We start from the raw sequence: 288,358 nt of genomic DNA on the forward strand, positions 1-288,358 counted from the left end.
ATTATTTCAATAGATGCAGAGAAAGCCTTTGACAAAATTCAGCATCCATTTATGAAAAAAACCCTCCAGAAAGCAGGAATAGAAGGAACATACCTCAACATAATAAAAGCCATACATGATAAACCCACAGCAAACATTATCCTCAATGGTGAAAAATTGAAAGCATTTCCCCTAAAGTCAGGAACAAGACAAGGGTGCCCACTCTCACCACTACTATTCAACATAGTTTTGGAAGTTTTGGCCAGAGCAATCAGAGCAGAAAAAGAAATAAAAGGAATCCAGATTGGAAAAGAAGAAGTAAAACTCTCACTGTTTGGAGATGACATTATCCTCTACATAGAAAACCCTAAAGACTCCACCAGAAAAGTACTAGAGCTAATCAATGAATATAGTAAAGTTGCAGGATATAAAATCAACACACAGAAATCCCTTGATTCCTATACACTAATAATGAGAAAACAGAAAGAAAAATTAAGGAAACAACTCCATTTACATTGCAATGAAAAAAATAAACTACTTAGGAATATATCTACCTAAAGAAACAAAAGACCTATATATAGAAAACTATAAAACACTGGTGAAAGAAATCAAAGAGGACACAAATAGATGGAGAAATATACTATGTTCATGGATCAGAAGAATCAATGTAGTGAAAATGAGTATACTACCCAAAGCAATCTATAGATTCAATGCAATCCCTGTCAAGCTACCAAAGGTATTTTTCAGAGAACTAGAACAAATAATTTCACAATTTGTATGGAAATGCAAAAAAAACTCAAATAGCCAAAGCAATCTTGAGAAGAATAATGGAACTGGAGGAATCAACCTGCCTGACTTCAGGCTCTACTACAAAGCCACAGTCATCAAGACAGTATGGTACTGGCACAAAGACAGAAATATAGATCAATGGAACAAAATAGAAAGCCCAGAGATAAACCCACACACCTATGGACACCTTATCTTTGACAAAGGAGGCAATAATATACAATGGAGAAAAGACAATCTCTTTAACAAGTGGTGCTGGGAAAACAGGTCAACCACTTGTAAAAGAATGAAACTAGATCACTTTCTAACACCATACACAAAAATAAACTCAAAATGGATTAAAGACCTAAACGTAAGACCAGAAACTATAAAACTCCTGGAGGAAAACATAGGCAAAACACTCTCCAACATAAACTACAGCAGGATTCTCTATGACCCACCTCCCAGAATATTGGAAATAAAAGCAAAAATAAACAAATGGGACCTAATTAAAATTAAAAGCTTCTGCACAACAAAGGAAAGTATAAGCAAGGTAAAAAGATAGCCTTCAAAATGGGAGAAAATAATAGCAAACGAAGCAATGGACAAAGAATTAATCTCAAAAATATAAAAGTAACTCTTACAGCTCAATTCCAGAAAAATAAACGACCCAATCAAAAAGTGGGCCAAAGAAATAAACAGACATTTCTCCAAAGAAGACATACAGATGGCTAACAAACATATGAAAAGATGCTCAACATCACTCATTATCAGAGAAATGCAAATCAAAACCACAATGAGGTATCATTTCACGCCAGTCAGAATGGCTGCTATCCAAAGTCTACAAGCAATAAATGCTGGAGAGGGTGTGGATAAAAGGGAACCCTCTTACACTGTTGGTAGGAATGCAAACCAGTACAACCACTATGGAGAACAGTATGGAGATTCCTTAAAAAACTGGAAATAGATCTGCCATATGACCCAGCAATCCCACTACAGGGCATACACACCGAGGAAACCAGAATTGAAAGTGACACGTGTACCCCAGTGTTCATCGCAGCACTTTATTATAGCCAGGACATGGAAGCAACCTAGATGTCCATCAGCAGATGAATGGATAAGAAAGCTGTGGCACATATACACAATGGAGTATTACCCAGCCATTAAAAAAAAATACATTTGAATTAGTTCTAATGAGGTGGATGAAACTGGAGCCTATTATACAGAGTGAAGTAAGCCAGGAAAAAAAAAAAAAACAAACCACCAATATAGTATACTAACACATATATATGGAATTTAGAAAGATGGTAACAATAACCCTGTATGTGAGACAGCAAAAGAGACACAGATGTATAGAACAGTCTTTTGGACTCTGTGGGAGAGGGCAAGGGCAGAATGATATGGGAGAAAGGCATTGAAACATGTGAATTATCATATGTGAAACAAATTGCCAGTCCAGGTTCAATGCATGATACAGGGTGCTCGGGGCTGGTGCACTGGGATGACCCAGAGGGATGGGATGGGGAGAGAGGTGGGAGGGGGTTCAGGGTGGGGAACACATGTACACCCATGGCAGATTCATGTCAATGTATGGCAAAATGAATACAATATTATAAAGTAAAAAATAAATAAATAAATAAAACTGAAAAGAAAAAAAAAAATGTTCTCCCAGAAAACCATCAGGGAGTTCAGGTTTTTGAGCATGAGCTACCTGTTCTCCTTGCTTGGCCCTGTGATAAACTTTTCTCTGCTTTGGACTCCAAACTTTTGGTTTACCTGCCTTGCTGTGAGTTGGGAACAAGAACTTACATTTGGTAACACTGTCAGTTCAAGTCAGTTACTCAGTCGTGTCCAATTCTTTGCAACTCCATGGACTGCAGCACACCAGGCCTCTCTGTTCATCACCAACTTCTGGAGTTTATCCAAACTCATGTCCATTGAGTCAGTGATGTCATCCAACCATCTCAGCCTCTGTCGTCCCCTCTCCTCCCGCCTTCAATCTTTCCCAACATCAGGGTCTTTTCAAATGAGTTGGCTCTTGGCCTCAGGAAAGTATTGGAGTCTCAGCTTCAACATCAGTCTTTCCAATGAACATCCAGGACTGATCTTCTTTAGGATCAGTCCTGAAGTGGTGAAAGTCCTAAAGTCCTAAAGTGGTAACACTATCACCACTTTGTAATTTCATAACCCCCTAAAGAAACTCTCTCCTTATTAGCAGTCATCCTCCCTTTCCCAGCACCTGACAACAATTAATCTCTTTCTCAATGAATTAACCAATTCTGGGCATTTCATATAAAAGGAGTTATATGATACTTGGTATGCTGTGTCTAGCTTGTTTCATTAGCATAATGTTTTCAAGGTTCATCTATGTCGTAGCATATACTAGTGCTTAATTTATTTTTATTGTTAATGTATAAATATACTACAGTTGATGGATATTTAGATCATTTTGACTTTTACTTTTTATGAATGACACATTTTACGAACATTTGTGTGCAAGTTTTTGAGTGCACATGTTTTCAGTCCTCTTAGGTATATACCTAGGAGGAGGATTTCTGGGTCATTCAACTGTATATTTAATATTTTAAGGTTATACAATATTGTGTTCCAAAGTGCACCTTACATTTCCATCAGCAAGGTATAAGAATCCAATTTCTCCATGTTTTCACTCTTTTTCCCCTACCAATATTTCTTTATTTAAATAACTTCCTGTATTATTTATTGAAGTCTTTTTTTTTCTTTGCTAATTCTTAGTGATCATTTTTTTTTAAATATCCATTCTATGGTATACAGTGGTATCTCAATTGTGGTTTTGATTTGCATTTCCCTAATGATTTTGATTTGCATTTCATCTAGTCAAGGCTATGGTTTTTCCAGTGGTCATGTATGGATGTGAGAGTTGGACTATAAAGAAAGCTGAGCACCGAAGAATTGATGCTTTTAAACTGTGGTGTTAGAGAAGTTGAGAGTCCCTTGGACTGCAAGGAGATCCAATCAGTCCATCCTAAAGGAGATCAGTCCTGGGTGTTCATTGGAAGGACTGATGCTGAAGCTGAAACTCTAATACTTTGGCCACCTCATGTGAAGAGTTGACTCATTGGAAAAGACCCTGATGGTGGGAGGAATTGGGGGCAGGAGGAAAAGCGTGCAACAGAGGATGAGATGGCTGGATGGCATCACCAACTCGATGGACATGAGTTTGGGTAAACTCCGGGAGTTGGTGATGGACAGGGAGGCCTGGCATGCTGCAATTCATGGGGTCACAAAGAGTCAGACACGACTGAGCGACTGAACTGGATTGAATGGAGAAGACTCTTGAGAGTCCCTTGGACTGCAGGGAGATCTAACCAGTCAATCCTAAAAGAAATCAGTCTGGAATATTCATTGGAAGGACTGATACTGATCTGAATCTCCAATACTTTGGCCACCTAATGCAAAAAAACTGACTCATTGGAAAAGACCCTGATCCTCGGAAAGATTGAAGGTGGGAGAAGGGGACGACAGAGGATGAGATAGTTGGATGGCATCACTGATGCGATGGACATGAGTTTGAGTAAACTCTGGGAGTTGGTGATGGACAGGCAAACCTGGCATGCTGAAGTCCACGGGGTTGCAAAGAATCAGACATGACTGAGTGACTGAACTAAACTGAATGACTAACGATGTTGAGTATATATTCATGTGCTTATTGGTCATTTGCATATCTTCCTTGAAGAAGTGTCTATTAAATCCTTCAGTTTCAAGGATTTTAGCCCATTTAAAAATTAGGTTGTCTTTCTGTTGTTGAGTTGTAACAGTTCTTTATATACTTTGAATATAACTCCTTTATTTAATATGTAATTTCTAAATATTTTCCCCTATCCTGTAGGTTTTCTTTTCACTTTCTTGATGGTATCCTTTGGCACAAAAGTTTTACTTTTGGTGAAGTTCAAATTATCTTTTTTCCTTTGGTTGCTTGTGCTTTGGGTGTCATAGTTAAGAAACTATTGCCTAATTAAAAGTCACAAAGATTTATTTCTATGTTTTCTTCTAAGAGCTTTGTGATTTTAGTTGTTAAATTTAGGTCTTTGGTCTGTTTGAGTTGAATATTGTATGGGATGTGAGTAGGAATCCAACCTCATTCTTTTGTACATGGATACTCAATTGTCCCAGTATCATTTATTATAAGTACTATTATTTCTCCATTGAACTGTCTTGGCATCCTTGTCAAAGAGCAATTGACCATATACAATGTGGTACTTGCATAAAAACAGACACACACACACACACACATATATACATACACAAATGGAATAAAATAAAAAGTCAAGAAATAAACTATTTGCATATGTGGCCAAATGATTTTTGACAATGGTGCCAAGACAGTTCAGTGGGAAAAGGACAGCTTTTTTACAGATGATACTGGAAAACCTGGATGCTTGCATGCTACGTCACTTTAGTCATGTCTGACTCTCTGGGACCCTATAGATTGTAGCCCACCATGCTTCTCCATCCATAGGATTCTCCAGGCAAGAATACTGGAGTGGGTTGCCATGCCCTCCTCCAGGGGATCTTCCCAATCCAGGGATTGAACCCATGTCTCTTATTCCTGAATTGGCAAGGGGTTCTTTATTACTAGTGCCACCTGGGAAGCCCAGGAAAACTGGATATTCACATGCAAAAGAAATAGACTTTAATCTAACATGAGATACCAAAATTACCTCAAAATGGATCAAAAACTCACATGTAAGACCTAAAAATATAGAACTCTTAGGAGGAAAAATAGGACAAAAGCTATACAATATTGGATTTAGCAATGATTTCCTAGATGCGCCACCAAAGGCATAGGTGACAAAATTAAAAATGGACATTTATGCTTTATGAAAATTTAAAAATTTAGAACATCAAAAAACACTGTCATGCTTTCCTAGTGGCTAGCTGGTAAAGAATCCACCTGCCAATGTTGGAGTCACAGATTCCATTTCTGATCCAGGAAGATCTCACGTGCCAAGAAGCAACTAAGCCTGTGAGCCATAAGTTTTGAGCCTATACTCTAGAGCCTGGAAGCAGCAACTAATAAGCCTGTGCACCAATATTACTAAAGCCTGTGTGCCCTAGAGCCTGTGCTCCACCACAAGAGAAGCCACCGCAATGAGAAGCCCAAGCACCGCAACTGGAGAGGAGCCCCCATTCACCACAACTAGAGAGAAGCCTGTGAAGCAATGAAGATTTGCACAGCCAAAATAATAATAATAAATAAAATATTTTTTAAAAGAAACTGTCAATAAAATAAAAGGGCAACTCACAGAATAAAAGAAAATATTTACAAAGCATATATATGATAAGGAATTAATTTTCAGAGTATACAGAGAACTCTTAAAACTTAATAACAACAAAAACAAACTGATTAAAAATTTGGCAAAGGACATTTCTCCAAAGAAAATATATAAATGGCCAAAAAGAGGGGATTCCCTGGTGGTCCAGTGGTTAGAACTCCATGCTTTCACTGCAGGAGCAACTAAGTTGCTCTGATGGGGAACTAAGATCCTCCATAGCTGTGCAGCACAGTCAGAAAAGAAAAAAAATTAGGTTGTCTATAAATGGTCAATAAGCAAATGAAGCATGCTCAACATCACTAATCATTAGGAAAATGCAAATCAAAACTATAATGACATACATCCATTAGAGTGGGTCCTACCAAAAAAGAAAAAAGAAAGACCAAAAATAACATGTTAATGGGGGTGTGGAGAAACTAGAATCCTTGTATGTTGTTGGTGGGAAAGTAAAATGGTACAGCTACTATGGAAAAGAGTATGGCAGCTCCTTAAAAATACAGTTACCATATGATCTAGCATTCCACTTCTGGGTATATGCCCAAAAGAATTGGAAACAAGGACTCAAATAGACCTTTGTACACCCATGTTCATAGCAGTTTTATTCACAATAGCTCAAACATGGAAACAATCTATTTGTTCATCATTGATGATTGAATGGTAAAATGTAGTATAAACATATAATAGCATACTTTTCAGCTTTTAAAAGGAAGGAAACTCTGACATAGCTACAACATGGATAAACCTTGAGGATATTATGGTGATTGAAATGAACCAGTCACAAAAAGACAAATACTACATGTTTCTATTTATATGAAGTAGGTATTTAGAGTAGTCAAAATCTAGACAGAGAAAGTAGAATTGTGGTTGTCAGGGACTGGGGGGAGAGGTTATTGTTTAAAGGGTATAGGGTTTTAGCTTTATGAGATTAAAAGTTATGAAGATGGATGATGGTGATGGTTGTACCACATTATGAGTATATTTAATACCGCAGAAGTGAAGTTGTTCAGTCATGTTCGACTCTTTGTGACCCCATGGACTGTAGCCTACCAGGCTCCTCTGTCCATGGGATTTTCCAGGCAATAGTCCTGGAGTGGATTGCCATTTCCTTCTCCAGGGGATCTTCCCAACCCAGGGATCGAACCCGGGTCTACCGCACTGTAGACAGATGCTTTACCATCTGAGCCACCAGGGAAGGTACACTTAAAAATGATTAAGATGGAAAATTGTCAGTCATGACACTTATCTCAACAAAACTTAAAAAAAAAAATCAACTGAATCTTAGACACAAGTTCAATCCCTGGTCTGAGAGAATTCTGCATGCCATAGAGCAAGTAAGCCCATGTGCCACAAATATTGAGCCTGGGCTCTAGAACCAGAGAGCTGCAACTCCTGAAGCATGGGTGCCTAGAGCCTGTGCTCTGCAACAAGAGAAACCACGGCAATGAGAAGACCGAGCACTGCAATGAAGAGTAGCTCCCACTAGCCATGATTAGAGAAAGCCTGTGGGCAGCAAAGAAGACCCAGCACAACCAATAACAATAGATAGCTGATTTATTATGAATAATAAATTAATAATTAATTAATTTAAAGTCAACTGATAATAAAAGTTTATTTTGGGACTCTTTGATTTTGGGACTCATTGATCTTCATGTCTTATGCTGCTACTGCACTGCCTTGATTAGCTTTTTAGTACATTTTGAATCATGACGTGTAAGTCCTCCAACTTTGTTCTTCAGAGTTGCTCTGACTAAGAAAGCAGCTGTGTTTTTTTCAACTATGTGTTCTATGAGAGAAACATTTAAAGAACATTTATAATATATGAAAAACACACAAAGACATCTAATGCAATCCTTGTAAAAATCATATAAGGTAATATTATGACTTTATTAATTAAGTGATCATATTTTTATCATCTGTTCTGTATCAGACATTATGGATACAAGACACTGGGGCTGTATCCAGATAGGCAACATGATCCCTGTTCAGGTTTAGGTCACTCTCTCAAACTGGAATGCAGTTATCTTGACTCCAAGTCCCCAAATAGTTTCACTGCAAAAAGATTAATTCCTTCTATAGTTCTCAAACATCTTCTATAGTTTCTCTCTGGCCTGAGCTGGATAAGTGGTCACCTGAATGGCATGAGAACCAAGGTAAATCCTGGATCTCATAGCCTTCTCATTTAAGTGGGAGATCATTCAACCATTTGTTCATTTAAAGAATATTTATTCAGGGCCTACTGTATGCCAAGGATATCAAGAAGAGACAATGTCACCACCTTCATGAAGCTTACTTTCCTGCACAAGAGACATGTAACAAGAAATTTCACAAATAACAAGATAATTACAGCAAATAATTGGAGGCTTCTGTAAAGAAAGTCTGCCAAAATGAAGAATATCAGAGATAACTACCATTGATGGGGGGTTTACAGAAAACCTCACTTTAAAGACTTAAAATTTTGTCAAGGGACGAAGAATAAGAGAGAAATGGCCCTATCAAAAGCATTTCAAGCAAAGAAAGTACAACAGCAGAGTCCCTGAGGCAGGAAAAGAGCTAGGTGTAGCCTGGGAACTGACAGAAAGCCAATGAGATTAGAGTATACTAAGCAAAGAGCACGGTGATACTGGAGAGGTAAGCAGGCAGTGCTTACAGGGCATTGGAGGGCACCCAAGAAACGAGTTATCCAACTAGAGACTAGAGTCACATCCTGACAGCTCTTGTCCTAGTGTGCTAGAGTCCTTAGAGAAAATGTGCTGTTCTTGGTTCACTGGTGAGGGCGATCATTGCCCCCAGGAGTGCTCAGATTAGATACATGCCCTCACTGGCTCCAAGATGGAGTGGATTGGCCGGCATCTTTTTTCATATTCTTGGCCATGGTGCGTTATAAATCCTCTTCTCTGTTCTTCTAGGGTTACTACAAAGTTTTGGGGGGAAGGGAAAGCTCCCAAAGCAGGCTGTCATTGTGAAGGCCAAATTCTTCAGCAGAAGAGCTGAGGAGAAGATTGAGGGTGTAGGTGGGGCTTATGGCCTGGTGGCTTGAAGCCACATGCTGGGAAATTCATTAAATGTTAACAAGTGCTTTCTTAAAAAACAAACAAACAAACAAAAACTGTTAGCCAAAGTAAATTAGAAGCCATTGAAGGATTTTAAACCAAAGGATGTTGTGATCTGATTTATATTTTTAAAAGCTTACTCCTACTATGTGTATAGAATGGATTGGGTATATAAGTAAACAAGCTTAAAATCTTGAAGTTCATGAAGTTCAGCTAGAAGGCTATTGCAGCTGTCAAAATGAAAGAAAGCTTTCTTAGACTAGGATGGTACTGGTGGAGATACATGGAGAGAAGTGAAAATATTCTAGATGTATTTTGGAAATGAAAATAACAGGTTGATGCTCAAGTTTTTGGCTTTTATAACTGTATGGTGGCATCATATGCTAAAATGGGGAAGACTACAAGTAGAGAATATATAGGTTTTAAAAAATCATCCATAATTGCATCTTAGACATGTTGAGTTTGAAACAATTATGAGACATTCAAAAAGCTTGTAGGATAAGGATCAGGCCCTTCCTGCAAGGAAAGCAGCTGAGGAAGAAAGCTTACTGTCAAAGGAAGTCTGACTTCCAGGGGTGCTGGAGCAGGTGTCAGATGAAGGAAACCATTATCCTAAGACCAAAGAGATAGAACCGAGAACTAATAGCACTATTGCAGCTCATCTTAGAAAATATTCATTGAATATCCATAGGAATCACCATGAGGTTTGTTGTTGTTGCTAAGTCATGTCCGATTCTTTGCAACTCCAGGGACTGCAGCACACCAGGCTTCTCTGTCCTCCAATATCTCCCAGAGTTTGCTTGGATTTATGCCCATTGAGTCGGTGATGCTATCCAACCATCTCATCCTCTGCTACCCCTTTCTCCTTTTGCCTTCAGTCTTCCCCAGCATCAGAGTCTTTTCCAATGAGTTGGCTCTTCACATCATATGGACAAAGTTTTGGAGCTTCAGCCCTTCCAGTGAATATTCAGGGCTGATTTCCTTTGGGATTGACTGATTTGATCTCTTTGCAGTCTGAGGGACCCTCAAGAGTTTTCCTCAGAACCACAATTCAAGAGCATCAATTTTTTGGTGCTCAATCTTTTTTATGGTCCTACTCTCAATCCATACATGACTACTGGAAAAACCGTTGCTTTGACTACAGAGACCTTTGTTGGCAAAGTGATGTCTCTGCTTTTTTAATATGCTGTCTTGGTTGGTCATAGCTTTCCTTCCAAGGAGCAAGTGTTTTTTAATTTCATGACTGTAGTCACTGTCTGCAGCGCTTTTGGAGCCCCCCAAAATAAAACCTGCCACCGCTTTCACTTTTCCCCCTTCTGTTTTCCATAAAGTGATGGGACCAGATACCATGACCTTAGTTTTTTGACTGTTGAGTTTTAAGCCAGCTTTTTCATTCTCCTCTTTCACTCTCATCAAGAGTCTCTTTAGTGCTTCTTCACTTTTTGCCACTAGAATGGTATCATCTGCATATCTGAGGTTGTTGATATTTTTCCTGGCGACCTTGATTCCAGCTTGTGATACATCCAGCCCAGCACTTCGCATGATGGTCTCTGCATATAAGTTAAATAAGTGCAGTTACAATATACAGCCACTGTCATACTGCTTTCCCAATTTTGAACCAGTCAGTTGTTCCATGTCTGGTTCTAACTGTTGCTTCCTTACTTACATATGGGTTTCTCAGGAGACAGATAAGGTGGTCTGGTACTGTCTTTAAGAGATGGGAGTACTTGAATACCTTACCTGTCTCAGGTAATAGAAAGAGGCATAATCTTGAAAAGACAAGACATAGTTTAAGGTCTGGTGACTTTGGCAAAGTTCAAACTTCTTTGATCCTTGTTGAATGATTATGAAAATCAAGAGGAAAAATTTGTGTGAAATCATCTGGCTGTATAATTGGAGGTTTATACTGTACATTGTGAGAGCAGGTATTATTATGAGCAATCAATATGAGCTCTGTGCCTATAACATTGCTTTCTGAAAAAAAAAACAATAATTTTGATGATGGTTTAACAGGATCAAAATAAATGTACTTTACCCTGGTACAGGCCAGCTCTAGCATCACCCAAGTGAAACAGATCAGGACAAAATGACACCAAGGAGACTGATGTGTATGCTGAGTTCCCATGTAGGTAAAGAACTCATCTCAGAATCAGCGGGTCTCAGCAGATCTTGACCTTGATTGCAATGTGACCATGACTAATAGCAACAGCTTGGTTACATTGCTGCAATCTCTTTACCATTGCATTCCAAACATATCAGAGTGTTGTCTGTATATCTTGTACCATCTTTTAGAGCCTACCTGTCAACATTAACCCACAGTCTTGGCAAACATGCCAGTGATCATCTGCCTTTCTTCCCATACAATCTCTAGACTTGTTGTTTCAACAAAATAAGCATTTTTTTCACTCTTTTGCTCTACCCTTGCAGAACAACTCATTTTTCTCAAATACCATGTACTTTCACATTTCCAAACTTTTTTCCGTATAAAGGTTCCTTAGGCCTAGAATGTCCTCACTCCTCACCTTCTTACTGATTAACTATTTATGCTTTCAGGGTCAGATAAATGTAAATTGCCATCTCTCGTCAAAATACTCAGTGGAATTCATTGCATTGTTATCTATATTTCCATTTTATGCTATTTATAGTTCAATATACTTATTCAGCAAACATTTACAGAATGTCTGCTGAATATCAGGACCTTTTAAGATGCAAATGACAGAAACCTACTCCAAGTAGCTTAAACAAGCTAGCTCACCACATTTCCATCCTCACCTATATTTCCATTTTACTCCATTTATAATTCAATATACTTAGTCAACAAACATTTACAGAATGCCGCTAAAGGTCAGGACTCTTTTAGATGCAAATGATACAAACTCAAATCTAAATAGCTTAAACAAGCCAGCTCACCTAATGGAAAAGAACAATGAAAAACATGGTGCGATCCAGGCATTCAAACGATGTGATTTGTATTAATCTTTCTTTTGTACAAGTTGATTAGGTTGGGCCCCCTAGAAATAGAGCCTGAGATAGGATTCTTATGAAAGTGATTTATTGAGGGGATGCCTTTAGGAAAAGATGTGGAAGGAAAACAGGGGAAGAAAGTAAAGTAAGAATGCAGCCTCCATTGGAAACTAGTTTCAGCTTTTCCACGTGTGGAGATTTAAAGCATAAATCACACCACACAATTTGTCCTATCTGGAGTCAAGAGTGTTTTGCTTTAAAAAAAAAATTATTTCTTATTTTTTTGATTGCAACATGCCACATGTGGAATCTTAGCTCCCCGACCAGGGATTGAACTCATACCTCCTGCATTGGAAGCACAGAACATTAAACACTGTACCGCCAGGGAAATCTTGAGGGTGTTTTGCTTTTTGTATTCCCTTGACGATGAGCCAAGAGCTGTTAGATGGGAAGGTCTGTGTTGATCTTCCCTGTGAAAGGGACATGGGTGAAGCAGCAACAGCAACTATGTGGCAGGCATGATGACTGTCAAGATTCATCTGCAGCTTGGTCAATCTCAGAGGAAAGATCTTCTTAAATCTCTGAAAAGTTCAGGGTGAACTCTGATGTGTACAATTCTTTTGCAATACAGGTGGAATCAGAATCAAGTAAACCACAAGCTGTAGATGCTTCTCAGGAAAGGGGGGGTTTTAATTAAAGAAGGAAGAAGGCTGGTAGGCAATGTCAAGAATTCATTCTACCAAGTTCCAGGCACTGGTGGGGGCAAAGAATACAATGGTGAGCAAAAAATACACACATCTCTGTTGTCACAGAGCATATCAGCTTTGTTTAGTGCAGAGACACACACAAAAAAGCTGCAATAATGTAAAATATACGCTGTGGTAGGGGAAGGATCGATGGCTCTGAATGCATTATGTTAGTTTATCCAACTTTATATATCCAGTGCCCAGATGGTACCCTAAGTACTGTAAGTGGTCAGTGAAGGAGCATATGCAGCTAGTTGTGTGAACTCAGGGTTTTGGGCAGGAAGGAAGTAGATCCTCTCTGGGAGTTGTCCTTTTAGTTAGTTTATGGGCCACGCAAGACAATCACTCACTACTTACTGGCCATATAGTGCCTTTAAGTGGAGTGATTCTTACATCTGACTCCTGATGACTTTTGCCTATTCCCAAATTCTGCAACTGTTTTCAAATGGTAGATCTCCCACCTTTGAGGATATTTAATTTCTCTCAGTTTAGTTCAACATATAACTCACTGACCATGAACTTTGTGTTAATAGAGTGTAAGTGTTGCAAAAAATAAAAAGATGAATAAACCATAGTCTCAGCAAGCTAATAATTTAGGACAGCTGCCTAGCAGGATCAATATAATGACTTGTAATGACAAGGAATGTAAATTTCACTTTGTACATTCTCTGGGTAGCTGCTAGGGGGATTGCAGTTTTTAAAATTTGCTTTTCATCAGGTGCAGTGTCACTGAATCTAAGGCCAAAAGGACATAAACGCAGAAAGAGAAACCCTTACATAAATGCCCTCAAGACAGGAGCAGCCATTTTGACACTAATTCCTCATTTAAATGCTTTCTTCTCTGCAATCACCCTCTGTTTTTTCCAGTCTCACTTTATTGAGGCTTTCAGTGGCTAAGTTGAAGATCTCTCTTGGTAAATGTCACATTGCGCCTGAAAGTATGTGGGTTAGTTTCAAACATCTTTTGATACTGATTTCTAATGTAATTCCACAGTAATAGGAGAACAGTCTGTATGATTTCAATATCTTTAGGCCATGAAGTTTTTGCACCTTGTTTTATGTCCCTGGATATGTTCCAGTGTCCCCTAGATTACAGTCTATGGGAACTTAAAAAGAATTTGTGTCCTATTGTTGAGTGAAAATTGTATAAACCTTAATTACGTTGAATTGGTTCACAGTGCTTTTCAGGTCTACTATATCCTTCTACTTCTCTGTATATTCATTGAAACTCCAACTAAAAATCTTAATTTATCTACTTAAAAAATAATTGTAATATAGTGTAACTATATGTAACCTTGTTCTGTATTTTATAAATCTCCTGTAAATGTGTTATCATACTTTCATAATTAAAAAAAAAAAGACAGAAGCAGCAAATAGTTAGTCATCCTTGACTGTTATCTCTTTTTTACCCTCCACCTCCAGTCACACCTACAGATCAAATCTCCATGCCACCATCTTAGTCCAAGTTGCTCTCATCTGTCACCTGGACTTGCTCTCATCTCTCTCCTGCAAGAGCTTCCTAACTAGTCTCTCAGATCCTATCTATTGCATCCTTCACATCCATTTACCAACACAATTAGCAGAGTAATCTTTTGAAATTGTAAATTTAATTATATCTTCTGCTTAATCCTCATATCAGCCTTATTTAAATTCCTCTTTGGCTTTCCCATTGCACTCAGAATAAAATCCAGACCCTTTAAACAGCATCCTACTAGGCCCTACATGAACTAACACAGCTTTCTCTCTCTCCTACCTGTCTCTCCTACCTCTCACTCCTACCTCTCACCATCACTGCCCTGTCTTCAGTTCTGCAGACTGTACAAGGGGAGAGCCTTTAGCCACATGGTCCCCAATCTGACTCCAACTCAGTTTTCAATCCTGGCTTAAATGGATTGGCTTTAAAGAGGACCTTCTTCACATCTTATTTAAAGAGAGTATCCTAGGACTTCTCTGGTGGTCCAGTGGCTAAGACTCTGCCCACCCAATGCAGGCGGCCCAAGTTCAATCCTTGGTCAGGGAACCAGATGGCATATACTTTAACAAAGATCAAAGATGCCACATGCTATAACTAAGATCCAGTGCAGCAAAATAAATAAATACATTTTTTTTTAATAAATAAAAATTTTAAAAAGAGGGTATCCCCTCCCCGTAATGGTCTTTATTGTCTATCATAAAGCTTAGTCTTGTTCATTCATGGTGCTTATCACAATTTGCAGTTCAGTATTCATTTTATTGCCTGTGTTTTCCACTAGTCTGAAATTGCAGAAGGGCAAGGGTCATTGTTTTATTTTATAGCAGTATACTCATTACATGGCTCAATGCTTGCAATAATAGGTGCTCAGTAAACATTTAAGTTCATTCAATTCATCCATTCATTCATTTGTTAAAAAATATTTTGAGCCTTAACATTTTAAAAAAGCTTTGAAGTGAACTTTTCTGGTGGTCCAGTGGTTAAGACTCTGCACTTTCACTGCAGGGGGCATGGGTTTGACCCCAGGAAGTTCCACATGCAGCAAGTGTGACCAAAAAAAAAAAACTTGATGGATGTACATCAGATACGTATAATTTTCAAACTTTAAGCTTTGCTTTTTTTTTTCTTTCAGTAAAAGGAGAAGGCATGTTTCATCTTGTTTGTCTTTAAGGAAGACCTTACTTGATTTGGGGGAAACCACCTGAAAATTTCTGTTTATATGAAACAGAACATATATATGCATATGGGAAAGTGAAAGTTGCTTGGTCATGTCCGACTCTTTGCAACCCCAGAGACTATACAGTCCATAGAATTCTCCAGGCCAGAAGATTGGAGTGGGTAACCTTTCCCTTCTCCAGGGCATCTTCCCAACCCAGGGATTGAACCCAGGTCTCCCACATTGCAGGTGGATTCATTACCAGCTGAGTCACAAGGGAAGCCCAAGAATACTGGAATGGGTAGCCTATCCCTTCTCCAGTGGATCTTCCTGACCCAGGAATTGAACTGGGGTCTCCTGCATTGCAGGTGGATTCTTTACCAACTGAGTTATCAGGGAAGCCCATATATGCGTACATATACTAATATATATATATATATATATATATATATTTGATACGTATATTGGGTATTTGGGATACATATATACACACCCATCCATTGGTTTTCAGGAAAATGAAAACAACACAAAAGCAGATGTCTTGGATGAAGCAGCCCAGTTTTCTGTTTGATTACATAAATTTGATGTGTTTTATCAGTACTACTCTTTAGAATTTGTGCTTTTCACTTTCATGCATTGGAGAAGGAAATGGCAACCCACTCCAGTGTTCTTGCCTGGAGAATCCCAGGGACAGGGGAGCCTGGTGGGCTGCTGTCTATGGGGTCACACAGAGTCAGACACAACTGAAGTGACTTAGCAGCAGCAGCAGCAGAAGAAAAATTATTCTTTTCTTTGAATGAATTTAAACAGATTTATGGTTTATTCTATGAAAATATGAGAGTGTATTTCTACTCTAAGAGATCTGGAAATCTGAAAAATCTCCCAAAATATGAGATTGCAAACTTTATCTGGAGCTGGAGAAAAGAATAGGATAAAAGGATCTAGACTGAACTAGACAGCATTATTGATTATTATCTATATATCATTTGAAGGAATAACCCAGTGGTGCTGATGTTGAAATATTTTGATCTGAGATTGCATTTTTGAGAGCCATTCTACACTGCAACCCTCTTATGGGTAGTAGAAGGAGGTTCTTATGGATGAGGTTGATATTTCCACTCCCACTCATCCTGTCAACTTAGAAAGACATTGATTCTGGAACAGAAAAGGAGGACTAGAGTGATAGACCTGAATATCTGTGATAATTCCACATCATACATGGAACTTCAACGTGTCAGGCAAAATGTTCAAGGGATTGTCTTTTTGGAGAAAGAAGATGGTGCCAACCAGAAGATGGTGGACCAGTGGCCAGACATCCTTCCATCACACTGACAGGATGGGTCTGAAGACTCAGAGCAACCACTTTCAGCAACAGGTGTACATTATTTTCTCTGTTCTACTTTCTGTCCATTATCAACTAAAGGAAAGTTCTATATCCTTCTCTCACTGCCCATGCCAGAAGGGTAGTGATAGCGTATGTTTGACGATGGATGATAATCCCCAAATTGCAGCATGTGATTGGCAAGAAATGAGTGGCCATGCTTATGGATAGAAAACCAACATTCTGAGGTCAGCAGATTAATTAGGTGGCCTACCCCACCAGGTTGGATTTGTGGACCATGTAAGCCTCTCTGATTTTAAAAACACTTGGGGAAGAGAACCAGGGAATGACTAAACTTTCTTCAGTCAAAAGGAATGAGGGCACAAAGCCGTCATAGTTTGAATATTGAAGGAATCACTTCACAGTCTTAGTTTGGGAGGTTTAGAACCATTAAGGCTGTGACAGGTACTACAAGGAAAATGAAAATAAATTTGCAGCAAGTTATTTTCCATCTAGAAGCCACAGACTCTTTGTTAGCTTCTCAGTCTGTTCAGGTTGCTATAACAAATGGCTGTAGACTGGATGGCTTTATAACAAAAAGTTATTTATGTTTCAGAAGCTGGGAAGCCCAAGATCAAGGTGCCTGCAGACTCAGTGCCCAGTGAACCAGCCTTCTGGACTCACAGACAGCTGTCTTCTCTCTGCCTCCTAACATGTAGAAAAAGGGTCAGGGAGCTCTCTGGGGTCTCTTTTATGAGGGCAATAATCCCACTCCTGAGGACTCCACCCTCATGATCTCAGTTCAGTTCAGTCCAGGTCAGCTGCTCAGTCATGTCTGACTCTTTATGACCCCATGAACCGCAGCACGCCAGGCCTCCCTGTCCATCACCAACTTCCGGAGTCCACTCAAACCCATGTCCAATGAGTCGGTGATGCCATCCAACCATCTCATCCTCTGTCGTCCCCTTCTCCTCCTGCCCTCAATCTTTCCCAGCATCAGAGTCTTTTCCAATGAGTCAACTTTTCGCTTGAGGTGGCCAAAATATTGGAGTTTCAGCTTTAGCATCAGTCCTTCCAAAGAACACCCAGGACTGATCTCCTTTAGAAGGGACTTGCTGAATCTCCTTGCAGTCTAAGGGACTCTCAAGAGTCTTCTCCAACACCACAGTTCAAAAGCATCAATTCTTCAGTGCTCAGCCTTCTTCACAGTCCAACTCTCACATCCATACATGACCACTGGAAAAACCATAGCCTTGACTAGATGGACCTTTGTTGGCAAAGTAATGTCTCTGCTTTTCAATATGCTATCTAGATTGGTCATAACTTTCCTTCCAAGGAGTAAGTGTCTTTTAATTTCGTGGCTGCAATCACCATCTGCAGTGATTTTGGAGCCCAGAAAAATAAAGTCTGACACTGTTTCCACTGTTCCCCCATCTATTTGCCATGAAGTGATGGGACCAGATGCCATGATCTTAGTTTTCTGGATGTTGAGCTTTAAGCCAACTTTTTCACTCTCCTCTTTCACTTTCATCAAGAGGCCTTTTAGTTCCTCTTCACTTTCTGCCATAAGGGTGGTGTCATCTGCATATCTGAGGTTATTGATATTTCTCCTGGCAATCTTGATTCCAGCTTGTGCTTCTTCCAGCCCAGCGTTTCTCATGATATACTACTCTGCATATAAGTTAAATAAGCAGGGTGACAATATACAGCCTTGATGTACTCCTTTTCCTATTTGGAATGGACTGTTTATGTATGTGTAAAACAGGAGGTTAAAGTGGAAGAGACTTAGAAAGCTTTGCATTGGTCCTAAAAATTAATGGTTTGGAGATTAATGGGAACTGAGGGCAACTGGAAGATGAATGGAATTTGCCATGGAGGGGCCAAGAGAAATCTGCATAGATTTCTGACTCAGAGACACATATAATTGCTTACTGTTGTTGTGCTCCATAGCTACTAAACACATGTACACTTGATCTCTCTTTAATTTCAGATGATTTAAAAACTGATTGAGGGGGTTTGTGGCAAAAAAAAAAAAAGTTCAATTATGAAAAGAAATGACCACAGTACTCAAATCACTGTCACACAACTGTTGTTTTCCTGAAAAGACAAACTCCAAATTTTTACTAGTCTTCTGTTTTGAGATTCATTGGTCAGTCTGCAAGTGTCACAGCTTAGAAATTAATGTCAGAGGTGGTGGGGGTAATAGAAATAGCTTGACTTGGGTTCCAGCCCTGGCTGCCATTTTCAGTGCTTTGATAGAGATGATTACAAAGTGCCTTGGCATTATCTCGGTGGTCAGTGTTCATGCAGGCATCACAGATGAGGTTATAACTGCTCTGGATCTTAGGGATGGGCAGGTATTTGTCAAGTGGCCAAGGGAAAAACCAGAGCCTCAGAACACAGATTTGGTTCATGTAAAATTGCATAAGGGTAGAAGCAGACTTTGAATAGGTGATTTGAAATTGTTCACATTGTCTGTTGAGTAGAGGGATTCTGAGGATATTCTGCTGTAGGCTTTTTTTTTTTTTTTAATAGAAAGGGACATGGGGAGAGTGAAAACAGGTGAGGTAGAGAGAGGTCACTTCATGTCAAGCCTGACCATGGTTATGAGTTTGGATTTTATTCTAAAATAGGAAAACACCGGAAGTTTGTAGGTTGAGTGTATGATTTGATCTGTTTCTGTTTTGAGGTGACAATTCTCGCAACTCTGTGGAGAATGGATTTTCTGGACATTAGTGCCGTTATCCAGATGCAGGGTGTTTACAATGAGCTGGGCGGTAGAGTTGCCATAGAGACACTTTGAAGCAATGACACAAATGTAAGAGAGATAATATTTTTTGAAAACATATTTATATATCTCTTTTTTTTTGTATTTTTGAAATTATGATTCTTTGTCTAGTAGAACATAAGCATCATCTCCTTGAGAGAGGTTGGAATTTGTTGCAGAAGGACTACAAAAGTAAAAGCAGTAAGTAATACCCAGAAACGTTAATGTTTAAAATAGGATATTACAGCAAGAAAATGGGCTTTGTGAAGGAATATTTAAATTCCTTAGCTTGTATTTGAAGTATCAGAAGTTAGATCTGAATCAGCACAGTGTTCCTTCCATAAAGTAGTCAAGATAATCCCTCCATTTACTATGACTAACAGGAAACATGCTGCTTGGTAGCAGGAGGGTATGACACAGGGAAATTAAAATCTTACTACTTGTCAAAAGGGGTGGAAGGGAGACTGGTTGGAAGAGGAAGAAGACTAAGAAGAGGAGAGGAGAGGTAAGAAGTTACACTTACGAACTCATGGATTCTCTTCACCTCTTCAGGATTTACTCTAAGATGGAGAGGCACTGGATAATTTAAAATACACTCCAAGAACAGCTTCCCAGGTGGTGCCAGTGGTAAAGAACCCACCTGCCAACACAGGAGACTTAAGAGATGCAGGTTTGATTCCTGGGTGGGGAAGATCCCCTGGAGGAGGGAATGGCAACCCACTCCAGTATTCTTGCCTGGAGATCTCATAGACAGAGGAGCCTGTTGGGCTACATTCCACAGGGGTGGCAAAGAGTTGAACACAACTGAAGTGACTTAGTACACACCCACGCTCCAAGAACAGAAGAGTTCTTGCACTGATCCCCATTTGAGACTTTGGAAGGAAATCACTATCCTGCATGGTTCCATAAAAGAAGGAAAGGTGCAGCATAGCTAAATAAGTTGAGTGGCCTTGTCAGTAAAGAAAGCTTTCAACTTGCTCCCTCATGTTCCCTTGGTTCCCTTGTGGTGGGTACTCTGAGTTAAGGGCCAGTGATTCTGGCACTGTCTCACAGCTCCCAAGTAAGATGTTGTTCTTATTGTTTAGTTGCTAAGTCATGTCTGTATCTTTTGTGACCCCGTGGACTGTAGCCCAGGAGACTCCTCTGTCCATGGGATTTACCAGGCAAGAATACTGGAGTAGGTTGCCATTTCCTTCTCCAGGGGATCTTCCCAACTCAGGGATCAAACCCAGGTCTCCTGCATTGGCAGGCAGATTCTTTATTGCTGAGCCACCAGGGAAGCCCAAAGTAAGATGATATAGTAGCAAAGGCATTATCAGGGGGTAGCCCAGGCCAAGGCCTGGTTGGAGAATGCAACAGAGTCTGGGAGTGGAAACTGTTAATACCTAGAGACAAGAAAAATTAAATCAGCAAGGAAATGCCACTGGAAATGAAGTGAGAAAGAAATAGACTATAATTTCATGCCAAAGGTCAGGAATGAACCAACTGTATCTGAATCGATGACCAACTGCGCACATGCATGGACCCACTTAGGTGTAGGGTCTTTTACTCACCAATGTCACAAGATCATGTAGGCCAGACCCTTCCAACTATGCCCCTGGATACCATCTTGTAGGGAAAAAAGAGAAGGGGGTACATTTAAAAAGGCTAAATTAAATTTAGAAACCCTTTAAATGAGTGACTTGAATTAATTTTTTTATTTTATTTTTTATTGTGGAAAAATATACGTAACATAGAACTTACCACAATAACTTTTATGTGCTCAGTTCAGTGGTATTAAGTATATTCACATTGTTTTACAATCATTATCATAACCCATCTCCAGAAATTCATCCTCCCAGACTAAAACTCTGCATCTATTAAATAACTCCTCAACCACCCCACCCTCCCAACCTCTGGCAACCATTATTCTACTTTCTGTTTCTATTGTTTTTGACTATTTTGCCTGCTAAGTCACTTAAGTCGTGTCCAACTCTGTGATACTATAGACTTGTAGCTCACCAGGTTCCTCTGTCCATGGGATTCTCCAGGCAAGAATACTGGAGTGGATTGCCGTGCTCTCCTCCAGAGGATCTTCCAAACCTGCACATCTTACATCTCCTGCATTGGCAAGTGGGTTCTTTATCACTAGTGCCCCCTGGGAAGCCCAGGAACCATACAATATTTGTCCTTTTGTGTCTGGTTTATTTCACATAGAATAAAGTCTTCAAGGTTCATCCATGTTGTATCGTGTGTCAGAATTTCATTCTTTTTTAAGGTTGGATACTATTCCATATTATGTATGTATATGCCTCATTTTGCTTATCCATTTATCTGTTGATGGACATTTGGGCTGTTTCCATCTTTTGGCTAGTGTGAATAATACTGTCAGGAATCTGAGTACACACTTATCTGTTCTGGTCTCTGCTTTCAATTCTTTGGGGGTATACCTAGAAGCAGAATTTCAGAATTGTATAGTAAGTCTGTGTTTAGTATTTTGAGGAAGCACCATGCTGTTTTCCACAGCAGCTGCACCATTCTGTATTTCTCTAATAGTACCCAAGAGTTCCAATTTCTCCACATCCTCACCAACACTTAGTATTTTTCTGTTTTTCATTTGGTTTTAAATAGCTATCATGATTGGTATGAAGTAGTATGTCATTATGGTTTTAATTTGGATCTACCTAATGACTATCAATTTAGATCATCTCGTGCTTATTGATCAATTATGTATCTTCTTTGGAACATTTATTCAAGTCCTTTGTCCATTTTAAAATCAGGTTGTTTTGTTGTTGTTGAGCTGTTGGAGTTCTTTATCTAATCTAGATATTAATCCCTTATCAAATATAGTATTCATAAATACTTCCTCCCATTCACAGAGTACCTTTTCATTCTGTTGTCTTTTGATGTACAAAATTTAAAAATTTTTGTGAAGTCCAATTTGTCTATTTTTAATTTTGTCACCTGGGCCTGGGGTGTCATATCCAGGAAGTCATTGCCAAATTCAATGTTGTGCAGCTTTTGGCCTGTATTTCCTTCTAGGAGTTTTGTACTTTTAGGTCTTACTTATAAGTCTTCAATCCATTTTGAGGTTTTGGTTTTTTGTTTTTTTTTTCCACTCTGTGCAGAGATCTTAGTTCCCTGACCAGGGATTGAACCCAGACCCTCTGTATTGGAAGCACAATCCCTTGAGATTCTATATGAATCTTAGATAGATTTTTATATTTCTGCAAAAAACACCACTTGAGATTCTTTTTGGAGATTGCATTGAATCTATAGATTGCTTTGAGTAAATTGACACCTTAGGAATATTAAGTTTTCTTGGGAATTCCCTGGTGGTCCAGTGGTTAGTCCCTCAGACTATAAGGAGACCAAATCAGTCAATCCTAGAGGAAATCAACCCTGAATATTCATTGGAAGGACTGATGCTGAAGCTGAAGCTCCAATACTTTGGCCACCTGATGGGAAGAGGCAACTCATTGGAAAAGCCTTTGATGCTGGGAAAGACTGAAGGCAAAAGGAGAAAGGGGCAGTGGAGGATAAGATGGTTAGATAGCATGAACGACTCAATGAACATGAATTTGAGCAAACTCCAGGAGATAGTGAAGGACAGGGAAGCCTGGCATGCTGAAGTCCGTGGGTTGCAAAGAGTCAAACATAACTTAGCGACTCAACACACACACCAGTGGTTAGGACAATGTGCTTCTGCTGCTGAGGGCTTGGGTTTGATTTCTGATCCAGGAAGCAATATCCTGCAAGCTGAGCACTATGGCCAAAAAACAATTGTCTCTCCATCCATGAAATTGTGTTGTCTTTTTAAAATAATTAATTAATTAATTTGGCTGCAATAGATCTTGACTGAGACACATGGGATCTTCTAGTTGTGACTCATGGGCTCTGGATTGCATAGGCTCAGTAGTTGCACGTGGGCTTAGTTGCTCCATGGCATGTGGGATCTTAGTTCCCTGATTAGGAATAGAACCCACCTCCTCTGTGTGGCAAGTTGGATTCTTAACCACTAGGTCACCAGGAAACTCCCTGGGTTGCCTTTCTGTTCATTGCTGTCTTTAATATCTTTCAACAGTGTTTTGTAGTTTTTACAAGTATACAAGTCTCTCACCTCCATGGTTATGTTTATTCTTAAGTATTTTATTCATTTTATGCTATGATAAATAGAATTGTCTTCTTAATTAGGGGGGTGTTATTAGTATAAATTAGTGCAACTGATGGTGTTGATTTTGTATCCTACAACATTCCTGAGTTTATTTATTAGCTCTTAACAGGTTATATGTGCATATGTATGTTTGTGTTAAAAATTGTAAGAGTTTCTATGTACATGTTATCCTTGAACAGAGAGAATTTTACTTCCTTTTCAATATGGATGCCTTTTATCTCCTTTTCTTGCCTAATTGCTCTGGCTAGGACTTCCAGTACTATGTTGAATAAAAGTGGCAAAAGCCAGCTTTTGTTTTTCCTATTCTTAGAAAAAATGCTTTCTGTCTTTCATGAGTATGATGTAAGTTGTGGATTTTTAATATGTAACGTTCATTATGTTGAGGTAATTTCCTTCTCTCCCTCGTCTGTTGAATGTTTTTTGTCATGGAAGGGTGTCGAATTTTGTTAAATGCTTTTTCTGTATCAATTGAGATGATCATGTGATATTTCCCCCCTTCATTCTGTTAATGTGATATAGTACATTAATTGATTTTTGCATGTCAAACCATCTTTGCATTACCAAAATAAATCCCACTTAATAATGATGTGTAATTGCACTTTTATTTTTGGCTATACTGGGTCTTCATTGTGGCATAAGGGTTTTCTCTAGTTGTAGCTTAGTTGCCCCCAGGCATGTGGGATCTTAGTTCCCTGACCAGGGATAGAACCTGTGTTCCCTACACTGCAAGGCATATTCTTAACCACTGGACCACCAAGGAAGTCCTTGAACTCATTTTTAAACTAAATCAAATTAAGAATTTTTATGCCCCTGCTAACTAGCTCTTGAGGAGCTCAAGAAGATAAAAATAATTTTAGAGATTAGAGAAACTAATTTATAAGTAAACACACTTTAATATACTATTCAGTGTGTGTGTCTCTGTGTATTAGGGAGGGTAAGTGGACAGCATGTTACAGAACTCAGGTTCAGCTGCTGGCCACTTGGAAGGTGTTGTTTAGAAAGGAAAGTTCACTTTATGTAGGTGGCTGGCAACCTGGAGAGAAGGAGGACTCATGCTCAAGAACCAACTCCAAAGATTCTGCTTGACCAAGAAAAATTTTAAAGGGAGAAAGGGGAAGTTAATCGCAGGGGAGGAGGTCAGAGTCTTTCACTTCCACTGTAGGCAGACTTTCTTCTGATAGGTTGGTGGGGAGGTAATGGAACAGTGTTGAGCCTGCAGTTACTGTCCTCCACCGGGGTGGGGCCCTTAGTTCCTACAGAAGGAGTCAAAGATATTGTTATGTATTTCCCTTGAGGAGGAACTAGAACCCTGCTTTATCACTGCACTATTATTTCTTGCAAAGAAATAGAGGAAAACAATAGAATGGGAAAGACTAGAGATCTCTTCAAGAAAATTAGAGATACCAAGGGAACATTTCATAGATGGGCTCAATAAAGGACAGAAACAGTATGTACCTAACAGAAGCAGAAGATACTAAGAAGAGGCGGCAAGAATACACAGAAGAACTATACACAAGAGATCTTAATGACTCAGATAACCATGATTGTGTGATCCCTCATCTTGAACCAGACATCCTGGAGTGCGAAGTCAAGTAGGCCTTAGGATGCATCACTATAAGCAAACCTGGTGGAAGTGATGGAATTACAGCTGAGCTTTTTCAAATCCTAAAAGATGATGCTGTTAAAGTGCTGCACTCAATATGCCAGCAAATTTGGAAAACTCAGCAGTGGCCACAGGACTGGAAAAGGTCTGTTTTCATTCCAATCCCAAAGAGAGGTAGTGCCAAAGAATGTTCAAACCACTGCACAATTGCACTTATTTCACACACTAAAATGCTCAAAATTCTCCAAGAGAGGCTGCAACAGTATGTGAACCGAGAAATTCCAAATGCTCAAGCTAGATTTAGAAAAGGCAAAGGAACCAGTGATCAAATTGCCAACATCTGTTGGATCATAGAAAAAGCAAGAGAATTCCAGAAAAACATCTACTTCTGGTTCACTGACTACACTAAAATCTTTGACTATGTGGATCACAAGAAACTGTGGGAAATTCTTAAAGAGATGGGAAAACCAGACCACCTTACATGCCTCCTGAGAAACCTGTATGCTGATCAAGAATCAACAGTTAGAGCCTGACATGGAACAACAGGACTTGTTCCAAATTGGGAAAGGAGTATGTCAAGGTAACAAGTATATATACAAGGTAAACAAGTATATTGTTACCCTGTTTATTTAACTTATATGCAGAACACATCATGAAAAATGCAAGGCTGGATGAAGCACAAGCTGGAATCAAGATTGCCAGGAGAAATATCAATAACTTCAGATATGCAGATGACACTACCCTTATGGTAGAAAATGAAGAGGAACTAAAGAGCTTCTTGATGAAGGTGAAAGAAGAGAGTGAACAAGCTGGCTTAAAACTTCAACATTCAAAAAACTAAGATCATGGCATCCAGTCCCATCACTTCATGGCAAATAGATGGGGAAACAATGGAAACAGTGGTAGACTTTATTTTCTTGGGCTCCAAAATCACTGCAGATGGTGACTGCAGCCATGAAATTAAAAGATGCTTGCTCCTTGGGAGAAAAGCTATGACCAACCTAGACAGCATATTAAAAAGCAGAGATATTACTTTGCAGACAAAGGTCTGTCTAGTCAAAGCTATGGTTTTTCCAGCTGTCATGTATGGATGTGAGAATTGGACTATAAGGAAGTCTGAGCCCCAAAGAATTGATCCTTTTGACCTGTGGCATTGGAGAAGATTCTTGAGAATTCCTTGGACAGCAAGGCAATTAAACAAGTCAATCCTAAAGGAAATCAATCCTGAATATTTATTGAATGTTGAGTCTCCAATATTTTGGCCACCTTATGGCAGAATGCAAAAAGATACGAGGAGCCAACTCATTAGAAAAGATCCTGATTCTGGGAAAGATTGAAGGCAGGAAGAGAAGGGAATGATAGAGGATGAGATTGTTGGATGGTACTCAACCATCAGTGGACATGAGTTTGAGCAAGCTCTGGGAGATGGTGATGGAAGGGAAGTGCTGCTGTCCATAGGGTTGCAAGTTCAGACAAGACTCAGCAACTGAACAACAGCAACATTATTACTTGACTGCTCCTCCTTTGTTTCTACATTTCCTCCCTTTCTTGATTTGTTGTTCAGTTGCTCAGTCTTGTCTTACACTTTGAGACCCCATGGACTGCAGCATGCCAGGCTTCCCTGTCCTTCACCATCTCCCAGAGTTTGCTAATAATCTTCCTTGATTGGCAACTGTTTAAATCTTCCCTTTGGAACTCAGAGAAAGTCAAGGAGGCTAAATAGAAGCCTGTTTTCCACAAACAAGAAATAGAGGCCACAGAAAGGATTTGTACTGGAAAGGGCCCCAGAGATTCTCAAATATAATCACTCCTCAGTTCAAATCCTGTCCACTATAGTTTGGTGAACCCAGACAAGTTTTAAACGTATTTATGTTTCAGATTGCCTCAGTTGTAAAATGGGTTAAAATAGTCCTATTTTAGGACTGTTGTAAAGACTAAAGATACAATGTTTATAAAGCACTTAGAATAGTTCCTGGAGTGCTAGTAACTGCTCTATGAAGGCTGAGTGAAAGTTGCTCAGTTATGTTTGATTTTTTGGGACCCCATGGACTGTGTAGTCCATGGAATTCTTCAGGCCAGAATACTGGAGTGGGTAGCCTTTCCCTTCTCCAGGGGAAATTTCCAACCCAGGGATCAAGCATTGCAGGCGGATTCTTTACCAGCTAAGCCACGAGGGTAGCCCAAGAATACTGGAGTGGGTAGCCTATCCCTTCTCCTAGTGCAGTGTAACTATTATATTGTTGCATTCTGACTAATGAGACATGGGAGTATTTTGCTGAATTCAAATTTAAAGTCAAATTGCCAGCTAAACAATTTGGTAGAAAGGAAAGCACTTACAGCTAAAAAAAAACTATAGGCAGCAATCTTTACACTAGATAAAAGCTTTATCATTTGTGTGTGTCATCTTATTTATATCTGAAAAGAAACCAAGATGCCTATCCTTCAGTGTTCCTTCAGGTGAAAAAAAATAATCTTCCAATCTGCAGAGATTGCCTATAAGTGGAGGAGTCTGACCTTGAAATTTTTTACCACCAGAAGGAATGAGATTGCGGGCACATTCAAGAGCTACCTCTGCCTCACCTTCCCATTCCAAATGGACCTGCTATTATTGTAAATTATAGTTGTCCGTCAGCCACCAACCCTCCTAACCCTGCCCCCCGCCAGCACATACATAAGGTCAAGGTTCATGCCTGGCCTTCTCTATAATACCATCCCTTCCAACATTTTAGCAGGTATGTTCTGGATTTAACTCCCTTCTTCCATTCTATTCACCTTTTATTCTCTGTAATCTGACAATGAGGAAAAAGCCATGGATATAAGAGATGTAGATTTAAATTCAAGGCCTTGTTCCTTCACTAGCTGAGTAAACTTGAACCAGTAATAAGTTCAAGCTTCAACTTCTCACATAAAAGCTAAAAGTAATATTTACCTCAAAGATAATGTGAGAACCAAATAAGACAATGCATAATATAAAGTGCTATGAAAAGTGATAATGGATGAAAAAAATAATCTTATTTGGCTGAATTTTGCGGTATCAAGTCACCTATTTAGTTCTCAATTTACTTTCTAAACTTTTTTTTGCTTAAATTACCACTCGTTTATTTATCTTGGCCTGCCATATCTCCATGAGCTTTTTAAAAATTAATAGACTCTGAGAACTTCCTTGGTGGTCCAGTGGCTAAGATTCTACCCTCCCAATGCAGGGGGCTGGAATTCGATTCTGAGTCAGGGAACTAGGTCCCACATGCCACAACTGAGAGTAACTATAAGAGTTCGCCTGCCACAACCACGACTAAAGATTGATCCTGCGTGCCACAGTGAAGATCTCTCATGCTGCAAATAAGAGCCAACACAGCCAAACAAATAAATAAAAGAATTTAGGACTTTCCTGGTGGTCCAGTGATTAAGAATCTGCCTGCCAATGCAGGGGACATGGTATCAGTCCCTGATCCTGGAAGATAACACATGTCGCGGGCAGCTAAGCCACTGCACCACAACTCCTAAAGCCCAAGTGCTGCAACTACTGAAGACTGAGTGCCCTAGAGCATGTGCTCCACGGCAAGAGAGCAGCCCCTGCTCTCCGCAACTAGAGAAAGCTTGCACACGTTAACAAAGGCCCAGGGCAGCCATAAATAAATAAATAAATAAAATTTAAAGAGATTGTAGCCAAAATTAATGGACTTCGCTTTTTCAGAAGAGTTTTAGATTTACAGAAAATTTAACCAAGTAGCAAAGGAGCATTCCCATAAATCCACCTCTATGCACAGCTTCCTCTATCATCAGAATATTATATTAATATAGTACATTTGTAATAATCATGAGCCAGTATTGATGTTTTTATTAATTAAAAGACATAGTTCAAAATTTATCTTGTTCAAACTGAATGATTAAATGACTTTTGTAATTTTGTTGGCATTTAGTAGTAGTATCCAATTCTCTCACATTAAAAAACCCATTGATTTATCTTTAATAAATACAGTTAAAGAATCTTCAGTTTACTTGATGCATTAAAATACTTTCTAAAGAAAATGTTCCCAAAATTCTTATTGACTTTTTAAATATTCCATTGAATGAGGCTTATTTATTTTTATACAGGTTTTCAATATTTCTTTAGCAGTCGGATTATGCAAATTAAAAGAAGAGCAGCAGTGTTATTAAAGTGCTCCATTGCTTATAGGAACTTATCAACAAGAATCGATAAAAAAAATGTTTCCCTTTAAGAGCTTGTTCTTAAAAGGGATAACATTACTTATGAATAGGAAAAATAATTTTGACTTGAAGTGGACAATAATTATGGTACTTGCCATAGCTATCTTTTCCAGTGGATTTCATCCCTTAAAGAATTTGATTGTTTACATGAGTAGTCTAAATATTTATCCAGTATGGGAACAAGTGAAATCATCATGTGTAGTGTTGAAGAAGAGGGGAATCAGCACTGATGACAATATTCTTTTTTGTCAGTGGATAAAAATTTAAAAAGTCATTGATTAAGAGATGAAATGTGATTCTGAAGAAAGGGAAAAGTAGTTCATGCGATGAAAGATGATACCAAGAAAAGTAGTTCACACCATGAGCAAATCAAATTGGAAGAGAAGTTCTTGGAGGTGGTTTTATTCCTGTACAGATTCAGGATCCCCCCTTATATGATAATCTTGAGCATTTTTTTCTCATTAATACATGTTCAATCCAGAAAAGAATAAAATAATTTGGATGTAGTCACTATAGAAGCTATATAACAATATAACTGGAACATAGACTGGAAATGCAAGAAATCGTACAAGCAAATTCTACAAAATAGGAACTATTAAGAAAAGCCAAATCATAAGGGAAATATAATTAAAGAAGGAGGTGTGGAACTCGGATATTTATTTCAGATAAATGCAAATAATTTTTACTACACACCTGCCCCATGCAATATCTTTTTAAATTTCAGTATGTATTTGCATAGGTACTTAGAAGTAATTCAAATTTAACTGGTTGTCCTGTGGATTTTTAAATTCCTGTGTTTTTTTTTTTGTTGTTGTTGTTGTTAATTTTTTGGCCATGCCATGCAGCTTGTGGGATCTTAGCTCCCCAACCAAGGACTGAACCTGGGCCTTTGGCAATGAAAGTTCGGACTCCTAACCACTGAACTGCCAGGGAATTCCCTAATTTTTTTTTTTTTTAATTGTGAAAAACCATTTAACAGGAGATTTACCCTCTTAATAAAACTTTAAGTATAGCATACATTATTGTTGAGTGGTGTTCTGTGTTTTTATTTTTGAATCTAGTGATCCTACTGATGTCAGGATCTGAATTCAAGTCTTCTGACTCCAAATTTAGTGCTTTTTCCATTATGACCTTCCTTATAATTGATTACATAAAATAACCAGCCACACGAGTATATTTGGAATTGTTTCACAGTGACTTTTTCATACTTTACTGGTGCCCTGGACATCTGAAGAATGTCCCTGGCAGGGAAATATAGAATCTCATTTTCATGCCTCTCTTTGTACCCATTAGATTATTCTTCTGGACAGTTTGTTGAGTTAAGCCATGCTGAAGATTCTCTTCATTGTTGAAAGATGAAGTCAATAGCATTCTAGGTTAAGCCTTTAGATCAGCTCTGTGATGTTTGAAATGTCAGGCAATCAGCTTGAAAGGGGGACACCAAAGCTGCAAACTGGAATTACACGACCTTAACAGGATTTATAAAAACAATTATTGTTATTTATAGTTGTGATTTTAATCAATACCAGGTATGCAGTTGACAAAATGCATTCATATATATTATTCTATGTGATCCTCACAATAACATGACTTATCCTGGGTTGTACAACTAATAAGTGCCAACCTTTGCCCTCATCTTCCATCTTCAAGTCCTGAGTGTTTTCACTGCATAGTGCTGCTAGATGGATGGATATGAGATGGTCATAGCTTCTAGGGCTGCCTGTCAGTTTAACTTGTGTTGGAATCTACTCTTCAACATTTTGTTGTACATTTTGTTACCAACAATATGAAGATATGCTTAGTTTTTAGTTTAAATTTTACAATTCTTTGTGCAATTAGCAAATTCAAAATGGAATTTATGAACACCACAACTATCTACTGCCTCAGAACTCTGCACTTCAGGGGGCTGGGCTAGTGGATCTTGGTGGAGGAGAGCAGATTGACTTCAGGAACTCAACACTCTCCACGTTCACTACTGGGGACTCCTGAAATGAGGCTGGATCTATGTGAGAGAATGGGCAAGGGACACTTTCCTTTCAGATTCAGATTCAATATGCATTTTTTGAATGCCAGTTACATGCAAAATCCTTTCACATAAGATAGCTCATCTCTGAAAGGGAAGGCAGTATTCTTCTTTAAGATGTTGTTGAATTTGAGATCTGAGAAAGTTAAGATGCTCCAACTTTTAAAAATCATGAGAAAACAAAGTTCAGGGAAAAGATTGTGAGCAGGGAAATTGCTACTGTTGCTTAACTAGTTGATTTTAGGTGCTCAACAAATCTTTATGATGTTGGATTGAAATGGTAATTTAGATTGACATGTTGGCATTCCTAACTCAGACTCTGAGCACCCAGATCCTTTGACTTAAAGATTCGCTAACAGGAAATCAATACCCACTGTCCTGCTATATTTCCCCCACACTATCATAAAACATAAAGAAGGAATCAAGGTAGACAACCTATTGGCTCCAGTTGACTATCAGGAAGGGATGTGAAAGACACTGTATCTTTTTTTTTCCTGATATCGTAAATTGTGTATGATATTTTACCAAGGATAAAGGGAAAGTGGAGTGAAACTAAGAATCTATTTCAAGGGAAAATTCACATTTACTGAGGGAAACATATTGTCTATACTCCAAATAAGAACCCTTGATCTGAAAAGTGTGAGTAAATTTATGAGATAATACAAAAAGAATAGTTAGAATTAACAGTGACATCGGTGGTCTTGTCAGCTCACTGAAGAGAGTCATTAAAAATGTGAGACTTTACTTCTCCATTAAATTGGTATGGTTATCCAACTTCCTTATGGTTCCTAAATAAAAACTCTCAATTGAGCCTACATTCCCCCTACCTCCATTTCTTTAAGAAACAGAGATTAGAAATAAATTAAATCTCAGGGGGCTTTTGAATGGCGAACACTCAAGGACTTGTTCTAATCTTTTACAAAAACATTACAGAGGTATCTGCACAACTAGAAATCTTTTCAATCAATTAAGATTCAAAGACTTCCTCAAGTGACACCCTGGTTTACACTGTGACAAGACAGAGACATTCCTCGTTGTAGGTAGAAAGGCTGTCTCATGCCTGGCATCCAGAATCTTAGTATTTATGTACCCTCAGCCCCCGCCTGTAGAGATGCCTCTTTCTGACTATGAAAACAGTGCATACCATCTTAACACTCCTGCATTCCACATAAACATGGCAAAGGCTGTAAACACATGCAGGGATGCACACTCAGTAATAGAATGAACAAAAAGCAACAGCAGTATTTTATAACATTTGTGAAGGTAGCTGCACATTTCATCTTTGAATGGCTACTCGGGTATAATGGATCCCAGGGTTTATAATAGCTCATACATATAAAGGGATCAATGGCTTATTAAATGCCACCTATCAGAGAACCACACTCACAATATCCATCAATACAAGGTTATGGAAAAAGAAAAATGAAAAACTAGTACCAAAAAACACATGGAAAATTCAACAGTTGCTATATGCTGTCATTTAAAACATTTTTACTCATCTCTAACAGCAGAAAGTCTGGGGGTTGGTGAGTAGGAGGGAAGAAAGTTGTTTCTGAAAGATCAAGAGCTCAGTAGCTCAATATCCCACAGGAGAGCTTGAAGCAAAAGAGTAGGTCAACTCTTAAGATAGTCATCATCTGATCTGTCAAAAACACAGAATTAGGAGAACTATAACTGTATTTTCTAGCCCTGGAAATTTCTTCTTGATGTTAAGTCCCCCCCATAGTAATTCCTACTGAACAAACAGAAGGAAAAAGTATCAGTCTCAGATTAAACCTCTCACAATGTAAGAGGAAATAACACATGGCCCTTTGTCCTTCCCAAATATGAGGAATACAGTAGGTTGTCTGACCCAGGCTTCAGAGAATTTGAGAGCATTAAGAAAGGCTGAGCTTTTCAAAAGAAAAAGCTGTGCTCAGCCTTTCCCTGTCACTGTGATATCAGCTTCTTGTGCCCACATAGCCCTTAGCCCTCTTATTTCTAAATGGTTTCCTTCTATCTAATGTTCTGCAGTCCCAAAGGTTGATGGTTCAGATAAACTATGAACCAAATCGTGGCAGCTATATCTTTTCTTTGTGGGAAGGTCAAAGTTGTACTTTACATGCAGTAATTGTATGCCAGACCCACTCCAGTATTCTTGCCTGGGAAATCCCATGGACAGAGGAGCCTGGCGGGCTACAGTCCTTGGGTGGCAAACAGCTGGACACATGAGTTTAGAAAGGACTACAAAATAAATCCCCTAGGCACATCACACAGAAGCCTTCCACAATTGGCACCACACTTACTATTTTAGGGTCATTACCATGTCCTCTCTCCTGCCATTAGAACATATTCAGTCCTCGTGGCCTCCATGCCTTTGCACATGCTATTCCTTTTTCCTTTTCTAACCTTCCGTGATGGAAAACTCATATTCCTCCTTGAGAATGCTTTAGCTTTTCAGTAAAACAGCTTCCAACAGCACCAGGAAATTAGTCACTTCTTCCTCTGTGCTTTTTATAAGCCTCTTGTTAATATGACTACTATAACGCCTATTATATTATATTCTAATTTATGTGTCAAATTTCAGGGCAGGGATCGTGTCTCAATCGTGTAATGACTAACACAGTCTGCGGCAGATATCTAGCAGATACTTCAATGCATTTTTTGAATGAGTAAACCTTGTCTGTTTTATTTTCCTGTAAACTAGTTTAATAATGTGATTGTCTTCAATATAGCAATTTATTCTTAAACAATTGTAATAAAAGGAAGACAGTGAAAACACTGTTTTCAATATTCCTGAAAGGTTGTCAATTATATCAAACTCACCCAAAGAAGCAGAAAAAAATCTCCAAATTACAATGTTAAACATGGCTTTATAATAATAATGAAAAAAATGTGCTTATGAAATAATTTGTTTTCCCAATTCTTCTTCTCAACAGAGTATAATAAAAAATGATACACAAACATCAGGTTTAGACTTTACATCAGAAGACTTTTAAAGGATCAAAACAATAGGTTTTTTTTGTCAGTCAAAAAGGACCTCTTGGTTATCTAGTTCAACTTTCTGCTGTGTATGAATCTCTGTGGTATCTCTGATAAATGCTTACTGAGCTTCTATTTGAATACTTTCAGTGATTGGGAACTCACTATTAGGAAGGTATTGATTCTTTATTTTAACAATCATAATATCCACGTTGAGCTCAAATTTGCCTTCCTGTAGTCTTTAGCCATTGGACTCAATCCTTCCTTCTTAAACCACAGAAAATATTCCTTCTTTGTTATGGAAACCCTATAAAGAATTAAAAACAGCTACATCATCATTCCAAGTGTTTCCCAGTTTTATTCAATTCCTTCTGAGATGTCATGTTTATCAACATTTTCACCAACCTGGTTTATATTCTGCAGACATGTCACAGTAAGTCTCTAACACTTCTGAAATGAAGCCTGGAGCAACTTCAAGTGAGATTTGCCCAGTGTAGAGGATTTCTCAGAGCAGCACTAACACGTACCTTTCACTGTAGACTTTGTACAGGTATTTTAAATTTGGATTGCCTCTTACTTGACGTAGAGTCAAACCTTGGCAAGAGTCAGCAGGAAAGAGGAAAAATGAAGTAGGCGCAGAGCTAAGAGAACTGATCCAATTCTGAGCCTTTTGTTGGGAGGCAAGCTGCCTAAATAAACCTTAGACATACCAAGGGGATTCAAGGGGTTTTGGTCAATAGATGGGGACCAGGCTGTAGCAGTATTTGAAATTAGATAGGTGGCAGCATCTTGCCTCCATAGGTTTTAGGGCAGGTCCTCCATCACCAGGTGGGGAACATGAGAAACAAGACCCAATTCCTGTGCAAAGAGGCTGCAAAGGGTTGGGCAAATCAGAGTGATGAAGACTGGGGTTCAAAGAAGGGCTATATACTTTTTTTATGTTTTATTTTTACTTGGAGGGTAATTGCTTTACAATGTTGTGTTAGTTTCTGCTGTACAACAATGTGAATCAGGTATAAGTATACATGTATCTCCTCTCTCCTGAGCCACCCGCTCCATCCCACCCCTCTAGATTATCCCAGAGCTGAGCTGAACTCCCTGTGCCACATAGCAGCTTCCCCCTAGCTAGTTATTCTACACACGGCAGTATATATATGTCAGTGCTACTCTCTCAATTTGGGCTACATTTCTAAGGGGAAACTGAGGTAGTAAGAATCAAAATAGCTCTGGAGTCATAAAGACTTTGTTGAATTCCATCTTCTCCACTCTCCAACCTCAGTAGTTTCCTCAAGTGAAAATGGTGCTAATAATAGTATTCACTTTAAAGGATTGGTATAAAGACTTAGTTGGATAATATATGGAAGGTCTTGCATATGGTTATTGTTGCTTATTTGCACAGTCCTGTCCAATTGTTTGCCACTCCATGGACTGTATCCTGCCAGGCTCCTCTGTCCACTGGATTTCCCAAGCAAGAATACTGCAGTGGGTCTGGGATACAGTTACTGCTTTTCAAGTGTTTTTATTGAAAACTAAAATTAAAAAGGATAAAAATATAAGGTAAATGAATTTTAAAATAGTTTTACTTTTGAAGCCTTTAAAATTATGTACTGAGAGCATATTCTCAAAATATTTTTAACACTTCCTTTAAGAAAAGCACTATATATATTTTTTTGGAACAAGATCAGGAATGATACAGACTGGTCCAATATGGCTTGTAAAGTAAGCATAATGTAATATGATTCATTATAATCCTCATAATAATTGTGCCAATGTTATGGCTGTAAGAAATATACTTATTTTCAATTTCACTTTCAAATACAATAAGATGATGTGGTGGTGGTTTAGTTGCTAAGTCGTGTCCAACTCTTGTGACCCCATGGACTGTAGCTTGCCAGGCTCCTCTGTTCATGGGATTCTTCAGGCAAGAATACTGGAGTGGGTTGCCATTTCCTTCTCTGGGGATCTTCCCAATCCAGGAATCAAACCCAGGTCTCCTGCATTGCAGGCAGATTCTTTACCAACTGAGCTATGAGAGAAGCCTGTGATAAGATGATGACTTAGCCATAAATTTTTGAAATCTGACTTTTTAAAAAAATTTTGTTGCTGTTGCTCAGTTGCTAATTCATGTCCAACTCTTTACAACCCCATGGACTGCAGCACACTAGGCTCCCCCGTCTTTCACTGTCTCCCAGAGTTTCCTCAGATTCATGTCCATTGAGTCTGTGATGCTATCCAACCATCTTATTCTCTGCCACTTCCTTCTCCTTTTGCTATCTTTCCCAGCATCAGGGTCCTTTCCGATGAGTCGGCTCTTCGAATCAGGCAGCAAAAGTACTGGAGATTCAGCATCAGCGTCAGTCCTTCCAATGAATATTCAAGGCTGATTTCTTTTAGAATTACTAAAGGAATATATTATATATATTATATATTTATAAATATATAATACATATATATTTAATATATATATATAATAAATATATAATATATATTTATAAATATTTTATATTTTATATAAAATATACATTTTGTAAATATATAATATATATTTATAAACATATAATATATATAATATATTCCTTTTTGGAATATAGTCATTAATCCAGTCAGAATTACAATTCACTATTTGTTAGAAATCTTTGCATAAACACTTTTCCCAGCCCACGCTGTTTTGCTTTTAATATCCAATTATCTAAAATTTAAGAAGAATGAGCACCGCCCCATGGGAGTGTGTGTGCTGCTCTATGATCCTATGGTTAAAATTCAGAGAATTGGGAGTGACGTCATCTGTAACAATAAAAAAGCTTCTCCGTGTGGAAGACTTATATATATAAAAGTCACATTGAAGGGTCTACAGCTCAATTTATCAGCCTTCTCAGGTTTACTCAACTTTGAGAAAGCATCAGCTGCTAATACGTTTGAAAGAAGATCGTATCCTAAGACGTGTGGTGAGTAATCTTTATTTTCTCTTTTAAGTTTCCATGAGTTCTTTTCTTACAATCAAGTAGTCATTTAATATGTACCATTTCCTACTAATATCATGCTGTTTGTTAAAAGTAAAATGTTAAGGGAGGGTTTGAATTATATTTAATATTAAAATGCCACAATAAAAAATAAATTTATGCCACTAAAATATTGTTGAAACACTTATTTTTGTGATTAAAGTATTTTGAGAGGCCTTGCTTTTTTTTTTTTTAACTCATCTGCAATTACATGGAAATAATTAAAATTTGGCATGATGTGCTTTAATGATATCTTGTTAAAATTTTGATATAAAGCAGCCTAGTGAGAAATGAATAATCCTGATTTAAATAATCAATGTAAATTTATGTCTCTGAGTTAAAATTCCATTTTCCCCACATAATATCCTCACAGAGAGCTCAGTCTGTGTACTATAGTTGGAGAAACTGTTTTACTGCTGAATATTTGGTCCCTTCACATAGAACCTTTTCTAGTTTTCTATCTGAAAACTACACATGAATTTTAAGGATGTTTCGCGCGCTTCTAATGACCTTCTTGTGAGAAGCGCGCCTCTCAGTTGAGAATAGGAAAGAAAGGCAGACGCACTAGGTGAGTGTGGCGGAGCTGGGGCAGACTCCTGTCCTCTGCTACAGTGATCTTTTCTCATGTAAACCAAAATGAAGACTATCCATTTGGTGCTCCTTCAATAGCTTATATTGCACAGTGAAAACAAATATAGTAGGTTATAATGGCCCTTATGCTACTTCTAAATGACGCAGTTTCCCACAGCCACCCTATGTGTATGTTAAATGGAGAACATTAAGTATTAAGAAAAGGCACTTCTATCATGAAAGCTATTGCAGTTGTTGAAATGCAGACTAAGGTAAGACTTTTCTATTTTGAGATAAAAAGCTTAAAAGCAAAAGAGCAAAATTCTAAACATTATACTCAAACAAAATTGTTAATAAAATGAGCTGAAAAGATAAGATACAGACAAGCATTTTATATGGAATCAAAGCTCTAAATTTGTATAACAAGTAATTAATTAGATGATGCTTAAATGCTTTGACACATTCTTTTTAATGCTAGGAGAACTCTGTGTTAAGTTAGTAAAAAATCTCTAAATCAGAACCTATTAATTTGGCATTTATAGTTATCATGACATTGAAAGGAAGTCTACTTATGAAAAAGAAATTTGCTAAGTAAACAGATGCTGTTGACAATTTACCTAATTAAGAGAAGTAGCTATTTTCAAGCAAATTAGAAGCATTTAGTCATAATTAATACAAAATGTGGGAGGAAATTCTAAACAGTGAACTTTTTGATTCTTCACATAGCTTAAAATTCATATAACTTGCACAAGAACTCTCAAAAAGATACCTAAAAAAGTAAAACTCATCTGTCTCATTTCTAAGCCAATTGGGTTATACTTACTATATACTAATTATGTGTATATATATAATATACAGTAATTATGTGTATATATATAATATACAGTAATTATGTGTATATATATATAATATATAAACTGTAAAATAAAGAGACTGATTCCAAAAGTCTCTCACAAAAAACAATCCAATTAGTCACTGTCACACTCTGTGCAAACTTGTATGGTTATAAATATAAACTACTATAAATTTAATTGTACAGTTTGGAATATTAAAAGTATTTTTAAATACCTCCATTTTTCTTTTTCTTTTTTAGTTAATATGATGTCTGCAAAAGACATGGTTAAGGTAATGATTGTCATGTTTGCCATCTGTTTTCTTGCAAGATCAGATGGGAAGTCTGTTAAGTAAGTACCATAGCCTATTCTGCATGGTGAGGTCAGGGGAATTGGATTTTTAAGGTTGGCTTTATGATTTGGAAGAGGGGAACTAATGGAGTGATCCTCTCTGATCCTGTTCCCTCCAGGAAGAGAGCTGTGAGTGAAATACAGTTTATGCATAACCTGGGCAAACATCTGAGCTCCATGGAAAGAGTGGAATGGCTGCGGAAAAAGCTACAGGATGTGCACAACTTTGTTGCCCTTGGAGCTTCTATAGCTTACAGAGATGGTAGTTCCCAGAGACCTCGAAAAAAGGAAGACAATGTCCTGGTTGAGAGCCATCAGAAAAGTCTTGGAGAAGCAGACAAAGCTGATGTGGATGTATTAATTAAAACTAAACCCCAGTGAAAACAGATATGATCAGATCACTGTTCTAGACAGCATAGGGCAACAATATTACATGCTGCTAATGTGTTCACCTTCTATTAAGTGCCAGTATTTCTATGACCAACCTTTATTGCTAGCTGTGATACCTACAATTTTAATTGAGTATTTTGATTCTACTTTATTCATCTAAGAGCTCTTTTAATAATTCTATTTCTATTGATTCCAAATAAATGAAGTTAAGTATTTCTCACTTGTTATAAAAATATCTTTTGGTTATGAGTAACACCAATATGTTAAAATTGATCATGACTAAGAACAACAACACAAAATGTTTTTTTAACCATATGTTTCACATTCTGATATTTTGAAATTATCCTTTTAATCTTATCAAAGTACCAGCTCCCTGAATCATTACTAGCTTGATATTATTATCCTCTTCACTTCAGGAAAGGAATTGAAATGCTTGGCAAGGAGAGGCAGAAAGTGGTCAGAAACATGGCAAAAGCATTTGCCTATACACAAAGCCACGGAGCATATCCCTAGACTGGAGGTCAAATTGCAATAGCATAGAATTTTTGTATTTAAAAGAATATAGCTGTTCATTTGTCCTTCATCACATGCATTTTTAATAAAGTGAACTGACTTAACCAAAGACAATTTAGAATATCAATGGTCGTTATGGGGAACTTTTGAAATCCCCAAACTCAATCTTCTTAAAACCAATTTGGATTACCATAGCTCTAAGATTTCCAAAACTGAATGAAATTTCTATTTTGATTGGTATTTTGAGGCCTGTAAATATCACCAGCACCCTAAAATTGCCTCTTTACAAAGTAGGATTTTAAGATTAACTGAAGCAAACAAGTAACTAAGGAAAGATAAGGTGACTTCAGAAGCCTCATGCTCCTCCTTTTGGCTCCTTATGATCAGGCTTCACCTTCCCTTCTGTACTACCCACTCCTTCTCTACACCCTCAGCTCCCCCATATGAATTCTCTCACTGAACTGTCCTATTTCTTTAAAACACTCCCCACTCCCTTTTCCTCTGAACTTAACAGAACCTGTCCCCTTAAAATTAAGCCTTCTGAGGACCCAAAGGCCAAACCCTGAATTTCTTATATTCCCTGGACTAAAGATGAATTGCAAGTCATAGTCAAAGATTTTCCCAAAGTAACTGAAGATCTTCACAGATTTGCTGAGGAATTTAATATAGTTTTTCATACTTGTCAATCATGTTTCTCTGACTTAGTTCATATGCTCGCTGGTAAAGGCCAGGCCCACCCAGCACTGCATGGAAATTGCTAATTGGAAAAGGAGAAGGAAGAGGAGGAGGAGCGGATGAGAAAGAGGAATAAGAATCCAGATTAGCAACCTTGGGAAGTCAAGGCTGTGGTGGGTAGAAGAGTGCATGTAAGGCTATTTTCGGTTGTCCACCCTTGGAATTGAGTCCCAAGAAACAGGGCATGTAAAGCAGAAGACTACTCAGATTCCTGAAAAATAAAGGTTTTTGTTTAAAAAAAGAAAGAAAGAAAGAAAATTCCTAATTGGAAATATCCTGAAAGGTCTCTAGAATTGCCACTGGAAGACCAGCTGCTAATTTATTATAAGATCAGGCTTGGGCAGTTGCTGAGTAACTTCATGGAGCAATTCCTAGGGCTTTTCCAAATCCTGTTGATTGCAGCAAACTTTAGGTTTGCACAAAATATCTGATGAATCTGTTCATGACTATTACAATTGACTTCAGATTACTTTAAAGAAAATTCTGGTCTTCCTTCAGATGTTTATTCCACATTCCACCTGGGTAGCTTTAACTTTATGTTTATTAAGGAGTTGAACTAGAATCTTTCCTATCTAGCAAAAAAGATCAGGGTGGAATGAGAAACTATGTCCACTCCAGACTTACTTAATCTGATAAACTTGCTCTCTTGCCCTCTAGATGATTCACCTAAAAGAAATACCACTAGGGAGGGAATTTCCTGATAGTCCAGTGTTTAAGACTCAGTGCTTTCAGTGCTATGGCCTGGGTTAGATCCCTAGCGAGGGAACTAAAATACTACAAGCCATGTGGAATGACCAAAAAAACCCAAAACAAACAAAGCAAAATTAAGATTAATTTTTAATCTTCAAACCCAGCAAACAAAGACCCTGTAAACAAAACCCTTCTAGTTTCTATTATTGCAAAGAACTAGGACACTGGGAAAAGGCTTTCCAGGTGGCTCAGTGGTAAAGAATCTACCTGCAATGCAGGAGATATAGGAGATGTGGTTTTGATCCCAAATTAGGGAAGATTCCCTGGAGAAGGAAAAGGTAGCCTGCTCCAGCATTCTTGCCTGGAAAATCCCACTGACAGAGGAGCCTGATGGGCTAACACAGCAACTAAACGACAGCACCATACATTCAAGTGTTTTAGGCACCTTCAGCCTTCTGACAAGTCTTTCCAACAGCCTCCCAATCCTTGATGGTGGGTCTCTGAGAAACTACAGGAGCTTTTCCCAAATATCCATCTTAATCTGCTTGGAGAAATGTTTCTCCAGATTGGGTATAAATTTCTTACAGTCCTAACTGACACCAGAACCACACTCTCTGCTGCTCAACTTCACTAGTATAAAACAGCACCTGCCTCAAAGTACTAAATCAGTTCAAATGGGGGGATCACTATTCAGCCTCAAGAGATGCCTGTCTCTGAAACTGTTTCCTTTTGTTTGGCCCTTTGGGAGGTATACTCCCTTTTCTTCTTATTACCTCAACCCCATTCACATATCAGGCTTAGATTTCTTAGAGAAGTATCATGCTGGAATTTCTTTTTTCCAGAAGGATAAAGGATAAATAATTCTAGAACTTGACAGTTGTCATTAAAGTAACCAACCAGGTGAATTAAATAACCCCTTGATAGCTCAGTTGGTATAGAATCACCTTCAATGCAGGAGACCCTGGTTCAATTCCTGGGTTGGGACGATCCACTGGATAAGGGATAGGCTACCCACTCCAGTATTCTTGGACTTTCCTTGTGTCTCAGCTGGTGAAGAATCCACCTGCAATGCAGGAGACCTGGGTTCGATCTCTGGGTTGGGAAGATACCCTAGAGAAGGGAAAGGCTACCCACTCCAAGTATTCTGGCCTGGAGAATTCCATGGACTATATAGTCCATGGGGTAGCAAAGAGTTGGACACGACTGAGTGACTTTCACTTCATTTTGATGTCTTTTACAGGGTGGGTGCTTATCCAGGACCTTTGACTAATAAACAATTTTGTTGTCCCAACACCCTTCTGTTCCTAAACCTCATACACTACTAATATCCATTCCCAATGGAAGTGGTTTCTTTACTGTAATTGATTTATTCAGTGCATTATTTAGTAGTTCAGCCAATAAAACTAGTCAATACCTTCTTTACTCCACTTGAAAAGAAAAACAATTCACATGGACAATAATGCCTTAGGACTTACTTATTGCTCACAAGTCTTGAAGACTTATCCAGGTGATAAAAAGTTCCCTAGAAGTTCTATTTTGTTGTAACATATGAATGAAATCTCTTTGCTCTCCTTCTCAAGCCTCTTCACAGGAAGAGGCTAAAGCTTTTAGCTTTAAAGGGACATACAGTTGCTAAGGAAAGAATGCAGTTTGTCCAAACCCAGGTTTGATATTTAGTTGGGCTTCCCAGGGGGTGAAGTGGTAAAGAATTCACCTGCCAGAAGACCTGAATAGACATTTCTCCAAAGAAGACATACAGATGGTAATAAACACATGAAAAGATGCTCAACATCGCTCATTATTCGAGAAATGCAAATCAAAACTACAATGAGACATCACCTCACACTGGTCAGAATGGTCATCATCAAAAAATCTCTCCATTCATCCCACCCTCTCCTTCCCCTTTGTGTCCACAAGTCTGTTTTCTATGTCTGCATTTCCATTGTTGCCCTGAAAAAAGGTTCATCAGTACCATCTTTCTAGATTCCATATATATGCATTAATATACAATATTTGTTTTTCTCTTTCTGACTTACTTTACTCTGTATAATGGGCTCTAGTTTCATCTACCTCATCAGAATTTACTCAAATGTGTTCCTTTTTGTGGTTGAGTAATGTTCCATTATATATGGAATATGTATATCTTTATCTACAACTTCTTTATCCATTCATCTGTTGATGGACATCTAGGTTGCTTCCATGTCCTAGTTCCTTTTTTTCCACACTATCGCCAGCATTTATTATTTATAGAATCTGCCTGCCAATGCAGGAGAAACAAGAGACGCAAGTTTGATGCCTGAGTCAGGAAGATTCCCTTGAGTAGGAAATGGCAACCCACTCCAGTATTCTTGCCTGGAAAATTCCATGGATAGAGGAGTCTGTCGGGCTACAGTCAATGGGGTCACAAAGAGTGGAACATGACTTAGCAACTGAACAATAACCACCTTTGATCCTGGTACTCTTCTCTCCACCACCAATGACATCCCTCATGACTGCTTAACACTGATGGAGCACCTCCTAACTCCTGGTGACAATCTATAGGCAATTCTTCTATGTAACACTGGTTTCTCATGGTTCACTGATGGTTCTCATTCAAAAGGTGACAGTGGCAAATATTGTGCTGTGTAGTCTATTGCAACTCTTTTTGATACTGATGAGGCAACATCTAGACCTATGACTACTTTGGCCCAACAGCCTGAATTGTACACTGTTACACAGGCTTGTGCTTTAGTCAAGGGCAAAACTTCTAATATTTATACTGATAACAGATACAGCCTCAGAATAGCTCATAGCTTTGGAATGTTTTGGAAGCAACATGGCTTCCGTATTTCTGCTATGGTTACTGCTAAGTCGCTTCAGTTGTGTCCGACTCTGTGCGACCCCATAGACGGCAGCCCACCAGGCTCCCCCGTCCCTGGGAATCTCCAGGCAAGAACACTGGAGTGGGTTGCCATTTCCTTCTCCAATGCATGAAAGTGAAAAGTGAAAGTGAATTCGCTCAGTCGTGTCCGACCCTCAGCAATCCCATGAACTGAAGCCTACCAGGCTCCTCCATCCATGGGATTTTCCAGGCAGGAGTACTGGAGTTGGGTGCCATGGCCTTCTCCGTTCCGTACTTCTAGTAGATATCAAATGTTAAATGGTCCCTTTGTTCAGGAATTGTTGGATGTAATACTTTTACCTGCCACTTTAGCTACTATTAAGATTCTAGGGCATTCTAAACTTGACTCTCTGGAAGCTAAGGAAAATCACTTTGCTGACATTTCCGTAAGAAATGCTGCCCTTAAAGGAACCAAGAGCAATCAAATCTCTGTCATGATCCAGAGGGATATTTCCCCAAATATTGTCGGATTAGGCAACTGACTAGAGAAGCCCAATAGTTGGCCTCAGAAAAGAAAAAACAAGATTGAAAATACACAGTTTTTGGTTTGAAAAAAAGAGAAATCTCTGATTCAAACCAAATAACATCCTAGTCCTGCCAGACACTCTAAAATTCCCACTGCTAACCACTATACATGCAGTAAACGATTGGTCTATTCACAACATGATAGCATTCATGCATCAGTGTTGGTGAAGAAACATTAACCAAGCTACAAAAAAGTCCCTACCCTACTTGTCCCACTTGCTCTAAATACAACCCAGGAAAGTCTGTTTGTAGCTCCTAGACATTTTAAACTGCCTAATGGACCATTTGAGTTCTGGCCAATGGATTTAATACAGCTTTCTCCATCTCATGGATATACATGTCTTAGTAATGGTCTATATGTTTTTCACACTGGACTGATGGACTACTGCCTGTTCTGTGGCTAAAGTCCTTTTGGATAGGATTATCCCTACCTAGGGAACTGCTCTTGAACTTCATAGTAATCAAGGAACCCATTTTATTGGTCAGGTACTTCTACCAGTCTGCTTTGTTTGGCTGGTTTTGTAACGGTTTCATTGTGCTCAATCCTCTCATTTGGTTTAATGTACACAGTGTTATTAAGATTCAATTGACAGGGACTTCTCTGGTAGTCCAGTGGTTAAGACTCCAGGCTTCCACCGCAGTGGGGGATGAGTTTAATCCCTGGTTGGGGAACTAAGATTCCACATGCCACCCTCACTCCCAATTCAACTGACAAAATTTGTAGAGATCCTCCAAATACCTTGGCCAAAAGCATTGCTGGTGGTCCTTCTTAATCTCAGATCCACCCTTTTTGGAACACATCAAATCTCACCCTTTGGGACAGTCACAGGATGCCCAATGCATTTGGCTCCTGCCTCTTTTGACCCACCACTGTTGAAAGGAAAGATACTCCAATATTGCAAAGATCTAGTTGCTTCTATTACAGATAATCATAGAGCATTCTTTTCACCATGCATTCCTGGAAAATGAAGAAAGACCTTAAGCATCATACTTTGCCAACTGGAGATTTTGTCTATTGGAAAAGGCACCTCCACGAAGACTCCCTTTAACCTTGCTGGAAAGGCCCCTATCAGATACTGCAAAACCAATCTTTGTGCTACCAAACTCCAGGGAAAAGACTTGGAGATTCATGTGACACATCTAAAGAAAGCACTGACTGGACCTGCACATTATCTAGTGATCTAAAAGTAAGATTGCTGGAACTGAAGCAGACAACTTTTGATGAGACAGTTTTCCAAAGCTATCTGGACCATGCCTGTTGGAAGTCTGTCTGCCAAACTTGATGATGACATAATGCTTCAGGTGATCTCCAATGCCTAATATCTTGATAATATATAAACTTCAGAGAAAAAGTGCCTCAAAGTTCTCTCACTTACATTCCTTATTACTCAAATGTGACTTCAATAGGTTTCCAATTTGTGTACTTTTTCTGAGGTGAGACACTACACTCAGGAAAAGTCTTTCCTGACATTGAGGGATAGGGAGCTGATAAAATCAGAAAACCTGATCCTTGATCAGTGATTCTTTCAAAGAGAGATCAAGATTAAAAGAGGAAAATGTAAAAAAATTACTAAACAGAAACATCAAATCATCAGGAGACCAGAAGGGGGAGCTCTAATGCCCTTCTTCCAAAGCAGGGCCCAACTGGCAGATCTTTTCTCTTCCTGCCAACAACTTGGCCAGTGAAAAGCCCTGGGCTGTTTATTATAGCTCTCCCAACTTCTGTTTCCCTTCTGTGAAAGGGTTCTCCTTCCCTTGCTGTGTGAAGACTTACATGTTGCTCACCATGGTTGCAGATCCCGAACTGTAATTCTTTTTTTTTTTTTTTTGCTGGAGAAATGACTAACAGTTTATTTATTTTAGGTCAACACCTTAAACTATGAGCCTCTTGGGTTTAGTTCAACTTCATCCCAAACAAAGCCCAGTATTTAGAATTAAGTTAGGTTTTAAAATCAATTATTTTGTTTTAGCAATTCTTATCCTAAGGCTTCATTTTCTGTTTAAAAAAAAAAGATAATTTTCTCAATCATGTAAACTCACAGTAATATCAAAAGAGCTTGGGAGCATATGATCCATTAGTTTCACGCTATACACTTTTCATTTGGGATAAGAGATCACATATCTCTTTGAAAGGACTATGGCCAAATTTTAACATTTGTAGCTTTCTTGGCACAAATCTTCACAGGTTACATATTTTCTCCCTCTCTTGGGATCCCAGGGGAAAACGGTGGGCACAGGAGGCTCCAAGATAAGACATATTTGTGAAGATGTATAAATGAGAACCATCAGAGGCATTTAAGAATAAAATGGCTTTTAGGTTCCAGTCCAGAAAAATCCTCATCTTTAAGTTTGAGCTCACATGGAGAATAGTCCTGGTTTCTGTACTGGCAGTGACTTAATGTCTCTGCCTGAGGCTCACAACTCAGAATCCCAGACCTGATAAGGTCATTCATGATATGCAGATTCCCTGCAAACAACCACAGCCAATTTCAGCATTTATTCAACTTCTGCCTCCTAATAATGACAGCCGGAAGTGAAGCAGAACAACCCAGGACATAAGCAGCAGAGATATATGTTTTGGCATCCGCTGGTGGTCTTGTCTGAAACTACCTCCTTCAATGCTCTGCAAGTCATTAAGAGAATAAGAGGAAGTTACTGTTTATAGCCAGATTTAGAGTCATTTTCACGTAGAATCTCAGCACAGGCATCACCGCTTTGATCTCAGTCATCAGTTTCCTCAAGGCCATATTCGTCTGGATTCTCTGGATCCTGGAGATGTCCAGACACTGGAGTCAAGAGAACAGGCTGTCCTGATTCCCCCTCTACAAGTGCCTAAGGCAGGTGAGGCGTAAGTTCTGTTTGTGGAATGTCAAACAGGGATCTTGTCTTTTTGAAGTTTTTTTCTGCCATGGCCACATTTCAATACAGCTGTTATTGATTTTGTGCTTCTCTTGGGTACTGAGGGATTCCTTGGTGGCTCAACTGGAAAAGAATCTGCCTGCAATGCGGGAGACCTGGGTTTGATCCCTGAGTTGGGAAGATACCCTGGAGGAAGGTATGGCAACCTACACCAGTATTCTTGTCTGGAGAATCCCTATGGACAGAGAAGCCTGGCAGGCTGCAGTCCATAGGGTAGTAAAGAGTTGGACACAACTGAGCAACTAAGCCAGGGTACTGCAACTTCTTAACTGGATCCTAGACTTCTCATAAAGATACTGTGCTCCATATACTACTGCTAAATCTGTGTTTCTGTGAGGAACCAAGGGCTAGGACTTTCTATTCCACCACATTGTTGACTTTGCTAACAGAGGTTTATTTACTTATTTATTAAAGATATGTGTATTTATTTATTTATAGCTGCACTGGGTCTTTGTTGCTGCACGTGGGCTTTCTTTAGCTGCATGGGCTTCTTGTGTTGTGGCTTCTCTTGTTGTGGAACATGAGCTCTAGGACATGCGGGCTCCGTAGTTATGGCGCACAGGCTCAGCTGCCCAGTGGCATGTGGAATCTTCCTGGACCAGTGTTCGAATCCATGTTCCCTGCATTGGCAGGTGCATTCTTAACAAATGGACCACCAGGAAAGTCCAACATAGGTTTGTTTTTGAATTCTGTGTATTTATTGTTATATTGATGTATTTGCCTGTTCCTGCATACTTTATGTACACACACACACAAATCCTTCTTTATAAACCTCTATTTTACTATTCAATATTTACACTGAGTTTGAGTTCTTTTCTAAAAAATCCAGCTGCAGTTTTATCTGGATTGTATTAAAATTAAATGTTAAGAACTGTCACTTATTATATTGTCCTATTCATCAACATAGTAAACCTTTTCACTCATTCTAATCTACTTTGGTGGTGGTGGTGGTTTAGTTGCTAAGTCATGTCCAACTCTTGTAACTCCATCGACTGTAGCCCCCCCACCAGGCTCCTCTGTCCATGGGATTTCCCAGGCAAGAATTTCAGTTCAGTTAAGTTCAGTTCAGTTCAGTCGCTCAGTTGTGTCCTCCTCTTTGCGACCCCATGAATCTCAGCACACCAGGCCTCCCTGTCCATCACCAGCTCCCGGAGTTCACTCAAACTCACGTCCATCGAGTCAGTGATGCCATCCAGCCATCTCATCCTCTGTCGTCCCCTTTTCCTCCTGCCCCCAATCCCTCCCAGCATCAGAGTCTTTTCCAATGAGTCAACTCTTCACATGAGGTGGCCAAAGTACTGGAGTTTCAGCTTTAGCATCATTCCTTCCAAAGAACACCCAGGGCTGATCTCCTTTAGAATGGACTGGTTGGATCTCCTTGCAGTCCAAGGGACTCTCAAGAAGAGTCTTCTCCAACACCAGAGTTCAAAAGCATCAATTCTTCGGCGCTCAGCTTTCTTCACAGTCCAACTCTCGCATCCATACATGACCACTGGAAAAACCATAGCCTTGACTAGAGAGACCTTTGTTGACGAAGTAATGTCTTTGCTTTTGAATATGCTATCTAGGTTGGTCATAACTTTCCTTCCAAGGAGTAAGCATCTACACCACAGTTCAAAAGCATCAGTTCTTCGGTGCTCAGCTTTCTTCACAGTCCAACTCTCGCATCAACACATGATCACTGGAAAAACCATAGCCTTGACTAGATGGACCTTTGTTGGCAAAGCAATGTCTCTGCTTTTCAATATGCTATCTAGGTTGGTTATAACTTTCCTTCCAAGGAGTAAGCGTCTTAATTTCATGGCTGCAATCACCATCTGCAGTGATTTTGGAACCCAAAAAAATAAAGTCTGACACTGTTTCCACTGTTTCCCTATTTGCCATGAAGTGATGGGACCAGATGCCCATGTCTTCGTTTTCTGAATGTTGAGCTTTAAGCCAACTCTTTCACTCTCCTCTTTCACTTTCATCAAGAGGCTTTTTAGTTCCTCTTCACTTTCTGCCATAAGGATTTAATGCCTTCTAAATAGAGTTTAAACATTTTTTTGTAGAAAAATCTTATGAATCCTTTGTTAATTGCTAAATTCTAAATGGTTAATGTGAAAGGTATCTAAATGTTTATTATATTTTCTAACTGGTTAATTTTGGTATAGAGAAGCATTGTTCATTTTTTAAATTTTATTACCAAGAAACTTGCTGAACTGTCTTATTAATTCTAATATTTTATTTACATTTGCTATTCTATGTAGATGATCACATAATCTGAAAAAATGACATTTTCTCTCTTTTCTCCCTGCGATTACACCTCTTTTTATTTTTTTTAATAGTATTATCTAGTAGTTCAATACCATGTTAATGAATGAATGTGCTTCCTTATTATATTCTGGACCTTAATAGGAGTATACATATAATTTCTCAACAAGACGATGGCCTTTAAATATTGATGACATTCCCTTATGTAACTAGTTTTCTAAGGGTTCTTTTGAAATTATAAAAGAACCTTATAAAATGCTGTTTCTCAAAAAATATGTAACTTTTCACCTTTAGTTCATTAATGTAATAAATTAAATATTTTTGCATGCCTGGAATAAAATCTACTTTATATTGATGTGTTTTTACTTTTTAAAATAGTAAAGTTTATTGTACATACAAAATTTATTGTACATATATATATAGATTTTTAAGGAAAAAAACATTTACTCACTATTTAGATTGTGAAAGAGAATATTGTTACTACCTCAGAAATTCCTTGTAAGCCCTTCCTTGATCACATTCCCTTCATCCTCACTTTATCATTATTCCTTTGCTCTTCTTTATAGAAAACCAATATCCTTTGATTAGATTGGATGGTTTAATAAATATTTTTCATATTTATGCTCTGCATAGTAAAAGTTCTATTTTTCTAGCCTGTAGTGTCTATTTTCTCACTATGCATTATGGCTAAGCCCTTGCTCCATATTGTTAGGTTTTTACCAGTCACCTTTTTATCAATTTAAAGGTACTCATCTCTGAATTGGTTAGAGTGAGCAAATTGCTCTAATCGATCCCAAATATACACCCACCTAAATTAAATAGAATTTTCTTATTCACATAATATTACTGGAATGTTATATATATATGGAATGTTATAGGCAGGTGAACAATTCAATAGGATAGCCAGGAACTCAACTTCTACCATGGTAGCCCTAATGGTCACCTATCCAGATAAGTAGAAGTGAAAAAGGAATGCCATGTGGGAAGTTTTTACTGGTCAAGCCTGGGAAGGTGACATCATCTCTTCATATTTCACTGATTATAATATAGTCATGGAACCATACCTAATATTGTAAAGAAGGGTGGGACAGCTGGAAAATTAAGTCTCTGACTGGGTAGATGCTTCCAGTAACAACTCTTTTGGAGAAGGCAATGGCACCCCACTCCAGTACTCTTGCCTGTAAAGTCCCATGGGTGGAGGAGCCTGGTAGGCTGCAGTCCATGGGGTCGCTAGGACTCGGGCACGACTGAGTGACTTCAGTTTCACTTTCACTTTCATGCATTGGAGAAAGAAATGGCAACCCACTGCAGTGTTCTTGCCTGGAGAATCCCAGGGACGGGAGAGCCTGGTGGGCTGCCATCTATGGGGTCACACAGAGTCGGACACAACTGAAGCGACTTAGCAGCAGCAGCAACCACTCTTTATTTTCTGTATAGTATGGTAAGTCTATATTTAACTTAAAAATCTACCGAAACTTTTGCAAAGTGGCTGTAATATAATTATGTTCATGCCAGCACTGTATAAGGACTCTTCTCCCTATTTTCATCTACACTTGTGTCCGATATGTTATTATATGCATTTCAGTGTGGATGTAGTATATTTCATTGTGGTTTTGACTTACATTTACTTAATAACTAATGACATTTAGCACCCTTTCCTGTGCTAATTAGCTATTTGTATGTCTGCATATAAATGTCTCTGCAAGTCTTTGCCATTTTTAAATTGGGTTGTCTTATTTATTAGTGAGTTGTAAGAGTTCTTTATATGAGTGCACATCCTTTGTATGATTTGCAAACATTTTCTCTCAGTCTATGGTTTGTCTTTTCATCCTCTTAATACTATCTTTTGAAGCATAAACTAAAACAAATTCTATTTTTGTAAAGCCCAATTTCAATTTTTTCTTTTATACTTTGTGATTTTGGTATCATATCTAGGAATTCTTTGCCTAAACCCAAATTGATCAAGATTTTCCCTCTAATTTCTTTTAACAAATTTATAGTTTTAGTTTTTATATTTAGGTCTGTGTTCCATTTAAAGTTAATTTCTTTTTGAATTAAGGATCTAAGTTTTTGTTTGTTTTAGCTTTTTTTTATACAGATATCTAACTGTCCTGGCATCAGACACCATGATTTTAAAAAGGCTATCTTTTCCTCATTGAAGTGAATGGTCTTGGTGCATTTGCTGAAAATCAATCAACCATAAATGTTAGGGTTCATTTCTGGACGCTCAGTTCTATTCCACTGATGTATTTGGTTAGCTCATTGCCAATACCACATCTTAAAAAAATTTTTTTTATTGTAGTACAGTTGATTTACAATGTTGAATATCATACTATCTTGATTCCTATAGCATTGTAGTAAGTTTTGAAATCTTGAAGTGTTAAGTTCTTCAGCTTTGTACTTTTTCACAACTCTTGGCTATTCTAGAACTTTTACATTTATACATAAATTTTTGGATCAGCTTGTCAATTTCCACAAAGAAAGCCTGAAAGCATTTGTTAAAAACTGTGAAAGATCTGAGATTTCACTCTATCACCAGCTAATAAGTTACAGAAAAAGTTAACAAACTCTTATTTTTAATCTAACATTCCAAGGTCTTTTTGTCCCAATTTCAATCTTCTTATTCTTTTTAATTGCTACTGTTCTCCCTACATAAGGGCTTCCCCGATGGCTCGATTGCTTGGCAGTAAAGAATCTGCCTGCAATGCAGGAGATGAGGGTTCGATTCCCGAGTGGAGAAGATCCCCTGGAGGAGGGCGTGGCAATCCACTTCAGTATTCTTGCCTGGGAAATCCCATGGACAGAAGAGCCTGGTGGACTGTGATCCATGGATCACAAAGAGTTGGACATGGCTAAAGCATGCGTGCGACTGAGCACCCTACATAATATTGAGTTTAGCTATTTATATGCCTTTGTTGATCTTTCCATAGGAATGCCCTTTCCTACCATAGCTTCAAGCCAGACTCCTATCTATTCTTTAAACCTCTAAGACAAACATTCTTCTTTTCCTCCCCTTTTCTGCACCTTCTTCATATTTTCAGTTGGAAGTCATCTTTCCTATTTCTGACCTCCCATAGTGCAATTTCTCTATCTCTGTATGACCCAACTTGTTTTCCTTTTGTTATTTTATTACACATCTTTTTTTTTTTTTCAGTAGAACCTGTATATTGATAATGTCTGTTATCTCCCCTTACGTTCTTATACACGGTCTTGATCAATAAATATATTTGCTGAATAGAGATACAGATTTTTTGTGTGTATGATTTTCTTGTTCCTGATGTTAGTGCTTAAATAGTACAAAGAAATCTGAGGCTTTAAAGTTAAATAGGATTCTGGGTATGTGGCTTATCATTCATTCTCTGAACAAATATTCAACCAGAGGTCTACCTTATCTGCCTTGGAAACAACCTTGTGTTAGCGTGCTATGAGGTACGATAATATAGACAACTGAAAAAACTTGTCTGTTCATTGTTTGTCTATGAAAATTCTCTATTTCTGTTTTGACCTCTTTGATATATAGATTGATATTGAGGAAAGAAGACTTGTATTAAGGGTCTGAACCTTAGCTCATTCAGTCAGCTAGCATTTATAAATTATTGTACAAAAGTTTTTGATCAATAGCATTATCTACTAGGTGCAAAGCTGCTACTATGCCCTCAAATTAATATATGAAAAGTTGCTTTTTAAAAAAAAAATGACAATGATAGCTTTATTAGATTTTCTTTTCTTTTAAAAAATAACAGAATAAAATGAACTGTAGGTCCTTCAAAGCAAGGCAAAATGACTTGACCTGATTCTAAAATGGAATAAAAGTTCCACGCTGCTGCTGCTGCTAAGTCACCTCAGTCGTGTCTGACTCTGTGCGACCCCATAGACGGCAGCCCACTAGGCTCCCCCGTCCCTGGGATTCTCTAGGCAAGAACACTGGAGTGGGTTGCCATTTCCTTCTCCAATGCATGAAAGTGAAAAGTCAAAGTGAAGTCGCTCAGTCGTGTCTGACTCTTAACGACCCCATGGACTGAAGCCCACCAGGCTCCTCCATCCATGGGATTTTCCAGGCAAGAGTACTGGAGTGGGGTGCCATTGCCTTCTCTGAAAGTTCCATACTTCATCTGAAATCTTTCACTAATTCTTCCAATGTTCCCTGGAAAATTCCTAGAACTTGGAATTGTTACTGTTTGAGTCATCAAGTCATGTCTGACTCTTTGTGACCCCTTGGAATCCAGGCCTCCCAGTCCCTCATCATCTCCTGGAGTTTGCCCAAGTTCATGTTCACTGAAGTGGTGATGCCATCCAACCATCTCATCCTCCGTCACCCTCTTTTCCTTCTGCTTTCAATCTTTCCTAGCATCAGGGTCTTTTCCAATGAGTTGGCTCTTTGCATCAGGTGGCCAAAGTACTGGAGCTTCAGCTTCAGCTTCAGCATCATTCCTTCCCACAAGTATTCAGAGTTGATATCCTTTAGGATTGACTGGTTTGATCTCCTTACTATCAAAGGGACTCTCAACAACTGTGTGAATTATGCTAAGCAGAGCACCTGACTGGCACACACAAGAGTTTGAAGGACTTTTTCTAAAATTTTTAATTAAAAAAAAATTGAGGTATAATTTATATTATTTTCAGGTGTATAACAATAATTCAGCATTTATGACTTTTTATTTTCCTATTGTTAGGCTTATTTGTACGGAGCATAGGGTGAGCCAAATGTATGTATAGTATACATATACATGTGTGTGTGCTCAGTCGCTCAGTTGTGTCCAACTCTTTGTGACTCCATGGACTGTAGCCCACCAGGCCCCTCTGTCCATAGAATTTTCCAGGCAAGAATACTGGAGTGGGTTGCCATTTCCTTCTCCAGGGTATCTTCCCCACCCAAGGATCCAACTCGTGTCTCCTGCATTGCAGGCAAATTCTTTAACCTGCTGCGCCACCTGGGAAGGTAGGATAGTATGAAAATAATGTCTAAAGGGAGATTGGCAGAAATACTACAGTAGAATATCAGGGTCTCTCTTTAGGAAATAAAAAGTGAAAACTGTTCAGTCATGTCTGACTCTTTGTGACCCCATGAACTGTAAGCCTGTCGGGCTCCTCTGTCCATGAAATTCTCCAGGTAAGAATACTGGAGTGGGCAGCCGTTTTGTTCTTCAGGGTATCTTCCTGACCCAGGGATCAGACCCAAAGATCTAATGCAGGTCTCCTGCATTGCAGGCAGATTGATTATCATCTGAGCCACCAAAGAAGCCCCTCTTCAGGCAATGATAGCTTTTATTTTGATACAGGGATGACAGATCTCACGAACCTTAACTTGGACTTAGAATTTCTTCTCTTGATTTTGTCTTTCAAAAGAAAGCCATAGTAATACATAAAGGTCAATGGGGTGTTTGTTGTTGTTTTGTTGCCTGAGGGTTTTCTTGAAGTTTCTCCATGAGATATTCCCGTATTACAAAACTATCAGATTTTCTTTCTTAGAAATCTTTGAAGATTTCTACATTAGCAGAATGTGGCAATGATAATTTGGTGTACTATGACAATAACCTGTTTCCCTGGTGGCTCAGATGGTAAAGAATCTGCCTGCAATGCAGGAGACCAGGGTTCCATCCCTGGGTTGGGAAGATCCCTTGGAGTAGGGAATGGCTACCCACTCCAGTTTTCTTTCCTGGAGAATTCCATGGACAGAGGAGCCTGGAGGGCTATACAGTTCATGGGGTCCAAAGAGTGGGACACGACTGGGAGCCTAAGACAACTATGACAATAACCTGTTTCCCTTAGGTCTCTCATATGTAGGTGGCCGGAGATGTGGACAAGGATGTGCACTATCCTCTACTGTACAGGTCAACTGCTCATCTCCATGAACACTCGTTTGAAAAAACATTTTTGTTATCACATGTAGGAGTCACGGAGTTTTCTCTTCCCAACTAAACAGTGATTAACAGGTTTTCAACAAAGTTCTTTCCGCAAAATCTGTTTTCATAGCAAATTACTCAAACCCGGTCCTCTCCCTCTTCGCTTCCTCTGGGGAACGAATGCTCCTCCCACTCTTCTCAGAACTGGGGAACTCTTACCCATCCTTCAAGATTCCGCTCAAATGTCATTCCCTGGTGGAGATTTCCTCAACATGGCAGGCCAAGTCGGTTCCTTCCTCTCACAGCTTATAACTTGGCCTTTACCACAGTTTAACAGGATTATCTGTTTCAGGGTGGGTCTCGCTCCCAGGGCTTGAGCTTTGAGATCGGAGACGTTTCATTTTTTCCATTTGTGTAGTCCAGCATGTGACAGACAGTAAAGATGAGTGACAGAAACCCTATGACTGGCAACCTTCTGCCGCAAGGAGCAATATCCCATCCACGTTGCTATCGATGTTCCACAGAGGCCCAGCTGCACAAGTTCCAACTGGTACACGGATTCCCGCTTACCCAGTGTTTAAAAACAAACAGCTGCGGACGGTAGGAAATAGAGAATGGCTCTGACGAAAACCCCTTTTCCTGAACTCAGACCGGTTAATAACCGCCAGCTGAGCCGGCAAAGGCGTTCGGAGTTCACCCCGTTGAGGAAAACGCTTTCCTTGAGTAAACTCAGAGTCCTTAGGTATTTCTCCAACTCTGGGATGTCCGCTTTTTTCTAACGGTAACAAGAAATCAAGGGAAAATGTGGTATTAAAAGATTTGGAGGTGACAGCTCGCAGCCACTCAGGCTCGAGGATCGCAGTAGATTTTGAGCTGACGTCTGTGGACACAAGCGCTTCCCATTTTGTTGCACCAGCCCCCAGGCTGAGCGCCCACCCACCCCAGGCTGCCACTCCCTCAACCGCGGGCACCCTCTGCGCCCCGCCCAACTACTGGGCGGTGAGGCTCCATTCTCGCGACGACTCAGCTAATCTCGCCTATTCGATCTGAGGGATCTCGCGAGAAGCAGCCTGGAGCCGGCCTGTAACCTGCTGGGGCGGCTTTAGTAGCCGCAGCCGCTCGAGCGGCCGCAGCCACAGACACCTCTCTGGAGGGATCTGGTTGGGGAGGAAGCGGAGGTGTCGCTGGCCCTGGCCTGTGCCTGGACACTCAAAGGGGACTACAGGTTCGAGGGTGACTGGACTCAGTTGGGGAACTCAGTAGGGGCGGCGCCGGAGCCTGGGCTTGGTGGGGGCGAAGGAGGAAGGGGGCGGAGGACGAATCTGGGCTTGAGAGCTCAACTGCTGTGGCGGTGGTCTGGGCGTCCCAGATCCTGCTGGGGGACCATGGGTGGGGTTCTGGGCTCCGGCCGCTGGCTCCCAGTTCGGAGAGGCAGCGAAGGGACTTGGGTTTCAGGGGTGCTGTTTTGGGGTTGGAAGTTCTGAGGCCTTTCCCCAGAGATGAAGGCGATACCCTCAACCCTCTTTCCCAGGGCAGGGGAACCCTGTGCCCCGCCCCTTTTCTGTCATTCTGGGTTTACGCCGCGACATCCTGAGGAGGGCGCATCACAATAGGGGCTAAGTTGGCCCCAGTCTCGCTTTGGGTGAAGAGGAATGAGACCCCAATAAGGTGTTGCGTGGTTTTATGCTGTAACGATATGACGTGCGGTAAAGCTTTGTTTTCCCAAAATTCTCACAGAAAAGCTGCTTATTTTTTTCTTCTTCAGATACAAGTCCTTTATCCTCTTGAATGGTGTGCAGGAAGGTAGACATCACGTAGTAACTTGTTAGTGTGGGGACAGTGTGACCATCATTGGGCCGCACAGATTTCCTGCTAATTTTTCTCGTTAGTACTTTGTGCCCGTGATGAGAAGTCACTCGTCCAGACATGCTAGAACATCAGTCTCTTGTCACATTATGCATTTAACATATACAGTTTATTTAAACTTTTTTTTTACTCTTTAAGAATCTTCATGCTTTTTATTTAAATTAATATCAGAGAAAACTAACAGTATATTGATTTTCTTTGTACAACTGGTATCCCCACCCCCCTTACACAAATTTAATCAAGACTTTTTAGAGAGGAGGTTATAGATAAATTTTGAATGAAGTAGATGTAGAAATTAGAATAAGAGATGTAATAAGGAGTGCCACTGTAAGGGCCAAAAAAGTTTCTATACTGGAAAACCCATCTAGGACTGAAGCCCAGGCTTTGAAAGTGAGGACTATAGTCATTAGAATACGAAGCAGAAAGCCGTAGAAATAACTCGGGAGAGGATTTGATGGTGGATAAAGACTATTAAAAAGTGTGTGAGGAGAATTGTTTTTGAAGATGTATATGTGTTTTCATAAATTTCTCTGACATTTCTCAGAGTTTATGGGCTAACTGCTATTGTTATACATAAAGAGAAAGTGGGAAGGGAGGTTCTGAAGCTTGGAGTGTGACAAGGAACTGGAGTAACATAGGTTCAATTAGGAAAGCTTTCAGTTTTTTTTGAATTTTTTGGAATGTTTTTGAATTTTTACCTTTTTTTTTTTTTTCTCCTAGAAAATGTTTTTGAATTTTTACCTTTTTTTTTTTCTCCTAGAAAAACTTTCAGGTGGGCTTTTTACATTCTGTATGTTACCATTCCACCAGTCTGAATTTTTTTCTTCCTCAACCTTTCTTCTAAGTCTTGTAAAAAGTTATTTTATTATTAACTGTGAAGTTGCAAACCAATATGTCCTGCTTTGTGGCTTTATACATTAGATGACTTGTTGAAGTGATCTGGAAAATATGCACCTTTCAGCAAACTTACATGCTTCAGATACTAGAAAATAAAAATGAGTGAAATACACTAGAGAGTTTATGCCTCATGTAAAGAGGAATATCCAGTTCTCAGGTTCACTTGATTAGTGCAGTAATTTGGCCCCAGTCTTCAACCTTCTCAAGAGAACACAGGAAATCTAGACTTTTGCTTGCCATTCTCCTGACTTTTAAAAATATTGACAACTACTTGAAACAGTTAAAAATAACTTCATGTGGCTCAACCAAACCAAACCTGTCAGTTATTGTATCCTCCTCTGTAGGTTTGGAGCTCTAAGTAAAAATTAATAATTGTACAACTAAAAAAGATTTTAAAGCAAGTATGCCAATTAGTTTGCAGCTTCAAAACTAGGAGTACTTGGGAAAATACCAGTTCTAACTGAAAGCAGTTAAGTTTAATAGCCTTTAAATGTGGTTGGGCAAATTGAACTGATGCTTAGTAATATTTTAAATAATTTAAATTTTTAAATATTTAAAAAGATATTTCCTTGTATGGAAATAAGACAAGGGAAAAACTCTCCCTATATATGGTTTAATAACTCAGAGTTCTGAGCAAAGCTGATTTGTAGGTTTCTTGAATTGATACATTGAGAAGCTTTTTATTGTACTTGTGATTAATACATAAAATCTAGGAGACCCTCTACTCATCTGTAGTTTTGAATGTTTATTGTTTCTACCATCACTTGTTGTCTTCCCAGTCACTGACTTTTATTGGAAGCAATATTGATTCCTGGAGGATGGGGTAGGGAGAAGGGGCATTAAGATGTGAAGAAATGGGAAGAGAAGAGTGTGAGGTGAAGCAGGCACTCACGTGCTTTTCTTTTACACTGTCCATTACAGGATTGATTTAACTAGTTTTCTTGTCAGAAGAATAGGTACTTTGATTAAACACGTGGTGCCTTGTATGTAGTAGAGCTTAATGATATTTGTGGAATTGAACCCTGTGGATTAAACCACATTTACCCACTAGAGGGAAATACTTTAATCACATAATCTGATTCATACTTAGTTGGACTGTGGGGAATGGGAGTTTAGAGGTCAGTTCTAAGAAAGAAGTGAGCCTTAGAAATATAGAGGGCAAGGTGAAGGTCTTCCGAGGGAGTAAGGTTGAGAAAGGCTAGGTGAGGGAAAGTTTTTAAAAGGAAGATGAAATGGTTAAGTACTACTTTATCTTCTGTGCAGCTTTACAAAGAGCTCTGCCTTTTACAAGACAGAGTTATTTATCATAACTTACGCAAAGACTGCATAGAATATTGGTTTTCAATCAGGTCTACTTTGGGAATTGGCAGACTTAGTTTTCTTTCTTTAGCCCAGTCTTTTTAGGTCAAGTTAGTCTAATACCTCTTCACCCAATCCCTGCCTCTCTCTGGTGTGGGAAGTGAAACAGGAGAAGATGGTATGTTTTCTATGAGGTCTTCCTCTTTGAGAGTTTAAAAAACATCCTGAAGAACCTGTTACGTATTTTTGGAGATTATGTTTGTTGAAGGAGGAACCATCATTTTCCTCTCCCCGTGTATCTACATGACTTGTAAAGTAAGGAAGTTCTCTCTTGGAAGTATTTTTCTCCTGTCTTTCAATTCCTTGACTGAGATGCCTTCCCAAGGGAAGATTAGATGAGGCCTGTGAAGCAACTGAATATGCTTTTGCTCAGTGCCTTCTGGTTCTATTTTTAGAGCCTTCAATTCTTAGGACATAACATTCTCTACTCCTCTGTATGGTAGATGCATCTGAGCAGGCTGGACCCTATGAGGGAGAAGGAAACGAAACATCTACAGTTCTAAGTTTAATTTACAATGAAGTAATAGGACGCTTTTTTAGCCACTCATTTCAGCTGTATTTTTATCTTTGACTCTCTTTTTTGTTTGTTTTTTGTTGGTTATGAACCTACAATAAGGGAGAAAGATGCTCATTAATGGAGGAAGAACTACTTTGAAATGTTTTCTCCTCTTGGATAGAATGTTTATTAGGGCTTAAGCTAATGTTGTGTTTCCCTACTATGGCTTGCTCTTGTTTACTTTGTCATAAACTGAGTCTTGGCTTGTTAAGGAAGCAGAAATCTAGAGCTCAGCTATGGAAGGTAAGCAATCAGAATTCAAAGAGATGCTCTTTGGGAGAGGATTAAGAAGTTAGTAAATGTTCCATGTAGAAATAATAGAAACTTGACATTAAAGGGGAAAGATTTTATGTGGAATATGTGACCTTATGTCACAGATTTTTGAAGATTTGTAAAATGCTAAAAGTATGCCAATAAAAGAAAGCATCTTTATTTATCCTAATAGTTTAATTATATATTTCTGTTTAAAAAATGTAAGATATCTGATTACATGGTACTTGTTTTTATTTTTTTGTAGTTGAAATGAATTAGTATTAGTACTTTTGGTCATGAACTGAAATTAACATTTTTGATACTTGGTTGAGGGTGATAGTCTGTCATAGTGAAATCACTAACTGAAATACTTGATTAGAAACTATTAATAACACTTTTCTAAGCTCATTTAACATTGTAATCATACTTTTCTACTTGGAATACCTTATTTGGGATCATTTAGATCTGTGTTTAAAGCTAACTGTTAGGTCTATGACATAAAAGTTACTTAATTACTCTGAGACTTTGTTGGCTCACATGAAAAATGGAGGTTGAACATAATTGTCAGGAGTTTAATAATGAAATAAATTATGTAAAAGTGCTGTGTAAATAGTAAAGGGAATATAACTTGTTAACACTTTATACTGTGTTTATGCTCAGAAAATAACATACCTTCTGGTAATCTTAAGACATCGGGGAAATTTACATTTACATCTAGCTGTCTCATTTGTAGGGATAATATAGCAGTTCTGTTTTTAATTTTTTGAGAAGCTTCTATACTGTTGTCCATAGTGGTTGCACCAGTTTACATTCCTACCAACAATGTAACTTTACTGAGATTATTTGTTTAGTGGGTTTTAGTAGTGTGTTTAGGATTTTCTGTACTTAGTATCATATCATCTGTAAACTGGGACAGTTTTACTTCTTCCTTTCTAATTTGGATTTCTTTTATTTCTTTTTTTTGTCTGGTTACTAGGGCTAGGACTGCCCAACACTATGTTGAATAAAAGTGCAAGAGTGGGCATCCTTGTCTTATTTCTGATTTTAGAGGAAATGCTTTCAGATTTTCACTGTTGAGTATGGTGTTGGTTGTGGTTTTGTAATATGTGGCCTTATTTATTCTTCAGCTTGCCAATGTGGTGTATCACTTTGATTTGCAGATTCTGAAAAATCCTTGCATACCTGGGATAAATCCCTCTTGATAACAGTGTGTGATCCTTTTTATGTATTGTTGAATTTGGTTTGCTCGTGTTTTGTTGAAGATTTTGAATCTGTGTTCATCAGTGATATTGGCCTGTAATTTTCTCTTTTTGTGGTATCTGTCTGGTTTTGGTATCAAGGTAATGGCAGGCCTTGTAGAATGAGTTGAGGCATTCCTGTCTCTTCAATATTTTGTAGTAGTTTAAGAAGGATGAGTGTTAGCTCTTCTTTAAATGTTTTGAAGAATCTATCTGTAAATTCTGTAAAGTCTAAAATCTACCTGTAAAATCTGGTCCTGGACTTTAGTTTGTTGGGAATTTTTTTTTTAATTGATTCAATTTTATTATTGGTAATTGGTCTACTCAGATTTTTTTACTTCTTCCTGATTCAGTTTTTGAAGATTGCATGTTTCTAGGAATTTATCCATTTCTTCTAGGTTGTCCATTTTATTGGAATATATTTGTTCTTAGTAATAGGATCCTTTGTGTTTCTGTGGTGTCGTTTCTATTTTATTTCCTTTCATTTCTGATTTTATTTATTTGGGCTCTCATTTTTTCTTGATGAGTCTGATTAAAGGTTTATTAATTTTGTTTATCTTTTCAAAGAATTACTAATTTTATTGGTCTTTATTATTTTTTTAAGTCTTTTTCATTTACTTCTGCTCTAATCTTTATTATTTCTTTCCTTCTACTAATTTTGGGTTTGTTTTTTCTTTTTCTAGTTCCTTTCAGTACAAGGTTAGGTTGTTTTAGATTTTCCTTGTTTCCTGAGGTAGGCCTGTATCACTGTAAACTTCCCTCATAGGGAGAGAACTGCTTTTGATGTGCCCCATTAGATTTGGATTGTTGTATTTCCATTTTCATTTGTTTTCAGGTATTTTTTTATTTCATCTCTGATTTCTCCAATAAACCATTGATTGTTTAGTAGCATTTTTTTAATCCTTCACATTTTTGTCTTTTATAGCTTTTTTCCTTGTAGTTCATTTCTAGTCTCATGCTATTTTCAGAAAAGATATATATATATATACTTTTACTAAGAAAAGATACTTGTAATTTCAGTATTCTTAAATTTATTGAGAATTGTTCTGTGGCTGAAGGGCTTCACTGGTAGCTCAGACGGCAAAGCGTCTGCCTGCAATGCAGGAGACCTGGGTTCAATCCCTGGGTTGGGAAGATCCCCTGGAGAAGGAAATGGCAACCCACTCCAGTATTCTTGCCTGGAGAATTCCATGGACAGAGGAGCCTGGTAGGCTACAGTCCATGGGATTGCAAAGAGTCGGACATGACTGAGTCACTTCACTTCACTTCACTTCACTTCACTTCTGTGGCTGAACTTTTGATCTACTGATTTGCACTGAAAAGGATGTGTATATTCTGCTGGTTTTGGGTGAAGTGTTCTGTATATATCTATTAAATCATCTGCTCTAATGTATTATATAAGGCCAGTGTTTCGTTACTGATTTTCCATCTGGATGATCTCTCCATTGACATAAGTTGGGTTTTAAAGTTTGCTGCGGTTACTGTATTACTATCAGTTTCTCCCTTTATGATTGTTAATATGTCTTATATATTTAGGTGCTCCTACGTTGAATGCATGTATATTTATAATTGTTTATATCTTCTTATTGGATTGATTCCTTTATCATTATGTAATGGCCTTCTTTTGTCACAGTCTTTGTTCTAAAGTCTGTTTTGTCTGATATAAGTATTGGTATACCAGCTTTCTTTTCATTTCCACTTACATGGAATACCTTTTCCTACCCCCTCATTTCATTTTGTGTATATCTTTAAATCTGAAGTGACTTTCTTATGTGAGCTTATAAAGTGAAAGTGTTAGTCTCTCAGTTGTGTCTGAATCTTTGCGACCCCATGGACCTGTAGCCTGCCAGGCTCCTCCATCCATGGGGATTCTCCAGGTAAGAGTACTGGAATGGGTTGCTATTTCCTTCTTCATGGGATCTTTCTGATTCAGGGATCTAACCCAGGTCTCCTGCATTGCAGGCAGACTCTTTACAGTCTGAGCCACCAGGAAAGAGCATAGGAGCATATATATGGGTCTTTTTTTCTTTTTAATCTATTCAGCCACTCTCTTTTCATTGGAGCATTTAGTCCATTTACATTAATTATTGATAGGTTTATACTTTGCCATTTAAATTATTTGCTGATTGCTTTTGTAGTTATTTGTAGTTCTTTTGTTATCTTCCCTTGTGATATGATGACTGTCTTTAGTGTTATACTTGAATTTCTTTCTCTTTTTTTGTGTATGTATCTATTACAGAGTTTTGATTTGTGGTTATGATGAGGTTAATAAATATATGTATACACACATATATGGTTGTTTTAAATTGATAGATCTCTTAATTTTGAACAAATTCTAACCACTCTACATTTTTATCCATACATACTTATTATTTTTGACATCATATTTAAAATCTCTTTGTATTTATTGTGGCCACGAATTATTTTATTGCCTTTGTCTTTAGCCTTCCTGCTACTTTATAATGGTTGCTGCTGCTAAGTCACTTCAGTTGTGTCTGACTCTGTGCGACCCCAGAGACGGCAGCCTACCAGGCTCCTCTGTCCCTGGGATTCTCCAGGCAGGAACACCAGAGTGGGTTGCCATTTCCTTCTCCAGTGCATGAAAGTGAAAAGTGAAAGTGAAGTCACTCAGTCATGTCTGACTCTTAGTGACTCCATGGACTGCAGCCTACCAGGCTCCTCCGTCCATGGGATTTTCCAGGCAAGAGTACTGGAGTGGGTTATAATGGTTGATCTATTACCTTTACTGTATGTTTACCTTTACAAGTTGTTTTTTTCTTTCATAATTTTCATATTTCTAGCAGTGGACCTTTCTTTTCTACTTATAGAAATTCTTTCAACATTCTTGTAAAGCTGATTTAGTGAGTGATGCTGACCTCTTTTAGGTTTTGCTGAAAGTCTGTTTCCCCTTCAAATCTGAACAATAACCTTGTTGGGTAGAGTATTCTTGGTTGTAGGTTTTTTTCTTTCTTCACTTTGAATATGTCATGCCACTCCCCTCTGGTCTGCAGCTTCTTCAGAAAAGTCAGCTGATGGTCTTTCGGGAGTTCCTTGTGTGTGACTAGTTAGCTTTTCTTTCACTGCTTTTAAGATTCTCTTATCTTTAACTTTTGCCATTTTAATTATAATTTGTTTTGGTGTGATTAAAAAAAAAAAAAGACCCATATATATGCTCCTGTGCTCTTCCTGGTGGTTCAGACCATAAAAACTCTGCCTGCAATGTGGGAGACCTGCGTTTGATCTTTGGGTTAGGAAGATCCCATGGAGAAGGAAATGGCAACCCACTCCAGTGTTCTTACCTGGAGTGGACGTTCCATGCTTCCTGAACCTGAATGTTTTTTTCTTTTCCTGAGTTAGGGAAGTTTTCAGCTATGATGTCTTCAAGTAAGTTCTCTGCCCGCTTTCTCACTCTGTCTTCTCCTTCTGGGACCCCTATAATGTTAGTATGCTTGATGTTGTCCCAGAGGTTTCTTAAACTATATCCTCATTTGAAAATTTTCCATTCTTTTTTCTGTTCAGCTCAGGTGATTTATAGTACTCTGTCTTCCATATTGCTGATTGGTTTCACTGTATTTTTTATTTCACTTATTCCATATCCTTTGTTGTTCTTTGTATTTCTAGCTGTTAAACTTCTCACCGTGTTTATTCATTCTTCTGAGTTTGTTGAGTATCTTTATGATCACTGCCTCGAACTTTTTTTGCAGGTAGATTATGTTTCTTCATTTAGTTATTTTTCTCAGATTATGTCTCATTCATTCATTTGGAATACGGTCCTCTATCTCCTTATTTGGCCAAATCTTTGTATTTCTTTCAATATCTTAGGTGGGTTATTTATGTTTCCTTATCTTGAAGTGGCCTCATGTAGGAGATGTCCTTTGGGGTCCAGCAGCACACTCCACTCTGGTTACCAGAGCTGTGTGCTCTAAAGGTGCCTTTTATGTGAGTTGCGTGAACCGTTATATTGTTCTGGGGCTGAGTACTGTGAGTGTGCTCCTAGGCAGTACTGTCCTCTGTCCAGTTAGCTGTGCCTTATGTGGTGACTGCAAGCTTCCTGGAGGGCAGAATAGGCTTCTTGTATGGCTCTTTGCAGGGCCTAGTGGGCACAGGGCTGCTGCTGGCTCATTGGAGGGTTGTATTGGGTCCCTGGCACTAATAGACTAGAGGGAACATTCCAGAATGGAGATTGCCCATACTAGCATTAGCATGGTAGGACAAGCTCCCCCAAATGGCTGTTGCCATCATTTTCTCCCCCAAGGAGTGTCCCATTTGCCTCCTGTCTCTCTGGGAGGCTCACTAAGATCAGCAAATGGGTCTTGTCCAAGTTCCTTTCACACTGTTGCCTCTGCTTGGGACTTGGAGCATGTTGAGATTTTGTGTGCTCCCTTGAAGAGCAGAATCTCAGTTTCCTAACGCCCCCTCCCCGCCTCTCAGGCTCCCAAACATAAGCTTTCCTGTTTTCAAAGCTAGACATTCTGGGGACTTGTTTCCTGGTGCACGACCCCATGGACTGGGAAGCCTGATGTGGGGCTTGAACCCTTTTCCTTGGGGATGACCAGTTGTGATATTTTTCCTATTTGTGGGTTGCTAAGCAAGTGATGAGGGTCCTGACAATACAGTGTTTCCACCCTTCCTACCTTTCTCATGTGGTTCCTTTATGTCTTTAGCTGAGGAAAATCTTTTCTGCAGCAAGTTTCCTGCAGCAATCTAATCTTCAAGTTGTTCCTTTAGATAGTTCTCTGTAAATAGTAGTTTTGATGTGTCTGTGGATGGAGATGAGTTCAAGGTCTTCTTACTCCATCATCTTGGCCATCTCCTCTATTTTCTGTAATGTGAATGCCAGATGGAAGAGTAGAGAAAAGGGTAAAGAGAATATACTATAGAGAAAAATGGCATGACATTTTAAAAATCGTCTCTGTTGACTACATTAAAAGTAAATTTTAAAGCTCAGATACCTAAGGAAGTATTTCAGGTGCATAACTGATCATATTATTCAGGAACCCATTCTGGTACTTACTGGTCATTGCTTATTATTCTAGCATAGATGGTAGTTACAGCCACATTAGTTTAGTTCAGTTGCTCATTCGTGTCCAACTGTTTGTGACCCCATGGACTGCAGCACGCCAGGCTTCCCTGTCCATCACAAACTCCTGGAGCTTATTCAAACTCATGTCCATTGAGTTGGTGATGCCATCCAACCATCTCATCCTCTGTCTTCCCCTTCTCCTCCTGCCTTCAGTCTTTCCCAGCATCAGTCTTCCAGTGAGTCAGTTCTTTGCACCAGGTGGCCAAAGTATTGGAGTTTCAGCTTCAGCATCAGTCCTTCCAATGAATATTCAGGACTGATTTCCTTTAGGATTGACTGGTTGGATCTCCTTGCAGTCCAAGGGACTCTCAAGAGTCTTCTCCAACACCACAGTTCAAAAGCATCAATTCTTTGGTTCTTAGCTCAGCCACATATTGCTATTCAAATTTAAATGAATTAAAATGAAAATTAAAAGTTAATTTCATTGGTTGTACATTTCAAGTGTTTTATAGCCACATGTGGCTAGTGGCTACTTTTTGGACAGTGCAGACAGAACATTTTCATTATCACACAAAGTTCTGTTGGGCAACACTGCAGTCGAGAGCTTGAATCATGCTTAAGGCCTTTTCTGTCTTGTTCAATTGAGGGCAGTTAAATAAGCAAACATCTGAAAGGAATGGAAGGTAATGGGATAATGAATGGGTCAAAATGCAACAGCATAGTAAAAGTTATATGAAAAATATCATGTAACTTATTTTTAAAACTTCTCAGAGGGGAAAAAGAAGACCTTGTTTAAAAGTTTGACTTTGTTTAAAGGATCATGGAGGAAAAAATAGAACATTGCTGGAGTCTGCCTTTGTTTAAAGGGTTCTTAAGGAGTTGAATATAATCTCTTTTGATTTAGGCACTTCATCAGCTTATTGGAGATTTGCCTATATTAAATTTTATGTCAAGGGGATTTGCTTCAACTGAGATGTTTCTGGTTTTGAAGGCAATGCTATTTAGTCATAGAAGAAAAGGAAAAATAGGGACATACACATAGAAAATAAAACATTGATACTTTTTTTAGAAAATTTAAAAAAATCATATATGCCTTTCAGTGAGTTTTAAGAATTTAGCACTGTAAACAGCATCTAGTTCATTATAATGTTAATAAGAGAAAGATTTTTCAACCATTGATTGAGCTGTTAAAGATGGGATAATAAATGGTTCTTGAAGTGTTAATGTCTTAAACAAGAAATTAGCAAAATTTCAATAGAAATTCTATAAAAGTGATAAAATCAATTAACTCAGAGATTTTAATCTGCAGGTCCCCTCTGGAAGTTCAAGGAGTGAATATGAGCTGACTTTGGAAGTCTTACATTTTGGTGGATTTGATAAAGAAGTCTTTCAAATAGACAAAGTACCCTACTTTTAATGGAAAATTCATGCAATTTTATTAAATCTGTTTGTTAGGGTATCCCTAGCGGTTAGCAAATGCCAGGAAAGATACTGAGTACTCAATGAATAGATTTTGAATGAAAACATAAGTCAATTGAATTTGATGTCCTGAAACTATTTACATAAAATTTAGTCAGATATAATCTAGTGTAAAAGTACCCAAATAAAATTCTCAGTTTTATTTACTTGCTTTATTTTAATTGTATCAAATTAAAAAAGAATGCAAGTCTTGACAATTGAAAGTGCTTCTGTAAGATTTAGACAGGCAGCTTTGAGGAATCATTTGGGGAATATTAGGGGTCATTTAATAATATCTTTAAAAATGTTTACAGGAATGTTTGTTATGTTCCGTCCTCTAACACCACTTTCTTAGTGTATAGTTCCTAAAAGTGAGTATTGGCATCAGATAGTTTTTGCTCATTTGAGGGTAAAATTGGCAAGAGTGGTGGGTATGATTTGCATGATTGGTGGGTATGATTGTACAATACAATTCTTTTCAAAGATAAGCAACTAAGTTAAACTAAGTTAAAGTGAAAGTCACTCAGTCATGTCTGACTCTTTGCGACCCCATGGAATTCCATACAGTCCATGGAATTCTCCAGGCCAGAATACTGGAGTGGGTAGCCTTCCCCTTCTCCAGGGGATCTTCCCAACCCAGGGATTGAACCCAGGTCTCCCGCATTGCAGGCGGATTCTTTACCAGCTGAGCCACAAGGGAAGCCCAAGAATAAGTAAGTAAGTGTTAGTCACTCAGTTGTGCCCGACTCTTTGTGACCCAATGGACTGCAGCCCACCAGGCTCCTCCGTCCTCAGTCCATGAGATTTTCCAGGCAAGGATACTAGAGTGGGTTGTCATTTCCTTCTCCAGAGCCCAAGAATATTGTAGCCTATTCCTTCCCCAGCAGATCTTCCCGACCCAGGAATCAGACCGGGGTCTCCTGCATTGCAGGCGGATTATTTACCAACTGAGCTCTCAGGGAAGCCCAAACTAAGTTAAAGACTCCTGTAAATCTTCATAGTAGTGGATTGTGTTAAATGAAAAGCCCTTTAGTTTCCTTTTATCTCAATTTTATTCATTAAAATATTTTGTAAAAGCTTACATACAACATGTACTAAGCTGTGGGAACACAAATATGAGTCATACTTTGTTCTTGCCTTCAAGGAGTCTTACAGTTTAAGGGAAGACGTGGCAGAAATATATTCTACCAATGCATAATGATGGGGTTTAGAACATACTACCCCAAAGTATGGAACCTTTATATGTGGAATATTTTAAGCAGAAGGAATTAGAACAGCATATGCTGGAGGAGCTTTCCGACCTGCCTCTAAAGCAGGTTATAAAGTCCTTATGAGAAGTTTCTTGCCTATGCCCAGAGGAAAGGAGCATCTTTAGCTCCAAAGGTGAAGGAACATAGAAATCTGAACAACAGCTAATACTAGTAAGTTCACTGTACTCAGCTCATCCTCTTTGTCCTGTTGTATCTTTCCACGATTTTCTGCTTTTCATTAAACTTGACATGAGAACACTCAGGTTTAATTGTTTCTCCAGGTGTTCATTTCCTTATGAAGGCTTCAGTGTCAAGTATTGGGTTGGCCAAAAAGTTTGTTTGGGTTTTTTGTAAGATCGTACAGAAAAAAAACAGATGAACCTTCTGGCCAACCCAGTAAAACTTATATTAAATAAATTTGTATGCTTTTCTCTTGTTAATTTGTCTTGTTACAGGGCTCCCAGAAAACTTAGGAAGGGTAGGGGAAAAAGATTTTTCCTCCCCTGCAATATGTATCAACCATTTTTAAGCAGTCAGAAACAAAAACAGAATTATAAGGAAACAGTAAAATTAAACAAGAAAATTTCTGTAACAAAGCCATCTCCAAATACTTAATCCCCCCTTCCCCAGTTTTGAAAACAATGTGTGGTATTGTCAAATAGTGTTAAGAAGTACAATGAAAAGCAAAGTGTTAGTTGCTCAGTCGTGTCTGACTCTTTGTGACCCCATGAAGCGTAGCCTGTCAGGCCCCTCTGTCCATGGAATTCTCCAGGAATACTGGAATGGGTAGCCATTTCCTTTTCCAGGGAAGATCCCGACCCAGGGATTAAACCTGGGTCTCCTGCATTGCAGACAGATCTCTACCATGCGAGTCACTAAGTCTCACTTCTCCTTTCCTCAGAGGCAACTGATCATAAGTTTTATGTGATACTGCTAGACATTTAAAAAATATAAAAACATGAGTGAGTGTTTGTATACGTATTTTAAGGCTGTATTGGAGTACACAATATGTAGCTGTACCATGCTTTTTGTTTATTTTTAAAAGGACTTTTTTAAAGATTTATTTTATTTATGACTACGTTGGGTCTTCATTGTTGCACGTGGGCTTTCTCTAGTTGTGCTGCATGGACTTCTTATTCCAGTGGTTTCTCTTGTTGCAGAACATGGGCTCTAGGACACTTGAGCTCAGTAATTATGGCTCATGGACTCTATAGAGTACAGGCTCAATAGTCGTGGTGCACTGGCTTAGTTGTCCCGTGGCATGTGGAATCTTCCTGGACCATGGGGTCCACGGATTGAACCCGTGTCCTTTATAACTGCAGATGGATTCTTTACCATTGAGCCACCAGGGAAGCACTGTTCTGTGCCTTTTAGTATACCATTATATCTTGGAGTATTTTTCTTATCAGTACCTATCTCATTTTTACTGGCTTCATGATATTGTGCAGATTTTTAACTAGTTCATTTCTGATGGACATTTAGATCAATTCTAGGTTTTTGTTATGATAAATAATGCTGTGAAGTCAAGGAGATAAAAAAATGTGTTTTGTGTTAGTATAGTGATATTATAGTTCAGTCAGTTCAGTTGCTCAGTTGTGTCCAACTCTTTGTGACCCCATGGACTGCAGCACGCCAGGCCTCCCTGTCCATCACCCACTCCTGGAGCTTGCTCAAACTCATGTCCATCACGTTGGTGATGCCATCCAACCATCTCATCCTCTGTTGTCACCTTCTCCTCCTGCCTTCAATCAGTCCCAGCATCATGGTCTTTTCCAGTGAGTCAGTTCTTTGCATCAGGTAGCCAGAGTATTGGAGCTTCAGCTTCAGCATTAGTCCTTCCAATGAATATTCAGGACTGAAAAGTATTATAGTTAGCACTATACTAACACACGTACAGACAAAGCACATACATTTCTTTTATCTCCTTGACCTCACAGCACTATTTGTCACAGCCAAAAGTGGTAGGTATGTATAATTAGAGGGCTTCCCAGGTGGCTCAGTGGTAAAGAATCTGCTTGCCAATGCAGGAGGCTCCAGAGACATGGGTTCAATCCCTGGGTTTGGAACATCCCTTGGCATGGGCATTGGCAAGCCACTCCAGTATTCTTGCCTGGAAAATTCCCTGGAAGTCACGAAGAGTTGGACACAACTTTGCACACACACATGTGTAATTAGAACAAGGGCTGAGCACACTTTTAGTGTTATATTAAGGTAGAATGTGTTGGACAATATGGTGACAGACCCTAAGGTAGTTCCATGAGCCCTGTCTCCTGGTGTTTGTGCCTTTGTATAATCCCCTTCCCTAAAGAGAGAGCAGAATAGATGGGGAAACAGTGGAAACAGTGTCAGACTATTTTTGGGGGCTCCAAAATCACTGCAGATGGTGATTGCAGCCATGAAATTAAAAGATGCTTACTCCTTGGAAGGAAAGTTATGACCAACCTAGACAATATATTAAAAACCAGAGACATTACTTTGCCAACAAAGGTCCGTCTAGTCAAGGCTATGGTTTTTCCTGTGGTCATGTATGGATGTGAGAGTTGGACTGTGAAGAAAGCTGAGCGCCGAAGAATTGATGAATTTGAACTGTGCTGTTGGAGAAGACTCTTGAGAGTCCCTTGGACTGCAAGGAGACCCAACCAGTCCATTCATTCTAAAGGAGATCAGTCCTGGGTGTTCTCTGGAAGGAATGATGCTAAAGCTGAAACTCCAGTACTTTGGCCACCTCATGCGAAGAGTTTGACTCATTGGAAAAGACTCTGATGCTGGGAGGGATTGGGGGCAGGAGGAGAAGGGGATGACAGAGGATGAGATGGCTGGATGGCATCACCGACTCAATGGACGTGAGTTTGGGTGAACTCTGGGAGTTGGTCATAGACAGGGAGGCCTGGTGTGCTGCGGCTCATGGGGTCGCAGAGAGTCATACATGACTGAGTGGCTGAACTGAACTGAACTGAACCAAAAGAATATGCTAAAGGTAATCTAATCACTGACTCAATGGACATGAGTTTGAGTAAGCTCTGGGAGTTGGTGATGGACAGGGAAGCCTGGTGTGCTGCAGTCCCTGGGTTTGCAAAAAGTTGGAGGTGACTGAGAGACTGAACTGAATGTAAAGTTACTTCCCTAATTGTTACATAAGACTCCATTTTACTAGCAGACTTCCTATCTCTGCATCACTGGCTTTGAATCTTCATGCCATAAGGAAATCAATTTGTTACAATCTCAGTAACCTTGGAAGTGGATCATTCCCCCGTTGAACCTCCTAATGAAAATTTAGTTATAGTTGACACCTTGGGTTGTAGCCTTGTAGGAGACCCCGCTAAACTATACTGGATTCCTAATCCACAGAAGCTAAGATGGTGTTGTAAGCCACTGGATTTGTGATAATTTGTTATGTAGCAAGGAGGCTGTTACATCTCATTGAGAGAAAAAATTAAAAAACTTTAAGCTTCTTGGATACAGCAAGAATATTCTGATTAAAAATAACTGAAGGAGTTTTCACAGAGGTTAGAAACTAGGGTAATTGGTCTATTCTTCCAGAGATTGCAATGTGCTTTTTTAAGCTAAGAGTGAAATATTTGTTTTACATCATAGTTACTATAGGAACAATGTAAGGTTTTGATTTAGCTCCTAAACTGTTACCAACTATGATATCATATTCCTCTTTTTATTCCAATCATCTAGCACATTACAGATGCTCAATAAATGCTTAGCAGCTGTCTGGGAATTCTCGTTTCCAGTGATCTCAAAAGGCAAATAGAAAGTCATGAATGAACTAATGAAATATTATGCAAAATTTGTAATAGGTAGTCTACAAGAGAAATTCAGCAAGGTACCCAGGACTGTGTTACTATATAAGGTGTCCTGTCTCATTTATTCTTTATAATAATTTGATTGGCAGTTACGTTAGTAATAGATAAAATGATGGTAATGAGAATTGTATTTTCATCATTTCACATTTAAAGAAGTTGAGGTCTTAGAGGTTAAGAAGCTGGTACCAAGTCATATAACTTAGTTTTATCTGATTCTAAAACCTTTTCTGTAAGTCATTTATTATTGTGGCACAAGTAGAAAAATTCTCACCAGTGTTTATGATCGAAAATTTGTATGTGTCTTCCATGGCAGTGGGAGGATGGTAAGAGAGGCAGTATGATGTGGGGGTTTTGATCAGAAAGCAGCTTAATTATGTCATGCTAATATATTTGATACTTGCATTAGTTAAACATCTCTCCTGCTGTTTTTTTCTTTTTAAATTTACATACAATAAAATTCTGGTGTGCAGTTCTTAGGAGTTTTGACAAAGGCATACAATTGTGTAACTGCCACCACCACAATTCAGATACAGAATAGTTCCATCACCCCCAGAATTACTTTGTGCTATCCCTCTGTAGTTCCCTCAACTCTAACCTCGGGCTGTTTTATCTGTAATCCCTACAGTTTTGTCTTTCTGTGTTATATAAATGAAATCATATGGTATAGAAGCTGTAAGTCTTGCTTTTTTCACTTACCATAGTGCTTTTGAGATTCCATTTTGTTGAGTATCTTAGTAGAGACTCCAGTTACTTCTGTGCTATATCATTAGATGCTGTCTCATCTGTGTTTGCAGAGCTGTTTTTCTTTAATCTTTCTATTCTGTGGGTGGAATGACTTCTGATGCTCTGTTTTCAGGTTACCTGAATTTTTTGTAGTTCCATCTGCTGTTGTGTCCATCTATTAGATTTTTTCATTTTAGTTCTTTTCAGCTAGAGCTGAATTTTTTTTTTTTCTTTTTTGTTTTCACTTCTCTATTAAGCTTACCTTTCTGCCACTCAAGGCCATTTTCTTATTCTGTACTTTGAATATACTTTCCTTAAATTGTTTAAATTTATTTATAATATATGCTTTGAAAACTCTTTATTTGCTAAATCCTACATCTAGACCTGATCTTGGAGAGGCATCAGTGAGCAGTGGCATGAAGTAAGATCTTAATTTCCTGGCCAGAAATTGAACCTGGGTAGCCTGGATAAAAACCAGGAGTCCTAGCCACCACACCCGCAAGGGCTAGAGGCTAGAAACTATTTTTCCCTGGCTCTTGCTCCCAGTGAAAAATACATTTCTCACAGAGGCCAAAACCATAATTGCAGGTACAAAGTTTATTATTAGAAACACAGCATAACAACAAATGGCAGAGCACACAGAAACTGTTAAGATAGAAACAAGGCAGAGAGACACATCCGGAAAGAAAAAGTGTGCACGGCTTTCCTAATGAGTGCAGTACAGAGGAGGTTACATCATTTATATAGGGCAGTTCTTCTGGGTCTTTGCCTTTGGCCAATTATCTGGTTTCTTTTTTCACACCTGCCTTTGCCCTAGGACCCTCCCCAATGCGCGCGTGCAACTTTTTTCCAAATGAATTTTAGCCCAAAGGCCTATGGGACAGTCTTAGCATCACATATTATGGATTTTATGGGGTGGTGCCCCCTCCCCGCTTTTTGACCCCCAAGGAGCCTTTCTGCATGTGCAGTGTCTCCCTTACCCAAGAGTGTTCCAGAAGTATATGGCATTTTGATCCTTTACTCAAACAAGGTTTAGGCCCTCTGTATTCCTGCCATGATTGTTATCTTGCGTCATCCACAGGAGACAAAGCCTGGCTATTTACCCTGTTTCTGTTGTTGCTTTCATTTCGGAGGGCAAACAGGAGGCTGATTATAAATGCCTAACTTGGAGCCCACCTGTCTCCTGTCTCAGAAAATGTAAACAGGAGGCTAGTTGTATGTGTCCAGCCTGAAGCCCTTCTTTCTCTTGCCCTTAGAAATGTAAACAAGAGGTCAGTTGTAAATGCCTACTCTGGGGCCCAACTATCTCCTGCCTCAGACACACTTGGAGTCAGTTTCTATTGACTGCCTTTTTACTGTCTTGTTTCTTTGAATCTCATAATTTTGGGTTGAAATTTTTGGTGTTTTGTGAAAATTGTTGGGCTTTTTGGTTCTAGCGGACCATTAACTTGCCTGGACTCAATCTGCAAACTTAGTTTCCTACGCAGTGTGAAAGGGAAAGTGTTAGTGGCTCAGTCGTGTCCTGACTGTTTGTGACCCCATGGACTGTAGCCCACCAGGCTCCTCTGTCCATTGGATTCTCCAGGCAAGAATACTGGAGTGTGGGTTTCCATTTCCTTCTCCAGGGGATCTTCCTAACCCAGGGACTGAACCCATGTCTCCTGCACTGCAGGCAGACTCTTTACGGATGAACCGTTGGGGAAGCTCACATTGTGTGAGGCAGCTGATACCTGTGCTCAGTTCTTTTCTTTCAACTACTTGTTTTTTCAGTTTGGTCTCCTGGGGAGTAGGGTAAGGTAGGGTTCTCTGTACCTGTGTAATTTGGTGGTCAGCCAAAAATTTGGGCAGAGTTCATAGTCAAATTTTGGAGCTCACCTGCCCTGTGGTTCCCTACTTCTGGGGATTTCCTCCTAATACCTATTTTGTCTGCCAGTAGTAATCTCTGTCCTCTGACACCTCCAAGCCAGTAAGGGCTTCAGCTTTCCTGCTGCTTGGGCTGTGTATGGTTGGGGAATGCATTTGGTTAAAAAGCATCAAACTTATATAGATCTTAAGCCATGCAGCTTTCAATTCTTCTATGGTCTACCGTAGAGACTACCTGGGGTCTCCTCCCCACCCTCCCATTCATGTGTAATTTAACTGAGCAGAGTTTATGCTCAGATTTTTATGCTCTTGTGGTTCTTCCATTCCTGGTAAGTCTACCTTAAATTTCTAGCTGCACTTCGAGCCCTGAACTATTTTGTCTACCACTTTGAGCTTTGTGACTGCCTTCACCTTATTGGAGAAGGTGATGGCACCCCACTCCAGTACTCTTGCCTGGAAAATCCCATGGACGGAGGAGCCTGGTAGGCTGCAGTCCATGGGGTCACGAAGAGTTGGACACGACTGAGCGACTTCCCTTTCCCTTTCACCTTATCTGTTGGCAAATAGGAAGGGCCCTCAATATAAAAACTAAAAGTTGATCTCATGATTCTGTTCCCTTCTAGTTGGAGTTTTTCATGAGTAAACTCTTCTTTTTCTACTGTGTATTTTGGGACACTTTCCAAAAAATGCTTTAAAACAATTAAAATTTTATCCAGGTTTAAATAATTATTTGCAGGAGACTTACATGATCATTTCTCTCAGCTGTGTTTGCAGGAAGTTCCTTTTCATCCCTCTGTTTCCTTTTCTTTTAAAAGTTTTTCCACCTGTTCTTTTTCTTTCACAGTTACATCTATATTATGTATTTTGTGCCTTTAAGATGGTACAGTCTCTCTTTTATGCCTATAAGAGGGAATCTCATCAAATGATCCCTCAAGTTTCTGGCCCTTCCGAAATTGTTCCTACTTCCAGACCCCTCTGAATATGTCAGTGTTTAGGTGTTTGCTCTTTCAGTCTACCAATCTCAAATGACTCATTTGCCCTGTGGGGTATCACTCCTTTTGATCTTTTCCACCATAGGAAAGGTTACCTTAGGACATTTTACTAGCTCAGGTGCCTTCTTGACTGCCTTTTGGTCAGTCTTTCCCACTAATACCTCTGGATATTTGGCTTTCTGTGCAGCAGAAGACAGTCCTTGGTAACTGCCCCTGGTATCATGGTGTGATTTGTTCTCTTCACTGGTTTCTTTCTCTATAAGGTCTTCCTCTCCAATAAACACCTCACTTGAATTACTTTGTTTGCAAAATTTGAGAGATAAAAACAATTTCACTTAACAGAAAAGCTCTTGTGTAGTGCCCTATTTAGAGTGAGATCTCAGTAGTTTGGGAAAAGCCACAAGATGGCTGCCGTTAAAAAGCTACATCTGTTAGCAATAAGGAGCAAATATACGAACTTCTGTGTACTTCGCTTATTATGTTGGAAAGAACATGGGCTTTCAGTTAGGCTGGGATTCACATCTTAGCCCTAACGTTTCCTCACCTATGAAACAGGGTAGTATATTGGGTTGTTTTGAGCTTTAAATAGGAGAAAGTATATAAACTTCCTAGCACATTGATAATAGTAAGGACAGAATAAATTGTATCCATATACTATCATGATTTTTTTTTTAAAAACTCTTCTCTGGGTCATTGCCATCAAGTAATGCCTGGAAGTGGTGTCCAGGGAGTACTTATGATACTGTAGTTGTAAAGATTCTGGTTCCCTCCACAACCTTTTTTTTTAAAGATAGTAGTATCCAAGAGGAGAAGCAATTGAATCACTTTTTTCCACAATTGACTTTTGGCAGTGTCCTGAATGCATGTCTTCACCAATAGGCCCAGTTGATCCATCCTCTGTACAGTTTATTTCTAGATTATTTAGAGTTTACATTATTTCTGTCATACCTAAAAATAGTAACGAATTGTTACATTTTGTCTATTTGTTTTGTCTATTTGTTTCCAATAACCTAGTAATTATTTTTTGATGATTACAAGATCCCAACAAGATCTTTATTTTGCCTAATATGAAGTAGACATTGGGGATGCAAATGTTAGATTTTAAAGAACTTTTTATGGTAAAGAATTTAGATCAGGAAATAAAGAGCCATTTAAAGTTTTTAGAAAGATAATTGTGATTACAGCAGAGCAAATGTGGAATTGAATGAGATAAAGAAGTCAACTAAGAGGTTTATTGATAGATGTTAAAGATTTAAATGAAGGCAACAGCCTTATGATTCATAAGAGAAAGAAGGAGTCAAAAGAAGAATTTAAAGTTAGATTTGATGGTAGGAAAGGAGAGGTCAAGGATGACTTCCGGATTTTTGATTCAGTATATGTTGTGTGTAAAACATGGTGTTTTCAAGGGTTTGATTCTTATTTCTTTGTCTGCTGTCTTCCTGGACCTAGCAGATGAAGATGGAATCCCAAAGAACATCCAAGATTTAATGAGGTTGAAGAATTGGGGTGATGGCACAAGACTACTCAGGTAGGAGAGATACAGGAGTAAGTGGTATAGAGCTGTTAGTGGAGTATTTTTTTCCCATACTACAGTGAACTTTTTGAGCACAAGAACAACGTCCAAAGGACTTCCCTGGTGGTCCAGTGGTTGGGAGTGTTCCTGCCAATGCAGGGACCTTGGGTTCAGTCCCTGGTCTGGGAAGATCCCATATGTGGCGAAGCAGATGGGCCTGTGCACCACAACTACTGAGCCAAAAGTAAATAAAATTAAAAAAAAGAAAACAACAACAACAATATCCAACTTGCTTTAGCATCTGTAAATTTCTTAGCATATTAGGTGTTCAGTAAGTGCATGAATGAATAAATGAAATAAGATAAATATAACTTCACTGAGTATGGCACAGAGATTGGTTAAAATATGAAAGATTAGCATTTGAAAATATTAATATGTCATTTGCTTTTTTATCTATTTCTAGTTAAATATGTAGTATTTAAAAATATGCTAACATGTGTAGGCAAACACAGGTATATTTTTTTCCATCTTCATTTATATGTTTGTACCCTTACTATTGGGAATGAGAAGTGGGGGTGAAATCCTTCACATGCTAATACTCAAGTTTTATTAACAAATGAAATGTAAATATGATTTTTCAATTGACTTTTTCAGTAGTCTTCATCTGAACATTCTTTACTTTCTTGTGGCTGGCTGCAATATACATGTTGTTAATTTCAGTAGGCTTGATTAGGAATACATACTGATATTTTCTTGCTACTAGATACGTGCTACCCACTATAAAATAGTGGAAAATATGAGTCAAAATTTACCTTATTCATTCCTTGGGGTTGTATTTTTTAATCAGTGTCTCCCATGGCTTCAGTTCAGTCGCTCAGTCGTGTCCTCCTCTTTGTGACCCCATGATTCGCAGCACACCAGGCCTCCTTGTCCATCACCAACTCCCGGAGTTCACTCAGACTCACGTCCATCGAGTCGGTGATGCCATCCAGCCATCTCATCCTCTGTCGTCCCCTTTTCCTCCTGCCCCCAATCCCTCCCAGCATCAGGGTCTTTTCCAATGAGTCAACTCTTCGCATGAGGTGACCAAAGTACTGGAGTTTCAGCTTCAGCATCATTCCTTCCAAAGAAATCCCAGGGCTGATCTCCTTCAGAATGGACTGGTTGGATCTCCTTGCAGTCCAAGGGACTCTCAAGAGTCTTCTCCAACACCACAGTTCAAAAGCATCAATTCTTTGGCACTCAGCCTTCTTTACAGTCCAACTCTCACATCCATACATGACCACAGGAAAAACCATAGCCTCGACTAGCTGCTTAGGATTATTCTTTTTGTTTGTTTGTTTGCTCTGCCATGTGGGGTGTAGGATCTTAGTTTTCCCCTGCACTGGGAGCATGGAGTCTTAACCACTGGCCCCCCAGAGACATCCAGGCTTATTATTACTTTACTCAGTGGCCTTCTGTGGGTTTCCAGAAGGGTGTGTCTTAGATAGTTAAGGGTTAGAAGCTAATGTGCCCCTTGAAGGAAATGCTAATAGCTGAGATAGCTTCCGGGAAAACCTATCCATCCAGTAAGGAGAAAAAACTCTAAATCTCATTCTACAGATCGTGCTAAGCCTCTACATCTTTCTTTCCCCCCTTTATCAGTTTTCCCTACTATTCTTTTCTACTTTTTGGGTCTCTTTTGATCTGTGGCCATTGTTTCCTATCTGAATTTCTCTTTTATCTGATTTGTTCTTTTTTACATTTCTCTTTTGCTTCATCTTTTCAGTACAGATACCTAACTGTAATACCAAATTGAAGTTTAAAAAAGTTTATTTAATGAATACATTTTAATTTTTCTGATTAAAAAATCAAATGAGTCTTTTTTGTTTTCATAACAATTTTGTGGTTTTTATATTCATATAATATATGACTGATTTTTAATCATTCAGCAATCTTTCAGGAAACATTTTCTTTTCCAGAAGTATTAAGCAAATTGTGTGTCATTTGCTGAGGAATTTGAATTAGCTGTTGTATAATTTTCTTCCTTCCCCCTTTACTATTTTTATTTCACTGTTTGAGCTTTTTATTTACATATTTATTATATTAATATGTTCATGTATTATTAGGTTTTTTCAATTGTTTTAGAAAGAAAGTACTAGGTAACTATGCAGAAGAAAATTAAAACATAGCAAAATAGTTAATTTAGCTCTGAGATAGACTTTTCATTTTCATGCATTGGAGAAGGAAATGGCAACCCACTCCAGTGTTCTCGCCTGGAGAATCCCAGGGACGGGGGAGCCTGGTGGGCTGCCGTCTCTGGGGTCACACAGAGTCGGACACAACTGAAGTGACGCAGCAGCAGCAGCAGCAGCAGCGATAGACTTAACACTTTTCATGAGTTTATCTTTGGCAATTTTGGTGAAATTGTACTGGAATAACCTATACAATTCAGTGAGGTACGGTATTTCCCCAATTCTGGATTCCCTTTGCCTTTGTTTGATGGAGAATGTGGGCATCCATCCCACTACCTCTCATCCCTTTGTCTTTTATGGATAACTCCCTCCTCACTTCCTCTGTCAAATCCAACTTAGAAAAGTATATACAAAGCATACAGGAATGGGTGTCTGGAAACCTGGATTCTAATCCAGTTTATATGACTTTTTTTCAAATTATTTAACCTTATTTGTTTTTTCTTTTGGTATTTGTGCAGTCTTTGAGTCAAATCTGACCTACTATTTTTAAACAAAATACTCCAGTCTGAGCGTTTTTCCATCTTTCAGTATCAAGACTTTATTCTGTATAGTTATACATTCTCATTGTTCTTTAGAATCTTGCCGTTTACCAGCATTGTGACCTTTGGCAAAGTTACTAAACTCTTTTCTCTTCTGTTTTGGGGAGTATAATGCCACCTTTGTAAGTTGATTGTGAAGATTAAATTGGATAGTGAATATACTTAGTTCAGGTATTTTGTAAAGCTATTGTTAAATGAGTTTTCTTATAATTTCAGATGACTGTAGTAGCACTAACAGTCATAAGCCTTACATATGAAAAGGCATAAAATACATGAATCATTGATAAAATGTTTTTTGATAATTGCACTGTAAGGAAACATTAGGATGTTTACATACTTTTAGTTTTGAACAAATATTAAATTTTTATTCATGGTCTTTAACTTGGTTTAAGAAATAACAACATTGTCAGCTTACTAGGTGTTTTGTTAAGCATCGTAAACTTTAAGTAATTAAGAAGTGTATTCCAAATGAAATTTTGTCTAAAAGAATTATTCTTTTGTGGAACTGTTTTTGTCTTTTTGGTTCTATATTAATGTTTGGAAACATGAGGCATAAGGTACTAAAATTGCAGTTAAGTATATTTGCTAAATACAAATGGCATATTGTTAAAATGTTGTACAGGAATAACACATTTAATCAGATAATCAAATGAAAAGTACCTAAAGAGATGTAAGGTTTATTTGAATCTGATTTGTGACATTTTGTGTGTCTGATGTTTAATAATCCTGTTAATCACTTAAAAAAATCACAATAATATCAGAAAATATATGCAATTCTGTGACTATTGATTCTGCATGGAATAGATTTAAAGGCCAACACTACTCTCTTATGTAGGTTGTGGGTCTACATGTGTGCTTTCAGAGCAGTAGTGTGAGGAAGCTTGCAGTGGGATGGCAGGACGGCCTCATCCCTATGACAGTAACTCCAGTGATCCAGAGAACTGGGATCGGAAATTGCATAGTAGACCTCGTAAACTTTATAAACATTCAAGGTAGGTAGAAAATATGTATTTCACATATCAGAACTCTGCTAAAATTGATTTTTATGAAGAACCAAGCTGTGTTTGGTTGTGGCAAAGCCTGTCAGAGGATGGGGACCAATTTACAAAATACTATGAATATTTGCATTTCTCTTTAAATAGCTTTTAGGGAAACATCTTCCTTTTAATTTTCTTATTTGTGTTTATTTAATTCTCATTTGTATTTTTATGAATTTTTGTTTCTGTTTCTAAATAATGTTAAAATATCCTTAGTTGACCCCATGAATCAATGCTATAGTTAATTTAATTGGGAACTCTGGCAAGACAGATTAATTCTTTGTATTTAAAACTCTCTAATAGGAATTTATTTTATGCTCTAAGTATATTGTATATGATAATTTATGGGCTTTTGTCAGTCTTTGCCTCTGTACATATTTAACTGTGTGTGTTTGGGTTATCATCCTGATCCTAGTGGTAAAATCAGTCTATCTGCTGCAACTCACCTGGTTCAATTAAAGTTTGATGCATTAAGTGAAACTCAGTTCAAAAGTTTCAGCCCTTTTATATATTATTTTTAAAGCTTTCTTTTTGTGCTGTGTGACTTAATGAGAAACAGTTCATTTAGAACACTTTATGATCTGATATTTTAAGGTGTTAATGGATCATAAACCTCACATAATGCAGGTATGTAAACATTGTTTTCATAGAGAGTTGTGCTTTATGAATATTTACTTGAGGGATATTATTGAGCATTTAACTTACTTGAATGTAAAATTCTCCTGATTAGGGTAACTAATACCACCTTTCTTAAAGAATAAAACATGCAGTGATATTGAAATCCTTTTTGTAATTTTAAAGAAATGATTCAGCTACTTTTAAACCATATACATGGCTAGAAAATATGAGTGATGAGTACTATTCAAGTCTCCTGATAAGATGTATTTTTTATTGTGGGCTTCTAATGTCGTGAGGTCTAAAATGAAGATGTTGAAGATGTTTAGCTGATTTTAATTATAAAGTTCACACCAATGGTGTGAGTGTTTTTTGGTTTGTTTTTTTTGTGTGTGTGTCCTTCAGTTGGTGCTCTAGTTTTCTTTCTGCAGCCTGTTTACATGGATATTTATTTTGTCTTTGAGGTAAAGAGATACTTGTTTTATCTCATTAAATGTGGGGCTGTATTTATAGCTGATATATTATATACAGTTTTTCAGGTGATTTTCAACTTATCCTTGCTAGTTCTTAATATTTTTCTGATGTACAAGACTGTATTGTATATTAAGTGGTGACAAGGTAAAAATAAGCTATTGTTAGCTTTATAAAAAACAAATGTGAAAACAGTGGGAAAGATTTATTAAAAACAGTAGTTTTAAAATTACTGTTATTTAACTTCAGTAACAGATATAGCTCTTCCTGATTTCTATAACATCAGTACCTTTCTAGTGCTCTTAAATATGATTGCAATAATATTGGTTGCTTACGTGAATACAAATTTATTGATTTTTTTTTTAATGGAAAGATGAGGAAATCCTTGATCTTATTTTAACTTCATTCATGGAAAATCTGCCCATGGGAAAACAGTTTACTTTTTGGGAGCTTTTGTTCCTATGTACTTATAAACATATAACTTAGGATGCTTTAAAAAATAATTCAGTTTGACTTTTTTAAAGTGGTAGTTTTTAAAAATTAATTGTAAATTCATTAAGCAGTATTAAAAACTAATAGTACAAGTATTGTTGAGAACCTGTGCTCAGTTCTGGAAAGATTCAGCAGTTTATCACAGTACCATCATGGAAGACTTTAATATCCAGTTATGGAACAATTAGAGGACAAGAGGGCAATAAATTGTGGTAATAAGTTGTAGTAAAATAAGAGTTCAGAGAAGAAATCAGTACCAACCTGAGCAGGTAAAAATGAGACTTGAACTAATCCTTGGATAATTGGATACATAGAGGGCATTCCTGCCAAGGACCTTCTGGAAATTACCTTGACTAAATCTGAAGGTTGAACTCTATGAATAGTATTATTGTCTCCAATTAACAGATAGAAAAAATGAGGTTAACAAACTTGTCTAAGACTACCCAACTTGTAGATTACAAAGCTGGAATTTATGAACAAGCTGCTTATTCTTTTTATTTTTAAAAATTATCAGTAACTTATTTTGGTGCATTTAAAATACATATAAGAGAAAACAGTTATAATGAACCCCTATGTACTCATTCCCCAGCTTCAAGTTATCATTTCATGGCTGATTTTGTTTCATCTGTCCTACATATTTTTGCATCCTTTTTTTTTTGAATCTTGTGTATTTTATTTAGGGATATTTGAGTAAAAGCCAGAGTAAACACTGGCTTAAGTTAGGGTGTTATTTTTTTTGTACACAAAAGTCCACAGGGAGGCATCACCTGATGTAGACTTAGTGACCTAGTATCCTTAAGGATATTAAGGTCAAAGATCTTTGATTTTTCTCTTGTTGTTTCCTCATGATCACAAAATGGCTTACTATACAGTTCCAGCCATCATGTCCAGCCTCCAGACAAGGAGGAATGGAGACAGGGATAATGGGAAAGAGGTTTCATTTATATCAGGAAATTAAATTTCTCAAAAATTTCTAGCAGGCATCTGCTTATAAATTATTGGTTAGAACTATGTCATATGGTCATCTCTAGATCATGGAGACTGAGAAATATAAGTGCTCACATTGCCACCTCAAACAGAATTGGGGATTTAAATCTACAAAAACTAAATGGCTCAGTGTGTTAGGGCTGCTGTAACAGAATACCATAAACTGGGTGACTATATTATAAACAGCAGAAATTTGTTTCACATAGTTCTGGAGGCTAGGACGTCCAAAATCAAAACGCTGGCACATTTGGTGTCTGGTAAGGGCTTGCCTGCTGCTTCAGACAGACTTTTTTTTTTCCCCTGTGTTCTCACATGGTGTAGAAGGGACTAGGGATCTTTCTGGGATCTCTTTTGTAAAGGTATTAGTCCCATTCATAAGTGCTCTTCCCTCATGAGCTAATTACCTCACCTACAAATATCGTATCAGTATGTGAATTTTGGAACTAAAAACACTTAGACTTTAACAATAAAGAAATAAGCATATTTATTGATTCAGTTTTTGCAGTTTTTCTAAAAAGTTATCTTTTCACATATTGGAATAGCCTGCTTTCTGAAATCCTTTTCCTTTGATTTTTTTTTTTTTTCCTCTTCTTTTCCTAACTGGCAAGGATAAAAATACATTTCTTGAATTATAGAAGTAGCAATAGTAATTACTATATTCATATGCTTATGTTGGAGGTTTGAGGGTTTGGTGAATATCGAATTAGGATTTCTCTTTTACCTAATACAATTAATAATACCTAATAATACTCCTGTACTTTGGCCACCTCATACAAAGAGTTGACTCATTGGAAAAGACTCTTATGCTGGGAGAGATTGGGGGCAGGAGGAGAAGGGGACGACAGAGGATGAGATGGCTGGATGGCATCACTGACTCGATGGACGTGAGTCTGAGTGAACTCCAGGAGTTGGTGATGGACAGGGAGGCCTGGTGTGCTGCGATTCATGGGGTCGCAAAGAGTCAGACACGACTGAGCGACTGAACTAACTAACTAAATAATACTTTTCTTTTGTGAAGTTTCTTTGAATGTAGATTTCATAGGTATAACACTGATATAAAAGACAAGACAGGGAAGCTGATCTGGACATGGATGAAATTCAGGGTCCCTATGATTCCTCTGCAGGTGCATACAAATAAATTAGTTGAAAAATTACTCAACTTTTCTTTCTGACTAGTAGTTGTATAGTTATTACTTATATTGAGGAGTTTGGTAGCTTGCTGAGAAGTTAAAGATTATTTCAGTTGAAGTTTATTTGGCCTGAATTGTGACACCTTTCTTTAAATTATAAATTAGAAGAGTTTTTGCTATTTAAAAAGGAAAAAGAAAGAGCACCTTTTCTATATAACTAATGTTAAAATGCCCTAGAGTGACAACATGCTAAAAGCTCTTGCATATTTGAATTGGGTCGAATACAGCTATTTAAAACTCAGATCTGCAGTCTGCTCAGGTTACTAAAGATAAATGCATCATACATTCAATATCAGACTTTGCCGCAAGGGTTCATTCCCACATAGAAGTACGCATGCTCCTTTCTTCTGCATGAAGACTGAGCTTTCCAGTTTCCTTTTTAAGTTGCTCTTTAGTCCTAGCAGCAGTTTAGAAATGGAAAAGTTGGGTTGCTTTAAAGAGTAGTTCTTTTAGTGAGTCCTTTAAGTACAGATAATATTTTCTCTCTGGTTTCAAAGAGAAGCTTTATTGCCCAGAAAAGGTACACAATAAAATATTGAAAGGAAAAAAGAAAGTTAGCTGCATCCTAGTTTTCTAAAACCTGGCAAGCTGGCAGAGCTAGAATTAGCTTTACAGATGGTATTTGGCAACATATCTACATATCACTAACCCTCATCTCCTGAGTTTTCTTCATCCTGTCTATCAATTACAATATCCAATCACTGCACAGAGATGGAGAAAAGGGATGATCACAGCTCACACGATGCTGTTTGGTTAGAAACGTCAGTGCTGCACAACCCACGGCTGAGTCAGTGTCTGTGAGAAAATGAACTGAATTAATACAAAGCGGGGGTTGTATCTCTGAATATTTAAGGCCAAAATAACTGCAATAGCATTATTACACAGTAGAGGGAGGAAAGCTAAAGGAAGTCTGTAGATAGGTGAGGTAGGGGACTGGGAAATTTTTTCATTGTTCAGAGGAATTCTGAAGATGATGGAAATATCAGATGTGCTAAAGTTTCCTAGTAATGCCCAAGGATGCTGACCTGGCTTTCAGTGCTGCATTGTTTGAAAAAGCAGAGTCCCTTTATACTCTGATTTCAAAATTTTTTTCTTGTTTTTGTGTGTCTGCCTTGGCATATACTAAAGTAAGGTGTGTATTCATTTATTACATGATAATATGCTGGGTTATAATTCTATAGACTTATAAATATGAGAGAGGTGGAGAGAGATATGTTTGGCTTTTGTTTCATTATGATCATTTATGTTTTTGAATGTTAAAGATCATATGTCTTGATTGTCAGTTTAATGGCACGTTATTTAAAATAGTGTGTGTTTTTATTATTTTCATGGATTTGAGGCTTTGTTTCCTATTTCATTTAAAGTCTTAGTAGAATCGTCATTTAACTTGAGAATGCATTATGTTTGATCTTGTTTCTTATGAATGTCATACAAAATTTTATTTAAGGAAAAGCTAATTTTAAAATAATATTTTTTATATATTTGAAAATGAAATTCAAGATAAATGAAATAATTGAAATAATTTCCTAAAGAAGAAGATGAATGTAGTTTTACTTTTGGGTGAATTAAGGATTAGTTGATCCATTTTATATATATTTTACAGAACTGAATGTATTTGAATGATAAAGTTTTAACTGGTGAAGATGACTTTTTTCTCTAGTCTTTTAGAACACGGACTCTGAGTAGATGATCTAGATACTGCTATTGAAAGAGTAAATCAGATAAGTTTTCAGAATAATGCAATTTGATTTTCAATGAGAAGAACATTCCTAAATAAAGACAATTATTCTTCCTATAAGATTTTAAGTCTTTACAGGTGACATTGCTTACTTTATTAGGAAATTTTGGCACAATTTAAAATAATTTGATTAATGGTATTTTTCCTTTTGTCTTCATTATCCCTATCCTACTGAGTCTTCATTTTGTAGGGATTTGGGGGGATATACAACATTTTAAAATTATTTTAAATGTTATTAAGTAGTTTGTAACATTCTTTTACTTGAAATGTGAGGACCTTCTTGTGACTTTCCCCATTTAATTTCTAAAAGTGTGAACGATTGTTACAACTTGTTTGTTTAGTTAGACTAACTGGAGGTACCTTGTTTCGGCCTTTTTTTTTTTTTCCTCTCTGGTTTGGTGTCCAGAAATGTTTTTCTAAGCTTGCTTAAGTATAAAGTTATAAAGGCAGAAGTCTCATGTTAGAGTTTTTTGTCATACACTTTATAGAATATTTTTTTCTCTAGTTTGGCTGATTTTTAAAAAGATAATGCCTGTGTTATTATAAGAGTAATACATATTTATTACATAAATTTGATAGATAAAGAAAAGCACATAGAATAAAATACAAATGTTATCAAAAGAAAAACTTTAAATATTTTTGTATATAACCTTTTTTTCCTGTGTATATATAAAAATGTAAATTCACATGTATACACTTAAAAATGATTTAGGGATATTACTACATGTACTGTTATATAACCCCCCTCCCCTTTTTTTTTTTTAATGAAAAGCAAACTTAATCAGGAACATTCCCTGTGTCACAGGGTAGTCTTCTATAGCATAATTCTTAAGAATTACATAGTGTTTTCTGTATACATGTTTTGTAATTTATTGAATTTGAGTTTTTCTGGTTCTTGATAAAAGATCAGTTTGATTTCACAGCGTAAATTTCTCTAAAAAAGAAGAATATCTTAAGGAGTTCAGTAAAAATACAATTTTGATACTTTTCAGAAGGAAAAAGATCCTTAATGTGATTATACAATGAATTCTTTAAAGATAGGCACATTTTTTAAAACAGAGCAAATAAGATTGCCATAATAAAGTATAGAAAATATTTTTTAAACATCAAGGAAACGAGAGCTCAGATGAGCTGAGACTTTTTAAAAATGCTATGGCCAGCCAAAAGAGTTTCTTATGTTACACTTGCAAAAGGTTATCAATGAAAGTGTAATAATAGTGAATGGGAATGAGACAAGAAAAAAAAATCCATCAACTCTTATTTAGGAGCTTCTTTGGCAGAAAGGAAGAGCAAACTACCACCATCATCAATAATAATAGCAAAGACATTTCTAGTAAAGAATGAAACCACCATTAATATAGAGATAGGTAATGCATCTGGTTCAATGAATTGTCTTTTGGAACATCTTATAGTTAAAAAAGAACCTGACTGTAAAATCTTAAAATTATTGATATTATTTGTAGTCTTTAAAGAGTTTCAGGAGAATACAAGAAGTACTAAAAGATGGGAGATCCTAGGCCTGATTTTGAAAAAGATAGTAGATTTTAGAGTAAAAAACAGAAGATAGTTTATGACTAACTTGAAGGAAAGAACAGGTTAAAAATTATCCAGAATGGGTTTGCTAAAAATAGATTGTCAAAACAACTTTAATTTTTCTCTGATGCAGTTGGTAGTTTAGTAGCAAAATGTATTTGTACTTCAACTTCATTATAACTTAGTTTTTGGTGAAGTCTTTATATATATATCTCCCCTTGGGTGAAGAAAAATGAGTTAACCATTAGTGGATTGTGTTAATCAACACAGTTTTCATTTTGAAGGTCAATGTTCAGAGGTTATTGATCTTAGAAGGTGGCTGTGTTCATTGGTTTGTCTTATTGCTTATGGAGAAGGAAAATTCTTAAATTTATAGGTAACAGTGAAGAAAGGATAGTAAATAAAAAGCTAATGATCCAAAGTGATTTCCAAATCTGATTTGTTGAACTAAATTAAAATGAACTTTTGAAGAATCTAAGTAAGAACTGAAAAGCAAATATATATTGTTAGCAGGACTTTATAGCATCACATTTGGAAAAGACTTGAGGGGTAGTTGTTGGCAATAAACTTGATATAAAACAAAAGTACAGTATGGCTGCCATCATCCCATCTTTTCCCCTACCACCACCCCCTTAGAAACCATCGTAATGAATGGGAAAGAAGGTTAGAGCCACTTCATTACACCAAAGTATTGTCTTTAGTTCTGTGTAAATTCAGAAGGAAGGATGTGAGTAAATTGGATGCCTTATCAGCTTAGGAAACTGAAAATTCAGAGGTCTTGGGGGCAACTGTGATAGATGTTAAGGAATCTCACAATAAGAGTTGTGTCTTCAATATGTGAAGTTGTCTTCAAATATGTGAAGAACTGTCATTTGGAAAAGAAACTATACTCACGTTTGAGTCAGACTTGGTTAAGGTTAAAAGCATGAACCCTAAAGTTGTGCTTCTTAGGTCACATCTCAGACCTGCCACTTGCTTAGCTACATGACTTTAGGTAAGTTATTTAGCCTCTAAACCGTCATTTTCTCAACTGTGAAAAGAGGATGGTTTTGTGGATTAAATGAAAATATGTGTAAAGTGCTCACTGTTGTGCCTGACATATTCTAAATGCTCAAATGTTAGCATTGTTGTTGTTATTTGGTCCTAGAATATAGAATAAAGACAATGGTTCTCAACCAGAGGGTTAATGGTTTGCCCTTCATTGAGCATTTGGTTTTAGTCTTTAATTTTATCAATCTAATTGCAGTGTAGTTCAGATTTTAAATTTTAATTCTTTTAATACTTAAAATTTTAGTATGAAGCATAGGAGGAGGGAATTTAATGGAACAAGTTAGTTTGTGTTTTCAAAAGGCCATTTGGGGGACTTCCCTGGTGATCCAGTGGTTAAGACTCCATGCTTCTAGTGCAGGGGGTGCGAGTTTGATCCCTGGTCAAGGAACTAAGATCTCACATGCTGTACAGCCCCCATCCCCCCAAAAAAAGGCCATTTGAAAATGAGTGAGTGTGGGATTGCTTTGATTTCTCTCTAGAATCTTGGTTTGTGAAAGTAAGCTTTGTTAAAATATTCATGGTCATATGATAAATATTTCTAAAACTAAGTATTGTATTTGTACTTCATATATTTTTTCTATTGGTTTTACTTTTTAGTAGAAAAAGATGCTCCCAAGGTCTTAAAAAAGGAACTCTTCCCCTCCTCTTTTCTGCAACTGAAAGACATGCAGGATCTTAGTTCCACAATCAGAGATCTGACCTGTGTCCCCTTTTATTTGCCATGAAGTGATGGGACCAGATGCTATGATGTTAGTATTTTGAATGTTGAGTTTCAAGCCAGCTTTTCACTCTCCTCTTTTACCCTCATCAAGAGGCTCTTTAGTTCCTCTTCATTTTCAGTCATTAGAGTGGTATCATCTGCGTATCTGAGGTTGTTGATATTTCTCCCTGCAGTCTTGACTCCAGCTTGTGGTTCATCCAGCCCAGCATTTCAAATGATGTACTCTGCGTAGAAGTTAAATAAATTGGGTGACAATACACAGCCTTGTTGTACTCCTTTCCCAATTTTGAACCAGTTCAGTTCCATATCCAGTTTTAACTGTTGCTTCTTGACTTGCATACAGGCTTCTCAGGAGATGGGTAAGGTGGTCTGGTATTCCCATCTCTTGAAGAATTTTCCAGTTTGTTGTGATCCACAACAGTCAAAGGCTTTAGCATAGTCAATAAAGCAGACTTTTTTTTTCTGGAATTCCCTTGCTTTCTCTACAGTCTAACGAATGTTGGTAATTTGATCTCTGGTACCTGTGCATTTTCTGAATTCAGCTTGTACATCTAGAAGTTCTTGGTTAACATACTACTGAAGCCTGCCTTGAAGGATTTTGAGCATATCCTTACTTGCATGTGAAATGAGCACAGTTGTATAATAGTTTGAACATTTTTGGGCATAACCCTTCTTTGGGATTGGAATGAAAACTGACCATTTCCATTTCTGTGGCCACTGCTGAGTTTTCCAAATTTGCTGGCATATTGAATGCAGCACTTTAACAGCATCATCTTTTAGGATTTTAAATAGCTTAGTTGGAATTCCATCACCTCAACTAGCTTTGACTTCACACTCCAGGATGTCTGGCTCTAGGTGAGTGACCACACCATCATGGTTGTGTGGGTCATTAAGACCTTTTTTTGTACAGTTCTGTGTATTCTTGCCATCTCTTCTTTATCTCTTCTTCTTGGTCCTTGCTGTTTCTGTCCTTTACCGTGCCCATTCTTGCATGAAATGTCCCCTTGATATCTCCAGTTTTCTTGAAGAGATCTCTAGTCTTTTCCTTTCTATTGTTTTCTTCTATTTCTTTGCATTGTTCATTTAAGAAGGCCTTCTTATCTCTCCTTGCTATTCTCTAGAATTCTGCATTCAGTTGAGTATATCTTTTCCTTTCTCCTTTACGTTTTGCTTCTCTTCTTTTCTCATCTATTTGTAAAGGCGCCTCAAACAACCACTTTGCCTTGTTGCATTTCTTTATCTTTGGGATGGTTTTGGTCACTGCCTCCTGTACAATATTGGGAACCTCCTTCCATAGTTTTTCAGGCACTCTGTCTACCAGATCTAATCCCTTGAATCTATTGTTTCTTCACCTCCACTGTATAATCATAGGGATTTGATTTAGGTCATACCTCAATAGCCTAGTGGTTTTTGCTACTTTTTCCAATTTAAGCCTGAATTTTTCAAAAAGGAACTCATGATCTGAACCAGTCAGCTCCAGGTCTTGTTTTTGTTGACTGTATTGGGCTTCTCCATCTTCAGCTGCAAAGAATATAATCAGTCTGATTTCAGTATTGATCATCTGGTGATGTCCATGTGTAGAGTCATCTCTTGTGTTGTTGGAAAAGAATGTTCGCTATGACCAGCATGTTCTCTTGACAAAACTCTTGTTAGCCTTTGCCCTACTTCATTTTTACTCCAAGGCCAGACTTTCACCAGCAGACATATCCACAGCTGAGTGTCGTTTCCACTTTGGCCCAGCCTCTTCAATCTTTCTGGAGCTGTTAGTAATTGCCCTCTGCTCTTCCCCAGTAGCATATTGGATACCTTCCAACCTGGGGGGCTCATCTTCTGGTGTCATGTCTTTTGCTTTTTCATACTGTTCATGGGGTTCTCACGGCAAGAATACTGAAGTGGTTTGCCATTCCCTCCTCCAGTGGACCGTATTTTGTCAGAACCCTTCAGTATGACCTGTCCCTCTTGGGTGGCCCTGCATGGCATGGCTTATAGCTTCATAGAGTTATGCAAGCCTGTTTGCATGACAAGTCTGTGATCATGATCTGTGTGTGATCTGTGATCATAGTGATTATCAATTTTTCAGAAATATTTTATAATTTTTATGGTAGGGCTTGAGAATACAAAGTATATAATGGTTTTTAATTCCCCAATTTTTATCTCTAACCTGGACTTTTCCCTGTACTTTAGACTTGTGTATCTAACTCCATATTTGGATGTATTAGACATCCACTTGGATGTCTAATAAACATTTCAGTGTTAATGTGTGTAAAAAGCATTTATACTTTTCACACCTAATCCTCCCACTGTTATTCTAATGTGGGAGAATGATAACTCAAAATCTGAAATGTTTCAGTTTTTCAGGCCAAAATCAGAGTTATCCTTGATTCCTCTGTCTCACCTCTTACTTTTAATCTATCAAATTCCAAAGTCTTGTTCTTTAGAATACATAGTCTAGTCCACTGTTTGCCATGTACACTGCTACAGCCCTGGTCCAAGTCACTTTGGCTGTCGCCTAGATTGTTTGTGGTAGCCTCCAGAATGGCCACTGACCCTACTGTTACCTTCTTTCTTTCACTGTCTGCTTCATCTAACAAAAGTTAGATCATGTAATTCAAATTTTATTGGTACCTATTTCACTCAGATCAAAAACAAAAAAGCTTTGAACATTCTTTGAAGGTCTTTCATAATCTGGTCCTAGTCTTATCTCTGAGCTCATCTTTTAACACTGTCCTTCTTGCTATCTGTGCTCCAACTGTCCTAGCCTTCTTGAATGCCTTTAAAAAGCCAAGGAGTGCTTTTGGCACAGGATCTTTTTCATCTACCCTTCCCTCAGTCTCATAGTTTTATGTTTTACTTCGTCTTTGCTTAGACATCTTCTCCTCTGAGAGTCCTGCTTTGGCCACTGTGTGAACTAGAACCTCTCACCTGAAAATGACGACTCTGTCCTGTTAACTCTGCTTTATTTTTCCTCATAGCATTTACCAGCATATGATATTTAATATATTTATTATATATGTTCTGTGTTTTTGTACACTTAAATGTTTAAATTTTAAGGGCAGAGACTTTGATTTATATCCACCATGGCTAGAATAATAAGTAGCATATAACAGATATTCAGTGAATATTTGGTAGAATGACTGCATGATAAAACTTAAAAGCATTGCTAGAGGAGAGAGTAAGAATAATTTTAGTTATTATGGGGTATAATTATTGTATGTTGCAAGTACCTAATGCTTTATTGATGAATTAAAACCATGATTATTTTTTAGAAGTAAAAAAATTAGCAATATAACAATTAGATAACTTCTTTTCAGAGACTCATCATTTTGGAGAGGTTCTTTCCTAGCAACATCTTCCTTTATTAAAAAAAGTTCAAAATCTGAGAAACCTCTGTCAAAAGAAACCTTTATTTTAAAGTCAAAAGAAACCTCTGTCACTGTCTGCATGAAAATAATTTTTGTCAGTTAGGAAAGCTGACAGTCACCTTGATAGTAAAGTGTTAAATGTTTGACCAGTGAGAGTTCCTTTTCCAGTGACAGTGCTTTAAAAAAAATCAGTTAATACATTCTGGACAGAGGGATCTATAGAATCTAGAAAAAGCTGGGGGGTGGGGGAAATGAGTATCTGGAACTTTTCAAGCTATAAAATTGGCTTGAAATATCAATAAATATCTTTTCATACGGAAAAAAAAAGAGTTCCTTTTCTGTCAGAATTCTTAGGATCTAGGTCTTCATTTCACTTCAAAGAAAACATACTCTTAGAGTGGTCATACAACAGTATATAAGGCTCCCTTGCTATTGCTGCTGCTTCTGTCTCACTAGAGTTGCTGACGTGTCTGACAGTGAGATTTTAAGAAGAGAAAGACTAGTATTAAAACTATTCTTGAGCTGTATTTCTTGTCTTTTGGCGGCAGGGGAGGAGGGGAGAATCTGGGACTTAAGTATGGTTTAAAATATTTATGGACAGTATGCATCAAACAACATACTAACAGATAGCCTTTTAGAGCATAACGCCTTCTTCAGTTGAGAACTGCCTTTTCAGTGATTAGTTTTTGTTTCTTGGGAAACTGACCATAAATTAAGAAGAACAAAAAGCTTATAGAAAAGGCAAACGGAAAAAAAAGGGAAAAGAAGGGAGAGAAATTTGCATTAAACTTGTTGAAAATAGGTTTAAAAGTTTAATTGCATTTCTTATGTCATCACAGTTGCTGACACTTAATGTGAGGATCAGCAAAGAGTTTTCTGCAAAAGGCTGGATAGTGAATGTTTTTGGCCATGTAGGCTACAGAGACTGTCAAAATCACTCAGTTTTGCCATTATGGAATGAGAGCAGCCATAAGCAATATGTAAATTAATGCACATGGTTGTGTTCTAATAAAACTTTATTTATAAAATGAGATAATGGGTTGAATTTGGCTTTGCAAACTCTTCACCTAACATTAAAAATGCTTGTAAAAATCATATGCAAATTGATTGCTTAAAATATATTAATATAAGATCATTTAAATGGTTTAGTTAATAAATCTAAAACATAATATAGAACATAGTAATAGAAACACCTTTTTTTCCCTCAAAATAATATTGCTTCTTTAATATGGACAAACTAATTAAAAAATGGATGGGAACATCTAATATGAAATTTACAAAGATGCTTATCTTGTTTTTAAGAAAAATGGTGCATTTTTAAAAGATGTTTAAAACATCTCATAAACTGTAAAGCTTTGTATCTGTATCTCTACAGACACAAATACATACACATGGAAGTATTTGACAAGGAAAAAACAGTTGACATGGGAAATGCTTAGATGTTATATATCCTGAAATTTCAGCTAAATTCAGCAAACATTAATAAGATGCACCAGGATATGGTGTTGCTGGAAGTATTTAAAGATAATTCCAGTGATATCATGTAAGGTTGTATATCCCATGTGTGTACTACATAAGGGGTTCATACGTAAGTGAGTACCATTCACTTTGTAGATATTTTAGTTTTGTGTATTTGTTGCAATAATTTTCTAGCAGCAGTGCTGATAATATTTATTTTTGGAAATTTTTCATGTATTATTTCTTTGATAACCCCCCTCTTTTGTCTGTTCTGTGTGGAACATATATTATTTGAATATTGAGTGCCTTCCTCTATTCTCATCCTTTCACTTTCATTTTTTATTTCTTTTATTACCAGTTTTTTCTTTCGGCCTTCTTCTAACTTTCAAAAATAGCTAAGAACTCTTTTTTATTCTCTTAATTAAATAATTCCTGTCCTTGTTTTATGGATACATTTGTTAATAGCACTGAGTTTATTGATTATAGGTTTTTTTCTGTCTCTACATTGTGTTTTGCCTTTTTGTTTATGTTTATTAAACTTACTGTGAAAATTTTTTATTTTATAAGAAGTTAAAAAAATTGTACTGTGAGTTCCTGGGTACTCTTCATCCAGCTTCCCTCTATGATAACATCTCACTTAAGAGTATCAAACTAGGAAAATGACATTGATACAATTCTGTAACTGACTACAGACATCGGTTTTTATATGTACTCTTTTTCTGGTATATATTCTGTGTGATGTTTTTATCACATACAGATTTGTGTAACTACCACCACAATCAGGATGCAGAACTTTTGTATCACCATGAAGAAACTTTCATGCTGCCCCTTTAGAGTCTTACCCTTTCCCCGTCCCTAACTTCTGGCAACCTCTGATTTGTTTTCCATCACTGTAATTTTGCTATTTTGAGAATAATATGTAAATGAAATCAGATAGTATGTAAACTCTGGGGTTTGGGTTTTTTCATTCAGCGTAATGCCTTTGAGATATGTACCACTTTGTTGAACGTGTCAGAGTTCATTTTTTTTTTTTTTAATTTTTGAGTAGTATTCCATTGTATGTATGTGCCACACATTATCCATTCTGAGAGTGGCATGGGTTTTGTTATAAACTTTGCAATATTGTTGTATTTAAAAATTTCTCTCTATATATTACTTTAGTTTTATTACCTCCAACCCCTGTAGGAATCCACCATTTCACTGTACAAAATGATAGAGACCCTAAAATTTCTCTTTGTTAGGAACCTGCCTATCATTGGAGTTTTATATATATAGAGAATTTTTTAACAAATTAGGTGGCAAAGTCACATGTGGAAATTCATATGAAATTAATATTCCAGAGTTTGATATAAATAGATACTTGCTTCCGAGGGTGACTATTTTAGTAAGATTTAAAAACTTTGGAGAGACTTACTGCCTATTGATTTTGATGTTAAGTGAAGGTTGGTATAAGATGAAGTCAGAAGCTCATAAAGTTGTAAATTTTAAAAATGAAACTTTTTTTTTGCAAAAAAATATTAGGGTTTGTATTTAAGATGGGTTTGTTTACATATCTAGAGGTGCTGGAATCATTCTTTTTTAAAAAAATTTTATTTATTCTTATGGACGCACTGGGTCTTCGTTGCTGCACGTAGGCCATCTCTAGTTGTGATGAGGGGTTAGTGTCTAGCTGTGCATGGTCTTCTCATTGCCGTCACTCATTGTGGAGCATGGGCTCTCGGCTGGAAGCATTATTTCTTAGTTAATAAAAATTGTGATCTTAGAGGATTCATGGTTAAGGATTCTTATTTGAGTTCTGTATTAACATTATTCGATAATAAATTTGATCTGTGAGATTTTCAAGTGGTGATCAGTTGGAGATGGTAGTTGTTTTTTAGTCTGATGGTAGAAAAACTTCTGGTTTCATGAGAACATGAACCATTTTAAGAGGGGGATGCAAGAATCTATGTAGTTTAGTGAAAGATAATTTATAATTTAATAGGACAAGAAAAGCATGACTTTTTTTTACTTGTGTGTAATTGAAATGATTAAGTAGCAGTTTCCTGGAAGAGTAGTCTTAATTGGGCTGTGTTTGGATAAGAGGCCAGTTTTGGTGTATAGTTTGGTAAGTTTTGATGTATGTATGCACTTATGAAACCTCATCACAATCAGGGTAGTGAACAAATCATTCACATGCAAATTTCCTTGTAAGCTTTTTTTTCCTCCTTCTTCTTCGAACTCCCACACTCCATGCCTGGACAAACCACCAATCTGTTTTCTGACACAAGACATTAGTTTGTATTGCCTAGAATTTGATACAAATGTATCATATTTGGGGAAGGAATGGTATTTCTCTTCTTTCACTGAGCTTAATAATTTTGTACTTGATCCATGTTATAACTTGCATCAGTAGTTCATACTTACTGTTGTTAAGTAGTATTCCGTTGTATGGTATACCACAAATTGTTTATCCAGTCATCTGTTCATAAACATTTAGGTCATTTTAGGTTTTGCTTTTTTAAATGATATTGTTTTTAAAATTTAGATTTCTGATTGTTGTTGCTAGTATATAGGAATATTGTTTACTTTTGAATATTGATCTTCTGTGACCATAGTAAACTCACTCTTTAGTTCTAGTAACTTTTTTGTACTAGAGTCTATAAAAGATGATTATCTTCTCTGTAGATTAGGACAGTTTTGCTTCTTTTTATAATCTGGACGCCTTCTATATCTTTTTCTTGCCATATTGCTCTGGCTAGACTCTTGAGTACGCGGGTGAAGAGAAATGGTACAAGTGGACATTCTGGTCTTGTTCCTGGTCTTAGGTGGAGAGCATTTGGTCTTTGACCACTAAGTATAATGCTGGTTGTAGGTTTTCCATGAATATCTTTTATCCAGCTGATGAAATTCCATTGTATTCCTATTTTATTGAGGGTTTTTGTTGTTGTTTGTTTGTTTGTTTTTTAAAACAGGTTTTAAATTTTATTTTATTTTTAAACTTTACAATATTGTATTAGTTTTGCCAAATATCGAAATGAATCCGCCACAGGTATACCCGCGTTCCCCATCCTGAACCCTCCTCCCTCCCCTACCCTCCCTCTGGGTCGTCCCAGTGCACCAGCCCCAAGCATCCAGTACCGTGCATCGAACCTGGACTGGCGACTCGTTTCATACATGATATTATACATGTTTCAATGCTATTCTCCCAAATCTCCCCACCCTCTCCCTCTCCCACAGAGTCCATAAGACTGATCTATACATCGGTGTCTCTTTTGCAGTCTCGTACACAGGGTTATTGTTACCATCTTTCTAAATTCCATATATATGCGTTAGTATACTGTAGTGGTGTTTTTCTTTCTGGCTTACTCCACTCTGTATAATAGGTTCCAGTTTCATCCATCTCATTAGAACTGATTCAAATGTATTCTTTTTAATGGCTGAGTAATACTCCATTGTGTATATGTACCACAGCTTTCTTATCCATTCATCTGCTGATGGGCATCTAGGTTGCTTCCATGTCCTGGCTATTATAAACAGTGCTGCAATGAACATTGGGGTATACATGTCTCTTTCCCTTCTGGTTTCCTCAGTGTGTATGCCCAGCAGTGGGATTGCTGGATCATAAGGCAGTTCTATTTCCAGTTTTTTAAGGAATCTCCACACTGTTCTCCATAGTGGCTGTACTAGTTTGCATTCCCACCGTTTGTTTTTTTAAATCAGGAATGGATTTTGGATTTTGTTAAATGTAATTTCTTTGCATATTGAGATACAAGTTTTTCATTAATGTGTTAATATGGTGAATTATATTGATTGATGTTTGAATATTTAACCAATCTTGCATTTTTGATACAAAAATCTATAGATCATGATGTATTGACTGTTTTGTATATTGTATTCAAATTACTAAAATTTTGTTGAACATATTTGAATCTATGTTCTGAAGGTTGTAGGTTTGTAGTTTTATCTTACAGATATTATCTGTAATATCTTTCTCTGGTTTTGGTATCTGGGTAATGCTGGCCTCATAAAATGAGTTAAGAAATACTATCTTTTCTTTAGTTTCTAGGGGATTTTGTGTAAGATTGCTATTATTTCTATCTTAAATGCTTGGTAGAATTATCAATGAAGCCATTTCAGCCTGGAGTTTTCTTAGAAGGAAAGTTCTTAACTACAAATTCAAATTCTCTAATAGACATTGAATTGTTCATTCCATCTGTTTCTTCTGGAGTGCAACCCTATGAACTGTAGCCCACCAGCTTCTCTGTCCATGGAAATCTCCAGGCAAGAATACTGGAGTAGGTAGCCATTCCCTACTCCAGGGAATCTTCCTGCCTCAGGGATCGAACGCAGGTTTCCTGTATTGCAGACAGATTCTTTACCCTCTGAGCCACCAAGGAAGCCCAGTTTGGCTAGATATTTTATCAATTTTATCGACCTTTTCAAAGAACTAGCCTTTGTTTTCATTGATTTTTTTTCCCAATTCTTTTTCTATTATTTTGATTTCCACTCTGTTCTTTAATAATTTTTTCTACTTTCTTTAGGTTTATTTTGTTCTTTGTGTAGTTTCTTTTTTAAAAAAACTATTTATTCAGCTGCCTTGGGTCTGGGTCTTAGCTATGGCTTGTCTAGCTGCGGCTTGTAGGCTCGGTAGTTGCAGCAGGTTGCCTTTCTAATTGTGGCTCGAGGGCCTAGTTGCTCCGCAGCATGTGGGATCTTAGTTCCCTGACCAGGGATCAAACCTGTGTCCCCTGCACTGCAAGGTGAATTCTCAACCACTGGACCACCAGGGAAATCCCTGTCTAGTTCCTTAAGGTAGAAACTGAGGTAATTTTTCTTAGACCTTTCTTCTTTTCTATTATAGGCATTTAAAGATATAATTTGCTTTCTAACTACTGCTATAATATCATGCCATTCCACAAATTTTTATTCACTGGGCTTTTTCCCTTCAAAATTTTCTCTTTTCCTTTCTGATTTCTTATTTGCTCCATGGGTTGTTTATAAAGATGTTATATAATTGCCAATATTTGGGAATTTTCCAGGTATCTTTCTGTTACTAAATTTTAATTCACTTGTAATCAGAGAACACATTTTGTATGAATTTTTTTGAAATATATTAAGACTTGTTTTATTGCCCAGAATATGTTCTGTCTTGATAAATGTTCTATGTGCATATCAAAAGAATGAGTTTTCTGCTCTTGTTGGATGAAATGTTCAATAAATGTCAGTTAGGTTAAGCCAGTTGATAGTGGTGTTCAAATCTTACTCCTCTTTACTGATTTTCTGTCTGCTTTTTCTATTAAATATTCTAAGAGGGATGTTGAAATCCATGACAATAATTGTGGAGTTCTCCTTGTAATTTTAGTCCTTTTTTGCTTCATGTGTTTCGAAGCTCTGTTATAAGGCAGAAGAACTTTGGGGATTGTTAAGTGCTCTTAGGGGCTTCCCTGGTGGCTCAGCTGGTAAGGAATCTGCCTGCAGTGCAGGAGACCCCAGTGAATTTACCCCTTTATTCTTATAAACTGCCTTGGTAATATTCTTTGTATTGAGGTCTACTTGGTTTGATATTAATATACCACTCTTGTTTTCTTTTAACTAGTGTTAGCATAATTTGTCTTTCCTTATCCTTTTATATTGAACCTCTTTGTACCTTTATATTTAAAGTGTGCTTCTTGTAGATGGGGCATACTGTTTGTTGGGTCTGGTTTTTATATCCAGTGTGATAATCTCTACCTTTTATGGCTTAGACCGTTTAATGTGATTATAGATGTGGTTAAGGTTAAGTCTGTCATCTTGCTGTTTATTTTCTGTTTGTCCCATTTGTTCCTGTTTCCCTATCCTCTCCTCACCTTTTGCCGTCTTTTGGATTGTGTCTTTTTTTATGATTTCATTTTATCTCCTTTATTGGCTTATTGACTATAATTCTTTGTTTCTGTACTTCAGTGGTTGCTTTAAAGCTTTTAATATGCATCTTTAGTTTATCACTATTTACCTTCATTATATTAAATAATTCTCGTGTCATATGAGAGCCTTATAATATTGTACTTCTGTTTCTCTTCTCCCAAACTTTGTGCTATTTCCAGTATTCTTAATTCCTTTGTGTATGCTCAGATGGTAAAGAATCTGCTAGCAATCCCTGGGTTAGGAAGATCCCCTGGAGGTTCAATCCCTGGGTTGGGAAGATCCCCTGGAGGAGGGCACAGCAACCCACTCCAGTATTCTTGCCTGGAGAATCCCATGAGCAGAGAAGCCTGTCCGTCCATTGGCTGCCGTCCATGGGGTTGCAAAGAGTTGGACATGATGGAACGATTAACACTTCCATATTTTCACCTGGTGTTATTTTTTTCTTTAAATTTGTTCTTTAAATTTTCTTAAAGTGCAGATTTGTTCATGATTAATTCATTCATCTTTTTCTGCGTGTTTGTCTAAAAATGCATTTCCCTTTTATTTTTGAGAGATATTTTTACAGGATATAACAATCTTAGGTTGCCAGCAGTTATCATTTTGGGTTTTATTTTTTATTAAAATGTGTTTGGGATTTGTTGTACATGTTGCATCTGTGGGTTTGTGGTTTTAATTACATTCAAGACATTTCTTCAAATGTTTTTCTTTTCCTCACCTTTCTTCCTTTATGGACTCCATTTATACCTATATTAGGGCTCTTAAAGTTGACCCATAGCTCACTTATGCTTAATTTATCCTTCTATAATGAATAGTGTATTCATTTGGGTATTTCCTACTGCAGTCTTCAAATTCATGAATCTTCTGTAATGTATAATCTTCCATTAATTCCAGATGAATGTATTTTTCATCTCAGATAACATTTTTGTCTCTAGAAGTCTGATTTGTATCTTTTTAATATTCTATATTTCTACATAACTTTTTGAAGGAATATGGTTATAATGACTCTTAATGTTTTTGTTTCTAATTTTAAGATGTGTATCTAATTTTAAAGTTTTCTTATTTTAAGATATTTGGGGTTGGTTTTAGTTGAGGTTTTTTTCCTGCCTTTTTGCTTGCCTGGTAATTTTTAACCGTATATTGTGAATTTACCTTGTTTGGCTGATGGATATTTTTATACTCCTATAAATTTTCCTGAGCTTTGTTTTAGGATTTAGTTTACTTACTTGGAAACGATTTGATTCTTTTACATCTTGCTATTAGCATTCGTTGGATGTGACTAGGACAGTACTCTGTTTAGGTTTAATTATTTCCCACTTCATAGCCAAGACCCTTTAGATTCCCCCTCTAGTGCCCTTTTATGAGGTTCTTCAGCCTCACTGTGGGGAGAGAGAGACAGGCCCTTTTCCTGGCTCTACACGAGTCCTGGGCAGTGTTTTCTCTAGCTCTCTGAGTCAGTTGTTTCTCCAGCTTCATTAATGAGGTTTCCTCATGTGTTTGTTGATTGGCGCTAGACTGCAGATTGCTGAGGTTTTCTCTGTGCTGCTCTTCCCTCTCTGGTATACTCTTTCCTTAGGACTCTGCCACCTATTGTCCCCAACCTCTCAGCTCCTCATCCTTAACTCAGAGTCCATCAGCTTCTGCCTGGGTTTTGCCTCTCTGGGTTTTACTCGAGAACTCTTCTCAAGGTAGTCATTTGGGGCAGGGGTTGGCCTTTGTTGTTGTTGTTGTTCAGTCGCTAAGTCGTGTCCGACTCTTTGCCACCCGATAGACTGTAGCCCTCCAGACGCCTCTGTCCGTGGGATTTCCCAGGCTAGAATACTGGAGTGAGTTGCCATTTCCTTCTCCAGTGGACCTTCCCAACCCAGGGATTGAACCCATGTCTTCTGCATTGGCAGGCAGATTCTTTACCACTGAGCCACCAAAGAAGCCCATGGTTAGCCTTATCTGATTTGTTTTTTCATCTTCCAGGGATTACTCTCTTTTCCAAATGTCCTGTGTCTTGTCATTGTTTCATATATTTTGCTTTTGGGTAGTTTCAGACAGGAAGGTAAATTTAGTCCTTGTTTCTCTGTCTTGGCTAGAAGCAGGTGTTGGGGCTGATACACTTTTCATCTCCTTTCCTGTTCTCAATTCATGTGTCCCAAACTCTTAGATGCAACATGAAACAGAGTTATCCTCTATGAACTTGCTTGTCCTCATTTTCATTGCACTTGTTAATTATGTTTGCCCTTAGAGTGCTTTCCTGATCTAAAATTATTTAATTAAATAGAGTAGGACATAATTAGTCTTCCATGACATCTGATTTTGAAGGTCTCATTCAGAGTGCATTCCATTTGAGAATGAAAAAAAAGAACAGGGATATATTATGACACCTTTTGCATTTGTTTAATGTCTAAACAGTTTAGAAATGAAGCCAGTATTTAAGCAAAATACTTAGTGGTATTTAATCTTTCAGCTATAAAGATGTCTAGTTGAAATCCTTTTTCAGTAAATCAGTTGGTTCGGCCCTTACTGAACATTTATCCTTCATTTGCCTTAGTTGTAATTGTGCTTGTATCTTATCTGTTATCAATTAGATTCATATTTAGAAAATGTGTTTATTAGTACATTTAAAACTTAGCTAGAATAATTTGAGGGTTTTTTCCAGTATAAATGCTTATTCTATTATTGTGGATTCCTTTCTTTTTCCTACTTTAGGAGATGAGTCAGAAATTCCATTGTTCCTATTGTAAGGTTTTTAGCTTAAAAGTATGATCTTTTGATTTGTTCTATTTAAAGAAAAAAATTATGTTCCAATGATGTGATCCTACTCTGATCTTTTTCACTGGAAGGAAGGTGGGAATAGAGGGTTGTTTTGTTCTTTTTTTCTTTCTGTAGATTTATGAGAGACAGATGACTGATAAAAACTGGTCAGTTGCCTTTATTTCCTTAGAAGTCACTCTTAGGGTAGATACAGAGTCAGCCTTATTTATTGTCTTTTTAGTCTGTTATAGTGAGATGATATGGAGAAGGCAATGGCACCCCACTCCAGTACTCTTGCCTGGAAAATCCCATGGATGGAGGAGCCTGGTGGGCTGCAGTCCATGGGGTCGCAAAGAGTCGGACATGACTGAGCAACTTCACTTTCACTTTTCACTTTCATGCATTGGAGAAGGAAATGGCAACCCACTCCAGTGTTCTTGCCTGCAGAATCCCAGGGACGGGGGAGCCTGGTGGGCTGCCGTCTATGGGGTCGCACAGAGTCGGACACGACTGAAGTGACTTAGCAGCAGTGAGATGATAACGATCTTCATAATGAAAGAAACCACTAAAATAACGGTGTTACAGCTAATAAATCAGAGGAGATGATCCCTGAGCATTGTTGGATTTAAAACTGACTCATCAAGATTAAATTTTTAAATAATGTGGTTTTGGTGAAGGACAATAGGGTAACATCATGGAAGAGGCTCCTGGAATAAATTGGAAGGATTAGCTTACAGTGTTACGAGCATATCTACTAAAATTCCATGCGACTCTGAGCAAAATCTTGTAATTTTGAACTTTAATGTCATCACCTGTTAAAACTAAATAAAGTAACATTTAGTGGGTGATTCTGTTGTACCAGGCACATTATTGGTCAGTTTATTGGTTATTCTTCATTTAATCCTCATATTAAATTTAGAAAGTCAATAGAGTCTGCAGTTTACAGATGAGGAAACTAAGGTTCCAAAATGTTAAGTTAGCATTCAACATGTTGAGCAATTAAGTATTAAAAGACAATTTGATTTTAAGTCTTTATGACTCTGAAGCCATGAAGTTCCTTTGATTCCTATCTTTTTCCTGTTTCTGAAAAGCACTTTAATATTTTTAAATGATGAACTATGTTGTTTGCTAATAAGATGGTAAATTTTCACCTGCCTTAGGTTAGGCTCTTTCATTTTTGTTCCTATCAGTTTTCTTACTTGCAGTGTACTTGATTATTAAAATCTTAGCTATTTGTTTGTGCCAGGTTCACCAGCGATTTACAGTAACATCTTCTTCTTGTGAGATCTTAGAGCATTTATTATCTGTCATTCATTTATTAATTTTATTTGAGATACATTTAATTATTTCATATTTTAAATTTGGGATAACATTTGAATTGTTTACATTGTTTAACTGGAATAATTCATGTATAACTGCTGCACTTAAATCATAAGCATTCTAAGGAAGCTGCTTCCATCCTGGCATGTAGTAGCATTGTGTACATAGTACGTATAACTTAATAAATAATTGTGTGAATGAATGCTGTCAACTAGAATATCTTAATCATCCTCAGTTATTCACTTCCCATGGGCAAATTTGTTCTATGTAAGATGTTTAAATGTCTTTAAATAAAGTGTAAAGTCAGTGCTATTAGCTTTTTTGAAAAATGCTTTTCAAAATTTTTCAAGAGAGTTCAATCAAAATGAATTGATTGGAGTTAGCATGTATTCTTTTTTTTTTTTTTTAATTACTTTTGGACAATGTTTCATGGCATGTAGAATCTTAGTTCCATGCCACATGCATTGGACTTGGGGGGAGTCTTAACCACTGGACTACCAGGGAAGTCCCTAGCATGTATTCTTATTTTATTTGGCAGCAAGACCAATTACTTTGTCCCATACCTCAGTGTTTAAGAGTTCCAGAAGCTAAAAAAAAAAAAAAAAAAGTTCCAGAAGCTGATGCTCACCCTTTCCTTTTCCCTTAAAATCAGAAAAACCAGGAGAACACTTGAGTTATATTTAAGAGATTTGGATGGTCTCTACTGCTAGTACTACTACTGCTACCTCTTCTACTATGCTGCTAACTCAACAGTCAGTTAACCTTTCTGGGCTTTTTTCTCATCCTTAAAAAAACTGAATTGGAGTATGTGATCTTTAAAGACATAGTGTTCCAGAATTTATAAAACCTGAAAGTTTAAAATAAATTAGGTTTCAGAATTGTTAAGTATAATAGCATTTGACTGTTGCACTTCAGAATATTAGTAGTTTTATATTAATTGGGAGTTTTTTTAGAAAGCGTTTGCAATTTCATGTTCTACTTTTATGGTTAATTTTCTTTTCTAATTTATCAGCACTCCCTCACGTGTTGCTAAAGGAGCTGTCGACCACACCAAAATGAGTCTACATGGTGCTAGTGGGGGACATGAGAGATCAAGAGATAGACGAAGGTCAAGTGACAGATCACGAGACTCATCCCATGAAAGAACAGAATCACAGCTCACTCCTTGTATTAGAAATGTTACTTCTCCAACACGGCAGCACCATATTGGTATGTAAAATCAACTAAACTTCCCAACGGGTTTCAAAAGCATGCATCTACCTTTTTTCTCTTTTTTTTAATTTGGCTATGCTGCACAACTTGTGGGATCTTAGTTTCCTGACCATGGATCAAACCTGGGCCCTGGCACTGAAAGCGCTGAGACCTAACCACTGGACTGCCAGGAAATTCCCAATGCATTTACCTTTTTAAAGTAGTAATAACAGTGAATTATGCCTAATACTTTACAGTAAAATTAACATCTTACTTCTTTTCAGTTGCTTCTGTTTTAACTTAGCTTGATTCTTACTGTTAAAAAAAAAAACTTATTAAATGAAACTTTAAAGTGAATTTTTTTTCAGAGTTTGGGACAGTCTTAGAAATAATTTGAACAGCCTTTACAGCTGTAATATGTAGATTTAAATTTTTTTTCAAGTAATTTTTATCTTGTGAGATATATAGCAGTGGTTTATTTAAAATAATCTGTAGTAAATTATTGATAAGAATCCTTGTTAATCATACTAAAAAAGGAGGTGAAAGAGTAACCATCATGGAGTTATTTACCTTGATTTTTGACAATATTTTAAATTTAATTAAAAAACAGAGAAGGAAAAGGAGGGTGGAAGTAGGTTTTTTTTCCCCCTTGACAGCTCAGATCTTTATTCCTTCCTACTCTTTACTATAAATGAATGCTATTCCTCCAGGTAAATACATTGTGTGGCTATAAAGCACCACTCTCAAGTAGATGTACATAAACAATGTGCGCTTGCTGATTTTTATTTTTCCCTCAGAAGTGGCAAATTAAATATTTTGACTTACTATTTGAGGCAGTTTCTGATTACCTCATATAAATAAAAATCATGTATATTAAGTCTTATTATGTGGAGAGGTTGTCAGTATCTAAGTAGGTCTTTAAAATCAGAATAATACTAATAAGCTAAAAACCAACAAAAGTATAAATAAGAGCTGACAGTTTATTATATGCAAATTTTAGTATCTGGGAAGAGAACAGGAAATATAATAAGTTATTTTATTGCTTTAGCAAATTTTACTTTTAGGGAGCTACCAACGTTGTAGAAATAGGCACTACAAGGGAGGTGTGGGATACCTCTGGAGATGCAGCAAGCCTAATTATATAACCAGTGAAGCTGCACAGAGTGTTCTGAGTAGCCTGAGTCATGAAGGAATTTGGCAAAAGCTGATGAAACTGATGAGATGGAGGTACATTTTTAGGTCACCTTTAAAGTTTAGTAATCTAATCTCTAAAGGAAACATCGCAAAATCTTAGTTTTAATTTCTCTTTTGTAAACTGTTGGAACAGCTGAAGAAAATTTTCTGAATTTTAACAGTGTTTCTTTATATTAAAATTGTAGATAATAATAATATGATCCTATAAAATTTTTAGCAGTGCTTTTTTCAAAAATGAGAGTGAGAAGAAAGCAGTATATCATCAGCTATTAAACTAATTTGGTAAAACATTAAAAGTCATTTGAAAACATAAATACTTCTTAGTGTCTGTGGTAAAAATATTTTCTTCCTTTGGTACCTTCCTTTTGTGAGATACATTGCTGGTTTGGGGGTTTCCTTATTAATGTAGTTAAGAGTCCAAAGTTTGTACTTTGTGTTTTCAGAATAGTATTAATACTTTCAGTATTTAGGACAGTTAAAATTGTTATTAATCTTTTACTGACTTTCAATGCTTGCTTATTTGACTTAGAATATTGTACTCCTTTTGTTTCTGTATATTTTTAAGTAGAGCAGTAATATAATTCAGTTTAATTTTAATCTTAGTCTGGGTCAACATTGGTTAGGTAAACATCTTTTTTAAAAAGTCTACAAAATTAATTGTTTTAGAAAACAATGTAATGTTTTAGGTTTTATTTCTAGAAAATAAATGAACGTTGATGTTTTGTGAAAATGTTATTTGAAATAAAAAAAGCAGAATTGCTATGATATAAAACTACTTTTCTAAATCACTATTTTCAAAAGATATGTATCTCTTATATTTTTTAAAAGAAAATTTGCATAAATTTGTTTAACCTCTTTATTTCAGAACGTGAAAAAGATCACAGTTCCTCTCGTCCAAGCAGTCCTCGTCCCCAGAAAGCGTCTCCAGATGGATCCAGTAGCAGTGCTGGGAACAGCAGCAGAAACAGTAGTCAATCAAGTTCAGATAGTAGCTGTAAGACGTCTGGGGAAATGGTATTTGTGTATGAAAATGCAAAAGAAGGAGCTCGGAATGTAAGAACATCAGAACGAGTGACACTTATAGTGGATAACACTAGATTTGTTGTAGACCCATCCATTTTTACTGCACAGCCAAATACAATGTTGGGCAGGTTTGTATTATTGTGATTCTTTGTATTATTAATAATAAGCACTTTTCCATCGCCTTTTTTTTTTAATTTAAAGTTTTATAGTAATTCTCTAGTGGAATACAGTATTGCTGTTGAGCTATGAAATTTAAATAACTTGTTTAAGTTAATCCAGCTGAAATTGTAGAGCCAGATCTTGAGCTTGATTTGATTTTGAATAATGTTTGCTGTACCTAGAAATAGCAAATGCAGTATTTAAATGAAGACAGGATACTTAAAGATCTGAAAACATAGATTGTATTTGACAAGATGAATTTAACAGTGATAATGTTTCCTTCACTTGCGGCTTCCAAATTAAATCTTCAGATACAGCAGGTATCAGCATTTGGTTAGCTGGAAAGTCAGCATGAGTTATCAATTTGATGTATTTACTTTAAAGAAATAATGTTAACAATTAGTCAGTAGAATGAAGGAGAAATAATTGTCTCTTAATCTGTACTGGTCTGGAGTAATAAATTAGTATAAAATTTGTAGTTAAGGGAACCACATTCTAGAATTGGTAGAGACAATATGGGCTGCAGTTATGGGAACTTCAGTATAGAATTGATTTTTCAAAGTGTTCAAAAGAGGATCAAACACCTATTAATTATAAAATTAGTGCTTTTTTTCTATTCATTCTAATATAAAATGAAGGAAACACATAAATGAAATGGAAGTTTGCATGAGGTTAAAAAGGAAAACTTGAATTTTTTGCTTGGTTGCATATGAGTAACTGTTCGGGGTACCTGTGTATGTGTGTGTGTATGATTTGTAAGTGTCTCAGAATCCAGAACAAAATGCCAGCATGTAACACTGTTTACATTTTGGGTAGACAAATATTTCCTTTTAACATTAGCTCTAGACTTTACATCTGTAAGGAAAAAAATACATGTACTCTATAGGCATTATTAGAAGCATAGGAAGGACTCTTTTTTAAAAATCAAAGCATGTTTATTTATTTCTAAGACATTACAACAAACTAAAACTTGAAGGAAAGATCGTTCATGGGAGATTTTTAGGAGGATAACTCAACACTGATCATATTTTATATTTTTACCTAAACTTAAACAGTTGAAAGGCAGAAGTAGGTATTTGAAATTTTTCAACTGATAGGCTACATTTTCTTTTAAAAATAAATCCAGAAGATTTTTTTGTGTTTGTGATCCATATTGATCTGAAAAGTAACTTTCCTTTTTTGTAAAAAGTTCAAGTATTTGAGAAAATTGCATGACATTTGATTCCTGAAAGACTCACTTCTTTTTTTCCAAATCAGTGAAGGCTTCTTTTCATGTCAGTTGACGAAAGCATGTTTTTGGGGATGAAAATTAATATTCATGGGAACTGTAAAAAGCAGTTGGCATTCTTTTGGAAACTTTGAAATAAGAAAGCTTTGTTCTTTATAGGTTCTGTGTTACAAGAAAAGAGGGAACTATTTAAATTGGGAAATTGTTGAATAGGCAACTTAGTTCAGCTATATTGACTTTAGGAATGATGTTGTCATTGAATTTAGAGGTTCAGATTCTTTTAATCACACTTTAAAAATTTGCTTGGAAGTTAGGCATTCAACTTTTTGTTTTGAAGGACATATTTAGCAGATTGCCTCTTTTCTAAATATTTACTGTTAAAGGGCCAACAACATGACTTGAAAAAATAGAAATTCATCTGCATCTTCTTTTTGTAAAAATTAATATTATGAGCTTGTTACTTATTTAGAATTTTCATTCTTTTCTTCATTCCTCTCTACCCCAGTATTTGATTGCTTATTTTTCAGTTCTAGGATGCCAGTGTAAAAGTTTTGTGCAGGATTTGTTACGTTTATAGTTTTGTGAAAAGTAAAATAACCTGATCTGCCTATACTTATTTTACTTTTTTCTAGTTTAGATTACCATACATGCTACTTAATAGACTAACTTTGCATTGAAGATAGCAGTTTCCCCTTCCTCCCTCTCTCCCTCTTCTCTCTCTTTCATTTTTGTCTTTCTCTGGACAAAACTAGTGTAAGAATCTCTCCTAGATTGATTTGTTTGTTTGTTTTTTCCACCCCTGAAGAAAAGGGACTGGAAAGTTTTTTTAGCTTTTGAATCTTATTAATTGATTTTATTTTCTTATGGGGAATCTTTACTACTGTCTCCTCCCACAAAAAAATTTTTTTATAATCCTTCATTTATCACATTTGCCAGAATAAATGTCTGATAAATATTCGTGGGCTAATTTAATGCTAAAATTATAATTTCTTTTTACTTTTGTACATGAAAACATGGATAGCCTATTGATTTATTTCTCAATTACTTGCTACCATAGGATGTTTGGATCTGGCAGAGAACATAACTTTACACGTCCTAATGAGAAGGGAGAGTATGAAGTGGCAGAAGGAATTGGCTCTACAGTATTTCGAGCAATTCTGGTAAGTGCTGTTGCTTGTGTGTATTGATTGAGTCAGTTGACCCTTTCTCAGTAGGTACGTGGACTGAAAGCAGAATTGCATTTGGATATTGCTATGGAAGTATCCAGTGTATTTTTTAATATCGTTTAATTCATTTTCTTTTGGCATGTAAATATAGCATGATAAAAATAAAGGAATTTTATAACCTTTGCAAAAATAAGATAGGGGATAATTCATCTCTTAGGTCTGCATAGGCAGCTCTTTCAAGGGTTTAGTGGTAACATTTCTATAGTCAGACTACTCCACTTTCCCTAATTCTATTAAGTACAAGAAGTTGATAATTTTTTGCTGTCATAATAAATGTGGCTACTGGAATTCTAATATTTTGTTGCATATAACTAGTGGTGGACACTTAGGAACATTTGAAAGTCATCTCTAAAATGTATTTCCTATCATTTTTGTATTAAAACTTAATTTTTTTTAACCTTTTGAGAAATATTTGAATTAGCACTACAGTCACTACTTGTAATTTTAATCAGTGATAAAAGTTTGATTTATAGCATGACAGTTTATTCCACAGTTTGAAAATATGGTTTCCTTAAATAGTTTTGTGGGAAGAGGAGAGGGAGGATCCTGAGGTACAAGATAGGAAAAGTAGTTGATCGTGATCGGTACTAACAAGTACTTGGAAAAGTACCAGAAGATGTCTTGCTTGATTCATGTAGCAATTTCAGAAATGGTGTTAACTGTGGCTCTGAACATCAAGAAGGTTGAGGCAGATCTTAATTTTTGGGGAAGTGCTTTTTCAGTTGCCCATACTTTCATTTGTCCCCTAATGGTATTGACCAGTTAACTCCACAACTCAGCTATGAAGTAACTTATCTATAGCTCTGGGCCAGCCCCTAACAGCATTTCAAGTAGATTTTGGAAATAATAGCTATTATTATTTCTACTTATGTGGGAAACACCAAAGAAAAGTATTTGGAAGAAGAATAATTGTGTGTTCTGTTTCCATATATTTGAATACTTAGAAATGATTTTGAAGTTCTTTACTAAAAACCTTAAGTTTTACTCAATTCTCTAGGTAATATTTAAGGTAATGTAAAGTACATCATTTAACTTCCTTAAAATTTCTTTAAGAAATATATGGTAGGTATGTAGACAAATAACTTGTAAGGGGGGAATACATGTGAATTAGCATGGTACAGTAGAGAGAAGAGATGCATAAATAATGAGGCGACATGGGTTCTAACTTTATCTCTCTTGTTAAATAATTTCATAACTGGATGAGTCAGGAAATCCATTTGGACATAAATTTTTCCTGTCAGTAAAGTGAAAAAGTGGTTAGGTAAACTGAGGTCCTACCTAACTTTAAAATTCCACAATTCAGAAATCTCAAGAGTATCACAATTTTAAAAAATTGTATCAGCCCAATCTTAAAAATACATTTTGTCTACCTTGTGCATTCATTTATGCATTCTTTATTTTTTTTTCAGGATTATTATAAAACAGGAATAATCCGTTGTCCTGATGGCATATCTATTCCTGAATTGAGAGAAGCTTGTGACTATCTTTGTATCTCTTTCGAATATAGTACTATTAAATGTCGAGATCTCAGTAAGTACGATGTTTTATATGTGAGTGGTTTGTAGAGTTAACAATGTATTGGAATGAAATACCTGAAATAGTGCTATTTACCTAGACTTCAAGTATTTGTTTAATTGAATTCTAAAACACAAATACTGTGAAGATTATTTATGAAAGTCCACAGAGATCATTGTTTGGTGCAATTTTCCAAAACTTTCTTTCAACTTAATTTTTTTGTTTGTAGAGTCTCCCATATTTATGCTTCTATTTGTTCTTCTTCTGTCATTTTTTGCCAGTATGTATCTCTCAGCTTGGTAGCCCTGACTTTGTCCAAGTATGGTATTTGGCTTCACTCCTCAGGTCACATCAACCAAGAATTTATCATTTCTTTTTGTATTTGCCATGTAATATAACATCCTAAGCAACTATGGAAGATATAAATCATTCTCAAAAAGAGTGTTTGTCATTAAAGATCTTAGATTGAATACCAAATACCAGCCCTCATTTATACAAAGAATTAAATGGCTTTATTCAGGAACTTCAAATATAGTCTCAGAGCAAGTCTAGAACTTTGGAAATCCTAACTCTCTGATTGATATTTTCCTGTCATGCTACCCCCATGCCCATCCCCTTTACTGTTATATTATGCCTAAGAAAAAAGGTGATTATACACAGAAAATTCAAAATGTATATGAAAATTATCAAATGTTGACTTGGTTATTAAGTGGTTGGAAAAGCCCAGAAGAAGGAGATGTCATTGTGGGCTAGTAGGATTAGAGAAGAGTTCGAGGAGACAGGTTGTAAAGGGTGAACAGGAATGATTTAGCAAGAGTAGAGTAGGAAGGTTAGGGGATTACAGACATGAGTGGTATACTTTGGAAATAACCTATATAAGAGACTATATTGGGACCAGAAGGAGATGAGAATAAATATGGGGGCCAGATTGTGAAGGTCTTAAAATTAATATTCTTACATTTATGCTGTATAATGTGGGAAGCCATTGTAAAACTTTGCTACCTGTGGTTATAGATGTATGTTAGTCCCAAGTATATGGTTATGTTTACTTCATTACCTAAATGTAACACTGGCTTAGCAAAGTGGGGCCATACTTCCTGAAACATTGGTGTGTGAGAAATTGGGAATGGGAAACTTGTAGGGCATCTATTACATATTTAAATATAGCTATCCTTCGTGCTTAATTATGGTCTAACTTCTTGGAAATGAGTGGTCCTTATTAGGTCTGTCAAGTACCATTTTTTTTTTTGTCTTTATTTGTTTGGCCAAATATTCTTTTAAAGTCTCCCTAAAAATATCAGTAGGTGAGACAAAGAAGATTAGGTGGTCCACCTCTGAGTCCATTTCTATATAAATGATATTTAAAAGTTTAAAACCAAATAGTTGGAGAGCTGAAGCATACAGCTGTAAAGCTGAATAAATTTGCTGTCTTTTCACATCTTAAAAAATGTTTTTTGTTGAAATCATGAGCATTATTCTAACTTATAAATTCTTGATTTCATAAAACCTTCTGTAAAGGTTTTGTGTTTTTAATTCATGGAAATATTTTAATTTAATTGCATATGACTAAATGTTGAATTTTGGTGACTGTCAGATTAAAAAGACACTGCTGCTGCTACTGCTGCTAAGGTGCTTCAGTCATGTCCGACTCTGTGCGACCCCAGAGACGGCAGCCCACCAGGCTTCCCCGCCCCTGGGATTCTCCAGGCAAGAACACTGGAGTGGGTTGCCATTTCCTTCTCCAGTGCATGAAAGTGAAAAGTGAAAGCGAAGTCGCTCAGTCTTATCCGACTCGTAGCGACCCCGCGGACTGCAGCCTACCAGGCTCCTCCGTCCATGGGATTTTCCAGGCAAGAGTACACTAGAATTCCTTAAAGATAAATGGATTTTAGTTCTGTAATCCTTTGAACATTGTTTACCTTGTCATCACAATTAAATATCATTTATTTGTTACAAAATTAGCAGTTCTCATAGACTTTATTAAAAGAAAACTATATAGCATCTGAAGAGATAGAAATGGTCTTGTAAAATATGAAAGTGTACTGTAGGTGTAGACTTGAGTCCAAAAATGATTTTTATCCTGCAAATATGTGCTTTTACTGAATATTGTAATGGTACTTTACACTAAAATGTCTGTTTATCTCTTACTTAAAATTATAAAAGTACTCAGTGTATTGAATATATTGAATACACCATCCTGGATTTCTTAGGCAAGTTACTTAAAACCTTATTTCTTAGTTGCCTTTTCTTTAAAATGGGAGACTAATATTACTTACCTCACAGGGTTGTTGTAAAGATTAAATGGATAGTGCTTGACACATAAGAGCTTTCCAGGTGGTTCAGTGGTAAAAAAAAAATTTGCCTGTGGATTTAATCCCTGGGTCAGGAAGATCTCCTGGAGGAGGAAATGGCAACCCACTCTAGTATTCTTGCCTGGTAAATCCTAGGGACAGAGGAGCCTGGTGGGCTACAGTTCATGGGATTGCAGAGTTGGACATGACTTAGCGACTAAGTGTGCATTCACGCTTGACCCATAGTGTTAAATAAGTGTTTGCTTTAAAAAAAAAAAAGCAAAATTAGGGGATAAGGTAAAGTAAAATAAAAATAATAAAGGATCATGTTATACATTCTGTTTATATTTCCACATGAAAATATATTGTGAATAACTATATTAGAAGATATCCTTTAGTAACAACTTGTTCAATGGTTTACATAGTTATTGCTCATTTTCTACATTTTTATTGAATGCTCATTTTATACCAAATACTAGGTATGTAAAAAACAACAACAAAAGATCCCTTCTCTTGTGATGCTTGCAATGTAGTGGAAAAAGCAAATGAGTAAATTATATTGTGTTAGAGGAAGAATGGGGTACTAGATGAGCATGTATGAGCTGTATCTAACTTAGGTGTTGGGGCTTGAGGAAGCTTTCTGGAGGAGAGGGAAGAGGAAGTGTGTTTCAGGCAGAAGGAATGCTATGTTTTGGAGAAGGCAATGGCACCCCACTCCAGTACTCTTGCCAGGATAATCCCATGGACAGAGGAGCCTGGTGGGCTGCAGTCCATGGGGTCGCTAAGAGTCAGACACGACTGAGCGACTTCTCTTTGACTTTTCACTTTCATGCATTGGAGAAGGAAATGGCAACCCACTCCAGTGTTCTTGCCTGGAGAATCCCAGGGATGGGGAGCCTGGTGGGCTGCCGTCTATGGGGTCGCACAGAGTCGGACATGACTGAAGTGACTTAGCAGCAGCAGCAGGCTTTAATTTCTTCATTGTCCTCATTATCTTCCCAGGCAAGCACTGTAATCCAGAAGAGGTTTTGAGAACCAGGGATAAACTCAGGAATGAAGGCCTGGGGCTAAGAGAAATGAAAATACAATGTCCCAGGTGAAACTGGTATTTGTTCAGTCTCTAAGTTGTGTCCTACTCTTTGTGACCCCGTGGACTGCAACATGCCAGGCTTCCCTGTCCTCCACTATCTGCTGGATTTTGCTCAAATTCTTAGCTATTTCGTTGATGATGCCATCCAACTATCTCATTCTCTCTCACCCCCTTTTCCTACTGCCCTCAGTCCTTCTTAGCCTCAGGGAATTTTCTAATGAGTTGTCTAATCACATCAGGTGGCCAAAGTATTGGAGCTTCAGCATAAGTCCTTCCAGTGAATATTCAGGGTTGATTTCCTTTAGGATTGACTAGTTTGATCTCCTTGCTGTCCAAGGGACTCTCAAGAGTCTTCTCCAGCACCACAATTCCAAAGCATGGATTCTTGGTGCTTAGCCTTCTTTATGATCAATTGTCACATCCAAACACAGCTACTGGAAAACCTTAGCTTTGACTAATCGGACATTTGTTGGCACGATGATGTCTCTGCTTTTTAATACACTGTCTAGGTTTGTAATAGCTTTCCTTCCAAGGAGCAAGCATCTTTTAATTTCATGGCTGCAGTCACCATCCACAGTGATTTTTGGTCCCCAAGAACACCTGTCACTGTTTCTACTTTTTCCCCACCTATTTGCCATAAAGTGATGGGACTGGATGCCATGATCTTAGCTTTTTGAAAGTAGTGTGGAAAATGAAATTTAAAGTTTGCAAAAGGATAAGTTCAGAAGGCCTAGGAAGAAAGGCACCACCCTCATGGGAGACAGTGGGATTACAAATGAAGATCCAAAACTGAAGTTACATTTAATTTAGTTTAAGAAAGGATATTAAGAGGCGGAGACTACTTTTGGAGTCACAGAAATAGAGACACTGAAACAACAGACACTTGTATGTTTTCTCTTTGTCTTTCTCTGTCTTGCCCTTTTTTTCAGTTTATAGCATTAAATCAGTTGAATTTGAGGCTGGGGACTGTACCTTTTCACTCCGTGTCTAGTGTCAGGCACCTAGTGAGGACTCAATAAACATTTGTTGAATGAATAAACTCTTTTATAGCCTCATACATTTATAAGACACTTTTCCACTTATTGTCTTCTCTAGTATCATTAGTCTTTCCCTCTTTATAGAGTAATCCTCAGGCTTAAACACTCCAATCTAACCTGTGTCTGTTGTAGGCATTCAAAAATACATCATTTGAAAATTTTTGAGCTTTTCAGTGATTGTTTGAAGTTATTTTTTTGTAAGAATTAGCAGAACTTTATTAGCCTTTGCCCTGCTTCATTTTGCTGTCAAAGGCCAAACTTGCCTGTTACTCCAGATATGTCTTGACTTCCTACTTTTGCATTCCAGTCCTCTAAGATGAAAAGGACATCTTGTTTTGGTGTTAGTTCTAGAAGGTCTTCATAGAACTGTTCAACTTCAGCTTCTTTGGCATTAGTGGCTGGGGCATAGACTTGGATTACTGTGATATTGAATGGTTTGCCTTGGAAACGAACTGAGATCATTCTGTTATTTTTGAGACTGCACCCAAGTGCTGCATTTCATATTCTTTTGTACTGTATCTTGCTCTTTGGAAGAAAAACCATGACAAACCTAGATACCATATTAAAAAGCAGAGACATTACTTTGCCAACAAAGGTCCATATAGTCAAAGCTATGGTTTTTCCAGTAGTCACGTACAGATGTGAGAGCTGGGCCGTAAAGAAGGCTGAGTGCCGAAAAATGTTGCTTTTGAACTGTGTTGTTGGAGAAGACTCTTGAGAGTCCCTGGAGCTGCAAGGAGATCAATCAGTCCTAAAGGAAATCAACCGTGAATATTCATTGGAAGGATTGATGCTGAAGCTGAAGTTCCAATACTTTGCCCACCTGATGGGAAGAACCAACTCATTGGAAAATACACTAATGCTGGGAAAGATTGAGGGTAGGGGGAGTAGGGGGCAACAGAGGATGAGATGGTTGGATGGCATCACCGGCTCAGTAGACATGAATTTGAGCAAGCTCAGGGAGATGGTGAAGGACAGGGAGGCCTGGTGTGCTGCAGTCCATGGGGTTGCAAAGAGTCAGACGCTACTGAATGACTGAACAATGACAACAAGAATTAATACATTTATTATACTGCCTCCTATTCCAACTACTGTGTCTTTCCATTTATTCAGTTTTCTTTTGTGTCTTCTGCAATGGTCTAAGTTTATTCTTTGATAATTTGTATTTTTGTTACTGTTGTGTGTAGAATATGTTCAGATTTTCTAACAGCTAGCAAAAATAAAATTACTGAATTTTCTATATTTGTGTTTAGCTACCTCACTGAGAAGGAAATGGCAACCCATTCCAGTACTCTTGCCTGGAAAATTCCATGGACTGAGGAGCCTGGTAGGCTACAGTCCATGGGGTTGCAAAAAGTCAGCCATGACTGAGTGACTTCACTTTCACTTTCACCTAACTGAACTCTGCTTATTTCTAGTAGTTTTTCAGTTGTTTCTTACATATTCTTGGTAGATAATTGACCCTTTTGTAAGTAAAACTTTTTATATCTTTTTGTCTTGCTGAATTGACTATAACAATGTTAAATTTAGTGGTAAATCTCGAATCTATCTTTAAAGGCATTTCCTTTAGGTTTCACTGTTTTGTTTTGTTTTTTTCCTTGACTCTTTTTTCAATACTCTGGCTCTTTGACATCCTTCTTTAGATCTTTTGCTAATTTTTTTTTCTCACCTGCCTTCTGATCATTTATACCTTGAATGTGTTCCTTGCCAACGGTTTTGTCTTCAGCTACCTTCGCTCTTAGAGAATCTATACACTTAATCTAAGTAATGCCATTCATCACTGGGACTTCAAATATTACCTGTACACCATAGGTTTCCAGCTCTTTATCTCTAATTCCTATTACCAGTTTTATGTTTCTAGTGTACTGTTTAACTTGTATAACTTTTTTCCCTTCTTAATCAGGCTTTCAATGAGTTCCATGCATATAGGACATATAGTGATGAACAAGAAAGACTTTGTCCCTGTATTTATGGAGTTTACAGTCTAGTGGGGAAGACAGGCATTCAAGAAGTAATGAAAAGCTGTGAAAATAGAGTGAAGAAATGAGATACTATGACAGAATTACCACAGAATAATATACTAAAGGGGCTATGGAAGATCATTATCTGAATCAGTGACATTAAAGCTGAGACCTAAGGGAATGGAAAAGAGAGTGAGAAAGTCTCCAGGCAGCAGAAATGGTATTTGCAGAGGCTTTCAGGTTTGAAGGAATATGACATGCTTAAGGTCCTGAAAGAAGGGAAGTATGGCTATATTGGAAGAGATAGTGTTTGAGTGACGAGACATAAGGCCAGAGGACAGGGAGAAAACAAAACTGGTTAATGTTTATTAACTGTTCATTCTGTACCAAGTCCTGTGCTAAGTTTGGGGGATGCAGCAGGAACAAACCAGGCAAAACTTCCTGTTCTAATGGAACTTTCACTCTTTCGGGGGACACAGACAACAGACGAGGTAAGCAAGTAACATGAACAAATAACATATGATATGTTAGATAGTGGTATGTGCTGAGGAGGGACAAGAAAGGTAAAGGGATAAAGAGTAGTTTGAGAGGCCTTCAATGCAGAGGAGAACTGAAGTAAATTTCAAGCAGAGGTTAACAATGAGAGCAAGTGTTGAAGCATTAGTCTGATAAGTTCGAGAGCAGCAAAGAGGAGTTGGAGTAGAGTGTGTGAGGGTGTCAGTAGTGGGAAATGAGGTGGTGTAGGGCCTTTATCTTCTGACTTTACTAAGTGAAATAGGAAGCCATCAGAGGGCTTTAACAGAGAAGTGATATGATCTGTAAGGATGCCATGTTTTACCATTTCATGGGCACACTGTTCACACAGGATTCACTTTAGAGTCATGCAGTGGTGTAATCCTGATCTGATGTGTATTTTAAAAGAATCACTCTTGGCTGTTGGGTTGGAGATGGACTGCAGGGGGAACTAAGGTAGATACAAAGAGGTAATTAGGAAACATCATAATTTAGGTAAGAGATGATGGTGGCTTAAATTAAGGTGGAAGTAATGTGAAATGATCAAATTCTGAATATATTGGATGTTGTTGGATTTACTTGTTGTAAGGATTTGTAAGGATTTACTTGTTGATTTGAATATGAGGCTGAAAAGAGAGAATAGTACTTAAACTATCTAGAAGTGTGGAGTTAACCATTGATTGAAATGGGGGAAGACTTCATGGGGGGCAAATACTTGTCCAAAGCTTGGCTTTGGACATAAGTTTGAAATACCTGTTAGACATTCAAGTGGAAATGCGAAGCAGGACATTGGGTATACATGTCTAAAGAGAGAAATTGGACTAGATAGTTATATGTGGGAGTCATCAGAATGTAAAGTATTTTTCTTTAAATACTATCGATAGTATTTAAAGAAAAACCTCTTTTTAAAGTACTGTAGACACTGATCTATAACCTCCTTTTTCACATAACAGGCTTAAGGACTAGGTTGAGGATTTGGGACTTTTATTTTGAGATAGCACAAGCCATGAAAGGTTTGAACTAGAGATATCTGTTTGTATTTTTTGGGCTACTGTGGAGAAAATGAAGGCAAAAGCAGCTGGTGAGTTTTACAATGGGACAACTGTAAGGCTGGGTTCAGTGAGGATTGTCAAACAGAGTATCTACACGTGACCTCTTCATGAGGGTTGGGCTTCCTCATGCCTGGAGACTGAATCAGAGAGGAAGCATCTGAAGAGCAAGCATTCCCAAGACCAAGGCAGAACCACAAGTCATGTACCCATCACCTCTGCTGTGCTCCCCTGGTTACAAGCAAGTCAGTATAACCAGCCTAAATTGAAGGGGAGAGGAATTGGGCTTCTCCTACTGGGAGGAAATATCAAACTCCCATTGTAGAAAAGTATATGGAGTGAGAAACTTTTTAGCTATCTTTGGAAAATGGCATCTTTCAGAGAAAGAAATAGCACAGTTCAAGATGTATTTAAGAGGTGGACTTAATAGGGCTTGAGGAATGGTTAAGAGATGAAAGAGGAATCAAATATTCATTTATTTTACAAATATTTAAGAGACTGTCATATGACTAATACTCTTCTGAGATGGTTCTGAGAACTTGAGTGCATGGTGATGCCATTTACTCATTTGAAAAACTGCAGAGAGAGAGACTGAAATGATTAAGTTCAATTGGAATATATTGAGTTTGAGATGCCTGTGAAAGGGCATCCTAGTGGAGATTTCAGGAGGCAGTTGAATATGATGCATCTGGAATATAGCGGGCAGAATTAGTAGAATAAACTTGAGAATTGTAAGCTTAAGGTGAGAGAAAATAAAGAACTTAGAACTTCCCTGCAAAATATCAATACATAATGGCCAGCTGAATATTTAGGAAATATTTAACCTAAATATTTAGAAAATATTTAGATAATTTCCTAAAGGAAATCAGTCCTGATTATTCATTGGAAGGACTGATGCTGAAGCTCCAATACTTTGGCCGCCTGATGCGAAGAACTGACTTACTGGAAAAGACCCCGATGCTGGGAAGGATCAAAGGCAAGAGGTGAAGGGGATGACAGAGGAGGAGATGGTTGGATGGCATCACCGACTTGATGGACATGGGTTTGAGCAAGGTCTGGGAGTTGGTGATGGACAGGGAAGCCTGGTGTGCTGCAGTCCATGGGGTCACAGAATTGGACAAGACTGAGCAACTGAACTGAATGGCCAGCTAGAGGAGAAAAAATTGAAAAAGGTGACCGAAGAACAGCAGCCAGAAAGGAGAAAGAAAACCAGGGATAATGATACCAAATCTTAGTGATGAGAGTGTTTATTAGAGAAATGCAAATCAAACTATAATGACTTCACACTGGTCAGAATGGCCATCTTTAAAGTCTATAAATAATAAATGCTGGAGAGGCTATAGAGAAAAGGGGACCGACCCTCTTAACACTGTTGGTGGGAATGTAAATTGGTGTAAGTTAGTACGGAGAGCAGTATGGAGGTTCCTCAAAAAACTGAAAGTAGAGTTGCCATATGATCCAGCAATCCCACTCCAGGGCATATATCCAGACAGAACTGTAATTTGAAAAGATCCAGGTACCCCATGTTCATAGCAGCACTGTTTATGATAGCCAAGACATGGAAACAACCTAAATGTCTATCAATAGACAAACAACGGATAAAGAAGATATGGTTTGTGTGTTCTTGTGTGTATATAAACACATAATGGAATATTAGCCGTAAAAAGAATGAAATAATGCCATTTACAGCAACAAGGATGAACCTACAGATTATCATACTAAGTGAAGTAAGATAAAGACAAATACCATATGATATCACTTATTTGTAGAATCTGAAATAGGACACAAACATACCTATGAAACAGAAGCAGACTCAAGACGTAGAGAACAGACTTGTGGTTGTCACAGGGGAAGGGATTGGGAATTTGGGATTAGCAGATACAAACTAATCTAAAATAGGGAAGGAAGGATTGGGAATTTGATATTAGCAGTACAAACTAATACACACACACACACACACACACACACATATACATACAGGATAGATAAATAAAAAAGAACTATTGTATAGCACGGGCTTTCCTGGTGGCTCAGAGGTTTAAGCGTCTGCCTCCAATGCGGGACACCCGGATTCGATCCCTGGGTCGGGAAGATCCCCTGGAGAAGGAAATGGTAACCCACTCCAGTCTTGCCTGGAGAATCCCATGGACGGAGAAGCCTGGTAGGCTACAGTCCACGGGGTTGCAAAGAGTCGGACACGACTGAGCGACTTCACTCACTCACTGTATAGCACAGGCAACTATATTCAATATTCTGTGACATAATGGAAAAGAATATGAAAAACATTGTATGCATAACTAAATCATTTTGCTGTACAGCAGAAATTAGCATTGTAAGTCAGTAAAATTTTTTTTAAAAGATGTTCATTTTCTTTAACAATCCAGAGGTCATTTGGAGACTATATAAGATAATGTATTTTTATGTATAAGAATTTACCTATAAAAGGAATTAAAAAAAATCATAATGGAAATATGCAGCCTAGAGAGAGACATGGATAAATAATAGTAACATAGTTGATTATTTAATTATTATATTAACAGTTACTAAGTAACATGTTGTAGAGAGGAAAAAAGCTCTGATTTGGGAAACTATAGATTTGAGTTTTAGTGTCTTCTCTCACTCTCCTGGTAGTTCCTGAGGTAATAGATCCTTAGATAAGAAATTGGACGTTGCCAATGAAATAGGAATAAAATAAAAATGATTAGATTGGTGCAGGTGAGTTTGTGACTGTGTATTTGGGAAGTTAAAGTTGTTTGTTATGTCAGAAGAAGGGTCAGGTGAAATGTATCTTTCATTCCTCTCAGTTCTAGGGTCACATAAGCTATGTGATTCCTGTGTGCTCAGTCAGTCGTGTCTGACTCTTTGCGACCCCATGAACTGTAGCCCGCCAGACTCCTCTGTCCATGGGATTTTCCAGGCAAGAATACTGTAGTGGGTTGCCATTTCCTTCTCCAGTGGTAATTCCTGTACCGTGCTGTATTTTGCTTGATCTTTTGCCATCCTTATTCCCAAGTCAAGTGACCCTTTTCATCTCACTCTGCTTCCTACACAGTAATATCAATGTTGTTTGTAAATAATTTTCTGAGAAAGAAAATGTGGGAAGTAGACTATGGGGACTATTTTATTTCATATGGATAATCTGCAAAAATACCCTTAGAATATACTTTAAAATATAACCGCATACATTGATTGAAGACAAATGATGTAGTGAAAAATAACCTGGACTGCAAATAGAGTCACAGAGGGTGGATTTAATTCTGATTTTGAAAATTAGTTTTGTAACCTTAGGCAGATTGCTTCATGATGTGTAAAGTGAAGAGGCTTTCGTTGGATGACTTTAATTGGCCCTTCTTGCTATAACATTCTGCATTTCCATAAGAACTCTTTCTGAGAAAAGTTTTAGTGACTAAAGAATAACCCTTGTATTATCTACAGGGTCCCGAAGTAGATGCTAAACTAATGTGGTGTTTTGTTTATGTGTTTGTTATTTCTGCTCTTCTTTTACTTATCAGTCACCCCTAAAGCGAAGTTACTTCTGTGGGTTTTATTTCAGGTGCCCTAATGCATGAGTTGTCAAATGATGGTGCCCGCAGACAGTTCGAGTTTTACTTGGAAGAAATGATCCTGCCTCTCATGGTAGCCAGTGCCCAGAGTGGGGAGCGCGAGTGCCACATAGTGGTGCTTACGGACGATGACGTTGTTGATTGGGATGAAGAGTACCCACCACAGATGGGAGAAGAGTATTCACAAAGTATGTGCTGTGGCATATTTTCTCTCTCTTAAATCACCACAGATTTCCTCTTTATTGTTTATAATATTGATTAAAGGACAATTTTTATAAAGAAAGTTTTCTGAACTCTTTCTTATACCAGGAGTGGACAAACTACAGCCTGTGGGCCAAATCCAGCCTTTTGCCTGTTTTTATAAATTAAGTTTCATGTATTGTCTATGGCTGCTTTCGCGCTACAATAGCTGAGATGAGTAGTTGGAATGAAGACCGCATGGCTAGCAAAGCCCAAAGTATTTACTATATGGCCCTTTACAGAAAAAATGTATTCACCCATATCATGCATAGAAATGGTTTGCTCTTTGTTGCGTATCCAGACCTTAGTTGGTTTTTTTTTTTTTTTTTGGCATTTAGAAGCATCCAAGAGAAATAGATCCTGGAATAGTAGATAATGAAAAATAAAACTGTTTCTTATAGAGATGAATTTTTATTTGTATATAAAATGAGAAGCTTCAACTCACTGATTACAAAGATGACTAAGTTCTAAGACATTCCTTTTTTAATGTCACATGCTTTCTTGGAGAATACATGACCCTTCTGAAAGCTTTGTGGAACTTTAGGTATTTTTGGTCAAAACAGCACATCTTGAGCAGCAGTGACTTTTTTCTTACTGTACTTCTAAACTTCTAATTAGAACATTTGATTTTTTTTTTTTTCCTGTTAGAAAGTGTATCTCATATTGATTTTGTTTGTTTGAATGTTTGTTTTTTTGGTGAGCCCAATATAGTATTTTTGAACAGTTCCATAGATTGAGAAAAAATTACAGGTAAAAGAATGATTTGAGAACAGGATTTATATGGAGTATTAGAACCCTTTAAGCTCTGGTTTTTCCATTTTATTTACCGTTTTCTAAAAATAAAGCAGACTTCCAAGTGGTATGCTTTTTTAATTTTAATTCTAAAGATTTTCAGATGATTATTTCAACACAGAGTATGGTAGTAGCTTTCAGAATTTACATTTGAGACATTTCCTTTGCATGATAACACTTGAATGATTCTTTTGTGGACAGTTGCAGTAATAAAATGTTGCTGTTTCCTCATTCCTAGGCTTTTTGCTGACCATGGTTTTCTATAATATGTGGAATAAAAAGTTGAGCTTTAGTTTTCAGAAAGTTTGACTTCAAGAGAAGAGGGCCAACCATAGAGCACAGAAATGACACTATAGTGATAGAGGAATAATATTAGACCTGGCTTTTCCTTTTTAGTTATTGAGCTTTTCATTTCAGTGTTTTTTGGTTTGTTTTTTTGTTTTTCTTGAACTTTGAAGTTTAAAAGGACTGGAAACATTTTTATTTAATTTGTCTAAATATGTTTCATTTTATGCCAAGATGTTCCAACCTAAAGAAGATAACATTTGAGGAGATAAGAGATAGCCTATCTCTTCAGGCTGATTTTCCTAAGAGTGACATACACCACCCATTCTGAAATGTCAAAAAATCTTTATCTTAAAATATCAGTAATCTTAAGGATGTAGTAATAATCACAACTTTTACCCCATGAATAGCTTCTGTATACTTTTTTTCCTTTTATTGGCTCTTAAACCAGCATGTTTGGTTTGTGAGTGTGTTTTTCTTTTTTTGAAAAAACCTTTGCAGTTCACCTTTTAAGGGAGATAACTCCACCTGAAAGAGAGAAGGCGAGGAAGGTCCATCAGTCTAACTCCCTGAAGTGCCCAGCACATTTGGAAGACTCAACATGTTGTCAGTGGAGTGTCTGTCCTTTGCAAAACCAGTTTGCTCTAAACAGACTAACCTAGGCAGAACATGCTCGAATCTGCCATTTTTAACATCAGTATTAAATGGGGCTGTTCGCCTGAATGGAAAACAATTTGTGGGGAGGGTCTTTGCCTTTTGGGGGAATTATTAATAGTTGCTCAATCCATGAAATGTAAGATGTATCCATTTTGTACTTTCTGACAAGGCAGTTTTTTCCCCTCCAGATGAGGCCTTGTAGGTATCCTAGCAAAGTCTTTTACTTTGCCTGCTTGATAATGATGTGATACTGATACCTTTTTTTGATTCTCTTTATATGAAGAAATTGGGGCAGACCCCATCTTAGTAAGTCTGTGTATGATATATCTTTCAGAAGGAGAGTCTTCCTATGGATTGGGTTACCTGATTGGTTATTAAAGCTTTTCTTGTTTCATCTTATGTAGACATTTGCTTCTATATTAACTGTACTGAATTGTCCTGTCATGTTGGCTAGTCATCCTTTGGCATCACTGCATCCATTATTTGGGCTTTTAGGGTTGTCGGGCCCCTATGATGGTCAAGATAAATAACCTTGAGTCATCTCTAAGTACTTTGATTTTAATAAAATATTTTTGTCTCTTTGTTTCCAGTTATTTATAGCACAAAATTATATAGATTTTTCAAGTACATTGAAAACAGAGATGTGGCCAAATCAGTTTTGAAGGAGAGGGGTCTTAAGAAGATTAGACTGGGAATAGAAGGTAAGACATTTTCACTTTTTTTTTTTATTAATTATCTTTTGGAACCAGCAAGGTTTAAAAGCTGGATCCCATTGAGATTATATTTTGAATATTTTGAGAAAATTTCAGACAAATGATTACAGAATGCTCATGCAGTAAACACATAAATAACAAAAGTCAGCTTTTTTTATCTGAGAAGAGAAATAGAAGGCCCTTAAAAATTAGTATTTATTCTATAAGATTCTCTAGCAATATAGAGATATGAATTTGTCTTTTCTGCCATCACTCTACTTAATGCATTTTTACTAAGCCCATGTAGTGTGTTTGGCACACGTATGTGTACTCCTGTAAGAGACGACAGGACTCTTTGCCTAATGGTAATTTTGATCATAGCCCAACAGAACTAAAATCTAGTACTTTTTTGAAAATTCATGTAAAAACTGGTGGTGGTGGTTTAGCCACTAATTTTCCAAGATTTTATCTGGAAAATCCTATGGTCAGAGGAGCCCGGCGGGCTACAGTCCATGGGTTGCAAGAGTTGGACACGACTTAGCAACTAAACCACCAGCACCACTCTTACATGAATTTTCAAAAAGTATTAGATTTTAGTTCTGTTGGGCTGTGATCACAATTACTATATGTCTTAAGGTGTCTTAAGGTATGATAATAGCTTATTTTCAAATTGAATTGAATGTCCATATACTTCATCATACTTAAATGCAAACTTTTTAGACTGCTTTTTACCTTGTGATTTAAATGAACTTTTACAGATGCTACCCTCAGATCCTTCTTTTATTTTAAAGTGTCCTTACTAAAAACAAAATATCTTCCTTGGCCTAGAGTAATAAGTAAATGTTCTGGAGCCAGAATGCTTGAGTTCAAAGCCTATGATTTAATAGCTGTATGACCTTGGACAAGGCACTTTACTTCTTTTTGTCTTTGTTTTCTCATCTAAAATGAGAGTATTAATACATACTTTATAGGGTCACTGTGAGTGTAGAATGAGTTAATCCATGAAGAACACTTTAAATAGGGCCTAGCACATAGTACTTTCTGTGTCTGTGATGGTGACACCAAAGATTACGGTATTCAGATCAGTGATCAGATGAGCTGTTGGAGATGAAGATGAGGGACTCCTGAGACATACAGGGAAGAATTACCAGAAATGAGGTCTTTGCAGGAAGGGGAGGGGAGGAAATTTGGGGTTTAAAAAGAGGGCATATTAGCTTCACCAGTATATGTCCTCTTCTGTCATTTTGCAAACAGTGAGTTTTAGCTGCTTGGTTTCAAAGTTAGAGAGACTGTAACTGGAGGGGGAATTACTTTAGCAGGCCCCTAGCAGGTATTTGAACTGATAACAAGTGGGCTGGAACTGTGTTTAAAAAAGCCTGATACACTGTGCTAAGGAGTATGGACCTTCCCCATTAAGCATGAGGAAACCATTGGTAGTTCTAAAGCAAAGATGTAATATTATTATTATACTTGTGTTAAGAAAAAAAAAAAAAGTGGTGATTCAGTGTGGAGAAGAGATTGGAATACAATGAGATGGGAATTTAAGGACGTTCTAATAGTCCTGGAGCAATCAGGGACAAGGGAATAGAGAAAGGGAAACCTTTCTGACCTCTAGAGCTGCCCTTCAGATGGTAATTGGAAATATGAAACAAAGAAGACATTCTATAGGTCTTTAGAAGATGTTTAGTCCTGCTTGCCCCTGTGCCTCCCTCACCTCAACCACACACCCACACCCACACCCCCACCCCCACCCCACACACACACACACACTCCACACATGGCTAAATATACTAGCTGCCAGTGATGCCTGCATAACAAACTCCTATGCAGGAATCCTTAATTGAACCCTGACTGTGTGAGGCCTATGTGGATTTTTTTTCTGATTTTAACAGTGGCCCATAGGCCAAATCCAACCCACTACCTATTTTTTATAAATCAAGTTTTCTTGTAACATAGACATACTTATTAATTTATGCATTGTCTGTGGCTGATTTCATTTTATTATGGCATAGTTGAATAGGTGTGATAAAGACCATATGGCCCACACACCTGTCTGGCCCTTTACAGAACATGTTTGCCAGTACTTGGTCTAAACTAGCAATTCATGCTAGTAGGAAGGAGAAGGAACTTGTGATAGCATCTAAGGAAAGTATATCTTTAGACAAACTGCCGTACTGGTAAATGACTGAAATGTTCCCAAGACTGGGATGGTTGTTACCAGTTGTTACTCTTCACTGACTATGATCTGAGAGAAGGAAGATGTATAATTACTGGGGAAAGCTGTGTCTACTGAAAAAAAAGTGTTGCACAACTTGGAAGTTCAGAATTATGTTTTATTTAGTGGCCTTACTGTCAATTGTAGCCTTGGATATAGCCTCTCAGATAGCCCTGAGAAACTTCCAAGGAGGTAAGGGAGGAGCTGGGATATGTAGGAGTTTTTACTGGGAGAAGAGAAAAAAATGATCAAAAGATTACTGCTAATCACAAAAAGCAGACACCTCAAGTATTGGATTTAGTGCCTCTCTACCTTTGGGGCAATGCAGGAGTCTGGGCTTGTTGAAATTATTCCTTTGATACACATCTTAACTATCTATGGCTATTTTTCCACCTGAATTCCCCTCAGGGGCACCCTTGGGTCGGGGGTGGGCTGCAGGGGCAGATGACTTGATGGCCACAACATTTCTGTTTACTGAAATGGTAGGCAACTTTTTTTTTTGGTCCATGCTACTTTGGAATTGCCAGTCTGAATGAACTTGATTGTTCAGAGTAGTAACATTTAAATGATATAGAGGTTAAAATATTGGCTTTGTTAACCTAGACACAGAAATACCTGGAATCAGTGAAGCTGGAGATCGCTACAGCTCCTTTCCACTTGAACAGTAAAAAGGAAAGAAAAAACCCAAAATGATGTAAAGATGAGATTTAGGTTTAAAGAAAGTAGAAGGCCTATATGGCAGTAAATTGCAGGCCCTGAGGCCAAATAATTGTGTGGGGAAGGGATCAGGGATATCAAGGGTGCACAACCAGAGCCCATGATACACTGGATTACTTCCCATTGTATTAGGGACCCAGCCCCACCATGCTCTCTGAAAGTTTTTCTGGTGGTTAGTGGGAGGTTTTGTGAATTATATTAGTAGGATTTCAATTTCTTGCTGTTGAACTAATGACCAAAGAGAATATTGGTTTCCTTCTTTATTTTAATCTATGTTTTGTTCAAGAACTATAGTAACCCTCTTTAGGTTAAATAGAATGAGGAATGTGGGGACCTGTGTGTGTGTGTGTGTGTGCGCGTGCGTGCACACGTGCACATAGGTGTGTGTATGCACATCCTGTTTTTAAAAACTTCTCTCCTTCAGGTTATCCTACCTACAAAGAAAAAGTAAAGAAAAGGCCTGGGGGCCGCCCCGAAGTGATTTACAACTATGTCCAAAGACCCTTTATTCGAATGTCTTGGGAGAAGGAAGAAGGAAAAAGCCGGCATGTAGACTTTCAGTGTGTGAAGAGTAAATCTATCACCAACCTTGCCGCCGCTGCCGCAGACATTCCCCAGGACCAGCTGGTAGTCATGCATCCGACTCCGCAAGTGGATGAGCTGGATATTCTACCCATCCATCCCCCTTCTGGCAACAATGACCTCGATCCTGACGCACAGAATCCGATGCTGTGACGGTGATGTTTCTTGAAACCATAGCATGCTACTCTTCACAGTGACGCTGTACTCTCCTCATCCTGCACTGCAAGGCCACTCTCTTCATTGTGAGATGCACAGAACGATGTTTAGGATATTGCAGTGTAGGCTTTTTTTTAAAGACCAAAGGTAGCTGAATGGTTTTTTAAATGAGTACAACTCTAGCATCTTGAGGTTCCAGTTATATAAATGTATTTGTTTACCAGTAGGTTTGTGAAATTGGTTCTTTGTATGGGGGACAGTCCTTTTTCACACATCTAGATCTTCCCAGAAGTGGTGGAAATTGGCAGCTGGGGTACTTTGTCTAGATTGATATTCATCACACCCCAGATAAAATGTAGAACATTATATATAGTTGCACTTTATAAATGGTGGTTAAGTGGAACTGTTCAAGCCATTTTTATAGTTGTGATGCACAATATAAATAAGTGCTTCTATCAAAGTATTCCTTCAGTAAAATGTATATAGTTTGCTGCCCATGATGAGCAAAAATGAGTATCACTGGGCTTATTTGAATGATGAGGATGAGATTCAACCATATCTTATCAGTTATCTCAGTGCCGTTTTCATCCTTTTCAAGTGTCACATGCAGGGAGTGTGAACATCAGAGGTGGGTTATTATCCGGTCTGCCTTACCCTTAATCTGTTCACAGATATTTATTTACTAATGATTTTTTTGAAAGTTATGGGATAGGAAAATGAAGTGTTTGCTCTTCATTTACTAAATGATTGTAAACTCGTTTTTCATCAAAATAAAATTCCATTGTTTTAATGTTTCTGATCTTTATAACCATCTTGACCAGATTTTCAGTCTTGTATTTTGCAGATTTCCTGTTTTATTGGTGTCAGTATAATTAGAAACCAGGAAGTAGCTCAAGGAACTCCCGTTTGATATATGTGTGATGAGGCACTTATATTCTCCACTAACTATAAAATACACTATAAATCCAAATCATTAGAGCTGAAAAGGGAATATTTTGTAGTACAACCTGATACGAAGATAAAATACTTTTACTAGGTTCTATAGTAACCTTAAGTTTCAGAGCCAAATTCTGATACTAGTTCAGTGCTTTCTTCACTATAGTATGCTGTTCTGCCAAGCAAATTGTTCATGCATATGTTTTTGTTTTGTTTAATATTTTGTGACTCAGTTCAAGAAGAAATCAGAAGTATTTAGATGCTTTCAGTCTGGGGTCACTTAATGTCTGAAGCCATACAACTGGTAGTAGAGAGGAGTTGTATTAGAGAAGCCAGTTTGTTCTGTCTAATCTTGAGTTTGTAATTTCAGAGGACTTGAAGTTTGTGTTTAAGCAGTAATATCTTTGTTCTCACAGAAACTAAAATTACAGTACAGCTAAACAAGTGACACAGGAAAATTATGTATGTCCTAGAATTTTTATGAAGACCAGAAAGGCACTGTAAATGTTTTTGGTGTGGATCATCCATAAACACCCACCATGGAAAATCAATGATCTAGCCCTATAGCATTTTTTCCTTAATTATTTGAAATTTGAACAATATTTATAGAACAAGGGAAACATTTATTAAAAATATTTAACTAATACATTATACTTTAACCCATATTTATAGTAAAGGATTCTTACAAGGAAGAATAAACGGTTTTATGATACAATTAGTATAAGAAATATCCACATGGGGAACTTCTTTGTAGTGTAAAAACACCATACATCTGAAATGACCATTTGCATATAAAAGCTACCAATGATGCTTCTGTGCACAATGATTAAAAAATTCAACACAAACAGAATCCAAAATATACAATTAATGCAAGCTATCCACAGCTAGCCCAATAATCAATGATGAGGAAACACTGGAGCAGGCTTTAGTTCCACTTTTTCTGAAGTTACACATTGTTAAGATTGACTTGTATCAATGGCTCTGAGATGGCTTTTATGAAGACAGTACATAAAAGCTGTTCTCTCCTTATCCAGTAAGCTTCACAGACTGTATAACTCCATCAGTAATGCACTTTGATACTGTAGCTGTCGCCAAAGCAACATATAGTGTTTACAGCGGCCATGGCAAGTCGCTAAAGTCAACAGGGCCACCAAGCCCAGCATCTGCTTCCAAAAGGCTCATTATGACAGCCATTGCTGCTTCATCATTACTGGGACTACTTGAGCCTTGATCGTTGTCTATCATGTCTATGCCTATGTGAGGGTTTTCACCTGTGGGAGGAGATAAAGACTGGTGAGTGATTCTTTTAGTAAGTGGTTAACTTTAGTAAGCAGTTCCTAAGTACACTTTTAATAAGAAAGTTAAACTTAACAGTAGGGCAAGAAGGCTGCTTTGCCTTTTTTTTTTTTAATATTTGTGTTTTTCAGCTGGAAGACCCAACTTTTTAAGAAGGAACTACTTAAATTCAATAAAGATTAAAAGTATGAGTTGACCTCATTTTACTATTCTGATATAACCAGTTATAAGGAGGGAATTATAGAAGGAAACCATGCAGGAGACCCCAGTTCGATTCCTGGGTCAGGAAGATCCACTGCAGAAGGGATAGGCTGCCCACTCCAGTATTCCTGGGCTTCCCTTGTGACTGTGCGGGTAAAGAATCCACCTGCAATGCAGGAGACCTGAGTTCGATCCCTGGGTTGGGAAGATCCCCTGGAGAAGGGAAAGGCTACCCACTCCAGTATTCTGGCCTAGAGAATTCCATGGACTGTATAGTCCATGGGGCAGCAAAGAGTTGGACACAACTGAGCAACTTTCACTTTCAGAGATTAGAGGAAAAAGATCTAGAAAGAGAAGTAGAGAAAAAGATGGGTAGTGTGGGAGAAGCAAACTCTTCATTGCTTAGTGACTTTCAATACCCTCTGAAATGCTTTTTGATCACCCTTTTAGGTTCTGTCTGAACCTCCATGAGCTCTCCCTCTGAAGAGATTATGTTCCACACATTGGGAGAAAGCCTGTGTCCAGGCTGCCAGAAACCCCTCTTGAATTCCAGATATCCCCACCGGCACCCAACCATTAAACTTAACTTTGAAGTAAAGATTTAAATAAATTTTAAACCTTTACTTTGTTCTTAACAAGTTTACCTAGAACTGATTTGTACATTCAGTTGTTAAAACTGACATCATGCCAGATGTTTTTTGCAAGCTCACTGCAATAGAAATAATAATGCTACTTACCAAGAATAGAAGAGCTATCAGAATATGGATAACCTGGGTTCTCCTGAGCCTGCCCTGGTAGTAGGCCACTGGAAGGAATGTCTGGAGTCCCTCCATTTAAAATCTACAAACAAAAGTGAAGTTTTCATGTCATCAACAGTTTCAATCGGTATTTTACGCAGTGTCACCAAGAAAAATGAATTGGGTTGAAAAGAGGAAGGTGAGGAGAAAAAGTTTCAGGTGGCTTCGGTTTCTTATTCGATGATTTCATACCAGACACTGTTAGGAATGGTCACAGTAAGGAGAAAACCTCTCCCCCAAACTAGTATTCTCTTTACTCGAGTCAGCCCACACAAGCAATTTAAAGGCTGAATAAAATCCCTAGAGCACTCATTACCTTGGATCATGCTGTTGACATGTTTCTCTAAGGCCAAGGACTAAATCTCAATGAACTCAGGTGGGCAGGGCCCCTCCCCTGTTAGGGAGTAAGATTCCTTACAGCAACAGATGCTGCTGAAGAATCAGTAAGAAAGGGTTGTTATACTGGGAAGAGACACAGCTTGAGGAGTCACAAATGAACACCACCACACTAGAAGTAGATCATCATTAGTTGCCCCACAGGGGCCAACATTAGTAACCAGTGGTTTAAGCTCTGAGAGGCTACTGAGAAATACTGAATATTATTACCACTCCTCAGTAGAAGAACTCTGTCTTCCCTCAGCTGTCTACCCTCTTCACCCTCCCATGACCGAATCTCACAGAAAAGCACCTCAGAGGTATCTGGATGTGGGTGAGGAAACTGGTAGCAGCTAGATTTCAGGAGAAGCAGTGATTTCAAGCCTTGCCAGTAGATGGCATTACAACTTTATCTCCACAGTTCAACTTTCTGAAAAAGTGCTGAAGAACTTTACACTCTAAAAATGATTAAGGACTCCAAAGAACTTTTGTTTATATAGGCTATATTTATCAGTATTACTATATCTGAAGTTAAAACCACTAAAAGTATAATAAACTTATTACACATGAACATGAATAGCATTTTAATGAAAAAACAATTTTCCAAAATAAAAGTTGCAAGTATCATTTCATATATATATATATATATACACACACATATTTTGCAAGTTGAATGTCTAGCTTAACAGAATTTAATTGGATTCTCACTTGCTTCTCCATTCAGTCTGTTTAGATATGCTGTCTGAAGTACATATCTAAAGAAAATCTGACCTCTCATAAACAGGCAGTTGGAAAAGGGAGGTACTTTAATGGCCTTTTCAAATAACCATGGTATTCTTTGATATTACATCAGAACTCAGCAGGTGGAGGTTTCTTAAAAGATAAGGCACAATGTGGAATCTGAAACCATATCAATGAAATTTTGGTACTCTGTAAAAATCCATTGGTGTATATTGGTATTTAGGATGGATCTTTTTTACCTTCACATGATTCTGAAATATCTTATATTGGTCATTTGGAAAATACTGGTTTACTGAGTTATGCAGATCTTCCAAATGTTGACACACCTCATTGTATAAGGTTAAAACATCACCACTGTTAATATTACCTGTGATCAGAAATATCTTAAGTTTTGGCAAGCAGTCAAGCTCAGTGCAGTAGATACAAGTTTTCCCCCAAATTCTAACTTTTGCTTGAAAGCTAAAATGTTATCACTTGTCAGTTGTTTTTCCTTGAAGTTGCAGGTTCACTCATTTTCAAGAAAATGTATGCTAAATACCCAAGTCTGAAAAACCATAGTTTGCAATAGTAAAAATGGTGTCCTATGAAAAAAGTGATTGGTTCAGTTTAAAACTTAAACCGTCGCACAAGTGCTTTTTCTTGAGACAACCATCATACTTAGTGTGCAGCGTAAGTGCTTTAAGCACGTCTCATTCTGTAACTGTTAAAAAGATTTACTCAAGGATTTTATAAAATTATTTTACTGCTTTATTAAGGACATTCTTAAATGAAACTGGCTTTTAAATTTATTGGTTTTTTATTGCGGGTATATGGTGGTGAAATACAGTGACTGTCCGTACAGTTTGGTGCCACAGGCCTGATTTTTTGCAAAAGCACCAGCAGTTTTATCCAACATTGCTTTTGTACTGTCAGTTCACATAACAGCACAATCAGAAAAACTTTTAGCATTGTTATGAAAATACTTTTGACCACACAGACCCCTGAAAAGATTCCCCCCTCCCTTAACCCCCACCAGAAGACCACAGATGATGTTTAGGGAACTTTGGCCTTATCTGACCCTGCCTTGGTGCCTCTAGATGTCCAGAATCTCCTGGAATCTGAGGCTTGCTAACCTTACCCCTTTTAACTTGACCCTAATTAAGCCAACTGGCAGGCCAAATGTCTCATTTTTGGACCTGCCCAGTTTGAAAGTGACTGGGAAATGTTGGAAGCCCGGGGCCACCTTTAGTCTCGTGGCTTTGGTACATAGTTAACGCTGTCTTTTTAAACTCTGTCTTGTTTAGATGCCCTTCGCTGCTGCTGACTCAGAATACATTCAGAATTTCTTCTCAGATCCATTTTTATAAGTCCAAAGACAAAGAAACATTTTCCATAAATGCCTCAAAAATACTTGCGCTCTGGGTTGTACAGTATACTTTCAGATCTCTGGCAGTTGTTGGTATGAAAAGAATCAGAAGTCAAGAGACCTGAATTTAGTTTGGGGCCATACTTACTAAATTCTAGGCTAGTCATATACCATTTGGTAGCCTGGATTTTTCCACCTATGAGGTTGTGAGGATAAAATAAGATATTGTATATGAAAGTTCTCTGAGTAATATTTAAGCACTGAAGTGATGACCTTCCAAAATAGAATAGTGGGATTCTTGGTAATACCAGAAAGTCAAGTGCCTAAAAGTTGAGTTGAGACCCAGAGAAAAGGATACTTCACTAAGATGGTAGATCCAGTATGAAAGAAGGACCTAGCAGTGTAACAAAACATGGCTAAGAGCTCACCTGTGAGCAGTGGCGGGGGCTGTGCCCAGGCCAGACTTCATCTGTGGATGCAATACTCAAGTCATTACCAACCAGGCACTTCCACGTATATTCTCTCATAACAGGACATCATGTGCAAAGATGCTGGCTGCCCTAGCCTATTATTGGCCTCATTATAGAGAAATCAGGGGCTTAAAAAATTATACAAGGGCACACACCAGTGCATGGCAAAGGTAGGCTTCAAACCCAGGTCTCTCTTCCAAATGTGCTCTTCCCCATTAATGGCTTTCAAATCTTCTTCCAAATAAAAATTTTTATGGAAGACTCACACATCATAAAACAGAAATAAAGCTACCCTGGTAGAAGCAGGAGTCCTGACCTTATCTTTCTCATCAGCTAGCCCCCTTACAAGCCCCACCCTACCTGGCCGCACCACAGCTCCTGGTAACCTGAGCCTCTGAGAAGCCAAGTTTTGAAAACCCATGCCCTGCTTTTGATAAAATTTGTGCCTTAGGAGTCCAATCTGGGTAAATTCTTTCTCTGTGTCTATGTTTTGGGAGATAGGGGAAGGAAGACTTTATGTCTCAAGATGCTGGCCTCTGGGTTATCCTAACCTATGTTAACATCAGACACTATAAATAGATTTATGATTTACAAGTAACATTGGCCTAGGCTCACAAACTCTCAGCTCCAAAAATGAAAACAGATTGTTGGTTTCTGAGACTATTTATAATGTAGTCTTCTGGTCAGTTCTTCCTTAGGGCTGGCAACAGATGAACTACTTGTACTTAACGCTGTCCCATCAGAGAAAACCAGGCAGATCCCTAAGTATCCTGCAGCTGCACAGGCATGACTTGCCCTCCAAAGCACCACTGGCAGCACTGCTTCCAGGGCCTGCACTAGACACTTTCTCCCTTGAAGACTCCTGGCAGAGAACTAGGTAGGTTTACATACCCGCGAATCCTTCATGGGAGCTCTTGAATTCCTCCTTCCATGCAATAGACTAGCAGCTCTCCAATCCTTACAACGATCTCTTTCTGCTTGCCTCTGCTCACATGGGATAAACCCTCTAAGGATGTCAGCAAGCCTCGCTGATCCACTGGTGGGTTTTGTGCCTCACCTAATAGATGCATTTACTTCAAGGAGGAAAAAAGGGTCCTACTTGTTTCAGCAACCACAATTACGTACTCCCACTTCCAGTATTTCACAGCTTGGGCAAGAGCTCTCTACATGAAGAAGGGCCTTAGTCTAAGAGTCGTCAGCCCTACCTTCTTGCCTCCTGGAGAAGAGGCATCAGGGGGAGGTGTACTTGTGATGTTCAATGGGCTGGAGCCACAGCTGGAAGGTGATGACCCTCTTATCCTGTCAGAGAAAAGAGGAGTTAGTTACATTGCCTTTCCTTTTTTTTTCAGTGCAGTGTGTGTGTGTTGATGAGGGATGGAGGTGAGAAGATCTAGAATAGGGATTGGCAAGCCTTCAGTAAAGGATAGGAGAGTAATTATTTTAGGCTCTGTAGGCTATATGGCCTCTGTCACACCTACTGAACTCTGCCACTATAGCTGGAAAAAAAAAAAAGCCAAGACCATATGCAAATGAATGGGTGTAGCCGTGTTCCAATAAAACTTTATTTACAAGTGATAAGCTGGATTTATCCCATCAGCACCTGATCTAGAAAATCCTGGAGGCAAGCTTCTCACTGACAAAGCCCTTGAATTAAGGTCTGGATTTCAGGTTTGTGGATTTCAAGTAGGTGGCCAATTTCCTCACAGCCAGATCTCAGAGTGGATTGGCAGAACTTTAGAAGTCCAACCTCTATCTCTGATAGATGAACTAGACTCCACAGCAAATGATTTATCCTCTAACCCACAAACACTGCTTAGCTAGTGAATCTCAGGAGATGGAGGGTGCTGGGGCAGCTCAGCCAGGCCTAGAAACTAGTCTTACAGTCCCAGTCATCATCGTCTAAGGAAACAGGTGATGAAAAACGGGTTCAAGCCCTTCTCAGCTAGCTTATTCTCAGCATAGTAGGTTTACAGAGGGAAAGCCTTAGAACTATAAATCCACATAAACTCTTGTCAAGCTGAAGAACCTCAGGAAGGGAGAGCAGGACCTGGCACCACAGCTAGAGTCTAAGGGAGACCTGAATGGCAGCTGTGTGACCACCAGGCTCTTGGCACCTGCATGGATGGATGAATGCAGCTGCTGGTGACCCTGGGACCCCTCCACTGCCCAGGAGACTTTTGGCTCTTGGTTGTACTGCCTAGTTCTGTAATTTCTGAGTAAACAAGATCTCTACCCGCCCCCGCCCCCCCCCCCCCCGGACCATAAGCTCCTCAAAGGCAGGATACAACTACATACCAGGTATTCTTCACTCACACAGATGACTACTAATTGCGTATTGAAAAAATTATTGAATGTCTCCTACTTTTCCCTACCTACATCTGTGGAACCACTATTGCCCCAGTTTCCCTATCTTGGAATTGCCTTTTCATCATTACTTATTTCATCTTCAGTATCTAGTCCTTAAATTACTGACTTCTCTTTTGGACACAATTATCACTCTAGAGTGGGCCTCATTTTGAGTCATTAAGCATGCTCACCTTCATCTCTTCCTATTCCAATCCAACTTTGAGGCTTATTTACACACATTGCTCATCACTCTACAATGCTCAGGGTCTTCACATTTTCTTCCAGTTTCAACTTCTCAGCATCATTTCTTAGAATTCTTAGCAATCTCCCATCACAACTCTGTGGTTCTTTCCTACAAAGAAGCTGCCCAGGCATGTGGCCTGCCTTTTTTTTTTTTCATCCTGAATATGCCACTCACATGCCCACTCGAGTGCATGGCTGTCTTTTCTAGAAGGAACGCACACCTTCATCACAAAACTCAGCTAAAGCCAAGTTCAAACCCTTCCTCGTTTGCTTCTGCCCAAGGAATCTTCGTTTTTGCTTTTATCATGAAGAAAATAGGCTTCGCAAAGATTCAATAGTTTTATACTATTCTTGGATGGTTTCAAGCAAAGCACTGGGTGTGCACACAGTGGCTGATCAGCACCACATTATCACTGCACCCCACCCCACCCACCTCTCCTTCCTGAAACAGACTGAAGCAGCCACATCCGTCCTTCCTGAAGGGCTGGAACAGAACTGTGCTACCCACTGGGATAAGAGCCCCTCTGCGGCCAATTAGAAAACAAGGCCAGCTTCCAGTTCTCCTCAGAGAATCAATCCAGTGGCAGCAGGGATCCTCTGATTATGTCCCATTAAGTTTGCATTCCCAAGGACCTGGTTTCCACCCTCTCCATTCTCTAAATTCAAATGGACTTATAATTACTGCTTCCCACTCAATGACTGCTCTTAAAGACTTAGATTTAATTAACAATTTTTGAGCACTCACCACATGTCAGTTTCTGTCGCTACATGACACCACATGTCAGTTCTAGGAACTTTCCTGAGTTCTCTCACAGTCCTAGAGCAATCTGGGGGAGACAGATAATTGCCTTCCTTTTATGGTTTAAGTCAACAGAGTCCAAGAATTTGAGTGACTCTTCTAAACAGAGGCCCAGGACTCAAACTCAGGTAAACTACTTGAGGTTCTCCTCTTTCATATGGAAAAGAAGGCCCACCCACACAAGTTTCTATTACCAGCTGATTAGCTTGGCCTCTACTACTAATCCTAGGCAGCTTTTTGACTGGAAGTGTCAGGCCCAGATCACGGCAGTTCACGGCTCTGCTTCTGCAGCTCTGTGATGTTAGTGCTCATCTATCTGCTGGGAAGCTCCCTGGGTCGTACACAAAGTAATAAAGTTGAGCCTCCCAGAGTTCCCTTTAGCTCTGACCTGTTTGGGTTTAGCTTCTTTATTTAAAGGCACTACATCTTAATCCTGACACTACTGACATTTTGGACTGAAAAATTCTCTCTCAGGGGTCAGGGGTTGGGAGGGCTGTCCTGCGTCCTGTAGAATGTTTAGCAAGCAGCATCCCTGTCCTCTCTCCCCTGGATGTTTAGCAGCAACCTCCCACTCAAGTGTGACAACCAAAAACTGTCTCCGGACATCAACAAATCATCCCCGGGGGGGGGGCAAAATTGCTGCAGCATGGAGGACACTGGTTTAAGGGAACAGCTAGGTGTTACTTGCCTGTGGATTTCCATGATTTCCTCAGCAATCATTCGACCTATTTTTCCTGCCCCAGCCCTGGTTCCCCCTGGAATCCCTGGAACAGTGGGGTGGGTCCTCTTCGGGCCACCTACAACAGAGGAATCTGAGAGTGGGAAAGGGGAAAACCGAGGGAGAAGACCCTATTACGTGTTGAATTAAAACCAGTTCTTCCCATGATCCACTTGAAGTTCAACCTTAGGGCTGTGCCCGAAGGACAGTAGAGCCATGGCTTTTCAGGAAAGGGCATTCCAGCAGGAAAAAGCTCATGTTTCCTTCCAGGATCAGACATGTTGATATATAGCCTCTACTTACTCATGCACGCCACATACATTTACTGAACACCACTGTGCTGCAGGCCAGGGGCACAGAGATTAAGTCGGCATCCCTGCCCTCAAGGAGCTCACAGTCTAAGGGGGAGACACATAAAACAGACAAGGGCTGGAGCACACCATGATATGTTTGACAGGGCGGCACCAGGCATTCAGGGGGGCCAGGTGCAATTTCCTGGAAGAGATTAACTGAGCTGAGTCTTGTGAGAGGAGCACGAATCAGGGTGGCAGAGAGGAAAGGAAGGGAAAGCATTCCAGGTACAGCCACCAGTGTACACAAGAGCCCTGAAGAGGGCACAGCTTGGGAGACGACGCCAAGAAACTCAGTGCGATGATGATGGAGTGAGCAAGTGATGAAACAGAGAAGCAGGTACCAGTCAGACCAGGAAGGGTCCTGGACGCCACCCTAACAGATCTGAGCCGTACCCACGGGGGATAACCAAAGGACTGACTCAGATGGGGGTTACTGAAAAGTCAACTGCTGCACAGGAGCGAACTGTAGTGGAGGACGGGGGCGCAGAGTGGAGAGCGTGAGACTAGGGCTGGGAAATTACCTGCAATAATCCAGGCAACAGATGAGGAAGGCGGTGATGGGGAGGTTTAAAGATAGAAGGGGCAGGATTTCATGTTTCCATATAATGGGAGAGAGGCAGGAGTCATGGCTTCTGGCTTAACCAACCAGGTTGGGGGTAGGGGGCTGCTGTTGTGCTGAAAACCAACGTGGACATGCTGAGTTATAGGTGCCTCCTGTGGGAGTCCAGGAGGCAGCTGGAGGAACAGACCTGGAGGGACCGGATGTAGGATTCATCGATGAAGAGAAGGGGACTGAAGCCATGCAAGCAGGCCCAGGAAGGAGTCAGGTGCACGGGCAGCGGCCAAGGCCGGGCTGGGGGAGGGGGCCTGGCACGGCTCACACCGCGGTGCTGGCAGACACCCTCCTCCCACCTCAGGAGCCAGTGGCCGTGACCGAAGAGCCCTTCACATCACAGCTGCTGGGCAACACAGTGGAGGAAAGCACACGCAGCAAGGAGCTGGCCGTTTCATGGGCTTCCAGCGTCCAGGCAGCCTCAGGAAAGGCAAAACCAAGTTCCCAGCATTTCAAGCTCAACAGAGAAAGTGAGATGACAGCGTCCTTAGTGATCACTCCCGCGAGGCCCCCCCCTTGTTCCACAGAACATGGTGGCCGGGGACCCCAAACACTGGGGGCAGTGGGGGGTGGCCACAAGCAGCTCCTCCAGGCAAGCCCAGCGCCCCGGTGGCACATAGTTACCTTCTCCAGAGGGCAGCATGCTGTCCATGCTGTGGGGGGACGCTGTGAGCTGCGGGAAGCTGGGGTCCCCGCCTTCCAGGACGTTGGCTCTGTGAACATCCCAGCAACAAGGAAACGTGAGTCAGGCCCGCCCAGAACTGTGCACCTTTCACCTTGGCCAAGGTGTCCGGTGTCCACTCTGGACCTGGACAGGCCAGAAAACGAAGTATCTGAGTGGCTCAGTGGGTCTCCTCGCTGTCAGAGGACACGGCAGACAGCGTCCGGGGCTCTGGCCTTCCTAGCGCATGCGGGGTGCGGTCCAGCGGGGGTGGTGATGCAGCAGCCACCGCCGCTGCCACGAGGCTCCTCTCCAGGCGGCCGGCAGGGCACCGACCCCAGCCCCTCAGTCAGCTCTACCTACGGGTGGGGGTTGCACATCACCAGGAAGGAGATGTGGGGAGCAGGCGGCAGAGGGGGGCCTTCCCTTCCCTGCTCGCCCAGCAGGTGGCAGCCTTTGAGGCGGCATTCCGCAGCGCTGAGTGCTCAGGCCACCAGCCTGGGGGCACAGATCCCCATCCCTCCTCCGCCAAGGCCCGTATGGGCTGGTGAGCCTTTGAACTCAAAGGCTGGCTGCTTTGTCGGGAAGGAAAGGCTGCTGTCTCCGAGAGCCTTTCCAGCAGCCGGGGGCCTGAGAGTTCTGAGTACTGAAGCGTGTCCTTTGTTAGCCACCTTCTGGCTTCTGCCAGTCCTGAGGCTTCACAGGATATTAGCAGGATGACAGTAAAGGATGGGATACTGGCTGTTGCCTGTACCCCCTTTCCCAGGTAAGGGCCCCAAGGCATTCCTCCTTGAAGCAAGGGAGCTTCTGAAATAGGAAAGACACTTACAAAACAACGGTGTTCGTGGAGACAATGTATTCCACTTCCTTGGTCCAAGGGTTCATGAAACTGAACCACCGACTCCGTAGTGTGATGAAAGAACCATCTTTGATTTTAAACTTGTAGCAATTAGTGGTAATCTTTTCTCTTGACTGTAAAACTGAAAATATAAAGAAACCATGAACATTATTGTTTCCTCAGAACAATGTATTAAACCAAATCCTAAATGCGCTCAGGCTTCAAGGCCATCCCCTCTTTAATAAGCCATGGGAGGTGGCACCTCAGAGAAGAGGGTGTTTCTGAGGATCTGATTTCTGAGCCTTCCAATCTGGTTGTGAACCTGTCACTATTCTTCAGAGTGTATGAAATGAAGGGAATAACAGTGCATTCTAGACATCTAAGTGGATTCATCTATGAAGTGAATGCCACACAAGAAGGCTCAGTCCACAGGGACCACGTAATCTCCCCATCACAAAGCCTGAGGACATCCAGATTCAGGCAGCATCTCACCCATGGAAACCTCATTCTTTCATGTAACAAACATGTAGCAAGTATGCTTCACGTGTCAAGTACTGGAGATAAAAGAGACAGGATATGACTTGCACCCTCAGGAGAGGAATGAGGGACAGCTACGCAGAGGCGATCAGAGCCTTCAGAGGTGAACACAAGTTTGCCAAAAGGGAGGAGGGAAGAACCCAGTGCTTACCCGAGGAGTGGCAGGGCCTGGGGTCGGGGTGGGAACAGTGAGATGTCAGTGTGTCTGGAGGACAAGGCCTCTGCAGACAGGGATCGGGTGGGGAGGTGAAGCTGGGGAGGTGGCTCAGGGCCGGGACATGGAGGGTCTTGAGCATCTGTCAAAGGTGACTGGGCAGGGGGTTTTGAGCACAGATGTGATTGGCAGGCTCAGTCTGTCAGAGCATAAGCAGGACAGCAATGGAAGGTGGATTGGCGGGTCAGAGGCAAGTCCATCACAATTATCAGGTGGGTACGAGGGCTGCATCAGGGGCTTGGCAGAAAGGGGCCTCTTTGGAGATGCAAGGCTGAGATGAATGAACAGTTCTGATGGAGGAAAGAGTAAAGAAGGGAGTCAATGTTGGCTACTGTCTCAGGAAGCTATGTATGTGGCTGCGCCATTAACCAAGAGGAAAATGCAGGAGGCAGTGCAGGGATTTGTAGAAAATTAGATCCGCTTGGGCCACACTACATCTTTACATAGTCCAGGGAAACCCTCTGAACCAGAGATGCCTTCCAGAAATTTCCCTGGCCAGCGTAAAGATCTGCTAGGCAGTCGGGGTGGGGGGTTATCTGGAAGGGGGTAGATGGGGCTGGGGGAAGGAGCAGCGTCCCCTCCTCCCAGATATTCTGGCCTGTAGGTCCCTGGGCTGGCTGACTCCCACCTCACGGGGGCAGATTTCTCTGCAAGGGTCCATGGACATGTCTAGAAGGAGAGGGACACTTGAAACTTCAGACCTGGTGTACAGCCCAGCAGCTTACCTTGCCTATGACATTCTGCGAGATGTCCTATGTCGTCTTGGTGGAAATACTCATAACACGACGTGCCTAGAAGTTCTTGTGGTAAATATGCCAAAATAGCTGTTGCCCTAAAAGGGAAAAAAAAATTTTTTTTTTTTAAGAAAATAACATTCAGATAATTAACAGATCTCTGCAGTAGATGACTCCCACTACAGCCAATGAAAACAAGGTCAAAGCTGGGTGGGTTCAGAGGGCTTATTACATGGGTTTTGTTCTTTCTCGTGAAGCTGACTTTAATCGGGGTTATAAAAACAGAGAGAGAAAAAGACTTTCAAAGGGGCTGTTAGCTCAAGACATCAAATTTTAGGTTTAAAAGTAGTAACTGTTTTAGATTAAAAAAAAAAGTGGTAGGACTCTAAATTCCAGGTCAAAGCTTCTCCAATTTATTGCCTGCTCTTTATCAGGGTGACCAGAAGCCCATCATGGGGCCCACAGGGACCTTGAGAAGTGACTGCTTCCTTTTCTAGTATTTAGTGGCTGGCTATTTCCAGTACCCAGAAAAATTGCTAGCCTGTGGATACTTGTAAGGAAGCAGCAGAGAGAAGTGGAAATCTGGGTTCTTAGCCCAGGTCTACTGCCAACGAGTTACGAATCTGGGAGGGGGCTGGTCTTCAGGCTGAGCCTCGGTTCATCAACCATAAAGCAGGAGACTGGACTAGATCAGTGTTGTCCAGCAGAACTTCTGTGGGGACAGAAATGTTCCATTCAGGTACCATTCGCCACTGTTGCTGCTGTTTAATCGCTAAGTTGTATCCAATCCTTTGTGACCCCACGGCCTGCAGCCTACCAGGCTCCTCTGTCCATGGGATTCTTCAGGCAAGAATACTGGGTGGGTCACTATTTCCCTCTCCAGGGGATTTTCCTGACCCACGGAGTGAACCTGCATCTCCTGCACTGGCAGGCAGATTCTTTATAGCTGAGCCACCAGGGAAGCCACATGTGACTACTGATACTTGAAATGTGGTTAGTGAGCTGGGGGAATTTAATTTCACATTTTATTTAACTTTAATTGATTAAATTAAATTGCCATATGGGATTACTATAGCCAATGACTACTGTATTGATAGCTCAAGACTAGATAATCTTTTCAAAGTCCCACATCCCAGAATTCACATTACAGTAATTAATGGAACACTCCATAGATTCAGAGAGCATGCTATGCCTATTATTTCTCTTTTAGCCACGGACATCAAGCCACCCCACTTCACTGTCTCTACCTGCCAGAGAATGACATGGAGAAAATTTCTGTATTTATGATGATAACCCACTGCTACTGCTAAGTCGCTTCAGTCGTGTCCAACTCCGTGCGACCCCATAGATGGCAGCCCACCAGTCTCCCCTGTCCCTGGGATTCTCCAGGCAAGAACACTGGAGTGGGTTGCCATGTCCTTCTCCAATGCATGAAAGTGAAAAGTGAAAGTGAAGTCCCTCAATTGTGTCCGACCCTCAGCAACTCCATGGACTGCAGCCTTCTGGGCTCCTCCGTCCATGGGATTTTCCAGGCAAGAGTACTGGAGTGGGGTGCCATTGCCTTCTCCGGATAACCCACTAGGTCTCATTTTTCAGCAGATCCACCCATCACTTCCTCCTCTCTATCCTTAAGAAAGGCAGCCAACGGCCCAGTCTGCTCTGCTTTACTCAAGGTTGAAACTCCGCTGCCAAGACTGTCCAAGGGTAACGTCCAGACTCTTACCTCTGGTCTACAAAAACAAACTTCCCATCTATCGCGTGCCGGGAGACATATTCCATTGACTTCACCCTGATTTCCCCGTTTGCCGGTTGTGGAACCATGTGAGAGTGCAGCCGTCCAATGGCGACAAGGCAGCTAAGATTACACCCCTCGTTGTCTGGTTCGTTGTCTTCATCCAGCCCCATCTTTGTGGGCGGCCAGCTTTTCAAATAGCCTGTGCTGTGGATTGTGCAGAAGCTTTTTCGATCTGCTGGAAAGCAAAGTGCGATGTCAGTGGGGCTTTGGGACCTGGAAGCACAGGCAGCCTATCATGCGCTGGGATGTAGGAAAGGACTGAAAACATAAAAATCAAAGCCTACTGTCCAGAAGTTGGCATCAAATGAAAGAGAAAGATAGAAAGATCAGGCATGATCCAGCGTCACGTGTGTTTCGTAGCAATGATGATACCAAATGGGCATCATGTACACCAAGGAAGGAGCAGCACGATCTCCCTGGCAAGGAAGGCTGCTCAGAAGAACTGTGTAGGAGGAGGGCTGGGAGGGATGAGCACTGGCTGAAGGACCAGAATGTATAAAGGCTGAGAAGGTACAAAGACCCAGAGGGGCATCCTGTACAGCAAACAGCAGAGCGCTCCATGCAGGTGAAGTGAAAAGGGAGGTGCTGGGCTAAGTGCTGGGAAGGCATGTTGGCAGCACACTGTCTCGGCCTTGGATCATTTGCTCACAAAGGTGTTAACCTTTCCCAGACTGGAAATGGAGAGTTTCCAAGGGCACTTATGGTGGGGAAGCAGCAAAATCACATCGCGATTTGGATGCTTTAGTGACGCGGGTCACTGGAAGACAGTAAAAGCCAGGAGGAGGATAATAATACAGCAAGAAATGCCGGGGACTCACGATGGCAGTGTTGTGGAGATGAGGAGGAGGCAGAAAGGACGCGGGGGAATTTCTGAGCTGAACTTTTGGGATCTGGTCTGAGTATCAAATATTTGGTATGAAAAAAGAAAACACAGATGAGTCCAACTTTTTCGGATTGAGTGGTTACAGGTACCATTTGTTGACTCAGGGGAGAGAATACAGAGTGTGTTTTAGAGGAGAGGGAGAAAAGATTTCAGTGTGAGACACGTTAAGTGTGAAGCATCCGTGCATTTCAACAGTACACATTTTGTGTGTGTGTGTAGGGGTGCCTCGTGTTGCAGCACGTGGGATCTTAGTTCCCCAACCAGGGCTCAAACCTGTGCCCCCGCTGCCGTGGAGGACCGCCAGCAAAGTCCCAGTAGACACATTCTTATGGAATGTTTACCAAGCATCGGGTCTGTGCTAGTTACTGGGCAAGAGTGGAAAACAAGTCAGGCATGCCTCTGTGGAATTTACAGCCTTACGGGGGAGAGGTACTTTAAACAAATAATCACACAAATGACTACGTAACTGCAATGGGAAGCAAGTGTTACAAAGAAAACCTGCAGGGTGTGACATGCAGACAGAAGGCAGTCTGAGGGACTGAGTGACAGACATCGAGGGCCACTCTGAAGGAGGGTCTGCAGAGAGCCAGGGAGGGGAGCCGGTGGCGAGGGAGGCACTTCCTTCAGAGGTGACACCATGTGTGCAGATACTGAGTGAAAAGGGGTTGGAGGCATCAAAGGGAGGTCTGCACGGCTCAAACCTATGGAGGAGTGTCAGGGGAGGGTGCTGCAGGATCACATTAAAGATTTTAAACTCTTCTTCAAGAGCAATGGGAACCAATGAAGGGTTTGAAACAGGGGACTGATACAAAGATTTGCTTTTAGAAAGGTCACTCTGGCCATGTGAAGGGCTGGAGAGCGTGAGGAAGGTACTTCAACAGACTTATGAGACCCAGGGCAGCCTCGATCGAGTGACAGCAGTAACACACACACTTCTGCAGGGGTGATTCATAGCAGCAAGAACCCTAGGTCGGGGGGAGGGCAACGGGGAGAAGGTGTCTCCCAGGCTCTTAGCACACACAGCTAGATGCAAGGGGCTGCCATTAACATTCCAGAGGAAGCCTGGGTGGTTACTTCTATGCCTATCACCTATGAGATGCCCTTGAGATGTCCAAGCAGGTAGATTAAATAAGCAGTTAATTTACAAATCTGGAGTTCAAAAGAGCAGTGTGGGCTAGAAATATGAACCTGGAAATTACTGGCATATAAATGTCATTGACAGCTACGTGGGTGGGTGACACTACCTATGGACTGTGTTTGTATCTACTCCTCCTAAGAGAAGAGGGCTGGAAAGGAACCAACAGAAAGAACTCAGAGGAGAGTTCAGAGTGGAGGGGGCAGGAAGGCGAGAAGAAACACTTCACCGTGGAAGAGAAATGGCATGTCCGCTGCTCCTAGCCACCTGTAGGCACTGGTGAACCTAGGGTAAGTCTGGCGGGCGCTGGGGACGCAGGGAACTGTGACTGAGAATACTCTTTCCCAACCACACAAAAACAAACAGAATTGAAACAGAGGAGGCCTCTCCATGAATCTGTCAGGGCTTCCTACCTCCCCGCTGCTCCCCAAATGCCCTCACAGAAGCAGGGCCACAGAGGTCCTGGCTGCAAACCTGCAATCCGCCTGCTCTGAGCCCACACCCTACTGAGCGCCCCTCTGTGGAAAAGCCAGCCTCACCTGTGAAAGGATTTAATGAACTCTTAAGTGGTTACCTTTTTTCTTGGAGCAGGTAGAGGGGAAATCCTTGTCTTCCACTTTTACTGAAGGCCTGTTACACTTCATCCTACAGAAGAAAGAACGCCGTGCTCCAGAACATAATCGAGATGGCCCAGGGGTTATATCTGTTTTAACTGGAAGTCCAGCTGCAAATCAATACACAAAATGTGATAAACTGAGGGTCGTGTCGTCTGTCAGGCAGGGGAGCATGCCCTTGAAGAAAGCCTTTTCCTTCCTGCCTCTCTGTTCTGTAACAGGGGCCTCCTCACAGGCCTGCATTCTACGCTGTGAGCCTGCAGTGCTTCTAGACCATGCAGAATGCAGCTACTGACGAACGGACTAGGCGCTCCAGGGAACAAAGAAATATACACGGACCCTCTTCTCAGCGGGAGCTGAGAGGGGGAAATGGAAGTTCACCGGAAGGACTGTGCTCATGCCACACATGGTGTATGACTGAAAAGTGCCAAATAAAGGGCAGAAACAGCCGGTGTTTCCCAGAGGGGGCAGAAAGTGGGCTGGGACCTGGAGAGTGGGCAGGATCTGGACACTGGGATGGAACGGAGGCAGCAGGGTTGGCTCGTGTTCTCAAGCCTGGCTGGACACCAGAACCCCCAGACTCTGTATCGACCTGAAGATGCTTGAGCCCAATTCTAGATCTGTGCTGCCCAGTGCGGGAACCACTAGCTATATACAGCCGCTGGGATCTTCAAATTGGAGGTGTGCAGTACATGTGAACATACCCAAGATTTCAAAGACTTAGTGGAAAAAAAAAATCAGAAAGACTTCCTTTTGGATTTAGTGTTAAATAAAAGATAGTATAGTTTTGCATTTATTTTTACTTTTTAAAATGTAGCTATCAGGAAATTTAAAATCATTTATGTGGTTCATATTTGTGGTTTGAATTCTAGTTTTGGACTAACTGAATTACAATCTCTGGAGAAAAGCCTGACTGTTATCCTGATAGAAACATGGGCTACTTGTCAGCACAGAAGCCGGGGATCTGAGCCTGCCCCCCACCTCTCCACCCCGCAGTCCTGCACTGCATCCTCACGGGGATCTGAGCCTGCCCCCCACCCCTCCACCCCGCAGTCCTGCAGTGCATCCCCACGGGGATCTGAGCCTGCCCCCCCACCTCTCCACCCCGCAGTCCTGCACTGCATCCCCACGGGGATCTGAGCCTGCCCCCCACCCCTCCACCCCGCAGTCCTGCACTGCATCCCCACGGGGATCTGAGCCTGCCCCCCCACCTCTCCGCCCCGCAGTCCTTCATTGCATCCTCATGGGGATCTGAGCCTGCCCCCCCACCTCTCCACCCCGCAGTCCTGCACTGCATCCTCACGGATGAGAAGGTCTGTACCGTCCAGCCCTCCCCGTCCCCTGAATGTTTTTCTCCAGCAGCACCAGCAAACCCCAGCACCACCCTTCTGCCCCCATCCACCAATCATTTCTTCTGCTACTTTCCTCCCTTCATCACCTGCAAATATTAATTCATCTTTTCAAACCCACCTGGAGCTGTCACCTACTCCATGATGCGTGTGCCCACACCCACATGAGGATGAATCATCGCTCTCTGTGGCTGGTACTATGTCTATGGCTGCACTTATTATACACGGTGCTGTCTCCTCGTCACCCTGACTACATGGGTAACAGCCTTAGAGGCAAGGACCAAACAGCATTCACCTCTTCCTCCTGAGGTCACTAAGACAACTGCAGGACCAGACTATAAAGGGCAACGGGTGGCACTGTACTTATAGGAAGATGAGGGGTGCCTTGGTGAAAGGATGGCTTAAAGGAGATTCCACTGGCGGTTATTTCCTTCCAGAGACTATAATGGAGAGCCTGGGAGCAGGAAGCTAGTTAGGCTATGACGGCACTGGGCCAAGGTAAATACGTTGTGCTTACTATGTGCTGGAAACAACGTGCTGTATGTTTTTAGAATATTAAATCCTCACAGCAACCTGATGAAGTCGGTGATACCGTGCAGGTAAGGAAGCTGAGGCACAGACAGGTTAAGTAACTTGCTCAGGGTCACGCAGCTAGTAAATGGTGGAGACACGATTCGAGCCCTGCCTCTGACTGTGGAGTCCACGCTCTTAACTGCTGGAGTGCAGAGCTCCCCGTGGGACTGAAGGGGGAGAGAGCTCCTGGCAGGCAGGGGGGCAGGAGCAGGAGCAGGAAGCCGGGGAAGACGTGAGTGGTGCTCCACTGCTGCCACGAGGAAGCAGGGAGGCAGGTGGGGGGAGGGACCTCAAGAGAAACCACTCTGGTCAGAGAGATGTCATATTTATACTTTTTCATCTTACGAGGCTGCATGAGTACAACTCAGACACACAGAAGTGATTTTTTCGGGGGAACAAATCAAACTGATGTGAACCCTTTTAACTCAGGAACATACAACTGGGGATTCTAGATCCTGAAAAAAAAAATTGACTAAAAATCAGAAAGAATCAAATTAAAATGGTTGTTTTTCCCCTCACGAATTTGGACATTGAAGTTTTTTCTTCTTTATGTAAACCAGAAGAGAAACAAACATGAAGTAATATAATAATTCCATTTAGCCAAAGAGCACTTGTGACCCAGATAAAGGGCAGAGAGGTAGGAACCCAGCTGCTGAGGCCGGCAGAGCACACACCATGCAGCCCAGCGCTCGGTAGCTCCCGAACTCACTTTTTGCATCTATGAGCCGCTCCCGGGGTGCCGTGTCGGAGGAGGAGAGCTGCTCCTTGACTTTGGCGATATCTTTAGGATGCAGGTAGTCAAATAAACTCTGACCAATCAGGTCATTCTGTGGGAATGCATCACCAAGAAGGACAAGTCAACAGCATGCGGAATATAAATTAACCAACAAGGGCTTTGCCTTTACTCTGCACGTTAAGCGTGAGAATCTCAAGTATTTCACATGTTAACATGGACACACGTCCAGGCACTTGGCCTAGATAAGGACACCATGAATGAGGCACTGAGAAGGCAAGAAGGGACAAGGGCTCAACCACATAAACAGCTCCTGCTCCTCTAAGGCCAAAGTCTTTCAAGGCATGTATCCCTTTACCATTTACTTCCCATGCCCACAGATTCCCTTCTAAGACCTCAGTGCGAAGAATCAGGGCGTGGGCTCTGACTCTAGCTCCATTAGACCTCTGTTCCTAAACAAGTTGTGTCATACTATATGCCTCACTAGCCTAATTGTTAGCAGAGTTATAAATAACTTCCTCCACAGCTTTGCTCTAAGACTGAAAAGAGCAAAACACTTTGGAAACATGAAATTTACATTAATTTATATAAATGTTATTTTGATACTGCAATTCTTCTGCTTTACCAAATTTCCATGCAAATACCAGTATAAGCGTGAGTGAATGAATGAAAAAAATGAGTAAAAACTCTAGGGACAAAACAGGTGATAAGCTCTTTTCTAGAAGCTTTTATATAAATAGTTATATGATTCTACAAACAGTCATAGAATGTGTGGATTGTTACAATCATTTTACAGAGGATGCTGAGGTTCAATAGAGCTAATAAGTGATACATCACTGTAGATACAGTATGGGTGGATTCCCATTTTTCTTATTCCCTGGCCTTGTACTGTCTGCCTGTCTTCCCTGTCAAATAGCCCCTTGCCCCCCTACCCCTACACTTGCGGAAGTGAGAAAGTTACAAGGCTGATAAGGTCAAACTTCCCAATGGAAGCATATTAAAGGAAGTTTTCTAAGTTTATATTCATTTCTGTGTTAAGAATTTTCTGGAAGAAGGATGGTGTTGGGGAACAATAGAAGCATTTCACATATCACTTGTCAATTAATTATTCTGAGAAGTGGGGTAACCTTTTTGGCCGCTGTAAGGCTGCCCACCACCAGTGGGAACAGGGGCAGTACCTGGCTGTAGTTGAGGATCTTGAAGACAGACTCTGACACAAAGAGGATCTTCCCTCGGTCACATCCTACGACAAACAAAAATCCATCTGCTGCCTAATCAGGAGAAATGGATAATCAATTTATCACACTTCAGGAAACATGATTTATAATCACTCTGATAGCAAATAAGGATTTATTTTCTAAGCGTCCAAAGCACGGGACTGCAGTCACTGACAATTTCGCAGGTGTCCTGAGAACAGGATGCTTAGAACAAATACTTGAGAATGATAAGATTCTCTTCAAGGCAGACATATACACATGTATCACTAGTGATTACCGGGGAAAGTCCAATTACAGAGAGTTTTGTTTCGAAGGAGAACTCAGTTTAAGATTTTTCCTTTGACTGCATGAAGGTCCAGAGAAATCCATTTCATTGCTCTAAGTATAACAACACTATAATATCATAGAATCTGAGACTGGAAGGAAACTTTAGGGTCAAAATTCCCTCTCAAATATTGAAGCCAGCATCTGTCCAAGACTTGAACACCTCCATTTCCAGGAAGCTCTCTGGAACAGTGGGTGCAGCATCTGAAGTGTGGTCTGCTTTTGTTTTTTTATGCTGATGGTACGAAGTGGGGCTGGATCACTGGTATGATTTTTACCCCCTCCCCAAAGCGATTCTAATGTTCACAGGTTAAGAACAACTATTCTCAAGTTTTATTCCCTGATGCAGAGATGAGCTGTTTGTATCCTAAATGAGACAAGAAAAGCCAAGCAAAAATTTCTCCTGACATTCTTTCACCTCTTCTTCACTTTAAATACAGGCAAAAATCCAAAGTGTCGACAAAGATAGGTGTGGAGACAGGACAGTATTTGTTGGACAGACTAAGGCAGATATATACTGAAGCTATGGAACATGAGAGCTTAGGATGTTTTGTGCAAATGTGACTGAATCCCACCCAGGACTCTCCAGATGAGCAACCCCTAAGAACCCCTGCTGGGGCCTTTCAGGCACCGGAGGGTGCTCCCTGCTCGCCCATGCACTTGCTCCATACTCAGGTTGCTGTTGTTCAGTCGCTCAGTCATGTCCGACTCTTTGCGACCCCCACGAACAGCAGCATGCCAGGCTTCCCTGTCCTTCACTATCTCCCGGAGTTTGCACAAACTCATGTTCATTGAGTATACTCAGCTACCACAGACTAAATCACATGCATCATTATCTTTGTTATTCGCTGGTCCTTGGTCTGTTCTTTGGAATAGACTACTAAAGAACCTAGGGCTTTCCCAATGGCTCAGATCTGCCTGCTCATGCAGGAGACTCAGAGAGACATGGGTTCGATCCCTGGGTTGGGAAGATCCCCTGGAGAAGGAAATGACAACCCACTCCAGTATTCATGCCTGGGAAATCCCATGGACAGAGGAGCCTGGCGGGCTACAGTCCATGGGGTTGCAAATGTCGGATGCGACTGAGCACACATACACACGCTAATAAAGAACCTACTCCCTTTTCCACAGAAGGGCCTTTGGGATGCAGTTAAACTCAAAGGACTAAAAAAATGAATTCATGCGCCAGAAGGTAACAGAATGGTATGTGCGCTTGTGCTGGGATAAAAGACATGAGTGAGAGGGGAACAGACTCACTACTGCTGTGAGAGGGCCTGGCAGGCCACCTGCCAGAAGGAAGCTGGGGCTGATCCCTTCCTAAGTTAGGCCTCTGTGCTGGCCTGGGGGCAAAGGATGACAGTGAGGGGGAAGCCACTTCCCAAGCACCATCTGCTAGAAGCCTCATTCTGTCAAGAAAAAGAGGGTATTAATAACTTCCTCATTTGCCTTGCAGACAACCTTATATCTCAACTAGAGAAGAGAGTATTTTGAGGCTTTTCATTAATGAAGTGATGTGGCTCAAAAGGTTCTTGGGAAGAAGGTGCCTGGGACATTCTGGAAGAGATGCTGAGCAGACTCAGGCCCAAGCTGACGGCAAGCGGAGTGGATTTCAACACATTCAGGGGAGAGAGAGAAGGTTCCAGAGGCCGGTGAATATGGTCAATGTAGGGGAGGCACAAAACATTCCGACTCTGCTTCGCTCGGGAAGATGAGCACCAGCAGGTGAAGGAGCCAGGCTGAGGGCCAGCCAGAGAGCAGAGGAATGAGAACACGAGCCCCACGGGGCCGGGAAAACGAAGGCAGGCTCGCCCTCAGGGAAAACGGCGTTGAGTTAACAAGTGACACGGCGCCCGACGGGCTGCCTCACTTTCAAAGCTTGGCAGGGACAGGTTCTAGATGCTATAAACCGGTCAGGCTCACTGCTCCTTGACATTCCAGTCATTAAAGGTATTTTTGAAAGCACTTGGTAAGGAAAGCAATTAGTCAGATTTGCACTGGTAAGGGAGACTGAAAGTCCAGTTCCTGCTGCCAAACTGTTCAGACATCATCTGAGTGGACCCTGCTGTCTGCGGAAGCAAATTCCCAGGGACTCAGCATCCAGAAGTGGCGAGGAATTAGACAGTGCTTCCCAGCCACTGAGATGGGGCAGAGAAATGAGAAAAGTTCCATGAGAGAAGACAGATCACCACTGACGTTGTGTGAGAGAGAGAAGCAGAAAAGGCAGGCCCAAGATGAAGTCCTTCACTTGAACAGCATTAAAACCCTTATCCCAGACCCTGATAAGTATGAGCATCTAACAGAGAATCATTCAGAAAAGCAGCAACAATTACTAAACACTTGTTGTTGTAAAAGGAACTTGTTTTATATGTGTACATACATACATGTATTTCTTTAAAAAACACCAAATTACCAGTATGGTGATCAGGACCAGTTACATAATTAGTAGGGTCCAGGACAGAACGAAAATGCAGGAACCCTTGTTTTCAAAATACAGTCTTCAGGGTGGTGACAGCAGAGCATTAAACCAAGTACCGGGTCCTATGTAGCTGCAAGGGTTGCACGCCTGTGAAGCCAGCCCTGATGGTTTCTCTGGAGATGCTGCAGATACAGTTCATATCTTAATCCTAGTATGTTCTCCCTGAGAACAAGGACATTTTTATGAAAAGGATGGAAAGGTGAGGGCAGCACTGAGTCCTCCAAGTCTGCCTTGACAGGTAACCAAATGACCATCACTGACTTGCTGAGAAGACTCGCCCCCACCCTTAGGTGTTAATCAGTGATTGGATGTTTGTAGGACAGTGCCATGCAAAACCCATTAAGTACTAAAACGTCTGTTGAATTAGTGAACAAATGAAAATGGAAGACAGAGGCTATGCCTATCCAGTCTACAAGTCACACAAAGCTTTGAAGGATCGCTAGTGATAAGCTGAAATGTGGGACTATCCAATAAACAGATTGACAGAGAAGTTCAAAAAGACCAACTGTACCTACACAAGATGTAAAAACCCTTGCCTAACAATAATTCATGTACAAGAGAGCCAGGGAGGGTGCTGTGACAGCTGTCCCAGATGTGGCACTAATGAGATGGCTTCTCCTGCAAGGAGGCACCAGCCCCACTCGACCCCAGGCCAACCAGACCACAGCTGCAGTCCCACACCAGGTCATGACTTTCAATCAGCCACCACTGGAAGGAAATCCAGCAGACGGATGTGGCTCTGGAAAGAACGTGTGCCATCTGCTGTTCCCCACCCTTCTTGTGCCTGCTTCTCCTCTGGAGGCTGGAAGATCTAGATACCTGTGCTGCAACCTGCTTTGCACCTCTAGGGGACCAGGTGACATTTTCAAGATAAGCTGAAGTCTACTCCTGTGCTTCCAGGAAGGCATGCCTTTTCCTGATACAAAGGACAGCTGGCCTGGAGTCTCCCCTGCCCTCTTTCTGGCTGGTGAGCTACTGAAACCTGGCATAGCCATCCCCCTCCAAGGTGAAAATCTGGCTCAGCAGGGTGGTACAAGAAGACAGAGAGGGCCTGGCTCCTGCTGACCTCCCTGAACCTCCACAGCAGCCCCTCACTGCCTAATCAGGACTGGCTATGCTTGAGAAACAAAGCCCTGTTGACTCATAACGTCTTGTTCCTTGCATTTAATAGAGCATATCACAAGGGGGTGGGCAGACACTACTGCAATGAGCAGGCAGGCCAGGCTAACAGGGGGCTTGAAGCCAGGATGAGCTGAAAATGGGTAGTGAAGATGGAGAAAACCAGAGGGACCACCCTCTATGCTGGGGCCTTGCAAACTTTTTGCTCAGAGACGCGAGGGCAGCCCTGGCTGGGGGGAGATGGGGCAGGTATTCCTCCCTTAAGTTAGGTTTCTCTGGTTTTCTTTCTACTATTTGCAAGAGGACATGTCTCTGAATTTAGTGTCTCTCTCTTCAGTTTCCAAGCGAAATCTTGCTCGGCCCAGAGCAGACCTGATTCTGCATAGAAGCTAGGTTCCTGCGGTGCCAGCCCAGCGGCCTTCCTGCAGAGATCAGCCGGAGAAGCGAGTGCTACGGTCAGGCAGGCGGAAGCACCTGCCTCCTCCACTCATCTTCCTACCCAGGGCTGAGACGTCTTCGGAAGCTTTGTTGTTTTGATGGAATTTTAGTAGAAAGGTGTAGGTGGCTGTTTCTGCGTTAGTGGTCAAATGAGGATGAGAGAAATTCTCAATGGTTATTAGTTTCAGTCCCTTTCTAAAACCTTCACATGCAGGAAGGGGATTCTTGATTACCTCCTATTTTTAATAAAATCCTGCTCTTCTGATTTAAAGTCCCTAGACCTTCCAGTTTTCTTTGAGTGAGGGTAGAAGAGGAGGGTCCCAGGGAAGAGAGGTGAGGCCTCTTCAAACAGTAAGAACAAGGTGGAGACCCTGACAGAGGAAGTGAGCCTAAACAAGTTCAGTGTTGAGACATCAAATTCCCACCACTGGCACTTAACTCTGAGATCTGTGAAAATAAATGTTGTGTAAAAACAATCCCGTAATTGCAACATACCCTGAGAATAAGGTGTTTCAATTCATCATCTGACAGAAAAGTCGGCTTGTAGTTTGCCTCTGTATATGGATTGGTGGCACCTTCCGGGGGAGAAAAAGAGAAAGAGTTGAACACTTTATTTTAGTCAGATAATGTCTTGTTCCACTCGACTGCCTCAAACCTTCCAGATGCAGCCTCGTCCCTACCCACCGGGAGCTACATTTTATCTTCTCTCTCCTTGGCAGAGATAAGGTGAGCTCTGGCTTTGGACAGAAGCCAAAGAGAATGTCATCGAAAAGTGAACACTGTTGACCACAGGAGACTTAGCAAGCTTGTTTTTGTCACCACAGGGAAAATTCAGGAGCTAACAGAAGTTTAGAAACTGCTTCTAATAGAGAGGAAGCTCTAGAAGCAAACTGGTCGAGACTCCTGGGATGCTCTCTCCCTGCAACATCTATATTAAATGGGTTGTCTAGCGGGTGCTCAAATCACCACTCTAAATGTTCTTGGGAAGTCATCCAGCCTGCCAGGCCCTGAGTAAATACGCTGTGAAAGGCATTTGCTGTGAGTTCCTCTTCATCAGGGTTGAGTTAAATGAGCTTGGCAACCCAGAGAAATGCATTACTTCAGTAAATGCAACTCGAGCTCTCAGGACTGAAAGGGCATAAGACATGTTTAAAAGTCAATCTGGCATCTTTCGGGAGAATAACTTAGAGAAGAATGCCAGCAGTAAACGACTTGGAATCTGCAAAATGGTTAGTAGCACAGTGAAGAAATAAACTAAAACAGCTTATGACAATTCCAAAGACCACCAGGAAGGAGGGAAACAGAACCTGTTTGTGACTTTCAAATCAACTAACAAGGTGCATATCACTGATCCACACCCCTGTTTTTTAGGATCACTTGAGTTGTGCCACTCTTTTCTTCCAATGTAACAGAAATTAGTTGTAATGATTTAATCTCTATCTTCGCTAACATGAATTTTAAAATGCCATTCTCCAAGCCCAGGATACAACATTTATATTTTTGAATCAAGGTCAAAAGACAAAACCAGCTACTTCTTATTTCTGGTGGCTTTGTAGAAATATAAAAGACGTAATTCTTTTTACCACGCAGGTCAGAGATCTGAGTGAGCGCCTACTTTCCGATTTCCTCAAATAGTCCAAGTCTAGCTGTGGAAAATTCCAGGGACGGCCTTCCCTAAAATGCCTGCCACAGTTCAGATTTCTCCTGTGGTTTGGATAAGTCACTTCCACGTTTCTGCCTCTGTTTTCTCACCCTCCCCACACTCGGAAAAGAAGGAAAACACTGCCTCCCTTATAAAGAGTTGATCTGGTTTGGGAAAATTCCAGGAAGATGAAAATATCATCAGTGTTCACTCAACAATAAAATGTAGCAAGTGCCGTCAACCAGTGACTCACTCTTCAAAAGAAACCAGGATGAATTTTTCCTCTTAAAAACTGGAACAGAGTTTCCTGTGTCATAAAGGGCAGCTACATTTCTGATGTTTATCATTGTATGGGCAAGGTCCAGGCACCACATATATGCAAGATGGGATGTGTGCCTCTCATATGTATGTAGCCTGGGTTCATACACACACATGTGCATGGCACACAGCCTCTACCCTCTGGGGATGCAGGACAGCAAAACTGCATCTTGATACCCACAGAAGCTTGCTAATGCCGATTTCATTTGGCATAATGTCTGCTGCTGAAAATGACTGGTATACTCCTCAAGGCTACACATTTGCAAGTAATAAACATTGGCCTTAGGGAGTCAGGAATACTCTAAGGGTGGTAACATTTGTGAGCAAGGGCAAAATAGACAATAAAGCCGGGATCTCACCTCGTAACGTTTTCATGTGCTGAACAGCCATCCTCAGCACAGTAAGTTTATCTAATTTCCTAGACATCGCGTTGCACGTTGGTACCAAAGAAGCCAGTTCATCAATAAAACTGTTCATTTTATCCCGACGCCTCTTTTCAATCTGACTGTGAGCTTCCCTGAACAACAATATGAAAAATGATTTCTGTAAAATGTAACAGAGCATCAAAGAAACAATGATGAAAATAACTGTTTTCAATATTCATCTGACAAGGCAAATTTAGAATCTGAAGAATGTTTCAAACTGGGCTTTTCTACTAAAGTCACCCAAAAAAGTGGGGCTCACTGCCAAGTCGGTATTAGTATTTTTTTTTAATGCTTACCTTATCCTTAGAATTGAGAAATGTTACAAAAATTGTCTTTTCACAGTCAACTGTGCTTTTAATTTCTCATTTCTATTCTTCTCAGCCCCAATAAAGTTGGATTTTAAGATGGGGGAGAAAGAAAGAAGGGAGGTGGAGGACTTGAAGGGCAAAGCACCCAGGAACAGACATCAGTGAGGGCCCCAGGCTGAGCTGTCTCTGAGGTCTGAGGGCAGTCTGCCATGTGGTCTGTGGGAGACAGACTGACTGAGACACCAGGTAACTAATGCTGCTGTCCTTGGATCAGCCGTGACCCCACCCAGATGCAGCAGATGCTACATCTGTCCCTAAGAGTTGCTGCCCGCCGAGGAGCATGACACGTCCCACGGCACACTCTTTTCCTGACTGGTGTGCACCTGCTGTTTGTGACTGTCCCCCAAAGAGGCGTGTCAACAGTGCCACTGCCATAGCAACAGAACCGTGTGATCTCTCGCCAAAGCTGGTCCATCAGGGAAAAGCCAGCAGTTTCAGGTCCTTTGAATTCTACAGCCCTAGTTCTGTGGCAGGACACAGCGTCAGATGGCCCTGGGGTTAATGGCAGGAGAGTGGAGGACCCCCATGGAGGGGAGTCAGCAAGTGTGGCTGGAGGCAGGAAGGAGGGAGTCAGAGAATCTACTTGAGGGAGCAGGGCCTCCCCAGGCCTGGCCTTCAGCCACACCTTGCAGAGCAATAAGGGCCCTTTCTGAGGCCAGGCAAAGCCGGGGAACTGACTCCCTGAGCCAGGTCTCCCCAGAGGGCCCTGAGGCAGGAAGGAGGAACCTGCTGAAGACAGGGAAAACCTTTAGCCTTGATTTATCTTTGGCTCTCTCCAGAGTTCCCTTCAGATTAAACATGCTTAGACAGCAAAGAGTGAAGGCAGCTCAGCCTGGAGGCAGTGAGGGACAGAGGCCACATCAAGCCAGGGCTCCCCTCCCTCTCACTCCCTAAGGACACGACAGTATCAAAGACTGTTTGACAGACCGGGAACAGATATTCAGAGCCTCCTTGACTGCACACTAAGCAACCAAACCAGGATGGCTTATATACAGAGAGAAGGTCCAAGCTCACCTTGCATTTTTTATTCTTCCTTGGTGCTCTGTGTATTCTAACCTGGAAAACAAATAAAAAGAAACATAATCCCCTGGAGATTAACAGTAGAGTTACACATCCATTTTCTTCCCTGCCTGATCCCGTCCTCTCTACGTGACACACGAGGGCTCTGCTTGTTAGCTACACAGGGTGGGGTGTGTTGTGTGTGAGCTGCTCAGTTGTGTCTGACTTTTTGCGACCCCATGAACTGGAGCCCACCATGTTTCTCTGTCCACGAAATTCTCCAGGCAAGAATACTGGAGTGGATTGCCATTCCCTTCTCCAGAGGATCTTTCTGAGCCAGGGATCAAACCCTGGTCTCCTGCATCACAGGCAGATTCTCTACAGTTTGGGTTACAGGGTGGGGCATAGAGGGGAGACAGTTCTGAGCCCACAAGCTCACAGCCTCCTTGCTTATCCCTAATCAAGGAGATAGGTGGAACCTGCACGTTTAATTATGCAAGGAAAATGGCTCTAAGGATGCTGAAGTTCAAATGACTAATTCACGGTACCTTCCGTGAGGGTCATCTTTGTCTGTGTCCATGCTTTCTCTGAGAAAACAAAAGAGAATATAACTGTTAAGACATACAAAATCGCTTCTCACCACAATACAGAAGGCCATCATTTATCCAGAAACCAAGCAATTAGAAAGCTCAAAGAGCCACAGCATTGACTCCTGATGTATAAAAGTAAAACCAACTTGAACCTAATATAAAACCAGACTCACTTTCCAGTTTATCAAATGTTATATATACCACTTCAATAAAGTTTGTGTGTTCATGCATTTTACTATATTGATTGCTTGAGAAAATTGGGAATACACAGCATTCATGGAAACTCTGAGTTAACCAGAGTATCCAAGTAACCATAATATCTCATTCCCCCAAGCCCCCCAACCCCCATCACTCTGGATAAATGGAGTTTATTCATTTGTAAAATGTATCAAGCATCAAACATATGTGGGCATATATACTGAATATCTGTCTGGTGGTGGGTAAGGTGGGGAGGGAGCATCAAAGCGCGCACGAAGGAGCACTGAGCAGAACCCAAGCCAGCTCCCACCACTGCTGCCAGCGCTCTACTTCTCAGCTTGGGGGAAACCCTGAGCCCGGGGAGCTGGGACAGATGGAGGCATGGGTTGGAGACCACAGAGTCCTGGGGTCACAGAAGGATCTGCCTTCCCTTCATGGACTCTGGAATCCAGTTTTCACAGCACATTATGGGTTCAGTAGAAAACAGACTGAAATCCTCTGAGGAAGGAGTTCTAAATCCTCCAGGTGAGCTCATACCTTCCTCCAATCCCTAAATCACTCAGGAGGACAGACTACCCTCTGGGCCTCTCTCCCTTCTCCAATCATGGCCCTACAAACATCATCACCATTAAGAGAAAAAGCAACTTTCTCAGGAGCACTGAGGTATGCTGCAGGCACTCAGAACAGTGGTTCCCAACCAGGAGCCCGCCATCTCCTCATAGGCGGAGACTTTCTCTACCTGATCTGAAGTTCAGAAGAAATTCTACAGGCCACAGGGGAAAATGAAAAGTCCTTCTCCCCCTCTGTCTAGACTCATGTCTGCTCACTGAGGCAGGTGATCATCGCAGGTGAAAAGAAGCTCTGCCCTAAGGTAGGAGTTTGGTATATTAAGCTGTTAAGGGATGACAGGTGCTTAATTCATAGGGTGTCCATGAATTACAGAAGACTTGCAGACTGGGGTCCATGTGGGAAACCTGGAAGTCCAGAGTGGTGACAAGGGTGGAAACCACAGATCTAGACAGCGGAGGTCCCAGAACATGTCAAGGGCTCCATCAGACAAAAGCTCCACAGAAAACGTCTGGTTTCCCTGTTGTGGAGTTAGTGCCATGGAAAAACACCCTCTTGGTCCTCACATCCATTCTCCATCCCCTGGGTGGCCGCTCTCTTAATCATCTGGGATCACTTACATATTATTCATAGCATCTCCTAGGGGGCATCTGACCTCCAGCCACTATGCTCCCCAAATCTGACCCGTGAACTTCAGCAGAAAGGACTTCTGCTGTAAGGGGGCACACCTCTCCTTGGAGATTTTCTCTCATTAAGCAGAAGAAAACTCTTCAATGGACATTTGGGCAAGATTCCATGCAGTTGCCTCTACAAAACAAAATGTGCCTTTTGAATGTTCTATGCTGACATATTCCCTAGATGTCTGTATAGATACAAAAGAGTTGACTGTAAGTGTGAAAATGTACTTACTCCAAAGAAAAGCCAACAAGTCTTTAAAAAAAAAAAAAGGTGCTATTTAATGTAAGAGGAACACTAATTCAAATAATGTGTTAAGGACAATGTCACTGCTCCTATACCATTTCCAGAGATGACCTCTACTTTCTCATTCTACAAACATTAAGTAAGCCATTGATGTCTTCCTCTAGACAGGTCCTTAGGCAAAGCTCTCTTTGGAACCACTGAGGTTATATCCATGGACTTAGCCATGTTGCTCAAAGGAGCAAAGGAAAATGAAGAAAGTGGTAAGAGGTGGAACTTGGCTTTAAGGCTATTCGTTTTCCCTCGAAAATCTGGGAACCTGAGCGGGGTGCACAAAAGGAGAGTAAATGGCTCAGCTGCACTGGAGGCTCCCTCCTGCTTGCAATCCAAGGGAAGATAAAGGGAAAAGTCAAGTCAGATCTTTCATCCCCATCCCTTTTCATAGACAAGATCCCTTCTTCCAGAAGGAACAGTAGGGCCCCTGGACGTTCATGCCCGTAAGCTGACACCAAGTTTAGCCAGAGGAAGACAAGCCCAAAGGCCTTACTGGTAGTCTGTGGAGCTGCCCTTGCGTTTCCGGTTGCAATCCACGCCACCGGTGCCCAGAGGGCTGGAGAGGAGGTCGGTGGCACCTGGGGACATGAAGTCACTGATTGTTGAAGAAATGTCCATTCTCTGGTCGGCCATTGGAGGTCTGAAATAGGTACAAGGGGACAGAGGTGCAATTATTTCCACAAGCTTTTCTAAGGTGGTGGAGGACTAGGGTGGCACTGTGGGAGGACAGGGACTTCATGACAGTGCCGACATCTCCCCCAGCCAGCTGGGACGAGGACAGGCACTGCCAGAAGGAGCATCATATTCACTCTAGGAGTTATTATAGGTAATTTAGGCTCATCTGCTTGTTTTTTCTGACAAAGATACAAAGCTCAGAGAAACTAGGTGGCTTCTCTTAGGTCCCTGCGCCAGGGCATGAAGAACTAAACCAGAACCCAAGGCTCTAGTAGGTACAGCCCCATGTTCCAGCCATGGAGGTAACCTAGTGTCCCAGATGTTCTCACAATCCTAACTTAATTTTCTTTCAATCAAATCTAATCGATGAAATAAATATGATCTGCTTGTTATCTCTGTATTTTTATTATAGCTTTTATCAAAGTTGTAGGAAAGCATAAAATATCCTTTCTCAGCCTGTAAGTCCCACTTGGGAGTCAAAAAAGCAGTCCCTCCCCGTCACTGGCCCAGGCAAAGTCTGTCTAGTCTTCTCTGCCTGTCCTTCTGCACTTGTGATTCCATTGCAAGGAAAACCTTGCACAATGAAGTGAAAGCACTGCAAACCTTTGCAAAGTATTTTGAGAATTCATATCTTAAAAGTGCAAAGCAAGTCAGCTCAAAAGAGAGACTGGCAAGTACCTTGCAAGAGACTCCAACTCCAAACCCAGGTGAAGGGGGCTGTGCACTGCCAACTGTTGGGGTCTGAGCTCCAGGCAACGTGACAGGGGCTGTCACTCCCTCTCTCTGGGCCTGAGTTTCCTCATCTGCAAAGTGAAAGGTGAGGGTGAGCTTTTGTTTCCACTGTATCCACAGATTAGTCACCGGAGCCCTCCTGGTCACTCTCACTGTCGTTGCTAGAGTGAACACTGACTGTGCACATAGCTCTGTGCATTTGAGCTATTATCTCTTAGTATAAACTTCTAGGAGGACTGACAGGTCTAAAGGGGACACACATTGTATGTTTTGCTAAATACAGAAACACTGTGCTCCAGAAGAGCACAGTAACTTTCATCCCCAACGAAAGCTCTTGTCAATCTGAAGGAAAATACAAAACCTCACTATTTTTACTTGTATCTTAAAATGATTATGAATGGTGTTTCTGTTTATAGGCATGTCTTTCTTTCTTTGATGTGGACCATTTTTTTTTTTTAAGTCTTTGTTGAATTTGTTACAATACTGCTTCTGCTGTTTATGTTCTGGTATTTTGGCCATGAGGCATGTATGATCTTAGCCCCCCAGCCAGGGATTGAACCTGCATCGGAAAGCAATGACTTAACCACTGGACCACCAGGGAAGTCCCTATAGGTATTTCTTGATTACTCCTGGTGCCCACTTGTGTCCTGTTTTCTTACCATACTACCTTTAGCATCGATGGGCCTCCTAACTCATGCTCACCTGGGCACCTGAGCCTGGGGAGAAAAGCACATAGCAATCCCTGACTCCCCTGCTCTGAGACCACATTTACGCTTTCCTCCTCCAACCTCCAACACCTTGATTTTCACCCTTAGCCGATAAGTCAGCTTTCTACGCCACTGAGAAAAGCAGCCAGTGACCACTTCTACCAGCAACCTAGACACTACTGGCTAGGACCCCACACCAAAGCATGATGCACCCTCCTCTCTCATGAGTGTGGACCATCCACCCCAACCCTGCATCATCCACATTCCGCATTATCTTGCATCGCTTCTACAAGGACAAGAACACATTGCAACAACACTCATCTTGTGGGGGCTGGGCAGGGAATAAACTCTTTTGAACTCTATTTCCTTCCAGTTATTGCCCCATTTCTTTGTTTTCAATTGCTTTTCTCTTCCTCAAGACAAATCAACTCAAATCAGGCTTTTGTCCCCATCATTCCAATATATCAGCCCCTGCTGGGTTCATTAATGACCTCCTCATTGCTAAATCCAACGGCCAGTTCTCCATCCCCTCCCTGCTTGGCATCAACACATCTGATAGAGCTGATCTCTCCCTCCCGGCTCTCAGCTTCATGGTTCTCCTACTTCAGTGGTCACTCCTCTTTTGTCTCTACAGCTGTTTCCTCTCGTCTCCCTCACCTCTAGGTGACCGATCCATGGATGTTCCTAGCCCCCCTCTCTGCCTACACTCCCTCCCTGGGAGATCTGCCTAGTTTCACTGTTTTAAATAACTACCTATACTATGACAACTCTCATATTTACATCTCCAGCCCAGACCCCTTCCTGAGTTCCAAAGCATCACCTTGACATCTCCCCTTGAACATACAATAGAAACATGAAACATCCATAACCAATCCCTGGTTGCCCGCAAGTCCAGCCTCTTGGTCATGCCCAGGTCAGTAAGTGGTACTTCAATCCTGCTTGCTGCTTAGGCCCCAAACCTAGAAGTCACCCCTGACTCCTTTTCTTCCATGGCCTGTATCTAATCCATCAACAAATCCTATTAGCTAAACAGTCAAAAAAAAATCCAAAATTCAACCACTTCTCCCCTTTTTCCTTCATATTTCTGTTCAAATGTCCCTTTATCAGTGAAGTTTGCCAGGATAACCATATAGTACACACCCCCACAACTCTTTCTAACCACCTCTGCTGCTGCTGCTGCTGCTGCTAAGTCGCTTCAGTTGTGTCCAACTCTGTGCGACCCCATAGACGGCAGCCCAGCAGGCTCCGCCGTCCCTGGGATTCTCCAGGCAAGAACACTGGAGTGGGTTGCCATTTCCATCAGTCCTGCTTAATTTTTTTTCCACTGCCCTTATCCACATCTGGCCAGCAATAACCTACTTAATTTACCGGCTGTCCTCTCCATTAGATCATAAGCATCAGAAGAGCACAGACTTTGGTTTACTGTCTGTACCCTTAGTGCCCAGATCACATTTCAGCACATAGTAAGCACTCAATAAATACATATTGAAAAATAAATAAACTTGTATGTTAGGAATATTAATCTTTGCTGATCATAGATGCTGTAAATAATCTTCTCCCCTTTTTGTCTTTTATCTTTGCTTATGGTGTTTGCACATGATACTAAAAGTGGCAGGTTTTAAAAACTCTTTTCTCATCCCCAAAATAATTTTATAAAAAAATAAAAATTAAAATATCCTCTTCTTTGCTAACAATTTTGTAACTTTAAAAATTCAGTTTTAATCCACTTGGAAATTATTTTTGGTGCAGTACTTAAGGTTGAGAATTTCTAATTTCCCTCCAAAAAATACAGTTATTCCAACACTTACTAGGTCTACATATCCTGTTACCAGTCACTAGAAATGCCACTTTTCTTGACTCATTTTTCAGTCTGAACTTTCTATTCTGTTCCCTTGACCGGTTTTTTTCCAGTCTGGCACCACACTGTTGATGACTATGGCTGTAAAATACATTTTAATATCTGATAGAACAATTCCTTTCCCTCTTTGTACTTTCTGTTTTCAGAAATTTCCGGGCTAGTCTGATGTATTCTTCAAAGAGTACTTTATAATCATTTAATCACACTAAAGGCCCTGCTGTGGCTGCCGCTGCTGTTATTATTACCAGTACTACTGACATTAAGAGAAGCAGGTCAGCTGTGAGCAGAGCCCTACACTTAGGGTCCCAGTGACCATCTGGGCCACATGTCAAACCTGGGATGCTACCTCTGCCCCCACCGCTCTTTCTGAACAGCCAGACATTTGCATGAGGTGGAGTATTCCAGGTTTCAGGGATTTTGGGAGAAACCACACTTCCTAAACGAAGAACGACCGTCGGGGCTGCAATGATAGTGTATCTAGGTGGGGGTGGGTAGGACAGGATTGTTACCTGAAGTTACGGTTCTTAAACCTCAGATCCACCTTGGGAGAAGCAAGGGGCCGCTGGACTTGTTGGTCACCTCAAAGCGATTTTCATGTTTTGTCGCTTCCTTTCAAGCAGTCAAGTTCTTCCAGAAACCTGCAGTGGGGCCCACAGGAAAAAAAAACCCAGACAGGTCACTTTGAAGTAGATACAGTTGAAAGTCTCACAGCGGCTGAAGGAGATGAGGAGCTCAATCATGACTCCCAATTACAGGGAGCAATGCTGAGCTCACCATCCCATCCTTCAGCTGCCTGTTCAACTCAACTGCAAACACATGAGGAAATATGCCGGGAGATATTTTCTGTGAAAAACAATGCCTTTAAAATTATTAAACGTAGATTCTTGGACACGGCCTTAAGAGGAAGAAGATAATTATATTTTTCATTTCTCCCACTGGGTCAAGCAGTAACAACAGTGAACGCTGACTGAGCGTGTACCTGGCATCGGGCGCTGTTCTTACTGCACCATGTAGATTAACTCACTTAGACCCGACGATAACTCTGAGGTAAGTATTAATACTACTGTTTCCACATTTGACCAAGGAGAAGACTGAAGCAGAGAGAGGTGAAGAAACCAGCCAAGGTCACTCAGCGGGGGAGAGCAGTGGGGCTCCGGGAGCTACACCTGCCCCTGAGGACACCACTTAACTTGCTCCAGCCAAGTGAGTTATCTAAACGCACACAACATGGAACAATAGAAAGCAAGTCTTCAGGAAACATTAAGCCAAGACGAAATGCCAGCAGGGCCAATGCCTGAAATGGCTGGGAATGAGCTAAGATGTTTAAAGAAAATGTCCCTGAATTTAAGTACGTCTGGTAGAGAAATCAGTTCTGAAAAGCTGCTGACGTCAAAGGGGGGCGGGTGGTGCTGCCCTGCCCACCTCCTGCTGGCAGGATACAGGGTCTCCTCCCTGTCCCTGTGAACCCTGAAAGGGGAACAGGCTCTTAAGAAGCCCCCTTACTTCTTCCCTGCTCCGTCTTGAGATGAAAAGACAGGGGCTTTAAATGGGGTTTTCCTGACCTTTCTGAAGCACAAATTTTGGCGCTTCATGTTCCGCGGGCTAATTCTGGCCTCTTGGATAACCTAACTTGCCTAGATCATTACAAAGGTCTTCAAATGAGTATCCAGGGAATAGAAAAGACCGTGTCCTTCCCATTTACTCTTCTTTTGCAGTCTGGTTCAGAACCCCGTCCCAGCCCCTAGAAAGATGTGTCCAGGAATTCCGGGCTTCAGTCTCTAAGCCTTATGGATACAGTAGCGGCACAAGGATGCAAAGTCCCCAGGGTAAGGCTGCTGGGGGCGGGGGGTGCTTACCACACAGAACCCCACCTAAATCAGACCAGCATCCAGGTCCCATACTATCCTCCCAACCCCAAACGGGCAACTCAGGATCCACCCTGGGCACAAGCCCCTCTTCTTCCAACACCCCAGAGCCGCTGCCTGGCCCTTGGATAGGGGGGTCCAGCCACTTCCCTGCTGGCCTTGCCCTCTCCTCACTGTGCTCAGAGGCAGGACGCCCCCTTGCTTAAAACATTTCAACGGCTTCGCTGCTCGCCTAGGCCCTCCCAAAATACCCCAAACACCTAGCAGGAAACACCAGGCCTCCACAGTGGGCTTGCTCATTCCCCAGCCCAGGAGTGCGCATCCGCTGCCTGAGGCGCCAGGCCACTGAAGTACTTCAGTTCCCAAGAGCACGAGGCCTCAGCTGCGTCCACTTCGTTTTGCAGGGAGTAGGCGTGGCTCCTTTGCCCACTCGGTCACCTGGTGAACCCCTGCGTGCCTTTCAACTGCCCTCACGTGTCTCCTCAGGGAAGCCTTCGGCTCTCCCCAGCTGCCGACCCTTCCCGTTAGCCGCTGCGGCCCCGCCCCCGCCGTCCCGCCAGCCCCGCCCCTCCCCGCCCCGCCCCCGCCGTCCGCCCCGCCCCCTGCACCTGAATCTCAGGGTTCCTCATCTCCCAATACCATGCCTCTCGTTTTCTCTTTTCCCCACATCCCTGAAATTTAGTTTGGTCCTCAGGGCCAAACGCCCCACGAATTCTCATTTTGATCATTTTTTCCCAATGCTCAGATTTCCTTTATAGAAATCATAAATGCTAACAAACATTTTAGCACTCTATTTTGCAAAATCTAAACTGTATTTCTTGTATGCTTGGACAAGAAAGCTGAATCAGTTGTGACAAATATTTTTTGGAAAACTGTTTTCTCTCCAGGAAGGTGTTCTTAGATACAAGACAATAAATGAAACAACAAAAGAGACAAAAACCTTTTCTGTGCTGCTGCTGCTGCTGCTGCTAAGTCACTTCAGTCGTGTCCAACTCTGTGCGACCCCATAGACGGCAGCCCACCAGGCTCCCCCGTCCCTGGGATTCTCCAGGCAAGAACACTGGAGTGGGTTGCCATTTCCTTCTCCAATGCATGAAAGTGCTAATTACCTCTTAATAGAGTTTGAGCCAAGGAAGGAAGGGGGCCCCAAGAGACCAAAGGTACCTGGGAGGGGGGACCCCAGCTGAGCGGGGGTTGGGCCAGCCCTGGTGCTGCCATCCAAGTGACACATAGTGAGGATGCTCTGGGGACAGCCCAGCCCTGGTCCTAGAGTGGGTGTCACATGTGAGCCCACTTCTGAGCTGGAGATTTCTGAGGGTGGGAGGGAGGCTCTCTGGGTGGCCAGAGAAAGTAAGGCATGAAGGGGCCTGGGAATTATGCCTTGGAAGAGCTTGGGGGCCCCCCGTCCCACCCAGTCCCTCCTCAGAGCCCAGGAAGAAGATTCTCTGTGGCTCCACACAAAGGAACAAGGGGGCTGGAAGAGGTGGGCATTTCAGCCACTGTTAGACACCCAAAGGAGACCACTGCTCCTTCAAGCACAGCAGGGCGAGGCTAACTGCCCCTTAAGAAGCCCACACACACACCGTCCACAGGAAGATGGCCACAGGGAGCCCTCCAATCACAGACCAGGCATCTCTCAGCTTTCCCTCTCCTTGCCCCAGCACCCTAGAATGACAAGAAGAGAAAGCGAAGTGTGCGGATTATACTAAGGTTCAAACCTATAGATGCCCCTCTGTGTGGGGAGTCGGCAGGCTGCCCCATGTCAGGCCCAGCCAAGTGACTCTCCCAGACAGATGAACATGAGTGGAGGGGACAGCAGCAGCCTTTGAACTGGCCCTGACCAACTACCCCCTTACCAAGAGACCAGCAACTGCCAGACAGAGACTCCCCCTTTAGCCAAGGTCTCGGATGGATGGTAGTACCAGCAAGAAGCAAACCTAGGCCACTGTAAGCTCCTGAGATGCTGAGGTTTCTACTAGGGTGACCAGCTCTTCTCTTTGCCTCCGACCTTCCTGTTTGAGCACTGGAAATCCTGCATGCCAGGAAACCCCTTTGTCCCAGACAAACCAGGAGGGCAGGTCCCCTGCTTTTCTCTGCTGTATCACTCATCCTAAGCCGACTGACAGAGGCAGAAAGAAGGAAAAACCAACTCCGATCCTGGAGCCACAGGCCAAGCCTGACCTGGGAGGAGGGAGAGGGAACAGTGCAGGTCACACTGGCAGAGTCTAATCTTCACAGTAACCTATCTGTTCCTCTTGGTCATTCCCCCAGTTTTCCAGGTAAGGAACTCAGCATTGAAGAAGTAAAGACATCTTGCTTAAGATGACACGGTTAACAGGTGGGGACTGAAACCCATGTGTGTCTGGCTCACTGGTGGTTCTTCTTTCTTCTGCCACATCACTGCCCATCCAGCCCCCAAAGCCATCCCCACAGTGGAAAAGACAAACAGCCCAAAACAAGCACTCCTGGAGAAGGAATCAGGGAAGCGATAAGAAGCAATCCTGGTTCAGGAAAGCTACAGAAACTGTCTCTGGGCTTCCTGGCAGCCAGGGCAGAGAGGGAAAGGATCAGCCCTCTTCCTTCATTAAGGTTACCAAAGAGGGGTACCTGTCTGGGAGACTGTGGGACATGAACGCTATGCCAGATGGTTCTGGGAACATAAGGACCCTAGTAAAAGCATGTCCCCCTTCCTGCCCCCACCTGCAAGTGTAACAGCTAGATGGAGCTCTATTGAGACCACTTTATGAAGTCCCAGATGTCACTGGGGTACTGGTTTTTGGTGATGTGGCTTAATAAAAGGGCATGGCTTAGGAAAATATGGATGATAGTGAATCAACATCCTTGCTTACCCTGTCTAGTCAGCTGCGTGCTCACTGATGGACTTCCCACAAAACCCCCAGCTCCCTGCAAGGACCCCTGTGTGGCCACCTCTGCCTCCCCACAACATACAAGGAGCTGGCCCTGGACACAGCACCTGCTCCAATTCTCCATCATATTCTCAACTTGAGGTTTACTATGGGGAGGAATGTGGAGTTGCTCTGGTCTGTTCCTATGGTGGTGGCCTTTGAGCAGAGATAACAGACTGAAGGGTCGCTGGCCCCACTGCAAATCCCCCTGAGACCCTCTGGTTATTCTGACAGCTTGTGGGGAGTTTGGTTGCCTTCCTTTAAAACAGATGGATTTAGAGATCATTCACCCACAAAACCAGGTGCCTCAAGTCTAAGGTAACAAGGGCTTGCCCCAGTATCATTAAGCAAGCATTTCTTCAGCCCAAGTGGAAGCCAGGGCACCCGGGACACAGAGGGGAATGTTTAAATCCCCTCAATCGTGATCATTGCAAAAGGCAGCGCCCTGCCTGCAGTCATGCGAGCAGCACCCTACCCAAACCCAGTATGCACCTTCACTTCTGTAAGTGGCAGAGATTTGTAGAGCATTTACCCTAAATTTCCAGCAGGTGGTGGTCAAGTGTCTTGAGGAAGGAGTGCCTTTTTTTCTAGCTGTGGGCCGCAACGTAGCTGAAGTATAGGAGCAGAACAGAGGAGAAAATGATTAGCTTATTTGATGGTGTGTGCAGGGAAATGGAAGGAGGAGGGACCAGGGAAGAGGTGAGTCTTGAACCAGGTGTTGTAGATGCTTGCCTGGCAGGTTGGATAGTTGGAATGATGTTCTGCGCAGAGGACAGTGTACGTGCAGCGGCTGTCAGGGGCCTGCGGAGAATCCCGCTTGTGGCGCTTGTGTACCCAGTCCTGCTGGAAGCTTTAGATGCTTGGGAATCCTGAAATCAAACAAAAATCAAGGAGCTTGCACTTGGAACTACAGGACTTGAAGGGCCTGTTGAGAGGGTCGCACAAGGGGCAGGGACTGTGAATTCCGGATTAGATTGTGAACAAGGCTGGTCGATGCAGAAAAGATCCCCAACACCATGGACAGAGGAGAGTCTACAGCATTCCAGTCTTGGAGGCCTACTGAGGGCTGTGAGATTCTGCGATCTAATTAAGAGGCACAATACAGGGCATACTCCTAGCCTAGCAATGGTGCTAAGTACATGTTTGCTGAATGAGTGAGAAAGGGATGCCTTCTTAGACCTTTGCCAAGTCTATCACTGAAGTATAGGAAGGAGAAAAGCCAGAGGAACAAGCTACAGATCCACAGTGCTTTCTGGAAGGACCCTTGGTCCTGGATGGGGATGCACAGACCACCGGCGGGACCAGTTTGGAGACTGGCCCGATACGGGTAGACAGTCGAGCTGCTGACCAAACTGAGGTGGATCAGCATATGAAGGCCAAGCAGAGAGGTCGTAAGAGAAGAGTCATAACGTTTTTGGAAACTGGTTGAAGGAGAATTTTTATGTGCAGAAAACAATGAATAGACAGGCAGATCCAGATTACTCCTTTAACAGGTTTAATAAGAAAGACTGCAGAGTGACTTGGAGTCCAGGAATGACCAATCTCCCAGTAAATACCCATGAATCTCCTGAAAAGGGAACGGATATTCCTTAGTGCCTTCAGTGCACCAGGCCCTTTATGACATGGTGGTTTGGAGCATGCTCTCTGCTGGGGGGTGACGGTGAGGCTCCAAAGCCTGACCCTACCAGGCATTAGTGCCTGGGGTGCAAATCTCAGTTCCAACATACGCACAACCCTTAACTTGGTGTGTCATGGCCTTCTGACCTGGGAGATAGGGATGACAATATATCCTGCCTCAGAGCTGTGGCGAAGATGAAAAGAGAGGCAAAACATGCTTAGTCAGATGTGCGGACCCAGAGCAAGCCTTGCCTCCCCAGACATCGAGCATCTCCCCCAGGCCCTACCCTGGGCACCTGGGTGCAGAGGAGAACGAGGCCTGGATCTTTCTGGGGGAGGCAGCACATGTGAGTCCCCCGGTGGCTTCAGATTCCATTGTATCTGACACATGATGAGCCCTCCACGTGGAAAACTATCATTATTTTCTCATTTAACCATCACAGCAGCCCTGTTAGGTGGCTAATGTTCTCCTATTTTAAAAATGAGGAAGCTAAGTTTCAGAGAGGTGGTTAGGTAACCTGAGCAAAGTCAGAGATTTCACAGGAAGGTAGATGTAAACCCAGGTCAGTCCTATCTAAAGCCCATAGTCTTTCCTCTATGTAGCATGGCCTCCATGCAAAATAAGAAGTGGGCACATTCCAGAGTATGCAGAGATTGAAAAATTCTCCACAGCAGCACTTCCCAAAGAGCTGTCACAGAACACCGACTCTATGAGACTTAAATGCAAAGACATGGGAGGAGGGGAACCCATGGTCAAAGAAGTGTGGGGAATTCTGGTTAAAGGCTGTGTTTCTCCTCTGCAGGGCTTCTAGGAACCTTGAACAGGGCCCTGCAGAGGGCGACGGTCGGGGAGCAGCAGGGTCTCCATCTGCTCACAGGGACTGGTCCCCACGCTTTCCTGCACCCAACATCTAGTGGACAAAACTTGGGTGGGGCACGCTAAAGGGACGCTTGCTCTGCAGGATCACTCAGGATGCAGCAATCCTGCTTTCCCCTCTTTCCCTGCCCACTTCCATGCCAGAAGGTGCTTGGCATGGCTTTGTCAGCTTCTCGGATCCTCTGAGAAAAGCCCGATGTCTGAGGTCTCTGTCCCACCTGTCCCTGGCTGCCTCCTCCACCCAGGGCACACCCTCTGCTCCGTTGCGCCCTCTGCCTCTTGCATTCACGTGCATTCAGCCCACCCGCCGGCTGAGACCCAGGATTTCTCCGCACTCCCTGGAGGATGGCAATGGAATCTGAAGTTGCTGGGGGCAGGGGAAGGGGGGCTGCCTGCCTCAGAAAGATCCAGGCCTCGTTCTCCTCTGCACCCAGGTGCCCAGTGTAGGGCCTGGGGGAGATGCTCGATGTCTGGGGAGGCAGGGCATGCTCTGGGTCTGTACATCCTGGCTGCTCTGTCCTGTCAGCTCTGGGAGGCAGCCTCCTGAGGGCAAAGCTCTCCTCCTGACCTTTAACCCTGACACACCCCTGCATTTAATGATGACACAGGGATGACCCCTCCTGCCCCGCACCAAGAAGGATGATTAACCAAAGACACATCAGCGTGGCTTCATGTTGTTGCTGTTTCTTTTCTTTCTATTCTCCCCCACCTTTTTTAAAAAACATGCTACAGACTAAGAGAATAGAGCTTGGCCCTAAAGACTCAGGGAATGAACCCTCTTTCCACCAAAGAGCCTGCTACCTGATGTTGAAAAAAAAATTGTGGAAAACATCTGCCTCTTGTTCTAAAGGAAACAAAAGGATGTACTGCTGTTATTTGGTGATAACGAGGAGGGGTTTCTCAGGGGGCGCTAGTGGTAAAGAACTCTCCCCTCCCAATGCAGGAGGTGGGGGTTTGATCCCTGGGTTGGGAAGATCTCCTGGAGGAGGTCATGGCAACCCACTCCAGTATTCTTGCTGGAGAATCCCATGGACAGAGGAGCCTGGTGGGCTACAGTCCGTGGGGTCACAAAGAGTCGGACACGACTGAAGTGACTTAGCACACACACAAAGAGAAGGATGCTGGTGTTGAGGGGAAGCAGAAGCAAAGACGGGGCACTGAGCAATATTATATGGAACAGCCTTCACCTTTGTGCCTTGGCAGAGAGCAAGGCCAACTGCAAAGTGGGGAAGGACCTGAGGAGCCGCAGAGCTCCCTGGTGGGCAAGGCCATGCGGTGCGCGTTTATCCAGAGATGGTCAACCAGGCCTGTGACCTACCCCGACTCCCCAAGCTGGAACCAAGGAAGAGCGAGGGTTCCCCTCCTGCCGAGCGTCAGGCAGGGGGGTGGACAAACAGGGGAGGGCATGATGGGGACAGGAAGAGAGGATGGGGCAGTGGTCAGTCCTCTGAAGCCAGACAGCCTGGGTTCAAATCCCAGTCCTGCTGGTGACTAGCTGTGTCCTGGGCCAGTTCCATGACCTCTGGGAGCTGCGGTCTCGCCTGTAAGAGGAGGATTTCTCTTCCCAGATTGAATGAGGCCAATGCACAAAAAGCACTTAGGATGCCTCTTGGGTTAACCGTGGTTACCAAAGTGCTGAGCTGCGAGGTGAGACCAGGAGCAGAAGGCCGGGGGCTGGGCATAAGTATGGAGGTCACAGAAAGCAAGCTTGGGCTACAAATCTGGGGTGAAGGGGCGCAGAAACAGTGGGAGGAGAAGCCGCTGGGGGAGAGGGGAGGGCCTGGCCAGTGGATAAGCTCTGGGAGTAGGAGGGAGAGGATGAGGGTGATGGGGAAAGGCCTGAAGAGGGACCTGGGAGTGGGGCTGGAGAACACTCCGGAGGCCCGTGTGCTACAGTGGGCAGCGTGGAGAGTGCCTCTAAATCTGAAACCGAGGATGCTGCTTTGAGAGTCCGCCCCTTTTGTCCTACCGCCAGTTAAACTAAAATCAGAGAAATAACTGCCATGGGAAGCTGGGAAGACAATAACGAGAAAGCCAGATCAACAGGTAATAATAACAAAACTGTAGAGTTACCAGAGAAGGCAACGGCAACCCACTCCAGTACTCTTGCCTGGAAAATCCCATGGACAGAGGAGCCTGGTGCGCTGCAGTCAATGGGGTCGCTAAGAGTCGGACACGACTGAGCGACTTCACTTTCACTTTTCACTTTCACGCACTGGAGAAGGAAATGGCAACCCACTCCAGTGTTCTTGCCCGCAGAATCCCAGGGACGGGGGAGCCTGGTGGGCTGCCGTCTATGGGGTCGCACAGAGTCGGACACGACTGAAGTGACTTAGCAGCAGCAGCAGCAGCAGAGTTCCTAGGAAGACGAGACGGTGAAAGCAAAGGACGATGACCTCCCTGCAGAGATGGAGATACAGGGGAAGGGGGGCCAGCAGCTGACAGTGCTGCCAGAACCAGGATGCACGGTGGGGAAGCGGGGGGACACCTGGCTCAGAGGGGTCCGAGGACACCGTCCCACCCACTGCAGGGTTGGGCTGATGGGGAAGGAGGCCTCAAATGGCTACCACGGCCCCAAAGCCCCAAAGTAATGCATCCAACAGAACTTACTAGGCACCCCTGTAGGCCAGGTAACTTCTACAGTGAAAGAACTGGTAATCGGAGTAAATTTCCACCACAGATTGCCCGTGGCAGTCAAATTTCAATTCGGGACAGTTTTGTAATGATGAAGACACTATGCGTGTGCGGTCCCACAATCCTCCGTGAATCTTTCAACAGATATTCACTGAAAGCATCCAGGTGCCAGGCACTGCTCTCCACGGCAGGGCTGGGGCAGGGGACACAGACCCTTTCTTCCTCTCATATACATTCTGGTGACCGAGGCCAGCAGAGGGATAAAGAAGTAAACAATGCTGGGAGGTGGGAAGTGCTGGGGAGGAAAGTCAGCCACGGGGCAGGAGGAGCACTGGGGAGGAAGGAGGAGATGTGGGGAGCTGGAGGAGAAGCGAGGAGTGTTCCAGGCGAGAGAGGAACCGGTGCAGAGGGCTGTGGTGGAGGCCACAGGGTGCTGGGCAGACCCCTGTAAGGACCTTGGCTTTGACTCTGAGTGAAATGGGATGGCATGACCCACTTGGGATTTAAGTCTGGCTGCGGTGCTGAGAAGCGAGGTGGGGATGGGGGACCCTGTGGGGGAGGTGCTGTGCATAAAGCCATGCACAGTGATGGAGGAGCTGTGTGTGTGTGTGCGTCTGTGAGTGTATATGGCAGGTGGTGTGTGTGTGATAAAGGTAGCAGCATCACCAGTGAAGGCCAGTGAGGAAACATCTAGACCAGTGAACAGTCAGGAAAAGATGACACAACTCAGGCCCAGTCTGAGGAGTGACTGAAAGAACTCGAGGTATATTTTCAGGCAGGCTGTGCAGATGAATGGGATGTGAGGTCTAAGAGGAGCTGGGGCTGGGTGGCCATGGTGGGGTGGTGAGAAGCTGCTGAGTGTTGAATATACTGTGAGGGAACAGCCGGTGGGATTCTACATGTTTTCTGGCGTGAGGGCTGTAGCTCTTTCCATGAACAGAACAAAGGCCCCCAGCCCAGGGGGCCAGTGGGAGAGAAGATCCCCCCTGAACTTCCCCTGCTGGGCAGCATGCCCCGTGTGACGGCTGGAGGAAGAGCAGCCTTCCTGTGGTCCACCTAGCAGGGCAGAGCAGACAGTCGGGGACATGTTGAGTGGGAGGTCTGCATCACAGACTCCACTGTGATCCATGTACCTGCCGCCTGCCTTCCTGGAGCAGCTGCCGCCTGCCTTCCTGGAGCAGCTGCCGCCTGCCTTCCTGGAGCAGCGCCCACCTCCTATTGACTGAGCATCACACATGCTGAGGATGGTGCTAGCCCTTACCCAGCTCATTTGGTCCTCACCACGACGTTTTAGGGAAGGTATTATGATCACCATCATGTAAAAAGATGGCACTGAGGCTCAGAGAGGTGTAGCAACTTGTCCAAAATCACACAGCCAGAATGGGGGATCAAAGACAGAACCCCGACGTGCCCAACTCCCAGAGCTGGAACTCTGCATACGCTTGGTTGCTGCAGAGACTCAGCAAAGAAAAGCTAAAGCGATGTCCCACGTAGGAGGAAGAGGGCAGGGCTGGCTCTCACCCACCCGCCTCCCGCCTCCGGTTCAAGGATGCCCAAACGGGTCACAAGGCTGTCAATCGACCACAGTGCTGGAGGCGCATGGCTCATGCGTTTAACTGGTTAAACAGTAAATCAGATGGTCCTCCCTGTTCCAGTTTGGAATGCCTGGGAACCTTTCTGAAATGTACTTGTCCACTTGCCTGCCCTGGCAAACACGGTTTGAGGGTGACGATTTAATTGTATGATGAGTGCCAAGGCCTCCTGCCAGTGCCCCAGATCTCAGATGTTCATCTGAGTGTTTCCTGACCCCAGGAATAACCCTGCAAGTTCCTCCTTTAACTAAAATGGAATCTGCTTGTTTTCTTTCATTGGTCTCTTTCCTACTCAAGGAATAAACAAAATTTCAGTGATTTCAGTTTCATTTTTCTGAGCCTTAGTAACAGCAAGTGAGAGTTACATGTCTAAGAATCTCAAACAACGTGAGTTGTAGAGCTCAAGATACTTTTTCTGAGAAAAATATTCAGTGCAAGAATCACAACAAAAATGACACAAAAACTAGCAGCAGAAACCACGCACTGGGCTTTTATTCTGTACCATGCAGTGTTTTTTCATCTAGTTCTCAATTAGAAGTAACGAATTCTCAAAGAGGTCAAGTAAACTGCCTGTCAATGCTTAGCACACGAGCGGGAAAGCCGGGATTCAAGCTCAGGGTCATCTGACTCCAGAGCTCTGTGGCAGGTAAAGAAATATTACCCTTTCTGAATTAAGTGAAACAAAACAAAAATAAAACCTGCTGTAAATCCATGAAAAGGCAATCACCTCAGTGGAAAAATAAAGCACGGGAATAGGTAATTTGCAAAATTTGTACAGTCCATTTGTTCAGGCAGAGGTCACAAAAACAAACTTAGTAAAAAGCAAGGAGGCCTGCCTGGTTTTCCTTTCTGAAAAATCTACACATAGATGGTAATACACACACACACACACACAGATGGGAGGGATGAAAAAAACAGAGATGGCCAAGTTGAAAAAAGATGATGACAAAAACTGTGTTTTAGACTCTTAAGATTATATATTTTCTAAAAGGGCCAGGGGAGACATCAAAACACTTTATTTCTCTGACAAGGGATGCAGTTAAATTCTGACTTCTATTACATATCCTCACGTAAAAGGACATTTCTAAGTGAAACCATTTCTTTTTATTTCAAGTCTATCCTAAGGTTTCTCCAGCTGATTTATAAGCTAACACACACAAACTCTCCCTCCCCCTCTCTCTCCTACTTTCAAAGACTCAATACAGATATTTTTAATATTCTTTTCATTCACTTGAAATAAAATTTGTAAATCATATAACCTGCCAACACTTACAATTTCAAGACAATCAACATGGCTGTAATAGAAAGAAGAAAGAAAATAAAGTTAGTTAAAATAAAATAATACATCCATCAATATGCAGAGGTTGGGCACAGCTACTCTGCAGACATAGTGAAAGATTTAATGAGATGCCTGTAGCTATTTGTAACAAATAGGTAAACCTCATATACTTCAGTGCTTGTGTTTCTGGAAAATTCAGTATATATTAAAAACATGCAAAATTTATTTTTGTTTATATGTAAAATGAAGTCAGATTCCAGGCCCAGGTCATTACATACACAGTTTCACCTATACGAGTTCCCTCTGAACTTTAGGAAACTGGGTAAGATGCTGGACAGTTCTTTGTTCTCCATGTATTAATCCAGAATCTCTGCTGCCCTGCCCCACCCGGAAAAAGCCCTGACCCCCACAGTGACAGCCCAACCACCCCACACATTCCCAAGATGTCCTATAGGGGGCACTACGCACCCATTCAGAACCAATATGTTTCAACTCTTCTGCAAAGAGAAGGGTCAAAGAGGGGGGGTAAAATAGTTACTCAAAGCCATATAAGAAATCAACAGCAGAGTAGATGGTGGAGAAGAAAGGGGATTGTTATAATGTTACGCCATCGAGGATCTCATCTGATCCTCCTCCCACCCTGTGGGGTCAGTTCTATTATTGCCCCCAGTTTTCTGACAGAGACACTACGTTTCAGCGAGGCTAGGCCACTGGTCAGGGCCCCGTTTTTGGTAATTACAGAACCATATTTTATCGAGTCCTATTTATATTGCTCCAAGCTGCTCTCCTTCCAGATTTCTGGGTCCAGACCTCAGAAATCAGGTCCCTCACTTGGCTGCTTACCTCTAAAACATAGTAACCAGGATGCATGCAATCTAAAAAAACAACTGATGAAGAGAAAGATGGTTCAAACCCCGTTTCCCAGCACTTCTGGCTCAGCCCGTGTGTGACCACCGCCTGGAGCAGGAAAGCCCAGGGACGCGTAAGCACAGGAAGCAGACTCTTAATGAATCACCTTTTCCTGGACTCTTGGGGCAACCTGGCCTGAGCGTTGGGGTCAGGGCAGGGTGACTGATGTGGCTGCAGGCTGGGTCTTGGGGATGGCTACTGCCCCAGAAGACCCCACACCCCCACAATCCCACTCCATGCCTCAAGGCAGTAGGCAGCTGAAGGGCTGGGCCCATGCTACCCAAGTAGGAAGGGCACACAGTGAACGAGAGCTTGGTCACCAAACCTTGAGCTATCAGGTGTGGGAAACGGTCTGAAACAACCACTGCAGCTTCATGCACATTTGCCTTTGCTCATTTAACCCTAAAAGAAGCATCCTTAGGAAAAGACACTGTTACTTCTATCTTACAGAAGAGGAAACAGAGACCACAAGTGACCTGTACCTAGTCGCACAGCTCGGGGACACAGCCACCCAAGTCCAGTTTGGACTGGCCTTGACACGCCCTTTCTCATCTCCCTCACCTGTGCTTCCAAAACCCTTCATTTCAGGAAAATGTATATTTGGCACCTGCCATCCCAGCTTTGGAGGGTAGGCGGTATTGCATCTCTCCCTTCCACAACCGCTGGGGCTGTTCTGGGAGACTGAATACTGAATTAGGAACTTGAAGCTATGGTCCAGTCTTCGAAGTCTTAGGCACTTTTCCCTCTCTGCTTTATGGCCACCAAAATCATGATGAAGCATTCTGAACACGAAACCTATTGCACTGGACTTCATGTGCAGGAAAAGAAAATACTAAGAGCCCACGTTTGTCACCCTGATCAAAATCCACCGCACAATGAACCCTGCAGGGCCTGGCAAAGTTTGGATGAACCCATTTGTTGGTGACAAGGCAAAGGCCTCTGGACTGCAGTTGTTCTGTCAAAACAAATTCTGAGGATGTTTCATAGGAAATGGTTCAACTCAGGCTCCCTCCAAATGATTCCTTGCAAAATCAGTCAAAGTAGGGGCCAGTCCCAATCTAATGCACCATGGGCTTACTTCCAGTGCTATGGCTATAAGATAGCACAGCCCTATGGCTGTAAGATAGTATGGCCCACAGCTAAGGGCATTGGGCACTAGAGCCAGACCACCCAGCTCCAGTCTTCACCCCACCACTTCCTTGTGTGATTCTGGACAACATTTGACCTCTGCTCCTCAGGTCCTCATTGGCAAAATGCAGCTATTGACAGTACCCACCTCACAAGCTGATTGTGAACGGTAAGAAAATTCACGTAAGGAGCTTAGGACAGCCCCTGGCCTGTGAAAAGCACTCAATGAATGTTGCCAATTGTTACTATTAATATGGACTGCCATGTTGCACAAGGGCAGCGGAAGGCGCTGGAGAACACAGACACTGGGGAGGGAGATGGGAGGCTGGGAGGAGAAAGGAAGGGGGCCTGTGAGCACGAATTCCAAACTCTACCAAGGCCCGCCTATGGACCTTTGTTCTGTGTTGGTACAAAGGGCAGAACTAGGTCAACGAGGAAAACAGTGCCAAGAGGCAGATCTGGATTAGAATAAAGAAGGATTTCCTAACAGAGGAATATACCCATAACGGGGGGAGCAGGAGGCTGGGCGTGTGCGCCCCCGAGGGGACCAGGGCCTGACTGTCCTGATCAGCACAGATGGGGTCTTCCTACACAGGAGGGTGGCCACAGGAAGTGACCCCTGGACGCCCTTCCCCTGGGCCATTCTGTCACTCTGATAAGGAGCAAGTATGTGCTGATAGCCAGGGTGTGGCTTATCCAGCCTGAAGGATGGAGGCTGGACTTTGGACAGGTCTGAACATTCACAACCCTCAGGACTTTCACTTGAAGCTCTCAGTACTCCAGGTGGTGGTGGCCGAGGCAGCAGGGGCTCTGACCAGCAGTGGCTCAATGAACCAAAAGTGTTTCTTGAATGCCAGCTGGGTGGCTGGCACAGTGATTCAGAGAAAGTGAAATGACAGAGCTGTGGCCATGAACCATGAACACTGCCTTACTTTGGAGAATTTAAAGCTGGCATCAACTATGAATGCCATTGCTACATAGGGACACATAATATGAAGCAACCAGGCCTGCTAATAACTCCATGGGCTGGGACTGGGACAGGAAGGCCACAGGCAACTTCCCAACCTCTTCTCAGGCGAAGGTTTCAGGGTTCTTTATCCTGGAACCTTTAACTGACATAGCCCTTGACCCAGGTTTCCTTGGTCTCCTGGGGTGAGCTGCACACAGAGAAAGATGCTGGGACACAGTTAAATGCCAGGAGCAGGACGCAAGACAGAAAGAGGAGAATTTGCTCCTTGAAGATTGGTTCAGAGGTGGGACACACAGGAGGAATCTACCACATTGAAATCGTGTTACCTTTATAAACTATAAAAATGAAAATTTTTATTTTATCAACCAAAATATTGCTAGGTTGCATTAAAACTACAACACGCATTTGAGAAAAAGTATGAACTTCTCAAACTAAAATGCTTGCCCCTTGGAAGAAAAACCTAGACAGCATATTAAAAAGCAGAGACATCACTTTGCCGACAAAGGTCCATACAATCAAAACTATGGTTTTTCCAGTAGTCAGTCATGTACTGATGTGAGAGTTGGACCATAAAGAAGGCTAAGTTTTGAAGAATTGATGCTTTCGAACAGTGGTGCTGGAGAAGACTCTTGAGAATTCCTTGGACAGCAAGGAGATCAAAACAGTCAATCCTAAAGGAAATCAATCCCGAATGTCCATTGGAAGGACTAACGCTGAAGCTGAAGCTCCAATACTTTGGCCACCTGATGCAAAGAACCGACTCATTGGAAAAGACTCTGATACTGGGAAAGATTGAGGGCTGGAGGAGAACGGGGTGACAGAGGATGAGACAGTTGGATGGCATCATCGACAATGGATATGAGTTTCGGCAAACTCAGGGAGGTAGTGAAGGACAGGGGAGAGTGGCGTGCTGCAGTCCATGGGGTCACAAAGAGTCGGACATGACTTAGCAACTAAACAACAACAACAAAAGCTTATCAGCTATGTTCCAGGTAGTGGAAACTGCTAATTTATACATTCTTAACTCAAAAGCAGGTGAGTGGCTGTAGGTATCAAAAGAATAACAAAAAAACCCAACAAATTATGGAGGTGACACCGAGGATATTCCATGTACTGACTTTATTCTTTGCCACATGGAAACACCTGGCAACACGTTTGAGAACCACTGTCCAGAGTGGCAAGGCACTCACTGGGCAGGAAGACAGACTCTCTGCTTAGAGAACAGTGTGCTCAGTAACCCGAAGGCCCAGCCTGAGTAACTCGGGGCCTGGCCTGCAGTGGCCCCAACTCCTCCCTTCCCACCATGGACTCCTCAGTCCCAGCACGTCACTGTCCTTCCCTCTCCATTTGGCTTTTTGTCTGTCTGTAAGTAACTCCCACTGCTTCTTCTGGCCTGTGATCTCTTCCCTCCCACTCACTCCTCTCTGTGCTGCCCGCTACAACCTCAACTGAAAATCACTGCCCTCCAGCGCTGCAAGAGGAGTCTACCCCAGAAGCTTCCACAGCCCCTCCTTCCTCAGAAAGCCTTCCTCTTTCCCCTCCCAGCCTCAGAAAGAACTAACACCCAGAGCCCACTCAGCCCAGGCATGCCCCGGGCATCGGTCCAGGGCAAGAAAGAGACACATGTTCCAGCTCCCATGCCAGCCCTCGTCCATAGATACTGGCCGCCCAGAGGGCTACACAAAGAAGGATCCTGAGGGTCAGAGAAAAAGACCACCATGATCTGCTGTCACCCTTCAACCTAGAGGTTGGAGGGCTGAGAACAGCAGTACTCACGCCCCTTCCCTCCACTGTCCCAGGATAGGGCAGAGCATCCCACAGAACTCAGACCATTCTCTTTGGAGTTCCCTTGAAATCTCCCCAGTGATCCACTCCCAGGCACTCCAAAACTTCAATATTTATATCCCCTCACTAGCACCCACGGATGCACCAAACTTCCCCTCCTGCAACACACAGCAAGTGTGCTGCACCTTTTTGCATCAGAAACTTCATAGCATCTATAAAGCTCTGCCCAAGTAGGTCAGAGAGCAACTGATTTTACCTTCGCCTTGGTATCCAAACACACAGATTCCAAAACTACCCCATTCTTAACCATCATCTCCTCCACTCACTAGCTGGTTTATTGTACATATAACTTGGTTCACTCACGCATTTGATGATTATTCGACCAACTGTCTGTTTGTCTGAGACTGTGAACCCTGAAGGGCAGAAATCAGATCTGTTTAACTCATTAGCTTCAAGCTCAGTAGAGCAGAGACCGTCAGAGAAAAGGGTAGAGACTGTGGCCTCAGGGCAGCTCTGCTGCGACTCGCCATGGGGCCCAAGTCACTGCTGTCTGAGCCTCAGCTTCCCCAACTACAATAAGATGTACTTGAACTAGAGGGTCTCTGAAGTCTCATCCAGTTCTGATGCTCCAGGAGGCCAAAAAGCACTGGAGTCACATCGTTTCATGACATATGTGGGTAATAATTACTCAGGGTCGGCCTCAGTGAGATACCATGAGAAGCATGGATCCACCATCACAATGAGTGAACAGCCCTACCGTGGATATTTAGTGCGGTGGAGTACAGGCTTGGATGGCTAAGTATGATGGACAATGAGGACTGATTTTTATTTCCCTTTGAGAACATAAGTACACTATCCTATATTTATATCCTCCATCTCCTAATTTAGACAGCGTAGAACTTCTGATCAGCACTCACTTGCCAATAACTTCCCTCTACATCTAAATGAAGAATAGGAGTCATATAAGTTCACAGATTGAATGGATGGTTGATTTACAAAGCCCTTAAAACGTGGCTGCAGGCCGACGCTGGCAACCCCATAATTAGATATGGCATACTCTGCGATGATGTATTTTTTTACTGTTTTTTAATAACTCAGTTCTCCTTCTGGGATGAGGGGAAAAATGGAATTTGTTAAAAATAAATTGAGATTTAGTGGCTTTTGAGCCGTCTGCTGCTTGTTGCTCACAATACTCTATAAATAAACGAAGCCCTGCCCTATAGTGCACTGTAAACACCCACAGACACGCGGAGCCAAATTCTTCCAATTATGACCCTGTGCCAGTTGCCAGGCTACTGCAAGGACCCACTTGAAAGGCGGCCATCTAGGCCATTTCCTGATTAAGCTGCCCAGGAGCAAGGCATCAAGGCCTGCTGCTTTGGCATCATATCTGGTCGCAAAGAATTGCTCAGTGTTCTTGAAATTAAACCTTTTCCTTGTGACCGAATTACCATTCAGAGGTAAGCGTAAAACTAACTACCCATCCGTCCATCCATCTGCCTGGGTCCTGCATGTGGTTAAGATCCTGGGCTATCACATGTTAGACTTAAATCATCATGTTTACAACGGTGTCTTTAATTGTACTGAGCAAATCAAGGTCAAACAAAAGTAGGTTAGCAACGAATGTGACAGGTGAGTCAGAGGCAGCCTGCCCTTCTGCTCAACAGCTTCCCTCACCAGTCGGTTTGGGTCACTGTTGCCCAGGATAGAGGCTGAACAGTCATTTAAAAATGCATACTATGGCACTTCCCTGGTGCTCCAGAGGCCGGGACTCTGTGCTTCCACCACAGCGGGAGTGGGTTCAGCCCCTGGTCAGGGGACTAAGATTCCACATACTATGCAGTGAAGCCGAAAAGTAAATTAAAAATTAAAAATATTTTTAAAAATCAGTAATGTTTTGAGTTAAACATTGAGTTAAACAATGAGTTAAAATCTCACGCCCACGTGAGAGGGGCGATGCGGTGGGCATAGGAGGTTGGGCTGATGGCCCTGTGGTCCAACATACAAGTTGGGGTGGCCCAGCTTTCATATGGCCTCCACAAGCCATTTAAAAACTGCATGCAGAGAATCGGGAGACTGCAGCATGAGAGCCTCCCAGAGAGAGAATCTGCAACCAGCAGCACTGGAGCAAAGTGGGCTCTGGCTAGAAACAGATCACCCTCCCTCCCGACACAGCAGAGGCTCTTCATTCAGCGTCAGCTCCGCTGGGTGAACGGAGAGCAGCACTTCTCAAGCTCGCCAGAAGGCCTTCTAAAGGCCCTGCAACAGAGCCCCAAGCTCAGAAATGCGGAGCCAGGTAAAGGAGAACCTGCATGTGATCACTGGTCAGATCTTCCAAACTTAAAATCGGGACCTACCCGTAGAGGGCAGAACTGTTCACACCGGGTGTCCTGGAAAACTTGGGGCCCGTGGGTCAAAGCACTGAGCCTCTCCTCCAGAGATGGCCCCAGGCATCCTTCCTAGGGCTCGCAAACCACCCAGGGTGGGGGGTTCTAGCTTCTTAATTTCTGAAATGGCCTTCAGTCTTTGTGTCGCCTCTGATTAGAATGTGTGCTTCACTGGAGCTGAGGCCCCCTCTGTCTCGTTATTGAGTGTTTCCAGAGCAACTAGAATGCTGACTGGTTTGGAGCGGGTGCTGAATAAAACAGTCACTGAGTCAAAGAATCCACGCCAAACCTCTGCAAAGCATCCTATGGACCGATCTCCCTGAATTCTTGCTGCAGTGTTAGGAGGTGGAACTCTTCTTTCTCCGGCACCAGGAGAAAACCAAGGCTGCAGAGAGCGTGTGCATTTTCCCAGGCCTGCGCATCTAATGAGCTGATGGAGCTGGAATTCCAAGCCAGGCGTGAAGAGTTCTAATCCTGGCTTTGAAGTGAGCATCTGTTGCTTTTATAATTTAAAAGAAGCAAAGAAGAAATACTTTAAAGAAAAAAACTACGCATCAGAAAAAGCTTTCTGGCAAATGATCTAATATATGATGAATTCAGTTCCTGCGCCCGAAATCCAAGTCCCACTTCTAACTGCAGAGGGCACTGGCGTTGTGGCCTGAGCAGGAGGAAAGATTCTGGGGCTTCCATTAAGGTTTGTTCCTGTTTTTCCGGAGGACCCGAAGAATGATCAGGGAGGGGAGCAGCCACCAGGAGCCACACCTACAGTCTCCGCTACTGCTAGAAATGGCAGGCCTGTTCCACGCTTCTCTGGAAAGGCTCCAAGGGCAGGCCGACAAGCAAGTCAAAAGACTGAAGATTTAAGGTGCTTGGTAAGGTAAATCAGACCCCCACCTTGAAAACTGGAATGAAGAAAGGGGAAGAAGCATACTTTTTACGACTGAAATTTTAAAAACGAAGTTTAAAAGTAGAGAGTTACATTTACCTGAATCTAGACCACTAAACCCTACTGAAGCTAGGCTTATGCACCATTATCATCTATATATCATGATAAATAGAGAAGGAAACAGCAACCCGCTTCAGTATTTTTGCCTGGGAAATCCCATGGACAGAGGAGCCTGGTGGGCTACAGACCACGGGGTCGCAAAAGAGTTGGACATGACTTAGCAACTAAACAACAACAAAATTACCATTAAATTCCTATTAGTCTGATGTGTGCATGTGCTAAGTCCCTTCAGTTGTGTCCGACTCTGCAACCCCACCGATTGTAGCTCACAGGCTCCTCTGTCCATGGAATTCTTCAGGCAAGAATACTGGAGTGGGTTGCCATTCTCTTCTCCAGGTAATCTTGCCGACCCAGGGATTGAACCCACGTCTCCTGCATTGGCAAGCAGGTTCTTTACCACTAGCACCACCTGGGAAGCCCATTAGTCTGATTTTGGGGGCCAAAAAAAACCTCTCCAGTTGGTCTGCTAGGTGCAGGTTATGGCTTGAATTTATGCGCAAACCAGCAGGTCAGTCTCACCAAAATGACTAGGTCAGTTCTAAGGCGTGGATACATTTCTCAAATATGGGAAAGAAGTGAAAATGGCAAACCATATCAGTAAAACAGGTATTTCCAAGTGCTACCAGGATGGCCCAACAGCCTTCGAGTACAAACAGCCTAGAGACACAGAACAGCCTACGAGTATGTGCATTAACCTTCTGAGTCTGAATTTCTCAGCCAGGATCCCTGGGTGGGCTGTGGGGAAAATGTTGGCCTTATCATGGCATTTTTTCTGGAGAGAGGCTTCATAAATGTCACCAGATTCACAAAGTAATCGGTGACCCCAAAAGATAAGGACACCCACCAGCCTTTTCTGCTGCCACACCTGTTTTCTCTGGATAGTCCTACTGATATAAACAACCACACAAGAACCCCCCTCAACTTCCCAGCTTTCACAGCAGACAACACGACACTGACAGTCAAGGAAAACCATCTAAGCTCTTTGCTGAACAGTGCAGCCACTGGGGATGCCCAGTCAATGACTGAAAAGAGGTCACTGGCTGGAAGAGACTGAGGGTCTGCTGAGCCCTGGCTTGAGCCTACTGTCCTGCTGCTGCTGCTGCTAAGTCGCTTCAGTCGTGTCCGACTCTTCGCAACCCCATGGACTGCAGCCTACCAGGCTCCTCCGTCCATGGGATTTTCCAGGCAAGAGTACTGGAGTGGGTTGCCATTGCCTTCTCCGGAGCCTACTGTCCAGATGGGAACAAATGGGACAATCAAGAAGACCAAGAGAGCAAACTTACAGACCAGAGAGTCTCAGGCAAAATGAACTTGAGAGTGTGTGACATGGGGAAGAACGTGGGCTCTAGAGCCAGGCAGGGTTAGGTTCAAATCCTGGCTCCATCTACATACTAGTCCTGTAGCCTTGGGATGGGGATGAAGGCAACGATGGTACTGATGCTGAAAGCAGTATCTACAATGAGCTGTTATTTACTGACAGCACAAAGTCCAGCATTTAGTAAGCAAGTACTTATATCTTCTGAAATAATATATGTAATCTTAGCAACACTGTGAACAATTTCCATATTACCTTCACTTCACAGGGACAGCAAACAGGATTAGGAACTTTGGACCAAGGCTTAAGAGCCTGGAATGATTTACTCCCCCTTAAGGGACAGAGTAGGGACACCTCAGCAAGATGGCTAAGAATGTGTTTCTAGATTTGGGAAAAAGAAGGTTAAAAAGATTAAGTAGCATTCCGAAGGTCCACAGCTAAGTGGGATTCAAACCCGGGTCTATTTGACTCTCAGCCCAGACTCTTAACAACTAAACTTCACTGCACAGCCAAGCCTCAGCTTCCACATCTGTGAAAAGGACAATAATACTCACCCCTGCAAGGTAAGAATCTGCTGCAATGCAGGAGACCCAAGTTTGATCCCTGGGTTGGGAAGATCCCTTGGAGAAGGGAATGGCTACCCACTCCAGTATTCTTGTCTGGAGAATTCCATGGACAGAGGAGCCTGGCGGGCTACAGTCCGTGGGGTCACAAAGAGTTGGACACAACTGAGCAACTAACACTTCACTGCAGGATAAAGATTAGACAGAATGCACGTGAAAGGCTTAACACAGTACCTGGCATGCAGGAAGCTCTATAGTGCAGCTAATAAAGTCATTCCCGGACCTTTGGAAGAGAGGAGAAGACGTGGGAGGTGGCATCTGGCCACACAGATGGGACAGCATTTCACTTCACAGGATTAGGAACTCTGGACCAAAGCTTAAGAGCCTGGGATGACCTAGTCCCCCTTAGGGACAGAGAGGGGACACCTCAGCAAGATGGGTAAGGATCTGTGCACTCAGAGATGAAAGGCTTTGCATTGAAACTTGCGGTGGACTGGGGATTTGGGGAGAAAGAAATAATTCAAGCTTAAGAAGACAGTCTCAACAGACAGTGCCAGAGAGGACGGCTCTGCCTGGTCTAGGAATGTGGGTCCACTGTTTATCTGACTCCCTGATACCCTGGACACCCAAGAGAGGACAAGAGTTCCTGGGCGTGTTTGTCATAAGGGAGATGCTGAGCCCCTAAGTTATCAGTAACCCCCACCTGGAACTTGAGCAGAGCCTAGGCATTCTTAATGAAAAAGAGAATTTGTTAGCATGAGCCTCCTTTGGAGTTAAATATAAAGAAATGTACCCATTGCAAGAAAGAATCAACCACTTATTGTGGCTCGTAATGTGTAACATCAACCCATCAGCAGAAAGAAGTATTAGACTTACTGACACCGTCACTGACTTACTGACAACTTTCTTAGTGAAAGACTCAACAGGGAGTTTGGAGCAGCAGAGTCTCTCCTCCGAGAGATAACTGCACGGCAGGGGACATGCACCCGGGGGCTGACATCTACCTAGGGAGGAAAACTTTATGGAGTGTCACCAGCCTCCCGCCCAGGCCAGCTCGTGCCCTCCCATTTGTCTTTTAAAAGAATTGCTATACCAAGTTATTCTGGTAAGAACCAAAGATACTCAAAGGTCTTCACCACCTGTCATCGGTCCCCTCTTTCCCTCTCCAGAGCGCTCCGTAGGCCTCAGCATCAATTTCCTGGACCATTTTAACTGCCTCTCACTAGTTCTGCTGCCTCCTCCTCCAGTCCAGCCTCCACACTGCCACCAGCTGGCTTTCTAAATAAAAGCGCTGACCACGTCACTCACCTCCTGAAAGACGTCTACTAGATTCACACTGCCCACGGAATAAACGCCAAGTCTTAACTTGCATTTGTTCATTCATTCATTTTTTTGGATTACCGACCTAATGTGTGATGATCACCTACTGTGTGCCAGGCTCTGTTTGAGAGCCTGGAGATAGGGTGGTGAATGACAGAAATAAGACAAGGGCTCATCCTCATGGATGTACATTTCTGTGTGTGTGTGTGTGTGTGTGTGTGTGTGTGTGTGTGTGTGCGCGCGCGCGCGCATGCTCAGTCAGGTTCGACTCTTTGCGACCCCATGGACTGTAACCTGTCAGGCTCCTCTGTCCATGGAATTCTCCAGGCAAGAATACTGGAGTGGGTTGCCATTTCCTACTCCAAGGGATCTTTCCAACCTAGGGATCGAACCTGCATCTCCTACATTGGCAGGTGGATTTTTTTTTTTTTTAACCACTGTGCCACCTGGGAAGCCCAAAGGTATAAGACAAATGATAAAGAAGACAGAAAAATATATAATGTAAAGCCAGTGCTACTGAAGAAAAAGAAAGCAGAGTAAGAGGAAAAAAATGATGGTGTAAAGGGTAGGACAGGACAGGGCCTTTTAAACAGAGGAAAGACCATGCAACGCTGGGGGTAATCCAGGCAGAGAAGAGCTGTGCAAGGGCCTTGAGGCAAGAAAGGATGACAGAAAGGAGATAGGGGCTGGAATGGAGTGAGCAAGGCTGACAGTGCTAAGAGATGAAACCAGGGAAGTAGGAGGGGCAGGCAGGCAGGACAGGGCAGGGAGTTCAGATTCTATTTCAAGATGCTAAGAAGCCACAGAGTGTTTTGAGCAAGGAAGTGATACAATATTATTTACTTTTTAAAAGGTCATTCTGCCTGATTGTGTGGAAGGCTGGTGGCAGTAGGGACAGAGTAGAAGCTGGGAGACCAGCTGGGAGACCAGCTGGGAGATGGTAGCCCTCTGGACTTGGGTAGGGAGGTGTGGTAGTTTTCAAGATATACTGTGATGGAACAGCTGGCAATTCTGCAGACAAAGTGAGGGGTGAGGGAAGGAGCAGAGTCAAAGATGACACCCACGTGTGGGGCCGCATAACATGGGGAAGACTGGGGAGGAGCTGGGTTAGGTTTCTGCATAAGACTTCTGTTTAGTTCTATTGCTTCTGGGGTGCCCATCACACGTCAAAGGGTGGATGCTGCGTGGGCAGTGAGTGTGTGGGTTTTGGGCTTGGGGGAAAGGTCCCGAAAGGTTGTCAGCGTGCAGATGACTCGCAGGACGTGGCCACTCAGGTACTGCACCCCTTGGCCCTGGCTCCAGACAGACACCCAGTGTCGCCTCCCCCAGGGCTCTGTCTGGACTTTGTGCAGCGTGGACTCCTCCTCACTTCTAAAGATCTGCTCTTGTCTGCTGGGTGCCCAGGAGAGGCCACTGGGTCCTCTTCTCCCACAGCACCCTAGGACATGCCTAGGTGACAGCACAGCTCGTGTGTCATACTCTCTGCACCTTTCCCCTGGGAGCTCAAGGGCAGCATCTGTGAGTCGGTCCCTCTCCATGTCCCACCCCTCACCTGAAGCCTGGGCACAGCGAACACTGGCTAAATGAATGGCATCCTCCTCTCTGCAGAGAGATGCAAAAGAAATGATAATACATACAGGCAACTGACTCATGCTGCAGCTGCTGTCTGCAGGGCAGACGGGCAAGAAAGGAAGGCGCCGCCACAGAAACAGCAGCAGAGCTCAATGGGCTGTTCCCTTCCTTTGAGGAGTTTCTCAGCCACACAAATGAGCTTCAAGAAATCCGGGAGGTGAGAATCTCAGGGTGCTGGAGGTGTGATAAGCACTGCACCTAGGGAAGGTGTTTTGGGTTTCCGCTGCAGAAACACTGCCAAGTCCCCAAAGCACTTGGGAGGTGGAGCCAGAGGGAAGGAAACTGCCCCCTTTCCCATGGACTCCCATCATCCAGACAGTGAGCCTGGAAGTGGGTTCTACTTGCATTCCTTTACAGATGCAGACAACTGAGTCAGAGGGGTTAGTGGGTGGGCCTAAGGTCACACAGCTGGGCAGATTCACACTCCCTTCCTGAAACCGAGACCTGGCTCCCTTCTGGCACATTACACAGGCCCACTGCATCACAGGAGCTCCTATGGCAGTGGGCAGGATAGCTGGGGAGCACCTGAGCCCTGGATCACGCTGGGGAAATACAGCTGTAGAGAGAGGATGAGGGGTACCCATGGTTACCAGGGAGTCCCCAGCAGGACGAAGCTGGAGCCTCATCCTCAGACATGCAGGCCGGGCCCTGGGAGCACTGTGCATGCACCCTGTTATCATTCCTTAAGCGGAAGAGACAGAGCAAGAAAGAAAGTTTAAGCCAAACCTAGCTTCTTATAAGCAGCTCAGAAATAAAAGCAAGAGAAGTGGGAAATTGTGGTTTTCGTCAATTACTGCTGTTGCATGATTCTGAGAGCCCGGTAGTAGGTAGGAAGCTGTGTGAGGAGACTTGGCACCACACCAAGTGGGTTACAAAACCAGCAGCACAAAATCAGGGCAAGACCCTGGGCCAGGCAGCAGAGAACGATGGGAAAGACTCCAGAGCAGAAATATGGCTTCATACTTGCGAGATGTCAGTATATTAACCTCTCTAAGCCTCGGCTTCCTCATCTACGAAAAAGATCCAACAGTCCTTGTTCCACTACGTCGTTCTGGCTACTAGATGGGATGGCACAAGCCCCTGTGTACAGGTGTGATGCAGAACATATCGAATAACTGGTAGTTTGTTCACTGCTGAGAAAGCAAAAGAATCTGCTTATAGTATAGAAAAAATGGAAAAAAAACTATACCAAAGCTCTTATAAAAACTTAACAGGGAAAAAAAACTTAGCAGAGTGAAATGGCATCTACTAAATGGCATCTCTGAGGATCTACTAAAGCATACAAAAACTTGTTAAGAAATTGTTAGCAGCTGAGGGCCTTAATTGTCCGGAGCTGTGGTGTTAGAGAAGACTCTTGAGAGTCCCTTGGACTGCAAGGAGATCCAACTAATCCATCCTAAAGGAGATCAGTCCTGGGTGTTCTTTGGAAGGAATGATGCTAAAGCTGAAACTCCAGTACTTTGGCCACCTCATGAGAAGAGTTGACTCATTGGAAAAGACTCTGATGCTGGGAGGGATTGGGGGCTGGAGGAGAAGGGGATGACAGAGGATGAGATGGCTGGATGGCATCACCGACTCTATGGACATGAGTTTGAGTGAACTCTGGGAGTTGGTGATGGACATGGAGGCCTGGCGTGCTGCGATTCATGGGGTCACAAAGAGCCGGACACGACCGAGGGACTGAACTGAACTGAGGACCTTAACATATGGTAGGAAGAAGAGGCAGAATGGGAGGAGAAAGGAAAGAAATGGAAAAGAGAGTGGATGAATTTGAATATTTCAGTGTATTAGTAAGAGTCAAAAGAAGTTAACATATATACATTTAAAAATGCAACTTTATTACTAATGAATAAAACTGCCTATTAATTTTGTATGTTCTTTCAAACTCCTATAAAACCTTCAGTACCCCAGTTGCTTGATGACTTCTTTGACCCCCTTCTACCCACTTCCACCTGGAGTTTAATTACTCTTTCCTCTGTTAATTGATTCTTATCACTGCACAAATTACACCATCTCTGCTCACTGGGCTCCCCTACCAAATAGTGAGCTTCTGAGGGTATACACTCTTCATGATTCATCTTGGGGCTCATGTGGTGGCCTTGTCCTGGCCCAAGGATCCCCAGCTAGCAGCTACCAGTACGGAGCATCTCCTGAGAAGAACCTTCTTTCTATAGCAGGAAAATTTGATAGAGGACTCACATTTATAAAGTGTTGAACATCTTAGAGGTACATTTCAAATCTTAATTCATGTATTTCTCAAAATGTCCTTATGAGAATCATTTTCCGTATCTTGTAGAAGAGGATACTGAGGCTCAGAGAGGTAAGATCAGCAGTCAAAGGTTCTCACTGCTAGTAATAAACGTAATGGGGCCAGGATTTGAACCCAACTCCAGATCCCTGTTTCCACTAGACCAGATGACCTGGCATGGATTTCATGCGGCTGACAGCATCCTGGAAGGATATGCAGGGTGGGGGCTTCCCTGGTGGTTCAGATGGTAAAGAATCTGGAGGGTTTGATCCCTAGGTTAGGAAGATACCCTGTAGGAGGAAATGGCAACCCACACCAGTATTCTTGCCTGGAGAATTCCATGGACAGATAAGCCTGGCATGCTACAGTCCACAGGGTCACTACAGTTCATGGGGTCACAAAGGGTTGGACATGACTGAGCAACTTTCATCAAATACTTTGCATCAAATACTTTCATCAAATTTACCTTCAGGTTCACAACTGAGGTTAGGGCTAAGGAACTTTGGCCAATACAGGGTAACCTGTTAGCAAGAGCCAGACAACAGGTCAGACAGGCAGAGAGGAGGCCTCTGGAGAAGATGGAATTTAAAATTTCACATGCCCAAAAGTGACCACAGGAAGTTGGGGAATGTCACTTCCCTTTCTTGTCTCCACCCCCAGCTCAGTAAAGGAAACTTCCATGGTGTCCTACAGGCAAAAAGCTGCCTATCAGCCTCACAGGCTCCAACCATAGTTGGAGTCAGAAGACCTGGTCCAAGGTATTGACCCTCAGTGGCTGTGTGACACTCACTAAGTCAAACCTCTGAGGCTAAGTGTCTCCAGATGTAAATGAGGGGTCAGGGGAGTGTTTGCTTCGCAGGGAGGTCATGTGGACACCATGAGAAAATACAGGCGGGAAGGACCTATCCATGTGAAATGGCGCTATATTTCAGGAGAGGGTGGCTGGAACACCTTGGATACCTCAAGACACCACCTGCCATCTCCCCATGCCAAGGCCTGGCACTCCTGTTTAAATGCTGACATGACCTTTGCCCTGAGGGCTCAGACCCTAATAGAAAAGACAAGGCAGGCCTAGTGGAGCAGCAGAAAAGGAAGCCGCGACTTTTCTCCCAAAGGCTCCCTGGGACAACTAAAATCCTCATGCAAGTATTTAACAATTAAACTGATAACAACAGTTGGGGGACATTTTTGTCATCTTGTAGGATGATAACTGTGACCAAAATCAAGGTATGTAAATCATTTAATTAAATCTATAGATGTGCTCTTTGAGGAAGACGCGGTCGCGGCTGCAGCGGACTTGTGTGCCGCCCGCTCCTGCTCCTGACTCACCGCTGTTCGCTCTCGCCGAGGAACAAGTCGGTCAGGAAGCCACGCCGCTATTTAAAAAAAAAAAAAAAAAAAAAATCTATAGATGTATATTTTGAATGCTTTTCTAAGACAAATGTGTAATTTTGATGGCATATTTGTGAGTTTTTAAAGTTTACTTTGCTCAGGCATGGTGAAGCAAAAACTGGATTACTGGAGCCATAATTGGATACTCTTGAAAGGACTGTGACTTAGTACAGCTTTTTTGGAGGGCAATTAGACACTACTGATTCAGTTTGTAAATGGCAAACTACTTAAGCCAAATGTCCTACTTTCAGGTGTCTATGTGCAGGAGAATCTCACGCAGAAGTTCATAGGTGGGCGTAACAATTTCCACATCAGCAGTGATTGTAATGGTAAAAAATCAGCAGCAAACTGAGTGTCTACCCATACAAGGGTGATTGAAAAAGTTTCAAAGGTACCCATATCATGGATTACAACTATTATACACAGTAAGGTACATTTATCTGTACATGTCAACTTGAAAAGAAAACCATAATAACTGACAGTTGGCTAAAAAAAAAAAAAAAGGAAAACTGTAGGCATAGACAGAGTCCATTTCTATGAAAGTAAAAACATGTATATTGGGCATGAGGGCAAAGGGAATACAAGGGGATACAAAGGGGTTAAGGGGATATAAAAGGGTTAAGGGGATACAAGCAAATGAAGAAGTCCAGGACTATATCTAACAAAGCCTCAAGAGTGCCAATCCTGAGGGAAGGTGGGGAGGGCAGGTGTCGTGGAAGACTTATGTCCTGTATGTTATGACTTATGTCCTGTATGTTGGACACTTCAGGGTTGTCCAAATTTCTTATAAATGTATGCTTTCTCATGATAACAAAAACCAAAAAATGTTGATGCTCATAGAATAATAATAACTTTAAAATTGCTTGCAAGGACTCCCATTAAGTAAACACTCTGGGGTCCAGCACCCCCCTCCTGCATGTGGCCCCCAGATCTGTGCGCACTCACTAGCTGGAAGAGGGTGAGGGCCTACCTGAGAAAAACTGACGGATAAGGATGATCTCCACAACTAAGAATCTCCAGCTTCTCACATCTTTCAATAAGGATTCTGCTAAATTATAACTATTTCAATGAGATGAACTTAACATTCAAAAAACAAAGACCATGGCATCTGGTCCCATCACTTCATCGCAAATAGATGAGGAAGCGATGGAAACAGTGACAGACTTTATTTTCTTGGGCTCCAAAATCACTGCAGACATTGACTGCAGCCATGAAATTAAAAAATGCTTGCTCCTTGGAAGAAAAGTTATGATAAACCTAGGCCACATATTAAAAAGCAGAGACATCACTTTGCCAACAAAGGTCCATATAATTAAAGCTATGGTTTTTCCAGTAGTTGTGTACAAATGTGAGAATTGGACCATAAAGAAGGCTGAGTGATGAAGAATTGATGCCTTCAAACTGTGGTGTTGGAGAAGACTCTTGAGAGTCCCTGGAAGTGCAAGGAGATCAAATCAGTTCATCCTAAGAGAAATCAACCCTGAATATTCATTGGAAAGGCTGAAGCTGAAGATCCAATACTTTGGCCACTTGAGGCAAAGAGCTGACTCATTGGAAAAGACCCTGATGCTGGGAAAGACTGAAGGCAGGAGAAGGGGATGACAGAGGATGAGATTTGGATGGCATCACCAACTCAATGGACATGAGTTTGAGAAAACTCCAGGAAATGGTGAAGGACAGAGAAACCTGGCATGTTGCCGTCCATGGGATTGCAAAGAGTTGGATATGACTGAGCAAATGAACAACAACAATGAGATGACCAATAAAAAGGACTAAGTATCTTTAATTGTTCAAATTTGCAACATCATAAGTTACTGAATTAAAGCAGGTAACTTGTGTTCAACCTCCCTTATATAGAAGCAATCAAAATTTATATCCGGCCTTAGCCAACATTTTACATTGACTTATAAGTCTTGCTAAAGACTTCTTAAAAATTATTAAGGACGGAAATCCACAGGAGGAGAGAGGTGACTGTACTAAACCCAAAAGAGTCTAAATAAAACACTGAAGCTACTTGGCTTATCACAAAAATGACAGCTTAGCAAGTGAAACAATCTTCCTCTCTATGGTCAAAGTTGCTGGTGAAAATAATTCTCAGTTGATGCACCATGTCTAAGAGGTGTTGGTTACATTTAGCGCAGACTACAGATTCAGTTACCTACAGGCCATGTGTAGGAGCAGGGGCTGGGTGGGGCTGGGCAGCTGGAGAAACAGGTCCTTGTAAGAGGGACGGCCTTCTTCATCAATGCCATGAGGGTAGATGGACCCAGTGCTGCTAGATCTTCGGATTTTCACGAAGATCTAGAAATCCAGATTTCTAGATAACACCTCTCAATTTTTAAATGTTACTCACTAATATAAAGGTTTTAAAACATTGTGAGCACTTAACAAAATACATCTGCAGGCCAAAAGCAGCCAGTGAGTAGAAAACTTTCAACCTCTGTCTACATGTTTAATTTTTGATCAATTTTATTTTTGGAAGGATGAGTGGAGGCAGTGAAATGGTATGGGATGGAGATAAACACCAGAGAGGTAAACCTGTTAAGAAAATATTCCTAACACACTTGAGAAAACAATGGTAGCTTTCTACACCTAATGCTGAATAAATTGCTTCCATTTCTTCAGCTATATTAGGTACAAAGCTCAAAGAGTGCGTATTTCTCAAGCAACTTCTCAGGAATTTGTCCTAAGCAAATGCCCACAATTTACTGTCAATGAATTTTACAAAAACTTAACTGTACCACTACATATTAAATGCTTACCATAAAGATTTAAAATCAGATGAGCAACCACAGAATCGCTCCTCTGTGCCAGGTGCTATTCAGACATTTGGCACCTGGCATCACCAATGTAGGTCACACAGCCTCTGGGCAAGATTCCAGTGAAAGCCTGTCTGACAAATCTCCCTCCAAAACAAAACAAAAAAAAACAAAAACAACAAAGAACTTAGAGTCAACATCATAAAACTGTGCTCAGCCATTTTTTTCCAAAGTCAAAACGATAAAAGAGATATTTGTGTTAATAATAACATCCGTAATAATAATAATATGCTAATAATAATATCTGCACACAGTTTGCAATTCACAAAGTGCTTTTCCTACACTACCACTTCATTTACTCCTCACAACCTTTAATGGTGCATTTTAGACTCCGTATGTTGTCCAAAGTTACTTTTTTAAAACAACAGTAAAATGATAACAGATACTCAGCATTTTCTACATACCGTGTACCATGCTAAGCATGTTTTCATCTCACCCTCACAAGAACCTCACAGAGGTGATTAGTATGGTCATTGTCCCATTTTACAGGTGAGAAAACTGAGGTTTAAAGAGCACGGGTCCCCACCACTAACAGGCACAGAGTCAACACTGTGAGGCACGTCTGCCTCACACCAGCATGCTGAGTGCCCCAGAGGCCATTTCCCTGTGAGCTGACTTCTGTTTGTTGCCAGTACATCTGGAAGCCGCAGCCAAGTCCTCCTGTTCCCCATCCCCACCCTACCCATGCCCACTTTCCCAACTTGGTCAGAAGCCATTTTTAATTTTTATGTCTCCCACTCAAAACCAGCATGAGACACAAGGAGCTCAGCCAGCCTGCTCCTGGAGAGCCCTGGAGGCCTGGTGAGGTGCCCTGGGAGACCAGCCTTCCCTGCTGCCAGCCAATGCCTGGTGCCTTGCTAGCCTGCTGGGGTCTAGGTGGGGCTTTCACATCCCTGTCACCTGAGTGGGGTCTGGGAAGGGGGTCCTGATAGTCATAACAACCCCATGAGGGAAAGGGAAGGTGACTTTGGCTAGAGGGAGGAGGAGAAAATCTATTTAGCCAACAGCTCTGTTGTATCTGTTATTCAGAGCCCCACATCAGACCCCTGAGACAGTGAGGCATGGTCTCTAATGTGCACAAAGATAAATTATACAAGCAAAAGCATCAAGCAAGAAACACACACACACACACATAGTCACCAGCATAGGCACCCACACACACTTGGAATCACGGAGCAGCTGCTTGTAGGGCAGTAACTCTTGTCCTCTTATCCCCTCTGTGGCCCCCTCCGTCCTGACTGTACAAGATGCTACCTGCCACAGAGGCCGCACCAGGGATGGTCCCAAGTGGCTGCAGAAGGGCGAGGAGGCAGGCGCACAGGTCAGGATGGCCCATGGCGGTCAGCGCCATCCCAAGTGTGCGCAGGTAGGTCCAGAGGAGCAAAGGAAGGGCGAGGGTTCTGTTCTAGGGGTAGAAGAGGGTCCACTTTCTTATACAAGGATGAAGGTGGGTTCACAAGGTGGAAGAAAGATGAAGGGACAGACCCTGCCAGGAACAGATGCCTCCTTAGCACCACTGACTAGGACATGGAAACAGGAGGGACAGTGTGGGCTAAACTGTAGGACCCCAGGGAGTTCACGCTCACAGCCCAGACTCCTGGGATGCAAGGGGCAAGGAGATCCAGCAGGTGAGTGGCTACCTGGGCAGGCAGGCTGTTGGTCAACTCTGTGCTGAGCTCCTGCCTGGAAGTCGGGGCTTAACAGGCTGCCCAGTGAGTGAACACAGCTTTTATTCATCTATAACCAAACACATACATGTGAAATGGTCTCTGGGATGAGGGCTGAGAATGAGTAGGAGGATGGGCTGCCGAACGCTTGGAGAAGAACGGGCGGGAGCGAAAACCCAGTCAGGCTCCTGGGTGCAAACCCTGCTCTCATGCCTCCAACTGATCTGGACCTCTGGTCCTCTGAAAGGTATCTGCAATAATAATGCTAACCCTGACCTCAGCACACACTACTGAGGCTCTAATATTAAGTGGTTACCCTCTTGGCACTTTGATAGTGCCTGCCCTGTGGTGAGCAATCAACGAGCAGCATAAAGGGATCACAGTAATGGTGATGATAAGACCCAGGTTCCTTATCGAGGATGGCAGGGAAGGTTTCCTAAGAAGAAATGAATCAGCTGATATAAGACGGGTAAATGGGCATGAACCAGGCAAGGCAGAAGGAAAATGCATTCCATGCTGAGGGAACAGCTTCTGGGAAGTCCCTGAAAGGGAAAGCAGCAGCAGCATCAGCGTTTCCAGGAGAGGAAAGCAGCCCAAGCGCCTGCTGGAGCACTCTGGTCAGCAGGACACCTCTGGGTGGAGGAAGACTGCTTCTTCAAGGAAGCCTTCCCAGATTACTTTATGTTCCCAAAGAGAAACTGCATTCTCAGCATAATTTCCTGGTTCTGTGGCAGAACTAGAAGTGAAGGAGAGGCAAGAGCATGAAGTTGAAAGCCCCACAGGAGAACATGAGAAGGTAGCAGCTAGCACTGAGGTGTACTGCAGGAGCTCCCAGGGTGGGGGAACACAGACGTGGACCTGGCATCCCTGGGCTCATAGCTGCTTCCTTTGCTACTCCTCAGTATTCACTGGGAAAGGTCCCTGGTGGCTCAGTGGTAAAGAATTCACCTGCAATGCAGGAGATGCAGCAGGAGCCGCGAGTTCAATCCCCGGGTTGGCAAGATCCCCTGGAAAAGGAAATGGCAACCCCCTCCAGTGTTCTTGCCTGGGAAATCCAATGGACAGAGGAGCCTGGTAGGCTACAGTCCATGGGGTTGCAAAGAGCTGGACACGGCTAAGTGACTGGGTGTGCACGTGCGCACACACACAGTATTCACTGAGGACTTTACAAGGTTCCAAATGAAGATAAAGATGCCATTGGGCCCCTCTAGAAAGGACCACTAGCTTTCCTCATCCCCCAGCCAGAAAAGCACTCTCCGCTGGACTGCACAAGGGAAAAGCTGTCAGTGGTTAGCAAGAGTCATTACTTTGGCTAATTTAGGAAATTTGGGATCTGTCCAGAAAGCTGGGTGGACCTCATTCTTCAGCATTCCGTGATGGACTATTTTTCATTTTGAATTGCTTTCCTAGCCCATCAACAACAGGAGTTAAAAATACAAAAGTCAGGGGCAAAAAATATAGAGAAGTTATGTTCCCAAAGCCTCCACAGGTGGGGAGATGCAATAGGCAACCACAAACCCCAGCCCACACCAACCTATCCTGCCATCAAAACTGAGAAGCAGGGGGGCCCACCCAACTCAATAACCAATGGAACTCCAATTTCAAATACATTTGATCATGTTATAAATGTGCTGTTTGGCTGCACAAACAGACTCTGCTATCCTCACTCTTTCAACAAAGACTTCCTGAGCCAGGTGTTCTGTGCTGGCACCAAGAACCCAGAGATTTTGTGGGTGTGTGCGTGTGTGTGTGTGTGCATGTGTGTGTGTGTGTGTGTGTGGTCTCTACCCTTAAGGAGCTCAGTTTTCTGAGCTTAACAGATAGTAAATCAACAGTTACATCAATAAGTGCTTTGGGAGAGAGAGCAATGCAGGGTGTTCTGGGAGCCAGGACGAAGGTCATGTCCAGGGCATAGAGAAGTGCAGGGTGGGGAGAAGGTGTCCAGAAGAGCAGAAACCTGAGCTGAGTTACTGAAATGGGGAGCAGGGGAAGGGTCATTCCAGGGAAAGAGCCCAGCTCTGGCCAAGGCACCAAGGGGTGACGGCCGTTGAGAAGCTAGGCTGAGGTTAGAAATATGGGCTATGGAAAGAGTGAAATGAGGAAGGTGGCTGAAGGCCAGTTACGAAAAGACTGCAGACCTGCAGAGGGGGCTGTGGTTCTATTCTACAAGCAATGAGGAGCCCCTGGAGAGTTTGGGGGTTTTTTGGCCATGCGGTGAGGAATGTGGGATCTTAGTTCCCTAATCAGGGGTTTGAACCCTTTGCACTGGAAGCCTGGAGCCTTAACCACCGGAACACCAGGGAGGTCTTGCCCCTAAAGAGAGCTTTCAGCAGAAGAAAGCCTCGATAGAACAGACTCTGCTATCCTCACTCTTTCAACAAAGAGTTGAGTTAGAAACTAACTTCTAATGAGTTAGAAACTTCATGCTGCGAGGAGATGGGGGTGCAATTAGGAAGACAAAAGTGGCCCCAGGAAGGCCAATGAAGAGGCTATTAAAACAACCCAAAGGAAGAGTCCTAAGTGAAGAGCTGGGGAGGGAGAAGGAAGGACGGAGGGATGAAGGAGCAGATGGGCTTTTCCAGATGAGGTAACGGGTGGACGATGACAGTGGAGGGAAAGGACAAAGCCAAGGATGACTCCTGCAGCTGACACGCCTGAGGGGGTTTAAGTTCCACCCAAGGCAGGCACCACAGGAAGACAGACGCACTGGGTACCAGGAGAGGGCTGACCGGAAGTCCCCGCGGGACGATAGCTCGGAGGGTGGTTGGGAGAGGCTCTGGGCCTTTTCCGGCAACTTCAGGATACAGGTGAGCAGTGATGAGCTCAGCGGGGAGGAATACTGGGGCTGACCCGAACGGGATCAAGCAAAACCTTATTAAGCTAAAGACTGAAAAAAAGAGAACCGGCACAGCAGGCTGCGGAGGCCAAGTCTACAGAACTGCAGAGAACCGGGGGGTGGCAGGGCAGACAGTAAGCAGAGGAGGGGCGCGAGAGGGGCGCGCTCAGCCCCGCCAGAGGCAGGAGGCCCCTCTGACACCCAGGGGGCGCTCTCGCGGCGGGGAGCAGGTAGCTGGTATCAGCAACCGCACCAAGCCTAGCAGAGAACAGTGTGGAGGTATTCGCAGCCGTCCCAAAGAGCATTATTACGGCTTTCTTCAGAGCCTTATCCTGCCTGTCTGACCCTAGATCTCACCCCCTCTACTCTGTCTGTCCTGCTCATGCATCTGCCTCATGAGGACAGAACTTGTCCGGTGTCTCCTCTATGACCACAGTGCCGAGCCCAGTGCCTGACACACGGAGGTTACGCACCTTGTCCCAGGCTGCCTGGTTCACTAAAAACAACAAAATCCAGTGGGCATATGCCACACACCCGATACCAGGCTGGATGCTGGTGGGGAGCAAGACAAAACAGGACCCTGCCCTTGGAACCTGAAGTTGGAGGTGAGCAGAGAGAAACTCAAGTATTTCAACAAAAAGCAGATTATCACTGCCGCAGAGCTAGCACTGGAATCTGTCACGCCTTCTAGTGAGATTTCCTTTCCAAGCCCAAGGGTGCTGCCTTCTCCAACTAAAGGGACATTTCAGCTGGGGAAACAGTCAAGTAAGTGTTTGAAGTTTGGCCTTAGTCTCTTCCAGGGGTCCCACACCCCTGCCACCCTTTTAATAGACTCCTAAGAAGCAGGAACACCCGTTGTAGGCTCTAAGTATTTAACCTTAAGAGCTCATGCTGGCTCCAATCCTTCTACGTAAGACAGAGGAGCAATTCCGGATTTAGGTGGGAATTAGGTGGGAAACATTCAGAAAGCAGTGCAAACCAGGGGTCAGATACTCTGGGTTCAAATCCCTTCTAACCTCGGGCAGGTTACTCACTCTCTTGTGATTTGATTTCCTATTGCTGAAGTGGAAACACTAATGCCTCTGTCGTAGGTTGTTGCAAAGATGAAATTAAAATGATACCTACAGAGCACTCAGCACTGTGCCTGGAACTCAGTGAGATTTCACGAAACGGAGGCTGCAAACCTGTTCCACCTGTTGCTTTAATGACTCCATCTCTAACTGATATATTTGTGAAAAGTGAGCCAAAAACTACTCAGAATTCAAACCCAAGGCCATACACTGAAAGTGTTTGAAACATAAATTGCTATCTAGTTGAGTGACTTGAGGAATTGTCTCAAATTCCCATACTTGGGCAGACTCTGCAGTAAGGAGTTTCATTTCCATTTCTTGCTCTATCCTATTTTCTCCTCCAATTCAGGCAAATGCAACTATTTCCCCAACAGATCACATCTTGTCTCATGGCAGGGGTCCAGACACGGACTGGATTCCACTGGTGCAAGTTGTAGCAGAGCTCGGAACACCACACCTCAAACAAAGCGTAAGAACACAATCGCAAGCCCAAGGTACACACAAACTCCCAAACACACTTGGCTCCAGAGAAGGACAGGAGACCGGTCACAGCATGCTTTGCTTGCCTCAAAGCTAAAAAGCTTATTTTGGCATTCAGATGCTGAAATCTTTGTATCTCCTTTCTTTTACCACTCAAACTCTCCATAACTGGTCTCTTTTTACTAACGTCTCTGATTTTTAATCCCTCGTTTATGATGGACCCTGTGCAACCTCGCTGCCTTCCCCCTTCTGCCTCCCCGCAGCATGTTCTCAAGGCCAGCTGTAACCACCTTATCGCTAATATAGCAGCCTTCCCTCAGGTCCCTTTCTCCCTGGTCTCTGCTGCCCCATCCTCTCTGCTTCCTAAGACTCTCTCCCCTTTGGCTTCTGGTTCTCTTCCAGCTTCTGTTTTTCCCATCCCAGAGTTATGCACACTCACTAAGGCTCAGCCCTCAGCACATCATGGAGAGAACTTATTAATCCTATGCTTCTGTTCTACATCTCCAGGCCTACCCTTCCCAGCCCAGGTGCTGGCCATGCATTTCCAATGATCTATTAGACATGTCCTGTGGATGAACCACTGCCACCTCGAATTCAGTATATCTAAAACTGGATGCACCAACTATCCTTCTCCACCCCGAACTGCCACATTTTGGTCAATGGTTATGAACTATCAAGTTTAAAGATTCATCTTCTTTGGCTCCTGTCTTTAAAGTCTAAGAATACCACAAACCCTACGTTTCTCCCTTTGCACTATCTCTCTTTTGGTCCTTTGCTCCATCTTAACCGCCGCTAGCCATGTGACTTCATGCCTGGACTGCTGCTGCTGCCTTGGAACATAGTCTACGCTTCTTGTCCTGAATGCCCCTAACATGTTACTTCAGCCATTTTACTTCTTTGCTCCAAATACCTTCACTGGCTTCTTGCTGTCTCCAAGTGCCTCAGCCTAGCATTCAGGGTCTAAAAAGGGGTGGGCAAACTATAGCCCACAGGCCAAATTCGGTCCACTATCTGTTTCTGTAAATAAAGTATAATTGGAACACAGCCACACCATTACATATTATCTATGGCTGCTTTCCCGCTACAATGGCAGAGTTGAGGAGCCATGATAGAGACCATATGGCCTAGGAAGCCGAAAATATTTACCATCTGATCCTTTACAGAAAAAGTTTGCTGACCCTGGTTTAGAATAATCAGCCACCAGCAGATCCTGCCAAACTTCTTACTCACCACTCCTTTGGATGAAATTTTTGTTCTCATGGGTCTTTTGCTGAGTCCACTTTCTTTCCATCTTATACCCACATTCTCAAGCCAGAAAAGCATATTTCATCCCCCAACTGGACTTGTCGATCCTTCAGAACACAGTCAAGCTCTGCCTCTCTGTGAGGCCAGCTTTATCCATCCCCTGCACCTGGGGTACTTCCCCTGTGGCCTCTCTCTCTGAATCTACCACAGAAACATAAATTGAGATCCCCTTCTCCTGCAGATCTTTTCCACCTACGCTGTGGGCTTCTTCAGAGTACAGGTGCAGTACCCTTCACAGAGCAGTACCAGTGATAACAACCTTGCCCTTCATTCCAAATACCAATCCTTGATAGCATAATTCAGTAAGAAGGCATCAAACAAACTTACCAATGAAGGCCTAGCATTCCACATTTGAAAAGTTAAGCTTGGGTCCAAAAACATGCACGTTAGACAGCACCACCTAAAAGCCAATGAAATAAGAGTTTAGCTTTAAAAGAGAACATTTCTACATTTTCTTTAAATTTATAACTCCCAGTGAGTTTTGATTCACTGTCCTCCCAGGCTGGCCTTCTCTGCCTAGAAAATACTGCTTATCCTTCAAATCCACTGGACAATCTCTCCCTGGAAGCCACCCCAGTGTCCCAGACAGGCCAAGCACCCCTCCTGTCAGCTCCCGTGGAACTCTGGTGAGACATTTATGGTAACACGGGGTACAATGTAGCATAACTTCTTATTTGGGAATAGGGTTCTCCTTAGACTGTACACTTGTCAAGAGGAGAGATCTGATAAATTCACCCCATCCCTTATCCCCACTGCGTAGAATACTATGGGCATTTAGATAGTTCTCAATAAATATTTGTAAAATGGGTGGAAAAGTTAACCCACTCAATTCATAAAGACATGCCCAGGTATCTAAAATTCTGCTGGGCCACAGTTGTCATCCTAGAAATGCATGCTTCAATCCCACTGCTTTTAATAGGCAATGGTTTAACAGGCAGGATTAATGAGATTAATCTTCTAAATGCACACCTTTGGAATGCCATTTCCCTGAGCAGAAACCTTCAGAGGTTCCCAGAACCTAAGAAGGCAAGCCGGACTCCACAGGCAGGCTGCCAGGCCTACAACAACTGGCCCAGCCTGAGTCTGCAGCCTCAGCTCGTGTGGTCTCCCCCAGTGGACCCCTCACTCCAGACAGGAAGGACTGGTGGCCAGTCCCTTCTCTGAGCATTCTTCCTCCCCTTCTTGCCACATTATCTCCTTCTATACTACAGTGACCTCCATTTCAACATCTTGTTCCAGACCAAGGTCATGGTGGGGCCCAAGAAGGCGTTTTTTTTTTTTTTTTTCCTTTAGAATTGTGTGTGTGTGTGTGTGGTGGTGGTGGTGGTAAAAAACACATAACAAAATTTACAAGCTTAACCATTAATAAGTGTGCAGCTTGGTGGCATTACATACATTCACACTGTTATGCAAACACTACCATCCAGCTCCAGACTCTTTTTTATTGTCCACAAAACTGCAATAACAGCTCTATTTTCTCCTTTCCTCCCTGTCCATGGCACCCAAAACGTTTCTGTGGAATGAATGAATGAAGACTTGAATAAATCTGACCTCAATCCTCCCTACAAAAGCCAGAAGTACTGTCTCTTTCTGCTGGACTCCCATGGTACTATCTTCACATCTTTCTCAGACCTATTTCCCCCAATCTTAAATGACCCTTTTTGCACACTTGTATTCTCCTTCAAGGCGGGAACTACTACTTATTGGCAAGGCTGCACTTGGGTCCAGAAGCATGCATTTAGCTTGTCCTCCGTGTTATTAGATCTGACGGGCAAGTCTATGTCTTCCCCATATAGCTCTTGCAGTCAGTGAATCACTCCCTCTTGTTGACATCTCTCTTCACTTGGCTTCCAGGCTAGCGTTCTAGGCTTTCCACCCACCTCACTCGCTGGCTGCTCGTTCCCTTTGCTGATTCTTCCTCATCTCCCCACGTCTTAATGTCAGAAAGCCCCAGGGCTCGAATCATAGTTCTCCTTTCTGTATTCCTTCAATCGCCCCCTGGGTGATCTCACCTAGTCTCCTATCACCTATACATCAAGGATGCCCAGATTTCTCTCCAAGCGCAGGTCTCTCATTTGGACTCCTGGCTAGTGTATTCTACTGCCTGCTTTAGGGAAGATGTCAAGTGGAGAGGAGGTCTCTGTGAGATGTTTGATGTATCAAACTTGACACGCCTCACATAGACCCCTGACCTTCCCCCAGACCTGCTCTTCCCAGAATCTTACCAATCTCAGAGTAAGGGCATGGTCTCCTGATCTTCTAGTTGCCAGGGTCAGAGGTTTGGAGTCATTCTCATCTCTTTCTCTCTCTCCAATCCTCACCAAAACTGGTTTTTACCTTCAAAATAATGGGTTGGTCAAAAACTTCGCTCGGGTTTTTCCATAACATCTTAGTTAAAACCCAAATGAACTTTTTTGCCAACTCAATATATTCAGAATGTGGCCATTCCTCACTTCCTCCACCATCACCACCCTAGGTTATTGCCAGAGCCTCTAACTGGCACTCCTGCTCTCTGCTTCTGCGTTTGGTGTCACTGCCACCTCCACCCATAGCCTAGTCTCAATACAGGAGAGAGTCTGTTATGATGTAAGACAGATTATGTCACTTCTTTGGTTAAAAGTCTTATAAGCTTTCCCAGCAAGGACAATGCCCAAGGGACAAGTGTTTCCAAAGTAGACTGGCAGGCCCCGGGGTAGGCTGATGGGCAAGGGGGGTGTCTTCCAGCCAGTGTCCCCTCCCGACCATCTATTTCATGACTGGCAGTCCTGATATATCTCCTATTATCTGAGTCCTTAAAGAAAAGATACTTCTTAAAAGGAGAAAAATATAATTAATCAACTTACTTTCCCAGTTAGGATACCACAAGAAGCCATTAACATTCACATTTCTTAAGAATTCATAAGAAAGACATGTTGAGTCTGTCACCAATTCATAACTCGTTTCCAGAGAGAAAGTTAGCCTTCTGGAGAACAGCTGTTACCCGTTCGGTGCTGGTGGTGAGTCCTCCTGAAGCCCCCTTCATTCACCATGCCCTGTCTGCCTGATTGTCTCCTCCAGACTCTCTCTCTCTCCTTGGCGTACCTGATGCTGTGGCTGGAGGTGAAGTCCAAATGAAATAAGAATTGAAGGACTGGAAGTAGCTCAGGTCCTATCTGTTCTCCTCAGAACAACAGCAGCAGCCTCTCAACCAGTCTCCCCAGATCTACCCATTGATGGTTTAGCTGCAAGTCGGGTCCAGCTCTTTGGGGACCCCACTGGCTGATTTTCAACCACAACCTCATATAGTGATAATTTTAAGAAAACCTAAATTTGATCAAGTCCCCTGCTTTATAACTTTCCAAAGAGCTCCTGGGCTTCCCAGGTAACACTAGTGGTAAAGAATTCACTTGCCAATGCAGGAGACATAGGAGCCACGGGTTCAATCCCTGGGTTGGAAAGAACCCCTGGAGGAGGAAATGGCAACCCACTCCAGTATTCTTGCTAGAAGAATCCCATGGACAGAGGAGTTACAGTCCACGGGGTCACCAAGAGTAGGACATGACTGAACGTCTAAGCACACACACAGAGTTCCTACATTGCCATGTGATAAATTCTTCAAAATATATTACAACAAACCATAGTAAATACTCTTTTTTTAATCTTCCCTAGATACTTTTATTCTGCTTTCTTCTTAAAAAGGTCTTGCTTGACCCAGTGGGGGCGGGGGGCGGGCAGGGTGATCTATCCAGCTCAGATTAGAGCAGTCTTCGCCCCCCAACAGCCAGTTGTGCTGTAGCGCTCCCAAAGGCCAAGCACATCACCCAAGCTGGGCCATCCAGAGCCGTTCTCTAGAACTGATATATGAACGCAGAGAAAGGAGTTCTCCCTTCACTGGAATTGCTATAATGAGGCTATCAGCAGCGGTGCCTCCCCAGGGAGGGAGGCCTGTCTGCAGTAGGAAAGGCTGATGCTAACGCACAATGAACTGGAGGCGCCAGATGGATCACCAGCAGTGTCAGCTCCTATTCCAGAACCTCCTGCTTTTGTGAACTCCTACAGCATCCAGCATCCTTCCCAGTTATGGAACCAGTAACTACCCACTCATGCCTCTACGAGCTGGAGTCCCAACAGGCCCCCTAGGATGTTTCCTCTATCTGTGCCTTTCTCCACATTGGTTCCTCTGCCCAGAACGTGAGCTCCCTGGGTTTTTACACAGCAGCCAGGCTTCCTCTGTGAAGTCAGCCCTGAAGGCAAGCACAGCAAGTCCAGTCTTACTGACATGCTCTAAAAGGCCTAGCATATACCCACTGGGTTACACTCACACCCCTCCCCTGCCTTCCCAATCTCCTAGCTAGTTGCCCAAGCTAGAAATCTCAGACTCACCTGGTCTTCTCAGACTTCCTCAAGGCCCACGTGGACTCCCCCTTCTTCTTTCTGCCCCATGTCTGCTGTCACAGTCCAGAACCTCATCCTCTCCTCCCTGAGCTCAGGTACCAGCCTCCTGGTCTCTCTGTCCCTCCCCTTCCCTATCCCTCCACACTGTGGCAGAGATGAACTTCCAAGAGCCCTTCTACCACCTACAGAGTCAAAACCCTGATGTAAAGGCCCTTCACGTACTGGCTTCCACCCAATCCTCTAGTTTCTCCAACCACTTCCACTTCAGGAGGATGAAGAAGACACACTTTCCCCATCCTTCTGTGTACAACGAAAACTCCTGCACGGGACACACAAAGCGAATGCGAGAAGACTCTGAAGGCAGAGTGAAGAAGGCAGTCCAGCGAGGGGCCTCAGGCCCGGAGGAAGGACACTGTGGCAGTGGCAGTTGGAATGGAAGAGCCTGGAGATGCCAACAAGCACAGACCAAAAAGGCTCCAACGAAAGCTTGCTGCCTGCAGCAAGACAGACAACTTTTAGATAATAACTGCGCTATATCAGCCAACACCACAATAGCCCATGGTCCTACCCATGCCCATACAACGAAGGGCAAATGACATCTGAAAAAAACATTTACAGCTAACCACGCGCTTACTGGTGAAAAGACTGAATGCTGCCCCCAAGATCAGGAACAGACGATGCTGCCCACTCTTAGCACTCTCACTCAACCAAGTGCTCCAAGTCCCAGCCAGCACCAGAGGCCACAAAAGCAAATAAAACAGACCGGAAAGGAAGAAATAAAACCGTCATCTCTATTTGAAGATGATATGACTGTCCAGATAGAAAATCCTGAGGAATATAACCAAAAAAGAAAGAAAAAAAAATGCCTACGACCAATGAGTGAGTTTAGCAACGATGAAGGATACAAAATAAAAACAAAATTTCAACTGTTTTCCTGTATACTAGCAATGAACATGTGCACACTGAAATTAAAAATATAGTATCATTTACAATCACTAAAAAAAAAAAGAAAGGAATACTTGGGTGTAAATATAATTTCTTGCAGCAAATCATTCTAGTCTACTCTGCCGGGAGGGCAGGAACAGTATATATTTGTTTCCCTCTCCAGTGAAACCAAAATACTGAGCCAGTGCCCAGCACCTAGAAGACAGGCAATATTTGTTGCCACAGCTCATACTCTGCTCTGTTTAAGATAGACTTTCTTTCCCTTTATGCTCCTAGTGGGAGCATCGTCCACTAAAAAATTCCCTCTCTCATTTCTGCCTTGGCAGGTCATGATTGCCAAGAACCAGGGAAGCTGTTTCTGCTCCCACTCCAAAACAGTTATATTCTTACATTACACAGCATGGATTGGAAATGGCTTCTGCAGGCTCCTCTCTATCATGCAGAGGGAAATTGGGCACCTTCCACATCAGCCTGAGGGAGGGGCCCTGAGGCTCAGCCCGAAGACCCCCGGTAATGACATGAGACCCCTGACAGTGCTGTCCCCTCTGGACTCTGTGCTGAGAGGAACCACAGATGTTCCCCCAGTCGCGCTGTCTAAAAGCTCATTGTGAAAAAGAACTGCCTATCTGTGCTGAAGGAAGTACTGTGGAGGAGAAGAGGCTATGAGAGATAGGTCAGGCCCAGAGGGTGTCTGGATACCTTTTTCCAAAAACTCTTCCCCTCTTTTTACTTCTAAGGGTTGAAAGTTGAGTCTAATAGTCATTAAGCAAAAGCCACAATCTCAGAACCATCCTGAGTCCTCTCTTTCGGTCCCACCCCACCACCCATTCTACAGCAAAACCTGTTCTACCTTCAGAACAGAGCTCAAATCCAACCACTTCCCAGCATCTCCACCACCACCTCCTCCACTCGGGACCTAGCTGCTCTCATCACTCACTGGATAATGCCAACAGACTCAACTTCTCTCCCTGAGTCCTCCTTCAACACAGCACAGTGAGCCTTTCAAGATATGACTCAGATCATGCCATTCCTCTTTCAAAACGCTGAAGTCCCTGTCACTCACAAAGCAACCAGGTCCTGACAATGACCTTGGTGGCCTGGCCCCCTTACTTCTCTGCCCTCACTTTCCACCACGTCTTCACCTTCTCCTCACTCCACCCCAGCCACTCTGTCCACCTTTACCCGCTGTTCCCAAGCCTGACTGTCTTCCCCAGTTAAACCCATGACCAACTTCTTCACCTCATTCACTATACACTATACTAGGAGCTTATCCATCTTTGCGAGCCTGTCAGACTCCTCTGTTCACAAGATTTTTCAGCCCTCTAGGCTTCTCTGTTCATGGGATTTTTCAGGAAAGAATATTGGAGTGGGTTGCCATTTTCCTCCTCCGGGGATCTTCCCAAGCCAGGGATCAAACCCACATCTTCTGTGTCTCCTGCATTACAGGTGGATTCTTTACCTGCTGAGCCATCAGGGAAGCCCACATTCTATGAGTTCACCAAAATCCATTTCCTTTTACTTGTAAGCACATGGCTGGACTACATTTCCCAGCTTCCCTTGCAGTCAGGAGTACACATGTGACTGAGTTCTGAGTATGAGGGATGCAAGGCGTCTTCCACACTGGCCTGTAAAAACGTCCCCAAAGTCCTCTCTCTTTTTCAGCTGAATGGAAAGGAATCTGAGGGCCTTGACAGAGACACAAGATAGAAGGAGTATGGGTCCCTCAACAACCATCAGGAAGGATGCCTGCTAACCAGGAGCAGCCCCACTGGAACTTTTCTCTATGAGAAATAAAAGTTTTCTTGAGTTGACACACTGAGATTCGGGATGTCTGTTTGCTATCTGAACTAACTGTCTCCTTCTCAATGAGGCCTTCGATTACTCTATTTAAAATCCTCCCAACGCTTCTTAGCTGACCACCTTACTTTGTTTCTCCCCAGAGTCCTTATTACCATACAACATACTGTATATTTTGGTTTTTGTTCCCCTATCTCTCCAAATACGAATGTAAGCTAAAGGCAGGAATTTTTGCTTTTCTTTTCCCCTTGTTGTATCCCCTGGGTCTAGAATAGTGCTTGGCAAGTTGTAACAACAATCCTGTGTGGTTGAATGAATGAATAAATGAATGAATGGGACTACATGGGCTCCAAGGTCAGAAAGACCTGGGTGGAGGCCTGCTCTGCCATTTACTGTGTGACCTGGGGCAAGTTACTCTCCCTCTGCAAGACTCATTTTCTTCATCTGTAAAATGGGAGGAAGTAACAGTACTTTCTTTATAGAGACTGGAAATAATTAAGATCATGAATATAAATCTTTTAGTGCAGTGCCTAGAAATAGCTCAGGCTCCATAAATGCTAATTACCAACATTGTCAACTCAAGGCCAGAGGACAAGACTGGGTGTCAGGCCCTGAGAGGAAGGAACTGAACAGATATTTACATGCACAAAGTCTTCTAGAAGAAATTGTGGCAAACACCTAGGTAGTGAGATTCAAGAGCTGCCTGAAAGTTCTCAGTAAACTGCAAACGATCAGAAAAACATGACAACTGGTGTCAGGGGTGATGAAAAATGTGTGTCGAGTCTGCAGAAAAGCATTGCTCTGGAGAGAGCACTACCCCAGTGATGAGAGATCACTCTGTGCCTTTTAAGAAACAATTTTCACAGCAAAGCTTGAGAAGAGAGAGGCCTCTTGCATCATGAGGACAAGGTAATAAGGCTATAAAAATGGAACTCAAATAAACCACACACAGAGCCCACATGGGCCCAATTTTCCAGGAAAAACAGCGATTGCTGCAGCATTCAGATGAGGCAGTCACACTTATGCGTGAGCATAGCAAACAGCTTTCAGAAATCATTAGGCTGCAGAAAAGCCACTGGATTTGCCAAATTAGCCGTGCCAGCTCTCACCTGCCCTCTCTGTCACGACTGCCTCTCTCTACCAATAAGAAGATACAGGCAATGATACCCAGTGCCTGCACTTGCTTCGCCATCTTCAGAATACAGAGCCTCCTTGGAGCGAACAGCACTGTGTCAGGAGAGCCCGGGCTGACACTCCTGTGTCTGCAGCCAGGCCGACCCCTCCACACAGGCCCTCTAGGCTTTCTGGTTGGCTCAGACATGCCCTCAGATCTCACCTCCTGGAACTCTCTGCCTTGTTGACAAACCCCTCCTTGAAGCTCCTTCTTCCTGAGGCTCCGTCCACAGCTCTCACCAAACTCCCCCGAACCCACCACCATGATCCCTTTCATGTCCATCTCTGGCCCCTCTCCCACGTCTGCATCTCTAAACATTGGTACCCCAAGCCTCTAAAATATGGTGTCTACCCACCTGTCTAATTCATGTATGTTCTTCCTCTATATGGGAGGCAGGACAGCCTTCTGGTTAGAAGCAGATATTCTGGAGCCAGACCAACTGGGTCTGGTCTCAGTTGTATAACACTATGGTCTTAGGAAGTTAATAAACTGTTTTATGTCTATCCATTCATCTGTAAAATGGAGATGATTATAAAAGACCTCATTTGGGTCACTGCAGGGATTAAATGAGCTAATAGAGAGATAAAGTTCTTAGAACCATGCCTCACACCTGATACACTCCATAATGTGCTGGCAATGACTGCTATTACACGAGCCACTGTTTAAGCCAAACCCCAAACATATACCCTGTCCTTCTGCCTCAGTTTCCTCTACTCAGGCCTATTATCTTCGCTGGATATGTCCAGGCACTATTTCAGCCAGTCCTTAGGGTGCTGGCAGGAGTAACCACTCTTAAACACCTTTCTGTAACCCCCCACCCCAGCTTTCCAATGAGATGGAATACCTCCTTTCTCTAACAGGGTCGGGCTGACTTCTCCCAGAGCCCTCTTCTTAATCTCTCTTGAGTAATCATTAATTTTATTTTAGTTTTTTAAAATTTTTATTTATTTCTGGCTGAGATGGGTCTCTTGCTGGCACGTGGGTTTTCTCTAGTTGTGGCAACCAGGGGCTACTACTCTCCAGTTGCGGTGAGCAGGCTTCTCATTGCAGTGGCTTTTCCTGTTGCAAAGCATGGGCCCTAGAGCACAGGGTGGGTAGTTGTGGCACACGGGCTTAGTTGCCCTGAGGCATGTGGAATCTTCCCCAGCCAGGGATCGAACCTGTGTCTCCTGCATCAGCAGGTGGATTCTTAACACCTGAACCACCAGGGAAGTCTGAGCAGTCATTAATTTTAGACTTGTCTTACCATCCCACTCCCAGTTCATAAGCTCCTCAGAAACAGGGGTGCATTGGGTTTTTTTCTTCCAAAGTTTTTATCCCCTGTAACTTTATTCACTGTAAAGACTCAGTCAACATTTGCTGGATTATGTTGAAATGCAAAGTCTGGAGCCTGGGTCTATATAACAATCAACAGAGACCAAATCAACAACAGATCAGCAGGACGGAGGAAGCCTTCCCCATCACCCCAATACAGATGTCAAGTTACAAAGAATACGAGGGACCAAGTGAGTGACATCTGTTTCTCTGTTTCATTCTAGCCATTTACTGCTGCTGCTGCTAAGTCGCTTGAGTCGTGTCCGACTCTGTGCGACCCCACAGAGGGAAGCCCACCAGGCTCCACCATCCCTGGGATTCTCCAGGCAGGAACACTGGAGTGGGTTGCCATTTCCTTCTCCAATGCATGAAAGTGAAAAGTGAAAGTGAAGTCGCTCAGCCGTGTCCAACTCTTAGCGACTCCATGGACTACAGCCTACCAGGCTCCTCCATCCATGGGATTTTCCAGGCAAGAGTGGCCAACAAAAAGCCAAAACCTTTTCAGGAAGTTGGCAATCTGCTTCCACTGCGAAGAAGACAGGCTCACTCTGTCTTAGGCAGACATGGTTTCTCCCTCAAAAATCCTATTCACTTTTTCTTGTTTTAGGCTATTTCTCTAAAACATCCTCAAGAAGAGATCATTGTTTATTTTGTTATTGTTTTAAACAAAATGCCAAAGATACACGGACACATAATTCCTCAATTTTCTACAGGCAGATTACTCCTTAAGAGGATGTATGGGGCTCACCTCCATTAGAACAAACAAGCCATGTATTACTTGTAAATACACAGCCTTTTCCTTACGTCCAATCTCACATTACCGTTACCCTGCTTCTTCAATCATGGAAAACACGACAAAGACCTTCCTAGCATTTAAAGTAAAATTTGAATATATTCTCAGGATATTCTTCTTGGAAAAAAAAAAATCTGATTCTTTATCTAATCTTGGGCCATCGCCATTAGCTAGATAAATGCCAACCTAATGAAACGATTCTGTAATATACAAAGATGGCTTAATGCAGCATTAGCGGAAAGAGCAAAAATTAGAAGTAATCAAAATGCCCCATAACAAACTCATGGCTTAATGAAGGCATTCCCTTAATAGAATATTACACAGCCATCTTAAAGAAGCATGTTGGAATGAGGGAGCCATGTGGAAAAAGGCTGAAAGTATTGTCTTAAGAGGAAATGGGATGCTAAGTGTAGGATGTGTGTTCTTGCCACTAAGGTTGCCCCAGCTGGGCAGACAAGGCCCAGAGTTTGAAGTCAGAAGCAAGGAAAGTTAAGGGAAGGCTAAGAGAAAATCTCAGTTAACAGGGCCAGTGGGGCTGGTGGTAAGAAGATGAGAAGCTTGTGCATGGGGCAGGATCCCTGCTAAGGAGTAGAGAACAGACGAGGGGAAAGGTGCCCCAAAGCCAAAGTTATTTCAGGATTCCATCCCAAAGCACACGAGGGGAATGGGAACGGGAACCCCTCCATTGCAGAATGAATCAATCCCTGGGTGAGAGAACAAGTTTCAAAGCCCTAAGATGCTTAAAGTCAAGCCTTGGCCTTTCCACGGGGCTCCCACCAGAAGGCTCAGCCCTTTCCAATCCTCTGAGGCTAATCCTGCCCCAAGGCAGGAGGGATTTAAGGGGCTCTAGCCTAGAACCCAGGGATTTAGCTTGTTTGCTGATAGCCTGGCAGATAAAGAAATTGAGCCCCCTGAGAACAAGTATCTTAGCCAAGGCCACACAGACAGTTAGGGGCTGAGCTGACACTTGAATCTAAGCCTGCCTGTCTCTGGGTTTATAGCTCTTCCGCAGAGCAACTTGGTGCCAGACAACTGACAAGTCAGACCAACTGGCCCTGCACGATGACAAAGAAGCAATGGACTATGACCAGGTGAGCCAACCAGATCAGGGCAGGAAGGCCCCAGGACACCAACAACAGCCCCCAAAGAGGGATATGAAGAGGCCCTCAGGGGCCACACTGTGGAAAGGCCAAGGCTTCAGGGGTTTCAAAGTTGTTCTCTCAGGCAGGGATTGATTCATTCTGCAATGGAAGGGTTCGATTCCCCTTGCCCGCTTTGGGATGGAATTCCTGAAGTGACACCTTGGCTTTGGGGTGCCTTTCCCATCTTCCATTCTCTACTCCTCAGCAGGCCCCTGCCCCGTGCCCAGGCTTCTCATCTTCCTACCACCAGCCCCTCTGGCCCTGTTAATTGAGATTTTCTTACTTTGCCCCCTCCTGTACCCCAGCCCATGCCAAATCCCTGCCTCTAACCCCTCAGCCTCCTGCACTTTGCTGGTTCAGCTGAAGCTCACTGCCCCGTGGGTATCACTGCTGGTCCCTGAAGCCATGACCTCCAGCACTGCTGTGCCACCTTGTGGGTCCCACAGGACCATCTCTGGACACGAGAAAGACTCCAGAGCTCCTCTCCACAGCTCCCATCCCCCTTGACTCCTACCCCTACCTCCACTAGAATCCCCAATCTGAACATCTCCTGCCAATACAAGAGACCAAACTCCCTGCCTAGCATGTAAGGTCTCCCTCGTGGAGCCCAAACCACCTACCTGACCAGGGCTCCTAAGGCACCCACTCCCTTCCCCAGGTTAAGCAGGGGCTCGTTCCTTACGCCACCTTCAGAAGGCATGCTCCCCTCGCCACCCAAATGCCCCTAAGCACCAGCTGAAGCTTTCTCTCATTTTTTTCTTCCAAATACACTGATCTCCACTGAAAGAACCCAACCCTTTGGGGTCTAAGTAGCCAAAGAGCCAGGATCTCAAATATGGAACAAGCAGCTCATCCTGACACTGTTATCCAAAGGGCTATGCACAGGAGGGCCTTCTCTCCCCAAATCTACTTGCAACACACCATCAGAGAGTCCGTCATTTAAGCAATTGTCAAATTCTCCCTTGACCTCTCTCCTTGGGAACAGATCGTTAGGCAGTGATGCTGGAGCCAGGACAGCTGGTAAGGATCTTGGCATATTCAAGAGCATCCCACTTGCAGTAAGCACTTCCTGAGCTCCTATTCTGTGCCAAATGGCAGGCAAAGGGCACAAAGACACAAATTCAGACACACTAGCGTTGCAGGAATTCAAAGTCAAACAAGGAAAGGAGTGAGATAAGCCTCACTAATGCAGCATGACAAATGCCACCCAGAGAGAGAAGGCACAGAGGGAAGAAAAGCAAGGAAGAGAGGCAGCAAGATTCAGTTCAGCCGAGAAAGGGGTGGGGAAGGGCTCACAGAGAGCCGAACGTGAGCTGGTCCCTGAGGGGTAATCAACAAGAAACACAACAGCCGTCCCCACGTACTGGGTGCTGACTGTAAGCTGAGCGCTGCGCCAGACACTTCACTTGCTCTGTCGCAAACTCACTCGTTCATTTAGGACCGGACTACCTGTCAGGCTCTAATTTAGGCACTCCAGATAAATACAAAATAAACACAATTTGCAGCCCTCAGAACCTAGATCCTGTTGAAAAAAGACAGACAATAAACCAGATAAGTAAAATGTATTATATGTTAGATGGTGATAAGAGCTAAGAGGAAAAAGAAAGCAAAAAAGGGAAAAGGGAAACATGGGGGTGGGGCAGTATGCTGGGTGGTACAACTTTACACAGGGTGTCATTAGAGAAAAGACCTGGAGAAGCTGAATGAACAGCCAAAGGGGTATCTAGGGAAGAGCATTTGGGTCACAGGGGTGCTCACTGGCAAGAGCTTGGACAGGAAGCATGTTTGGTGTGTCTGAAGAACAGCAAGGGCTCCAGAATGGCTGGAGAGAAGCGAGAGAGGGGCAGGCAGGATCGAGGTGGACAGCTACACATGTTGTGCACTGCACGACTCAAAAAGGCGCAACTCACATGCACCACAGTGCGTCATGCAGAACCCAGTCTGCTCAAATCCTCACCAGGCCCTGGGGTGGGAGATGAGGTGAGAGAAGTACTAGGAAGCCCTGTGGGCCAGGAGAAGGCTTTTCCTCTGAGTGAGATAGGAAGCCGCTGTCAAGAGGGTTCTGAGCCTGAGGCATGACCTGAGCTGATCTCCTCTTCTTGGGATCATGGGCCAAGAGTACAGTCAGGAGGCAGGCTGGAAGCAGGAGACTGCTTGGGAGGCTACTTGTAATAAACACACTCAACTATGTATCTCACATCCTCACAATCCCGTGAGGCCGGTGCAATGCTCACTCTTTCACAGATGAAGAGATTAGGCTCCAGAGAGATCTGGTCACTAGCCCAAGGTTCTGGCCTAGGCAGTGGCAGACTGGCCAGGAGTGGGAAGTAGGGGATGAGAACATTCCAGGGGGAGTGAATAGCATCAGCCATGGAACAGGAGACTGGCAGGGCTGGCATACTTGGGGAAGGACAGGCTCATGGTCTGGGGAAGGTTGAGGCAGGGCTGGCACATTGGGGCAAATAGCCAGGGCAGCTAGTGAGGCCTGTCTGTGCCCTGGCCACTCCCACACGGCTGCCTACCAGCAGTGTCCAAGCCAGCACCGTTGCCCAAACCAGAACCACCACCTCCCAATCCATCTCCCTCTCCACGCCTGTCATCCCTACCTCAGTCTACAGACAATCAGAAGAGTCCTTGAACAACAGAGATTAGATACTAGTTTCTTGCTCTCAGCACTCCAGCGGCTTCCCATTGTGCCAGGCGACCAGTAGACCCTCAGTTGATGTCGAATGAAGGGATGACTCCCTCATCCCTGCAGCCTCATCCAGGCCTGGCCCTGGAAGATGGAGGACCCCTTCCTCCTCCCTCTTCAGCAGGTGTGGCCAGTGAGACCCTATTAATCCATCAAAATGCAAGAGGAGATGGCAGCCATTCGGACCACCTGGGGGCAGCTTTGAGATTCAACTTTTTAAAATAATATTGCTTACTTCAGAGCAAACTGGAGGCACTTTACCACACTGTGGCCAAGGAGAAAGAGGTCTGCAGATATGCCCGGGCTGGAAAGACTATAAGAGGTGCCTTGTCCCTGAGTCCCCAGCGCTCTGGACAACATTCTCCATGTGGATGATGTCTAAGAGCTGTGTGAGCAGGACAGAATCGCAGGCACTAGGCAGGTAGTGAAAGGCTTTCCTCCCCAAGACTGTGAACTCAAGGGGTGGAGCCAATGACTGTATTCTTTCCTGGAGGCCTAATACAGTGGATCCAGCGCTATCTCAGAAACTAGGGAAAATTATGAAGCTAAGGCTTAAACAAAACTTTACAAAATGTGAGCCAGCCAGGCCTCCTGAGGCTCAACTCACTGCAAAGCCCTTTGTGATGAGTAGAAGGAGATACATAAACATACACACATGCATGTATGTGGGTCTATTTTTAAAGGAATGGTAACAACACCAAAAGAATGAGAATAGTAACAAGCTCTCCCCCACCCACCCACCCACCCAGGAAAACTGAATTTAGCAACAAAGAGCCTCCCAAGGAGGCCCTGGTAGGAGTGTTAGCTGAGCACTGCATGAATGACTTGTTTCTCTGGTTAAACGGCACCACTGTGGGTGGGAGAGGGTGGGGGGTGCACTGGAAGCCAAGTGAGTCCCCAGACCCCTTCAGAAGGCAGATAACCTCCTGGTTTTCTGTACTGCATCAAACAGGCATGAGAAAAGCTTCAAAGGCTTTGTTCTTTGTGCAGGAAGATGGGAGAAGTAGGGTCAGAAAAGCAGTCCTAACGTCTGTGGAGGAACGAGGCTGAGTCTCCACGGGGGTGAGGGACCTGTGTGTCCCGGTTTTCAAAAGGAGGGGACACAAAGAGCAGGACGAATGGCTGAGTCCTACCCTGACAGAGAAATCAAATACAAAAGACGACTCAACAAGGATGTTCAGGAAAACTGTTTTCACTTGCCCACCTCCAAGCATTTCTGGGCAGCCTAAGACCAAGCGTGTAGTGAGGCGGAAAGGTCCTGCGAGAGTTGGTCATCAAGAGTTTCAGAAAGGGTAACAACGGCTCAGTGAATTCTTCCAAATGCATGCAAAGGTCAGACTCAGCTGTTAGCAAAAGGACTGGGGGTGGCTGGATGATGGGGAAACCCAGTGAAGTTAATTGAAACCAGTTTCCTGAAGGTAATAGCCCAATGTCCCACTGAAGGGACAACGAGAAGCTGGTCCTCATTCCAAGTTGAGAATTATGGAGAAAATGTAAGCCTGTCTTTAGACAAAAGTTCGGGCATGCATAAATCTAGACTCCTGTGTGCAAACTGGCTCATCACTGTTCAGAAAGGATGGACATGCACTTGGGTAATCCAGACAATGGAAAGGGGAGGGGCAAAAGAGCCAGCCCCTAGTTCATGCCTTCAACTTTTGCTTCCTCCACCTGTGGACGCTGGCTGGCCCAGGCTGACAGAATGGGAGAAGCAGCTCAGAGGTCTCTGTCATCTCCTCCTTCTGCACCAGTAAGAACTGAGGATGCAGAAAGAGGCAGGCCTTGGAAGCATCCCAACACCAGACCTTCCTGCTCTACTACAAATGGGGGCACCTCTGGGGCTGTACTTACAATCTGTAATTATCTTTGTCACTTATTTCTCTGTGAACTGTTTCTCCCACCCGAATGAAAGCTTCAGGGACCAGAGGCCAGGTATGCCTTGCTCATCACTGTGCCCCCAGCCAGCATCTACAGCAGTGGCTACCACACTGCAGGACCGTAGCTGAATACACGGCTTGGGGACTGCCTGGCTTCAAACACCAAGCACTCATCTCGAAGAGCTGAGGCTGAACCTGTCCTGCCAGGAGTGAGCTAAGTGCTGGATGGACCACTTAGTGCCTCCCCCAAAGCTCTCAGCTAGCTCAGGGCCCCTACTCCGCCCTGGCCGTCCTGACTCATCCTCCCCACTGCACTCCAGGAGCACGGCTCAGACCATGCACCTGAGCCACGAGGAGAAAGAGGAAGCTGCTACAGGGAAAAGGATAACAATCACTCTTTAAAAATGGTGGTGGAAAGAAGCCACAACCAGATCTACAAAGTCACGAGCAGATGGAGGGGACGCTAGAAACGGAAGCGTCCTGAGAGAACACAGGACAGGGCTGCTCAATCCCAGAGTAATAGCCTCAGAGGTACCTGAGGCACACAGGAGTATAGGACAGGAAAAAAAAACAAAACACACAGCGAGTGGGAAACCTGCAAAATTCATCTCCTTTGATGACCATAATAAAGGCCAGCTAATTCAAGGCACATCATGAAAAATGCCGGGCTAGATGAGTTACAAGCTGGAATCATGACCACTTTACTCAGGACATCTTGCCTAACACATTATAAACACTTAGCTTTGTATGTTAATTTCCAGAAGGAAAACATCCTCTTTATAACAAGTACCTAAATGCCTCAGTCAGAAAATAAGCTGGATAGGTCTGCATTAATTTGATTTGGCTGGAGAGTATTAATTTGTGGGACTAATTTTTAACTGGCCCTTTATGACTATAAAAGTAATACATGCTCATTGTTGAAAAATAGGAAACTGCAGAGAAGATGATGAGAATAAAAATTACCTATAATTCCACAAGATGAGAGCCACTGTTAACACTCTGGTGTATTTCCCTCCTTCTATGAATGAAATTTTAACACAGTTGAGGGCATACTGTGAATACAATTTCAATTCCTGACTTTTGCCAGTAAAGTTCATTAAAAATACTTCATTGGGTTCCAAGAAAGAAGTCCACCCTTAGTGAATATACAAATTAAATAACACAATGAATAAAAGTTATTCATTTGTGAAGTTAAAAAAAAAAAGGCAAAACTGATTATTTCATTGAGTCCCCATTTCCTTACTAGCAAAGGAAAAAAAAAAATCACGATTGTTAAGATCGTGATTTTAACAATGGTCCATAAGACAGAAACATTAAATTCATCTTTATATCCTCTTACCTATACCATATTTTCAAGAAATATTTTTTTAAAGCCACATATTTTTTCAAATCAACAGAAGAATTTTATAACTGGATCTTATTATTATGAAGCAAAAAATCAAGTTTTACTGGTGTTGGTAAAGTTTTATCTTCCAATCTGCAGGTGAACTAAACCATTTAAAAATGATCAGTTCACATTCATGGACCGTGACATCAAATGAAAGTCTTATCTCCAGTTTTGCCATATTCTGTGACCTAAACTGTGGAGTAAACAAATCACCCTGCAAAGGACATATTATGTGTCATACGCTTCCTGGTTGGGAGCTGTCCTACTGTCTGCCTGCATCCTGGTGAGGTACCTGGTTTTACATGTAGGTCCAAGGTCTTGGTCAGTGGAGAGTAGAACTGTTCCACCTAGCAGAGAAGACCGTCCAAGCTCAGGAGCTCTGTAGCACAATGCATTTTTTTCCACCTCTCATACTAGTTCACACCTCATTGAACAAATGTGTCCATGCCAGGCACTGGGCTGGATGCTAGGGACACAAAGGTGAATAACACAGATGCTGTGCCCACTGCCATGGAGCTGCAGTTCTCAGAGCACTTCCGCGTCCATCATCCTCACCCTAAGCCTGGGAGATAGATAGGTCACCACCACTGTTCCCATATTCTAGACGGATAAACTGAACATTCACTGGATTATTTTATCCCAGGTTATGACACGGAAGAGCTATACTCAAATCCAGGGTTTCTGACTCCTCATCCAGGGCTCTGCTGGTGAATTTCTTTACTGTCAACTGAAGTCTTCTAAATTACTCATATTCCCTGCAGCACCTGGGTTCTACCTGGCTGCCCAGTTTCTGAGCAATGCGTTCCCCTGATCACTAAATGGCTGTGTGTATCCTGGTTTCTGGGAATCTTCTTAGATTCTGACTCTGGACTCGGGTACCTTCCCAGCTTTCCTGGTAAGAGCTGCAGACCCCATTCACTCCTTCCCACCCTGTAGCACACTGCTAGCCTCCTCCATTGTTCAGTCTCCTTTCCACCCAAAAAGTAGATTTTGCTGTACTCCTGAGAGCTTCCTCAGCTTCCTTTGCAGGTAAATGTAGCCATATAACTAAGTTCTGGCCACTGGGATAAAAGAACGAGCGACTTCCAGGTCTTGCCCTTAAGATGACTGCATGTATGACTCCTTGATCCTCTTCCCCTGGGAGATGGTACAAAGCAAGGCTTCCACCGTCAGTGACCAAGTGGAAGGCACGCACTGAAGGCAGTGGGACTGGATCACTATCTACTCTAAACTGGCGTATGTGAAAGAAGCCAGCTTCCACCCAAATTCAGCCAACGTGCCTGTGGATCTCCCTAAGACAGGAATGTGCTCTGTGTCCCAATCGATACAAAAAGCTTAAGTGAAGTCAGTTCTACATTCTCTTGGCAAAGCCCTTTGTCTCTGATGAAATACCTTAAAGGGGATGTTCAAAACTGTGTGGTAAGTATTGCATTCAGGTTTATTTCATGGAAAACCTTTCAAAAAGGAAATTACTTCAAATGAAATTATCTCAAAGATGACTTATGTTCAGGTCACAGGAAAATCGAGAGGGCCCAGAAAAACAAACCTGCCTCCTGTAGTAACAGGAGGGGAGAGATCTCTAAGTGATAACACAACCAGTCCTCTCTCCTAAAGCAGTTCACTCCATTCCTAGAAAAGGCACAGAGAGCTGAAATCACGTGAATCAAGACTCATTTCTCCATGGAAACAATGTGATAATGAGAGCGTGTGTTCCCAACCAAGAACTCACTGGTCAACTTTGTAAAGAAATTATGTAAACTCCACGTTTTATCATGTCTTAAAGCCTTGGGACTTCTAAAGCTAGAAGAGCTGATGGTCCAATAATACACCACAGAAGATCTATGTGTGTTCCGTACCACTGAAAGTAGGTGCAAATCAATTAAACCAAACACAACAACCAATCACATGACTATCTACTTATTTGGATTCAGTAACAGCATAGTGTGCAACACAACATGCTATGCTATGCTAAGTTGCTTCAGTCGTGTCTGACTCTGTGTGACCCCATAGACGGCAGCCCATCAGGCTCCCCCATCCCTGGGATTCTCCAGGCCAGAACACTGGAGTGGGTTGCCATTTCCTTCTCCAATGCATGAAAGTGAAAAGTGAAAGTCAAGTCGCTCAGTCGTGTCCGACCCTCAGCAACCCCATGGACTGCAGCCTTCCAGGCTCCTCCATCCATGGGATTTTCCAGGCAAGAGTACTGGAGTGGGGTGCCATTGCCTTCTTCGCAACACAACATACTTCACCCTAATAATTCCTGCTGGCCTCTGAATATAGTAAATCAGAACATTTAAGAATGTCTCCAACAGAGTAAGTGAAAAGGAACTTGGGAAGAGAGTAGAAGTTGTCAGAAAAGTGGTGTTTAAGCCTGACTCTGCCATTGACTAACTTCGGGACCCTGGACAGTAGTTTAAGTTCTTTATATATTTCCAGTATGCAAAACGAGACTTTGTAACACCTCTCCTTGTAAGGTTGTGGTTAAGACTAGACAAGACAACAGAGGTAAAAACTGCTTTGTAAATCACACATGAGAGGTGCATGGCATTGTTATCAGGACCATGACTTCAAGACAGGCTTTCATAAGGAGATCTTGATGGGCATCAACATGAAAATGCAGCAGGCTACCAACCACCCTGTCACTTTCTGAGAAACTGACCCAGAGCAATTGTTTCATCATTCTTCTCTTCCCCCAAACCCCCCGCCCCCCCCACCACCACTTGCACTAGCCAGCAATAGTTAGTCAATCCGGCGCATTCATCTTTGGCATCCTTTGCTCACGAGCCACAGGGCAGTCGGCAAGAGCTGCCAGATGCCAGCCATGGGCTGTGAAGGAGGGAGAGCCGTGGTGAGCCAGAGTCACTATCAACCAAAAATGCCTTCCAAAGACCCACTGTGCTGTCAGAAACCTCAAAACCAAATTTAGGAAGCATTTTAGGGTCCCAGGAAAAGAGAGGAAGAAGACTGCAGCAGGTAAGAGGGAGATTGTTCTGAGTTTGGATCTTGGCTTTTCCACTCACTGGACCATCAGAGGCACTGGATCTCAGTCTCCCTAACTAGAAAGCGGGAATCCACCTGACAGGGCTATTGTGAGTATTCAATGAGAAAAGTCATGTGAGCCCTTAGCGTAGTTCTCGGCAGAGGGTAAATACTCAGAGGTTAAGTATGCTATAGTTATTATTATGAATAATAAATTCATCCGCAATACTAACAAAAATTAAGATTCGGCAAATCTCCAATCCTTCATGTCAAGACTGCCACAAGCTTTGTAACCAAGTATCATCAGGGCAGCATGCTGGTTCACTCATTAAGTTTCCAAAGTAATCAAGGTTCTTCTGGATTTCTGCCTATTGACCCAGGACAGGTGAAATATCTAAGAATGCCCAACTGGCCAGCTGGCTGGATCCTGACACTGGTTTTTCCAGTTCACAGCAGCCCATCACTAACCTGAGTGGTGTGCACAGAGGAGTACAGATTAACTAGCATGTCTGGCCTAACTTTTCTATCCACGCCCAGGCTAGTTCCCCTGTTTCTAAGGGTGAAATATACCATTATCTTTGAAATATGGCCCTACCCAGCAAAGTGAGGCTAGTCAGCACCCATCTGGTGGACAGCGCCGCATCCCTAAACACACCCTGGAGGCAGGAGAACTTCTGTGCCCTTCAGGCTCTGCCTGAAAGGCTGGTACACCTTCACTGTTAAAACCACAACTTCTGCTCCCTACAACCAGGGAGCAAGTTTACAGCTCTTATCTTACTCCAGCATTAGAACCACACTGTAAGGGGCTGGATATGAATTTATACCTGTTCCACAGATAAGGAATTAGTCACAGCTAGAGACATTAAGTTTCTGGCTTAGGCTATCCGGTGCTTCCCTGGTGGCTCAGGGGTAAAGAACCCGCCTGCCAATGCAGGAGATGCAGGTTTGATACCTGAGTCAGAAAGATCCCCTGGAGAAGGAAATGACAACTCTCTGCAGTATTCTTGCCTGGGAAATCCCATAGAGGAGCCTGGAGAGATATAGTCCATGGGGTTGCAAAAGAGTCGGACACGACTTAGTGACTAAATAACAACAATCTGATGCTTAGGTGTTGGAAGCAGCCTAGAATGCAGGTTATCCCATTTCTAATCAGGGAACCTTCCTGGCAAATGTGGGTATTTGTTTTTAAACATCTGACTTCCATAATGGTGCTTTGCTTCTCGAGAAGTCATTAACCAAGGTGTCACGGTCACAATACACTGCAGATTCACATACTTGAAAGCCACTCACACAGGCAGATGTTCCCCACACTCTAAATTCTAAAGGGCGGCTGAAAACAGCCATGCCGATTAACATAATTGACAATTAATTCCCAGTTCTGGCTCCACTCAGCTGAATCTCTGTCTGGATTCAGCTAGTAGCCTCCCATCCCGTCTCTGCTGCAGTCAGTCCCTCTGCTCCAATCCAACTGGAACACTCACACTGGATTCATGTTTATGCGTACGTTGCTTCAGTCGTGTCCGATGCTTTGTGACCCTATGGACTGTAGCCCACCAGGTGCTTCTGTCCGTGGTATCCTCCAGGCAAGAATACTGGAGTGGGTTGCCATCTCCTCCTCCAGGGGATCTTCCTGACCCAGGGATCGAACCCACATCTCTTACATCTCCTGCGTTGGCAGGTGGGCTTTTTACCATAGCGCCACCTGAGAAGAATAATTTCACATCACTAAAAACCCTAATCATAATGAAACCACCTCACTGGTTCTCTACCAGTCTCTACCTCACTAGGTAAACGGTGACTTGCCATTTAAGGTTGCTGAGTTTCTTCTACAAAATGAAGGAGTAGACTACAGTCTTGTCCACTTACAGCTCGTGACTCTAAAACTCCCAACCAAACCCAAATCCTGCATCTGGAGGACGGTGGGAGACAGAGGCTTCCACTGGTCACACGTCTCTATGGCCTAGTTTTTAATCCTGGATCCGCTGCTTCTTAGCTATGTGACCTTAGGACGGTTACTAGATCACTCTGTGCCTCACTTTCCTCATCTCTGAAATGATGCTAATAATAGTATCTCCTTCATGGGCTCTTGTAGGCATTAGATCAGATAATATATATGAAGTATGAAGGACATCATAAGAACTCTCGATGTGTTAGTAATTATTGTTGTCTGAAATGAAAAACCCTCCATTCCACGCAAGTCTGTGTCTGTGAATACAAACTGGTCATCCCTACCTCGGTGCTTTTGATATGCTATGTTCCCACCTACCTAGTCCCTGGAAACACCTGTGCTACGCTTTTTTGTGAATCTCAATTCTACACATCCTTAAAAGTCTGGATTTGATCACTTCCACAAAGCTTCCGCCCTACCACAGCAACTCAAAAAGAGCTTTCTAGTCTCTGAAATCCTGTAGCAATTACAGATCATCTATATTGGCATTGTATGTGGCCTTGGATTATCCTCTATATGCAGATAAAACTGCAGGCTCCTTGGCCATAACTATTTCTGTTCTTCCTCTGGGTCTAGCATTGTGCCTGGTATATGGCCCTTCAGATATCTCTCAATTGAATAAAGAAATGTATAGTACTACACCCAAAGAAATACACAGGAAGTTTTCTTTAGTTGATGTGGCTCAGCTATTGATTTTCTGTACTTTGGAGCCAATTAAAGATAACATAAAGATGAACATCAGCAGGGCAGGGACAACCACGGCCAGGTAAGTCCTGATCATCAATAAAAGATACTGATATCTGGCCACCCTGAAGAATAAGAAAAATACAGATGGCAAAAGGAAAGGGAAATCTAAAATCCAAAGTACCTGGCAAGACCAAGCACATAAGCCTATACTATCAGACAAGGTGGGAAAGTTGAGGTTTTCCCAAGCTGAACTCACTCAATCAGCAGCTATTTATCGAGTGGTTACTCTATGCAGACACTTTCTTAGAGGCTTGGGGATACAGCAGAGAACAAAACAGACAAAATTCCTGCCAGTATTCCAGGATTCAAGGAGGAAGGCTGGGTATAACACTACCCTCTAGCTCCTAAGTGAAATCCACACAGAGCAATAACTTCTTGCACCAACTCCTCTTGCTATGCCTTCAAGCAAGGGAAAAAGAAAAAAATGGAACATACCATTCACAAGTAACCAAGCAGACACAGTGCTCAAAGTGCACTGTCACTGCCAATGAGGCTCCCCTCGTTCCAGAATCTACTGGGGAAGCTCATCATATAGCCCTCTGCACCCTAAGATAGCTGAACTCTAAGCCTCTTATACCCTAGGTCCCAGATGAGCCCTCACACTAGCATTTGCTTAAATATCAAACCTCTCAAATAGCAAATACCGCTCTTGAGGCCAAAAACAAGACTTAGAGGTGGGAGAGGAGGAAGGGAGGGGTGGCAGGTAAAGAACTGGGTAGTTTTCACCATGGTAAAACCTGAGGCTCTTCTCCTTCAGAGCAGAAACCTCTTCTATCATCTGAAGCCTTGAAAAAAAATTTTTTTCTTCCAGCAAGATACTGAAAATAGCTTTGCATTTAACATTTAAAATTGTTTTTGATCCCACACTCCTTCAGCTCTGCTCTCTCCTGCAAACTCGTTCCATTCCCTAAGGGCACTTGTAAGTCTATTTCAAAAGCAACAAACCAGAGTCACCATTTTTATCCCTAAGAGTTAAAAAGAAAAAACGATTTACATAATTATAGGGAAGATAAGTCGACCAGGAACACAGGAATCTTATCTGGACTGAAAGTTCTAGGACAGAATTTCTTTCAACTGGTCAGGAGAGAGAGCAGATCAAAGTCAAGGTTCATACTGAAGGCATTAACTGTTGAGCACTACGCATGGGAACTTATTGAGTTCCTCATTATTTTGTATTCCACTTGATTCTTCAATAAGAAACTGGAGGTCGCTATTCAAGGGCAGGTGTGAACAATGCAGTGTATGTATGTTTTCCTGTTACATTGAGAAAACAGGATTTTATAGCCAAGACCTGAGAAATCAAAGTTCACTGAGGGCAACTTCACTCAGGAAGCCAGTTGTTGGGCCGAGACTGGAGCCCAGGTCTCTCCCAACTTCCAGCCCACAGTTTCCCATTTCTCACACCACTGTCTCATTTATAACACAAGAAATGAAATCCTAAAGGCACAAAAGTAAAAAAACAAACAAACAAACAAAACACAAAAAAAGCCCTTTTATAAAGCTTTTCAGACTAGAAAAATTGTAGGAGAAGTGACTGAGTTCAATGAGTCGCATGAATGCTAAGAGTAAATGACCTTTAATGCTATATAAATGGGGGTCTGGCTTTGGAAGGCTTAATTAATGCTGATAATGCTTTAGCACTAAATAGTATGGTTTCAGTTATTATAGAATCAGCATTAAAAGGCTTTTATGGGCTTGCTTGGGAACTAAACCACCATTTAGTTCACTTTTTTCCACAGAAAAATTTATCCCAAGTTTCCATCAACTGCCTTATAAATGAACTTTTGGAATAAAACCTGTTTTTAAGATGGCTATGCATGTAAAACAGAGTTCTGAAGTCTGAAGCTCTGCACTAGATGTAATTAAAACAGTTAACAGTGATAAATGCTAAGAGTATATTTATGAGAAAATTCATCAAACCCTTAATTTGTTTACATGCATGCAATATAATGTTTTATTAAAAGCCTCTGAACAGAATACGGTCAACTGCTATTTATACAATGTATAACCAAGGGCAAATGCTCCCATTGTGAATGCAAGTATTTACAGGGCCTTTTAGCACTGGGCTAAGGACTGCTGTGGCTGTTGTTTAGTTAATAAGTCGTGTCCAGCTCTTTGCTACCCCATGGGTTGCAGCCCACCAGGCTCTTCTGTCTATGGAATTCTCCAGGCAAAAATACTGGAGCGGGCTGCCATTTTCTTCTCCAGGGGATCTTTCCAACCCAGGGATCGAACCTGCACCTCCTGCATTGGCAGACAGATTCTTTACCACTGAACCACCAGGGAAGCCTGGGCTGAGGATTAGAGGGAGGACAAAACATCTATCCTCAAGGAATTCATCATCCAGTTTCACTGGCCTGTACTTTCCTCAAAAACAATCAAGCTGCTTCTAATCTCAGGGCCTTGGTACTGGTTGTTCCCTCTTCTTGAGATACTTTACCCATATCTTCCTTCAGCTGAGCTCTAACGTCACCTCTTCACCCAAGGACCCAGCTACAGCAAGCTTCTTCATCATCACTGCTGTTTTACCCTCTGTGGTTGCTTACCCAGCATCTATCACTACAAGGAGGTAACATGCTTAGGTATTTTCGATCTGTCTCCTCCCCCTAGGATTCTGTTTTGTTCACTGCTTTATCTTCTATGCCTGAAACATTGCTATGCACATGGTAGGCATCGAAGAAACTTCACTGCATGAGTGAGTATAGGTGCAGGGTGGGGAAGTAAGGACAAGATGATTATTCATGAAACAACTAAAAAATGAGAGCACTGGCCATCCTGATTGAAAGTGATATGATCAATATGCTAATTATGTAGTACTAATGCTTCTGAATGAATGGCTGGCAATCAAAAGTAAAAAAGAAAGAAAGAGCAAATGCGACAAATATCATCAGAGGAGGCTTCACAAAGAAGAGAGAGTCAAGGCAAGCTGGGGTAGAGAAGAGAGGCCTCTCTAGTCAAGGGAGAATCCAAGAGAAGACAGACAGCAGGAAAGAGTAGGGCACAGGGTGGCCTGGGCAGGGACAAGCAGAACTGAATTGGCAACCTGCTCGGGCGGGAGTGGAGGTGGAGGATGAGGGGCGGGGCTGGTGAGGGGGAGCACAGGCAGACTCTGCAGAGCCTGGGGAACCGGACACAGGGGTGTCGACCACAGGCCACTGGCAGCAGGGCTGCTCTTGGGAGGCAAAGTTGGATACATCATGTGGGAGGAACTGAAGGAAGCAGAGAGTAGAGCAGAAAATTGGTTAGAGGATGACCTTGATGGTCTGAACAGGAGGGGGACAAAAAGAACCCCTCCCCTCTGCTTAGACATCAGAGAGATGCAAGTGAGCAAGGAGCACTCCCCCAGTTTAAAAAAAAAAAAAACAGACAACTTCCAGAGTATTTCCCAGTAGCATTCCATGGCAGATTTGGGTCAAGTTCCCAAACGTTCTGTCTATACTTGGAGCATTCAAGAAGGGGAAGAGAGGTTCAAAATGATAACTCTGAGGGCAGGGCATGTCTTTCCATGCCTTTCACATCTGAGATTAATTACCTTCAGTAAGCCTGTGTTTACTGTCTTTTTATTCTTTGGGGAAAAAAGTAGTATATAACTTCACTGTGCAGTATATATTTGAACATTATATAACACATTTTTATGTAACAGGTTCTTGACATAAAACAACATTTTCCTTACTATCTAAATGTATTCGGGGAACAACTGGCATTAAAGAAATCTATCTATATATACGTACACATTAAGGCTGTGGACATCTGTCTTTGGGGTAAGGCGCTGGGAAGAGGAGGGGAAGGTGAGAGACTTTACAAAAGTTCTCCTCCCAGTGATGGCCACGTCAGGGGGCAGTGGGTAATGAGTTCTGTTCATCTCTCACAAGCTGCCTGAGGAGGGGCTGACTGAACCACGTAAGGCCCATGTCAGGGCAATGCCACAGAGAGGCAGGGGGGAAGTAGGAGACACAGAAATGCATAACAGAACGTAAGGAGCACGCCCACAAGCCCCTGTAAGTGCCCCTCGGGTAATATCCAAATGTGCACCCCTTGTGCCCTACCTCAGAGGACTCCAGTCCTGTTTAAGAGGAGGCACGTGCCACGTTTGTCAACAAGAAGTGAAAGTGAAAAGTGAAAGTGTTAGTTGCTCTGTCATGTTTGACTCTTTACAGTCCCACAGACTGTAGCCTGCTGGGCTCTTCTGTCCATGGGATTTCCCAGGCAAGAATACTGGAGTGGGTTGCCATACTCTCCTCTAGGGGATCTTCCCGACCCAGGGATCAAACCCAGGTCTCCTACCTTGCCAGCAGATTCTTTACCATGTGAGCCACCAAGAAAGCCCATCAACAATAAGACCGGTTACCAATCATCGAGGGCCTGCTTGGCTTGACACTGATCAAATCCTAAGGTTCGTCCCAGAAGGCATCCACCACCGCGTTTAGAGAGCAGACTGTCCCTCCCCCTCCCCCTGCCACAAATCCAGCCCGGCCCCATCCCAGCTGGGCAGTGCACAAAACCACCTCACTTGTAAAATAAGGATAATCGCTCTACCTACCTCATGGGGTTATTACGAGGATTGAACAAGTTAATAAACATAAGGTGACTAACATATCTGCTGGCACTCAGAGAATGTTCAATAAACATTAGCTGCCGTTATCATCCTTATTATTATTTCTATTTTGCAAATGAGGTAAATCAGACTCAAAGAAGCTAACTAATTTGCCCAGGTCACACATTTCAAACAGCAGTTGAACACATAAACACTTGTAAATGTTTTACTTAGCATATGTACAAAATCTAATGGGTAGAGTATTAACCAGAATATTAAATTAGACAGACCATCCATCCCCTTCTTTAACCAGGCTGGCCAAACATGAGTTTATCCTATTTAAAAGGACAGCATGTACTAATGTAAAAATCATTTCCCATCATATGCCAGCACTCCACGTTCTCCTGAAGCAAAGATGACTAAAGCTTATTCAATTTCATCTCCACAACTGTAGGTCCCCAACTCAATCCTTCCTTCCACTTGGACTTAATTACTCATGGCCACGTCTACTCGTGCCCGTTTCACTCCCTCATCTCACAGCCCACCTCTCCACAGGTGGACCTCCTTCCCTCCTGTGCGTAGTCCCGGAGTGCCTACCCCACCCCATCTCCTCCTCCTCCTCAAGATCATTCACTGGGATTGGACAAATATGTCCTGAAGCTCCCTGTGCCTCTAATTTGGGGAAACCAAGATTAGTGCCCCAAAAGTGATTGGCCTGGAACCTGCAGGTAAGATATTCCCAGAGGCAGCCCAACACGATATGGGATGCAGCAGTACCTAAAATAATTAGTGCTAGCTAGGTCAAGGGCTGGGGAGACACTGCTGCCCAGCAAGAGAGGAGGAAAAACAAAATGAAGCATAGCTCCAGGAGGACTAAGCATCTGAGCTGGAGCTTAAAAAGGAGGAGGATTTGGATGAGGGAAGGTTGAGGCACAGAACAGGCCGAAGGCTGGTCCAGGGAGCTGACAGTCCCGCGCTCACGGCCAGGTGGGCTGGGTATGGAAAGGGAAGAAGGAGCAGCAAAACTGATAGCTAATATCCATGAATGCTCACTATGATTCAGGAAGTGCTTTATGTATTTTTCATTCTTTAACTCATTGAATCCATACTGCACTCTGAGGTAAGGACTAGAAAGTGAAAGTGAAGTCTCAGTAGTGTCCGACTCTTTGCGACCCCATGGACTGCCAGGCTCCTCTGTCCATGGGATTTTCCAGGCAGGAATACTGGAATGGGTGACCATTTCCTTCTCCAGGGGATCTTCCTGACCCAGGGATTGGACCTGGGTCTCCAGCACTGCAGGCAGACTCTCTACCAGCTGAGCCACCAGGGAAGCCCAAGGACTACAGTAATTCCCATCTTACTGATGAGGACACCAAAACAGAGAGCAAAGCAACTTGACCACAAGTCATATAACCAGAAAGGATACAAAATCTGGCTCCAAAGTCTGCACTTTTAGCCACCCAACCAAAGTCCCTTTCAGGACAGCCTGATGGTGAAGGAGTACAGCTATCCTGAGGATGAATGAGACCATGTTTGCAAGTTGTTTGCAACCTGTTATGCCAAGGCCACCAATGCTGGCAACAGGCTGCAATTAATATCCACGATGGACCTGCTAGCAGCTGAAGCAGGAGAGACACATCAGGACAAGAAACGGGACCCAAGCCAACAAAGACAGTGTGAAGAGCAGAGACCTGGACAGACACCTACCTTTAGGGTGTGTAAGAAGAAAACCCAGAGGCTGAGAAGGGGATTTCAGGAAGGAAGAAAAGACATGTGGGTAAAAGCTGCAAAAGGGCCAAGATCAACAACTGAGGACTAAGAATGGGCGCCTGGATTCCAGACTTAAAAGTTTTTGGAGATATCTGAGAATAAATAAGAAGGATAGTAGAGAAAGAAGCCAGAGGGCAGGAGCTGAGGATGGAGCAGATGAGAAAGTTGAGGGGGTCAATGTTCACAGCCCTGGGAGCAGCTGCTGGGCAGGGAGGGGAGAGAGAGACAGAGGGACCCAGGAGCACAAATGCACACCTGTGAAAGCTGCCTGCTGCACAGCGGCCCACAGTAGGCCTGTTTCTTCCTCTTCCATCCTTCCCTCATCAGTCAAGACAAGGGCTTTTCTGGGGTTGGTGAGGAGGCTGAGAGAAAGAAGCACGAAGGAAATTCTAGTGACAGCACCCTGGCAGTGCTGGGAAGGGAGTGCAGCAGGCACTGAGGGAGGGCTTCCTGCGTCCCTGGCATCTTACACGTTATCATCTCCCCTGATCTAGGGACTCCAAGGGGCAGGCACCTTCACTACACTACCGAGGCGGAGCCTGCGGTCAGAGGAATCCAGCACTTGTCCAAGGACACACCACCCAACCCAAGTCCTAGGTCCTGCCACCAGAGACCAGGCTCCTGCCAGAGGCTCCAAGAGGGAACAGGAAAGAAATTCACTTGCTTTTTCCAAACTAAGAGGTGAGGAGGAAAGATGAGGGAAAGAGACAAGACAGTTTGAGCAGAAAGGAAGAGAAGCTGAGGGAGCTTAAGTCAGAGCAGGTCTTGTTTAGAGAGAGGAGGAGGAAAGCCAGGGTGGATGTTAGGAGTAAATCTGAGTGTTATGATGAAGCGGTAATGAGGAGAGAAAAGACTGGAGAAGAGTGACATGCCTGCATTTCCAGGCTTTCGATTAAACCTCAAGGTTTAAAAAGGAAGTAAACAATTACTTCCCTTCATTTGCTACCATGATGTTAATTCAAATCACTGCCTGTGATTGTAATATCATTTGGGACAGAAAATGTTCCCTTAATATTTGACTTTCTCCAACCACCATGAGAGTCGACGATAGAATCACAAATAGAAGAAAGCCCACAAAAGGAAGGCAGCCCTTATACCAAAGAGAGATACTGAATATTTAGCTTTTACATATTCATGTGCATTTTGTTAACGAGTCTTTCTACAGTGCCTGTCCCTTGTTTAGTATATATAAATGGCATATAGATCATTGGTATGAAGTGATAAATCTGAAAGTAGGGCCACTTCCTTTTCCTCTCTTTGGTAGGCAAACCTCTTCTGCAAATAGCTGACAAACTCCTGAATAGTCATCATTTTATAAATCATTTGAAATGGATTCTTTAAAACACCATCTGTTGATCTGTTTAAGTTTCCTATGAAAATAGTATGTCAGCTCAGATATTCTGGAGGTTCCAGCAGGTAAATACCAACCTGAAATTCAGCCATATTAAATATTTAGAGAAGCACAGAACTTTAGAGCAGAAGGAACTGTTGAGATCACCTCGTTCTCCTGCCTTACTTTCCATCTGAGGCAAGTAGAACCCAGAAGGGTTCTGTGACTTGCCCCAAGTGGCACAGCCATGAAAACCCAAGTCTGGGCTGGAACCAGGCGATTCTAACTCTCAGGCTAGCACACTTCCACCACCCCTGTTCTTTTCTCTCTCCCTCTTTCTAAACTTTAGGGGTTGGAATAAGGTATACATTTAACTATAGTTTTAACCTATTTATATTATTCACCAGCTACATCTACAATCAAAACAAAAAATACGTCTACAGATTCAGCTTTAGATATACAGGCAATTTCAAATCCTGCCCGGGAAATTTTAAAGCCTTCCAGGTATGTTCAACAAAGTGTTTTAAAGACTTAGCAATAAAGTGAACTCAGTAATAGATCATGGAGTGAAAGACTGAACTTTGCATTAAGAAAACATTTTGGAGTTTCATTGATATGGAAATCGAAATTAACAGCAGTGATTTTTTTTTTCTTTTTTTAAGTCTTGCAAGCACGGAGAGCATGAGATTATTCAAAACTGCTCTGGAGCAGCAAAGATTATTTTAAGCTCATGATTCAACCAGCACATTAATTAAAAACTCTACCAACCCAAATCGACAGATCCTGATATCAATGGGACAAGAAGAATTAAAATAATAGTTGTCACATAAAAATAGATTAAAAGAGGGAACAGCGGCGAATGTCACAAGGACAAATGACAAGCAAGCGTTGTGGGAAACTAGATGCAGCTAATGGGCAACTTTTATGGATTTTTTTTTTTTTAAATAAAACGAAGATCCTGGAAATACACGTACAGTCAAGAAATGCTTCTTTGAATCTTGTTTCTGGAAGCTAAGTGATAAAACTTGGCTAATAATTCCTTGCCGAGGAGTAGCTATGCAAGCAGGGAGAGGAGACCACAACCGCGAAAAGAGGCAAAACAGAGCTAGGTGATCGGAATGGGCCAAAGCAGGGGAGGGAACAGGGGATTGAGAAACGTGAGGTGAGGGGCACAGCCTGGTACTCCACCGGCCAGCACCAACTTAACAACAGACGCCTATGGCCAGTAGAGCCTTCCCTTTCCCCGCGTCTGCCCTCGGCTCTGCAGCCGGGTCCCACGACCCCTCGGGGTGACTGACTCGAGCCCCACAAGATCGGCATTAATTTCTATTCTTCCACTTATTCCTCCGAGCAAACGAGAGCTCTCTAGGCTTTCAACGCCCGACAATCTCGAGCGGGAAGCTTTTTCTTTGACATCTGTCAAATCCGGTGCTAAAGCCAGCCTCGCTGCGCCCTCCGCGGGTCTCCAGGACTCCAGGGCGGCCGGCGGGCCCACACCTGGGCGCCGGGTGACATTCCCCCTGTCGTGGAGCACCTGCTCGCAGACCCACGGGGATCCTCCCCGGGCTGCCCAGGACCCAGACGGCGCAGGCCGGACCGAAGTTCGCATGCTGGGGTCGGCCGCATCCCCGGGCCGGGAATACCCAGGTGCAGCCCCAGCACCCGCGAAAGGGCCAAAGGGGTAGGGGGTGGCTCGGACTCCCCAAGCCCGGCGGAGACGCCCTCCCCGCCCCTATCCAGCCCTGCAGGCTCCCGAAAGGAAAGTAGAGGGGAGAGGGAGGAAGGGCAGAAGCCGCATCTCTAACCCAACGCCCTTGGAGTGCAGCCGTCAAGGATGGTCCCCTCGGGGGTCCCTGAACCTTCCGGGGATACATCCTAGGACTAGCCCTTAGTCGGGTCACTGATCCCAAAGGGTGGAGCTGTCCCTTTAAGAGGCAGCTGGCTGCTCCTGCCACCACCACCACCACCGCCCCCCCACCCCGACTTCAGGTAGCTATGCCCGCGGAGGGGAGATGGGTATTTCCGCGGACTCTTTCCCGGTCCCTTTAAGGGTGCCTGCGGCACCTCTGTCCGTTCTAGTCCTCAGCGCCAGCCCCCGCGAGGGAGGATGGGGGCGGACGAGTGCGGCGCCTTTAAGGGGCGCAGCCTCCCCGCGGCCCGGGTGGGGGCAGGGAGCGGGCACGGGCCCTTTAAGGCCGGCAGCGGGCACGTCGGGCAGGGCTCCCCGGCGGCCGGGCTGCGCCCCGGGCGGCGGCGGGGGCTTTGAGCCTGCCAGGGTGCTAACGGCCCCGACGGGGTGCCCGCGGCCGCACCGCTGGCTGCGGCCAGCCCGACACTCACCGTGGCTCGCCGGGAGCGCCCGCGCCCGCGCCCCCACTCGGATCCCGCGGCGGCGGCGGCGGTGAGTCCGGCGCGGGTAAACAGGCACCTCCGTCCCTGACCTACTTTCTGCCTTCCCTAAATGTCGCACCACTAACCTACTTTCCGACCAATCCGCTCCCCGCCGGCCCAGGCCCGGCCCCCCGCCCACCAATCGCTGTGCCCAACCCCCCTTCCCCGCCCACCAATGGAGGAGTCGCGGAGCCCGGATACCTGCCTCTTCCCTCCAGCCAATCCTAGAGCCCGAAGAGAGCCGGTCTCGGCGACCGCCCCCGGCCAATCCGCGCGCGGCTTGGCGGCCTGATAGCCAGTTGTGTGGCAGCAAGAGAGGCCGCTGACCAATGGCGAGGCGGCGAGGGCCGGTTTACCTGCTACTTTCCCTCCACCAATCGCTAGGCGCACAGAAGCACACGCCCCAAGGAGAGGACCAATCGACGCGTTTTCCCTGGATTTCCTCGCCCCTGTCCTCTCTCTTTCCCCTGGTCTCCCGTTAGCCTTGGCCACTGCGGGTCCAGACGCCGCACTCTTTGCAGTCGCTTGAGATGTCCTTCTCTAGGTTCCTGACTTGCTTCTGGGTCACGGCTCTCACTCCTCCTCCTTGCCCTTTTTTCACTCGGGGTATCCTGACTAAAGAAACATTTCCTCGTTCCCCTACCTCCAACTCCATCTAGGAAACCAGTTTTAGGAACACAGAGTGCCAGATCCTTCCCAAAACATCCTGGTTTGCCAAAGTCCAAACGAGAGAAGAAATACTTGGTATTTCTAGAAGGTTTTTCAATTCAAGTGTTCTTACGTTCTTTTCGTTCGTCCTGACCTCCAAGCATCCGATTGGAGCTGTCTTTCCTGTTCAAAAGAGAAAACTCTAGCCTGGAGCGATTCCAGTGCTTTTCCTTTCAGTGGCCGCACTACTGTGTGGCATACAACTTCCCAGTGGCTCTGTTTCTACCGTAGAAAAGCTGTCCAAGGAGTGAGACGGAAGGAAACAAATACTTGCAGAAAATAAACATTTCATAACAAGATACAACTTGAGTACTGAGAGGAGGAAGAATCTTATTTTTGCATCTCAAGCACTTAACAGAGGGCCTTTAACACAAAGAGCTCCCTACCCTTTAGATATTAAACTCCCTAAATGAAAGGACCTCGTCTTTTTTGTTGTTATACTCACCCCCTCACCTTTAGCACCTAGCTGGGAGTGAGATGGAGGGATAGGGGCAGTGCCTGATTCCTAGCATGTTTGTTGACTGGATATGGGAACAAATTGATCTAATCACTTAGCTCAATCTTGTGACCCAGACTACTCTCCAAGACACTAGATTTCTAGCCTTGTTCATTGAACACAGAAACTGCATTTTAAATATTGTAAAACGGTAGCCTGTCCTCAGTTCACTACCAGGTACATAGTGGTTGTCCAGTACATGCTTGTGGCCTGAATGGTGACCATTTGCAAGGTTAACCAACTTCATCACTAGCTTACTACTTTTCTGAAGTTTACCTGCACGTGGAATTTGATTGCTGTTTACTTTGTCTCTGCCCTGATTTCATGAGGTGACCACACTGTGTAAGTGGGATTTTAGCAACGTATTTAACAAGATATTGTGGACAAGATGAGGAACTATAAATCTAGATTCTAATGTAATTAGTTGGATAAGAAACTTGTTAAGTAACCATTACCTAAAGATGCTGATTAATGAACCCCTGTCTGCCTGAAGGAAGAGCGGAGGTATAGACATTTGTGCAGCATCTACTGTATGCTAAGCACTTTCCCTGTATCCTCCCTCTTAATCCGGACAATCCCACTTTACTAATGAGGAAACTGAAACTCAGAGTTTAACCAGCTGACCCAAGGTCATACAGTAGGTGGATCCATAGAAGCCTGACATTTAAAGCAAGATGGGGTTACAGTGCTGCCCAGGGGTGGTCATTATACATGTAGAGTATCATCTCCAACGAAGGCCTGGCAAATAAAAACCCTCTACATGCCCAGGAGAGGGACCAGGATGTAACAAGGCTGGGAACTCTGTCATAGGAGGAAGGATTAAAGGAAGCAGAAGGTTTTGCCCAGGGATACAAGATAACTGTCTTCACACATTTGAAGAGCTGTCAAATGGAAGAGAAATTGGACTTAATTTTAAGGACCCCACAAGGTCAAAGGGGGACCTATGGGTGGAAATTCTAGAATGAGTCAATTTTCTAACAACTAGAGCCTCTTCTGCCCCAATAAGTTGAGTTTCTTGTCACAGAAAGTGTCCAAGTAAGAACTGGATCCACACATTATTTAATATAATCTTCATATCACATTGGCCCCAGTGATTAATATGCTAGCTCTCCACACTTGCTAGGTAGACAACTTCTATCCAGTAACTTAAACCTCTTTTGTATCCCATATAGGAATAGTAGAAATATTAGTCACTCAGTTGTGTCCAACTCTTTGTGACCCCATGGACTACAGCCCACCAGGCTCCTCTGTCCATGGAATTTTCCAGGCAAGAATACTGGAGTGGGTAGCCATTCCCTTCTCCAGTGGATCTTCCCAACCCAGGGATTAAACCCAGGTCTCCCACATAGCAGGTATTCTTTATCATCTAAACCAGCAGAGAAGCCCCATATCTACTTCACAAGATCATTGTGAGAGATAAGTGAGATAATGGACAGAAAGCCCCTGGCTCAATGCCTGGAACGCAGTAAAGAGTCAATGTGTATTAAATTAAAATTCTATGAAATAGATATTTACTGCATCCATTTTATAGATGGTGAAAACAAAGTAGCACAATCCAAAATAATCCCCCAAACTCTGATTCAATGATCAGATCCACTAGAATTAACTGAAGTTGTTTTTTTTTTTTTTTAATACAAAATCTCAAGCCCCAATCTAGAAGATTCTGTTAAATATCTTTGGGATTGGAGATGTAGTCAAATTTGGGAATGACTGATTTAATGGAACAAGCACAGGCTCTGAAGTCAAACAGACCTGAGGTCAAATTCCAGTACTGTTGGATTGAATGGAGAAGCTAATGACAGGACCAGGAAGTTATGCAGTCTGCTGTCTTTGGAAAGAAGTTGAGAAATCCTGAGATGGACATGTTAAAATTCTTGTGGAAAGCCCAGCAGAAATGTGTTGCTATAAATGGTAGCATGACAACAATATTTACTGCAGGTTTGCAGTGAGTCCAGTACTCTTCTAAGAGCCTTATTGCATTACCTCAATTTTCACGAATTCCTATAAGGCACTTACTTCTATTATTCCCATTTTACAGATGGGGAAACTGAAGATATCAGGCTATTTAGACAGTCTGACTCCAGAGCTCACACTCTTAAGTACTTCAGTAAATTACCTCTTCCTTTTGATGATTCCTTTGGAAAACAAAGAAACTTCATACTTTAGAGACATAAGTTCAAGAGTCACCAATTCAAAGGCAGTGAGCATTTTTTTTTTAAATTTCCAAATGATTAGGGTTTCATGTAGAAGAAAGGAGAATGCACAGGAGTATGCCTTAGAGATGGGGATGTCATCTCAGACTTAGGGAATGCAAGAAACAGAAGCCTCTCAATTAACTTAGTCCAAAGAGGGAGATTTCTCTGGAGGAGAAAATGGTAGCTCATAAAATCCTAGAGTAAGAAGCACAGCATATCCTTATAGAGGATTAGAACTAGGATGTAGCAGTTAGGCGTGAAGCAGTTCCCCTTTTCTCCTCTGGGGTCATGTGGCCCCTGGACTGGTCTTTTGCTCTATCTGCCTGATGATTCTCTTTTTCTGTAGCTCTTTACTCCACCCCATTTGTACATGGTCCTTCATGGATGCTGTCAACCCCTGAGAGAGAGAGAGAAAGAAATAGGAGAGATTGTCAAAGTGGGGCATGGGCTGAGCAACAGTCCCCAAAGATGCCTACTGAAGTGAGAGAAGAATCAGAACAGGAGAAAATACAGAGTAATAACAGAAAAAGAAGGAGAAGCAAGAAAGTGAAAAGCTGGATTTGAAAAACTGGAAGAAAATCTCAACAGGTGTAGAAACAAAATAAGGGGAATTTATACTTGAGCAAAAGGTTTTGTTACAACAACAAAGAAATTTGACTGTAAAAAAAGCTGTTTTCCTGAAACTGCTTCTAGAGCCAGATCAATGTAGGATATTGGGAAAATCGAGCATAGAAAAAATCAGTGAAGACAACATGTCACCAGTGAGTACAGATCACTTTTTGAAGACGTTTGTCATTTAAGGGGAAATTAGGAAAAGAATCATCTGTCACAGCAGCTGATCCAGTTGAGAGTGGTTTATGATGATACGTGTAGGTGCACTTTGATTTTTTTAAACCAAGGTGGACATATCTGGGTGTACAAAAATGGGAACTTGAAACGATCAGGCATTGATGAGTTAACCAGTGTTTATAATAATTTCAGCTAATTTTCTTTAATGACCTTCCTTGACTCTTTTTTGAATAAGATAGCCCTAGCAGCTCAGAATGGGAAAGCAGTAATACCTTATTTGGAATGTGTCCTAGACTGTGTAATTAGGCTTTAGATTAGATCTTGTTTGCAGACATGGCCAAGATTTCAGAGATGTTGGTGATCAGATGTCAAGGGGCTTTTCCATTTGGCTGAGGGGTGTTTGCTAGAGGGAGCTAAAGCACCAGTAACCACATTGCTTCTCCAACAGAAGCCCTGAAGAACAAATAGACACTGTCTTTATAAAACTGGCATAGGTTTTGCCCTGCTTTGCTAAAGTGAGCATCACTAAAATTAATGCTCCAAATTAAAAAAAAAGAAAAAGAAAGTTTCTAGTTAGTAAAGCAACGTGAAGTGTTAAGTCAAGCCTTTTAAGTAGTACATTAACTTAAACGAGATTACAATATGCTTTTGAGAAAGAAAAGAGGGGATAGATTGGGAGGAATTTGACTTAACACATTATCAAAGCACACTGCAAAGTGTGCCGATTAGAGTAACCTGGAATTGGTTTAGAAACAAACCAAGAAGTGAAGGAAAAGGCATCCAGAAGTAGACCCAATGGACGTGAAAACTGAGTATAATTTAAAGGTGACTTTTAAATTATCAGGAAAAAAAGATGGATTTTTCAATAAATGCTACTAAAACAACTAGCTAGCCATGTTGAAACACATAAAGCTTGTTCTCTACCCTAATCTTTACAACAAAATATAACCAACCATTATTTAGGATTTGAATGTAAGAAGTGCAATCTATTAAAAAGCATTAGAAGAAAATGTGAGTAAAATTTTTAAACTTGAAAGGCCTTTCTAAGCTTTACACAAAATTCAGAGACCATAAAAATAAAGGCTGATTATATAAATGTATGTGCACACCTGTAGACCCCCATACACACCCACACACATCATGGGCAAAAGAAATGGGACAACCAGCAAACAAGCCAAGAACACACTATTAAGAATACATCAGGACTTCCCTGGTGGCATGGTGGATAAGAATCTGTCTGCCAATGCAGGCGACATGGGTTCGATCCCTGGCCTGGGAAGCTTCCACATGCTGAGGAGCAACTAAGCCCATGCACCACAACTGCTGAGCCTACATTTTAGAGCCCACGGGTTACATCTACTGAGTCTGTGTGCCGAAATCACAGAAGCCCAAGTGCCTAGAGCCTGTGTTCCACAGCAAGAGCAGCCACAGCGATGAGAAGCCCATGCACCACAACTAGAAAGCAGCCCCTGATTGCTGGGGACTACAGAGAGCCCGCACAAAGCAACAAGACTCAGCGCGGCCAACAGCAAATAAATAAATAATGCACCGTACATATTCCAGTTAAAAGGTCAGAAGTTAGGACAGTGAGTCGTAAGTGATACTTCTGGGGGTATTATTTAAACCTGTCATTTGTAATAGAAAAAATACTCTTTTTAAAGCATTATTGCTTATAAAGCTGTCATTTTTTTGGCTCGCCCTCTCTTTTTGTTTCTTTAAAAGTCAGTAATCTCCTTAGAATGCGTGTATGTGTATAACTGAATCACTTTGCTATACAGTGGAGATTGGCTCAACGTTGTAAATCAACTATACTTCAATGAAAAAAATGTGGGAAAAAAAATAATCACCAAGCACTATCCCAGGCAACAAAGCCTATTTGGATTCTCCGCAGTAACTCTGGGTCCTTTACTCCATTCATAGGAAAGCTACTGATTCTAAACCTGCCTAAGGAAAAGTTTCATTTTGCACACAGATGTGTGTGCATTAAATGAATGATTGCCACTCAAATCTTTCCTTTCTCTTTACAATTAAAAAACAAAGAAAGAAACAAGAACAAAGATAAAGAATATCCATTGCTTTTCTCCCCCTGATTATAAAACTAATACGTTTTTGTGACAAAAAAATTAATAAACATTAAGAAGAAAAAAATGTATAATCTCACTAAGCATATATAACCCCCATTAAAATATTGATGTATTTTCCTTGTTGAGTTTTCTTTATAACTATGTTATATTATAATCTAACTTTTATCACACTGAAATTTTGTTTGGTATCCTTCTTTTTAAAATTAACCTGTTGTGGGACTTCCCTGGCAGTCCAGTGGTTAAGACTCGCACTTCCAATATAGGGGGAGCTGGTTCCATCCCTGGTCAGGGAACTAAGATCCCACAAGCCTCATGGTGCGGCCAAAAACATTAAAAAATAAAAGGAACCTATTGTGAACATTCAGCCATGTCATTAAGCCTTATTCTACAACATGACACCTAATGGCTACGGGCTATTTCATGGTATGGAGTCACCATACACCAACAGGCAAAACCGTCACATTGTCCCCAATTTCTTCTATTATTAATAGTTTTTGTAGAGTATAGGTTTATGGAATGGGCCCACAGCTTCCCTACCCTACATCATTACCCCACGGGGTTCAAAGAATCAGTTGGTATAGACAATGAGCACCACATATATTTTCTTGTCAGGTTTTGGGTTTTTTCTTTTCCCCTCCTGTGACTATTTCTCTCTCTGTCATAAGTCTTATGTTAAAGATACAAGAAAATTTATATACAGTCCAATTAAAACAGGAAATGATGATAGCTTGATAAGAAGTCTTTGGAAAATTTATTACCCCAATCCTATGTTTCAAAGGGCACTCCAGCTATCAAAAGGATTGATTGACAATAAAACATACTGTAAATAAAGATATTCAAATCTTGAATATCAATAGAGTCATTTAGTTTCAGTTGTATTATTATTTTTGCCCCCATGCTGAGTCTTTTTCTTTATCTGCTGCCAAATCGTTTCTTTGTGCATTTGTACATCTGCCAGAGGGAGGCAAGGAAATATGGAAATAAAAATGATGTTATTTCTTAGACTTTGAGAGATTGGATAGGAGACAAAAGTTGAAAGTTATCAGCAAAACAAGGTTGTACACTGACTTCTCTGCTTGTAAATTTCCCTCACTCTCGGTGCCTCTGTTCATGCTAAGCTGGCTCATGCCTGCTGCTCCAGTTTGAAGGTCACTTCCTCGGGAAAGCCTTCTCTGACCTCCAAGGAATAAAAAGCACCCCCTGTGCTTCCTCTCTCAAAACATTAGTGCACTTGTGATGTCTTGTCTTCCCATAAACTCTGTGAGGCAGATACCACACCTCTGTGGTTCTCTCCTATCTCCCACAGTTATCAAAATAGTACCTTCACAAAATTAAATATTGTTTGGATGAGTAAATAAAAAACAATGAAGAGACGTGAAAGAGTACTGCTCTTCCTCCACGGGTATACAACACCTCCTCCCACAGAAACACGTGGGATTCAATTGTTCCCTTCAATTCCTCCCTCATCCAAAAACTCCCCAGACCACCCTCCTCATTTCTCCCAATCTCATCACTTTCCAGGCCTCTTCCCTTCTTGGCTTTTCTTCAAATACTTTTTACTATCTGACGTTTTGTTATGTATTCATTTATATATTGCATGCTACCTCAATGATATGTGAGAGAAGGGGTATTTTTACTGCTGTGGCTCCCACACTTAAAAGAAACTCTAGCATATAGTAGGTGTATAAATATCAGTTGAATGAGTGAATGAATGAATGAGATTCCAGAGAGCAGAGCAATCGGGCCGTTTTGCTTTTAGCGTGGTTATATCAGACTTCAGCAAAATCCACTGCATTATAAACAAATAAATTATCTTTAATTTTCCCTTTAATCATTTGCGTTGTTCCTATTATTTGTCATTTTCAGATGTGCCACTATCAAATTTTTATGGTTTATTACCTAAGAGTGAGTTGACAATATGTTCTCATAAAGTATTTCATTGGATATAAATAGAAACAAACAACAAGCTTTTCCAAAAGCTATAGTAGAAACAGGTTTTTTGGGGGGAGGGGTTTGCTTTGGAGTTTTATGGTCAGAGAGTCTGACAATAAGGAGTAAGAAGTTTGATTCACCTTTGAGAAAAATAATTTGTTTTATCAACTGGTTATGATATTATGTCATCCTTTAATATGTTAAATAAAATATTAGAGCAGAACTATACAGAAAAAGTCAAAGAAAAATATAAAATAATGCCACATCCAAAATAAAACCCCATCATATAGAGTGAATAAAAGTTAGTAAAGTTATGTATACATATGGACAAAGTTGTAAATATTCATAGAGATAAATCTAATTTTATTGCAGAGGCTATGGGTAAATTTTCTGCAAAGTTGTTTATAATAATCAAAATAATTTTAATATGAAACTAGGAGAGCCAAGTGCCCCAGAACACTTTATGTGTTCTCTGGCACCACTTCATGTTATTCTGGTTTTGTCTCCTTAGTTAAAGTCACCAGTTATCCACCTTCAAATTGGACAGCCTTTGAGATAACTTGCCGTACTGGGCTGGGATCCCTGGAAAATTCCAAGGTGCTCTGCTCCTTGGCCTTGAAACCCCTTTTTGTCTCAACGTAAATTAGCTGAGAAATACCAAGAGCCGCGTTGTGAATTTCTAGTTCCAAGATGAATTCAAAACAACTTAAACAGTGTACTAGTAGTGCTTAGTGCTGTTTTTATTTTCAGATATTCTCCAACTTAAAGCCCTGCTTCTGGGGAAGACACTTTGCTGCCCAAGAACATTCGGAGCTAAGGAACCACCACAGTGTAATAACAGAACCCCGTATCCCACACCATGTCACTGCCTTAACTGGGGGTCCCAGTATGGACCCAGATGAGGGAAGTATATTTTTTTCTCACTGACTTCCTGCTTCTTGGGAACAGCAGGTTTGAGAAAATGAAGGTGATTAGGTGACTAGATTGCTAGGTGTTCTCATATGATCCCTGCCTCTTTTACTCCTCTATCCTCTTCTCCCGTCACAGAATGCCATATTGGCACCTTGGATGGTTGGCCTCAAATCCTGGTTCATTACAGTGTTTATGAGTTAACCTTTCCAAGTAGGTGAGGCTTAAATAGTTGGCAACCTCCCCCTTTTTTTTCTTTCCACCTACCAAATGGAAATTCAGTGTTAAAATAAAAACTTCAAAGTCTTCCTCCCAATAAAGCTTTAATGTAAGAAAAAGTAGACTTTCATTTTATTGTAGACAGGAAAGTAGTATTTATTGGTGGATGGGAGTAAGCAGGGGATGGCATCAAGGCTTTTATGAATGCAGGGCACAACTGGGGATGTATTTGACCCTACAGCTCTCCATCTGGCATAAGCTACTTTTCTGCCCCCAAGTTTTCAAATTCATCCACGTTAAACTTAGTAAAACCACACTTCTTGGAAATGTGGATTTCTGGCAGCCAGGGAACTTGAACTTGGCCTGCACAGGGCCTCAGTCACCTGCTCCTTGTTCTGCAACTTGGTGCCAATGGACATTACGACTCTGCCAATGTGGACCCTGGCCACTGTGCCCTGGAGCTTTCCAAATGTACTGCGCATATCTGTCTGGAGCCTAGACTAGGGACAGCATGCCAGACATGAATATCTACTGGAAAGGGCTGTCTCCAAGGTTCCTTAGGGCAACTCATACAAGCAATAGGCTGCTTGCATTACACTATTGTATACACACTACATACTGTCTGCAGCCATTGCATACCAGGCCCCCATGGGGTAAAGAGGCAACCTACCTTTTAAAATCACATTCCCACCAGCATCCCTGCCTAGTCCTAGGAACTAAGGATATATCTAATAAACAACAATTTTGCTATACTAGAAAAAAAGAATATGTTAAGACTTTCAGTCTACTTAATACTTCAGACCAGGTTTTGGGCATCCAGCTGTCTTCATTTGCAAGGCATGACATATTTTCATATTCCACAAATGGGGCTATTGAACAATGATGAATGAATGAAATACAATGCAACTATTTTTAGTATAATAATTGTAATTAAAAGGCAGTGGAATGATAATCTTGCCCAAGCATGTCTGAGATCTCCTTTCCGTTTTCTCAAAACAATACTTTCCAGGTCTGACTGCAGAGACTTGTTGCTTGTTTCCCTTCTGGTGAAGAATAGGTAACACGACATTCTTTCTAAACCAAGCAAAATTGTGGTTTTTGGCTAGACACAATCCTCTTTTCTCCGTTTCTCCATTTGCGCATTCTGGGGGATTAAATTTTCTTTCCATACATAGTGATAAATTACCATAAGCCAAATTAGTTTCTTAGGAAAGTAACCCTATTATCTACCTATAGCTTTTTTTCCTTAGCTTGAGATGATTTGTTTTGATTATTTAAGAAGCAGAAAGCACACATAATAATAATAACACTTCCATAGTGGGTATCATATGCCAAGTGTTATTCTAAACACTTTCTGTATAGTGACTCAACCCAACACATTCCACAAAACAACTCTAGAGGTGACATTTTAAAAAATTTTATTTATTTGGCTGTGTCAGATCTTCATTGCATCATGCAGGATTTTTCCTTGTGGGCAGGGATTCTCTATTTGCTGCACATGGGCTCTCTAGTTGTGGCACCCGGGCTCAGCATGTAGGCATGTGGAATTTTACTTCCCAACCAGGGATAGGAACCCACATCCCTTGCATTGCAAATTCCTCACCACTGGGCCACCAGGGAAGTCCCTTTTTCTCATTTTATAAAATCAGGAAATTGATGCATGGAGAGTTAAGTCCTAGGTTTCTAGCAGGTCAGTGGTGGAGCCAGAACACAAAACTGGTATTTGGCTTGAGAATCTCTGCTCCCAATCCATGTGCTGTCCTCACAGCAGCAACCCAGGAATCTGAGCATTATCCTCATTTTATGGGTGAGGCCACTGAGGCCAGGATGGGTGAAGTTACTTGCCCAACATTGCAAAACTGGTAAGCAGCTGACCTAGGATTCAACCTGGGCTCAAGCCTCTTTGGTTCCAATGTCTGTGTTCTTTCCATCCCTTGAATTGCACTACCTAGGCTGCAGTCCATGGGGTCATGAAGAGTCAGACACGACTGAGCAACTTCATTTTCACTTTTCACTTTCATGCATTGGAGAAGGAACTGGCAACCCACTCCAGTGTTCTTGCCTGGGGAATCCCAGGGACGGGGGAGCCTGGTGGGCTGCTGTCTATGGGGTCACAGAGTTGGACACGACTGAAGCAGCTTAGCAGCAGCAGTACCTTTTGGGCTTTCCTGCTGGCTCAGACACTAAAGAATCTGCCTACAATATAGGAGACCTGGGTTTGATCCCTGGGTCAGGGAAGATCTCCTGGAGAAGGGCACAGCAGCCCACTCCAGTATTCTTGCCTGGAGAATTCTGTGGACAGAGGAGGCTGGTAGGCTATAGTCCATAGGGTCACAAAGAGTTGGACACAACTGAGTGAATAACACTTCACTTTCACAGTGCTTTTTATTCCTACTGTCCTTTTAAGTATATCTGGCTTAACTAGATTTGTGTGGACTAGGGTGAAAATCTAGCCATTGTAAAGAACTTTTTCCCTATTAGAAAGTAATTTCAGACTTCCAAAAGCTCACCTTATAATTGACTACCTGCAATTCATTACATCTGAAAATTATGGATTGAGATTAGGAAATAAAATTCTAAAACATTAGGTGCCACACGCAGTCTTTTGAAAAGTTAGACAAACATTCCATTTTGTTTCTTAATCTACAAAGGGTCTATCAAGTTGGTTGCACGAGAAAAATACATTTTCTCTAAAACAAAACAATGAATAGAAAAACAAAAAATATATAAGTAGTACTTTTTTTTCTTGATTAGTTACTATTATGCTTCTAGATTGCTTATTCTCTGCAAAGCAAGCAATAAGAGGCCATTAACTGCAAAGCAAAAAGTTCTCTCTTTTTAAGCTTCCCTCTCCAAGTTCCTATTTGCAAAAAAGTCCTTGGTGCACATTCAAACACACTGAGGGGAGTACAGTAGATGAGCTTGCCTGAATCTTAAGATAAAAGCTCCCTGGAAAAAAGGAGTCAAAACTGACTGTCATAGAACCCCCATCATTTATATTTTCTTGTAAATATGAAGACCCAAAGGGCCTAATGTATGTTTTTATTTCTATTTCAGCAAATTTTAAGCTGAAGTGTGACTTCCATGTTCAGCATTTATTAGGCTTTTGCTGTGCTTTGAAATTTGCTGTCATCTGTTTCCTGTGTATTATTGTTTTTGAGACCGGCTCAGCCAATCAGAGTCCTACTGCTTGCTCTCTCCTGCCTTGGTATGCAGAACCTGATTTATTGAACAGTATTCTTCTTCTCACAAGGTGCAGCCCATTTTTAAATATTTATCCTTTAAAGCAGCAACAACTTGTTTGAAAGAATAGGCTTGGTAATCCATTGGTAAATGAAATGTCCTTGGAAGGAAATACTAAAATGCGTTATGTGTATATTTGAACATTTGCTTCACAGAACGTAGAGGAAAAAATTGTAGGACTTTAGATTTAAGAATTCCTGGTACTTTGTGTTAAAATCATTTTGAATCTGGTAGATATATCATGTGTGCATGCTTAGCCATGTCCGACTCTTTGTCGACCCTATGCACACTATAGCCTGCCAGGCTCCTCTGTCCATGGAATTTTCCAGGCAAGAATACTGGAGTGGGTAGCCATTTTCTTCTCTAGGGGATTTTCCCAACCCAGGGATCGACGCTGCGTCTCCTAACTGGACTTGTCAAATGGTTTTTCCTTAGTCTTCAGTCTCCTGGACTTGAGAGTAACACAAATGGACAGAGTTTAATGTTAGAAAAATAATTATCACAGTTAATTTGACATATATTAAGTGATAAGTAAAACAGTATTTTGCTGCTTAGTAATTGGAAATAAATAGAGATTTTAAGCAAATATTGTAAATGACTTTAATTGACAGTGGTAGTTTTACCCAGATCAATCAAGTTTGATTTTTCAATTGTTCTTTTTGCTTTATTTTATCAAATACTGAATTTTATTTTATTTAATATTTTCTATGTGCAAACACCATGCTAAACATTTTATGCATATTATTTCACTTAATCCTCACATGCTAACATTATTGCCTTTATTTTACCAGTGTTAAAACAGAGACTCGGAATGATCGATTTATCCCAGATGATGTGGCTAATGATGGAGCAAAGATCTGAGCCCATCTTTGTGAGACATGAGAGTACCTGCTCCCAGTTCTCAGTATCTACACACAATATTAATTGTGATAGTTTTTTTCCTGGCACCACATTCATTTTAATAACTCTTTTAAACACATCCATTTATCCAGTTGGTCTGGCAGACAATAAATATTTAAGTGCTAAGTGAGATAGCAAAACAAGACACAGTCCCACCTATCTAGGAATTTATGGTCTTGTAGGGAATATGGGTCAATAAAAAATTCATAGTCCTATAAGACAGTTATCATAATAGAGAGATGGATTAAGTGCTATGAGAGTGAGGAATGGCCAAAATCTGCCTGGGGAAATGAGAAAGCTGTCAGAAAACAGCCTTGATTTGAAGATCGATTTGAAGGACACGGAGAGGTTTGTGGGCAGAGAAGAGGTGGACTGGGGTCCAAGGCAGCTTGGCTCCAAAAGCTGGGAGCTGTGTTTTCCATGCTTTCAGATTCTTCTGGAATGTGTGCACTTACCTGGAATACTAGCCAGCTTGTTCATCAAGGAGAACAACATATCTTAGGGATAAGAGGTATCCAGTTCTTCTGGCTTAATGCTCTATTAATCCTCTGTTTTCCTTCCTCTCTAATATCTTATTCCAGTGGTTCTCAAAGAGGCTTGTTACGCCACCAGCAGCAGCAGCATCACCTGGGAACTTGATTGAAATGTAAATTCCTAGACTCCACTCCAGGTTTATGGAATCAGAACCTCTGCAAGTGGAGCCCAACAGGGCTTTTCTTTTTTTAACTTTTTATTTTATATTGGAGTATACCCGATTAATAATGTTTATAGTGATATAGTGAAGTTGCTCAGTCGTGTCCGACTCTTTGCGACCCCATGGACTGTAGCCTACCAGGCTCCTCTGTCTATGGGATTTTCCAGGCAGTAGTCCTGGAGTGGATTGCCATTTCCTTCTCCAGGGGATCTTCCCAACCCAGGGATCGAACCCAGGTCTCCCGCATTGTAGACAGACGCTTTACCATCTGAGCCACCAGGGAAGTCTTAACAATGTTTAGATTGTTTCAGATGCACAGCAGCGACTCAGCCATCCATACCCTTATATCCATTCTCCCCCAAGCTCTCCTGCCATCAGTGGTTTAATGAGCCCTCCAGGTGATTCTCATAGGTGCTGCAGTTTTATATGTCTTCTCCTCTGTGTGTACTTTAGCACAGTAAAGCTGATTTCCCTAACAAACTCTGAAGTGTGGTGCCTCTGTTTTGTTCACCCCTGTACATCCATCACCCAGGCCAGCGCTGGAACCATAGTAGATATTCAATAAATGTTTGTGGAAAAAATGGATGAATAATTTAAAAATGAATCCCACAACTCCCAATGTCCTTAGAAGAGCTAACTTAATTGTACCACAATCTCAACGTCTGGTGAGAATGAGCAAGGGCAGAAAGTGAGAGGCCTTGGGAAGGAAAGAGAATTCACATCTGCCCAGGGAGGGACTTTTTCAGCTGCTCTCTAATATCCTCACAACAACCCTGGGAGGCAGGTGTCGTCCTCACCCAACAGATGAGAAAGCTGTGGCTCAGAGAGGAACTGTTCCCAGAGTCACAGATGCTGATGGTGACACAAACCCAGGGTCCTCTTGTTCCAGAGACCTTACCCTTGTGTTCTCTCTGTGGCACCTCTAATGACCACTAGCAACCCGTGAGGGGACAAATGGAAACAGAAAGCCCCGAAGGGAAAGACAAACTTCATTAACCACAATATTGCTGGTCATCATCACTGTCACCTCCACATTGTTCAAGCCACAGAGCTAAGCAGAGTCTTTCCCTATCAGCAGTGTGTTCTTAGACACGTTATACTGTAGTTGGTCTCTTCTTCAGAAGCCTCCTTCTCACCCTTGGCCCTGATGTCACACCCTGGAGACATCAATTTGCTGATCTGTCCACATCTGGGCTGGCTGAGATTTCCCAGGCTGGGTCAAATTAGGCTTCTGGCGCCACTCCTGATGCTGCTTTTCATGAATTCCTTTACATTTCGGTTTTGCAATCACATTACCCCTGGAACCTAAAGATTTGGGTTCCCAGAAGTGGTGTCTCTTGTTTTCTTCCTTCTCTACCCTTCAAAGGTTTCTTCCATTCTGTGAGATTTGCTGATATTTTCATGACTCTCCAACTGGCAACTCCAGCCAGGGCCCCGAGTCTCACTATAACATCCATCTACCTGCTGGATGTTTCACTTAGGTATCCTGCCTTCAGTTTAAATGCACCATATTTGACCCTAACCCTGAACTTGTCAATTTATCCTCCAACTTTAATCTCTCTCCCGAATTATTACTGTTTTTGCCATAGGCACCACCTTCTCCCAGTCATCAGGCTTTTAAAACCTACCCATTTGAGTTCTTAGCCTTTCCCTTCCATTATGGTTTCTTCTCCATCTCTCTTCCTTCCTTCTTCTCCCTTTCTTCCCTCCTCCCCTTTCTCTCCTATACCTCTTTCCACAAATATCTATCAAGTACTTACAATGTGCTAACCCAAGCGTTGTCTTTGCCTTTCTGAAGCCTACATTCCAGAAAAGAGAAAAAACCAACAAGCAAGAAAATAAATACTGTAGTTTGTGATATGTACAATGAAATAAATACACAGGAGGCTAGGTAGAGAATAGGGGGAAGGGTGTCCAGGAAGAGTCTCTTTTGTTTAAGCTGAGACCTTGAGGAACAGTGAACAGGGAGGCTGGGTAAGGCCACTGCTGATGCAAGGCCCTGTTGGGAGCCAGAGCTTAATGAACTGGCGGGAGAGTGGAGGAGCCAGGACAGTGGGTGGGGGCAGGTCATGGGGGAGCAAGAGAATAAGAAGGAGTATGACTTCATTCAAAGGGAGCCTTCAGAGAGATTCACAAGCCAAGTGGCCTAATCTAACTTACACTTAGAGGAAGTGTGGAATGGGTTGCAGTCTTTTGAGCTGCTCTCTGGAGGAAAGAGTTGGAGAAATACAGAAACCTGGGAACTGACTTTTATCTTTCAGTGTCTTCCGAATAGAATGCCATTCTAATTAGGACTGATACTCTCCCTTCCATCAAAAGGATGAGAGTTACATTCTGCACCACTCAATAGTTATGTTTCAGAGAGAGAGGTTCTTGGGCATTGATAATAGGCCACATCAGCAACAATAATAGAAAAGCTTACTGAATGTTACCATGTGCCTGTGATATGAATATTTACACACATGTTTTAATGTTTGATGCTATAAGGAGTATATGATTATCTTCATTTCACAGATAAGGACAGAGAGGTTAATTAATTTTCCCAAAGTCACACAGCTGCCAAGGCAAAAAAGAATAAAGAGACCATTTCCAAATAAACATGGTCAGTCTTTGTTTGTTTCTTGCTGTTTTCCACACTCACTGTAGAAAATTCAAATTGTACAAAACTATGCAAAATACAAAGCTGCTGCTGCTGCTAAGTCGCTTCAGTTGTGTCCGACTCTGTGCGACCCCATAGACGGCAGCCCAGCAGGCTGCCCCGTCCCTGGGATTCTCCAGGCAAGAACACTGGAGTGGGTTGCCAGTTCCTCCTCCAATGCATGAAAGTGAAAAGTGAAAGTGAAGTCGCTCAGACATGTCTGATTCTTCAAGACCCCATGGACTGCAGCCTTCCAGGCTCCTCTGTCCATGGGATTTTCCAGGCAAGAGTACTGGAGTGGGGTGCCATTGCCTTCTCCGAATACAAAGTTAGGGTTCCCTATAATCCAGCCTCTAAGGTATGAGGTGGGTCTATCACCAAGGTTTTGCCCCAGCAGTGCTAATCCTTTATGTTGGCAATGCTGAGAAGCTCTCCAATATAAACCCCAGGTCTTCGGAAGTGGCTCTTTCTCTCTCAAGCTGGTTTAGAAACCAAGGGACATAGATCCACTTTCTTACCATCTCTGCTGCAGGAAGTGGACGCCAAACTGTTCTGGTTCCAGAAGGAACCACACCCATTTGGGGTGAAAGAACTTCAGCGAGTTTACATCACTGCTTAGAAGGACAGGCCAAAAACAGCAGAGGAGGACAATGAGCGATTCCCTACACCAAAACCCAACAAGAAGAATTCAGAGGTGAAATCGAGTTGTTTACTTCTCCACATTTTCACGTCTCATTAAGAGAGATCATTTAGGTTTCCTTTGTAACAACAACTATAACTTCAGCAGGAAAATTAATCACAACAAAATGATATTCTGGTGTCATTTATAATTCCAGTAAAAGCCTGGAGGTGTTCACATTTCTAAACCCTACGGAATAAAAGGCGGTTTTCCAAGCAGGGGTAGGCCACACTAATTGTTGAAGAGGAAAAGTAATTAGCATCCTATGTGAATTATCTTGTCTTTTTTTAGGACCGGAAATCAAATGGGAAGGGTTCCCTCCTGTTCCAAGTGAGTTCCAGAAGAATTACTCATGCTCCTTAACCTATGAGTCACACAGGAGTCTAGGAGAGCGTTTCCAAAACAGGCCGACAATAAGATAAACAGAGCAATTGATATGTGACAGTCTGGAGGGGCAGGACTGCAACTGACCAAAGCAAGTGAGAGTCCAGAGCAAGAGGACAGTCAGCCTAGGATGCCTGAGCTTCCCTGGAGAATCTGTGGACAACCAGACCTCGGCGAACCAACTCAGAGCATTTCCTGAAAATGAACATCCACCTGGAGGTTTGCTTTTGGATCCTTTTTTCAATTTCATTGACTCAGTATCATGGAATTATAGCATCTTTCCCCCTACATGACTCCAGGGGCTGACTGCCACCGCGCTGCACTGCTGGCTCTCCAAAGGCTTTGGCTATCAGTGCGTTTTGACATCTCACAGCACAAGATATTAATCATTTTGGGACTCTGGGCCTGTTCCCAGTGTCCGTATTTGCCATTGTTGATCTGCAGCCAGAAAAATAACTCCTAAATGACAAAGGCTTTCCCAAATTGAAATATAGAGTCATCGCGAAAGCTCCGCTTAGGAAATAACCAGCATCATGCTGGACTGTCTCTTGGGCACATAAAGGATGAGCTTCCTCTCCGCTCCCTCTAGGAAGCAGTCCGAAGCCAGGCCTCAGCTCTGTCTGAGCCTGTCAAGGGCCTGCAGGCCTCTCCTCTGCAGGGGTGCAGCGGTGTGCTCTGAGCCTCCCGAGCCTCCCGAGGATGCTGCCCCACCTGCTTGTTTCCTGCCATCCCCAGGGAAAATGGCTGGGTGGGGCTACACGGTCCACCCGACCAGGGAGGAAGAGCTAGGACTGGCCGATGCTTTTCTCCATCCCCTGTTAAAACCATGGGTGTACAGAGGTCAGGCTAGGGTGAGGGTGGGGTGTCTGTCCTCCACACAGTCAGAGTGATATCTAAACACTGCTCTGATCATTTCTCTCCTCAAAATCGTTGAGGTCTTCCACCCTGTCCCTCCACCTACAGGAGAAATTCTAAAGCTCTTTGTAGGCCATTCAAGGCCCTTCATTCCTTGATTCTCTGCCTAACTTTCAGCTTCATCACCAACCACTCCCTGACCTTCTCACCACAACTGCCTGCTAGTTATTTCCTGAAAATACTGTGTACTCTCAGCTCTGCTTTCTTTATTCACGCTGCTCCTTCTATGTGGAATGAGATTCCCCTACTTCTGCCCAGCCCCCAACATCACCTCTTATTCCTGGAGGCTCCTAGTCCTACCCTTCACTGAGTGCTTTGCCCCCTGATGTGTGTTTCCATTGCACCACAGGCAGGCTCTCTTCTAACAGTTACTATCTGCGTGAGATTGTCCTGTGGGTCAGTCTTTCCCACTTGTCTGTGAGCTCCCTGAGGACAGGCACTGTGTTTGCTCTGAGACTCTTAAAAATCAACAATGTTTAATTGAATGAAAGAGAGTTTTGCATATCAATTATTGTACTCTTTGCTATTCAGATAATAGCCAGAAGTTTAAAAATGCTATACCCCAGCTCCATGCTCTCCTTCCTTGAAGCTTTTTGCAATTTCAATCTGACTTTCAGTAACAATTGGCTTGCATAATGAAACTTATAGTAATCAATTTCAAAGAGTAATGGTTTCAGAGAGCACTGATTTCTGTGTTTAATTGTTTAAAATAGAGACAGATAGCATACTTATATTCCAAACTTCTCACTCTCTCTCTCTCCGTCTGTCTTTGTCTCACACACATACCACAAATATAGAAATTCCTATTGATATGTGAATAAAGGTTACAGGGACTTCCCTGGTGGTCCAGTGGTTAAGAATCTGCCTGCCAATGCAGGGGACATGGTGTCGATTCCTGGTCTGGGAAGATCCCACATGTCACGGGGTAACTAAGCCTGTGTGCCACAACTACTGTGCCCGAATGCCTAGAACCCGTACTCTGCAACAAGAGAAGCCATTCCAATGAGAAGCCCGAGCACCACAAGGAGCAGAAGCCCTTGCTCACCACAACTCGAGAAAGCCTGAGTGCAGCAATGGAGACCCAGTGCAGCCAAAAATAAATTAATTAATTTAATTAAATGGGGGGGGAAGCTTATAGTACAAAACTCAGCATTAATAAGAATTTTAAGTGCCACTTAATACGAAAAGCTAATAAGTTCACAGATATTTCCAGGTGTTCAGTGAGCTCAGTTCACAGTGTTATTTTGAAAAAATAGTCACACTGACTTATCTTCCATTTTCAAATAAGCCTTTTCTCTGCTTAGTGTTGTACATGCTGTTCTTGCCTAAAAGGCCTCGGCCCCTCCCCTCGTAGCCCCTTTATTAAGTGAGTGCTCTCCTCCTTCAGGATTCAGATTAAACGCACCTGCCTCCGAAGGGTCTGCCTAGACCCAGCCTCCTCATGGTCACCATTTTAGTACTGTTGACATTTTCTTCAAAGCCCTTGCAAACTATTTTTATTTTATTATTTTACTTAAATGTGTTTGATGTCTTCTCCCATTAGACTGAGAGCAGCTTGAAAGAGAGGGTTCATATGGGTTTTATTTATTATTGTATCCAGAACACTTGGTAGGCGCTCAATAAATACTTTTGGGTGAATGAAGGTACAGTCAACCCTCAGCATCTGTGGGGAATACCACTCTGGATACCCAAAGCCACGGATACTCAAGTCCTATAGTCGCCTTGTTCATCCCTGGTTCTGCATCTGAGATTCAACCAAACAAGGAAAATAAACACAGCACACAATCCGTGGTCGGCTGAATCCGAGGATGCGGAACTCTCAGATATGAAGGGCCAACTGTAGTCTTTTAAGTCAACATTCCACTTGTAATTTAGGGTAGTTGCTTTAATCAATCCAGTGCCTTTTCTTGCCTGGCCAGCTCCCTGGCCTACTCCCCCTAGTCTCCCAGGGGTTCACTTCCTCATCCTGGGAGTGTCTTTCTTCACCTTCTCCTTTTAACACGGTCCTGTTCACCTCACAGCACCTTGTCAGCCACCATCTCCGTTGTGACACTTTCCCCAAGCTGTTAGTCACTCCTGTGTCTGGGCTCCTAAAATACTTTGATTTCTTCCACATGTTCCCATATTTGTTTCTTTCACTGCAAAATTAGAAAATGCTCCTAGAAAACTCAAGCAAGCGTTCCAGAGGTGTATGAAGTCCAAAGCAAAATCCTCCCTTCCCATTCCCAGACTGCCATTGGTACCACTGAGTTCTTTTCTCTTCATTTACAACAATACATCAACATCTTTTCATTTAAATAAAGAAAGGAAAGTAAAAAATGGATCATACAATAACGCTAGGGAGTGACACTTTTCAATTACGCTCATTTTTCTTTTCATGTTGGAAGAGAACAACCTTGATCTTTCTATGGCTGGTTATTGGTCCATTATATGCTTGTACCATCATTTAAAACATCAGTTTCTTGATGGCTCTTTAGGAAGCTCCTGCTGCTGCTGCTGCTGCTAAGTTGCTTCAGTCGTGTCTGACTCTGTGGGACCCCATAAATGGCAGCCCATCAGGCTCCACCATCCCTGGGATTCTCCAGGCAAGAACACTGGAGTGGGTTGCCATTTCCTTCTCCAGTGCATGAAACTGAAAAGTGAAAGTGAAGTCACTCAGTCTTGTCCGACTCTTAGCAACCCCATGGATTGCAGCCCACCAGGCTCCTCTGTCCATGGGACTTTCCAGGCGAGAGTACTAGAGTGGGGTGCCATTGCCTTCTCCTTAGGAAGCTCCTAGTTTTTCTAAATTACAAGCAATACTGAGATAAATCCCTTTATACATTTGAGTGGCTCTTTCTCTGTTATTGTACCAAATGGCATCCCAGTTTGTACTTTGATAGACTGTCTGATTGTCTTCTTAAAAAGCAATGCCCAGTTACCCTCCCACCATGGCTGGTAAGAATGTCTGAATCTTCACAGCCATGACTGGTTGTTATCAGTGTTTCATCTTTGTTATCTAATTGGTCAGAACTTTCCTGCCTTTGATTGTTGTTGAAATTGAATAGGTTTTCATACTTAATGACTATTCATGTCCTTTGTCTGTAAGTGATTATTTACATCCATTATTCATTTTCCCATTAAAGTGTTCAATTTCACTTTTTACTCATTTGTAATGGCTTTTTAAAAAACTGTGGTAAAAAACACATAACATAAAATTTGCCATCTTAACCATTTTCAACATAATTTATGTCTTTCTTTTTAAAATTTATTTATTTTTAATTGGAGAATAATGGATTTACAATATTGTGTTGGTTTCTGCCATACATCAACATGAATCAGCAACAGGTATACATATGTCCCCTCCTTTTTGAACCTCCCTCTCACCTCTAACCCTATCCTACTCCTCTAGGTTGTCACAGAGCACTGGGTTTGAGTTCCCTGTGTCATATAGAAAATTCCCACTAGCTATCTATCTTACATATGGTAATGTATATTTCAATGCTACTCTCTCAATTTGTCCCACCCTCTCCATCCCCCACTGTGTCCACAAGTCTGTTTTCTCTGTCTGCATCTTTATTGCTGCTGCTGCTAAGTTGCGTCAGTTGTGTCCAACTCTGTGTGACCCCATAGACGGCAGCCCACCAGGCTCCACCGTCCCTGGGATTCTCCAGGCAAGAACACTGGAGTGGGTTGCCATTTCCTTCTCCAATGCATGAAAGTGAAAAGTGAAAGTAAAGCCGCTCAGTCATGCCCGACTCTTCACGACTTCATTGCCTTCTCCGTGCCAACTTCTAGGCCTGGACAAACACTTCCCATTGCGTCTACTTCTCGTTGCTGAGAAAGTTCAGGAAAGTAGGCTGTTTGGATCCACTCCAAATTCCTTTGGTGCAACTTCAGAAGGACCCTCTCTGCTGCTTGGCCAGCCTCTCATCACCTGCAACTCGCTTCCTCCTTCCCTTGCTAGCAAATCTTCTAAACCTTTCCAACTCCTAGAGCTGAGCTCCACTTTCCAAATTTGCCTGTGTCTCCTTCTTGACTGTGGAGGACAGGCCATCTTGCTGGAGCTCTGTCCACTCCCCTCTCCTCCTCCATGTTCCCTTCTTCATCTTAGAGGGGAAAATCTTTCTCTTCCCCTTCACCCTTTGGGGTGCTTATGAAGAAAAATGGGAAAATATGGGCATTGAAAACTGACCACCTTGGACTTGAATTCTAGCTCAGGTATCAAGTAGTTTTGTGTCCTGGAATAGTCTATTTAATGAATTCTTTCTTTCCTCACCCCAGGTGAGCCTGATAGTATCTGCTTCAAAGGGACTTACAGAAAGCCCTGAATGGATGGGGGCACGTGCAGCGTGTGACACCTGCCTAGATTTTCTGAGTCTTCTCCCCCAACTCCCACCTTCAGCTTTTCCACCTGAGTCCCCAGTCCTGTTCCTTTTCTCTTTGGGTGCTTTGTCCCTTCAGTTATCTCCTACTTGTTTTCTGATATTTTATCTTTCCCTTTGACTATTTTCTACTGAGACAAAAATATGAAGTTGCTTTACCCCCAGATTCCTTCTTATGACTCTGCTAAGAATTCCAGCCTCCATTGTCTCCCCGGAGAGTAGTCTACACTAGCTGATTCTGTTTCTCTCCTCCCCATGCGCTCCTTCACCCCTTGCTGTCAGGCCTCACCACCTTGTCTCTCTCCCTCATCACTGTACTTAAATTGGGTTCCTAAAGCCATGACAATCTAGGCCCTTGGATTCTTGGTTTTCCTTTATCTTCAGTCTGCCATGCTCAGCTGCAGCACTGGACAGTGCCAGCACCCTGTTCTGCTGGAGAGATCTGCCCTGACTGCACTGTACAATTTTGATTCTCCTCCTATCTCTCTTGCTCCTCTTTCAGTTCATTCATTCAGCGTGTTTCAATTGAGGATTTATTATGAACCACAACTGTGCTAGGTGATGGGGACACGGTGGTGACAGGCATCATCACTAGCCTGCTGGCCCCTGAAAATGTATGGTCTAAGAGCACAGACATCAGACAATCATCTATTTTCTTTGTATCAGTTACCTGTTGTGTCTCTGTGTGTGTGTGTAAGACTACTTGCCAGAGTCTTACAAAAGAATAACAGGGAGGAAGACAGAGAAGGGAAGCCAAGGAAGGACAGTTTGAGGAAGTGATATTTAAGCTGAGATCTGCAGGATGAATAAGTGTTAGCTGGGTGAGGAGTGGAGAACTTGGAGGGGTAGCTTCCAGGAAAAAGACGGAAAGCTGTGAAGGTTTGGTGAGAAGGGGCTTGGCAAATTCAAGAAACTGAAAGCAGGTCAGTGTGGCTGAAGGTGGTGGGGAGATGAGGTAGGAGCTGTAAAGAGAGGGACATATTGAGCAAGGTCTTGCAGGACATGAAGAGGGTTTGGGATTTACTCCCAAGAACAAGGGACAGCTAATGAAAACCTCTCTTCCTCTGCCTGTTTCCTCATTTTGGGTGTGCCTCACAGATGTGTCTTTGGTGCTCTGCTCTTGGCACATTCAGACTCATAGCTGAGTAATGACTTCTCTGTGGTTAATTCCTGAATCCTAATATCCTCCTGAATCCCAGTCCTTTTCCCATATAATCTTAGATTATTCTGATACTGCAGGTTAAATGTTGGAAACTGAATTCATTTTTCTTTTCAGACTCCTTCCTTCTCCTGTATTTCCTATCTTGGTCAGTGGTGCTCCTACTATTAACCCAGACTGGAAATACTGGTGTCTCCTTGACTTCCCCCTTTATTTACTTGTACGCTGATGCTGAGGATATAGCAGGGACTCAAACTGAAGGAACTAGCATCCTAGTGGGATGCCCAATGGTAAACACATCAACATGTGTTATAATGTCAGTTAGTAAATGATAAGTGCTATCAATAAACATAAAGCAGATAAGTGAGGGGTGGAGATGCTGCTTGTTTTCATTATAGAAGGAGTCTTTGAGGAAGTAGCTTTGAGCAAAGGCCAGAATGGGGTGAAGGACCGAACCATGTGGGTATTGGGGAAAGAATGTATCGGGCAGAGGGAACAGCCCTTGAAATGGTCCAGAGAGGGAGCATATTCCAGCATATGCCTCTGAGCATATTCCAGCTCAGAGGCTGGAAAGCATCAAGTGACAGGCTGAAAGTAGAGAGACGAGGTCAGAGAAGCGGTACATACAGACTGTGCTGGAACGGGGGCTGGGTTTAGTTCTAAGTGTGATGAGAGCCTTTAGAAGGTTTTGATCAGGAAAGTGATGTGTTCTGGTATACAAACACCATAGGGTCCCTCTGGCTGTCATGAGAAGAATTAATTACAGGGGGTAAAGTGAAGACCACAGAGGAATCCATGTCCTTGCCACATCACAGGGTCTTGCCCACATCTATCCCTCTCTCCCATCTTCATAGCCACTGACCTAACTTAACCCCCTCCATCTCAATGTGAATTGCTGTTGTGGTCTCATAAATGATCTTCCCATCCTCCCAGAGCATGCCTTTCCCTGGTTTTCAGGCCTTCAGTGTTCCCCGCCCCACATATATGAAGTACAACTTCTTTAATCTCATATTCAAGACCCCTCTTGTCTCCCAAACTTATCACCCACTGACGCCTTTCACAGATTCCATGCTAAAGTCACATAGAACTACTCAGCTTCCCATGTAAGCTTCTTGCCTTTCCACCTCCAAGTTTTTGCCTAACCCATCCCATCTTCCCATGAAGTATTCTTTCACCATCCTCTGTCTCTGTAAGTTCCAGATTTCCTGACCCTGATTCCAGATTCTCTCCCAATCCTCCCAGGCAACAGGATTCTTCCTGCCTTTGGACTCTTACATCTTTCCAATGACCCTAGTCATTCTCTACGTTGTTATGACTCTTTATTGTACACATCTTATCTTCCTAAATCGTAAATTTCTAGAGGTCAGGGTCCAAACTTGATATATCTGTGCACATACCATCTACAAGGCCTTGCCCAGGGCTCATAGTGAGTACACTACAGATATTTGTCCAGTGAATGAGTTCCTGGCACCAGGGTATTTAAACAGTCTATTTGGAGAGACACAACCAAGCCTTAAATCCATACAAGTGAATAATAAAAGACAGTATATAAAGGAGGGATAAAACAACAGACTGGTTCCAAATTGGGAAAGGCTATATATTGTCACCTTGCTTATTTAACTTATATGCAGAGTACATTATGTGAAATGCCAGGCTGGATGAAGCACAAGCTGGAATCAAGATTGCCAGGTGAAATATCAATAACCTCAGATATGCAGGTGACACCACCCTTATGGTAGAAAGCAAAGAGGAACTAAAGAGCCTCTTGATGAAGGTGAAAGAGGAGAGTGAAAATGCTGGCCTGAAACTTAGCATTCAGAAAACTAAGATTATGGCATCCAGTCCCATTGCTTCATGTCGTATAGATGGGGAAACGATGGAAACAGTGACAGACTTTATTTTCTTGGGCTCCAAAATCACTGCAGATGGTGACTACAGCCACGAAATTAAAAGACGTTTGCTCTTCGGAAGAAAAGCTTTGGCAAACCTAGAGAGCATATTAAAAAGCAGAGATATCAGTTTGCTGACAAAGGTCCATATAGTAAAAGCTATGATTTTTCCAGTAGTTAGGTATGGATGTGAGAGTTGGACCATAAAGAAGGCTGAACACCAAAGAATTGATGCTTTTGAATTGTGGTGCTAGAGAAGGCTCTTGAGAGTTCCTTGGACAGCAAGGAGATCAAACCAGTCCATCCTAAAGGAAATCAAGCCTGAATATTCATTGGAAGGACTGATGCTGAAGCTGAAATTCTAATATTTTTGCCACCTGATGCGAAGAGTTGATGCGTTGGAAAAGACCCTGATGCTGGGAAAGATTGAAGGCAGGAGAAGGGGACGACAGAGGATGAGATGATTGGATGGCCTTACCAACTCAGTGGACATGAGTTTGAGCAAGCTCCAGGAGACAGTGAAGGATAGGGAAGTCTGGTGTGCTGCAGTCCATGGGGTCGCAAAGAGTCACACACGACTGAGGAACTGAACAACAACAATATCAGGTGGCATATAGTCCATGGCCCATAGGAATTCAGAAGGAAGATGAGTAAGATGTGGACTGCTCAGGGAAGATCTGATACCAGCTGATGGTTCTGGAGCACTTATTCTATGCTGGGCTCTGGGTTGAATTCTTTACATGCATTACGTTACTGTTCTTATCTACCCTGTCCTATAGGCACCAACATATAAGTAAATGCCTCATCTACAAATAAGGAAACTGAGGTAGGGAGGTGAAGTAATTTCCTTGCAGTCACAGTGTTATAAAATCTACAGACTTGTAATTTGAACCCATGCCTCTCTGATTGGCCAGCCTACAGCAATCACCCCACCATCCCGCCTTGGAGAACAAAGGAGAGACTTAGCTGTGAAAATAGGGTTTGCATTTTATTTCCTGTCTCATTCCAAAATGAATCTATAGCTGCTAAATATGAGCTAAGCTATGCCTGAGAAGATGACTAGGATTTAAGGATGAGGTAGGTGTTTCAGGTTAGGAAAGCAGCTATTTGTGGACTGTAAGGCAGACTTGTTCCTGGGCAGAAGCAGTGAGCTGACTAAATTGGTGGATGGATCTGGAGATGGGTTAGATGGGTAAGTGGATACAATGTGTGGAGGGCGTTCAGTGCCAGGGAGAATTGTTGAGTGTCGATGTGCTAGAACACAAGGAGAGGTTGAAGGGTTTATGAACTGGTCAGGACATAACTTGATTAAAAGAACATTCATGGGGACAGATTTAGCACTAAGCAGATGCATGGAACTGTAGGATTTCTCCCTGCCTGCCCTGGTACCTCTCAAACAGCTGACAATCCTCTGGGACAAACAGTCCATCGGATGCAAACAAAACACAATGGAGACCAAGTTGGAAAAGAAGAGTTTACTGTTGTTGTGTTTCATGTTTATTTATTTATTTGGCTGCATCAGGTCTCAGTTGCAGCATGCAGGATCTTTTGTTGTGATGCATGGACTCTAACTGTGGTACATGGGCTCAGTAGTTCGGGCTCACAGGCCCAGGGGTTGAGGCATGTGGGCTGTCTAGTTGTAGCACATGGGTTCCAGAATGGGTGTACTGAGTAATTGAGGTGCACAGGCTTAATTGCTCTATGACACGTGGGATCTTAATTCCCCAACCAGGGATTGAACCAGCGTCTCCTGCATTGAAAGGCAGATTCTTAATCACTGGACCATGAGGGAAGTCTCTCAGAAGAGTTTTCATGAAAGATCCAAGGTAATTTCTAAGGCCACGGTGTTTGGAACAAGGCTTACAGACTACTGGGGATAGAAGAGAAGAGTGTGGCCACTCCCAGGACCGGGGGAAGGTGGTTTTGAAAGAGCATTACATACAGGCTGGACCATTAAGCAGTCCCTAACACATTTCAGAGGAAGAGAAGCACCGTAGGTCAAAAATCCATCTGCACAGGGAGCAGCACCGTGAAAAAGACTTGGGGGTCTTAGCTGTCATCAAGTTCAATGACAGAACAGAGCTGCTTCACAGTCTAAGAAGCTAAGGTAAGTGCCTTAAAAGGTGCAGTAACTTAGAAGTGTTGCAGATCCAGCTCCAGACTCTAGCCTGAGAATTTGTCTATTTGGAGGCCAAGCTCTACACCTAGCACTTCACAACTGGGGGTGATTTTGACCTGCATTTGGTCAAAAGGGGACATTTGGCAAAGTCTGGGGAGATTTTTGGTTGTCACACAGGGAGGAAATGCTACTGACATCTAGTGGGTAGAATCCAGGGTTGTTAAACATCCTACACAGCACAGGACTGCTCCTGCCTCTGCCCCTGCCTCTCACAACAAATTCCAGATTATCAACAAAGTATCAATACTGTCAAGCCTGAGAAACCCTGCTCTAGAGGGTGAGGCGACCAGGGCATGGTTAGTGGTGGTGACAGTCTTTACAGCAGTGTCATTAGGAGCAGTTGAAGAAAGTAGGAATGTTTATCCTGGAGACGATTTAGAGACCTGGGAAATAACTTAGAGAAGTGGGAAGCGCTGAACTGTCCAGACCAACTGTCTGAATTTCCACCATCACTGACCCTAACTATTGTAATGAGAGTCCAACCAGACCCAATGCTGGAAAATTAGGAAAATCAGAAAAAATATTGTAATCACAAACACTTACATACTGTATCTCAGGCACTCTTCTAAGAGTTGTACATATACCAACACATTTATTTGTTATAACAAACCCATTGTGCCTATTTTATAAATGGAGAGACTGAGGCACAGAGAAAAGGGTAAGTGACTTGCTTAAGATCACCAAGCTTAGCGAGCAGCAGGTGTTAAACACTGTATACTATTGCTATGCTGCATTGGAAAGAGACAGATCTGGGCTCAATCCCAACTTTACCGGAAATGGCACCCCACTCCAGTACTCTTGCCTGGAAAATCCCATGGGCAGAGGAGCCTGGTGGGCTGCAGTCCATGGGGTCACTAAGAGTCAGACATGACTGAGCGACTTCACTTTCACTTTTCACTTTCATGCATTGGAGAAGGAAATGGCAACCCACTCCAGTGTTCTTGCCTGGAGAATCCCAGGGACGGGGGAGCCTGATGGGCTGCGGTCTATGGGGTCACACAGAGTCGGACACGACTAAAGCGACTTAGCAGCAGCAGCTGTGTAACAGTTGGCCTGCTACTTCACCTCTCTGAGCCAGTTTCTTCATCCTGCAGAACAGGGATAGTAAGATGACAAATACTTACTGGTTCTTTCAAAGAGTGATGAATGTAGTTCTAACTGCAACTCAAGGACAGATATAGTTATTGCTCTTATTTTATACACACGAGGATTTTGTGGCTTAGAGAGCTTGAGTGACATGCCCAGGGCCACACAGCCAGGAAGTGGTGTCAGGATTTAAATCGACATTTGTCTGACTTCAGAACCTGTTTTTAACCACAAAGCCATTACATTTGCAAGCTTGTTGTGAAGGGAGCATGGCGAAACATACAAAATTTCCTGGAACATATTAAGCAATCAACGATAGCTATTTATGATTATATTAGAAATCATAGTTATTATCCTTGTGACCTGCTCAACCAGGTGTGCAGAAGGCAGCACAGTATTCTAGACAAAAGAACGAGATCAGCAGAAAATGAATGATGTAGTGGCTTGTGTGCGGATCACAAACCCTCCGCCAGCTATTCCATAATCCTGAGCTTCAGCCTCCGCGGTAAAGCGGTGTCACGATTGATTCATTTGTCCTGCTCTCAGCACAGCCTACTATTCATAGCACAGGAGTGGGAGGAGTGGGGACAGTGTGAGGCTAATTTAATGTCAAGGTTTCATAGCCCATACATTTCACAGTCATAAAAAAAAAAAAACAGGAATGCAGCGCCTTATGCAAAATGGGAAAAGTCACCACATACTCACATACAGCACTGTGAATAAAACTACAGCTCACCTGATGGTTAATTCCACCGGGAAAGGATTTTGTTTTAAAACAATTGCCTGATTTCATTGTAGGGAATGCTGTGTGAGTGTTTCCCACAGAGCGAGGGTGGCATCTGCCTAGCTGGAGGGCTGGCAGCACACTGAATCTGCCTGCAGTGGATTCTGAAACATAGAATTGTGGCTAGTGGGATGTCAAACAGGATGAGACTGAGAGCTGCTTGCCGTGATGGAGGTAGGTACCAAGGGCAATGGGAGCCCTGGGCAGGAGACCATCAACTGCCTAGGTAGGGGAGAATGATCAGAGTGATCCTTCACAGGGAGGGGCTATTTGAGTTGGGTCTTGAGGGATAAATAGGAGTTTGTCAGGTGGAGAAGGGGGGAAGGCATACAGAGCAGAGAATGACAGCACTGCCAAAGGTCTGTGACCTGGGAACTCATGGCCATTCCTAATATATTCCATGGCTGGTTGTGGCAGGAGCTCAGGGAGAGAAGGCTGTGGAGTGAGGCCGATGAGGTTGGAAATGTGGGCTGAAAGCACCTCATAAAGGGCCGCAGTAGGCTTCTGGGCAGCGTGGCACAGTGGAAAGGGTTTCTGGCAGTGTGAGTAGAAACGTCCTGGGGTTTGGCGTGAACTGACTCTGAGCTCCATTACTTGTTGTCTCTATGACTAAGGACAAGTTAGTCTACTTCCCTGAGTATCAGCATCCATGTTTATAAGATGAGAAAATAATACCCACCTCAGAGGGCTGTTGATAGGATGAAACAAGATGAAGTATAAATTCCTGGCAGAGTCACAGCATATTGTAGGCTCTCATCAATATTAACCCCCCTTTTGTGGATAGGTGGCAGGGGGTAGTTGTTTCCCACCACAGAGATTTCATCTGATTTCTCTCTTAGAACAGTAATTCCAATAGATGTTGTAGAGATAGACTAGAGGCAGAAAGAAGACTCCACTCAGGAGGTTGCTTTGCTGGTCTTGAGCTATTCATGTTGGATTTTAATAGCTTCAGTTTCAGGGCTTTACATTCTCATTACCAGGAACCAGATCCTGGGCTATCGCCTGTGGTTCCACCATTTGGACCTCTCTGAGAAGACTGGATAATGAACTGTCTGAGCTTCTTTAGTTTTTCTAAGGTTGAAGGTATACAGTTTAAACAAGTTCAGATTTATTTGGTCACGTGCAAATTGTCTCACTCCTGCTCTCCATTTCATTCATTCAATTCACTTGTTCATTCACCAATTTATTTGTTTGCTCATTCATTCATCAGGCAAGCATTTATTGCATGTCAGCCAATACCTGGGTTGTGAGGGTTTGGAGACACAATTGCCCACTCTCCGATCTGGTTTCTTAGATCAGAATTTGAAGAAACAGTAATGGCATCCCCTCCCAGGGCCCACACATCACTGAGGCTACCCTTGGGTCAGGTGGGCCTTTTTGGAAGATAATTAGCTGGACAGAGAACATGGCCTAGTGAAAACAGCCCTAGCTGGAAAATTACTGCTCTGTGCCACACTCTTTCAAACTCCCAGTTTTCTAAAATCTCGCAAGAAATTGTAAATCTGAGATGAGATATCCTGAACTCTTTCTGAGAAAGAGGTCAGAAAAAGATAGATGAAAACAAATAGCTGGTGGGCAGTGCAGGCTTCTTACTCCTAACTAGACTTGAATGAATATACCCAGAGAATAAAGTGGATTTCTCAGTTTGATAAATCAGGGAATCTTATCTCAAGTCATGAAAATTTAGAGAATTACCCAAGAAAAACTATATGGATGTAGTTAAACAATCATGCTATCACCAAATTTAAAGAGTGAAATCTACAATATTAAAGCTTCCACATCTCATTAAGAACTCCTCAAACACTTCCGTTTCCTCCCAAATCCAGACCATCGTCTCCTCCTCTTGCGGGCCATTCCACAAGCCTCCTCACAGGTCTGTAGCTTTGGTGCAGACACCTTGCCGTCCCTTCTCCATGGTGTCCTCAGAGTGCTCTCTGAAGACAGAGAGAACCCCGGCCCCTCTCTGTTCAGGTGCCTCTCTGACTCCCAGTCTCCCTCCTGGGGTTCAGGCTGCTCCAAGCTGGCCTCCCGTGAACTCCTCCTCTGACTGCTCTGCTTCCTCCTTCCCATCTTTATTACACAGCGGGATGAAACTGGGACACAGTGCTGGGACTCTCTAGCTGAGAGTTATTTTCTTTTCCATCCCCATTTCCTTAAAGTCCAGCCCAGTTACCAGTTCTTCCTAGCACCTTTCTCTGCCTCTCCCGCCAGACGGAGTGCCCTCACCTGCAGGGTCACCTCTGTACTCTAACGCCTCTCGTGTGGCATTTTTAATGTTGTGTTCTACTTTACTGGATACTGTGTCTTTCTTACCTGCAGCGACCTTCACACATAAGGACGCGGACTCTGCCTTCTAGTTCCTTGTTTCTCCACTGCCAGGCACAGTGCCCAGCACATGATAGACAACTCCATATGTGACGTGTTTTTTTTTTTTTTTTTTTGAGTTGAATTAAATGATGAAACGGAAGGGAGGGGAACAGGTATTCTAAAATAGAAGACAGGAAATAAGACCGACCAAATCTGACTCCTCAGCAAACAGTCAATACCCCTCTATTATGGGGGCTTCTCTGTACAAGGGGGTAGGAACTGGGCCCTGATAACCACCCAGTCTTTGCCCTTGTCGCCTATTGCTTTAGACTGTGGACTTTGGAGCCAAACAGGCTGTAATGCCAGGCCTGAGACTTTCTGCGTGATTGGAGGCAAGCGACTTAACTTTCCATACCTTGGGGTTTTATCTGTAAAACTAGGGCAGCGATGATCCCTAAATATAAAGGTTTGTCATGAGAATGAATGAAAAAGTCCTTGTGGAGCACTTGGCCTAGTGGCTGGCATGATGAGCATGGGACAAAGTTCAGCTATTATTACAAAGCTCACTATCAAGCAAACTTGGTCACGGGACAATCAAGAGCATAATTATTGAAATAATACTATGGTCTTGGTGGAATGTGCACAGACATCCACAGGAAGACTTTAGATTTGTTGGGTAAAGTTTTTGATGAGATGCTCAAGGATGTGGCTTTGATACCAGAGGCATGATTGGGCAATAGGTGTGGTGGTGGAAATGTTCTAGGATTAGCTAGCTCTCAAGTCTTTGTAGGATATTCAAGGTTATGGCTAGATCCGCATTACTGGAAACACAAAAAGGGATGGGTCTGTGGGAAAGAGAGGAGGTCAGCCTATCAGTATCCGGGTGGAGGGCTTTGGCAAGGAAAGAGAGTTTTCAAAGCTGAACTTCTGATCTACTTTTCTGTATAGTGTGTGATACAGCACTCTCTTTGACCTTCCTAAGAGGTCCTCAGTGGAGTTCCCTTCACTCTCATTGCTGTTGGAACTTATGTGCAGAGTCCATCATGTGAAATGCCAGGCTGGATGAAGCACAAGCTGGAATCAAGATTTCCCTGAGTAATATCAATAACCTCAGATATGCAGAAGATATCACCCTAATGGCAGAAAGCAAAGAGGAACTAAAGAGCCTCTTGATGAAGATGAAAGGGGAGAGTGGAAAAGTTGCCTTAAAACTCAACATTCAAAAAATGAAGATCATGGCACCTGGTCCCATCACTGCATGACAAATAGATGGGGAAACAATGGAAACAGTGATAAATTTTATTTTCTTGGGTTCCAAAATCACTGTGGACGGTGACAACAACCATGAAATTAAAAGATGCTTACTCTTTGGAAGAAAAGCTATGACAAACCTAGATAGGTATTAAAAAGCAGAGATATTACTTTGCTGACAACGGTCCATGTAGCCAAAGCTATGATTTTTCCAGTCATGTATGGACATGAGAGCTGGCGAATAAAAAAGTTGAGCACTGAAGAATTGATGCCTTCAAACTGTGGTGCTGGAGAAGACTCTTGAGAGTCCCTAGGACTGCAAGGAGATCAAACCAGTCAATCCTCAAGGAAATTAACCCTGGATATTCATTAGAAGGACTGATGCTAAAGCTAAAGCTCCAATACTTTGGCCACCAGATGTGAAGAGCTGACTCATTTGAACAGACCCTGATGCTGAGAAAGATTGAGGGCAAGAAAAGAATGGGATGACAGAGAACGAGATGGTTGGATGGTATCACCAACTCAATGGACGTGAGTTTGTGTAAACTCAGGGAAATAGGGAAGGACAGGTAAGCCTGGTGTGCTGCAGTTCATGGGGTCACAAAGAGTCAGACATGACTGAACAACAAGGGGGAGGAATGTGAAGTCTGGGCTCCAGGTGGTTGGTGAGAGTAGTGACGTCCCCAGGAGGCTAGCCACATCTGGGCTACAGATAGTGTCAACCCCAATGAGAGGTTCAATGAGAAAGGCACATTGGGTTCACAGAGGCCAGAGAGGCAAAGGCAGCCTTGGTTGCAGCTGCAGAGGATGAAGATCTTGCCATTGCTAAATGTAGAGTGAAACAGTACAATAGGGTCAAGTTCGAGTATCTTGTGAATGCCCTTCAGGAGTGCTGGCAGTAGAGAAACTAACATGAATCACTGGGCATCTCTGGGAACATCCCTCACGTTGTATCTGATCAGGCGGTTTCCAGCTGGGGCAGGTAAGGAACATGGCACCCACCCAAAGACTTGATGTGATGGCTGTGTGTGCCTGAAACGCCAGATGGGACCAAAAGACACAGCACTGGAAAACCTCCAGAAGCCTCCGTGATAGTGTAGACTAGTTAATGGGTCAAGCACTTGGATGCCCTAACTCAAATTTAAGTTCAGACCCAACTATTCCTAGACATGGTTTAGTTTTTTCACTTCCAGATATCTAACTTTAGGTACTTACTACCTGCCAGATGCTATGCTAAGTGCTTTACTTGAATCCTTTCTTTTCATCCTCCCTGAAACTTAAGTTTGGTAAAATTATAAGCTCTCTGCTACAGATTAGAGCTTCCCTGATGGCTCAGCAGTAAAGAATCTGCCTGCAATGCAGGAGATGTGGGTTTGATCCCTGGGTCAGGAAGACCCTGTGGAGGAGGAAATGGCAACCCACTCCAGTATTCTTGCCTGGAAAATTCCATGGACAGAAGAGCTTGGAGGGCTACAGTCCATAGCATCATAAAGAGTTGGACGTGACTGAGCATGCATGCATGCACTACTACTCAGAAAACTGAGGTTGAGAAAGCCTAATTGACCCGTACAGGGTCACACAGCTTGAAAGTAGTAGAGCTAAAGTCTGTACTCTACCAGGTCTCTTGGAATCCAGAGCCAGAAAACTTAATAACTATGATAACTGGTTTGGGAGGGATCAGAGATTATCCAGTTCAATTGACTGTAAATCTAGAGGGAGAAACTCATAGTTGGAAAGTACATGGGACCAGGAGATCATTCTTGTTCTGTTGAAGGCACTTCTGTGTGACACTGGGCAAGTCACAGAACATTCCTCAGCTCTAGTTTTCTTTTCCAAAAGTAGGGAAGAGAAGAGTTCACGTTCTGTTTACCTCGTAGGCTTAAGGCCTTGCCTGGAAAAATCCCATGGACAGAGGAGCCTGGTCGGCTACAGTCCATGGGGTCGCTAAGAGTTGGATACGACTGAGCGACTTCACTTTCACTTTTCACTTTCACGCATTGGAGAAGGAAATGGCCACCCACTCCAGTGTTCTTGCCTGGAGAATCCCAGGGACGGGGGAGCCTGGTGGGCTGCTGTCTATGGGGTCACACAGAGTCGGAGACGACTGAAGCGACTTAACAGCAGCAGCAGCATACGGAGTGGAACAGGATGAAAGTTACCACTTTGTCTTAAACAGACAGCAAGCATATTCTAGTCATCTTTGGTGGAGTAGCTACTTTCTGGTACATCTAGCCAAATGTGATTAACAAGGAAAAATTTAATATAGAACCACTCCCTTTTCTGACTCACTAAGAAAATGAGATAATCTTGAATATTGCATTAAAATAAATAATTTAAAAGTTGGGTTTAATTTTTGGCTGTTATACGCTAAGTCTTTTCATATGCATTTAATCTCCAGTAAAACAAAATGAGGCTCCCAGATGGTGAAGTGATTGTCTTCAACCACAAAGCTAATAAGTAGTGAGGATTTGAACCCAGGACTACCTGGTTTTACCTCTAGGAGCTTTTGCATTCAGCAAGGACTTAGACCAGATTCATTCAATTTGCTTATAGAAGTGAACAAGTCTGTCTTCATAGAGCCCCACTGTTTCAAATGAAGTCACTGTAACATGCCTCGGAAGGCACCTAATTTCTCCAGGCGCCCAAATGGAAGAGTTTCTGTTTTATCCTCTGCATGTCAAGGTCTAAATGTTTAGCAAAATCCAGCCTCTGCTAAATAAACTAACCAGCTCTAAATCATAGAGGATCCAACAGAAACAGAAGACATAGGTATCATTTGCTGAGGGATAACTTTCATCCAAGAGATGGAGAGAGACAGGGAGGCTTGGCCAGCTGCAGTCCATGGGATCACAGAGTCAGACATGACTTGGCAACTGAACAACAAAAACAGCTTTCATAGCTTTGAGGTCAAGGAAGAATTACATTTAAAAAGATGATAAACTATATTGAGTGTGAAGCATTCAAAACAAAACAATGACATGAAATGAGCATGTAAACAACAAACTGAGAAAATAATTCAACCAAAAATGGCTGAACCTTCAACTACATGATGCATGCATGTTGTTGTTGCTGCTTGGTCCTTAAGTCATGTCTGACTCATTTGTGATCCTGGGGACTATAGCCCACCAGGCTCCTCTGTCCATGGGGTTTTCCAGGCAAGAATAGTTGAGTAGGTTGCCATTTTCTTCTCCAGGGGATCTTCCCAATCCAGGGATTGAACCCATGTCTCCTGCACTGGGGAGTCTCACCGAGCCACCAGGAAAGCCCCATACATGCATATGAAGGAGCAATTCAAATTTGAAAAGAAAAATAAAACCCAGCAGCAGCAGCAGCAATAGGTCAGTGACCTAAAGACATGATGAAAAAGTTTACAGAGCACAGAATACAAATGTTAAACACTTAGCCTGAGAAACAATTTTTCCTGAATAATAATCAAAGAATTACAGATTAAATAATTTTGATCATCATAACATATATTTTATAGTTCTTAACATTTACTAAGTGCTTAATATATATAAATTTTCTTAATCTCAAAAACTTCTTAGGAGATAGTGCTATTTCCATTTCATAGATGCAGAAACTGAGGCCAAGTGATGTTCAGTTACTTGCTCCAATCAGATAACTAGTTAGGGTATAACTGAGGTTTAAACCCAGACACTTTGGTTCTTACATCCAGGTTACACTTAGCAAATTAACAAAAATAAAAATACTTAAAAGCACTTTTACTTTTTAAAATATTCGGTGCCAGTAAAGTTCTTGAGAGAATCAGGGCTGGTTTCTTTATAAACTGGTACAACTCTTTTGAAAAGCAACATAGCAATAGGTAGCAGTAGCCATAAAAACACATGTTTCATCATGGAAACAACCTAAATGTCCATCAACAGTTGAATGGATAAGGAAGATGTGGTACATCTATACAATGGAATACTCCTCAGCCATGAAAAAGAATGGAATACTGTCATTGGCCACATCATGGACACAACCAGATTATCATACTAAGTGAAGTCAGAAAGAAAGACATGTATTATATGATATCACGTACATATAGAATTAAAATATGGCACAAATAAATCTACGTACAAAACAGAAACAGTCTTACAGACATAGAGAACAGATTTGTGGTTGCCAAGGGTTGGGGGAGGGAGAAGGATGGACTGGGAATTTGGGGTTGGCAGGTGTAAGCTGATCAGATGTAAATGGACCATGATACCAAATAGTGAGGAGAATGGTTTAGAAAATTAATGCATATTAGCCTCTGGAGTTATATAAAGTCATTACCAATAGTAATAACTAAAATCCATAAAAATATATTACATGTTTATTCTTTCTTAAATAAAAAATTTAATAATATTAACTATTAGTTTAGTAGATATTTAAAATGTGTCTATTGCAAACCATGGACGAACAAGAATGTGCAAACATTCAAATAGTTGCATTAGCAAACTGGGATTTAAAATTGATTTCTTTGTCAAAAATTTTTTTTTCATTTAGACATTCAACATTTATTTCTATTAAGAGAATTTTCTAAAAAAAAAAAAAAAAAAAAAGAGAATTTTCTAAAAATAAAAAGGACAAAGAAGGAATATTTCATATAATACACAAGTATTTGGAGATTCCATTTTCCATGTTTTAAAAGCTTTATACCCTAATAAATTTCCCATACTACTTATCATATGGGTTTACCCACACTTTGGTATTCTCCTGATAGAGAATTTGGAATTTTAGATAACTGATCTTTTTTGTTTGCTTTTGTTAATGTTGTTAAAGAGATGACTTACTTAAAAAATCATTCATTCATATATTGAATAATAATATGTATTTTGGACAATGTGATGTTAGGACCATGGCTCATATGTTGTAATATATTTAATATATATTTTATAAAACGTATTTCTTTTCTTTGGCCTATGAGCTATACTGAAAGCTGACCCAAAGATGCCTGTGGATTTCTAGAATCAGAAACTAATGAATAAAATTCTATTTCAGAAAAAAATGTAGAAAATTTGCTTTCAGTTTTCATTAATATATCTAGTTCAGAAATAAAAAGATAAATGGATGAGTCTGAAAAAGAAGAATGGCTGAAATCATAAAAGTGATTCTAGAATGGAAACCATATTCCATCCATAATTCAAATTGATTCTAGAAATGGATGGATTAGGTAAAATTAATGACTGGATCCTGAACTTGGAGAAGCAGCCAGTTCAGAGGAAAGGTCATGAGTGTGGGGTCAGAGAAAACAGTTCTTTACCTTCTACTACTTTGGGGAATTGCATCTCTGCATCCATGTCTGTAGAACTGAAAGGCATAATCTCAAACTCATAGGTAAAGAGGATTAAGTAAGAGCACCTGCTTCATCATTCATTGCACCCTCTTATTTTACAGTTGAGGAACGTAAGTCCAGCATGGTGAAAATGGACATGGACCCACATGTCTTGCTTGAGTCAGTATTCTTCAAGCACAAAAGCTGGGAACCGGGGTTCTGGAGTCGGAGGGCTGTTACAGTTTTGGTTCTGCCAGCCTCTGACACCATGACCTTGAGCAAATTACATACATTCTCTGTCTCAGTTTCCATACCTGTAGAGTGGGGATGGTAACTGTCTAATTCAAGATCAAGTATGGTAATTAAAAAGTCAAACTAAGGGTAGTATCTGGCACATTGCAAGCTCTCAGTAATTGTTCCCTATTATAAGCAGTGGTCCCCAAACCAATTCTTATGATTGTCTTTATTTGACACTCAGTAAATTTTTACACTTGGACCATCACTAGACGGAGGATTGGAAAATTATATCTCAGACATTTTGGAGCAGGGAATTTCTGCAGTGGGGGAGGGCTTAAAAGGAAGAGAAAGAGGAGATGGGGGTTCAGGAAAAAGCTGGGCATGGAGGTGTGGTTCTGATGGAGGAGACTGGCAAAAAGTGAGCATGAAGGCAGTGCAACACCCTGGTAACAGCATCATTTGTTGAGTACTTCTTGTATGCTAGGCTCTGTGCCTCATCATTATTATATTCTGCCTCTGAAAAATGGGAGTAATAATTATACTTCTTTTATAAGAGTTGTGAGTACTTTGTGTGATGCTATGTGTCAAAGTACTGCCAGTTCTAGAATGGGAGACAAGGGCCTAAAGAACTATGGATGGAGGTTTGTAACAGTGTACAGGAGGCAGTGACCAAAACCATCCCAAAGAAAAAGAAATGCACGAAGGCAAAGTGGTTGTCTGAGATGGCTTTGCAAATAGCTGAGGAAAGAAGGGAAGCAAAAGCAAGGGAGAAAGGGAAAGATACACCCAACTGAATGCAGAGTTCCAGAGAATAGCAAGGAGAGATAAGAAGGCCTTCTTAAATGAACAGTGCAAAGAAACATAGGAAAATAATAGAATGGAAAAAACAAGAGATCTCTTCAAGAAAATTAGAGATATCAAGGAAACATTTCATGCAAGGATAGGCATGATAAAGGAAAGAAATGGTAAGGACCTAACAGAAGCAGAAGAGATTAAAAAGAGGTGGCAAGAATGCACAGAAGAACTATACAAGAAAACTCTCAACTACACAGATACTAAGCTATTTAAAATCCTAAAAGATGATGCTGTTAAAGTGCTGCATGCAACATGTCAGCAAATTTGGAAAACTCAGCAGTGGCCACAGGACTGGAAAAGGTTAGTTTTCATTCCAATCCTAAAGAAGGGCAATGCCAAAGAATGTTCAAACTACTGCACAATTGCACTCATTTCACATGCTAGCAAGGTTATGCTCTTTCAAGCTTTAGCAGTACATGAACCAAGAACTTCCAGATGTACAAGGTAGGTTTCAAAAAGGCAGAGGAGCTAGAGATCAAATTGCCAACCTCTATTGGATCATAGAAAAAACAAGGGAGTTCCAGAGAAATATCTACTTCTGCTTCACTTTCTCCGCTAAAGCCTTTGATTGTGTGGATCACAACAAACTGGACAATTCTTAAAGAGCTAGGAGTACCAGAACACCTTACCTGTCTCCCGAGAAACTTGTAAGCAGGTCAAGAAGCAACAGTTAGAATCTTACATAGAACAACAAACTGGTTCAAAATCGGGAAAATAGTACAACAAGGCTATATATTGTCACCCTACTTATTTAACGTCTGGAGAAGGAAATGGCAACCCACTCCAGTATTCCTGCTTGGAGTATCCCATAGACAGAGGAGTCTGGCAGGCTACAATCCATGGGGTTGCATAGAGTCGGACACAACTGAGCGACTAATACACACACACTTATTTAACTACTATGCAGAGTACATCATGCAAAATACTGGGCTGGATGAATCACAAGCTGAAATCAAGATTGCTAGGAAAAATATCAGCAACCTCAGACAAGCAGATGATACCACTCTAATGGCAGAAAGTGAAGAAGAACTAAAAAGCCTCTTGATGAGGGTGAAAAAGGACAGTGAAAAAGCTGGCTTAAAACTGAACATTCAAAAAACTAAGATCATGGCATTTGGTCCCATCACTTCATGGCAAATAGAAGGGAAAAAGTGGAAACAGTGGCAGATTTTATTTTCTTGGGCTCCAAAATCACTGTGGACGGTGACTGCAACCATGCAACTAAAAGAGGCTCGCTCCTTGGAAGAAAAGATACAACAAACCTGTCTAGCAGAGACATCAGTTTGCCAACAAAGGTCTGTATAGTCAAAGAATGCTTTCTCCAGAAGTCATGTACGGACGTGAGGTCCAACTGAGGCTGAGCACCAAAGAACCGATGCTTTTGGTGCTAGAGAAGACTATTGAGAGCCCCTTGGACTGTGAGGAGATCAAACTGGTCAACCCTAAAGGAAATCAACCCGGAATATTCATTGGAAGGACTGTTGATGAAACTGAAGCTCCAATACTTTGGCCACCTGATGTGAAGAGCCGACTCATTGGAAAAGAATCTGATGTTGGAAAAGATTGAAAGCAAAAGGAGAAAGAGGTGGTAGAGGATAAGATGGTTAGATAACATCACTGACACAATGGACATGAGTCTGAGCAAACTCTGGGAGACACTGGAGGACAGAGGAGCCTAGTGTGCTACAGTCCATGAGGTTGTGAAGAGTCAGACTTGTCTTAGTAACTGAACAACAACAGCAACAGCCTGTGTCAAATATTTGAACAGTGAGTGCCTGACATACAATATAAAGTCAGTTGTTACTATTATTATTAAATCCTTCATGTTTCAGATGAGGAATGCTTAGTAACACAAAGCATGGAGCTACTAGGTGGCAGAAACCACTTGTTTTCTGACTGTGAGGTTCTAAACTATATAGAGTGCCCAAGGCAAGTAGAGTCTTCCATCCTCCTCCTTGCACTCAGCCCTGCCTCTCCACCTTCCAATGATGCCAAGATGGGCTCTGCCATCACTTGGACCTGGAAAGGAGTCTTAGCTGTGTAATCTGGGCAATTCACTTCCCCCACAACTCCTTTTGCTCATCTTTGAAGTGGAGAATGGTATATTTCATAGGAATTTCATGGGAATTCAATAAAATGTTCTGAGTACAGTTGTTTAGCCCAATTGGCAGATGAAAAGTACTCAGTGGGTATTACATTGTTATTATAAAGTGGGCTCTTGGGTTCTTCTCGGCTAAAGTTCCCAGCTGCTGACATTTCCATACTTAACCTTTATACTGGAACAGTCTGTGACAAAAGGAAACTCTCAGAAACCTAGGCTTTGACAGCTCTCTCGCTGTCTTTGTAATATGCCATTTTTTACTTCAACACCGTGTGAAGCAATGTGGCTATCTCTTCCAGCTTCTAAATTCATTGATGGTATCAGTCGGTGATGAAATGTCAGACCGCTTGGATCCAACTGTCCCACTGCTGGTCTCCTGGCTTTCCCTGGGTGAATGGTAACATTTTCAAATGGATAAAAATCTCCAGGCAACGTCGCTCTCCTCCTCCAGAGCAGATTTATTACGGAGTGGTTGGCATTTCCACATGCTCTGCATTTGTCAGTGTCAGATTCGTATGCGTTCTTAGGTCTCTATACATATACAGGCATAATTTAAATGGCAGGCGAACAAAGGCTATTTTTCTAGCTTGGAGATATTCCAAAAGATCTTTGCATTTCATCTATTTTTAAATGTTTGTGCAATTTAAAAGTATGGTAATATCAAATGGTACAGGGGAGGACTGAATATTCAGCTTCCAGCAACTGATCACATGCCACGTGCCAGGCACTTTTTATGCAATATTGTATTTAACTGTGGGATGCATATGCATTATTTTTGGTCTATATAAGGGGAAACTGAGGCTCAATGAGATGAGCTACTTGTTAAAGTCACACATACACACACAAGAAAATCATACTAGTTGAGGGTGATGAGTGTGGGACAAACCACTTTGATTTTATATTTTCTCTTTCTACCATTTTATCATAGCTTCTTCAGCAGAGTAAACTATTTACAGAGCACCTTACCAGATGCCAAGCACCCTGCAAGTATCTGGTGACACAGCAGTGGAAAAAAACAAGCAGCAATTCCTGCCTTCAAGGAACTTACACTCTAGTGGACAAACAATACATTCTGGGACGTGATGAAAAGTTCACCTTCTCTGGATAGGATGAGATGGAAGAACAGGCAGCATACAAGGATGGCTGAGAGCGTGGTTTCTGTTCATTCCCAGATCGCACCAGAATGAGACATGTTCAGGGTAGGCCTTTGACAAAAGTTTGAAAAGAGTGATGTTGCATTGAGCTGTGACAGTTCCAACCAACTCTCTGTTCTCTCCCCTGCCACATTTAGATTGCTCAGGGTTCAGATGGTAAAGAATCTGCCTGCAATGCAGGAGACCTGGGTTCGATTCCTGGGTTGGGAAGATCTGGAGAAGGGTGGCAACCCACTCCAGTATTCTTGCCTGGGAAATCCCAAGGACAGAGGAGAGTGGTGGGCTACTGTCCATGGGGTCACAAAGAGTCAGACACTACTGAGCGACTAACACACACTATTGTTCCTCTAGGGCAAGTAGAGATAAAGTGGGCTATTGGCATCCCTGGTGGCTCAGACAATAAAGAATCTGCCTACAATGCAGGAGACCCGGGTTCCATCCCTGGGTCAGGAAGATCCCCTGGAGAAGGGAATGGCTACCCACTCCAGTATTCTTGCCTGGAGAATCCCATGGACAGAGGAGCCTGGCGGGCAACAGTCCATGGAGTTGCAAAAAGTCAGACATGACTAAGTGACTAAGCATGCGCATACACACACACACACACACACACACACACACACACACACTGAGCAGCAAGCCATGGGGCGAGGCATTGTCAGGGCAGTGAGCTTGGAGGAGTGGGAGTTTCAGGATGCATCGAGGAGGTGCTCAGTAAACACTAGCGGCACGCTGTGGCCACAAGCGCTCCTTTCCTCAAAATTCTGCAGTGGAGTAAATGGGAAAAGAACAACTTATCTTCCTGTTATTTTCAAAAGTAGGACTGCTAACTATCGTTGATGCAGCCATGTCTCTGTGTCAGGCAGTGTGCTACATACTCTGTGTGCACTGTCTCATTTAACTCCAAAAGAAAAAAATGAAATCGAGACTCAGAGAAGCTAGTGAATGGAGAAACTGAGATTCAACCCTGAATCTCTGCCACCTTACACTGAGCTGCCTTAGTTCCCCAGAAAGCTTTAAGGAGAATTAGAATTAATTTGTGATTTGCTCTGTGTCTTCTTATTCCTGCATCTCAAAGTGTGGTCTGTGGACCAGCAGCATTGAGATCTTGTCAGAAATGCAGGGTCTCAGGCCCCAACCCAGACCTATGAATTAGAATTTGCTTTCTGCTGAGACTCCTGGGCAGACTGCAGTTTCAGATGCGCTGCTCTGTATCTCTGCCCAAAGATATGACATAAAGACTCCAGAAGATGGTGGGCACATATTTCTCTCTGCCTCCAAAAATGATCATTTCTAGAATTGAATTGATGGCTATTGTTAAATTTAATCAAGAAGTGGACGTTTTAAAAACTTATCTGGGCATCTCTTAAATAAAATGGAAATGGAGGAACACTGAGTGATCTAAGAAGTTACCTGAAATATAGAGGGAAATTTTCTGTTTAAAGGATGTTTTTCTAGGCTTTCTAGGAAAGGGGTGCTCATCGTTAATGACTTATCTTTACGAGAATTAAGATCATATAGTGGGAATTTCAGATCATACGACAGCAGTTTGGAGAATGAATAGGGTGTGGGGTGCAGCTCATTAACCTGGATATAGGATAAAATGTGATAGGTTTGAGCTTTTATCCCAAATTTGTCCACAAATTCACTTTATAGTCTTGGGCAAGTCATCAAAAGCTCTCTACCTGGTGGTCTTGGCCTGGGAACTTCAGCACAACGTGGGAGTGTTTTTATGCTATTATAAGGATAAAAAGGGAAACCAGTTTTAAAGGCAGGAACATTAAGTAGGTTAGTATTCTGGAACCTCAAAAATTCATACGAGCAGTCTAAATTGTTAGTCCCTTTCATCAAGCAATAACCCAATCAATCAAGCCATTAAAAAGAATTTATTGGAAAGTTGCCGTGTGCTTGGAGTACAAAAGGAGGAATACTCCTGGGGGCAGACAGCAGTAATTATGAACCACTTTCAGTCTGCTCACTGCTCCAAAAACACGAAGCAGAGCGATGAGCGTAAAGATGCTGTGACGACAGGACCTGGGCGCAGGGGATTAGGTGGGCGGCTGGGAGAGGGCTGCGTTTCTTTTCCTTTTGGCTCCCGGCCTCACCCTTCTTGCCTAACATCCAGAGCAGAGTATTCCACGGCCTGTTGAGCATCCACCCTGGAACTCAGATGGAGGTCAGGCGCCACACTATGAAGGCAGAGAGAGTAAGGGCTTGGAGTCCCTTAGCCCTTCTCTCCCTTCTCCACTCAGTCCCACTGGTCCTAACCAATGACCTGAGTGATTTCTTGTCTCCCTGCCCTCCACATTACATTCATTAGCTTGAGCCCTCTGTCTTTAGACCTTCCTGATCCAGGACAGATCAGGTCCCTTGCGTCCTCAGCAACATTTAATGACTCCTCATCAGCTTTGCAAGTCCCACTGCCTTAGCCTGGCATTCGGGGTTCTCTGTGACTTGGCCTCACAGTCTTTCTAGTTTTACTCTGTCTGTCTCTTCCCAAGCTCCAGCCATGTAGGTATGATCATCACGTCCATATATACCATGTGTATATCCACCTCCACACCTTTGTACTAACTGTTTCATTCTCCTTAGACTGCACCTTCAGATCCACTCCTCAACTCTCAGAATCTTCCTTCCACCTTGCTTAGGTTTACACTTGAAGTCATGGAGACTTGGTCTCCATGAAGACCTAGGAACACTTTCCTTATTTTCAGCTTATAACCTTTCTGAGTCTGTCCCACATTATGATTGATCAAAATCTTTTTTTCCTTTGTCAGGCTGTGGGATCCCAGAGCATAGTAGCCTTAACTTTGTGTCCTTGGAGGCTAACCCAGTCCATGCCTTTAATTGAAGAACACTCCTGAGCAAGGGCCACTGCTCTTGGCAGGCTATAAGAATCTACACACTTAGTATAAAGAAGTACTGGAGGGTCTCTTCATACCAAGACAGACACCAGTTGTGTGATAAAGGAAAGATGAATTAACCTCTCTGAGCCTGTATTATCCGTGGTAAAATGGAGGTAGTGATGACGTCTGCTTTACAGGGTTATTGCAAGGATGACGTAAGTGCAGGAACAGGCAGTTCTTGCTGTCTGAACGTTTACAGTTCGGTGACCTTTACACTTTGTCCTCCCCAGGCCCCGTCCCTCCCACCAGACTTCTCCTACACACTCTTCAGGTCCCAACTCTGAGGTCACCTTTTCACCAAGTGCTCCCACCCTCCCCACATCTGTGGGAAGTGCCCCTGGTGTGTCTTCTCAACAAGACCCTGGCTTTCCCCCGTCACTCGCTCATCTCACTGTGAGGTCATTCCTTATAGATACACCGATAACTAGGGCAAGAACAATAATTTTTATTGAACTCTTACTGTGTGCCAGGGTCCATACTGGGTGTTTTTCATGGTATCTTATTTAGTCTCTATTATGACCCTATGAAGTAAGGTTTTCCATTTTACAGGGGAAGAAACAGGATAGACTAGATTCAATAAATTGTTCAAGATCACCCAGTTAGTGTCAGGACTGGGATTCAAATCCACCTTGGACTAACTGGGGGCCCATGTTCTCAATGCCAAGCTCAACGCTCCCTGAACCAAGTTCCTGAATATGCTAAAGCAAACAAATCCTGAAAAGCAAAACCACAAAACAAAGCAATGTTTAAAATCAGTGCTTAGTAAATGGATAGGCACTGTAAGAATCTCCACCT

The 288,358-nt window shown here is 42.1% G+C and overlaps 3 protein-coding genes, 1 non-coding gene and 1 pseudogene across 58 annotated transcripts; 3 read left to right on the forward strand and 2 right to left on the reverse strand.

Moving 5' to 3' along the window:
- The first annotated feature begins 8,742 nt into the window (after window positions 1-8,742).
- On the forward strand, window positions 8,743-8,872 carry LOC147357711 (small nucleolar RNA SNORA3/SNORA45 family). The gene has a single exon (XR_015142515.1). It is a non-coding gene; the product is annotated as a small nucleolar RNA SNORA3/SNORA45 family (small nucleolar RNA).
- Window positions 8,873-37,146: 28,274 nt separating this feature from the next.
- On the forward strand, window positions 37,147-39,841 carry PTH (parathyroid hormone). Its single transcript, XM_086339908.1, has 3 exons — window positions 37,147-37,293; window positions 39,146-39,236; window positions 39,356-39,841. Exons 1-3 carry the CDS (start codon window positions 37,203-37,205, stop codon window positions 39,615-39,617), a joined length of 444 nt encoding a protein of 147 aa, XP_086196034.1. The 5' UTR covers window positions 37,147-37,202; the 3' UTR covers window positions 39,618-39,841.
- Window positions 39,842-57,052: 17,211 nt separating this feature from the next.
- BTBD10 (BTB domain containing 10) lies at window positions 57,053-132,326 on the forward strand. Of its 13 annotated transcripts, none has more exons than XM_086339959.1 (10): window positions 57,053-57,210; window positions 78,724-78,802; window positions 82,396-82,552; window positions 107,169-107,365; window positions 109,407-109,692; window positions 112,009-112,111; window positions 113,587-113,707; window positions 125,187-125,384; window positions 127,761-127,871; window positions 131,219-132,326. In XM_086339959.1, the coding sequence occupies exons 3-10, from the start codon at window positions 82,452-82,454 to the stop codon at window positions 131,527-131,529; spliced, it is 1,428 nt and encodes a 475-aa protein (XP_086196085.1). In that variant the 5' UTR covers window positions 57,053-57,210; window positions 78,724-78,802; window positions 82,396-82,451; the 3' UTR covers window positions 131,530-132,326. The 13 variants fall into 13 exon arrangements, with proteins under 13 accessions (XP_086196085.1, XP_086196084.1, XP_086196093.1 ...); XM_086339958.1 differs by having other exon boundaries at window positions 78,727-78,802; XM_086339960.1 differs by lacking the exon at window positions 57,053-57,210 and adding an exon at window positions 59,661-60,906 and having other exon boundaries at window positions 78,727-78,802.
- Window positions 132,327-133,070: 744 nt separating this feature from the next.
- Window positions 133,071-241,398, reverse strand: BMAL1 (basic helix-loop-helix ARNT like 1). Of its 43 annotated transcripts, none has more exons than XM_086339952.1 (24): window positions 241,199-241,331; window positions 210,284-210,395; window positions 208,386-208,458; window positions 200,644-200,787; window positions 173,960-174,096; window positions 173,760-173,836; window positions 168,966-169,094; window positions 165,838-165,962; window positions 164,978-165,124; window positions 162,706-162,744; window positions 162,173-162,214; window positions 160,725-160,882; window positions 158,901-158,980; window positions 154,010-154,102; window positions 152,808-152,925; window positions 150,137-150,286; window positions 147,473-147,716; window positions 145,741-145,847; window positions 144,256-144,406; window positions 143,390-143,478; window positions 141,770-141,878; window positions 138,899-138,992; window positions 134,703-134,805; window positions 133,071-133,739 (listed from the first exon to the last, which is right to left on the reverse strand). In XM_086339952.1, the coding sequence occupies exons 9-24, from the start codon at window positions 165,115-165,117 to the stop codon at window positions 133,579-133,581; spliced, it is 1,878 nt and encodes a 625-aa protein (XP_086196078.1). In that variant the 5' UTR covers window positions 165,118-165,124; window positions 165,838-165,962; window positions 168,966-169,094; window positions 173,760-173,836; window positions 173,960-174,096; window positions 200,644-200,787; window positions 208,386-208,458; window positions 210,284-210,395; window positions 241,199-241,331; the 3' UTR covers window positions 133,071-133,578. The 43 variants fall into 43 exon arrangements, with proteins under 43 accessions (XP_086196078.1, XP_086196043.1, XP_086196072.1 ...); XM_086339917.1 differs by having other exon boundaries at window positions 141,770-141,893; window positions 147,473-147,719; XM_086339946.1 differs by lacking the exon at window positions 210,284-210,395 and having other exon boundaries at window positions 241,199-241,337.
- Window positions 241,399-251,120: 9,722 nt separating this feature from the next.
- On the reverse strand, window positions 251,121-251,266 carry LOC147357715 (small nucleolar RNA SNORA70; annotated as a pseudogene).
- Between the last annotated feature and the right edge of the window lie 37,092 nt (window positions 251,267-288,358).

Source organism: Bos grunniens, chromosome 15 (genome assembly GCF_055505025.1).
Source record: "Bos grunniens cultivar Pamir isolate PY7600 chromosome 15, Bosgru_T2T1.0, whole genome shotgun sequence".
Taxonomy (NCBI): Eukaryota; Metazoa; Chordata; class Mammalia; order Artiodactyla; family Bovidae; genus Bos; species Bos grunniens.

Excerpts from the sequence above, each read along its gene's own strand:
- BTBD10 (XM_086339957.1), top strand. The coding sequence starts at position 87,360 with ATGCCCAAGGATGCTGACCTGGCTTTCAGTGCTGCATTGTTTGAAAAA. Across the intron at positions 112,112-113,586 it reads CAGTATTTCGAGCAATTCTG|GATTATTATAAAACAGGAAT; the intron begins GTAAGTGCTGTT and ends TTTTTTTTTCAG. Across the intron at positions 113,708-125,186 it reads TATTAAATGTCGAGATCTCA|GTGCCCTAATGCATGAGTTG; the intron begins GTAAGTACGATG and ends GTTTTATTTCAG.
- PTH (XM_086339908.1), top strand. The coding sequence starts at position 37,203 with ATGGGAGTGTGTGTGCTGCTCTATGATCCTATGGTTAAAATTCAGAGA. Across the intron at positions 37,294-39,145 it reads CAATAAAAAAGCTTCTCCGT|TTAATATGATGTCTGCAAAA; the intron begins GTGGAAGACTTA and ends TTTCTTTTTTAG. Across the intron at positions 39,237-39,355 it reads TCAGATGGGAAGTCTGTTAA|GAAGAGAGCTGTGAGTGAAA; the intron begins GTAAGTACCATA and ends TGTTCCCTCCAG.
- BMAL1 (XM_086339909.1), bottom strand. The coding sequence starts at position 165,117 with ATGGCCGACCAGAGAATGGACATTTCTTCAACAATCAGTGACTTCATG. Across the intron at positions 152,926-154,009 it reads AGATCCTCAACTACAGCCAG|AATGACCTGATTGGTCAGAG; the intron begins GTACTGCCCCTG and ends GCATTCCCACAG. Across the intron at positions 134,806-138,898 it reads CTTCTCCAGGAGGCAAGAAG|ATTTTAAATGGAGGGACTCC; the intron begins GTAGGGCTGACG and ends TTTTGTTTGTAG.